Genomic DNA, 251,584 nt, shown 5'->3' on the forward strand with positions numbered 1-251,584 from the left:
TTATGTCTGTAACAAGCTTAGCTGAACTGCAATATACGTTCAAATGAGTATCACCATTGCAATGGTACAGGTAGTCCTCAATTTACAAAGGCTTGTTTAGTGACTGTTCAAAGTTACTAAACAACGGCACTGAAAAAAGTGACAGTCCATTGCAGCATCCCCATGGTCACGTGATTAAAGTTCACATGCTTGGTGACTAGTTCATATTTATGACGATTGCAGTGTCCTGGGGTTATGTGTTCAGCTTTTGCAACCTTTTGACAAGCAAAACCAAAGGGAATCCAGATTCACTTAACAGTCCTGTTACTAACTTAACAAATGCAATCATTCACTTAACAGCTGTGGCAAGAATAGTCATAAAATAAATTTTGAGCTCAATTGTGGTCATAATTCAAAGACTACCTGTAATAGCTTTCCAGCATTCACTTAGGAATCACTGCTCACACCTGCACACATTGACGGAAGTAGAAAATGTGCAAACTGGGACTATTGATAAGTTGACTAAGAAAAAAAAATATTTCACCCAAAATTCAAATCTTTGAACTTTTTTTTATTAAAAAGACATTTCATTTTTTAAATATTTAGCCATAGAATAAACACTGCTACACAATTTAGAGCCTTTCACCTTTCCCGGGCAATGACAAAAGCTATTTCCCAGCCCTTCATTAGGAGCTTCTATCCTGGAGCAGCAGGGCATTGCTGCCACCAAAGGAAAAGAAGAAAGCTTAAAGAACCAGAGAGAAATATCAACACAATACATGCCTTATGCATCAGAAAAAAAATGTTAGGGCTTTTTCATTGAGAGGGGTGGAAAAATGGTTGCCAGGGCACAACAACAAAGGGTGGGCAGGCTTTACACTCAGTGCCACAAAGCTGCCTGTTTCCAGCGGTCATCCCACTCCGCTTCTTTTGAGGGAGGGGCAGGCAATACAGGACAGAAAAGTGGCCAGCTCTGGCCAACGAAACAGTTGTGCTAGCAGACATCTACAAATTCATTGCCTTTTATCAGAAGTCTGAATGGAGAAAGAAAGACGGCAGTAAGTACAGTTATTTTCCTAGCAGTTGTCAAATGTAGGGGAAGAGGTTGGGTGTGGAGGCAGGAATTGCAGAGGCGTTTGGATTTCCTCAGATGCTTTTCATGCATCTTAGTTCAATAATTTAGAAGCGCAGCTCAAGGGCAGAGTCCTATGGGGCCAGTAACAGAGATCTGGAGCCCGCATCTACAAATCTAAGTTTCTCCTCATCCTAGCCCACCAACAGCTGGGTGACATACTGTATATATTTTGAATACTTTACACAAATGGGAGGACCACCAACTCATAATGCTGTTTTTGCACTATGGCTCGTAGTCCCTTGGAGAACAAGCAACAATACGAAGACTGACAATTCATAGGAAAACTGGCTGTAACGGGTAGAAGCGAGGGAACAAACCAAGAGCCATTTAATTAAGAAGGCCACTACTAAACAGTTGTAGCTTTGCAGTAACTCTGATACTTTAGAGTAAAAATATTGACCCTTGCAACCTTGTAAGCCATTCTATGTTTCATTGTGCTTCCTGAAACATTCCACACATCATCCCTACGGACATCAACCACTTTTTGGGATGGAAAGGAGACCATCTTGCCCAGTTATTTCTCCTGTAAATAGAAATGCACATACTGCTCTAATTAGCAAAAATATTACAATTGAAATGCTTGGTCTTTCAAAAGTGAAGGGAGTTGATAGGCAAAACAAGGATCCTTCCTCCCCTTTAACACTAGAATTCTTTCATAAAAGACATAATGTCTTTTCTAGCTGCTCTGCTGCTCTCCCTGAGGCAAGGCTAAGGGCATTAGAAGAACGCATTCTGACCAGGATGTTTTAGGGCAGGGTTGATGCTAACAAGCAAAAATATTGGTAAAGTGCAGCAGAAAGGGAAAGAGGAAGGCTTCCAGATTCTACAACTAAATTTGAGTTCTTCCAAGTGAATTTTTAAAAATTCCAGACAACTAGATATGTAGTTCAGAATAAATATAATCAGGCTATGCCTTCCTGGAAACCATTGGGCATAGTGTATATTCACCTTACGTATAGAGGAAAATAGGCTGAAGGTTTTAAATATTTGAGGGCTGGTTCTTGGAACTGCAGAAGCACCTGCTTTCTGTGAAGGTAGCTAAGTCCAAATTACCTTTATTTTCCCAGAAAAAAAATATCTACATGGTATCACTACATGAAAACATACTTTCTATTCCCCAACCTTCTGTCAAAAAAAACCCCTCCCAAATCTATTTCTCCAAGAATGTTTTTCCTTCCTGTTCAATTAACTGACCAATGTTCTCTTTAAATTATTTACACCCTCGCTGCTGAATAAAACTCCTTTATTTCCTACTGGCTATATGGGGATGAGCAGTAAGCCGTAGTGGCAGGAATATTTAGCAGAAAATATGTGTGAAATAAAAACAGCAAAACAGACTAAAACAGAAAAATTGCAGCAGCATACAAAGACTGCGTCATCACTAAGAAGCATGGGCAGAAACAGAGGCCTGATGGAGAGGCCAATACTAGGAGGAGGACAACAGCTTTCGATTCCAGACATAACACTGCAAATAAGGGTGCTTTGCTTGGACTTTGCCACGTGTGTATCTGTCCTTCAGTATGGCCTAAACTTCTCTATGCATCTGTTTGTCCTTTCTGGCAGCTACAGAAATAGAAGACTGAACAGTGAGATCAGGGTAATAGTTCTTTAGGAGGTTGAGAAGGAGCTCCTGGAGCTTCTGTTTCTCCAGAAAGGCCCAGCTCTGTATCCATTTGCTCCAGCTCCTTCTGATCAAGCAGCTCAAAATCATCAGCTTCCTCTTCCTCCTCTTCTTTCCCAGGTAGAGGAGTTGTTCCCACCTCCTCATTCTCAGATAGCTGTGCCTGGAAACTGAGTCTCTCTTCAGGTTCAGTAGGCAAGAACTCAGAGAAGCAAGGCCCTTCAGTGTCCTCTGAGGAGTGGAGCAGGGCTGACAGGGTGTTCTGCACAACTGTACTGATAGCCGTTGTGACAATTTCTTGGCTCAACGAATCGATGTGTAGCCCCAGGCCTTGTGCACAGGTAGCTTGAGATTCAGGGATTCCTCCCACCGTTGCCTGCCCATTCCCATTGAAATGAGTATTTACAAAATGCAGGGGTGAGGTCAGGCACAGAATGGATGTGTCCGAATTCATGGCAGCAGCTACCGCCGCTGCTGCTGCCACTGCTGCTGTCTCCGCCTCTTCCTCTTCAGCAGAGTTTAGCTGTTGTGCACTTTGAATGGGAACCCCAAAATTGTCATCTTCGTTGGATGGTCCCAAGTCTTTGGAATGGAATTCTTCCACAGAAGGGAATTCTGCTAAATCCTTGGAAAAGGATTCTTCAGGCTCACTGGGGAGGCTCTGCTGGTCCAAATCTAAAAAAAGCAGATAGGCAGTTAATAAGCATGTACCTTTCAGCACTCCAGAGATTCCTGCTCTGAATCTTTAATGTGGCTGCGAGCTCAACTATGGGTTTCACTCTTGTTTACTTTACAAATTTCTAAACATGCTTGCTTGGCTTTTGTTCCCCCCACACCTTTTGAGTGGCATTACAATGTTTTGTCATCTTCTCTGCCTGAAGTTCTATAAGCCAAGAACTGTACTGCTAGCTCAAATCTAAAAGTCACAATCCAAACAGGCATGGTCGCTAAAGCTTTTCTTTATTGTATCCTGTTATAAGGCTAAAGAGCCACTGGTAAGTACGCATGATAAAATTTCAATCAGTTTAAAATGAACTCATAGCTATATTGGCCAGTTGTAGCATAGAGCTTTGTATTTCCAAAAGTTAATTTCTTGTCAAAGCAGGTTTAATTCAAAACTTGAGTTTGATCCACACTCCACTCCAAACAATGAATGGAAATTTAATATTATAATATTTTGCATGGATCTATAAGGAACAGAATTCCCCATTGAAATGCCTCCCTTCTTTTCAGGTCTGAAATGGCAAACAAAAAACCTCTTCTACAACTCTTTTCAGGAAGAGTTAAAGGACAGGCTATGATCTAGGTCGGTGTGGTTGCTGTAGGTAATCATCTTGGGTGACATTTTGTAAAGAGGGTGGAGGTAAAGAAAAAAGAAGGCAAAGGTGGTGGAAACCAATTCAGCGAAGCCAATGAAGTTTTGTTTATAATTGTGTAATATAACTGGGCTAATTTTTGTAGCATCAGTAACAAAAATAGGGGAATTACTTCCAAATTAATTGAACAGTTAAAAAATTAACATGGAAAAGACACTGCAATCTACATTTACTATGAAGCCAGAAACATTCATAATTATGTGATCCTTTCCAGTTCTTGCTTCATTTTTCTCATGAATTCTTAGTTCTGCCACAAAGCAGTATAGAATTGTATCATTCAACAGCTGCAAGCTGAAATATGAAACTTGATATGGGGAGAAGGAATATACCACCTTCAGACACATCTGTCAGTTGTGGTGTTGTAGCTCTGGAGACCGTGAATCCTCCACTTTCTAGGATAGATGCCTCTTCATCAGAGAGTTCAGAATCTGTGATTGCTAATGCCAGAGCTGTCTTCTTCACATCTACCTGCAATAGAGATAACATTAAGATTGTATTGCAAAGCTGCATTTGCTCAGTTAAAAACTCGAGACACAATGCATCTTGAATGCCAACCCAGCCATATTCCCTATCAGATCAATGCTTGTCCTAGATGCTGCATACACTTTCAATAAATTATGATGAATACGACAACTGAAACTACAATCTGGAGCAGCAGCAAGTCAAAATAGCATGGTAGCAAAGATATCCATATGGAATGCTAGAATGCTCCTTCTGATAGTTCAACATACTGCCACATTGGGAAAAGTAGTTCATAATTTAAAAATTAAGAGGCTCTTACTACCTATGAACCTAAAGGAAAGGTGTTGCAAACTGTCAACATTGATAAAATTTATATTATTACATTCAAAAACACGAAGAATTTGCCACTTTTAGTCTGCCAGCTATAAGAATCTCGGGGAAAAGATTGGTCAACATTGATAAAATTTATATTATTACATTCAAAAACACGAAGAATTTGCCACTTTTAGTCTGCCAGCTATAAGAATCTCGGGGAAAAGATTGGTCAACATTGATAAAATTTATATTATTACATTCAAAAACACGAAGAATTTGCCACTTTTAGTCTGCCAGCTATAAGAATCTCAGGGAAAAGATTGGTCTGAAACCTCTTTCAGAGGAGGCTATGACATGATTATTGTTCAAAAATAAATAAAAATGTCTTGAAATATTGTTTTTTTAAAACAAAATATAATTTTATTCCCGAGTTGAGGGACACATGAATATACTAATATGTGAGTATAAGATTTTTTTTAAAAAAATTTTTTTACTTAAAATTTGTTTACCTCTGCTGGGCTCTAAGTATCTAATACAAAAGAATATTACTTCCAGTAGAGTAGACTTATCTAAGTGAATATGGCTTTTGAGATTAAAAAAGGTTTCCTTCCCATCATTACTTTGCCTCTACCCAAATCATGAGAAACCTAAAGATGCTCTAAACAGGAAGCAATCATGTTTGAAGAACTCAAAGGCCTACTGCGCAGAAGTATTCAATGATGCAAACCAAATGATTGTCCTCACCACCACTCCCTTCCCAATGTGAAGTTCAGCTCAGTCACTGTGTCTCCAGACAGTTTATCAGTGTCAGGCCTCCAGCCTCCCCCTTTTTTCACCTGATCATGCTTCGCCCTTTGCTTCTTCCCTCTCACCAGAGGTAGGTTGCTCCCAGTTCAGCCCAGATCGGGCGAACCGGTTGTAGTGGTGGCGGAGACTCTGCCCACCCACCTGGGCACTTCTGTGCATGCGCGAGTGCACCCAAACCAGTAGTAAAAAAATTGGCAACCCACTACTGCCTCTCACCCTTACCACTGGAGAGTAGCCAGACAGTTCTGCTTCACTCTCACTTTCTGTTTCTGCCATTGGTTCACTGCCAGCTTCTGGCTCAATCTTTCCTTGACGCTCTATAGAGTAAAACAAAATAAATATTGGCCATGGCTTCTGTGAGTTAGTCCTGCAGAAAAAGGGTCAAGAAAATATTGTTTTATAAAAAGTTTTTTTTTAAAACAGTGTGTGCTTCTTCGCACTCCTTGTCCCAATTTGTACACTGACATCCATACATTTTCTACAGGCTTTCTAGACCCTGTTCCCACTGGAGAAACCAGTCAGTCCAGCCTTTCTTTATTAATTTTTGACCTGTATTTTAAGTAGCAAGCAGCAGTTGTCTTACTTTTCTTTTCATGTTTAAGATGCAAAGTCTCCACTTTCATACTGTAGTCCAGTTTCATTAGGATGGGCTCCAAACGGGTATACATTCTTTGAATGAGTTCATGGTAAACCACCAGTGGCCACAGCAGAATACTAAGTACTGGAAATATGGATAAAACTCAGAGATGTGTTAAAAGCATATATATTCTCTGATACTAAGGCAGTTAATGTCTTCTCTAGAACCATCAGAGGGGGGGGGCGAGGGGGGGAACACACACCCCTGAGGTCAAACACAATCCTGATGAAGCCCTCAATGAAATCGAGTCTAACACCCCTGCTTTAGCTGAAGACCATAAGATCAGGATCAATGTTGTTAATAATGCACAAACATGGGGGAAACTTATCAGAGCTGAAACTGAATAAACTGCAAAAATAACTTTGGCAGGTGCTTGCATTAGTTTCCCACACTAAAAACACGATTGCCCTTATTCCCAAGCTTTATTTCTTCCCGAAACTGGCAGTGGAAATAGATATCACCATTTGAAAGCTCTACTACTGGCTTTAGCGATAGATTTGCATTATACCATTTGAAAATGTTGCTGAATTTTTTTTTAAATTGGTTTGCTGAAAATGCCTGTGCGTGCCTAAAAGGTGCCTAGAAGCTTGCAATATTTGTTAGTAAAATTGCGTCTTTAGTTTTAAAAGGGATGCAAAGGATTAAACATACTCACAGGCAATGTAGGAAATCATGATACCCGGAACATAGTGTCCTACAATTGCTAGAATCAAGCATCCTGAGCAGATTCTGGCACAGAACTGGGCAAACAGAAATAAGAGGGACAAAAATAATATTTAGAAAAAAGAAACACTCTCAGAATAGCTGTATACATAGCCTTCTTTGTAACAGACTTACAATGCCTCCCAAATTACAGGGGCTTTTCATTCTTTAATGTTGCTTGCAATCATCTACAAATCTGTTTTATGTACTCTAAGACTGATCTTCATAAAAATAGCTAGCTAATATTTAGCTTCTGAACAGAAGGGAAAAAAATTAAGAACAGCAAGTAACATGCTTGTAACATATTGGTCATTGTCCTTCTTGTATATATTAATTAATATGCTTTTTGCTTCCCTAGGACAAATAATAATTAATCCACAGAGAAGGCTGCATCAAAAGAAGTAATATGCGAACTAACCACAAATGCACAAAAGTTATTAAACCGCAAATTAATAAGTATAACAGTAAATAACAGGAAATGCTTAGAAATTATATTATGAACAAAAAAACTACAAAAGTCTTAAGAACAGCTTTGTTAGCAACAAGTTAATCCAAATAATGTTGTGAGTGGTCAAGTTTATTTAAAATGGCTGAGATGCTATTCTAAAACATAACATTACTTGTAATTTATGCCCACATTTCCTCTCCTTTTTTCCTAGGGCCATGTATATTGTCTGAATCATCATTAAGGGGTGTGCATAAGTCCCTGTCCTACTGTCTCCATTTATTCGTACCCATTTACTGAGTTCATACTTATGTTTATACTTATACCTGTTATCTTTTACATGTTTGACAAACTAAATAAAATAAATAAAAAATGAAAGTTCACACTGCTATCCCAAGTTTATGTTTTAGATTAGAAAACAAAGCAAAAGAAAACACAAAGTTGCTGCCTTTTTGTACAGAAATACTAATATATATAGGTCCATCGAAAAGATGCTTGTCCAAGTCAATTGTTGGGAAATAACTTGCGTTACCTGTATTTCAACTGAAGTGAGGTAATAAAACCTCTATTACAGGTTTTTTTTTTGTTTCCACATACATTGAGCAATGCTTTAAGCTCACTTCTTAAAACATTGTTTGTACACCAGGATGACCATGTCCAAATATAGCTATTTTAACATCCATGCAGAAAAATGTCTAGGTATGAAGTTCCAACTACCAGAGACAATGCATCTTAATGCCTTCTTCTGAAGGCAAACATGGGACAACTTTCCCTAGCACAATGCTTTGGCTTCTTACATGAAAGGACCTGTTGATTCTGTACTTACCTTGGCAGGGTTTTGCTTCTTATATTGCAGAAGTTCCTGCAGGTATAGCCTAAAGGTAATCCAGATCTCAGCGAAGCAACGACATAGTTCTGAAATACTGAGCAGGTGAGGTTGTGCTCCTGTCATCTCATGGTCACTGAAATAAAAACTACATATTAGTAAACAAAGCCTTCAAAATGCCCCCCAATATTGTATTTAATACAATCATTTACACAAGAAGATACTCAAGCTAACCAAGGTCCAATTAAAAACACCACACTTTGTTTGAAAGGGCTTGGCTTTTAAACCAATATAAGAATATTTTCAGAAGAGACATCCACCCAGATGAACAATTTTTGAGGGTTTAAAAATATGATCTATGATCTGATCTGATAAAGTAATAATTAAATGTTTGTATTTCAGTTCCTAATCCTACAAAATAAGATCGAATAAATAGGTTAAAGAATATATTCTATAAGGGACTTTTCAAATAATATCACAAATCAGAATACTAAGCTACATGAAGTAAAATGGCAGACAACAGCAAGGAAAAATGACCAAAGTAAAGATCTTCCCAAAAATATTAAGAGCATGCCTACCTGTCTCCCCCAGGTTCTTCTATGGGTTGTACTGCAGGATTTAAAAAAAAGCAGGGAGGGAGGGGTTTAAAGCATTAACTGAGAAATGAAACATAGAAGTTCAGGTTTTATAAGCATGTAGTTATTTCTTTCTTCAACAAATTGATCTTTAGCAATCATCTAGTATATACAGAGCTAAAAAACATAGCTTTATAACTGTAGGTATCACAAGGACTAAGGAAAATTAAGACCCACACTTTGGAAGTTGCCCAAATACTGTAGTACTATATTAATGTATACTAACAACTATTTACTAACAATATATACTAACAATATTTCCTGGACTAAATGAAGCACTGGAAGTCAGGTGTCATATAGACTTAATAATAATAATAATTTGCAAAATGAAGTTGAACAACTATGGAGAAATAAATCAAGGATTGTTCCAATAGTAATAGGAGCCCTTGGAGCAATATCCAAAGGGTTGCGTAGATACATGGAAAATTTGAACTTACTAGACCTGAATATCCTGACTTTGCAAAAAAAAAAAACACACACTCTTCTCAGAACTGCCCTATATACTCAGACGCTACCTTAACAGCTCTTAGGTCCTTGGTTAGGGCTTGAATTATTGTACCAGTCCCAGACTGTGAACTGAACTGAAGATTAACAACAACAGCAACAACAACAATAATAACAATAACAATAATAGTCTTTTCAATTGAGACTTTGCAATTTCACAAATGATGCTTGGAAGAACTTTCCTGAACATTTGAACATCTGATCAAAAATAAATGCAGAACTGGAATTCTTGCACGATATTAATACCTGCGCAAATTTTTCTGTATGTGGAATGTGTGTTTGTATGCATGTAAATGAATGATCTCACGTTTTAAATTAATTTAATTTTATATCCTCTGTTTTATTGTACTATTATATGCTTTTAACGGTTACAGTGGGGTACGTATGCGGAAAATGCTTGTCCGGTATATATGAGGGGACTGAGAGTGCGGCCTGGAGCCCCCTCCACTGAGTGCAGAAGCAGAAGTGGATGGGGGCCCGGATCCACCTCTTGTCCTAGAGTGAATGGTATGAATGGCCTGCCAAGAAGAACGGGGGCCGTGGGAGGGGAGGAGGGGTCTACGGGGATGGGGACGGGGCGGAGCATCTTGGTTACGACCGGGAGGGGCAGGTATGATAGGAGCTACAGGGATAGCCATTACCGGGGAAGGAGGGTTCGTTATGTTACAGCGATCCCTTGTTCTGGCCCTGAAAGCTCAACTCAAGGACCTGGTGACAAGAGAAGTCAGGGCCCTGGTCTCAGGTTGCTGTTGCTAAATGCCAGGTCTGTGATTCATAAAGCTCCCCTCGTCTGGGACTTAATATTAGACGAGGGGACAGACCTGGCATGTATTACTGAAACCTGGCTGGGCCACGAGGGAGGGGTCCCCCTCTCAGAAATGTGCCCAGAAGGGTTTCAGGTGCTCCACCAACCACGACACCAGAAAGGGGTGGGGGAGTGGCAGCTATTATCCGAGAGTCATTAGTTCCTCGCAGGATCCCTGTTCCAGAGACTGTCGGGCGTGAGTCCCTTCTTGTGAAATTGGACCTAGGGGGTCAAGTGGGCTTGTTTTTGACGTACCTACCTCCCAGCTGCGTCACAACAGCCCTGCCTGCGCTCCTAGAGTCAGTAGCCGGACTGGCGGTCGAGTTCCCCAGACTGATAGTACTGGGGGACTTCAACTTGCCATCTCTCAGCGAACGCTCAGATGGGGCTCAGGAGTTCATGGCTTCCATGACAACCATGGACTTGACCCAGGTAATTCAGGGTCCGACTCATACAGCGGGACACACGCTCAACCTCGTGTTTCTCTCGGGGCAGTGGAGATGTGATCTGGAACTAAAGGGTATAGAGATCTCGCCCTTGTCATAGTCAGATCACTTCCTGCTGAGGCTTGATTTTCGGAAGCTACTCCCCCACTGTAGGGAGATGGAGCCGATTAAATGGTTCCGCCCCAGGCGCCTGATGGACCCATTGGGATTTCAGACGGAGCTTGGAGAGATATCTGACTCCCTTGCCCACAATCCGACAGAGTCCTTGGTCGCTGCTTGGAATACAGCAGCGGCTGAGGCACTAGATCGGATTGCGACTTTGTGGCCTCTCCACGGCAGTGGATCCAGGAGGGCACCTTGGTTTATCGAGGAACTCTGGGAGATGAAGCGCCAAAAGAGATGCTTAGAGCAACGTTGGAGGGCTAGTAACTCCGAATCCGACCGAACACAACTAAGAGCCTTTATTAGGACTTATTTAGTGGCGATACGGGCGGCAAAATGTACTCATTTTTCCGCTCTTATTGCGTCCGCAGAATCTCGCCCGACTGCCCTGTTTAGGATAACCCGCTCCCTCCTGAAAGGGGGAACCCTTACAGGGAAGGGCTGAGGAATTTGCTCAGTTTCTGTCGGACAAAGTCACTCAGATTCGGACGGACCTTGACTCCACTTGGACAGTACCAGCGGAGATGCCGAGGGAGGGCCTTGATCAGATTTCTTGGAGTGAGTTCCAGCTTGTCACTCCTGAGGAAGTGGACAAGGCCATGGGAGCGATGAGTGCCTCCACCTGTTTACTGGACCCATGCCCCTCCTGGTTGGTCTCGACCAGCAGGGAGGTAACATGAGGCTGGCTCCAGAGGATCGCGAACACCTCTCTGCAGGAGGGATCTTTCCCGCAACCTTTGAAGGAAGCAGTGGTAAGACTCCTCCTTAAGAAGCCTTCTCTGGACCCAGCTATCCTCAAAAACTATCATCCAGTCTCCAACCTCCCTTTTTTAGGGAAGGTTGTTGAGAAGGTGGTGGCCTTTCAACTCCGACGGACCTTGGATGAAGCAGATTATCTAGATCCCTTTCAGTCTGGTTTCAGGCCTGGTTACTGCACCGAAACCGCTTTGGTCGCGCTGACCGATGATCTCTGGCGGGCCAGGGATAGAGGACATTCCTCTATCCTGGTGCTCCTTGACCTCTCAGCGGCCTTCGATACCATCGACCATGGTATCCTTCTGCGACGGCTGGAAGAGGTAGGAGTGGGAGGCACCGTTTTACGGTGGTTCTCCTCTTACCTCTCTGGCAGGTCACAGTCGGTGTTGGTTGGAGAACAGAGGTCGACCCCTAGGCCCCTTAAATATGGGGTGCCGCAGGGCTCGGTCTTGTCCCCCCTCCTATTTAATATCTACATGAAGCCACTGAGTGAGATCATTCACCGGCACGGGATTAAATACCATCAATATGCGGATGATACTCAGTTGTATCTCTCCGCCCCGTGCCAACTCAGTGTAGCAGTGGAAGTGATGTGCCAGTGCCTGGAAGCTGTCAGGGCCTGGATGGGAATGAACAAGCTTGCACTCAATCCTGACAAGACCGAGTGGCTATGGATGTTGCCCCCCAAGGACAGTCCAGACATTCCATCCCTAAGCCTGGGGGGTGAAACTTTACACCCCTCAGAGAGGGTCCGCAACTTGGGTGTCCTCCTGGACCCACAGCTGACATTAGAACATCATTTGTCAGCTGTGACCAGGGGGGCTTTTGCCCAGGCTCGCCTGGTGCACCAGTTGCGGCCCTACCTGGACCAGGAGGAACTTCAAATGGTCACTCACGCCCTCGTCACCTCAAGACTTGACTACTGTAACGTGCTCTACATGGGGCTGCCCCTGAAAAGTGTTCAGAGACTACAATTGGTCCAGAATGCAGCCTCGCGAGCGATATTGGGTGTACCGAGATACATCCATGTTACACCTATCCTCTGCGAGCTGCACTGGCTTCCTATCGGTCTCCAAACGCACTTCAAGGTGCTGGTTATTACCTTTAAAGCCCTACATGGCCAAGGACCCAGATATCTGCGAGACCGTCTTCTGCTACATACCTCCCAATGGCCGATAAGATCACACAGGATGGGCCTTCTCCAGGTGCCGTCGACCAGACAATGTCATCTGGCGGCTCCTCAGGGGAGGGCCTTCTCTGTAGCTGCTCCGACCCTATGGAACGATCTACCCCCAGAGATCCGGACCCTTCCCACTCTCTTGGCCTTCTGAAAGGCTACTAAAACCTGGCTATTCCGGCAGGCCTGGGGCTGTTGAACTCATGAATGAGGTCCAGCCTCGCCTAGATTGAGTGCATGAAGTGATTTTTTTTAATCTGTTTTCTTTTCTCTATTTTTTAATTTTTATCCTTTTAGAGATGTATTTCTGTAAGCCGCCCGGAGTCCTTCAGGATTGGGCGGCATATAAATTTATTAAATTTGAATTTTGAATTTGAATTCTCACAGATTTTGCCATAAATAATAGCCAAATAAATAAATCTTAGCAAAAACACTCAACAAAAGAGGACTATACAAAAGCTTCCATGCTGGAGAAATTCAAGTTCTTTGTTGTATTTTTTTAAAGTGTGTCTCTGATTACTATGGTTAAAGTCATGAAATATGAAAATTATAAAATGTTCCAATATTCACATGTATAACATATTTGCTATGCTTTCACCTATGACTTCAAATCATATTTTTCCATTAATTTCACATCATGCTTTCAGATCTTTATTTTGCAAAATCTTTTTAATGCTGGTTCAGTAATAATAAAAATATAACTCACTAAATACCCATGGAGAATTGTTGAAGAAACTGGGACTTTCTTGGCATACAGCAATGTAAAGCTTCCAAAAGAGCAACTCAGTTGTGCCCAGCCATTTAAGTCTTAACATCCATGTAAAAATGTTTGTGAATAAGCTTCTTTGCAACACAGAACTGAATCCGGAAAAGTGTCATCAGTTTTGAGTATCCGATGCTTCAGACATGCTGTTCTGTTACTTATAATATTAAAGACTGCATATAGTCCCTACAAGCTGCAATCAGGGTTTTTCTGTTATGTACACACTGTGAGCAGTTTATTGTAACAATGGGAAACAATCTTGTGAAGTTTGTGAATCAGATTTAGCAAACAGCCCTAACACAGGCACCCAATAATCACAGTCAGTGTGCTCATATGCAAGACAGAGTCTATTCTATCACATGAAAAACTACTGTTAACTCAGCAACTTATTACAATGGGTATTTACTACATCTGTGAATATTCTGAATACTGTGCTGCCTGCAAGAGCGTGGAAGCTAATCATCGTATGTTGGAGCACTATGATTGGCTTACATCAGCCTATTTTGCTCTTCCTAGAAGATTAAAAGGCCTGTACAGCCTTAATTAACCTGTTCAGTAATATTAGCCCTGTTTCATCTGTTTTACCCTATTTTATTTTGGAAGCTTAGAAAATGCAAAAGAAGCATCAATTCCCAAAACTGGTGCAAAATTGATAATTTGATTCATTCGATAATTAGGGTTCCCTCATGAATCAAAAAGAAACAAGTCTATTTTGCCAAATTCCTAATTATAGAGCTTCAAGAAAATGTCTGGTCTTCAAAAGTTAAAGCTAAAATGAGGGCAGAGCTATCATAAAATCATAATTGCGGCTCATGGTATTCAAATATCTAGGACCTAATAATACAAGCTCTGCATTATTTTCTACAAATCAACCAAAGATAAGGGATACATATAAACAAAGAATCAAATACTGTACCTTTAGATGAAAAATAAACTTTAATTTTCAGTGGCTTCCTAAGTGGACAATACAATACTGCGCAAAACAACTAAAATACACCATTGCCTTAATTCAGTTTAAGTAAAATCCAAGCAAATTGTGATACAAATGACCTCATGAATACATGAGCTCCCGAGTCAGCAACTCCCACTGTCAAATAGTGTTTAGCATCAGTTCACAGATTTGAAACACCCTTGCTACATAAAGTCCTTAAGGGGGGAAAAAACAGCCTAAATTTTACTGGTAGGAATTAATAGAATTAGAACTAAAAGTATGGACTATACTTGCGAAAGTCTTAACTTCTACTGCATTTACTATGTTCACTTACCTGAGAAATCCAATAAAAAATGGGGCTTCCATCTCTCCAACAGCAAAATACCAATAAATCCAGTACTAAGGAGGAACAGGGGGCGTAATGAAGTGGAGGAAAACAACCTGGAAAGTCACAAAAACAGGGATTACAAAAAGTATTGGTAAAAATATAACACAAGATTCCATTTATCCTGACTCAATTGTATTATCAACTATTAATTACTTTCCATTTCTTCTGGACCACAGTGAATTTCAAGGGAAAAGTAGCTTCCTCAACTTGTGTAAGATTTGGAGAGTAAAAAGCAGAATGGAATTTCTCATACAATTTTTGATCCTTCTCCAGTCATTATAGATTGGTAAACCTTTCTGTCCAAAAGTCATCCTGGTTATTTGACTAGGGTTTTAGGTAGCAAGAAACTGGCAGTCTATTGTCAGTTGGTCATCTGGTCAGCAGAAAAACAGGTAGGGTTCTTCATGACTCTGAGCTGAATTTCTTTGGCCTATAAGGGACCAAAATATTGCCTGCTCCTGGCCTAAGGCTCAGTAATGGCAACAGTGCTAAGGTCCAATCTTTCTTTACCTACATAGATTTTTTTTCAGAATATTTTTGCCATAAGCACAAATAGATTGCTAAATACCAATAAAGGAGAATATTTGTAGCTCAGGGTTGAAATGAGGGGTCCTTGGTGCTCTCTGAGCTTGCTTGTTTCCTTACAGACATTTCATTACCCTAACTAGATAACATAATCAGTGCTAGTGTTAACTAAATATCCCAAAGGTGCTTCCCCCCCACCCCCTCCAAGAGGTAATTGGACTTTCTGGTTTTCATCGAGAAGTTGGAGCTGTGCTTTCGGCATGATGTTTTCTGCCCTGTGTCCCTTCACTGTTGAACAAAGGTGGAGGCTGTTGGGGATTAGTTTGTGCTGTCTGCACCTCAAACTGAAGCGCAAATGGTTTCTGTAGTCTGCAATTTTTCTGAAAATCCATTTATACTCTCGCACCATTCAAAGGGTGTTCATCCCAAACTGCATAGCTAATGAAGATTAGCTTCTATGAAGATTCTCAGTCATCAAGATCACAGTTGTCCCAAAGGTGCTTTTTTTTCCCCAAGAGGCACCAGAAAGTCAAGTTGCCTCTTGAAAAAAAAGCACCTCTGGGACAACCATGACCTGGATGACTGAGAATCTCCATAGACAGATTGCTTAAATAGATTGCTCTTTAAATTCTCTCACAAAGTGCAGGCAGCTGTCCCATTATCTGCTACATGGTTAAGGATGAGACAAGGCAGAGAGATGTGATGTTCCCAGAAATAAGTATTCAAGTGCTGCCGAGTAGTAGATTTACAGATACTTTAACATATCTTTTGGGAAAGAAATGTAAGACCAATCAAAAACATTCACAGGAGTAAAAAGGGTTTAAGTGTGCAGTAAATGAAGTTATGATCAAAAAATTATATAACAGTTGCAGCTATATTAATTTTTTAAAAATCTTCCTTTTTACACATGAGATCAACTCCAATTACTTTCTACTGTTTTATCAGTATCAGGTATCTTTTTAATAGAGCAACATCTATATTCCATTTTAATAATTCTGGAAAATTTGTTTTCTCATTATAAAAGAAAATTGGGAAAAAAAAGTTTCAGAGTCAAAAGCAAGTCTCTGACTCTAAGCCTAAGATAGATGTCTGACTCACTCAGGTTTCTTTAATTTGCATTTATGCAGATATTTCAATTTTTATTAGCTTTTTATTATTATCCTCTAGAATACAAGGGTACATCATGGAAACGTATATTCTGAAAAATGAAGTTAAATTACAGCAACCTACACATTTATGATGATTATGCAGACATTACCTAGGAATCTGAACTATTTTAATCCTAACATGACTGACTTCTAAAAATGTAATAATGACTATTTTTCTGGTAGACCCACATAAATTCTTTCATTGTTGTAGAGTAAGGATGTTAAACTGGTGGCCCATAGGCCAGATGCATCACCTGCAGGCCACACAACTCCAGCTCCATGAAGGGGAAAAAATGTCATGAAACCTCACGTGACAGCAACATGAAACATCACCTGATGCCGCAAGTTTGACACCCATGTAATAGAAAGTATCTCAAATGTTACTACACAGAATAACAAAAAAAAAAATCTGGCTATTTTTAATTCAAGTCTTCATAATACCAGCCAATACAATTCCAATCCCTGCATGGCTCCAATCCATGAATATGCTTTGCTGAGAGCCAGTTCATTGTCTCTAAGAGTAAACAGGATGTTTTGTTTTGTTTTTTCCCCAGCAGTTGCTGGACTCTACTATTCAGCCTTGTTAAATGTTGCTGTCTGTGCAGAAGCCACATAGCTAGAAAGGAAGGAATGTGCTAGCATAACAATTCTCAGCAATTACAGGCTTGACAAAATCTCAATTGGCAGAGGGTAAGCAAAAGCTTCTTGGGCTTACAATCTAGTACACACTGCCAGGAGTGACTAAGCAATCAGTTCCAAAATGCATACTACAAACCATGTGGATCGTATGCAGTGAATACACAATCTAATGAGAAACACTCCTGGGCAAACCTTCAGTTACCTGTAACTGCTAGTTACAGCTCTTGTTTAACTACAAGTCAATCCTAGAACTCTTGGCAATACTTAGAAACAGAAAAAAATCCATTTACCCACTGAGAATGAAGAACAAAAAATACTTAAAGCTAGAGATAACAAACATTAAATTCTGAATGTTGAACTATGACTGCATTCTTTTAAATCAACCTGCAAAGAACTCTGGAACAGATAACCAAATGCATAATCTTCTTAGGTTCACATAGTACTCTTTTACTTTGTGCTTCCACTGGAAGTAAGATTAATGGTATTTACCTGAACAAGAACAGCACAGGATTGTTTTGTGTGGCATCACTCAGTGGCACTCCCTATACTTCAATTGCTAAAAATCAGAGCCTGGCATTTACATTAGTATCTCAGGGCAAAGCTAGAAAGATTTCAATCTCTCTGGTGAGCTACCACAAGGTGAAGTAGATAATACTGGCATACTTTAGACAAATAAAATACCTGACGATTCATCAGGTAGGTGAGTCATTAATTTTGAGATGCAATTCCTCTTTGAACTATACTTTTAACTCAAGGCACTGTACTGAATCTCTATATACAGGCAACAAAAAAAAGCGTCAAGCCTAATTTTAAGTAAAACCAAAATATTTGAGATTTACAATTTGCATCACATACTTTCAAGACTCTTACATCACTGATACAACTCACAAAACAATTTTTACAGCACTCTATCCACCTATCTATTTTCATCACTGATATATTTAAATCTCATTCTTTTAGATCTATCTACCTACTCTCTGTATGAGGGGATTCATTACAGCATGGCAGAGAATGCTTAGATGTAAATATCAAATAAGAACATGCATGTTTTCTGTTTCATTGCTTAGAAAAATAAATCCAACATACTAGAAAACATTTCTTTTGGAAATTTTTTTAAAAATGGTATGTAATTATGTTGTTAGAATCAATATATTGCAGCAGCAAACATTAGGGGGTATATAAAAGAAATCTATAAACTTCCAGAATGTAAAATCAAGAATACAGGAATCAAATAACACAAAATGTCTGTCTGTGATTCAACCATGTGCTCTCTACAAATTATCAATTAACAGTATAATTTGATATTTATAATTTAATATCATGCCATCCTTCTCATGCTCATACATTAGAAAAAAATTCTACTCTTACTAAACTGATCACCCCATGTTGTATACACCTAATCCAATAAACTAAATGAGGCATTGAGAGAAATATCCTGGTAGCAGGCAGGGGATGTTCCTGCAGACATACACTTTCAAGAAAAAGTAATTTACATTAGTTAAAACATCAGATTCATTTATTTCAATCAGTTTATATCACCATTCATTCACCAGCCTCTTGACAATAAACAAAATTCATTATTTTATTTCTGCATATCAGATTATCAAATTACCCTTATTTCAACACAGCCATCATATTGTGCTGCAGTATTCAGGAACATATAATTTACAATCTGCATTAGAAAATAAGTTTCTAAGTACTGCATTTGATTTGAGAGAAACCGGAATACTAGCCTGTATTGTACTACCTAGCACTGGCCACATCAATACTGTTGAGTTTAAATTTACCACACAAAGTTGTTGTGAGAATTTGGGATAGCTCCCACTCCTACATCTCTACACTACTGACCTGTTTTCTAATTGAAGATTATGGAATCTTTTGTTTAGCCCTAATTTCACCATCTAATAGTTCCCACACACGCTCATCTAATGTACCATGTAGACCAAATCTCTCATTTCCTCTCACTCTTTTCCAAGACAGCCAAAAGAATATGGGCAGCTGATTGATAAGATTAATGGGAATCAATCAGTGAGAAATCATTCTTAAGAAGGTTGTGCATGAGAACACCCATTTGCTTTTAGCATGCTGTAATTTAACCTAGGTCAAGGAGCAGCCAAATCCAACTTTCTATTCATTCAGGAACCTAATTGGGCGACTGAGTCAGTGGTTTTTTTCAGCCCAATCTTCCTCCAGATGTTTTTTGTGAGCCTGTGAGCCTAAGCATGCCTCCTTGAAGTCCTTATGAAGGAAAATGGGAGGGGAGGATGACTACAAGACCCAAAGCCAGCGTAAGATCCGAGATCCCACACAGCCCTTTCAAGGAAAGATTTATGTAGTAATTTATGGTTATTGTTAGGCATTGTTTCCATCGCCACGAACCAATCCCTTCTCAGCCGCTGCAAATATTTCGGCCTCCAGTGGCAGGCCTGCCCCCTTTTGCGACCCTCTTCCAGCAGCCTCCATAGCCACACCAGAGCCAGGGACTCCGGCTCAAGAGTCCCAAAAAGAACTTCTCGGCATCAGCTCTCCAGGTCCGCTCGCTTTCCCCTCCGGGGCCTTCCCCGTGAGAGTCACTCTCTGCTCTGCGCCGCCGTCTTTTCCCTCCGCTCACCACAAAGCAGCTCCGAGAGCGACGGCCCCGGCCAGGCTTTGCGGCGGCCTCTCCCAAACCAAGAGCCGCTGCACGGCCGTCACGGTGGCTTCCCAGCCCCTCAGGCGTCGTCTCAGCCGGACGGCTAGAGCCAACACCTCCTGCTCTTCCTCTTCCTCTTCTTCAGCTTCTGCCGTCGCGGGTCCGGACCCCGTCACCGCCTCCCCTTCCTCTGTGACTGGCACGCTCGGGCCTCCGCTCGCCATCGCTTCAGCCAGCGATGAGCAAAGAGGTAAGGGAGGAGCGGCAAGTCCTCCTGACAGCCGCAACCGGAAGTAGCGGCAGCAGCAGCAACAACAACGCACGGATGCCAACTTGATGGTAAAGTCAATCACGTGAATCGGCCCCTTCGGCACGTGAACGAGGATTCCCTCCCCCTCTCCTCCACACATACATAGGCGCTCGCGCAATGTTAAAGGTTCAGCTTTTCAAAAGTAGAGATAGCAACGGCTTAGATAGAGCGACGGTTCGAATTTTCTGATTGTTTTTTTTTCTTTGGACAGTTATTTCGGCCTCTGTCAGAGGAAGTGACAGCTTTTCGGAAGAACCAGGGGAGGTTTCAGAAGCCTTGAAAGGCATTAATAAAGTCCCAGACCGCAGTACTCCAAGAAGCTCCGTAGTGTTCAAATTCATTTCTATGGGGAGAGTTTATTTTTTAACATGGTTATATTTCTATCGGCCTCACGCTGCTGACAACCCGTTTATGTGAACGCCACATAAATAAAACCAACAAGCTAATAAAATTTGATAACCTACAATCAATATTAAAATGGCAACAAAGCAAGCTGAAATTTGAGGCAAGGTGTTTTTTCAAGTGGCAATTGGATTTTCTGGTTTTTCTTTGAAAACATCTATGAAGAAAACCAGAAAGTCCAGTTGCTTCTTGAAAAAGCACGTTAAAAGGGAACCATTCGGACAATGGCGATAAGTGCACCGTTAAAAGAGAACCGGGTTAGGGACAAATCTTCATGGAGACCATCTACACGGTCGATTTGATGGTGCATAATAATCATAATCGTTATCAGTGTGACACGAGGCCATGAATTTGTATGGGTATAGAGCCAAACTCATTTAAAGCAGTACAATGGGCCTCTTATATTGTGGATGCAGGAAAAAAAAGGCTCTCTTAATGCCATTTTACCCCTACAATTGTACCTTTTTCTGTGGATGTACCATGAAACCATAGTACATCATGCAGTATTATGTATGGTTTTCCTCGTTATGTAATCTAATCTATGTGGTGAATGAACCAGACCCGAGGCTGTGAATGGAGTCAAGACACTTCACCTATTTGCTACTTATGTAGAGAAGCTAAGAAACCAAGTAGCAGGTTCTGTAACAGCTTTGTTCCCTCTGTGCCATCCATCTGGTAAACCCGCAAGATCTGTTTTTCTCTCCATGTATATGTATTGTACACATCCGAACTAGACTGTGTTGTTTTCTGTGTTATATAATATATGTGGATATATGCATAATTTTGTATCTATTTATGTACTTATGTTTATGTAGTGTATATTGGTGGTGACCCTTTGAGAGCTGTATGCAACAAATTTTCATTTTAACGTATGCCGATTAGTGTGCATTCAAAGTGACAATAAAGTCAGTCTGTCTGTCTGTCTGTCTGTCTGTCTGTCTACCTACCTACCTACCTACCTATGTATCTATCTATCCTCTATCCATCTATCCATCCAGATTACTATCCTCTAATAGTAGGAGCGTAGAAGCTTAGCAGTCATCCTCCTTTATGCCTCAGACTCTGGGGATAATTCTACGCTGCGCCAAGGATTTTAAAAGAAACCGCTCGGCTTCCCTTTCCAAAAGCAAAATTCGCCCTTCCCTGCATGGTTTATTTGGACCTGAGGTGGAATTATAGCGTCAGTCGCTCCATAATTCATCTTCCAACCAGTGCGCCCAGCCTTTTATATCTGCCTACGGCCTCAGAAAGACCGCCTCCTCGCCCGCCCCAGGAACAGGAAGGCGAGGAGCCGCGCCGGGCCTGGGTTCCTTCTTTTCGGAGGCGCGGTCCACCTAAGGAGCTGCCCGATCGCTGGGAAGCTGGGGTTGAAAGACGGGGCGGCGGGCAACCAGATCTTGCAGTGACAGACCCTTATCGCCGCTCCGCTCGAAACAGAGAGTCGCCTCGGAAGCCTCGCCCGGCATCTCTTCGCTCGCCTCGATCGACATGGATCTAGACAGGCTGCTTCTGGACGAGGAGGGCGCTTTCTCCCTGAGCGGCTTCCAGGAGTTCACGGTGAGTTGTCGTCGCCGTTAGTCCCGTCCAACCTGCCCCTGACCGCCAACGCTGTTTTTGCTTTGAATGGTCGCGTCCTCTTCCTGTCCTTTCTGTGCCTTTCTTTACAGATTGATAATCGATCTGTGACGCTCCCTTGCTTTTAATTCAGGTGGAAAGATATGTCCGTTTTTATTGTTAGAACCGAGACAAAAATCTTTACTGAACTGCTTCATATCGCCCCGAGATCTTACCAGCAACCCCCCTTTTTTCCTTTCAGCCCACTTACATTTCTTCCTACAATAATGTTTCTGTATCAGTGATCCATTCCTTTAAAAATCACATTGAGGTGTACGTTGTAACTTTCCTTATAATTTCTGTGCCTGATTACTTATCCCCTTATTCTGAAGAAATGAGACTGCAAACCCTGATGACAAAAATAAGAGATCAGAAGAATAAAATACACATTATAATCAGACAAAGGTATAGCAAGGGCTAAACTCCTGCAGGGTTTAGAAACAAGGACATTCTGTTGTGGAGATAGAGGCATTGCCAGTTCTTAACTATGGCATCTTTCACATCTTCATACTATCAACTAGATCTAGTCATTTCTGCAGCAATATAAAGCCTATCTGTTTACTGTAATTTTGATGGTCTGGATTACTTTAGAAGATGCCATAAATCAGAAGTGCAGAAATTACCTTAATAATGTTTTGTGTTTTCATGAATCAGAACAACACATTAGAGAAACTTGTTGCCTTGTGCTTCATTTTCTTAACGCTATTGAAATTACTTTGCCAGTGAAAAAAGGCATTGACAATAGGGAAGGACAAACCTGTGGTTGGAATATCAAACAAGAAGGAGGTGTTAAGAAAGGGCTGAGCTTAGAGACCTTGCACTGCAGGAAGTGGCAAAGGCCTGACCTCCCCAGAATCCCTGAAGCTTTATCTGACTATTCCCAAAGAAATGCAGCCAGTCTGGCTAGATTCTTCTAACATAGGTGACTAAAGCTTCTGCCTGAGACTATCCACGAGGGTTCTGGTTGCTTGCACCTGACTCCTACCCACACTTCAAAGGGCTTATTGGCTTGTTTTCATTTATTAATGTTCTCCTAAAATACAGACTTCAACGCAAAAAAAGTGAAGAGACTTTTGCTTGGGCTTTTGTCATATTCATTGTGACTAAGTCAAACACTGATTGCCCTTCAATTTAATTTACATTTAGATTCGGTTAAAAAGTAATAATACTTCTTATACCCAAAATGAGAGGCCAAGTTGAGAACCAAGGCTAAAGAGAGCACCTTCAAAAATAATTCAATTGAAATTAGAAAGTGTCTGTGCACAAATAGTTTTGCTGTTGCATGAGGCTGAGAGAAAAGTCAAGGCCAAAATATTTGTAATTGAGTAGAATTCATGAGATTCTAAAAGTAATGATAGATATGTTGCTATTTATTTTGGTTTTATTATATAGTGATGTTGTGTTTTACTGCTGTAAACCTTTTGTGGTGGTAGGTAAATTTCATAAACAAATTACCAGCCAGCTATACAATAGTGGGATTTGTTTAATTTTAGCTTGGCCTATGAAGTAACTTGCATAATGGTTTGGGTTTAATGGATTATTAATTAGTGATACCACATGATGGAAGGGATATATGAAAGTTTTGGAAATTGCACCTTGGAGTTTTGAAAAGACCCTTAAAGTATAATTGCACATACTTCAGTGTTTGTTTATCTATTATCCCGACTTCTATTATTTTTATAAACAACTCAAAATAGGCAAAATATCTAATGTTTCTTCCTCCTATTTTCCCTTGTGAGGTGATGTAGACCTAGTCAGATCTTTCTTAAGAACAAGTCACAAGATGAAAGTTGTTTCAGTTCTTCAGTTGTTTGTGATTGGCAAACAATCTTCAGTTGTTTGTGATTGGGAGAAATATGGTGTGTTTGTGTACTACAATGTTATGGATTTCTTTTTTCAGTTCCTTCCCAAGCATCAGCAGTTGAGTGATCGTGTACGTAAACGACTTTACTATGGCTGGGATAAAGACAGTGCCCTTGATAATCTCTCAAGTCCAGTTGCAGGTGAGTTTCATTTGGAAATTTTATATTTGGCCTTAGGAAGGGTTTAAGAGAGGAAAAAAATGATATGCTGGAGAAAATTACAAGCTATTGAAAATTGGACCAAGGCTTATCTTTGCGAATACACCGAGCTGGCTATATAATCAATTCTGCCAAATTTTACCTTTGCTTTAAAAGAGTTCATGAATATTCATCCTGCTTTGCTCATTTAGCATTACTGGGATAATTAAACATCTGAGAAAGGAGTTGAGTATATATGAGTTCTCTGAATTATGTTGTGAATATACAATACTTCACAGCTAGCCCCCCCCCCAATAGAAAGTGGGAAAGTGTTCAAGAAAAACGATCAGTGGTTTTGCCATATGATTTTCATTTTAAATAAAGTATAGGGTGAGGTATGAGCAGTGGATATAAGAAAGATGAAATGAAGCACAGAATAATAGCTGTCTCCTTTTTTTCTGCATTTAGAAATTAATCATGAGTTGCCCATTTCTAAGAACTAAATGAATGAAAAGAGAGAAGAACAATCCAAGTCTAGTCTGCCCCAACAGAGTATACTACTCTATTATTTCATTTAAACATATAACAATCACATTTATTCTCGTATGTAATTCCTCAAATATATGCCTTTTCCTATAACTTTATATGAATTATGGTATTTCTAAATGATATTCAGTAAATTAGGTCTTTATCTTTGTTGTAACAGAATCTATTGAAGCAGATCCTGTTGTTTAGCTTGATAATTTATAATTTCATTTACATTCTTAATTTTAGCCAATAGGTAGCTTTCCAGCTTTCTGAGCAATACTGAAATTAGAGAAAATGTTCAACGGAAACAAAACAGCTTTTTTCAACGCTACATCTTTGTTTGATGTTATTACTGCTTTTATTGTAATAAATCTTGCTAAAGAGAATTTGCTGAGATTGTGATAATTTTAAGTCTATATGTTGCTTCTAAGTCTATTAAAATTCTAACAACAGACTTGGTACAAATCTGATTAATTATAGGGACATCATTAAGATGTAAATCGACTTAAACAAAGGATTGGGATTAAAGAAAATAAATCCCACAAATGCAAATCTATAGTGGAAGGAGTCTTTTTTCTTCTTCTTTGCCTTCTCCCCTGTTTAACAATACATCTATCCTGTAACTTTCTTATGTCTGAGAGGCTTCTGAGGGAAATCAGATGGGGAAAGGTACAAAAGGATTTGTTTTGTAATATTTCGGGTGTGAAATTTTGCAAACCATTACCACCAACACCACTTCCGGGTGAGCAACTGCTACTCTGAGCATGAGACAAACTGTTTTGAATTCGTTCTCAGCATTTGTGATTTCTTGATCCTTAACAATTATTTTAATCAAGTGGGGCTACAGACAGAGACAGAGACAGACAGAAACAAAGAGAAAACAGTTCCAGAAATGGATGTTAGGTTCTGTTATATTACAGGAAAATTTGAGCAAGGAATTTCTTCAGCTTCAGAAGAAGGATCTCTTTACATTGCATTGATGCCAACTATTTTTTATGTTCTAGATATTGCTGTTGAATTATTTCAGAAAGCTGCTCCTAGTCCAATTAGGAGACTTCAAAAGAAATACGTTTCTCATGTCTCCCGGTATGACCCATTTCTCCTTCACTATTTTTGGACCAATCTTTTCTCTGCATTCATATTTATTGTTGTACCTTTTTTACATTTATTTTGAACAAATACTACTATGGAAGAAGATACTTTCTGGTTGTAGGGAAAGAATGGCTAGAAAGAAAGGTTTATTTTTTATTGTATTTATTTATTACAGTTTTATTCCAACTTTATTACTTGATAAGTAACTCATGGCAACAAACATATGTACTACTCTTCCTCCTTCTATTTTCCCAGAAAAACAATCCTGTGAGGTAAGTTTGGCTGAGAGAGCGTGACAGGTCCAAAGTTATGCAGCCAGCTTTTGTACCTACAGTGAGACTAGAACTCACAGTTTCCTGGTTTCTATGCCGCCATCTTAACCACTACACCAAGCTGGCGCTGTTATATGATAGCTGCTTATAATTATGAATTATTATTCTATAATTAAGAATTAATATAATTAAAATTACTATAAGAGAGTTCTTTGTAAAAATTTCAGCTTGGAAAAAAGTGTTAACAAGATCAGAAGGTAAAAAGTTGGCCTTGACAACAGATTTTTAGTGAGAGATGATGGGAAAAATGCTGCTGTAAATCCTAAGAATCCTAATTTTTGTGTTGCTCTTGGGACCTCCAAAAGAGCAAACTATTTTTTTATATTTGTTGAAACATCTTGCAGACACTTGTTTGAATCATAAGAGGAAGCATGTTGGTTCAGAATAAAGGACTCTTCTGTTCCCATGGCAGCCAACTATAGAAAGGCAGTAAACAAAATGTGATCGGGATAGTATTTGTTATCTTTTAAAATCCCAATCAGGAAAGTTTCCACCTCTCCTTGTCAGCATTCAAGAGTGGAAATTATAAATATACAATAGCTATGTTGCAGAATATGTCACATGTTTAATAATGTTTGGTTGTGCAGCTAAAATGGCCTCAAGGAAGGTCTCTTATTTGAGTCCTATGGGAGGAGATTTTCAATATGCTGCTTCTTTTAGGGAGGCTTGTATTTCTCCCTGCTCCATGATGTTGGCCTTGGTTTACATCGAGCGACTTCGGCACCGTAATCCTGAATACCTACAGCAGATCTCATCCTCCGACCTTTTCTTGATTTCCATGGTGAGTAATTGGATTGGGATGGAGGCAGGCAAAGCAGAATGCTTGTGTGTGAGAGAGCATGTGTTTGTTTATATAATTAGCCGCACATTTAATCATCGTAGAAAATGGAAGATACATGTACTTAAAACCAATCTTTTCCCAAGAAGTGCACAACTATAATGCTATGAAGAAATGTTCAGGATCTTTTGTCTAGACTACAAGCTGTCTTGATCCTTCCAAACTCCATCATTTCACAACATTCTCACCATGAATATATGATGTTCCAATTGATAAAGATATGAAGTTTTCAAAAATACTGAAAATTTGGGCCCTGAACAACTGTATTTATGGGAAATATTGAACTTTAAAGTACTATAGGATAATTTTTAGGCATTGCTGAACTTATTTTTGGCGATATCTATTGAACAACATTTCTTTTGATAATATACACTTTAAATCAGTTGGAGCTATGTATCTAGTTTTAAACATTGTTCTTTCCCCCCATGTTTAACCATCATTATTCCACTTCCATACTTTCTCATTTTATAATGCATTCCAGATGTCTTGTCATAGGCTCTCTGCCACCTTCCCCACAATCTTTCTAGCTTGAAGTCAATCACAGTTTATCTGTCATATTGCTGATGTTTAGTTTTGTGAATTGATCTTTCTCACCTAACCTTTGGCATTGCATTTTTCACACTGACATCTATACTTTCACTTCTTAAAGTATCTGAAAATTTGGAAATTGAGGATTGGGGTTTTCTTCCAAGTTTAGAAATAGGGGGAAATGCCATGTCTTTATCCCATTCCTACACTAAAACAAACCACTGAGATAATGTTTTAATACAGCCCCTCCTCCTGTTGCTTTCAGATGGTTGCCAGCAAGTACCTTTATGATGAAGGAGAAGAGGAAGAGGTATTCAATGATGAATGGGGTGCTGCAGGAAAGATGGACGTACAGACTATGAACATGCTGGAGATGAATTTCCTCCGTGCCATTGTAAGACTTTTAAAGATGTGTTATGTGAAGGAGATGCACAAATCTTCGTTACTTTCAGCCAAAGTTCCGAGAAATTAGTGGGCTAAAAGGATATGAGAAGATGTATGCACTTAAAGAGTGGCAAAGCTATTCAAGTTTTAAATGCAATTATAGTGAAGATTGAATAAAGTGCACTAGCACTTAGACTTATATATTGCTTCACAGTGCTTTACAGCCCTCTCTCAGCAGTTTACAGAGCCAGCATGTTGCCCCCAACAATCTGGGTCCTCATTTTATCAATCTCAGAAGGATGGAAAGCTGAGTCAACCTTGAGCCTGGTGAGATTTGAACTGCCAAATTGCAGGCACCTGGCAGTCATCAGAAGGAACCTGCAGTACTGCACTCTAACCACTGCGCTACCACAGTTCTTGCTGGGTTTTATGTTGTTAAAATGCAAAATAATATAGATTTCATTCAGTACTGTAATGCATAAGTAAATTCAGAGCAATAGATTCATGAATGAATAAAACCCAAACACTTGCAGCAACAGCAATAATAACAATCCAAAGAGATAACACTAAGTGTCAAGCAGACAGTATTGTTTTATCCAGATGTCTGCAAGACTTAAGCGTTTTCTCTTCCACTTGAAATAGGACATTCCATGAGCAGAACCTCACACCAGCTGCAGTTGAAAATTTGTTGAATAAGTGAGAAATAAAAGCACTACAAATGGCTGTTATGAGGCAGTGCCCAAACTGAATATGGGGAACATTTTTACATTTAAATGTAGTTAGCATGAACATCATTCAATCCTTCCCTTCTTATATTTCGTGCACTGTTCATATAAAAAGTGGGATAGGAAAATTCTAGCTCACTGTTTCAATCATTCTTTCCTTATCTACAGGACTGGAGTCTTTTTACAGATCTCAAGGAGTTTTTTGAAGTGCTCAGCTGGCTGGAAGGACGGTATGTGTTTTTGATCAAGATGCTAATATTTTTCTAGAACTGGGATAAAAGCAGTTCTTTGAGTGGGCTGGGAAAACAATTACTTTGTATTCTAAATGGACTGAACATGATCAGAAAGTGACTTTATGTTCTGCCGTATCTATAGCTAGACTGCCTTGATGAACCACTGTTCAGTCAGTCTTCTGTCTTCCCACATGTGACTGTACAAGGTATCAGAGTGTACAGTGTACATTTTTGCTGAATTTTGGAAACAGAATGTGTTTTGTTCTAAAGCTGGAAGTACTATCCATGTGAACTAGTCAACTTTGAAAATCCTCTCCAAAGAAGACTCATTTGATTCTTCATGTTTCATTGGAGTGTGTGCGTATGTATGTGTGGAAAAAGTGAGGAGTGTTATCTTACTGACACTGTAAATTGATTAGATCCATTGCTAAACTGTATCGGTGCTAAGGCAGCAGTGTATCAATTCCTGGAGTGACAAATATAGCAGCATGGATATTTCTGTCACTAATACAACAAGGAAGTGGTTTGTTTGTATAGGTCTGACGACACCAGAAATGGGGATGTTCTTGAGTAAAGGCTCTGAAATTTTTTTTTGTTCCTACAGTGTGGCTGAGAAGCAGGGTGTTAGACGTGGCTGGTTCACCTACACTGATCTCTGTGTTCTAATGGAACAAACTTTGTGGCAGCAGGCTTTGGGTCAATTCTACCAGCAGGTAGCCAAGGTATGAACCAAATTGCCTAAAGTGAGAAAAGGGAGTGACAAAGAGAACAAGGGATCGTAAATGAGATAGGTAAAAATAGGGACAGGTCAATAGGTTATTTAGGGTGCAGTATGCAAATGAAAGAGAAATCCTAATTCTGAGATCCCTCCTATGATTACTTGAGATAAGAATGATAGGATGCTAGTTTTGTTAGCTACTCAACTGCCCAAAAGAAAGAAAACAAAGAGAAAATGTGAATTGATATTAATTGTGGCGATGGGGGTGGGAGTGTCAGAGAGATAGCAAACTCACCAATAACCTTTTGTTGAATTAAGGTTCTGTGACCATGCAAGGACAAACTTCCTTGTGTTTTCTTTGAATAGCTATTATATACTTTCAAATGTCACATGTGTTGACTGGTCCAAAGAAACCGGGTATCCTAGTCCTGATTTCTACTACCGGTCTATAGAATTTGATAATCCTCTGTCTTATTTCATCTGTGATTTTTACTAACTTTCTACACCATTTTTCAATTTAGAAGCCCTTAAAGTGGTGGCTTAATGCAGACAGATAAAAAAAGGTTGAACACTTATAAAGCAATGAAATCCACAGTAGAGTGGTCAAAACATGACAATTTGTTCAACCAACATTTATTAAATAAGACACAATGGCTATCTGTGTACCCTCAAAGTCAAACCAAATATACCACATTATGGTTTAGCATGATATTTGTGAACTCTGCAATAAATACTCAGACATTAGTATTTCTAACAGCATTTCTCTGACTAGACTTTGCTAGATAATGGAAGTTTTTTTCCTTTATCAGTTTATAAATTCCTAGTCTTTTGCATTTGAAAGAGAGTGGGATATGTAATTGGAGTTCTTTGTAGACAATATATTCTGATCCAGTGGATTGCTCCAATTCTAGGACTAAAAACAGTGTATAATCTGGTTTCTTTTTTCTCCCCTTCTACAGCTAGCCTGCATTCTTGGTGTGGTGTATCTGACAGGTGTTGCTGCTGTATTTGCTTCAGCTGCAGTGATACATCACACTGTCCATGTGAAAAGGTCTGGTCCTACTGCTGTTAGCAGCACCAGAGATGCTCTGGTTTCATGTCTGCCTCTTTCCTCTTCAGCCCAGAATATGGATTACAAACAAGAGCTACTATATTGTCTTTCATGGCCCAGAGTGGAGAACCAAACCTTTCAAGGTGAAAAGCAGCAAAGCGGAATCAGTGGGGTTTCAGTTACAGTGCTGTATCTCTGGGGCAAAGTCCTTAAGGCATTATCTTATTCACCAGCCCGCATCAGCTCTTCACTTTATCCACACTGCCATCAGCCCACTTCCTGCATGACAGCCAACCACACAGCTTGCGCCCGTTTTGCTCAACAGTCAACTCGCTTTGGACTTCCCTGTTGCTCCAGCAGCTGGTGCTGGGACAGACCCCTTCATTTGTCTCCTAATTGCAAAGACTGGCCGGAACCTCTAGCATTGCAGCAGTGTCCTTGGCAGGCTTCCTTAGAGCTTGGCAGGTTCAAAACTTTTATGTTTCCTAGTTAAGGTTGGAAAGAAGGACCTAGCTTAGATGTAGGGGGTGAACACCTTGATAAGAAATGTTTTGGTGCATCAGAGTCATAGGATACAAGGCAGGAAAAGCCAGAGATGGAAACGAAGCGCTTGATACACTGTATTGCTGCAGATATTAACTCACTCACCTTTTAAATTTTGACTTCAATATCTTTCTCCCAAATTGACAGTGATGCTTAAAAAGCTTTAAGGAGTTTATTGGAAGAATGCATCTCGTCTGAAGTGTTGAGACTGGAACAGGGAGCGCAAAGTCTAATAAACCCTTCTTCCATTTCATATAAGCCAGTTGCACTGAAGGCTGGTGTGAGTACTTCCTTGCTAAATTGGGTGAGGACACTAATATCACGATTGCTTGCAACAGGCACCATCGATCCTCCCAGCTTAGCTGTACTTGTGGAGCAATTTGCTAGGTAGACTTTTGCGTAAGTTCTATGGGATCTCGCTACTATGGTGGCGAATAGCAGCAGCTCTACACAATTTAGGTTAGCAGTGATTGTTACATAATTAAGTATGTAAAGTCATTACTTGTGTTCTCTGCCTGTGTTTTACCCGTTGTTTTCCTAAAAGCCATGCAGGTCTTGCCTGGGATTCTCTTGTGCTATTACATGGGGATGAAGGTAGGGTGGGATGCCACTTGCTGAGGGAAGGCTCAGTACCATTAATTAGGGTACAGAAGATTAAGGATAGTTTGGAATACCTGGTCTTATTTATGAGTGCTTGACTGCCTCCTTCATTTTTTGTGACAGAAGCGGGTAGAAGGGTGGCAGCTTTTTCTTATGCCTGCCTTTTGTAAGCAGATTGCCTCCAGATATGTTGGATTACTACTTTCTGTGATCCCCAGTTAGCATGGCCAATGGCTGGGGGGAGTGATAATTCAAACTCTCTGAGGTTAAGAAGTAAGAAAGGCTGTCCTACCCCAATTTCTTCCAACACTTTCCTGCTGTAGTTTTCCACTGTAATTTGTAGATGGGATCTCTTCTAATAAAGGTATTTGTGTGTTCTTTTTTTGTTTGTTTGTTTGTTTCATGATACCAAACCTTCATCCAGTACCATCAGCTGCTTTCTCTTCTTTTTGGCAGCTTAAGGCAGTGTTTCTCAATCTTGGCAATTTTAAAATGGGTGGACTTCAATCCCAGAATTCCCCAGCCAGCCAATTCTTGGAATTGAAGTTGTCAAGGTTGAGAAAACACTGCTCTAAATGGTATACATGGCTCAGAGATATTACTATTGAACATTATGTTCTTGAGTATCTTGCACTTTATTTTACAGTACTTCCCATAATGTCTAGCCCACTAAAAGTAGAATAGTGTAGCTGATATTCTCACCCTGTTCTATTTTGTGTATGGACACATCTATACTCAAATATACAGAAGTAAAATAGCCTTATCTGTACCTCATAGCTGCTCAAAGATATAGTGTGATTTGCTTAACTCTCCTAATATTCTGGACATATGTATTCTTGTGCAGAAAATGCTTCTTTATGTTCTTAACATGCATATATAGTCCTAGAAGACCTGGGACCACTTTCTTTCTTAGCCCTAGGAAAGAGGCAATGACAAACCACTTCTAAAATTTGGCAACAAAACTGAAGGGCAGCTGCCAAGGGTCAAAACTGACTGAAACACAGACACGAATGAATCTTCTATAAAGCCTTGAGTGAGATGTTTGTGTTGTGATGGAGAACCATTTATTATTCTTTGAACTAGATTCAAAAATAGTAAGAAATAACATTACAATATAATTTTTATTGCACTAATGCATTTTGAGGAAGTATTAGAACATTTATATTACTCCTCTGGAGACTGCGCTTTCTTTGTGATATAGACTATAGCTATGACTGTGTGGAGTCATAGCTAGAATGTAAGAAAAGAACAAAGTCCTAAGGTAGGATTTTGAACCAACTTGAGGAGCAATGGTGCAAGCTTGTTTGAGGAGGACATGCCAGCACTGGAAAGGCATTCTGTTAAATAGCTATCCACCACACCTCATTTGACAGAAGCAACTAGAAAACACCATGATACAGGAATATAGAGGATAGATGATCTTCAAGTTAAGTAGGCTTCAATAGTTGAGCAATTTCAATTGCCCTCGGGAAAGCTAGTGAAAATGGAAAGGTACTAATACAACAAAGTTATAACATATTTCTAGTTAGCTATTGATATCATTTATTAAACACATTTATATAACCACTAACACATAGGTGGTTAAGGGCAGCTTATACATTTTTAAAAATCTTGCCATGTAATAAAAACCTATTTTAAAAAAACATTCCATCTGCCCATGGCAGAAACAACACAATGAAGTTGGCCAATTGATCAGCTCTGTCTCCATTTGTGTCCCCAGGCCTGCTGTGAAAATGGGTGGATATTAACAGTAAAGCTGCATTTCTCCATGTATGGATATTGTATCATGTCATCCAATAAACCAAGTGTTTACTCAGATCAGATCTAAAGGTCTCCTTGATCCCAGAGCACTACCTTCCACTCAATTAAAATTTAATTAGTTGGAGGAATAGATCTAGCTCTACCAGGCTGAACTTTGATTGGTTAGGCAGAGTGTACTCTCACATTTTATTCAAAAGGTTCACAGCAAACAGCAATGATATCAAAATTACATATGCATGATGATGCAAACGCTATTGTCATGTTTTCATCCCAACATTTGACATAAGCTGCATTTCCCAATTCACTATTTGGCTATAGACGCCCATGTTTGTACTGGGCAATGCAGTGCAATAGAGTATTTACTTATCGGGGTTCTTTACTGTACCAGACACAATTTAGAATAGTATTTAGTTGTTTATTCAATTTAAATTCACCTTCCTATTGAATATTCAACAATTCAAATACCAAATAAATAATGCAAGTTAAGATTATTAACAATAAAAGGCCGACAATGGGTGTATACCTTGCTTGATGGGAAGGAGGGAGGAGAGTATAATTTTTTAAGGAATGTTTGAAAGCAATGCATAAGAAAATCCTTGCAGGTATTAGTTCAATGGATTATTAAAATTCCAGGAATGGGAGGAATTTTCTGGAGACGAATCTGCAGATTTTAATATTTGGACAGATTTGTAAGGAGAGAGGTGATTTCTCAGACACTCCAACCATGTAGGACTTCAAAAAGTTAACAATTTAATTTTTATGTGAAAAAGAATAGGTAAATTGTGTGGATCTTTTAATACAGGCATCATAAAATCCTGTGCACCAATTAGCAGTATACAGTAGATGCCCTATTTTCTACCATTTGCAACTTTGTGCATACATAAAAAATAATCCCATGCAGAATGTCTTGCAAAGTGAAATGCACAGTAACTAAGGCATGGAGGATAACAACTATACTATTGTCAAATCCAACTTTTTTTTTCTAGTGGTGGATTTTTCTTTGTTTTATTGTATGTTGGCCTTTAAAAAAAGATCTTTTACTTTTGCTAAAACAAACAGACACCCTCTAGTCTAGAATCTCCTGGGTTATATATGAATATTGAAAATAAATAAAAAGTGCAGCCCTAGTCTGCAAAGTTGTACATATGATAAAGTCACCAGGGATGCAGCTATCACATCACACCGAGGCTTATTATATTAAATAACATGGAAAGGGGACTGCAGGGCTGGAGCAGGAAATATAAAATTTGAAGGCTGTTGTGATTAAATAGAGTTTCTGATTCGGTCTGAAGATCAGATCCTCAGATCTTGCTCATTTCTTTAATCCTACTGTACTGCCAGTCCAGAAAAGTTGGTAATGTCCACAGAAATGCCAGTTAGATAAATGCAGCTGTTTTCACCCAGATAATTCTTGTTTTCTTAAGTCTTAGCTCAACATAAATGATGAATCAACAATGAACAACACATTAACTTATGAACTGCATATGTTAACATGGTTCCTATTTTACAACAGTGAGCAAATATCAAAAAATGCTTCTCTCCTTTGCTTCTCCTTTTATCCTGGCTCATGCATGTCTTACCCTCCCAATACAGGAGGCCTGTTACTTGGCCAGACAAGTTAATAGCTAATGGACTGAAGAATTGTGGCCTGGAAGGGCCAAAGGTGGAAGTTCAGACCCAAATAGCCAATAAAATGAACAAATCAAAGGAAAGGGAGGAGCTGGAAAGAATCTCTCCTGTTGCTAGGTCACTTTTTAGACTGGAGTGCAACATTAAGGGAAGGGAAGAAGTCAGCAGCATGAGCAAAGCCAGCAGAGCTTCCCAAAGCATCCTGTCCCTTGTTCAAATAGGGACCAAATGGCCTTCCTGGCCTATAAGTTGCTTATTGGCTTTGCAGGTGAGTAGAGTTACCAGGAGGTAATATTCCACTGGAGAAGAATTCAAACTCTTTTGTTATGGGTAGTGGCAGGGGAGAAATTGTTTCTAATGAATTGAAAAGTGATTTCAGCATGTTGGTTGTCCAACATTAATCCTGATATGCATGTGTGTCATGTTAATAAGGCAAAATCCATGGGGTGTTATAATTATTAGCTGATTATTATTCTTAACTGATGAGCTACACTTTGATGTGTTACTCTAGGGGGTGGTACAGAAATTATAGGTCTGATTGAAGATATTGGCCAGCAATTCTGGAATTAGATAGACAAGCCTTCTAGATATACTACACTGTCTTATGAATAAGGACAGTAGCTTTATAAAGGGTGGGTAAGTGCTCGACTCTAGCCCATTGTTCCTTCTCTCTAGCATCTCCTGGTCCAGGTGTCTTTTCTCTGCGTGTTTCATTTTCTCTTCATTGCCAAACTGCCCATGGAACAACTGAAGGAAACTCCATCTTGGGATGGACTTCTAGCACACAATCTCTTTGCCTGTGGCATCTCCACAGCCATTCAATGTACTCTGGGTACCAGGTAAGCTGGTTTTAATCCCTTTCCCCCCCCCATATTCCCACAATTTTTCCTAGGGTCCATTTGGTTCAGTTACAGATGAAAGCCAAAGTGGTGCAGTGACAAGGTGGAACAATGAACAAGGAGACTCAGGTTGAGGCCTACTACCCCAAATCACCCAAGGAATCTCCCAAGAAAATAACATAGGCAATCCACAATGGCAGAGCTATTGGCATGGGATGATATTGTGGGAGGCTGAGGAGAAAGGAGGGTAGGCTGGTTGCTGCATTCTATTCCTTTCAGGTGGTGATGCTTTGTGTTGTTCTGAATTTTTAAATTTTGCAGCTTTCCAAAGACTGGGGCAGGATGTAGGAACAACTGAGGGACAACTACTATGTTTACCCTTTGCCCATCAGCCAGGATACCATTGTCCCCATGATCAAAGGAGATGATTAACCAGTATGGATGTATTCTGTACTACATTCATTGTAGTAATATAATTGTAGATATAATTGAAGGCCTGTCTCAAATGTTCAATTTCAGGAAAAGATTGATCCAGACTGATAAGGAGCTCCAGATACTTTTGAATGATAACGGATTTTCTGGTTCCATTTCAGTCAAGCTTTCAGCCAGGATATTTTATTGAAACTGTTTTGCAGTCTTGATGAATGACCTTCATTAGATATGGGATAGGAGGAAGAGTGGTCATGTTAATTCTTCTGGATCTCTTGGAAGCTTTAGGTACCATCAACTATAGCACCTTTTTTGGAGCCATTATTATACAGTGGTTCGGATCTTTCCTGTCAGACTGTGCCCAGAAGGTGGTCCTGGGAGACTATTGTTCAACACAACAAAGGCATATTTTTCTTGCTTTTTGGATAATTGTATTAACAGTTTTAAAAAAGAAGATAAAAGCTAACACAAATTGATAAAAATAGGGGATGGGGAGAAAGACATTAAAGAGAAAGTGCAAAAAGTGCAAGAATTAAAAAAAGAACAAGAAAGAAAGAAAATTAAAAAGTGCCCCCCTCCCCCAAGTTTCTTTACCTTATATTAACCTTATGTTCCTAGACATCTAGGCAGAATATAGAAAGAATATTTTGTGTATCTGGAAAGCTAACTTTGGAGATGGATAATAATTCCTCAGTTTAAGTTGCCACCAGTCCTTCCACCATGTTTATTGCCTTTCTTGTCCCTGCAGATTGCCTCTGGTGCAGGCTCCATCTTTTGAATTCCTTATCCCAGCCATGGTACTGACTCAGCAGATGGCTCCTGTTCATCAATCAAAAGAAAACAGTGAGTTATGGTACACTACAGAATCCACCACTCCTCCAAAAACCTATCACTAGGCACAAGGCATTGTAATGACAATAGCAAAGCTGGCAGGATAACCTGTGTCGAGGATAACCTGTGTCACTTTCTTTGGATTTAGCAAAAGTTGTCATATTCAGTGGAAACCAGGTGGTGATGACAGGTGTCTGATTTCATTGTAAATTATCCCTTAAAAGAAGTAATGTAACCATCTCATATTATATCAGGACAAAATGCACACCTTGCCTTGTCCAATCAGTAGAAAGGCCATCTAAAGCAGTCTTTTGTTTCCAGCTGTGCTTCCTGTACAGGTAAAATATGGAAGGTAACAGCTGCCTTTGATCCTTACCCTTTTGATGCATTATTTCTATTTTTTTTCTTCCTAAATGATGAAAAAGTTTTAATCAGAGGTATGTAGTTAATATTTTCAGTTATTGTTTGGGTTCAGATTTTGTTCCATTTGCCTTTAGATTTCTATTCTTTCATTTAAAATCTTTTCTCCAGTGAATTCCATAGATTTCTTTTACAAGAAATTGAATTCTGGAGTTTTCCCCTTTCATTAATATTATTTTTGTTCTGAGAACCCAGTACAAATGTACACATCCTTTTTTTTCATTTAGGCACTGAGGCTCCTGAAATATGTGCTGGGCTAGGCTGTGAAAACACAAGAAACCCAATGCAATTATTCCATGAGGTTAGTAGGCTTGATCTGTCAAAGAGGATAAATAGCATTAAGATAAGAATGCCAAACAATAGCACCTTGGGAACAGAAGTACATTTTATAATACTTTCAGGGCTTTTAGGGCTTGGTAATATTATGTATGCATCAGTCTCCTGATTTGGTAATAATACCAAAGCCATAGCTTCTGGACAGCAAGAAAAGTAACAGTCATCATGTAACTGTTGAAAGGTGAAGAAATGGCTAGACTTTTCTCTTGCCGAATTGGTAGGTTGTCTGAATGCTCCCCACCCCACAGGTTAATCTATTGTGTCTGCATAGAGGTAGAAAGATGCAGCAGCAATCATGAGAAGCCATTGTTATTTCCCTCCCCCACTCCATCCTCACAACACACTGTGAAATGGGTTAGGATAAACGTAACTAGCCAAAAACCACTCAGTGAGGTTTAGAGTTAGTGGAGATTTGAATTTAGGCCTCCCTCAGACCTAAAGTAGCATTCTAACTCTGCTTCCCCAATCTGAGCATGCTCACAGAAATCACCAGATAGTTTGACCATTACTGAGAATTTTGGGAGCTGACGTTCACATATCTGGACTGATCAAGTTGGGAAAGGGTACTGCATTATTATATTGCTCTGGCTTTTCTACAGTAATAAATCCTATAGCTTTAATAATATTTCTTGTCTTCCCCCCCTCCCCCCAGATATCTGGTGCAGTACTAGTCTCTGGTGTAGTACAGATGCTGTTGGGAGTGTCTGGAGCCTGCGGATGGATTGTCCATCATTGTGGCCCCATGGTCCTGGCCCCGAGCCTTTCTGTGATTGGACTTTCAGCTTACAAGCCTGCTGCTCTTCTCTGTTCTGAGAACTGGATAATCGCTGTGCTGTAGGTTCTTCAACAGATTCAGATTCAGATTTAGTTTATTTGTATGCTGCCCTTCTCCGGGAGGGACTCAGGGCGGCGAACAACTCAAAGGGGGAAAAAAAGGGGGAACATAGAACACAATACACATAATTAAAATAGCCAAGAATCATACAGCCACACAGGTCGAGCGGGGAGGGGAACTCATCAACCCCAGGCCTGCCAGCAAAGCCAGGTTTTGACGGCTTTTCGGAAGGCCTGGAGAGAGGTGAGGGTCCAAATCTCTGCGGGGAGTTTGTTCCAAAGGGCCGGAGCTGCCACAGAGAAGGCCCTCCCCCGGGTAGTAGCCAGGTGGCATTGGCTGGTAGATGGAACCCAGAGGAGGCCGACCCTGTGTGATCTAATGCAGTGTTTTTCAACCACTGTGCCGCGGCACACTAGTGTGCCGTGACATAGTGTAAGGTGTGCCATGGGAAAAACACCCGCTGGGTGTTTTTTGCCTCGGGACATCTCTGTGTCCACTGTTCTCTCTAAGGTGCGCAGCTGCGCGGCCGCACACGTGGCAAGAAAACACAGCGCAGCCGTTTCAAACTGCGCGCAGTGATTTCTGCCACAGGCTCCCGAAGCTGAGGGGAATAGCTGCTGCTGCCTCCTCCTCCTCCAACAGCACTGCCGGATTTGCCGCCAACGCTGCAGCCGAGGTGAAGCCTCCAAAGCTCCCACAGGCGCCCCCACCCACAACCGGTGTGCTCCACAAACGTTCCTGCTCACTAGCTCAAAAGGGCCCTCGCTGTTTCTCCAGGCAGCCCTCGCCCCTCCGTCCAGCTGAAGGTTGCTCCTGGCCAGGCAGGCTCCCCGCAGCTGCTCAGAGGCTCGCTCTCCTCCTCGTAGCACCGTGAAATCCTTGGGTGGCTCCCAGCTCCTCTGCAATACAGCCAGTCCTTGACTTAGCCTCCACGCAGAGCACCTGAGCTGGCCCCCGTGTTATCCCTCCCCCTTCCTCCTCCGCCGTGCTTTTGAGGAGCCATTTGGCCGCGGGAGCTAGTAGGAAGGCGGCGGAGGGGGGGGAGCAGGGAAAAAGGCCTCATGGCTTCTGAAAAACCGCGGAGGTGGAGGCGGTGGCAGGGGTAACCCAGAGCCCAGCTGAGGTGCTCCGAGCGGAGGGGGAGGCACCGCCGCCGCTGCCATGGACGGGGGCGCCTGCGGGAGCTTTGGAGGCTTCACCTCGGCTGCAGCGCTGGGCAGCAAATATGTTGGTGCTGTTGGAGGAGGAGGAGGAGGAGGAGGAGGAGGAGGCGGCGGCAGCAGCTATTCTAGTGGCGGCGGGGGCTCGTTGGCATCTTCAGCGGCAGCCCTGCCCCCTGTGAAAAAACCCGAAGATAGAGCAGATCCACGTAGATGACGTTGCTGCAACATGACTGGAGGAGGAATTCTGGGAGTTGAAGTCCACAAGGCTTAAAGCTGTCAGGTTTGAAGACCCCTGGGTTTTTTTTCCCTAAAGGGTTAGGGGTGCAAGGTCTTGTAACTTGACAGCTTTAAGACTTGCATGCTTCAATGCCAGAGTTCCTGAGCCAACATGACTGGAGGAGGAATTCTGGGAGTTGAAGTCCACAAGGCTTAAAGCTGTCAGGTTTGAAGACCCTTGGTATTTTTTTTTCTAAAGGGTTAGGGGTGAAAAGGTCTTGTAACTTGACAGCTTTAAGACTTGCATGCTTCAATGCCAGAGTTTCTGAGCCAACATTTTGGTTGCTAAGCAGGACCGTTGTTAAGTGATACTGATATTATATAACACTTTTAATTAAGCGGGTACCTTGAATAAATATAACTTTGAGTTTCAAATAATACTGATTTCGTTGTTGTCTTAGGTGACATCTGTGAAAAAAATTCAGGTACTCAGGCATGAAAATATGCCGCTCAAACACTATACTTTTCTGCTCACACTGAAAAAAAATTAGAGGGAACATTGTCTGTGTCCCGAAAGTTGCTTTTGGGACACAGGGATGCCTCTATTAAATCCCTGCGGCCCCGCGTTTACTTTACCTACCGCCGGGAGGTAGCGCACGCAGTGACGTCACTGACGTACCCATGCGTGCTCCCATAGCAACAATCGCGGAGGATTCAAGAGAATTACTTTATATATAGTCAATATAGGCACAGAGTTACATTTTTTTAACATTTTCTAATGGTGGTGTGCCTCGTGATTTTTTTCATGAAAAAAGTGTGCCTTTGCACAAAAAAGGTTGAAAAACACTGATCTAATGGGTCTTTGGGAGGTAATTGGCAACAGGCGGTCTCTCAAGTACCCAGGTCCAATACCATGAAGGGCTTTATAAGTTATGACTAGCACTTTGAAGCGTATCCGGAGACTGATCGGAAGCCAGTGCAGCTCACGGAGGATAGGTGTAACGTGGGTGTACCAAGGTGCACCCACAATCGCTCGCGCGGCTGCGTTCTGGACGAGTTGAAGTCTCCGAATACTCTTCAAGGGCTGCCCCATGTAGAGCACATTGCAGTAGTCCAGTCTTGAGGTCACGAGGGCATGAGTGACTGTTGCGAGTGCCTCCCGGTTCAGGTAGGGACGCAACTGGTGCACCAGGCGGACCTGGGCAAATGCTCCCCTGGTCACAGCCGACAAATGATGGTCTAAGGTCAGCTGTGGGTCCAGGAGGATTCCCAAGTTGCGAGCCCTGTCTGAGGGGCGTAAATTTTCACCCCCCAGCCTGAGCGAAGGAATATAACCAAATTCTTGGGAGGGAAACACAACAGCCACTCGGTCTTGTCTGGATTGAGCACAAGCTTGTTAACCCCCATCCAGACCCTAACAGCCTCCAGGCACTGGCACATCATGTCAACCTCTTCACTGAGTTGACACGGGGCGGACAGATACAGCTGTGTATCGTCCGCATATTGATGGTATTTTATCCCGTGCCGTCGAATGATCTCACCCAGTGGCTTCATGTAGATATTAAACAGGAGGGGGGATAGGACCGAACCCTGAGGAACCCCATATTTCAGGGGCCTAGGGGTCGACCTCTCCCCCCCAACCAACACCGACTGCGACCTGTCTGAGAGGTAGGAGGAGAACCACCGAAAAATGGTGCCTCCCACCCCCACCTCTCGTAACCGTCGCAGAAGGATACCATGGTCGATGGTATCGAAGGCCGCTGAGAGATCGAGAAACACTAGGATGGAGGGATGACCTCCATCCCTGGCTCTCCAGAGATCATCGGTCAGTGCGACCAAAGCGGTTTCCGTGCTGTAGCCAGGCCTGAATCCAGACTGAAAGGAGTCTAGATAACACTCTTTCCCTAACTCTTTTCAGAAAACCAGCCAAATATCAGATACCTTTTCCAACCAATTATATGTGGTAGCAAGAGGTTCTCTGAGAAGTGGCATGAATATTCCAGCTGTTTGGTTCTCCCAGCAGAAAGCTCTAAAAGGACTTCTTAATGCTGAAATTGAAACCCAGGTGTTCTTAAAACACAGTACGTTTCTCATTTTTAAAAATTCATCTGTGAAATTTTGAATTCCACAAAACTTTTTGTGAGGTCATGGCTGACCTTAGAAGTTTAAAGCTTGGGTTTTCCTTTTACTGATATAAGCACAATTTAAAATATAAGCCATTACCCTCACATTTACTTTTAAATGCAAGGTGCAAGATGTGCAAAATTCCATAGTCTTGACTCTTTTTGTGTGGTTGGCATTTCTCTAAATGTATTGCCTCTAATACCAGAATAGGGATTCTAAATATACATACCTTAATACCCAGATATCCTCTTTGTGCAAAAGGGAAACTGTTGGGTGTGAGGATGATTCTGTTTGTGTCTTTCACTTCAACTAAAGAGAATAAAGCTCCTGTATGGGCAGATCTGTGTAAGATCAAATTCCGTCTTCCTTTGGCAGCATACTACAGAATCTCATCTCATCTACTCTACTATCTTTTTCAGGCTTGTTTTGCTGTGTATTTTGACTTCCCAGCACCTGGCTTCTTGTCGACGGCCTCACTGCCAGTGGAGCCAAACAAAGGGACTTTCTGTAACATTTGATGATCCAGCCCTGCACATGTTTTCGGTACCAATTCATGAGTTATTAGTTAAAAGCTAAGAGTCAAACATTAGTGTAATAAAACAAATGAAAGGAAGTAATATCCTGGAGATAAACATCACCAATGTAGTAATACATTTCACTCTCCTCTCTGAATCCAGAATGTGGGGTAACAGCTATGTTTTTAAGGTCCCTTTAAGGATAGCAGGATTGGGACTACTTAAACTGCTTAAACCCATTAGGTCTTATCAGAGGATGCTATGTTAAAGATGGGTGGATCATGCCTACTTACCAGATGGGGGGAGAAAACTAAAGACTCAGCCTCTATGTGAAATAATTCTTCTCACGTTCACTCTATATTTCCTGCAGGTTCTGCTGCCCTTCTCCAGCATCTGGGTTATCTATGGGATTCTTAGACCTGCTGCAATCCCTTGGGACAGTTTGCATCCTTCCACACAACGACTTAACCTCAGTAACAGCACTCTGCAGTCTCCATGGTTCAAAATACCTTATCCAGGTTAGTGAGTTGGCTGAGCCAGACTCTGCTTTTCCCTTGTGCTAATCTTCAGATTCCAATTCCTTTCTCTATTCCAGGTGAGCAGGGCTGGCCAGTGCTTAGCACCTATGCAGTTGGTATTGGTGCTGCCATGGGGGTCACTGCAAGTGTGAACTCCATAGGCTGTTATCTGCTGTGCAGCAAAGCCCTAAAGAATCCACCCCCACAGCGGCATTCATGTAACAGAGGACTCTGTGCTGAGGGCCTTGGTAGTCTCCTGTCAGCCATGCTGGGAAGCATGTCTGGAACTGCCTCCAGTATGTCCAACACCTGTGCCAGCAGCCTGACTCAGGTAACAGTATGGGGTGGGCCATGGGATTGCTCAATGCAGAGATCTCACATGGGAATCATGACCTTAAAGAATGGGGACATCAGCCCAGTTTAAGAAACAGTCTACAATATTCTTCATTTGGGTATGGAGCTATAGTGTCTAGGTTCATACAACAAGCTGAACCTTAATACAGTTCACCGTTTTGTTGCTTAGAATGTTTTAGGATTCCATAGATTTGTGATTTATAGGCCACAGTTCTTTGGTAAGTGTTGTGTGAACCCACCCAAGTGAAATATACCTCATAAACATGGCAAAATATTGAATGTAAACATACACATTCAGCTAGATAATTACTCTATTTCTTTAAATTCTTCTCCTAAGTATAGACATATAACAATTTAATCTTTTTGGTTTCTTTCACTTTGGGCTTCCTGTGTTCTTTGAGCTCTGTACATACTGCTTACTTTATTGAATGATCTGTATTAAATTATTATGATAACTACAGTTATAATTCATTTTTCCTTTGGGAATTCATCAATTTAATATGAATTCTCTTTCCAGTTTTTAACAACATGTTATTGTTAACTTAAATTTAAAAATAACAAGAAGGAGCATGATTTCACTTCAGTTAGGTTGATCTTGGGATTTCCACAATTTGAGCTGCAGGAGGAAGGACATCCAAGCACATCCAGATATTGGGAGGAATGGGAAATGCCAGAGAAGTACAAAGTGAAGATTCCCACACAGTATGACACGTGCTCAAAAATCTGTTTCCAACTAATGTGACTATCAGACAACTGAAGGGTTTTTTTCCCGTCTCCTTCATTTAATGGAATCCTTTTATTCTAAGCTTTAATTTTTAGTTTACTGGCGTGTAGAGAGATCTATGAGGTAATGTCCATGAGGCTAACTTAGTAGGAGATGAGTTTTCATTCTGTTTTCCATATTCAGGCTACCTCGTTTCGCTCAGTGTGGATTGGGGCATTGGCATGCGTAGTGTTGGGCCTCTCTCCCCGTCTTATGGGATTTCTTGCCACCATCCCTCTTGGAATTCATGGTAATAAATGTTTTCTGTATATCTCCCTGTGCACTGATTGGGGGTATCTTGGGCCACTACCTGCTTATTCACATCAGTGAGGTAAACTGGTCCTGCCTCTTTTTTTTTAACTGAATTGAATACTTTATTTGGCCAAGTGTGATTAGATACAGAAGGCATTTGTCTCCAAAGCAGAAGCTCTCAGTGTACATGCATAGTGACAGAATAAATATAATCACAATAATAATAATACCAGTAAGAAGGCAGAGTAAGAAAGATAATAAGAAAGATCAATAATTATGCTACAGCCATACTAATAGGTAAATACACATAGACATTAGACAGCACTGGGAGAATTAGGTGTTCAGCAGAGTGATGGTACAAGGGGAAAAAACTGTCCCAGTGTCTAGTTGTTATGGCCTGCAATGCCCAGTACCACCGTCCCAAGGGGAGGAGTTGAAACAGTTTATATCCAGGCAGGGTATGAGGGATCTGCAGATATCCTCTCAGCTCTCCTTCTGACCTTCACAATATACAGGTCTTCTATAGAAGGCCGGCTGGTTGCAGTTGTTATTTCTGCAGTCTTAACTATCAATTGGGAGTCTGTTATGCTTGATTGCTGTACCTAAATATATTTTTTTTTTAAAAACAGGTAATTATGGAACTTTATTTCTGGAGACAGGGATTCTGCATGGTCATTTTCAGCAGTGCTTGAATCCCAGAAAATGTCAGGGTGCACTCCCTGATTGCGGGTGCTTCTTGACAATTTTTTAAAATAACTAAGTCTTATTTATGGGATATTATGGCAACAGAGGTATTATTACTGATTTCCATTTGTACCACTATTTGCAACAGCCATTAGAATTTTTCCATCTTTTTTTTTCTTACCATAAAAAGATCCGTTAAGCAGGAAAAGATGGAAAAGCAGAATGCCTGTTGATTGGTAGCACCAGGAAATGGCCGTCTAAAATTACTCTTTATTCTACTACTTTGTCCTAACATCAAATGAATTTTATTCTGCTTTTTTCATTCATGGGGGATCTTTGATTGCCAATGCTGTCTTCAGGAGGAGTGCTTTGCGTAACATACAGTGTAGCTGTGGGCACTGGTGTCTCCTACTTCCAATACACAGATATTGATTCGGGCAGGAATATCTTCATTGTGGGCTTCACCATGTTCATGGGACTTCTGGTTCCAAAGTGGCTGTTTGGAGCACCTGAATCCCTTACCACAGGTACTGGTTGGGAGTGGAGTGGGATGAGAATTTCTGCATGCTCAGAGCTATAAGAAGTATAGCAAGACAAATGAAAAAAAAAAAGCCATGATTTTTTAACCAGATATTTTATTTTAATGACTTCTTTCATTCCCAACCAACATCTATTTCTAATCCTGGCCTATAATAAGAGTTATAATTAAAATATTTGAATAGCACATTTAAACTCTGCCTGTGTTAATACATTTTGAAAGTAAACTAAAATTAAGAAAGACATAAAATCACTTTTAATGGTAACATTCACTGAAACATGTTTCTTTCCCAAGCTAACATTTTTGGACATATGTGAACTGAGCCTTTTAATTACAAGTAATTCTTTATGAAGTTATAGTAATGAGGAAATTTAGAATCTTCAAACAATTAAGTGTCCCTTGATCTAGGCTTCTGAATTAAGCTATATTGAAATAAAAAGAAACAGAAATAAATGATTTTAGCTAAATTGTTCAAGATGTTAATCTTTCCCATATGAAGCTCCCTAAGAATGAAGTAGTGCAATTGGGCTTTATTTGTGTTATCACTCATTCTGTGGAGATTTTGATCTTTCTGGCTGTGGGATTATTGTTTAGGAATTCAATTTCTAATGTAATTGTTAAGCAAAAGTTCTATTTCAGCAAATATCTTTTTCTTTTGCCACTTTTATATTTAATTATTTGTTTACTGATTATATTAGATCAACACAGGAAATGTTATATATAAAACATCAGGACATGACATTGTTAAATTAATAATAATGCTCTTTCTACAGGCTATATCCCATTAGACCTCTTTCTGCTTTCTTTGTTGATGGTTCCTTCTTTTATAACTGGATTCCTATCCTTCTTCTTAGAAAACACAGTCTCAGGTGAGGAGACAGATTTACTTAGTCTGATGAGTTATTGAGACATGTCTTCTAAAGTTAATTATTCATAATTTAATGTTATTGCGAAAGGACAATAATTGCTGCATGTAAAAATATTTATATTTATGGCTATTCTGGTAAGAGTTTGGATTAGTCACATTGCTGAATTTTTGTATATTTATTGATTAGTGGGAATAACTGTTAATTTTAAGTTTCTAATTGGTGTTTTGATTGTTATTATGAAGGTTGATTTCTCAAAGCTTTTTAGAGATGGGACATAACTATGTTGCATGCTTTAAACAGAGGTATACTTGCCTAGATTATAAAATATACTGTTCTCAGTTGAGTTACCGTTTTAAAAAAATCTCTACTACAATGTTAGCAAGGTCTTGTTATTAAAGGCAGAAAGCCCAAACAATTTTTTACCAAATTTTTCATACATTTGTTTCTTAGCTGCTTATGGACTTCTTTTATTTGCTTATTACAGCACTTTCTGGCTTTTAACATTGCAAACTGTTTTGAGGGCTATATTATTTTACAAACAATGAAAAAGATGTGGAGCCATAATATCCAAAGATAAAATTTCCTCATAATGAAAACCCATATTTACGGATATTTTCAATTAATGTGATCATTTTTTCAAGGTACTCTGCAAGAGCGTGGACTACTCAACCCTTTGTCAACAAGAAATCTAGAAACTGAAAGCAACTCACTTCAACACAGAAAGGAGGAAGATTCTACACAAAGATGTAAACTATCTTTAAACCCACAAAGGCATTTGGCGCCATCATTGTGTAAAGGGTTTCCTTTCTGTCTTCTCTGTCCCCCCGAGAAAAGTGAACAGGAAACTATGAATCATTATCCGTTGTTCAAAGAACTGCACCATTTAGATGAAGAAACCACAGATCTACTGGTGAAAAGGGAAACAGTGAAACTGGAGTCAGAAATTGAGCTGGAAACAGAGAAGGAATTTAAAATTATACAAGGGAATGTGGAGAATCATAAGCATGATCGATCAATGGCCCATGAGATAATTCCTCTCTGTTGATTTGAAAAAAAAATCCTTTTTCCTATAAAAAAAATATTCTACAAAGACTATATAAATTACTTTGAAATTTCAAACATTTTGTTTGCAAACTACCTTGGAGATAAAAATAATGTGACAATCTTTGTTAAACATGTATTTTAAAATTCTTCCTTGAGCATTTATTTGCCTGAGATATTTGTTCATTTATTTCCATCTCCCCAACTTCCATTAAGAGATTTTATTTTTTCCGCTTGGGTGAATAGGGTTATTCCACAGTGGACAGTGTGTGCACAGTGTGCAACCTAGACCAGAATTCTGAGCCCAATTACATTAAACTGCTTGTACTGGATAATGAATCTGATGGGGTGGTTTTTTTTTTTTTTTGTATTTCTATTTCATCTTTTAAGTATCTGAATCCTTAATTATTCAATGAAAACTGTTATTTATCACTCAGATTGCCCTGTATCTAGAACAGAGATATTCCTCCCAGTGCTGTCAGGTTATATTACAATCATCTTTGCTTATTTAGGCTCAACTGTCTCAAAATCCAATAATTCTGAAGGTCCTACACACTGCAATTATGTATATTGGGTTTTACAATAAAAATGTGATGATTTATTTTACATATTTTAAAATGCATAAAATACAGAAAACGTAACAGCACAACAGCACAAAACAGTATCATGAACTGTTGAAAGAAATGTCCTTCTGGGTTCAGCTCCAAGTGGGGAAGAAGACACTGGAGACATGGAGGCTGCTTGGAAAGATGGTTTATTGTTGGACAGGGCCACATGGCTTGAGCCCTGAACAGAAAAGGTGATCACATGCTTCAATGTTGATGGAGAAGAAGAGAGAAGGGCTGAGGGAGGGGCTTGCTAGGCTTTTATACCCTGTTCAGTCCCACCTCTCTGTTTCCTGTTCCTGTGTAAGAAATGTATTCTGACTGGTTGTCAGACTCCCATGGTGCCATGCAGGGGGCTACTCTCTAGGCTGTGATGAGTTTTCTCAGTTGCCTTGTGGTCAGTTGAGTAATATCCCTTCCCCCTACAGCTGCAGTGAGGAGAAGTCTTTATTATGTAAAGTGGGCTGGCCTGGCCATCTTAATGGCCCATTAGCTGGGGATGGGCAGAAAGCTATAGGCAACTATTGTCTTTTAAAACATGTTTCTTTTCACATCCAGAGAAATATTCTGCCTTTTCAATATTTCCTAGGATATTTCATTTTTCTGGGAGAGGGCTGGATGATAACTTCCTACAGAACAATAGGACTATCAGATCTCGGCTTCAAAAATCTGAACTATTGTCAACAAGAAGTTATCTAAATTTTCCAGCCAAGAAATGGCAGTAACAGAGGAGGAAGGATTTACAGCATGCTAATATAGTAACAATTTCATTTTTTGTCATTTTTTAATGGCTTGGAACAATTGGCTTTTCATATTAGGACCATTTTTTCAACACTTGAGTCACTTATCAAGATCCTTTTATCTTGTCAACCACAAAAGTTTATGGATTAATATCAGAAAGAATATTTGTATTAGATTTAGATAGTAACGTTAAGACAGACAGCAATTTCTTGTTTTTGTTTTGCTTTATTTTGCTATTTTTAAACGTAGCACATTACAGCTAGCAGATAAATGCTAAAACCTCTCCACTTATGTTTCCGGATTAAAGAAGACCTATCTTTTTGGATTAGTGCAGGATGCATCTTTTTTGGTTCTGAGCTTTACTATTATTTTACTACAGGCGTTCGTGCCTGTTTTTAAAGAGCAGATGAATGTACTGCATCCAGTTTTAGTCACAGGAGCCAGAGGAGTCAGGTAGCAAACAGCTTCAAGGAGCAGCAGGAGCAATAAGATTGTTTCCAGCACTCTTCCCACTGAGTAATTTCAATCATACCGGAACTGCGTGTGGAGGGAGGGTCGTATGTTTATATTATAAGGCAGGACAGCTAGCAAAGTACAGAAATGCAATATTTAAAGTATATCCTCCCTCCACATCGCTAATTCTTAAACAAAAAGAAACAAATAAACGCAGTACTCCCCGCCCTGCCCTACATTGACTCAGCTGTCTCCCTTTTCATCTAACTACAACTTCCGGTATGCCTTTGGAGATGAGGGAATTGTGGGAATGATAGTTTCTAATTTGCTAAAACCTTTGGTAAGGCTGCATCCGGGAGGAGTGCACTTTCCAGCGGTCTTTGGAAAGCGCTGTTTAAAAAGAAAAAAAACCTTCTCGCGGCTGCAGTTCTGCCTTTGCTGACAAAATGCTATGAAAGCAAAGCCAAGGGAAGCTTTGTTGTTGCGACCTGTCTTTGGATCTTCCTTGCCGGTAGGATTTCTTCCCTTTCTTTTCCTTTTCCTAGCCCCTTTTCCTGCTTCCCTCCCACTTGGGTCTTGCCTTCTTCCCTCTCTTGGAAACGTTTGAGAAGCGCTTTAAAGATGGATTTGGTGCGAGTTACTCAGGCTGAGCCCAGCCTAAAATAATATCAACATCTGTTACTCTCAGAATATCTCCAAATTTCCCCTCAAAGCTTTACTGCCTGTAAATGCAAATTTTTAGATCTCCCTCTCTCTCCCTTTCTCATCATTCTCATCTTTGCTTCCTCATTACAAGTTCTAGACCAGGGGTGTCCAAACTTGGGAACTTTAAGACTTGTGAACTTCAACTCCCAGAATTCTCCAACCAGCTTGGCTGGTTGGGGAATTCTGGGAGTTGAAGTCCGCAAGCCTTAAAAGTTCCCAAGTTTGGACACCTCTGTTCTAGGCACTTTCTAGGCACTTTGAATACTGTGTATAGGTCGTCCTCGACTTGCAAGAGTTCATTTAATGACCGTTCAAAATTACAACAGTACTGAAATAAGTATCTGATGACCGTTTTTCACATTTACAATGCTTGCAATAGCCCCATAGTCATGGGATCAAAATTTGGATGCTTAACAACTGACTCATATTTATGATGGTTGCAGTATCCCAGGTCTTGTGATCACTTTTTGTGACCTTCTTACAAGCAAAATCAATGGGGAAGCCAAATTCACTGAACCATGAGGTTTCTATGGAGATTCTCAGTCATCCAAGCGCCTTTGGGTTAACAATCAGGTCATTAATTTAACAAATGCAGTGATTCACTTAACAATTGTTGCACAAAAGGTCAAAATTCACTTAACAATTTTTTTCACTTAGCAACAAAAAATTTGGGCTCAATTGTGATTGTAAGTTAATAACTTCCTGTACTAATTTGTGATTTTGAATTGGTCTATAAAATTACTGACTTCAAAAGGATTTTGAAAGGAAAGCAGTTATATAAGTCAAATATTTCTAGGTACCTTCTGATTCTAAAGTCTTTTCTTAAAAACTTCCATGGATCAAGCACCCAGAACATCTGGAGACAAGTAGTTCCACTGGTTAATTGTTCTGTCAGGAAGTTTCACCTTAGTTTTAGGTTGCTTCTTTCTTTTTTCAGTTTCCATCTTCTTCTTTTGCCTCCTGCTTCTTTGGAAAATATATTCCCCACACACACACACTTCTTTGTTGCAGCCCCTCAAAAGCCTGTTTTGTGACCTGCCTATCACACTCTTGGGCAAAGCATGTGAGCCATTTCCTCCTTTCAGTGGTCCATGAAAGTACATCTATAGTATGTAGCTACAGATAATAAAGTTTTAAAAAGATGAACAACATTTTTACAGAACTATAGATGTGTTGAGGCCGGGTATGACAAGGAGTGGCTGGGAGGGGCTGCGCGAGGCGCTCCCCGATGTTAGTGATGTCAAGTTGGCCATGCCCACCCAGCCACATGACCGCCAAGCCACGCCCACAGAACCAGTAGTAAAAATACTTGAATTCTACCACTGTTCTTTCTCTGGGTTACTTCCCCTACTTTTTGTCATTCAAATCCAACATGGCTTAGATTGTTTATTTCTTTATTTTTGTTTTTCAGTTGCTGCCCCCTTAATTATAGAGTTACCCCTGGATGTATTTTCAATCAAACTAATTTGATCGCAGGTGACAGGATTTAATTTGAACTAATGAAGAACTAATCAAATCCTCCTACAATGTCAAAATGTGCAATCCTATCCTAGGCATGTCACTTCTGAATCAATAGGATCAAGGTACAAAGAATTTTATTTTTAGAATGTATATTGCGGGATGAGCTATTGTAAACAATGGAAACATAAATAGCAGTCTGTTACGCTTGCTGTTCTACACGCTAAAAATTTCTGATTCCACCCCATCCCGCCCCAATTTTTATCCCTGTCTTCATTAATCACTTGATGTACCTTTTATAATGTGATGTGCTTTATTGTTTATTTACAATATTTTATGTTGCTTTTCATTAAAATAATGTCATAGTGATTTGCAGACAAAATGGATAAAAGTAACTAAAATAAAACAAATATAGAAAACATGAAACAGTAAAAACAGAAAACTGGTTACAGTAAAGCACTATAATCAACAGTCGTTAGGTCAGATGACTTTCAAAGCGGGAGATCTGGGGAATATTAGGAGGCAACTCCCTAAATTATTAATGTTTATCAAAAGTTTCTAAAACTTTCATAAAGGGAACTGCAAAATTCCCACTGGAAGTATGTAGTTCAAGACAGTAAGGCATCATTAGAACATAATTATTCTATAGACCAGTGATGGTGAACCTTTTCGGTGCTGGGTGCCCAAAGTGTGCACATGCCCCAAACTCCAAACTGCAATGTAAGCGCCCTCATGCATGCGCCCTGCCCTCCGTGTATGCGCCCACTGCACATGAGCCCCACTCTTGCACAGGCACCTCACGCTCCATGCATGCACCTTGAACATGCACCCCCACCCACTGCACATGTGTGCATGTCCCCTGCATATGTGTGCCCCCTACCCATTTTTGGCTTCCAGGTTGATGCAGGAGGCTTTCCAGGCCCAAAATGGGGCACTGTGGGGCATTGTGTTGCGCCCCCGTGCCCCATTTTGGCTTCCAGGTCAGTGCAGGAGGCTTTCCAAGCCTAAAATGGGGCACGGGGGTGCTCACTCAATGCCTCCATATCCCATTTTGGCTTCCAGGTTGGTGCATGAAACTTTCCGGACCCAAAACAAGGTGGGGGGGTGGAGGCACATGCGCGCAAACCACCAAAATACAATGCAAGCGCCCCTGTGCATGCACCCTGCCTCCCCCGCATGCATGACAGAGACATGAAGACCAGCTGGCCAGGAGGAGGCATGCACCAGTGGTGGGTTGCAGCTGGTATGCCCCGGTACAGGCGTACTAGAGCCTACCCGGAGCTCCAGGTACCCTTCCGGTACAGTGCTCCGGAGGATCCACATGCCTGCCCAAGCTCCTTACCAAGTTTTAAAGTTTTTGGCGCTTCCACTCACACGCATGGCATGTACAGCATCTGCGCAACGCTCTGTCGAGCAGCTGGAGGATTGCAGAGGCTTGCAGAAGCGTCATTTGAAGCTACAACGCATGCGCGTGCTGTGCACGTCCATGTGGGTGATGCTGGGGCCATTCCAACCATACCGGTTGGAACGGAATCCGGAGCCCACCACTGGCATGTGCGCATGTGCAGTGGAGCTTGACTGGGGAGACAGATGGCGTGCCCACAGAGAGGACTCTGTGCAATCTATGGCACACGTGCCATACGTTCACCATCACGGCTATAGACTATCAACTGCCATTTTATTTTAGAACACAAGAACCTACCTGGTGGTGATATTAAAATTAAAACTGGGCATTAGTTTGTGATTGCAGGAATATATTTTAATGCTAACATATTTCAAGAAATAAAATCAAATGACATTATTGCTTACAGGATGGAGACTTCAGACGATCCACAGATTAAAGTCCTTCTGCAGCCTTGGGCTTCAGTTTGTTTTTCTGAGTCTACTAGATTGATGGCTAAGGCTTGGTTTTGTGATTCTAGCTATATCTTGCTCCTCTCTGACCTCAATAATATGTGGTATGAAAGTGCAAATACTGAAGTAATACAACAGAGATCAAAGGTAAGTAAAAAATTAAAATTATGAAATGATCATTCAGCAGCCTCTTCTCCCCACCGGAGTTATTTGTTTAGTCTTCCATAAAATAGTTCATTTGCATTATTGCTAATGGTTCAAAGAATGTCGGGCTGAATCATCGGCCCCACATATTTTCACCTGACCAAATCTGGCCCTCCTTGCAAAAAGTTTGGATACCCCTGCTTTAGTGGCTATTCAAAATGACAAAGGACACTGAAAAAAAGACTTATGACCAATTCTCACATTTAAAACTGTCTCAGTATCCCCAAAGTCACATGATCAAAATTAGGGCTCTCGGTAACTGGCACATATTTATATGATGGCTTCCTTGGTCGCGTGATCACCATTTGAGACTTTCCCGGCCGGCTTCCAACAAGCAATGTCAATAAGGAAAGTTGGATTCACTTAATGATCTCATGATTCACTTAACAGCTGCAGAAATTGGGTGTGACTCATTCGCCTTGCTGAGCAATGTCAATTCTGATCCCAGTTCGGGTAATAAGTCGGGGGCTACCTCATTTCCAGTTTGATGCTTCCCAGATGTATTGGAATATAACTTGAAAAATTCACAGCCTGTATGAAATTGAATAGTAAAGTTTGTAATTTAGGACAGTGGTCCCCAACCTTTCTGGTTTGGTGCACCGGCGGGAAGGAAGTGGAGATGGTTCTGTGTGAGCAGCAGAGATGTTCAGTAGGACATACAGCTCCATTTGCATAAGCAATGTGTGCGCGCAACCTCTGCTTGCACAAATGGAAATTCACCCACAAGCGTGCGAGCCTGCCGTTTGCGCAAGTGGAGCTGCTTGCACGCCACTTATGTGACCCAGTTCTGAATTGGTTGGGGTTGGGGACCCCTGGTTTAAGATATCCAAACAAGGATGGGTGGGAGGGAGGGAGGGACGGGGGAAGTGGGAAAGAACCGATCAGTCCACTTCAGCAGGTATGCTATTAACCTAAGTTTAAAGGAAAATCCTAAGAAAAGGAATCTGCAGAGAAGTAATTCTGAATTACAAGAAGCAGATGCTATGTAAATTGTCCTCTTGTTTCTCCACTTCACTAGGAAAAAGTCATCCAGGTCATTTCATGTCTGAAATGAAATTAGAAAATGAAACTAATGTGTTATTCCCAAAACAAACCAATTATTAAGAAAGATGTCCAATGTGTACAAAAATCTAGTTTTTGAGAATTACTTCTATATTGATCAGAATATAATTTTTTTGCTTTTTCAAAAGTTTTATTTTCTTTTAAAACAAACATTTCATCATTCCTCAATCAGTGAGACATCGGAGTACAATTTTTTTGCGTGTCAAAATAGTTCTAGTTTACCACCAAATTCTTGTCTAGCCTAATGTATACCCCTCCCTCCCTCCACCCAACCCCTCTCCTCCTCCCCCCCCCCCGACTTCCCAGAACCCGTACACGGTATGGATTTTTAACAAACACAGTCTAAAATCTATTGAGAAAAAAGAAATAAAGAAATTAATAACATCTCTACATTGATCTTAGCTTCTTCTTGCTGAGCTAACTTTAAACAATTTAAATCATTTCTGATCTTAAGCATAGGCTAACTGGAATTTCTTGGTCCCGTATTTATTTTGTATATAGTCAATCCATTTTTTCCAGTCTCGTTTATATCTCTCATTTGAGTGATCTTTAAGATATGCCAATATTTTAGCCATCTCGGCTAAGTTTGTAACTTTCAATGTCCATTCTTGAATTGTAGGCAAGTCTTCCTTCTTCCAGTATTACGCCACCAACAGTCTTGCTGCTGTTATTAGGTGCAGAATCAAGTTAGTCTCTACCACTGTAAAGTCAATACTTATACCTAGTAAAAATAACTGAGGAGTAAACTTTATCCTTCTTTTAAAGATATTTTGCATAATCCACCATATTTTTATCCAAAATGCCTTAACCTTTTGGCAGGTCCACCATATATGAAAATATGTAGCATCGAGAGAGCCACATCTCCAACATTTAGGCTGTAAATTCGGATACATAGAAGCCAGCTTTTTAGGATCTAAATGCCATCTATAGAACATCTTATAAAAATTTTCTCTCAGGTTTTGAGCTTGTGTAAATTTCACATTTCTTAGCCAGATTCTTTCCCATGTATCCAGCATTATTGGTTCTTCAATGTTTTGAGCCCACTTTATCATATACTCTTTAACTAATTCTGTTTCCGAATCCATCTGTATTAATACATTATATATCCTCTTTATATGCATTAAGCTTTGATCTCTTATTTGTTTAAACAGATTATCCTCAACTTGAATAAAACCAATTTTTTGATCTATTTTCCACCTAGCCTGTAATTGCCCATACTGGAACCATGTTTGAACTACCTTCTCCTCTTTTAATACCTCTAAAGATTTTAGTTGTAGTACCCCCCTTTCGAAGATAAGAAGCTGTCTGTAGGTAATTCTATCCTGTTTTTGTGCTATATTCATATTTTTAATTGCGTGTCTAGGAATTGCCCACATGGGTATCTTGTCATTTAATTTATATTGGTATTTTTTCCAGACCCGCAGTAAAGCATTTCTTAAAATATGACTTTTAAAATTCTTGTCCAATTTTTTGTTGAATAACAGGTAAGCATGCCAACCATATATCAGATCGTGTCCCTCAATATTCAATATTCTATCATTAGTTAAATGAGTCCAATCACTAATTACAGATAGCGCCACTGCATCATAATATAGTTTTAGGTTAGGTAGTTTCAAGCCTCCTCTCTCGCGTACATCTTGCATTATTTTCATCTTTATCCTCGGCTTCTTTCCTGCCCATACAAATTTGTTGAGACCCTTCTGCCATTCTAAAAGATTCGCATCTTTTTTAAGTATAGGTAACATTTGGAAGAGAAATCAAAATTTTGGTAAGATGTTCATTTTCACTGCCGCTATCCTACCCAACAAAGATAAGTGCAATTTCTCCCATTTTTTCATCTCTGTCTGTATACTATGCCAAAGTGGTTCATAATTATGCTTATATAGTTTCCCATTTGAAGTTAAGATATTACCTCCAAGATATTTGACTTTTTTAACTACCTCACATCCTAGCATCACTCCTAGTTCTTCCTTTTGTTTAGTATTCATATTTATAGCTAATATTTTTGTTTTTCCTAAATTTATTTTAAAACCAGACACTTGACCATATTGATTAATCGTATTCATTAAAACCATACTGGATTCCTGCGGTTGTTCCAATATTATGACCAAATCATCCGCAAAAGCGCGCACTCTGTATTCTTGCTGCCTAATCTTGATCCCTTTTAGACCATCCAAGCCCCATATTTTATTCAACAATACTTCCAAAGTTATAATAAACAATAATGGGGACAAAGGACAGCCCTGTCTTGTACCTTTTCCAATTTGAAAAGAGTCTGTTAAACTTCCATTGACTATGATTTGTGCTGTTTGCTGTTGGTATATTGCTTTAATTGACTGTAACAGCTTCCTCGAGAGAAACAGCTTCCTCGAGAGAAACAGCTTCCTCGAGACATCGTTATATACTTCACTACAAGAGAGCTCAGAAACACGATACTACAAGAGTCTTATAACACTAAGCTCCAAATTGGCGGTCAAGACCTGATTGTTTTGAAAGAGATACCACCTCAAATGTTAAGAGCCAGGAGAGACTATGCTTTTTTAGTCGAAGAACTCAGAAACCGTCAGATACAGTATAGATGGGACGCACCATTTGGTATTATACTTACATTTGATAGGCAAAGATATCACCTCAACTCCGTATGGAAAGCCCGAGATTTTTACCATAATATTTTGAAGGCTGGACATCCTGCATCATCTGGACCTGGAGAAAGACCACAAGAAGGACAGGACAGACAGCAAACTACACAACTATCAGATAAGATGGAGCATCTCTCTCTCCTAGAAGCGCAAGGTGTTATGGAACAAAGACCTAGCCGTATGATTACTAGACGAATGGAGAAACAAGCTAAAAGGCAACAACCTCAACAATCACCGGCCATCGATCAAGGAGCTACAGCAATAAGTCTGGAAGCAGTGGGAGGAGCTAGGCCTAAGGTTAAACAGGCCATGCAGGAAGCTCTAAAAAAGCTTCAGCCAACCAAAGATGACAACTAAGATCTTAACATGGAATGTCAATGGATTAAATTCTCCACAGAAGAGAAAGAAAATACTTCACTATCTTAAACAGTTTAAGAATGACATAATTTGTTTGCAAGAAACTCATATCAAATCAACTGATCAAAAATATCTGATTAACTCAAAACTTGGTCAACATTTTGTAGCTTCTGCTATGGAAAAGAAAAATGGTATAGTTGTATACTTAAGAAAAGACATGAAAACTGAATTAATTGAAACAGATCCCTTCGGAAGATATATCGCGTTAGATCTAATCCTAGAAGGGAAAAAGACATTACTTTTGGGAAATTATGCTCCTAATCAACAGCAAGACGGATTCTATAGAAATCTTCATGCCAAATTAGTACAGTGGGACTATAGGTCCTGTATACTATTGGGTGATTGGAATGGTGTGATAGACACTAAAAGAGATAAGAAGACTTCTCGACCAAATACTAAGATGCGAGCAAAGCTACCCAAACCTTTTTTTGACATGATGGATGACTTTGAATTGAGAGATATTTGGTGAGAAAGAAACGCAGAGGAATATGATTTCACTTTCTTTTCTGATAGACATCAATCCCTTTCAAGGATTGATTTTATACTAATCACTAATGATTTGCTTTCTAGGGTCAAGAAGACAAAGATTGCGGCTAGGGTCCTTTCAGATCATAACCCAGTTTGGATGGAATTGGGAAGGGTAGTGCAGGCAAGAAGGTCTTGGAGATTGAATGAAAACTTATTTAGATATGAAAAGTATATTAATGATTGTAAAAAATTGTTATCTGAATATTTTGTTTTGAATATGAATAAGGGTACATCCATGGAATTCGTTTGGGATGCAAGCAAAGCGTATATGAGAGGAGTGCTGATGAATATAAATAAAACAGATATAAACAAGGGCTAAAACGAACAGAATTGGAAGAGGAAATTAAGAGAAAAGAGTTGGAGAGCTTCCGGGGCGGGACTTTGCCGTTGGCAGCGGCTTAATTGGGCTGCTCCGAGATTTCTGGCTCGTTATCTGCCTAAACATCAAGCAGATATCTCATCCTTCAGGCAAGAAGGTTGCAGAGGGAGGCCCAGCTGGTAAGAGCTTTCTTTGAAGTTTGCAGCTTTCTTTTTTGCTACGAACAGAAGGGGAAAGATAACCAAGGCTGAGTCATACCTCCGGCCAGAAAAATCTCAGCTGTCTTCACAGCACAAGGCAAAGAAACCCCTCTCAGGACGATTTCTGAAATTATTTTATCTGAAATTAATACGAGCAGAGCCCGTACATGAGAACTTTATTTGCTTTTTTTAGGAAAAATCCTAGCTTCAGTGTTATAAAGCTTCTCTTGTGTAACTGTTTCCAAGATGGCGATTTTCTAGCTTTCACATTTGCAATAATGGTGTATCCCTAATTCCTTGGCAAGCAGCCGACAGAGAGAAAGATCAAAGGAACTGCCAGATAGCATTCTCCGACTAATTAGTTTTGTTTCCTTGAAGACCTACCAAGAATTTCTTTTGCTTTCTTATCAATTTTTAAAAGCTGTAAAAGCCTCCTTGTCAATATAGAGACATTCTAAACACAGATGAATATGAACTGTTTCATTACAATGCTAATCTTTTGAAACTTGCTTTGTTACAATGCTCTTTTCTGAAATCTTTTGAAAAACTTCTATGAACAAATAAAGGGGGGACTTAATACTTTCTTCCCTCGCAAGCTACATAACGGGCCAGCAGAGTTTGAATAATTCTTGAATAATTGTCTGAAGAAAAGAAATAATGGCACCAAAATCAAAGTCGGGGAGACGTCCTTTTAGCAATACACCTCATGCATTTGGCACAAAGTCGCAGCTTTTACCCTCTACACCCCCTACTGGAGATTTGCTAACGAAAGAATTTCTTTTTGAGACTCTTAGAGAATTTAGAGAGGAGATAAAGCAACTTATTACAGACTTATGTGACAAGCTTGATACTAGGATTGCTAAAACAAAGGATGATATGGTAGGACTCGTAACTGTATTGACAGAGTATGTTGCTGGAATGGAAGATAAGCTAGAGCTTCTGGAGGAAGCCAACACCAACTTGACATCCAAAATCGAAGTGATGCAACAAAAAGTTGAAAATACAGAAAAACAAATTGTTATGATAAACTATAAACAGATGGAGCTTGCATTAAGAGTCGGGACTGCGTGAAAATGAACAGGAGAACTTGAAACAGATTTTTTCAGAGGCCTTCAGTCGTCTGGTGGGAAGACCGGGAATCAACTTTGACTGGCAGATCGAAAAAATTTATCGCCATAACTCTTGGGCGGCAAAACAGAGACAGCTTCCGCGAGATGTAATTATATATTTTGCTACAAGAGAGTCTAGAAACATGATACTACAAAAGTCTTATAATACCAGGCTACAAATTGGCGGACAGGACTTGATTGTCTTCAAAGAAATACCACCCCAAATGTTAAGAGCCAGGAGAGATTACGCTTTTCTAGTGGAAGAACTCAGAAACCGTCAGATACAGTATAGATGGGATGTGCCATTTGGTATTATAATTACACTCAGTGAGCAAAAATATCGTCTCAACTCTGTATGGGAAGCCTGAGATTTCTATCATAAGACCCTGAAGGTGGGACACTCTGAATTATCTGGATCTGGAGAAAGACTACGAGAAGGACAAGATAAACAGCAAATCACACAACTACAAGACAGAAAGCATCATTTTCCCCTTCCGGAAGGGCAAGGGACCAGAGAACAAGGACCTAGCCGTACGACTACCAGATGAATAGGAAAACAAGGCAGACTGCAACAACCTCAATAATCATCAGCCATTGATTAAGGAGTTATGTCTGAACTCTTTATAAAAGAGAAAGAAAATATTTTGCTATTTCAAACAGCTCAAGAACGATATAACTTGTCTGTAAGGAAATTATATTAAATTAACTGACCCAAAATATCTGCTCAATCTCGAACTTGGTCAATATTTTGTGACTTCTGCCACGCAAAAGAAAAATGGTATAGTTGTATACTCAAGAAAAGACATTAAGGCTGAGTGAACTGAAGCAGATCCCTTTGGAAGATATATCGCATTAGACCTAAAAAGACTTGATGGATAACTTTGAATTTTTATACAAATCACTAATGATTTATTTTCTAGGGTGAAGAAGACAAAGATTGTGGTGAGGGTTCTTTTGGATCATAACCCAGTTTGGACGGAATTGGGAAGGGTAGTGCAGGCAAAAAGGTCTTGGAGGTCGAATGGGAGTTTATTTTGATATGAAAAGTATATTAATGATTGTAAAAATTGCTATCTGAATACTTTGTTCGGAACATGAATAAGGGCATATTCAGGGAATTTGTAGGAGATCTAAGTAAAGTATATATGAGAGGAGTACTGTTCAATGTAGAGATTTTACTGCCTTTTTTTTTCTTCTCCTTTTTTCTTTTCCTTTTATTCTTTCTTTATTATTATTTTTTCTCTAACTTACTTGGTGTTAATACATTTTGAAATCCTGCAGGTAATTAATTAATTAATTAAGATTAGGAACAATGTAAACTGCTTAAGTTTGTGTAATGGTAAGAAGCTGAGTTCAATGCAGAGATTTTACTGACTTTTTTTCTTCTCTTTCTTTTTTCTTTTCCCTTTTTTTTCTTTTTTCTTTATTATTGGAGGTCGAATTGGAGTTTATTTGATATGGAAAGTATATTAATGATTGTAAAAATTGCTATTTGTATACTTTGTTCGGAACATGAATAAGGGCATATTCAGGGAATCTGCAGGAGATCTAAGTAAAGCATATATGAGAGGAGTACTGATGAATATAAATATGTATGTATGTATGTATGTATGTATGTATGTATGTATGTATATATACATGGACACAAACAAAGGCAAAAATGAAAAGAGTTGGAAGAGGAAACCAAAAGAAAAATTTGAAATGTATCTAAATTGGTTATAGAGAAAGGAGGCACAAAGGGGACAAAATTAAGGGTTTGGAAATAGATAGATATTTAGATAAAGAGATAAGGCCCCTAGCTAGAGAAGAGTACAGGAAAAGCTGAATTAACAAATAACTTCTGGGGAAATCCTGCAGGTAATCAATTAATTAAGATTAGGAACAATGTAAACTGCTTAAGTTTGTGTAATGGTAAGAAGCTGAGTTCAATGTAGAGATTTTAGACTGTGTTTGATAAAAAGCTATACCGTGTACGGGCTCTGGGAAGTCGGAAGGGGGGAGGGGATGTGGGGTCATAGGGGGGAGGGGGGGAGGGGGAAAATATAATTTATGCCAGTTTTCAAAACAACATGATTGCACTTGTATACTGTTGCTTTTTTAAAAAATTTTAGTATAAAAATAAGAAGCTGAATATATCGATGGATAGTAGAAATACACCGAAGTGAGGAGCAGAGGGAAAGAAGAGGGAGGGGCAGAGAGGGAGGGAGAGAGGAATGGAAGGAGGGTGAGATGGAAGGGAGGGGGTGAAAGGAGTGTTAGAGAGGGAGGGGAAGTAGGAGAGGGGAATGTTGGAGGGGAGAAAGGAAAGTTGGAGGGGGGAGAAAGAAAGGGTGTATGGAGGGTTGAAGTGCTATATTGGTTTTGTATTTTGGGGAATACAAGGAGGGCTGTGTCTATTGCTCAATGTTATATGGCCTCAATCATGCACAGTATATATGTGACTGTATGAAATGAAAATGAAAATGAAATAAAACATTTGAAAGAATAAAAAGAGAAAAGAGTTGGAGTTAACAATGAATCCAGGCGATACAAAGGTTAAGGAAGCTATCACCATATTAAAATCTCAATTTGACATGTTGATCTCTGACCAGGTAGCCACTAATTTATTATATGCAAAACACAATACTTTTTGTAACGCAAACAAACCTGGCAGATGGTTAGCTTATCAGACTAGGAAAAAAAGGAAAACTCGAAATATATCTAAACTGATTTACAGAGGGAAGAAGGTGTTTCACAGGAAGAGATTCAAAAGGCATTTCGGGAATTGTTTACAGAATTGTATAAAGGGGATAAAATTAATGGTTTAGATATAGACAAATATTTAGATAAAGAGAAAATACCCCCAGTTAGAGAAGAGCACAGGCAAAAATTGAATCAACCAATAACCTCGGGGGAAATTTTGCAGGTAATTAAGCAATTAAAGTTAGGGAAAGCACCAGGTACAGACGGTTTGACAGCGGTTTACTATAAATATTTACAGTAAGAAATGGTAGAACCTCTTAGAGAATTATTTAATAAGATTCAAGTGCCTCCATCTTGGAAGACAGCATTTATATCTTTGATTCCCAAAGAAGATCAAGATACTACCCAACCAAAAAATTATAGACCTATCTCATTACTTAATGTATATTATAAAAATTTTACTAAAATACTAGCAAATAGGTTAATGCTGGTTATTCAACAATTGATACACACAGACCAAACACGTTTTATACAGGGGAGACAGATGAAAAGTAATGTCAGATTAATTATTAATGCATTAGAATATTTGGGAAAGAACAACCAAATCCCTGCTGCGTTTATATTTTTGGATGCTGAGAAGGCCTTTGATCGAGTTAACTGGCAATTTCTGTTGAAGATATTGCAAAAAATGCAGATAGGAGATAAATTTTTACAGAATATAATTTTTTTTAAGGGAAATTATTGAATCTGGCCTTCCAGTGATGTCTTAGTGTGGACTCTGAAGCTTCTGGACAATTTAGGTGCTTAAATACACAGCTATGAAATGACATTACATTTCATTCTTTGAATATTATTATTATTATTATTATTATTATTATTATTATTATTATTATTATTATACAATTGTATCACAGCGGCCAGTTGTTTCACTGGATTTGGCATTGGTTACTAGTCGGGCCCCACCCAGGGACCTAGGACGTCGTAACGTATTTTCTTAATATGCGTGCAGATCCAAGCAGTGCGGCTTTTTGCATTTGACTGATGGTGATTTTGTCAATTTTTAACTGTTTTAAATGTAATTCCAGTGCTTTTGGAATAGCACCCAGTGTGCCAATTACCACTGGAATTACCACTGCTGGTTTGTGCCATAGTCGTTGAATTTCGATTTTTAAGTCCTGGTATCTTGCGATTTTTTCATGTTCCTTCTCGGCGACCCTGCTATCACCTGGTATTGCGATGTCTATGATTGTGACCTTATTTTTCTCAACCAGTGTGATGTCTGGTGTATTATGCGCCAGTATTTTGTCGGTTTGTATACGGAAATCCCACAAGATCTTGACCATCTGATTTTCGGTGACTTTTTCAGGCTGATGTTCCCACCAGTTTGTTGCTGTTTTAATATTATAATTTTTGCACAAATTCCAATGGATCATTTGTGCTACTGAATTGTGCCGCAATTTATAATCAGTCTGCGCGATTTTTTTACAGCAGCTGAGTATGTGATCAACAGTTTCATCAGCTTCTTTGCAAAGTCTGCATTTGGCATCATCAGAGGATTTTTCGATTTTGGCCTTAATGGCATTTGTGCGGATAGCTTGTTCTTGCGCAGCCAGGATTAGTGACTCTGTTTCTTTCTTTAATGTACCTGTTGTTAACCATAACCAAGTTTGTTCACTGTCCACTTTATCTTTTATTTTTTCCAGAAATTGGCCATGCAGTGCTTTGTTCTGCCAACTCTCCATTCTTGATTTTATCACATCTTTTCTGTATTCTTGTTTCGTCTGTTGGGCCTTCAGTAGATTTTTGTTCTTTACTTCGATTAATAGATGTTCTTGACTTTCTTTTAAATAATCAGCCAGTGCATGTTTTTCTTCTTCAACTGTTTGCTTCACTTGTAATAATCCTCTGCCACCTGATTTTCGGGGCAGATATAGTCTATCAGTATCACCACGTGGATGTAAACTGTAGTGCATTGTCATTAGTTTCCTGGTTTTTTCGGTCCAAAAGGTCCAAATCAGCTTGTGTCCAGTTAACTATACCAGCTGTGTATCTTATAACTGGTATTGCCCAGGTATTTATGGCCTTGATTGTATTTCCACCATTCAATTTAGATTTCAAAATTTTCCTAACTCTGTTGGTGTACTCTCGCCTGACAATAGTTTTTACTTCTCCATGCTTGATGTTATCCAACTGCAGAATGCCTAAGTATTTGTAGGCTTCATTTTCTTTGCATTTAATTAATTGGCCATTGGGCATTTCAATTCCCTCACATGCAGTGATTTTGCCCCTTTTTATGAATAATAATAATAATAATAATAAACCAGCAGTGGTAATTCCAGTGGTAATTGGCACACTGGGTGCTATTCCAAAAGCACTGGAATTACATTTAAAACAGTTAAAAATTGACAAAATCACCATCAGTCAAATGCAAAAAGCCGCACTGCTTGGATCTGCACGCATATTACGAAAATACGTTACGACGCCCTAGGCCCCTGGGTGGGGCCCGACTAGTAACCAATGCCAAATCCGGTGAAACAACTGGCCGCTGTGATACAATTGTACAACAACAACAACAACAACAATAATAATAATAATAATAATAATAATAATAATTGATAGCAGGGTCGCCGAGAAGGAACATGAAAAAATCGCAAGATACCAGGACTTAAAAATCGAAATTCAACGACTATGGCACAAACCAGCAGTGGTAATTCCAGTGGTAATTGGCACACTGGGTGCTATTCCAAAAGCACTGGAATTACATTTAAAACAGTTAAAAATTGACAAAATCACCATCAGTCAAATGCAAAAAGCCGCACTGCTTGGATCTGCACGCATATTAAGAAAATACGTTACGACGTCCTAGGCCCCTGGGTGGGGCCCGACTAGTAACCAATGCCAAATCCGGCGAAACAACTGGCCGCTGTGATACAATTGTATAATAATAATAATAATAATAATAATAATAATTATTATTATTATTTACTTTATTCATTAAACATGAAACTCAGCCAACTGAATATTCAAAAATGCATCACAAATATCATTGACTGGTGCTAATGGTTGATATGGATTGGCTGCCAGCGTCCTAGGTATCAACCAAGTACATTCTTAAAATATACCATGTTCCGAGCAGCGCAGTTTTTTGCAGTTCCGCTGGTGTTATTCCGGGAACCTGCAATTTGTTGATGTATCTTATAAAATTCCTGGACATGGTGCCAAGTGCCCCAATGACAATGGGTATAATTGTTACATGTTTCATCCATAGCTATGTAGTTTTGATGGCCTGGTTGTTTTGGTTGTTATTTCATTTTATGTAGGAGTTGAATAAACGGCTAACTGCTCCTGCAGCCTCCATTCTGAACTGCCTGCACAACCTGTTATCTCCTCTCTTGGAAGGGAAAGAGAACAGCTCTGTCTCCTTCTCCTGTCAGCTTAGCTCCAGCACACTGATACTCCATGTGAAGAGTGAACTTCTAGGATTGCCCTTCTACTGGGATTTTCACTGTGGGGCAGCACCTCAGGAGATGGTGAGTTGAAGAATGTTTTCAGAGATAAGAGGAAAAGTTGAAAATTTCTGTTCTAGGGACATAATGATGTTTGGCTATCAGAAGATTCCTAAAATCTCCTTGGATTTGGAATTGCTGCATAGGCACAAATTAAAGGCAATATTGATGTAATATATTAAAGTGTCACTTTTCTATTTGTAGCTTTTGGTTCAACCCTGCCTGTTGGAAGATGCTCTAGTTCTGGTAGTGGTAAATGGCTTGTTTACCTGTGGTTTACTAAATAGCCTACAATTGACTTTCATATAACATGTAAAGTGAAGATAAAGCAAACCTTATTAACTAAGTGAGCCATTGCGAAATTAGGAGCAAGGCTACGCTGATAATCAATTGTCAGAAGATCATCAATTGTCAGAATAGTGTTTTTAGTGTAATACAGAACAGTGTACAAACATAGAGATATGGTAATTTTATACATACGTGTGCATGTTTGTTTGTGTGTGTGTATGTATAAAAACATATTCCTATGTTTTTACGCTATGTTTGATGTGTGTACATACACACACATATATGTATATACACACACATATATAAATACACATACATATATATATATATATATATATATATATATACATTTATATACATGTACATACACACATATATATATGTATGTGTGTGTGTATATATATATATATGTACACATATACATACACACACATACACACACACACATCTATATCTCCATATTTTTGGAGTATAACACGCACCTTTTTCCCTCAAAAAAGAGGCTGAAAATCTGGGGGTGTCTTATACACTGAATACAGAATTTTTGGCCTCCTGAAACGTTGCCCCCTTCACCAAAATGGCCGTGAATTTGCTCAATTTTGCCCAGCCCCCAGGAGCATTCTATAAACCTCCTAAGGGCTATCCATGCCATTCTTTGACAAAAAACAGACCTGTTTTCTGCTCATTTTTGCCCCTCCACCCCCCAGGAGCACTCTACAAGCCTCCTAAAGGCTATTCATGCCCTTTTTTTTAAAAAAATGGGCCATTTTCGTGAGGTTTGCAGAGTGCAAAAACTTTTTTTAAAATTTGCCTCTTCAAAACCTTGGTGCATCTTATAGTTCGGTGCGTCTTATACTCCGAAAAAGACGGTACATACATATACATACATAACATACATACATAATATATACATTTTGTGTGTGTGTGTGTGTGTGTGTGTGTGTGTGTGTGTGGGTGGAAGCTTGTTAAAGAACAATTCAATCTAAAAATAAGAAGAAATTTTCTGACAGAACAATTAATCAAAGGAATAACTTGCCTCTTGGAGTTCTAGTGTGCGATCACTAGAGGTTTTCAAAAATAGACTGGACAACCATTTCACTGGGATAGTTTAAGCTCTCCTGCCTTTAGCAGAGGGTTGGGCTAGAAGATTTCCAAGGTCCCTTCCAGCCTTATGAGTCTATGTTCTAAGAAAATGGCAAGCGGATGATGTTTCAAATCAACTGTGCTATAGTAAATGGATAAATATGACATACTTAATGTTTAATTACAAGTTTCAATTTTGCCGTTGGTACACCAGGGGGCACTCCATGCTCAGATAATGTACTTTTGCTGGTTCACAAACATCTGGATTCCTTGTATTCTTGAGTTCCACTATTACACTCATATTGAAATAAGAGACATGCCGTTGTTTTTTTTTTTAATAGAGAGATGTGATGACTTCAGTATACAACAACTTTTTTGTTTTGTTTTATGATCTTGCAAGACTTGATAGTATTATTTTAAAAGGATTCTGGCCATGCTAGTTGAGGGAGATAGGATTTACAGTATATTAAAATAACTGAAGAGAACTAAATTGGAGGAGGCAGATCTGGGATATTACAGAAGGATAAGCAAGGACTGTTGTTTTTTGCTTCTTAATACATTTTCCACTATTACTCAGGATGAAAAAGAATTTAGGACTTTTCAGGGAAAAGATGAATCTTACCAACATCAATTACTATAATAGTATTCCAAAACTATGCATAGAAGAGACAGATCCATGGCACCATCCTATTTTAAATTTAGTGATTCCTTTTGATTTTAGCATCTCCCTTGAGCTATAATAATGTGCATTATTTATTCCTACATACCCTTTTGGATAGTGTTGGACAAAGCAGAGACCATATCTGAATTATGAGATTCCTTTTTGCAGGAGAAATAAAACAATCCTCTTCTATGTGGCAGATAAACACTTCCGGAAGACAACAAGAAAGCAGGAAATATATGCGGTGTCTGCACAGAAATAATAGAGAAATTTTCTCAGACTTGCATATTACTTTTGCTGGTCTCCTATAGTAGCCCACTCTAAAAATGTTGAGCTGAAACATCAGTTATAAATGGTTGTTTCCTGGTGCTTGGCCCTCTGATATCGCTGTTGCTATTTTTACCCTTTCTTCTCAATGGCAGATATCCCGCCACCTTCTGAGGCCTCTCATGACAATGAGTGTGGCCTTGCACGGTCAGGTACAGGAGTTGGCATCTTTGCTGCTCCAGAAGGATGCAGAGATTGAAGACTATCGGGAGAGTGGAGCTACTCTCAGTCTAGGTGAGATGCTGTTTGGTCTCCACTGTGCTTTACAGCTTTCCTTCTTCATCAGTGCTGGCCCTGAGGGTTCAACTCTTGGTCACTATCCAGCTTAATGTTGCCCCCCCCCCTTTAAAAAATAAAAGGCTTTTCCAAGCTACTGACTGATCAGATTGTTAGGGGACCAAAAATGTTAGATAGTGACCAGCAGCTGGATTGCTTAGGGGGTTCTCAAAGAGGTACCGTATTTTTCGGAGTATAAGATGCACCTCCCCCCCCCAAAAAAGAGGGTAAAAATCTGGGTGCGTCTTATACACTGAATACAGCATTTTTGGCTTCTCAAAACCCTGCCCCTTTCACAAAAATGGAGGTCCAGAGAGTTTGGGAGGCCTGCAAAATGTTCCTGGGGGTGGGGAGGGCAAAAACGAGCAAACAATGGGCGGTTTTTTGCTCTTTTTGCCCCCCCCCAGCCTCCAGGAATGCTCTACTAGCCTCCTAAAGGCTATGCATGCCCTTTTGTGGGGGGGAAACGAAAAATGGGCTGTTCTTTGCTTGCTATTGCCCTCCCCCAGCCCCCAGGATCACTTTGCAGGCCTCTCAAACTCTCTGCATGCCCTGTTTTTCACAAAAATAAGGCGTACGGAGTACAGAGGGTTTGGAAGGTCTGCAGAGTGTAAAAGCTTTTTTAAAAAATCTTCAAAATCTTGGTGCATCTTATATTCTGGTGCGTCTTATACTCTGGTGCTTCTTATACTCCGAAAAATACGGTATTTGAATGTGTGCTCCAGAGCAAGAAGCTACAGCCAGTGCTGGGCTGTGGAGAAATTTGAATTGGGACATCTTTTACTTTCACATGTGTGAAGATCCACTAAGAATTTGGAGCAAATGGAAACTGTTTTTCCGTCATACTCTCCATCATAAAGTTGTATTCAAGCTCATGTTTCTGCTTGAGATATTGGCTCTTCTAATTCTTACCATCTGGAGAACTGAAAGATTCATGCCAGTAAGGCAAGAATTTGGTTGACGCTTTGATAAGTTTGGTTCTCTAAGACAAAACAACCGTTCAAGAGCACATTCTAACTGTACTGTTAAGCTAACCAACTCACAAATTATTTATCAAATGTTCCTACTTGTTCCTCCACTCCTCATCAAAATGTGGTCCAAGACTTCATTTAGTATTCTACGTTGTTTTGCCACATATCCAACCACGTGCCAGCACTGTTTGATCCCTCTGATTTTTATATAGTTAGGAGATATCTGCTACTCTTAGATATTTGCGATTATCCACAGGTGACCCATTGGTCTCTGTCAAAACAGAGATAAATTTTAATCTTTGAGTTCAGCAGTACGTACATATGTGTGTGATAGCCCATGTATTGATACAGCTAGAAGGTTTATACCTGGTGGTTTATGTGTGCCTTTTATTGACGACTGTGATATCAAGTTGATTTGGCTTGACACATGATGAAAATATTGGCTTTTCATTTTACAGCTTTTCAGATGTGGATGTCACTACCTGAATTTTCTTTTAAATCTAAACAGCAGTAGAGAGCTTGCCAGCGTGGCTCTTTCAAAATTCTCCCTATTTACTTTGATATTTCTATTGCAGAACGTCTAAAAACAGAACCCTTTAAAGAAGAATCCTTCCTGCGCACATTTGAGACTGAGGTACAATTTTCCTTTTATTATTTAGCATTTGTATAGTGGGGAAAATGCTTCTCCTAAGTTAATGTGACAAATTGTATCATAATCAATTATGGACTCTACTGATACATTGTTTTGAATGCATTAATATTATATCTATTGGGCATCTTATTTTATTCAATATTTTATTTTGGTCCCATGCCAGATCATTTGATTGCTCTTTCAATAAACTTCATATATGCTGATGAGCATTGCTTTGGTTGGGCCATAGAAATAGGAAAGAAGGACTTCGTTACATTAAGGCAATGTGGCTTTAGTATTGGATGATTTAATGTTTTCTTTCTGTGCTATTATGTACTCATGCTTTGAAGACCAAAAAAAAATGAAGCATTGTCGTATTATGCAACAATGGTAAAGGTAAAGGATCAGTTAGCATGATGTCTGATTATATCATGGAGAATGAACTAGCTTTGTTTCAATGGTATGTGAATCTTGCCAATATAATATTTGCTTTATTAGATAATAATAAGCTATTGATTCTGTGAAATTTTCATAACCTGCAAAGCTATAATTTCCAAACTTCTTTGAGAGGATATAATGTTGTTAAGTTGATATCGATCAAAACAATAAGTACAGCAATTATTTAACAAATTATTTCCTCTTGCCTATCATTACTATTAAAATTTCAGAGATCTCCTGTAGAAGCTTTTATCTTGATAATGCCAATGTCAAAACCCTCAAATGGCCAGAGCTCAGAATATTAAACACTACTGATTGCTTTTATGTAGCTTATTCTTTGTTAGCTATGTTGTTGTTGTTGTTGTTGTTATTGTTGTTGTTGTTGGTCACATAATCAGACAGATGTTTAGGCTGCATTTGGAATTTTTGTCCATCTATTGAGTCCTTCCCAAGGATTTGGGATAGGCAATGTTGTTGTCTGATGGTGTTAAAGGTATTGTTTCGGGATGTAAACTGTTCCAAACTTTTTTTTAAATTTGCCTCTTCAAAATCTTGGTGCGTCTTATACTCCGGTGCATCTTAGACTCCGAAAAATACGATATGTAATATCCAATGTGTTTTTAAAAGGGAAGATAAATTTTTAATTAAGTTCTTTATAAGATTTTGATTGAAAGCTTCTAGCTTTAACAATTTCATGTTTGTATGAAGCTTCTCCATTCTGGTGTCTAGATACTTATATTCATCATCTCCAACCAGCATAGGCTACACATTCAGGGAATTATGGGGAAATCTCAGTACATTTAGAGGACTCCAGGCTGTAGAAAATTAGTAATCTATGAGATGTCTATACTAGGCTAGACAGCTGTTACTTTACTGAGTTGCTCTTCAGGAGATTTTCCTGGGACATTATATAATGTAGGATTTTATCAGTAGTCATAACTATGGTCATGAAGAGCTTTTGTGGTCATAAGATCCTGGGCTGAAAGCTTACTTCATCCTTAGTTAAGCCATGTATTGCAAGTTGCTTAGATATAACAGATTTCAATATTGCCAGTCTCCTGAAAAAAATTACCCAGAATATTTTTTACTATAGTCTGATTTTGCTATACATCTGCCCATCCTTGCACAATTTTCTCCAGCAAACAGGATGTGGAAAGGTGAAAGATCAATCTGGGCTGGACTAGAAGGATGTACCATCAAAATAAACAATTATGAAGAGGAAGATAAACAAACAGGCAGTTCCCCAATGTGCCTGTCATTCTGGGCAGGCTAAAAGCAAAAAATGGACTATCTATGAGAGTGTGGGCCATACTGACCACTGACCAGTGATGTCAGTAAATTCTGGGTCAAAGATACTATTAGAAGAATTGGACTGTTGGGAAGAAGGGGTTTCTTGGTTGGGCCTGTGGAGGTCTAAACATGGGGTATATTTGCATTCTTGGAAACTATATAGGGACTGTGGAGCAGGAACTAGAAGACCCACTTTGGAATTTCCAGGTAGAGAATGTGATTTTTTTTGGCCTAACCTCTCAATGGTTGAGAAGTCTAGGAATTGTAATCTTAGTACATATGGGGAGGTGCGTGTTTGGGAATTTATTTATTTTTATTCAAGGTAGGAATATAGACTGAAATAAAATCCAGGACTTATCTACACTTGACAGAACGTCACAGCTGGCTAAAGAATAAAAAAAAAATAGACGATACATTTTTTGAAGAGAAACAAGGATTTTTGAGATTTTAACCAATTATAATTCTAGGATGATTAATTTGATAGGACAGGCAAGCTTTTTTGTTTTGAGGGTGTATTTCAAAATATAAAACAGCCTCTTGTTTCGGTCCTCCAAAAATAAGTGGACAGTGTGGGCAGTGGTTGATTCTTCTGCAAAAGATTTTTCTGTTGGGCATGGCTATTCACCAAAATACTGGTTTTCTAGAGAGCAATCTGGTGAAGATTACTCCCTAGCTTCCTTGTTCATATGTGGGGTGGGGTGAGGGGGACTGGAACACTTTCAAAAACAAAGGCTGGAATACTTATCATTTAATTTTTTAAAGAATGCTGGAATGCTAATGAGGCTTGGGTGCATTCTTATGAATAGCAGTGATGCCAGAACATGATGCTTTATGGTGTTACCTGTCAAATTTTTCATCATGGTTTCAATACATGATTGAATACATGATTCAATACACAAAACACTCAAAGCATACACACCATGATTCCATGAGAATCACATAGTAATGCAGGGTACAAGTGGAGAAGTCAAGGGATTTATCATTCTGAAAGTAGCAGATCTCATGTTACGGAGTGACAAAGTTGGTAGGTGGGTCTTCTTAAAACCTGAGTAATAGAAGAAGTATGGCATAACTTGCCATCTCGCTTCAGGTTCTACAACCCTTTTCTTGTGTAATTTCTTTTTCTATTGAGTGGGTCAGAATCAACGAAGTTATGGAACTCCATTTCCAACGATTTTTATCAGTGTTACCAGTGCTTTTCAGAAACATTGAAAAACATTCTACCTAGATTATTTGGAGAATTGTTATGGGGTGGACGAGAATAAATTCCTAGACATCCTCATTCTATTCCATCATTATTAACACTGTTCAAAGAGTTGGGTCACAACAGATCTATTTTATATCACTTGACCAAGAGCACCTTAAACAAAAAACGGACCTTAAGCTGAATAGCATAAGAGGCAAACTATATTCAATCCATGCCTTATCTTTTGACTACGCTTATATACAGAGTGTTATCAATTATTTATGTGGAAAAAGTCAGCTCTGTTGCTTACTTTCTAAGGCAGAAAGTGATATATCTATATTTGAATGGCAACAGATTTATATTGGTAAGCATAATGCATCTAGAATCATAGCAAGTCTAATGGCCTAATGTGCTTGGCTTCATGGTTTTGGAGCTCAGTAACCTAGCTTTTGATAGAAATCATTTGCTCCTTTGAAAAGATGAGTTATAAGATGGATTCAATGGTAAACTGGTCCATTCATCATGTGGGTCTTGGCCCATTTTGTCTGATTGTCCCAGTATGTCAATGTTTGAGATATACTTGTTTCTGTTAAAGCTATTTCTTTGAAATCCAATTCAGTCACAAGCAACAGACATAATAAAACTGCCCAATGCAGCTTTATTCTGTTCCTGCCTATGGACCAGAGGATGCTTTGAAGTTCTGCAGGAGATGTAGGTTTTTAAGAAAGGAATATTGTACAGATAGTCCTTGACCTACAGCCACAATTGAGCCCTATGTTGTTATTAAGTGAGACATTTGTTAAGTGTGTTTTGCCTCTTTTTACAACTTTTTTTTTTGTCACAGATGCTTAGTGAACCACTGCAGTTATGTTTGTAACATGCTGGTTAAATGAATCTGGTTTCCCCATTGACTTTGCTTGTCAGAAGGTCACAAAAAGTGATCATTTAACCCCAGGACACTACAACCGTCACAAATATGAATCAGTTGCCAAGCATCTGAATTTTGGTCATGTGACCATGGGGATGCTGCAATGGTCATAAGTGTGAAAAATGATCATAAGTCACTTTTTCAGTGCTACTCTAACTTTGAACAGCCACTAAACAAACTGTTGTATATCAAGGACTACTAGTAGTTAGCATTGGTGAATTGATGTGTTTCCATTTGGTGTCCCCATTGCACTTCACTTTTTCATGTACCATGAATGTGGTGGCTTTGTTTAGACTTCCCAACAACCTGCAGCTACTTACAGCCTTTCTCAAGATCAGATTTATTGGACATAAATATATAATTATATTTATCTTGCCTTGCTTTTTCTATGTACCACAAAAAGCTGTATCTTTCTCCAGATCAGCCTCTTGACTTTCTAAGTAAACAAGATCTTAGATATCGCTCAGCCCCTTGACTTTCTAAGTAAACAAGATCTTAGATATCGCTTTCTTGAATGAATGTATAGAAATTTCAATTTTTCAGCATTTACAGGACCTCTTGTGTTACTAGGTATTACATATGCTATCCTATATGAGCTCTGCAATTTTGGATCATCTGTTACTTTCCTCCTCTATTGCCTGCCCATCCTCTCCAGACTCACATTCCTAGAAGAGGGAATATGATAGTGCATCTTTTTCTGATTCCCCTCCCCCCATAACCACTATCTTAATTCCAAATTATTGATGCTTTCTTTTGTAGGTGGGGAGCACATTGTCAAAGTCTATTTATATCCTCTCTTCAGTTATGAAACCTTAGTTTTATGTCAGCTCATGACAGTGTAGCTTTTACAGTATATTCCAGAAAACTCTACAATATATCCCAGAGGTGCTTTTCCAAAGTCAACTGGACTGTCTTGGGTTTTTTTCCCTGTTGAAAACATTTTGCTTCTCATGCCACAAACTTCTTCAGTTCTGTCCTGCCCATGAGCCAGAGGATGCCTCATAATTTTCAAGGAAAACTATGGCCGTGGTGGTCTCGGGGATGCTTTTCCAAAAGGCAACTGAGCACTTTTGCTTTTTGTTGTTCTAGAGCCGAGGTGTTCTTAGAGCCGAGGTGGCGCAGTGGTTAAATGCAGCACTGCAGGCTACTTCAGCTGACTGCAGTTCTGCAGTTCGGCTGTTCAAATCTCACCGGCTCAGGGTTGACTCAGCCTTCCATCCTTCCGAGGTGGGTAAAATGAGGACCCGGATTGTTGTTGGGGGCAATATGCTGACTCTGTAAACCGCTCAGAGAGGGCTGAAAGCCCTATGAAGCGGTATATGTCTAACTGCTATTGCTATTGCTAAACCAGGTGTGTCAAACTCAAGGCCCGGGGAGCAGATCTGGCCCACGGGGTGCTTAGATCTAACCTGCAGGGCCACTCTGGAAACAGCCCATTTTCGCTGGCAGAGCTCTCGGGCCACCGCACCCCTGACCCGGGTGACATATAGCTGGCCACACCCACCCTACCTCCCAAGGTCAAACATAATGCTAATGAGGCCCTCAGTGAAATCGAGTTTGACACCCCTGTTGTAAACCTCTTCAGTAATGTAGATATGACTTCCTTTTTTTGGTGAAATACTGGTGCCTATGTTGAGGACTCAAAAAGTCCTCAACTTACGACCTAGCAGCAACTAGCCAAGCCGCGCCCTGATTGGCTAAGGCGCGGCTTGGCTAAGCGCGGGCCACTAGGGGCGTGCTTATTGGCTTTCCCTGCTTGACAGCTCCATATAAATAGCTGTCTAGCAGGGAAGGTGCGGAATCGCCTGTAAATAGTTACTTGCTGTGAATAAAGAGTTCTTCGTTCTCCAGTCCTGGCTCCTGCCTCATCCTTCCTCCGATTTTTAAAAGCCTAGTCTCATTTAGCTGAGATAAGTAAGCTAAATGGTAGTAAGGTTAACACTTATCAAAGAAAGGCAGGCCCCATTCTGTCTAACACATAGTTTAATTTCTTCTTTTCTTGTGGAAGTATGCGGGTGATCTCAAGGAACCAACTGGCAGAACAGGATTGCTTAGGCTTGATTGTAGATAGATGGCTTTTTGTCATTGTGACCTGTGGAAAAATTAAACCTGTTGACCTCAGTTTCCTTGCTAAACTGGAAGCTGACTTCATCCCTATTAACTTTTCACAAGTCCCTCAAAATTTGATTATCAGGCCTGGGGACCCCAAGGAATCAGTGAATTATTGAGGTGGCTCCACAATTGTTGATCTCCACAATCTGTAGATCTCTCCTTGCCTTTTGATTATTATAATAATATAATATTAAAATGGAAAGTTTATTGTTTGCTTTCATATAATTGTTTTTAATTTTTTTTATTGTATGCCATCTGGGCAATATGATGAATAAATAAAGCTCTTCTAAGCTGTGAGCCCCTATTGTGATGGTATTGCTTCAGACTAATCGTATCTTTCTACTGTCCTTTTCCACAGCAAAATCTGATGCCAGTGTAGCACATATTATGATGGAAACCTGAAGAGGAGAGAAATAGATTATATAAAAAATCTTGCTTCGTCATGTGACTGCTTTAGAGCTAACTCACATAGAAGAAACATGTGGTGTCTTTGAATCTATATACCATACAATTTTGAATGTTTTGTGGATGATTACTTCTCTTTATAATTCTCCCCTTTAAACGTTTCCTTGAACATGATAAACATATACCAAATATAACGTGGTAGGCCATGATCTCTGCATAAGGGAGCATTCAGTATACAGCCCCACTTTGAATCAATGATCATATGTGGCACAATTCGGGAAGAATTTTACTAGAGAAGGCAAAAAGTGTGTCTAGCAATCTTGTTGTGACCTTCCTCTCAGATGTGTGTAGCAACAAAGTCCCAAGAGGCATTTAGCTCTGCAAGGTGCTTTAGAGAGGTTCTAGTTTGCCCCCTGTTGCTAAAACAGCACCAAGATCACTGGAGAAAGGGGTAGGCCAGGATCCCTATAAAGCAACCTGCTTGTCAGAGAGACCATGCTTTACTGTTTAGATACTGCCTAATCTGCCTGCTACCATTCAGAAATTAAATCAGATCTTCTCTAAAGCAGCTTGCTTGTCAAATTGATCCTGGTCTACCACTTAGCAGAATACTGGTCTAACAGCTATTGCTAAAGCAGCTTCCAGATTATTAGAGAATGTCTTAGATAAGGACTGTTTTTGCCTGTCAGGCCACTGTGTGGATCTGCCAAGCAAGTTGGACTAAGATTTTTAGGGTGATACTCATATTTATATGAAGGTTGCATCAGGTGGTTAAATCTGCTACCCTAGCCCTCAGAATTTGTTTCCCCAACCTCTGAGTACATTAGGAGAACAATTTGTGAATGGTTTTCTTACTGGCCTGGTGATCCATCAATTAGCTTTCCCTGAAGAAATCTGTTAGGACAGTGCCACCTACTTGTAATATTGGTGAGGCATCGTATGCCCCCATACTTTGCTGCCTTCTTACAGATTGAAGGTAAATATATTAAACCAGCTATTATGTGAATAGTGTCAAAGTTTTCTATTTTTTTCATATATATATATATATATATATATATATATATATATATATATATATATATATATATATATATATATATTATTTATCAGCACAAATAAAAAAACATATATATATATATATATATATATATATATATATATATATATATATATATATATATATATATATATAAAAGGCTGTTCAATATGGAATAGATTGTTAATTCTTCTCTAGCATACAGAACATGGACATTTCCATTGACTATGAATTAATTTGAAATTATCTGAGCAATGTTTGGTGAAGTCTCAAAAAAGAGAGTTAAATTATATAAAGTTATCAGGAAATATTGGTCTAGCATTTTGCCTAATTCCTGTTCATCATAAAATGCACATAGTTGCTAGCAGCTGCACAATTCAGATTGCTTTTTATTATAACTTTTAACAGTTTCTTTTAAGGGCAAAATGCATAATGCTGTTTATAATCTTTCCATTTCCTAGAAACCATTAGTTTGAAATAGAACTAAAGATATGGAATAGCCCCTGAGAGAGAAATGGGGAAAGCCACAATCCTTGTGACTGTGTAATCTTTGTTCAAAGAGAAGTATTATCCACACAGTACCATATTTTTCGGAGTATAAGACACACCTTTTTCCCTCAAAAAAGAGGCTGAAAATCTGGTTGAGTCTTATACACTGAATACAGCATTTTTTGTCTCCTGAAACCCCGCCCCCTTCACCAAAATGTCTGTGCAGAGCCTGTAGGAGGCTTTCAGAGTGCTCCTGGGGGCTGGGAGGGCAGAAATGAGCAAAAAATGAGTCATTTTTTTTGCTCATTTTTTTCTCCCCACCCCCCAGGAACACTCTACAAGCCTCCTACAGGCTATTCATGCCCTTTTTTTGAAAAAAACCAACAACCCTGGCTGGTTTTTTTTTTTTTAAAGGGATGTGTTGGGGAGGTCTGCAGAGTGCAAAAACTTTTTTTTAATTTGCCTCTTCAAAATCTTGGTGCATCTTATACTCCGGTGCATCTTAGACTCTGAACAATACGGTAATCAAGTTCAGGATTGCCAAACTAATTTTATTTGTATGGACTCATGTTCCCACTTTCGGCCCTTCCTCCCTGCTTGCTAATGAGGCATCTGTCAAAGAGTGAACCACTTTATTTATTTATTGATTTCGGCAGAATCAGGTGAAGGGCGAGTTGGTTCAATATAGCAACCACAAAGAGTTTATCCTGGCTTATGAGTCAGCTGGGATGCATGTTGCTGAAACCATACTGGGCACAGCAGTCCCTGAAATAGAGACAGACCACAGGCTTGGGAACAAGCTCCACTGGCCAAAGCAACAAGGCCCTTATTGGCTGTGATGTTGGGATAGATTTCGGGTATACCTGGGTTCGTTTCTGTGGGATCCATTCTTAAAAATATAACGTCTCAGAGGAGTGAGCATCTGAATGGGATACTCTGGTGGTGTTTCTTGTAAAATAGATTGGGGCGTTTGTGTTTGAGCCCTTCTGACCTTACTCCAAATTATGGAAAAGTAGTAACTCACCTTCTCTCTTTCCAAGGCAGACCACAAAATTCAACCCTCTTTTTCTTAAGGTCCAAGCAGTGCTGATGCCAGTCAGAATAGGTATCCTCCACTTCCTTTCCAATTAGCAGATAGATTATATTTAATCTGTGTTTATTTTTATACTTATTTGGTTAAGAGAGTCTTTCCAATTTGGTGACTTCAAGATGTGTTGCAGCATCCCCAGCCAGTTTAGGTACTTCTCAGTAACTTTTTAATTGTATTTTATTGCATGAGATCATAAATATATAATAATGTAGTGCAATATTAATGCATTATCGTATTTTCAGTTTCAATTATATAGCACGTGAAGGATGTGTTTTTGTGTTTTTAATTTTATAGTTATAATGTACACTGAAGATGGCACTTAATTTCATTATATGCTGTGCAATGATAATAAAGTAAACCAAACCAAACCAAACCAAATACCAATTATATTCTTTTTCTCAGACCAATTAGAATGATTTTTGCATAATAATGGGATATCATAAACTTTACATTGTTTCTGGACGGGATGATTCCCAGGTTACTGTAGAAGAGATACCTTGATTTTTTTCTTTCTTTCTTGATGAGGTCTGCTTCAGATGTTTTATAGTGGAACCTTCCTAAGCTCTCAGAGAAAGCCAATTCTGGTGAAGAGAAAACATTAGCCTCCCTTTGAGTAAACCACAGCAGTAGAGTGTGGATGTCTTGTTACTTGCTGGGCATAAAGGCTACTTAGATGGAGGAACAGGTAGGTGAAAGAATATTGTAAAAGAAGGTTGAAGGAGATGCTAAAGAATCAATAAATATTGCATAAATATCCCTACAAAAGAAAGCACCTGCGGGATTATCCTTATCCTTATTCTATTACTCACTAGTGAGCTCCTCATTTCTTGATTTATAAGGGTCTCTGCTGCACTATAAAGCCATGGACCACTTGCAGCTCTGGAAGATGTTAACCATAATACAGTTACTCTTTGCTTAATGACTGACCTGTTTAGTGACCAAAGTAATGCTGGCTCTGAAAAAGTATCTTTATTACCGGTTATTATATTTGTTATAGTATCCCTGTGGTCTAATGATGAAGATTTGGGCACTTTACATCTGGTGGGTGTTTATGACTGTGGCAGTGACCCATTGTCACATGATGGCCATTTGTATATTTCACAACTGGCAACCAACAAGCAGGGTCACTGGAAGAGCCAGCAGTCAAACCATATATGTTAGCTATATCTTGCTTAACAACCATGAGTTGCCAGTCCTAATTGTGGTAAGCAAGGACTACTTGTAGAGATAAAAAATGATGCATGGAAATACACTAAGGCAACAAGAACAACAAAGAGAGAGGGGGAGATACAGATTATGGCTCATTCTTTTTGTTGCCTGTTAAATTCATTTTGAAGTTTAAAAATTACCAAATATCTAAATCTGAGCTTCCCTTAACTCTTAAAGCTAAGCTAAATGTCACTTTTCTCATTGGCCTGGAAACCAGTTTTTTTTCCCATTGTCTTTAGTCATGTTAGTGCATCAAATCAGATGCATTCCATATCTCTGAAGGGTTGGTTTCAGAAGATGAGGAGTTTCAAAGAGAGCAAGGGAAACTACTGCATAGGTAGTAATTAATGTGCTTGAAGAAATTTATGTAGTACTTGGGTTGTATGCCTATTTTGAGATGCTATTGTAGTTTCCTATTCACTTTGATATCTATCTATTGTATCTATCTATGTATATCTATATAGACACACTATACTATACTATACTTAATACTTAATACTACTATACTAATACTATACTATACTATACTTTGGTGTTGGAAGCACTGAAACACTTCTGTGGTGAAAGGATCAGCCGATGACATTACTGTTTCCTGGAGGATATCCAGTTGGGGGCTCCTTTCATATCCCCATTAATGGGCCAACTGAAGTGGTACCTATTTATCTACTCGCATTTGCACACATTTGAATTGCTAGATTGGCAAGAACTCGACTGAAGGATAGGAGCATGACACCCCATAATGCAGCAGCACTCAGGATTCGAATGTGCACTTGCAAATTATCAATCCAGCATCCTAACCACATGAGCCACCACACTCTATAGATACCTCCCTAAAATACATCCCTCACCAAAATGTAGTATGAAGAGACACTTAATTACATAAGTGTTTTTCCAATTAGATGCACTGTAGTATAATAAATGGGGGGAAAGCTATATGATACAGGTTTTCCAAATAATAATTATTTTAAATATTGTGACTTTTTCATTATCCAGCACCTTGACATTTCTTGGATTTTATTCCTCAACTAATGAATTTATCACACAAGCTGCTTTTATCAGTCTCTTTAACTTGGAAACTCAATTTACCCTAAATATCAGAAATATTTTGTTTCTTTTTTAATAGCATTTTAAATCACTGGTTTCTGATAAGCTTGAAAACTATAGTGTTTATTTTTGAAGCTCATATGTGCTATTCTACTTGCTAGAAGCATCACCTAAAGGATAGCATTTTGAGAAAGATTGCCTACTGAGAAGGACGTTTGGGGTAGTTTGTCCTCCAAGATCAAGCTTAGTGGTTGTCTTCTACTAATGACAAAATAACGTTAAGCTGTCTTCCTGATCTAGATTTACTCCAATCATTGGCAACTATCTGAGAGGTGTTGTCTTTCAGGTTCTTGTTTGGGTTTGGTTGAGATATATGGAGATCAGAATTGGGTGCCCAGAACTTTTGTGGTTTTTTTTAACTGAGACAAAAGTGACTCAGTGTAGGGAGAGCTTTTCCAAGCTCCAATCCCACACAGGAAAATATTGGAGAAGCACTAGCCTCATCCCTCAGAGGCCTTCTTCTCAGCTCCTTTAGCTGGATGAAATGGCCATTATTCTGCCAATCTGCATATGCCTAGACTGTCCCATTCTATGTGCAGCACTCGTGGCTAAATATATATCTTCATGTGGAAAGTTCAGAGACCTGCCTCATCTCTATGGCCTCTTTTCATGCCCAGTGCTAATGAGATTCGCCTCGTCCCAGCTGATGTTTTGTGGGACCAGGGGCTTGTCAACTGGATGATCTCTGGCATGGGTCTTGGCAAATATTTACCAGAAAAAGAAGGTGGGGGGGCATGTTCCATATAAATTTAGAATCCTGAAAATAGAGATCAAGTGAGTGGGAGAAAGAGAAAGAAGACCAAACCAGAAAATACAGCCTAGTCTATTCACGAGCAAGGGAATAAAAATGGAAGATAAAATGAGCAAAACCTCGGCAGTAAAAACAGCATCTTGGTAAATAGTCTATTAAAAACCCAGTTGACTTGCTTTATGGCTTTCTTGGCTGCCATTCAGCAGGCACTGGGGAGGGGGGAAGGTAGCAGGAGCCGGCAGGCGGCTACTGCGCTCCCCTCTTGGAATGGGGTGTTAAATTTAGCCACATAATAACGGCCCTGAGGAAACAGCCTCTTGTCGACCACACAGTAATTACTGCTTCCCTTCTGCATCTTATTTTCTTATTACGTTCCTCTTTTCCCCAAATGGTACAAGAATTGTGCAAGAGCAGTGCTCTGATCTCTACCTCATCAGGGCAGCAACTTCAGTGAACATTTGGGCAGAATTTGAGGCAGTGCAAAGAACGTGTATGTGTATATTGGGATTTAAATTGAACTGCGCTGTTCTGTTAACGTATACATTTGTAATCTCAATGCTGGATGAGGTTCATGGGACTCTTATCAGCCTCCCCCCCCCCCCCCAAAAAAAAATTGAAAGTAATAGTAGTGGTTTGGATAAATAGTCAGAAATCTTTAAATCTGTTTTTACCTGTAACACTTATATCATGAATTTTAAGAGTCCCAAAGATCTAACAGTAGGATAGATAGACTTAAAGTGTCTTCTAAAAGACTAGTTTAATTAATTGCTTTGTGAAGTCTCATTTTCTATTTTATTTAGTTCTTAAACAAATAGGAGAATATTCATGTAATCAAAATGTTATTTTTTTGCATTAGAGTCGTTATTATGAATAGCATCGTATTTTAAATTTTTATAAACTACAGTATGTTTAGGACAGCATAATGTGTGAACCCAGCCATTGTGGCTGGTTCAATAAAATATGGCTCCAACCAGCTAAGTGTGACCCTTATTGTGGTATTTTATGGAAGGACATCAATTCAACTTCAGGAAACAATGTCAACAAGCTTTTGAAGAATGAATTTAGATATAATTGAATTTCTCTCAAACACTTTAAATAGTTGACACTTTTTAATGATACGATATATGCAGGAGACATTAATTGTTATGTTTAAAACATTAATTTGTATTGATGGATCTTATTTTAGGACTCTACGATCTGGGCTTTAGAAATCCTGATGACCAATAGATGACAACAAAGCTGTATTTCTTTGCAAGCCACCTCGTGATTGTCTTGACTTTTCCAGCCGAAATATGAAACCTTTATTTTATACCAGGGAAATACTCTCAAAATCAGATATATATATATATATATATATATATATATATATATATATATATATATATATATATATATATATATATATATATATATATATATATATATATATATATATATATATATTTAAAAAAAAACCTCTTCTCAGAACTTTGGGGGAGAGGGGTACCTGCTATCTGTTTACTGCAATGAATGTAATGCCATAAAGACCTGTAGAAATCTATAGTCTAATACAGTAAAACAGCCATCTGTGATTTGGTTATTGATATTTCTAATCTTTTTCCCAGAATTACTCCATGGTACAGCTAATAGTAACACAATGTAATCCAAATCTAATGTTTCTAATAAGCAGGAAATAAAAAGGTAGTATTAATTTAAAAACAATGTATTTAAATTGTCACAGCATCAAAAACACCCCCTTTTCTAGCCAAGTTGTCTTCAGATGAATTGGGACCTCCAATCTTTTGCTGGCTGAGAATTCTGGGTGTTATTTCATCATAGCTGGATGAAGCCAGTTTGGCCAAGGGTAACTAAAGCTGTCCAGTGTCAGGTGGCTGGAGTCTTCTGGTATTCCTATTTAGCAGGAAATACTTGATGAGTAGCAATGGTAAATCAACCTACATTGTGATATATGGGGCATGCACAGAAGACACAACCTATCAATAAGATAAGATAAGATAAGATTTTTTAAAAAGACCCTCAGTTCCTCATACCCAGGTGGCCAATGCTAGACATACCACTCCAAGTAAAGCAAGGCCACCTTTCGTGCTTTTATTTATTTCTATTTATTAATCAAATTTATATGGATGTCCTTCTCATGAAATGTGCTTTTGGGCAATATACAACAATCCAGTAAAAAGAGGCAGTAAGACAATCATTAGTTAAAACTGTTATATAATAATGATTAAAAGGAATTAAAAATTATAGAAGCAAAGAGGAGAAGCAAAAGAGGAGAATAGAATAATAAACTGAGGTTAATAATAAGAGAGCCATCTCCTGAGTTCAACCATCCTTACAGTTCCCAAGCCTGCTGGCATAACCAGGTATTGAGGGGCCTTTGGAAGCTGTGAAACGATGAGGCCAACCTTATCCTGGAGGGAGAAGATTTCACAATGGTGATGCCACAACAGACATCTAGCCCTGTACAATCAGAACTCATAACTTACCCATTCATTGAGATCTGGTGAGATGGATGGATGAAATCATAGAAAAGTGGTTCCTCAAATAACCTGGTCCCATGCCATAGAGGGCTTTAAGCATCCATACCAGTACCTTAAATTGGTTTGTTAGAAACTGGTAGCCAATGCAGCTCATACTCCCCTACAGGGTTGTCAAACTCAAGGCCCGGGGGCCGGATCCTTAGGGGTACTTAGATCTGGCCCATGGGGGCACCCTAGAAACAGCGAAGGACTGGCCCATGGTGCTTCTGCCAGCAAAAACAGAGCTTAGGAGCTCCGTTTTCGCTGGCAGAGGGTTGCAGGAGGCTGTTGCAGCCAAAAATGGAGCTCAGGAGCCTGTTTTCTCTGGCAGAGTGCTCGAGCCACCACAGGCGCCCCCGACATGAGTGACTTCAAGCTGACCATGCCCAGTCTGGCCATGCCCACTCCGGCCCGCTGATGTCAAACACAACCCTGATGCGGCCCTCAATGAAACCGAGTTTGACCCCCCCCCCCCTTCTCTACCAGAAAGACACAGTTCACTGTGTATCACTCCATTGACAGTTTATGTTAATATGGTCTAAAAATGGTATTTGCCTCTCCTTATCACCATTGTATTACTGAAATATTTTCAAATGCTTGCAATCAACCTTATTAATTGACCTTTGGTATTTTTAGATGGCTTTCTTCCCATCAACCACCTACTGAGTCTTTAATTTTGTAGTAATATATGCAGATCTTCAGGAGCACAGATGGTGAACGCCCTAATTCTCTGCAATAGGATGGTTCTAGTCTGGAGTTCGTTTTGCAGCCCCTTCATTTTGCTGTTTCCGAATTCAGGAGCAGAAATGTGCTTCACACCTTCTTCCTGCTCATCTTTACAAGCTTCCATGTCTTTATGTATGTCCAGGGAAGGGGGTTTAGAGGAGAATAGCTTTTCGCTTGTGCTGGTCCAGTTGGGAGACCCTTTTGGCAAGGCAACAACATTCCAGAAAAGGTCTCGTTCTTGTGCTTGTTTTCCCAAAACAAAGGAAACAGGCTTGCATTGCTGGAAGTTGCGTGCTTGGGTTGTACTGCCTTGTTATCATCCGATAACCTGCCGACCCTGACGTTGCCCTGTTCCTCACCCGGCAGCCTCAGGCTAGGGGATGTGAACAGCTTCCGCACACTTGCCCTTGTGCAGATCTTCACCTTCCTTTCAGCGCATAACTTATATACAGGCACACATGGAAGAATAGCATTAAGAAAGGAGGTTCCTGAACCTTCTCCTTCTTTTTACTCACCAATTGGCAATATTATTTAGGTGTTTGGGTAGACAAACTATCATGGAGGGAAACCCTTTGGGTTTGCAGTATTGGGAAGGCCGTTGTTTATTTCACTGTGAATGTTAGAGGAATGCATTAATATCCAAGTATCGCCTTGAGAATTCCTGGCATATTTTTAAATTTTTTTTGGTAATATTCTGCCTGATGAAGAATTACAGAGAAATTGAATTCAGATAAAATATTTTGTGTGATAATTTATTACCCAATTGTGGATTCTGTATGTATGTCTTTTTAGCTATCATATCTACATGTCCTCTCACCTACATTATATATTTGTATGGTTGGAATAACTCCCAGATTTGCATCCATTCTGGCCTACTTTGATTTCTCAGAGGTTTCAACACACCTGCCCATGGTATCTTTCTAGACTAGTCAGAAAGTTGTATATAGGAGACATTTTTATTATGGTTGGTCACAGAGTCAGCCAGATGTTTAGATTGGATTTGGAATTGTTGCCCTCCTATTGAGTCCTCCCAAGCATCTGGAATAGGTAGATGTTGTTTAATAATAATGTAATTACTATTTTATCCTGACTTTTTTATATATATTTGGAATTTTTGCCCACCTGTTGAGTTCTCCCAAGCAACCAGGATGGGTAGATGATGTTTAATAATATAATTACTATTTTAGCCTATCTATCTATCATCTATCTATCTATCTATCTATCTATCTATCTATCTATCTATCTATCTATCTATCTATCTATCTATCTATCTATTATACTGAAAGTGATGAACATACCTATTACCTAATTCTTCCTCCTATGTTTTTACAAAAATAACTTTGGTAGGTGGTTGGCTACCCAACCAGCTTTCAAAGCTAAGGGAAGCCTATAATTCTCACTTTCTTGGTTTATACCTCAGCATTTTCACCAGTACATCTAAGTGGCTCCCTAGGTGTTAAGGCCAAGATAGTAGGGGAGCCCAAATTTGGGAGGAGAATGTGTGTTGATATGCCCCAATTGTTTGATACTGACATCTTATTTTTTATAATGTTATTGTTGCTATTAGGTTTTTTCTTCTGATTTTATTGATGTATGCTGTGTAGAGTTGTGGTCATGGGTAGCCTTATGAATCCAATAAATAAATTTGAAAAACGATTATAAAAATGAAGACAGTTACACAACTCAGAATGATCTAAACTTCTATTATTTATTCAGTTAACTAATTCAGTTTACTTTGCCGGCCACTCACAAGCAACTCTGCATTAAAAGGAGACAAAAAAAATACAAATAGTGTAAATCCATAAAATAAAAATGTCACAAAGGAAGATATACAAATACCTATAGTTTCAGGATCAAGATTCATTTCACATACGTTACTACATATTAATGGTTCACTTGGCATCTCAGTGCCTGAGAGAAGAATCAAGTTGTGGATCTTTTCTGAACAGTAAAAGTGTGCTTCGTCGGTCCTACCAGAAGAGCAGAAAGAGATAGTCCCTCATATGGTCTGGTCTTTAGTCTGTGCCATGAAGAGTTTCTTAACATTGCCCTTAAACAACTCTGCATAGCTGATAGTTAGTTGATTTACGTTTTCTCTTTCATTGTGTACCTAGTCATACATTGAGAGGTCATTGATGTCATGATTTCTATGAATTGCAGTATTTACCCACTAATTTAAAGCGTGGCTTCAAAATATTAAATCCAACTTTTCCTAGATTTCAAATTTGCAAAATTCTGTTTTTTGCATTTGGAGAAAAAATGCTAAAGATGTTTAAGTTATGTGAAGACTTTATGCACATCTTATGTAGTACAGCCTGAACATAAAACGTGATTATTTTAAACATACAGTATAAACCTCTTATTCCAAATCATATTTTGACCCTTTAGCCTAGCATTGATTTCTTTAAACTTTTAAAAGCAATCAAATATTAAGTCTCTGAGATCTTCTTTTCCTTTAATTACAAGGAAATTGTATAATATGATGGGTCCTGCCAATATTATCTTTGAGCTCGTTGGATCAAACTCTGCATTCTTTATATCTGTTACTAGGATTTTGATGCAAACTCTATCTTTTTTATGATGCTGTCTTTTTATGATGTCTTGAAAATAGATCTCTTCAGTTTCTGAGGATAAAGAACATTATTAAAATTTATTTAATTACATTAAGTATAATCAGATGTCTGGATTACTGAGACAACTAATCTTGGCTCATCCCCATCAGATTTCAGGATTTAAATGGCTGGGAAGAGAATGGTTGCAATGAGGAGAACGATCAATGTTAGGCATGGATGAACGGATTAGAAAGTTGGTGTGACATGCAGAATAAAACAAGGTATTTGGGACAAAATAATAGCAGATAGCTTCTGCATTCTTGCTAATAAATCAACATGGACATATCCTTGTCATCAGGAATCAAATTAAGCTTTAGATTTCATCTCTCAGCTATCCTTCCATCAGATTTAATGCTCTGTAATATTAGATACTACATTATAGTAACCACTTTGGGAGATCTCTGGGGGTTTCACCAAGATTTCAGGTACTGGATGTAAACTGAGGTCTGTGATTGTTTACCGAGAATCTTATGCATGAATCATTTGACAAAGTTGCCTTGAAGCACTAGAACAAAAAAAAAAAAATCCAAGTTTAGATAAAAGTATTGTAAGGTTTTAATTTAAAAAAAAATCTTCAGTGACTGCTGAAAATAGTAAGAAAAATGGAAGATGATCTAGCCTTGCCATACTCTGGAAAAGAAGTCGACCAATATGTCATCTCTACCACAAGCTGCATGCATGCCAAAATGAAGGAGATTTGTATTTGTCTATTTATTTCCTCATCATTGCTTCTTATTCATTGTGATTTCATTCTCCCCCTTTCCTCTGGGTCTCCTCTTTCCACTCCCACAATGTACTAGATCTTAATTTGTTCTATAACTTCCTCCTCCTCCACTCTCCCCCCACCCCGAATTTCTACTTTTAGCATTGAAAACAAACATTATTTTTAGCTATTCCCTGCTGAAAAAATCATGTTTAGTGATTCTTTGCTAGTCATTTAAGCTTCCATCCCACAGATGTGTATGAAGGAGAGCTGAGACATATAACTGGCATAGTAAATGAGCAAAAAAGCCTCTCAAATCTGGTCTCTATTGAAGTCTGGTTTTGTGTGGCATAAGAGGGATGCGCCCTGGAATCAGTCAGCCACTAGCGTGGGCTAGCCTTTTAATAAAGCTAATCTATATTTATTCCACTTTGCCTTGAAATAGTCTAAGGAGTCTTTCAAAGGGCCTTTCCCCGTTTGGGGTAAAGGAGGATTGGAAAGCAGCAAGAAATTTGTGAGTAGGTGAATGCTCCAAGGATTGTGTGTACCTGTTTGCTTCCTTTTAAAGATGTGTCGTTGAGAACCAGTTCCTGCATGTGGAGAAAAAAATGGGAGGTCTTCCTATCATAAAACTGCATTTGGAATGAATCCAGGGCTAAAGACCTGTGCAAAGTGCTTTTAGCATGTTGCAGTTCTATTTTTTCCTTCTATTTTTCTAAAAGCTACCCATTTCACAGACTATTTAATGGTTCATGACTCACAGACTTAAACATGCATTTAAATGTTTGCTCTACTATACTTTAAGTGATTGGGAGATTTTATAATCCCGTTTTAGACTTAGGAAACTTAGAAAAGTCTGGTTAGGGCAACTCTTTGCTGCCTTGGGAAAGTTATTTGGACTAGCTGTCCCATGAACCTCCTTTAAATTCCACAATTTTTAGTGAGTCCTTTACCATTTTAATTCAAAAGCAAGCAGCTATCTTAGTTAATGAATGAAGGAATGAAGTACATACTGATTTCCTTATACTTTATTATTTGTCTTTCTCGATTATTTAGTATCCATAATCAAACATAATATCTCTTGTTCGTCAGCTTTTTCTAAAACCATCCCTGGTATTTGGGGTCTCCCTTTCCATGCATGGCTATAATTTGTTTTGGATGATTCTAAATATTATTTTAATAGTAAGTGAAATTAAGGATATTGTGTGGCACTTTCTACACTCTGTTAAGTCTCCTTTCTTTGATATTTGTATATAAACTAATCTCTTTCAGTCTTCTGCCAGTGTATAGTTCTGCAGCTATACTACCAAAGGTGAAAGAATACTGAGTAGTTAAATAGCCCAACATCCTATTATTAAAATACTTGTAACCACAAAGAATATAATTGTGTTGGATTCAGAATATGTACATAGCCCAGGATATGAAGTAAAAGTTAGATATATTAAGAGATACATGAAGGTAGAAAAGACCTCACTTCTACCTAAACTACATCCTGCAGTTTGGGAAGAATATGATACTGTGATTACATTCTGATGTGAAATACAAGAGAGTTTGACTCTAACACACATTCATTTAAGTAACAATAGACCTGGTAAAAAGCAGAAACAGAGGATGTGAACACCTTTCTCTGTATCTATCTACCACTATTTGCCTTAGTAGAGAAAGCTCACAAGCACAACAAGGTGATGCCTTTGTTGTTGTTAGTTGCGAAGTTGTGTCCGACCCATTGTGACCCCATGGACAATGTTCCTCCAGGCCTTCCTGTCCTCTACCATTCTCTGAAGTCCATTTAAGCTCATGCCTACTGCTTCGGTGACTCCTTCCAGCCACCACATTCTCTATTGTCCACTCCTTCTTTTGACCCTAATTTTTCCTAGCATTAGGCTCTTCTCCAGTAAGTCCTTCCTTCTCATTAGGTGGCCAAAGTATTTGAGTTTCATCTTCAGGATCTGGCCTTCTAAAGAGCAGTCAAGGTTAATCTTCTCTAGGACTGACTGGTATGATGCAAATGGAAGTATCTAAAAAGCTGTCTACAAGTGTTCTTTTAATAAAAGCCTCAGAGAAATGGGGCAAGAGGCAGTCTGCTCACTGTCTTTTCAAACTCCATGCCAATTTTATAAGCATCCCAAGGATCCCACTTCTAAACTCCCGGTGTCACCTTCTCTCAAAGATCTCCCATCTCTGTCGATCATTAGGACATAGAGGAATGTGAATTCCAAACCAGAGTTGAGAATCACACTTAAGCCACACACAATTACTATACTATATGCAGCGCTAATAAAAAGGCTTGAAGTTTTCCTAGTTGCCACACTGTAAAAGTATTTATAGAACTTCAGGCGTGAATAGGCTGTTTAGAGCCACAGTCCTCCTCGGCGTCAGAATCTCCTGGAATTATTTGGCCTTTCACATTGTTGCTTTCACTCAACCTACAGACACCCACACAAACAAGCCAGTAGTGTTCCAGTCTCCAGACACTCAGGGGAAAAAGGGCAATTCAGTGAGGGTTAATAAAGCTAGTTTATGTTGAATTTGTTTTTAAAAGAATAATAGTACATGGACTACGAGTCAAGTCTAAGGCATACTCAAAAGTACTTTTTAAAAAGTGTGGGGAGAGAGATTTTAATAGATAAAAAGTTAAGCAGCAAACAGACCTTGATACAGCAAAGTATTTAGAGATAGCAAAGAACAAGCAACTTGATTAACTGTAATTAAGGAGGTTTAAACTTGCAGCCATGGGCCGGATGCGTCACGTGTCAGCCATGCCCGTGCCTGGTTTAGCGAAGGGGAAAAAGTCGCAATACATCACATTACGCCACTGTGACGATGCGAGTTTGACAACCCTGCTGTAGATCTACACAGGTTTTGTTACATACTCTATAATAGCTGCAAGCTAACCCTACAAAACATCTGCTCAAAGCTGATGAGAGTTGAAGTCTAAAAGACCTAGAAGCACCAGTTTACCTGATCTGGCAGCATGGCATTTTGCAGGATAGAATTACTTCTTCCTCTTAGGTGCTTCTGTCTTCACAGCAGGAGACTGCCGAAGAAGCAAAACTCTTTTTGGAGGATTGGTAACTGCACAAGTAGATCCTGCTAGGGAGGGAGGGAGAAAGAGAGAGAGGGAGAGAGCAATAAGCTTCTGAAACATTTGAGCTATAAACTCTAGGAAAAGTGGACCAGCATTTCACATTGAAGAATGATAGGGATCAGGGAGCACATTTTTATGTCATTAATATTTTATTGAGTTATAAGATAAAACAAGGTACAAAATATGAAAGTAAATAGGAAAGCAATGGGGGCGGGAGGTGGGGGGGAGGAGGGTTGGGAAAAAGAAAAAGAAGCATTGACTTCCGACTCCCTCTGTTGTAGTAAAATAAGGCATTAACATCAAATAACTTTTTGTTTTTACATAATATAAACTAGCCATTTCTATAAGAATCAATCAATCTAATCGGAAAAACCCAAAATTAATGTTTCATTCTTTTTCACTTCAAACATAAAGTTCAGAAACAGTCTCCATGTAGAAACAAAAGAACTTAGTGTATTTTTCGGAGTATAAGACGCACCTTTTTCCCTCAAAAAAGAGGGTGAAAATCTGGGTGCGTCTCATACACTGAATACAGCATTTTTGGCCTCCTGAAACCCTGCCCCCTTTGCAAAAATGGCTGTGAATAGCCTTTAGGAGCTATTTTTGCTCATTTTTGGTCCCCTAGCCTCCAGGAGCACTCTATAAGCCTCCTAAAGGCTATTCATGCCCTTTTTTTTGACAAAAAACGGGTTCATTTTCGTGAAAAATGTGCTGTTTGGGGGAGGTCTTCAGAGTGCAAAACCTTTTTTTAAAAAAAAATTGCCTCTTCAAAATCTTGGTGCGTCTTATACTCCTAAAAATACGGTATATTCGTTTCTTTAATCAAAATATTCAATTCTGCCATTTCAGCCAACTCCATCAGCTTCTGCAGCCATTTGTCCATGGTGGGAATCAAAGTGTCCTTCCATTTTGTGCATATAATAATCTTGCTGCTGTAAATATATAGTGTCAAAATTCCATTTTTTTTCTCCAAAGTTTTTTCATTAAACCCAAAAGGAAAGTTTCTGGTATCATCTTTATCTTAATTTTCAGAATTTTCTGTATTAAAATACGAATCATGCTCCTTTTTTTTTGCTTTATCACATGTCCACTATAAATGATAGAAAGTCACTTCTTTACTTTTACATTTCCAACATTCATTTGACATACCTTTATACCAGTGGCAAAATTCTTTTTTTTTTTGTACTACCGGTTCTGTGGGCGTAGCTTGGTAAGTGTGGCGTGGCTTGGTGGGTGTGGCAAGGGAAGGATACTGCAAAATCTCCATTCCCTCCCCACCCTGAGGCCAGCCAGACCAGAGTTGGCATTTGCCGGTTCTCCGAACTACTCAAAGTTTCCGCTACCGGTTCTCCAGAACCTGTCAGAACCTTCTGAATTTCACCCCTGCTTTATACATCTTAGAAGGGAGCACATTTCTCAAGAACAACAGATTACCTTGTCACCCATAGCAAGGCTGTCATTTTCCTTTTTCTCCATGTCAGCAGAAAGAAAGTTTGAATTCAGGCAAGAACACTGTTCATCAGTCTATAAGGAGAATGGGAACCATTGGCATATAGAAGAGTTCATTATATGCTCTTTAATAGTTTTGTGCAAAGGTCTTTTGAAAACAAAAAGCCCACTAAATATAGATGATTTGTTGACTAAAATCAGTCTAAATGGCATACATGCAGCTTTCTATTTTGTATGGGTTTTGTAATCATATGCAGAGATTCAGGTTGGCTACAATCAAAGAATTAACTTTTTAATACAACAGACTTTTATATAACAGATATTTAAAAAAATCAATAAGTTTAAGGGACTACATGCGATCTTTGATGGCTTCATGGCAACAAATATCAGTTTCGCCCCTGAAGTATAAGGAAAAGTGACAGATGGATGCCAGGATAGTGATTTTTATGATATCCAAAAGTAGGACTGGGTTTGTTCACATCATTGCATGAATGGCTATTTCCTCCCCAGTAATAACTAACTAATCACGCATAGCTTAACATTCTCTGTCCTTCTCTTCCTTCTTTAAACCCTAAATATTTGTCAAATTGGGAAGAGCTCAGTCCATGAAGCCCAGTCCTTAACTGTCCTGTAAATGACTTGGCAGATGCTCTCACAAAATAAGCTTGTCCCTATTTTACATACTCTACGTAGAGTATTTTCCATCTAGTCCTTTGATATTCAGAGTTGAAGTTGAAATGTTTTTTTAGGTTGGATAATTGTGTGGGGTTGCTGATTGTGTGGGATACCCCTTGGGGATATGTCCAGATATACCCCTGAAATACTATCGGCAATGTAGAAAGTAGAGTAGGGGAGATGGAGTGGTGGCGGGGGAGAAGAACCATTTGCTCTTGTTCTGCTAAGCAAGTTAGAAACTCTTGTTGATTTTGTAGTTTTTTTCTTTTTCAAGTCCCTTAGGAAAAGTAGAGCTGGCTATGGAAATGTTTGTTGGAAATTGGGGACAAGCAGGAGGCTGGGTTTTGTGTGTGCATGTGGGAAAAATCTTGTGTGGACTGCTTGCAAATACTAGTGACAACAGCTGGTGATGCACAATCAGTTAAGAGAACAGTGTTGAGATGAGATGGCTGGGAATGCTTTTGAAACCAGTGTATTCAAGATTATTTTCCCTTAGTTTCTTGTGGAATCCATTTGGAACGCTAGGATTCCGCAGAGCGTTGTGTGAAAAACTTTGGCCTGGAATGTATGAAGTTCTGAATTAACTAGCTTGTCCCTGGTTGACACCTCTAATTTGAAGTAATTGAAAGCCTTTTCTTATATATGGTCATAGCTTCTCTGCTCAAGTTACAGTCTAAGTTAGTTTTCAGCTCCCATATCAATTCCCTAAAAGATTCTAGCTTTTTATCAGTATTTTATCCAATGGCTGCACTTCAACTTTACAAATCTGGTTGGCCACTACATAGCAGCCAAGACATACAAGAACTCTCAGCTTCTTGCTTCACCTGATGGTTGACTAAACTCAGCAGCACCAAGGACACCATGGCTGACCATTCCTTCCAGAGCTGTAAGGAATGAAAACAACAGTTTTGATCATGACAAGGAAGGTAAAAGAATAATAATGTATTCAACCAGAGTAACCAATAGCATTGTGTGGGTGCCATTTGAAGAAAGTTTTTCACTTGGTAGATGATATTGGGCAGGCTTGGAATTTCAGCCACAGAAACAGACAAACATGAACTAAAGCTAAATTGATAGCGATGCATGTAGAGAAAGAGCATGCGGGAGAGATAGAAATACTAGGGATTTTTTTTTTAAGCTTGAGGATAGAAGGGCAGCATGGCAAAGCAGCTATGTGGATGTGGCCAAAAAAGTGGCTATCCTTTTAGAAATTGTAGCAAATATGGTTGACAAACCTTTTATAAAGAGCCCTTTTGCTGTTTTAGATTTTTTTCTGATGACCTTGTTTCTACAAAACTTTAGTCTGTGGTTGTTAGATTGGGGCAAAACATTAGTAGATAATTCCTTTTAGAGAGTCATAGCAAGAATGATTTAAGCCTCTCACTCTCATGAGGAAATGAGACCAAGGCAGCCTCATGTTGATACTGTGGGAAGAAAGATATTGACAAAATGTTTTTGTACTGTGGTAATTGCAAGATGGGACGCGGTGGCTCAGTGGCTAAGACACTGAGCTTGTCAATCAGAAAGGTCAGCAGTTCAGCAGTTTGAATCCCTAGTGCCGCGTAACGGAGTGAATTCCCGTTACTTGCCCCAGCTTCCACCAACCTAGCAGTTCAAAAGCATATAAAAATGCAAGTAGAAAAATAGGGAGCATGTTTGGTGGGAAGGTAACTGTGTTCCTTGCACCTTCGGTGTTTAGTCATGCCATCCACATGACCACGGAGACAACTTCAGACAACTCTGACTCTTCCGCTTTGAAATTGAGATGAGCACGTGGAGAAAAGTTTTTGGGCAGACCATTTCCATCATTCCTTGCTGCTAATTGCAGAAAGCCCAAAACTCTGTTGTACTCTATGAATACTGAAATTTAGATTAGTTATATTTAAGGTAAGTTTGTTTATGATGCAACATGTACATTTTTAAATATTGGTGATGCTTCATTGTATTTCCCCCTCCACATCCCAGCCTCTTGCTGTCCCTCTTTTGATTTAGTTTTTTAGTAACCAAGTATATTTCTGATACAAAGGCAACAGGGATGGCAGAAGCTGTAGAGCCTTTGCTTTCTAGGTTACCTTTGGAGTCTTTTACCTTTCACAAAAAAAATCAGCCAGCAGGAGGCTACACTGACATATATTTTGCTTAATGTAGGATGGCCTTGCCCCCACACCACTCCAAGTAACTTCTGAAGGCAGAGTGATTTCTGAGGAGGAAAGTACAAGGTCTTTGAATTGAGAACAAAATAGGATTGTGAAAGTAGCTTATAAGAGACCAAAGCAATAACTATACAAATGGGAAATAGATTTTGAGGTTTTTACTTTTGTTTCTTGTCATTTAGGGTTAATAGTGCTGAACCAGCCATAATTACTGCTTTACTAGGGCCTTGACATTATGTGAATCTCTGCCTTTTTTGAGGAAAGAGCCAACTCCAGTTTCTAGTAAAAAGCTGCTTGTCTGACCCCACCCCTCACTTCCTTTCTTAGCAGAGTGGAGGCCCCTGCTTCCTCCTTTCCTCCCTCAACATCCATGACAGCCCATTTTCCATCTGAATTATTTACCTGGAGCTGATCCCCAGTGCCAGAACCTGATGATGATTCCCTGGAGAACATGTCCCAGCTTGTCACATCCTACCGCATTCTATTCCCTGGATTGTTTACTGTTCTTTTGTGGGCTGGGGGTTTCCATCATGGTGGAGGGTGCCATGGGAGAAGAGGAGGAGGTGTCTGGCTGCACAGGGATCAGGAGGGCCAGCAACACAAGTCTGGTCTTTATAGAAGCCCGTAGGCTGCATGGTTTATAAAACAACCCCCGGAGAGAGAGAGGGATAAATCACTCAGGTGCTGGCATCGGTGGTTACCCACAGTGAGACATTGGCTTTGCTTTGGACAGGTCCCAGACCATGAGCTGCAAAAGAGCAGAAAGGTTGTTCAACCTCAGACAGCCTTTTCCCCCCACTTTCCATTCTGCCTGCCTTGTCTATTGTTTCTCCATCACACCCAGTTTTGCCCTCCATTTCTATTTTCCCCAATGCCTTATTTTGTTGCTTTAAACTGACCCCTTGATGCAAGGGAGGACAGATCAAGAATGCGAAAGCGTTGTTCTTAGATTTTAATGTCAGCTCTGCTGTGCTGTGGCTGGGAGGTGATGCTCCCTGCTGCTGATGAGAAGCATTTCCAGATGATTTGCTTTGCTTGGGTAACGGCTGGGTTCATGAAGTGGCAAATGGATGGCGAGATAAATGTCTTCACTGCTACTTTGTGTAGTCAAAAAAAGGCTACACAAAGGGATATATGTAGAGGTGTGCCATCAGGCATGGAAGGGTTTCATCAAGCTCTGGCATTTTGCTGCAAAAGTGTCTCTGAAATGCACAGGTTTTATTTAGAGGAATAGGTGACTTTGCTTTGATTCTGATGTGCTAAAGGAATTACTAGTGAGACTTCTTTATCAACAGATGAAAATATGCCTCCTAAATCCTTATATTTATATATCTCACCAATTACTCATTCTTGGGCAAAGTGCTGAAGCATGTGATGGGGGTTTCAGAGGTTTCTGAATGATATGGAACATCTAGATACATTTTAATTTGATTTCTGGCTTTGTCGTTTCTGGTTGAAACAATTTATTGAAAACTGAATTGAGCAAAAGGCCTCTTTGTGTTTTCAGATGCCTTAGGGGAACTTCTAATTCCTTTGGGCATTGTATCCTTGCAGAACATCTGAAATTTTGGAAACTCTGTTTGGAGCAGTAATTTCAGAATTTGAAGTACATTGATCCATCTGGTCTCCATCTGCTAGAAAAAGCAGTGGCAAACCACACCCATATTCTTACCAATAAAAGTATACGTTGATAAAGTTACCAAGAGTTGGGCTCAATTTGTAGGACACTGTTGGTTTTTAGGACATTTTAAACCTGCTTAAGTTGAGACCACATTTTTCTACATGAATCTCCTGAGACATCTTTCTTTCTGTTATCTACAACTGGAAGAACAAATATGGCCCAAAAACTCCATCACTTTATTCTTTTTGATACCTGACAAAGATTTTTATTCCCATAGGCGTTTGGCATTTAAGCTGCTGAAGTAAACTTTAACTTGTGGCATGTTTATTGTTTTCCTTATTGATTTCTTTATTTTGAAGTGTTACTGTTTGAATAAGCTGTATTTTACCTGTATTTTGGTGTTGCTGCCTTGAGTGCCATTTTTAGTGGGAAGGTGGCATATACATTTAACCAGTTAATATTTTTTGACCTTTTACCTCAAGATTCCCAACTTCCATAACAGCGATACACATATATACATTTTAAAATACATTATATTGCCAAGAGTATTCGTTCACAACTAATTCTGATTAAGTGGGTGGGTGAGTGAATACTTTTGGCAATATAGTGTATATTTGGCTTCTGGGGGTAAATGAGACCAGAAGGGGCAGGATCAAATTTTTGTACCAGGACATTCGTGTTTGGGCTGGATTCAGGACTTTGCAGGCAATAAACATATGAACTCATATGATATGAAAATTGGCCTAAATAGCTGCCAAATTTTTGCAATGTTCGGGCATGATTTGTTGATCACAGAGTAGGTATTGGGGACAGTGTGTGGTTTAATTTAATGATTTCCAGGCATCCCAATTAATGGCTGGAAAGAATATTTCTCAACATGCTCTTAGTGAATCGTTGCTTGCTTGTCATGCACTCCCATGCCATATGGCACTTGTGCTTTTATACTGAGGCCACTACTATCATCCATAGATCTACTTATGGACTTTCAGAAGAAGTGTGCAAAACCATAGAGTGTTGATGATGTTTCTTTCCCTCCTACTTTCTATATGAGAGTTCTGGAAGTTTGACTGAGAAGGTGGATGACTCAGAGACTTGATTTGGCTGATGATTGTTGGGGTACCAGGTCTTTGCTTTGGAGTCAGGATTGTAGGAAGGATGGGCAAATTCAGAGTGGAACTTTTCTCACAATTTCCACGGACAGAACTGCAGGTGCTGCCTCTGCAGTGCAGCCTTCTCCAATACGATGTGCTGGGTTACACTTCCCCTTAACCATAGCTATATCACAACCATTAGTTTTTCTAAGAGCAGATGAGTGCTGGAATCCCACATGGCTGTAGGGCACCAGGGTGCAGAAGACTGCTGCAATATATTGGATGGCTCTTTCCCTGCCTGTACTGCTGTACGGCATTTGGCTCTATTATGGCTCCTGGGCTATACTTTGGGATTAGCCTCTAATTGGAAGCCGATTTTGTTTCCCTTCTCCCCTTTACAAGACTCGCCAGTCCCAGCGGGACAAAACGATTAAGCTGAGGTTTGGAAGGGAGATTTTATATTTTGGAACGTCCATGATCTTTACATGATGGATTCACCAAAAATGAAAAAGAAAATCCTCAGGCTTTGCCTTTCCTACAGGGCCCCTTTTCAAGTGGTTTTGCATAGTACATGTCTCTGGGCAGCATGAATCTCAAACAGTTGCTGGTAATTATAGAAGCCTCTTTCCCACACGCCCATTACTCAAAGGATTCTTGTGTTTTCACAGAGTGTTGCTTCAGCCTGAATAAGACTCTGTTCAGGATTTCCGCGGCCCGGGATAGCAAAGCATCTCTCTTTTTCTGTGCTGGCTGCATCCCTCTCTCTATCATGGGGTTTCAGACAATTCAAAGCGTTGAGGCAGATGTAATAAGGAACATCTTTCTTGGCTACATACATGGGCACATGTCCCTAGACAGGTTTTCCAACATCCAATGTGTGTTCCTACACAGTTTCATTCTATTTTGCAGGTTGTATTACTGATAGACATTAAGGGCTCCTTCAGTCAGCTGCATGATGGAAGATGCTTTTTTCCTCCTATGTAGAAGCCTTGTGCGGAGGTTAGGGAGATGGAGGAGAAGGAGAGAAGAAAAACATCTTTCAGATCAAATAAATTAATTCTGCAGGCAGAACCCGGAACCCTTTTCTTGGGATTCAAACCCAGAGCATGCTTCTTCTGCACTATCAAACATGATGGGTAGATACTACTGGAGAGGTAAAGGTAAAGGTTCCCCTCGAACATATGTGCTAGTGATTCCCAACTCTAGGGGGCAGTGTTCATCTTTGTTTTAAAGCCGAAGAGCCAGCACTGTCCAAAGACGTCTCCATATTCATGTGTCCGGCATGACTAAATGCTGAAGGCGCACGGAACACTGTTACTTTCCCACCAAAGGTGATCCCTATTTTTCTACTTGCATTTTTACATGATTTCAAACTCTAGATTGGCAGAAGTGGGATAGGTAATGGGAGCTCACTCCATTACATGGCGCTAGGGATTTGAACCGCTGAACTACTGACCTTTCTGATCAACAAGCTCAGCATCTTAGCCACTGAGCCACCTAGTGGTCTACTGGAGAGAGATGGTTCCATAAGCTATTTCTAATCCATGAAAGTCTGTAAAGGTAATCACAAACACCTTGACTTGCATCTATAACCAGTACAGCCCATGGAGAGTAGGTGTCACATGTGCTGAATGATCAGCACCCATAACTGTCCATATTGCTTCATTTTGCACCAACTGAAACGTCCAACTATTCTTTAAGGGCAACCGCATGTACAACGTTACAATAATCCAATTGCGAGGTGAGCAATTAATGTTAGAAATAAGGATTTAAAGTGCATAAAACACAGGCATTTTTAAGGCATTTGGGGAAAATATTAAGCCTTTCCATGGTGCTTAGTCCATTTTAACATTCCAGGTTTGAGTTACCATAAATAATAGACAGCCCATGACCCATTGGCATATCCTTTCAGAGATATTTACTTGCCTAAAAGATAAACAAAATGATCATGGACAAGCAAAAAGCAGTGGGAGCAGCAGTGACTTCCAACTTCCTGCCAACTTCACCATTGAGTTTCCTTGTGTGGGAAGCTGGCAGGAAGTGTCATAAATCACAATCGCATGACTACAGTTGATCACAGTGGTGCTGCAAAGGTCACAACTTTGCAAATGCAACTGATCTGAAGATCCTTACAATTCAAATGATGCTAGTTTGGGGGCCAAATTAGTTGGGGTGTCAGAGTTCCAAATATCATCCAAAATTAAATCAGAGTCCAAGGCAAAGTATTCCTCAAAGTTCCAATTTATTAAGAGAGAAATATTGGCACATCTGTGAAAACCCGAATCTGAAAGCTTCCCAGGTTTTGCCACCCAGTTGAAAGTTCATGATCTTGCCCCGAAACCCCCAAGTTCATCACATGGTCCAATCTTCCACTGCCACGCTGGCGGATCCACCCATCCAGTTCCGGTCAGGCTCAGAGGTGTAGAGAACAAAAGATGACCTTGGTTTCTAGAAAGGAATTTTTTATTTTGACAACAACACATTCTACTCCTTACTATTCCCCCTCCCAATTCCCCACTAATGAAACAGCATAGTAAATAATAGAGTGTGTGGCAGGCCAAAGATCCAGCAAGGAATATGACTGCAGGCCTGACATGGGGGTTTTGAAAGAGAAGATTTTTGGGAGATGGGTCTGAAAATATCACCACCAAAATATGTTGGAAAGAAAGGTTTCATCAGTGAAATGTGAACAACAATTCAAAGAATTTACTGGACAACCAGAATGCCACAATTGCAAAAATTGTACTCTCTCGGAAATTGAATCTGAATTCGTATACTTACGAGGTGCTGTTGCACTTGAGTACATAACCACAAGGAGGCTCTGTAAAAACCCATATCATGACCAGCAATCTTCAAATGCTCTCATTCTCCCAGTCTCTGAAATTTAAATTGCATGTGATAAAATGCAATATAGAAATAAGCAACAGTAAAATTGATGCCTATATAACAGTGTTGAAAAGCAGAGTGTGGGTTATGAACTTCATTGCATTCAACCCAAAGTGACCTTTTTTTGAGAGAGAGAAATTGGGCTATGACTGGGTTATGTTTTTCAAGGTGAAAAAGAGAGCTTTGTAGAGAGAATCCTGTGACTACAAGAAGTCCAAGTCATTTGAGAAAATTAATCTCATCTTCTCTGAGCTTCTTTAAAACCTTGCATGATATACAGGTTAAGATGGCATCTCCTGGATTTTCCAGAACATTCTTTGCTTTGTGACTCAGCCCTTCTCTGGTTTGTACCAAACTTGTGTAATTTTAGTTCGTGTTTATGGAAAGCTTTGGATCTATTTATTGCCCATAGAAATGTTCCCAAGCCTAATGCAAATTAAGACCCTCCTCCTACCCTATCGCTACTACTCTCATTATATCCTTGTTCCACTTCAACCTTGGTCCATCTGACAAACCAAGCGCATAAAGTACCTGTAGTCATCCTCATTTATAAAGCTAGTAAATATATTGCAACCAGTTTGTGTCCCCTCCAAAAGTCAATATTTGTGCAAAGTTTAATTTTAACGTACCAAGAAACTGTTTATTGAACTACTCTCTTGTTTTAGTTCCTTGCGTACACTATTGTGTGCCCAAAAGTGTTGAGGCTACTTCCATATACTGTGAGCATAGATATTAGGGAATGTTGCAATTCATGTTAATCTATATTAGCAATTTAACACAATATTTGTAAAAGCAAAGTTCTGTTTTAGTGACAGATATGACTTTACCCCTTCTGCCTCAAGAATTACTATATATGTGAAGTATTAGTGTTGATGTACTTCACCATAAATACTAAAATATGCATTTCTGTATTAAAATACATAAAAATATATTAAATGCATATTCTTTGGACATGTTTAATCTATCAGTTGATAACACTTGAGGCCACTGTTGTATCTCTTTACATTCTTTTACACCTTCTTATCGTGAATTCCTATCTCCTTCTATTCTCTCAAGTTCTTTGTGCCAATAGGTTAATGTTTATGAATATGATGTTCCCTAATACCATCAAGCTCAAGGCATTATCAGCAAAGGTTGCATGAGTATTCCTATAACCTCCACAAGCACAATTGTTTTCTTCTTTGGCAGTAATTTTTCCTCATTCTCTTTCATCTTAGATGTGTCTACACTTGCACTCTGGTATTAAAATAAAGTTTAAAATACATTTGCAATAAAAGTGTGTATTGTAATAGTGATATCAAAATCAGATATGTCAAACTATTGGCAGATTTACAGGTAGAAATTTACTTTATCTTTACCGGAATCCGGGAAGTGACATTTGTTAATTTTGACTTTAAAACAACAACAACAAATCTCTACCATGAACTTTGCTGGAATGATTTGTTCACTCGATGTACATGCCCACTAACAACTTTGGGTAGGATTTATTCCTTCTACCACATAGACATATATAACCCATATAGCAAACGCTTAATGCTGAAATACACACAGCACTCTCATACACAAATATTAATACTGCATAAAGACATACTGGATTCTGAGCAAATCAGTCTGGATTTTTTTAGCGAATTGGTCTTGTGGGAAAATCGTCTAGCTTATTTGACTATTTCTTAGCAGATCTATTCATACCCTGGTATTCAGATTGAAGTTAATTTTGGGAAGAGAAGTCTTCCTTTGTTTCCCCATAGCCAGAGTGCCAAAGTTAACTTCTGAGAAGTTTATTAAGAATGCTCCTCCACATCATCACAGGGATTGGTGACAAAAAAAGGCCGGTGCCTTCAGTCCAATTCAATTGTTAAAAGTATTGGGACAAATACCAAAAGAGGACTTTTGCTGAAATGTGTTCTTTTGCTATTTGCAGTGCTGCCCTGCCCCCATATATAGCATAGGCAGAAATGTCAGGGCATTGGCTGGGAGGTTGCTGTTGGCAACCAGTAGAACAACGAGAAACCACTATGGGATATGCATACCACAGTGAAAACAAAGAGACTTGTGGCACCTTAAAAACTAACATTTATTGTAGCTGAAGTGCTTGGGAACTATAGTCTACTTCCTTATAGGCAGGAAATGTTCTCTACGGTGGGCAGATACAGAGTAGATAGATTTTACAGAGTGAGACCAAGGAGCTATGAAATTTGAGAGTTTTAGTAGGCCTATTGCATTTCTATACAGTGTAAATATGTAAAAAGTCTGTTTGTTATTTTGTGTATAGATCAATTTCTGCGTAATATCAGTAGTTTTCTTGGTGGAAGGGGGGACTTCTTCAGATGTCAGTTTTATCGTATTGTCCAAAGATAATCCTACCGCAGATTCTCTGTGCCAGTGTTAATATCTAACAGCTCACCTCAAACCTTTCCAGCATTGTCATTAGTGTAGTGTAATAGGAATTGCAATCAGATAAAAACAGATGGACCTCACGTTACCTTGCCTACTCAATATAGGGTTCATTGCTCCTGTCACCCTCAGCCAACTAAGCCAATTAATATGAATCCATCAGCTTCCATGCAGGTTGTTTTATCACAATAACAATTTTTGTATCTGATAATGTGAACCATAGTCCATGAAAGTACATGCTAACTTTCTCTGACCTTGTACCTTCAAGAAGTGCTGAGACTACAGTTCCCAGAATTTTCAACCTAGCCAATGAGTGGAAATTTCTAGGATTGTAACAACCTCACCCCCCGCAACAAGGGGACCGCCTATGGGGAAATTCCCACTTACATCATATTAAGTATATTAGTCTTTTGATGAGACATAAATGTTTTATTGAGTTGATGCGACTCTTCATTTAATTGCGACCATCTAATACTGTTGCCCCTCTAGAATACCTGAGTGAATATTTTCAGGAATTAGGACTGTTACTGTGATGAAGCTTCTGTCAACCCTGAAACTGACTTGACCAAAGCCATTTTTGACCACTTCAGTGTTGCCACACTGGAGCTGAGGGATAGAAAGGGGGGATTTGTGATAAAGGGGATTCTGTAGCCAAAACAAAATATTTTCTCTTGGGAGCCAAGGACATTCTCACACCTGGTTGGAAGAAGGCAGAGAGATGCCACCCGGCTACCAGTCCACACCGTGATTGGACCATGTGACTGATTGTTTTGAGAAAGTAGAAAAACTTTTACATTTAATTAGGTGAACCCAGTGGGAGAATTCAGAGTCGGTTTTCACCAGATATGTGCCAATATAATTCCAATAAAAGTATTCTTTGAAGAATCTACCTGCCTTGGAGTTTTGCTTGCTATGGATTTATTACTTGGAAACCTGACAGCTTCCCATTTCAAAGGCCTAAGTGGAAGCTTTCCTGTATGGAAGTCTTCCTTCAAGTAGAACTCAATCTTGGGGGCTTCATGGATATAGGTAAAGGTTCCCCTTGCACATATGTGCTAGTGATTCTCAACTCTAGGGAGCGGTGCTCATCTCCATTTCAAAGCCGAAGAGCCAGCACTGTCCAAAGACGTCTCCGTGGTCATGTGGCCGGCATGACTAAACGCCGAAGGTGCATGGAACACTGTTACTTTCCCACCAAAGGTGGTTCCAATTTTTCTACTTGCATTTTTGCATGCTTTCGAACTGCTAGGTTGGCAGAAGCTGGGACAAGTAACAGGAGCTCACTCCGTTACATGGTGCTAGGGATTTGAACTGCCAAACTCCCAACCTTTATGATCGACAAGCTCAGTGTCTTAGCCACTGAGCTCATGGATATACTCAGGCAAAAATGTTTTCCTCCTATTGAAATTCTTATTTCCTTGTTCTAGAATGTGAGTGTGCTTTATCCAACAAATATAGGCAGAAGTAAAATTTTACCTTGCCCTCTCAGTGATGCCCATAAGACGTGTTGCTTCTTTGTCGTGAAAAGATAAGAAACAAATGAGACAGATAGAAGTAAAGAATACATGCGTCAAGGAGGCTGGGTCTTCTACTTGTGGCTAGTAGTTGTAATTTACCCCTTCCTCCAATTCTCTGAGGTTGACCTGTGGGTGTTGTGGTTTGTAGGTTTGTGTACAACTCTAGTATACTTTGTTGTTCGTTCCCCTCTCCTTGCCAGGTCCTGAACAACCAGCCACAGTGAAGCTGCTTTGGTCCATGACAACATTGGGGGTGGGGGCTTTGGGGCATAAACAGAGGCTTCTTGATGGCCAGTGAACTCATCTTGTGACAGCCAGCCTGTGGCTGTGCAGCAAAAAACAGTGGTTAACCATTCCCAGAGGAGGGTTCTATTTTCCTGCCGTTTGGTGCCCGTCTAACATATAAACTTTAATGGCTGGTTTAAATGGTTCCTGCCGTGAGCACTTTGGTGCCAGATTTAGTGCTTCAATTTGGAAAGTTTCTCCCTTTGTGGTCATGGGAAGGAAAAGGTCTTGGGCCATTTGGGGCCAGTCATGAGGATCTGTGGGTGCTGAGGAGACAGTGCTTCCAGTTTTCTCCCTTTCATAGGGCTCAGGAGATCGTCCTGCCCGACTTGTGCCCGGGCCCGTCCAATGATAGGGAGAGGCTCCGGCATCGGAGCCACTAACCTGCTTTTCAGCTCCCTTCTCCTGTTCAGGGCAACAAAAGAAGATCAGCTGGGAGGCAGCAGGGGTGGGGCCAGCCTATTTGCCAGTTCTCCGAACTACTCAAGATTTCCACTACCGGTTCTCCAGAACCTGTCAGAACTGGCTGAATACCACCTCTGATAAAGTGGTCTGGCTTGCATGGTAAGCCTTAAAACTAAATTATAATTCACAGTAGGCTAATCCAAAACAAAACAAAACCATGCTTTGGTTTAATGCAATGTGTAAATCCAATCTGTGTCTTGGTAGTAAGCTGAAAGTAGAATTACAGCATGCAGCTCCAAATTGTAGATTGCTGAGTAAATGCAGAATTTGAAGTACAGGTTCTGACAGGATTTGAAAGGCTGCCCTATGAATCAAAACTTTAAAAATTGGGCTTTGTAAACCCAAATGTCATTTGAAGAGAATGATCAAAACCAGAAATGGAAATCTTTAATCCCTGAGAAATTATTGGATTTTAGCTTCCCCCCCCCTTTTTTTTTTTAACAGCTACATGGTTAGAATTGAGAGGAACTGCAAGTCCAACATGGCCGTGGTGATTTGTCCTAAACCCTAGAGAACTGATAGGAGACTGGCAGATATCAATGACATCATGCTGAAAAAGAACTTTGAGAGACATAGTCAAATACTTATGGTCAGGCCACATGAGGAAGAATCAGTGGGCTGGCTGGAACAGGCTTGAGGTAAAGTAAAGGTGAAGGTTCCCCTCGCACATATGTGCTAGTTGTTTCCATCTCCGTTTCAAAGCTGAAGAGCCAGCACTGTCCGAAGAGGTCTCCGTGGTCATGTGGCTGGCATGACTAAAAGCTGATGGTGCACGGAATGCTGTTACCTTCCCACCAAAGGAGGGCCCTATTTTTTTACTTGCATTTTTACATGCTTTTGAGCTGCTAGGTTGGCAGAAGCTGGGACAAGTAATGGGAGCTCACTCTATTATGCGGGATGGGGATTCGGACCACCAAACTGCTGACCTTTCTGATCAACAAACTCAGAGCCTTAGCCACTGAGCCATCACATCCCTTTAACAGGCTTGAGACATGGAAAAAAAAGTATTGTTCCTTTCTTCCTCTATTTGGTAATTGCTAGTGGTACAGGAAAGGAATCTGAAAGCCGATCAGTTATCTGCCGCCTCTAATCTTTTCATGGCTTTATTGGAATATTGTTTGGGTGAAAATTCAGGTGTACATCCAGGTAGACATTTAGCCTCTTTGGACTATCCCTCAAGATCTATTTTGAACAAGCTGTGGAAATGGGTCACTGCCTTTTTAATACTCTAGGACAACAGTTGATTATGGTGGTATAAACTGCCAAGGGGTGGGGGAGATAGTTTGGCAGAAAGCTGTGCCACAAGGATCGAGGGAAAAGCCATGGTGGGCACCAAGCTCTCTATTTATAGAGAGGCAGAGGAGTGGCTGTGCTTTCATACCATGTTCCTTTCAAGTGGTTGGTGTGTTCCTTCCACATCAACCATTTGTGCAGCTGCTTCTCTAGGGGGAGACAGGGTGGAATGGGTGTGGCTGGGAGGGGAAATTGTTCTGTTCTTAGGCCATTCAAAGGATGAAGAGATTTGGATGCTGCCTCTGAACTTTCTGCATTTTACTGGCACACAGTAGCAGAGGGCTGTGTCGTATTGTGGTTTTTTTACCCTCCCCTCAACATGCATATACTTGGACAAAGTTAGAAAAACTAGAAATGCTTCACTTAATTTTAAGCCACAAAGAGCAGCGTACAGTAGTGTCATATGTGATTTTTGATAGGAAGAAAATGTTAGGAAAAGGAATTCTAAGATGGAATGTGTGTGTGTTCCTTGATGGCAATGATCCAAACTGTAAGTATAGGTAGAAGGAATTCTTCTTGCTTTATTGAGTTCTGCTTGTTTACCATTGCCCAGATTAAAATGAATATATTTTCACCTGACACTCAGACCTTAAGAACACCACATTTCAAGAAAGTTCTTCTGAGCACTTGCTTCTCTTTTCATTGAGACGCAACCATGATTGTCACATATTCATTGCCTGTCAAGGCAATGCAACATTGAGACTTGCAATGTTTACTTTTTCCGCTGATTGGCATCCCAAGTAAGTAAGGGGTTTGAGATATTCTATAAAAACTCAAGATGCAAAACAAGAGTGCAGAATATTTTTGAACACATGAAAATCTTTGGATTTTAAAGTGGAGTCAAGATACCTAAGGATCTGAATTTGTAGAACAGTTGTATTTAATCTAGTTGTGGACAGTATCGCTTGGGAGCCGAGAAAGCGTTGCTGTTTGGTGTGGTCTTTTCCATTTAGCATCCCACTACATTTTTGACTGGGAGAATACATCTTTTTGATGTCCTAAATACACGCCATAGTCCAAGTATGGTTTTGACTTCAATTAAATAAATAAATTGCTTTACTAAGTATAGCATTCACGATTAAGAGAAGCAATTCAACAGAGAGTCAGTGGGATTAGTGACTAAATTATTTACCCACATTTCTAAAACTTGTGGGCTGAACTTTACCTTTTCAAGATTCATTTTATAACTGATTTAGTGCAAAATATTAATCTGTCCCAATGCTAGGAATAGCATGCAATTAATAGGTACACATGAGAGTGTCTATTTATTATATTTTTATACTCAAATACATACACTCGTAACCAAAAGGTTGCATGAGTAGCTCACAATATAAAAAGAAGCAGACTTTTTATTCTTCCCAACCCAACAGAGTGTTGGAAAAAATGTATGTAAAGGAGCTCAGGGGTCTGCATGTCTGTTCATCAGCAGGAAAAGTCTCAATTGAACCAAACTGGACCATACTTTTGCCAGAGAAGGAGCAGCTGACAAAAGAAAAATAACAGTTTGAAAATGGGCCCGTTCAGACGAGGTGTTGCAGAGACTAACATTCCAGAAATAAATCCTTCATTACACTCCAAGGAGGGGAGAGGCAGCTGGGCAGCGGCACAAAACATCGCTGACACTTCTGTTCTATTCCATTCCCTCCTCCGCTTTGGTCATGTAACACATAGAGGAACATTATGCAGCCTATCCCAATGCACGCATAACCACATGGGTGCAGTGTCAGGAGAAGCAGAAACATGCAACTGGAATATGTGGATTCATCATACCAAATAAAATACAGTCCCCTTCTATGACCATGGTTGTTAGAGGGCTTGGAAAGAATTCCAGAAACCACGATCAACAGCTTTCCCTAATTAGTTATCTGTAGCTTTGACCTGACCCTTGTTTTGAATTATTAATTCTCACATCGTATCCTAGTTCTTCATTGAACACTATCTCTTGGGGGAGTGGTCTTGCAAGATTGGGTGGATTCGTTTAAAGAACAGTGTGTCAGGCGCAATCTGGACCGGGAGGCCCTTCGGATGGTCACTCATGCCCTCGTCACCTCAAGACTGGATTACTGTAACACGCTCTATATGGGGCTGCCCCTGAAGAGTGTTCGAAGACTGCAGTTGGTCCAGAATGCAGCCGCGCGAGCGATATTGGGTGTACCTAGATACACCCATGTTACACCTATCCTCCGCGAGCTGCACTGGCTCCCCATTGGTCTCCGGACGCGCTTCAAGGTGCTAGTCGTTATTTTTAAAGCCCTACATGGTTTAGGACCTGAGAGACCGCCTCCTGCCATTTACCTCCCAACGATTTTTTTAGTGATTTTTTTTAGTGATTTTATTGACATTTGTAGGCCGCCCTTTTCCCTGAGGGGACTCAGGGCGGCTCACATAAAATCAGGGAGGGGGAAATGCAAACAATAACATAGACACATGTAGTAAAAAACAATAGGCAACATGCATTCATCATTCGGGAGGGGCAACTATCTCTGTCCCCAGGCCTGACGGGCTAGCCAGTTCTTCAAGGCTGTGCGGAAGGCCTGGACGGTGGTGAGGGTACGAATCTCCACGGGGAGTTCGTTCCAAACGACCAATAAGATCACACAGATTGGGCCTCCTCCGGGAGCTGTTGGCTGGTCAATGTCGGTTGGCGGCTCCCCGGGGGAGGGCCTTCTCTGTAGCTGCTCCGGCCCTATGGAACGATCTTCCCGTAGAGATCCGGACCCTCACTACTCTTCCGGCCTTCCGTAAAGCTACTAAGACCTGGCTGTTCCGGCAGGCCTGGGGCTGTTGATCAGTATCCAGCCCCACTCTAACAGTATGCATGGTGTGAAATTTTAATAATTGTATCCTTATTTTAATTCTTTATATATGTTTCTTTTGTCTTGTCTGTGAGCCGCCCAGAGTCCCAAGGGAGTGGGCGGCATATAAATGTCAATAAACTAAACTAAACTAAACTAAAAATATTTGTACCAGTCATTATCCACTCCCTGCCATAGAATAGAAATAATTCTGTACATAACTTTTAATAATATAGCTTTTTTGGTATTTGCCTTTTATTGAGATCTGTACAGTCTTTATTACAAAATCTGAAGACATTCTCTGCAACATTTCAGACAATTGCCATAATTAGGGAATGTCCGAAATGTGCCTCACATCAGATGGGCCACTCCAGGATTTTCCAGAAGGAAATCCTTTTATAGGTAGATTATCCAAAACTGCTGACTCCATTTCTAAATTGGGTGATTTCTAATACTTATCTCACTGTATTTATTTGCTAATGTATCTATAGTTGAATATTATTATTCCATTGCTGTCTAAATATTGTCAGCCGCATTTATAATGGCCAAAATCGGCCAATCTGTTATTTTCTTTTCAGCATTGCACTTAATGCAGTTCTCAAGATGCCTTCTTTGGCATTGCAAAAATGGTTGATTCATGCCTGTTGAATAATCCATCATAATTTCTTTTTTTTTCCTGGCAATGATACTTAATAACTAGTTACTTATTCACCCAGCTAGGATTTCTGCGTTTCATTCTACGAGTAAAGGAGTTTGCTAGTTCAAAAAGTGACTGTTACTTTCTTCTTGGTAACATTCAGCATTAGGATAATGGGCAAAGTCCAACCATTACAACTTGAAAACTTTATTGAGTGAAATAATTGCCATTATGCAGGTAGCAATGGAGAGTTAGAAGGGAAAGTGGGAAAATCTCTTAGAAATAAAATTAAAAGTGGTGAAAGCTGCGAAGTACAAATTTGACCTTTGCTTATTTTTACTATGCAAATGTGGTAAACCTCTCTCTGACTAATGCTATTGCAAATGGCTGAGGGAAACATAACTTAAGCTAGACAAAAATCAGGAGAAGTTTTTGTACAATTTCTGATTAATAAATGCTATTAAAAGGCATAAGCTTTCATGACATGCAACTAATTCCATCTGGTATCTTGTACATTGTGTTGTGTCAAGTTTGAAAACATTAGATCAATAATTAAATTCTGAAGTCTTTTGGGGGTTGCAGGAAGAATCTTGTACAATCAGAAGCCAGAACTGTTACTAAAAATAGCATACAAATGGCTTGATGAGTCAGTGAAGACCTAGACATAAAAAGAGATAGCTAACTAACCTATCACGATTAAACCAATAACTCAAATGAACAATATACAACAACTGAGAGATAAACGAAAGGAGAAATGTATCAGGGGCGAGAACCCACCGTCGAGCAATTTTGTCACGCTACAATGCTGGGAAAACTTTAAAAAGCTGATAGGAAATTCGCTATAATTACCTGCATGAAATTAGTGATCAAACTTCATTTTAGATGAGGCGAGAAGACGTATAATCCTTGCCTCTTCAAGCAAGGAAAGGGAAAGAGAACCAGATTGTCCTCAGCAGAGGAAAATACGCAAATGTAACAAAGGTTAGAAGGGAGGGAAGGAGGATAGTAGGGAAGTCTGGATGGAGAGGAGAAAGGAGAGGAATAGGAAAGGCAGAAGAAGGGGGGAAGAAAGAGGAGGAAGAGAAAGAAGAGAAGGGAAAGAAGGTGGGAAGAAAGAAGGAGAGAAGAAAGAGAAGAAACTGGGGGAGGAAGGAGGGAGGGAAGAAGAGAGGGTAGTAAAGAGGGAAAGAGGGAGGGAAAGAAAGAGAGAAGGTGAGTTGAAAGGAAGGAGGGAAGGAGGGAGGAAAGGAGGGAGATTAAGAGAAAAGGAAGGAGGAGGGAAAGAGGCAGGGAAGGAGGGAAGGTATGTGTGAAGGAGGGGGGGAGCGAGGGAGGGAAAGGAGGGGGAAGGAAAGGAGAAAAGGAGAAAAGAAAGGAGGGAAGGCAGGGGAGAAGGAAGTAAGGGGGGAGGGAAGAAAAGAGGGAGGGAAAGATACCTAACCTTTGATGTTTATAATGATTTGATAGTATGGGAATATCTCGAAATGTAGTTGTATTGTTTTGTTACAAGTTATGGATGTTGTATTTTCTTTTTACCAATAAAATCTATAAAAATTAAAAAAAAAAAAAAATAGAGCATGAAGGACAATTTAAGCATGATTTTAAGATATATGTTTATTTCTACTCTAACCGTTCACCTAGGATTCCTTTTAAATGGATACATTTGTTTTCCTAAAAATTAATTCAAAGGGATATGAATTCACTTTGTTTATCTCAAATTTAGGAACAAATTGAATTGCAAATATTGCTCCTTTGAGACAGTGAAATTAAAAATACTTCTGGAAAGGGATGTACAAAACATTCAAAACAGGTGCTTTACAAAGCATGCTTACATAATAAAATGCACCCCTCCCCAAGTAAATCAGGTGCATTTTTCAAGAAGGCTTGCATATCTGCTGTAATGCACAGATGCTCAGACAGATGAAGGTAGACTTTGAAGCAGTTGCACCAGCTTTCCAGGGGAGGAGGCTGCTTTAAAGCTTTAAGGAAAGGTACTTTAATGCTTCAAGCAGAGATACTTCATTGACCTTTGCATGCTTTGTAAAATCCCTCTTTTGAGCGCTTTCCAGAGTCCTAATGGCAGTTCTTGAAGCTTCTGGGCTAGGAAGATTATGCATTAGCAATTTTGACACATAGCAAAAGATCAGATAAGAACTGTGTATGTTGTTTTTGGATTCTATTTTGGTATTTAGGAGATCCTTTCACAATAAAGAGGACATGTGTTTCTCTTTGTTCTTCTTGGTATCGGGTCAACATCTCCATTTGTACAGAATACTTAATCTGCCCTCTGAAGTGTTTGCAGTCTTTCTGTGTTCTGTAGCGTAGTATGGATCATATTCATATATAGACAGTACAGTATTACTGGGAACAATTTAAATAGCAGCTTGGCCAATTGAACGATTGGAATGCCGCCTTTAGGAGCGGCCCTTTCAGTTCATTTCTAGAGAACATTTCTTTCTTTCTTAGATTCAAAGGTAATTTTTAAAAATATATTCAGTCTCCTTCAATTTGAATTTGACAAGTATTTCTCACAAACTCAAACACAGCAGGTTTTTCCAGGGTTGTTTTAATTTCCCAATATGTTTATTGCCTTAATTTAAAAAAAGAGATTAGAACAAAATAACACAACAGATAAAAAATAAAACAACAAGAAAAACTTAAAAAGAAAAAGGAAAGTAAGTTAAAATATATGAACATAGGTACCAATAGGTTAAACATTGATCACACAGAATGATGTTGGTCAATCTTTTTAATACAGTGATAAACATTCATTGGTTAAAGAGTAAGCACATATCTTCAATTTAAGATTTTAAATCATTCATTCATACATACATACATACATACTCCTTGTACAGTAAATCCAAAGTTTCTCAAATAATTTTCTCAAATTAAAAATTATTTTAATTTTTCATCATACACTTCAATATAACGTATATTCCTTTAAAGTTTATTTCTATTTCCATCTCAATATTAATAAATCTACAACTATTAAATCAAAATGAGGCAACAAGGCCAACATGTGCATGAGAATCTAGTTTAACGAACTGCACTTCTAACATCATGAAGTTGATAGCTAAACATCCTCTGGCATGTTCAATAAACACAAAAATGATTGTTTTTAATTAATTGCATGTTAAAGATATATATTTAACAGAATTTGATTTGCTAAAACTGAATAGTTCAACTCCGTTCAAAAATTTCTTGTACATTACCAATATGTATCTCAATAGTACAATATTCTTAAATTGTTTATTAAAAAATCTATAGCTTTGGGACCATCCAAAATTCTTTCTAGTGATAATTTAGAAGATTTTGACACTGTTAACACATCATACCCAAAATGTAGAGTCAAAATAAGTTTAACTGAATAGACTACCATTCAGCACTTTTAGACAACCCAAATTCCTAGTATTTTTCTTCAACTCTGAGCTGAAGAAGCTTCTTGGATGAGAAGCGAAATGCCTTCAAAGAAAAACTAGAAAATCCGGTTGCCTCTTGAAAAAAGCACATTTGGGGCAACCATGGCCTGGATGCCTGAGAATCTCCATAGACTAAGGAATAGGATACTTTAAAGTATTTATATGGGAAGGATTGCAGATGACCTTCAGAAGAAAAGTTTACAAACAACTTTCAGTGGTGATGGCCTTCCATTGGAAGTGGTAACCAGGTTAAACCTTAATCATTTTTTCTAGAACAGCCAGAGTTAACTTGGTGCTTTCATATATTATTCTTACATTCAGAGTGTCTTCACTGTCAATTTTAAAGCATTCCCTTCCAGAAAATTTTATCCCCAAAGAATACTAAAATGGTATACACGTGTACACAGATGTTTTTTCTAAATATAGGACGTGGTCTGAAAAAGTGTGCATGTCCTAAATGTGACTTTGTTAGCATCAATCTCGTACTTGCTGCATTGTAAATTATTTCAGAAGCTGCAGAGGACTCCAGAGCTATTTATGACACGATAGGAAAGAACAAAGTTCAACAACAGCAACAAAAAGAAAATTTTAAAAAAAAATCATGCTAACTGCGTGCAACCATTTGTGTTTATATAAGGAGCTTATTGGAGTGTGTCCAGAGCCAATTGTTCCTTAGAAGTAAGAGTGTTTAGTTTAGTTTAGCAGAGCATGCAATGTAAAGTAGAATCTATTGCTGCAGTCAGGGTTATATTTATTGACATTTCTCCAGAAGGCCCAGTGCAGTATATGTCACACTGTACGCCTGCCTTGTGAAATGGGTTAGGCAGAATAAATGAGGTTTATAATAAAATAACCTTCGTGACTTTTTTGTGCATTTCAGATCGGGTCTATCTGGCCTTTGCCCAAAATTGTATCTTCTGAACCGGCTTTTGACTTTTATTATAAATGGAACCGTGCAGTGACATGTTTTGTCTTGCATTATGCAAGAGGTGATATTTTTTGGATACATCATCAGGTTTTAAAACATTTATAGTTGCTTTCAAATATTGTCCAATGACATGAGGATTCCATGCCCAAGAATTGGGGATGAGAGATTTTCTTAGTGATCTTGCTTCCAGAAGGGTATCTGGTTCTAGGTTCTTTTCCTTTATGTGGCAAACTTTGTTCATGTTATCACATAATCCTGAAAAAGGGTGATTTGCTGAAGAGAGGTTAAAATGGCATCAAAATGGTAAAGCACCACACCTTATAACTAGAACTGAGATTATATTATTTATATTAATTTCAAATATCTGCTCTGCAGTAATGTCTGCTTATCAGCCTTTCAACATACTGCTGTTCTAAATTTTATTTATTTATTTTATTCCTGCCTTGTGAGTTTATCTAAAAGTCTGAAAGTAAGGTATACATTGACTTTTGATATCCACATTGCAGTATTTGTTTTGCACATAGACTTGTTTCAGTGGTGTTCTATGTTTCTTTCCACTGATCTTTAATAAAGTCTATATATCAACTCCCATTTCTGAAAATTACGTGAGTTCTCAGAATGTATCCAATAATGAAAAAGAGATGTTTCTCCAGGGAAGCTTATAAGAGAAATTTAATTTTAAAAATGTCCAACATATTTCAGAAAATGTTCTCTGTCTACTAAGAAAAGAAAGCTTTACGATGAGGAGGAGGAACATTGAATATTTTTCAGTAAGTGTTTTTGATATAGGCCTCCTAGGAGATTAATCTCTTACTCAACAATTTGCACTGTTGTTCTGCCTCATGGTGGCCTTAGTTATGAGAGAGAGATCATTGCTCAGTGATAGTGCAGGCACATACTTTGCCTTTAGACTCCAGTTACCCAAAGATCTACTAGCAGGTAATGAGAGATCTAGTTTTACAACCATGGGAAACTTCTGCCAGAGAAGAAATAATGTTGTGCTAATTGATCAGATAGTGCAAAGTAAATTTCCATGCATCACAGGATGAACCTCTGTTTTGGCCAAGAAGCATCCATTGGTGAGTACAATTTTATTGACACAAAGCTTGTTTTAACTTAATGTGCAATCACAGAAAATATCACGAAAGCTGCATATGTTTAATTTAAAATGCAAGAAATATTGAATAGTATTAACAAAGAGATCCAGCAGAATATGTTGAACCCTAGAAGTGTTTTTATCAACTTTCACTAAAATTGATTTTATGTAATGGAAACATTCTTTAAAACTATTTAGCTTTTTTTTAGTACAGTTGAAGTGGAAGGTTGTTCTTCTATATGAGATACTGAAGGTGTGTTTGCCTTTGATGTTAGAAATATAAAGGACTGTTGGTTGTACAAACAAGCTTCTCTACCCAAGTGCATTTTATGACTCTCTATTTCCTTTGGAGTATGAATCCTTGATCTTTGCTATGTTTGCACGGTGCCTACCAATAAACAATGGTAAATAATTAAAGAATCCTTAGGGCTAATAATAGTGGTAGCACTGAGCTATGGAACTGTACTGGGGGATCTCTTGCATCAATGTAATTTTGTCGATATAATTTTGAAGAATTTCCTTAGAGAAGTGGTTGGAGAAACATACATTGGTAGCAGGACCAGCAAGAAGTTCAGGGCTCTGTCATCATCTTGATTACTAAGCAAACTCCATTGAGACTGGGAATGGAATGCTAAGAGCAATGCTGTTGGCATTCCAATGGAGCATTCCAATGAGAGAGCTAGTTTGGTCTAGTGGTTAAGGCACCAAGCTGGAAAGCGGGAGGTTAGGAGTTCTGATCCCATCTTTAGCCATGAAAGTGGGCTGGGTAACCTTTGGCTAGTTACTCTCTCTCTCAACTCAACTCACTTCACAGGGTGGTGGTTTTGGGAAAAGCAAGGGGAGGTAGATACTTTGGATATGTTTGGCTCCTTGAATTATTTGTAAAGATAATGAATACAAACAAACAAATAAATACAGGTGGTGCTCAACTTACGACCACAATTGAGGTCAAAATTTATCTTGTTAAGTGAGACATTTGTTAAGTGAGTTTTGCCCCAGGTCTTAAGTGAATCACTGCAGTTGATAAGTTAGTAACCTGGTTGTTAAGCGACTCTGGCATCCCCATTGACTTTGCTTGTCAGAAGGTGGCAAAAGGTGATCACATGACCCCAGGACCCTGCAACAGTCATTAAATATGAGTCAGCTGCCAAACGTTTGAATTTTGATCACATGATCATGGGGATGCTGCAAAGGTCATAACTGAAAAACAATCATAAGTCCCATTTTTCAGTGCTGTTGTAACTTTGAACAGTCACTAAATGAACTGTTGTAAGTCGAGGACTATCAGTAAATAAAATAAAAGCCAAATCTCCGAAGTGTTTAGTTGAACAAGTAGGGACTAAGAATCACCACCGAAGTGTGTGAAATATATTGATGGCTTATAGTACTTCCCTGACATTACTGGTAGCTTCCTTAGTGTACATACAAATATGTGTGCCTCTGTAATTGTGCACCTACCAGTTCTCCAACATGAAAAAAAAGTCCTGTATAGGAAATTCTTGTTGTGTTCCCTTTACATATTTTGTGTACTTATAACTGCCGCCTTAAAATGCTTCCTGCCTCTTGGGCATGCCAAAAGATTATTGTATTTTGTTGCAAGAGTCCTAACCCTTTGGAAGATGCATTTCATTCATAGGTGCATCCTAGTATATTAGTTAGGGCCAGGCATATTCATATGAATGAATGAATGAATGAATGAATGAATGAATGAATGAATGAATGAATGAATGAATGAATGAATGAATGAATGAGAGCTCCATTGAAAACCAAGGTGTGAGAGCTGGTTTTGACTTTGAGCTCAGGGAATTTGAGTGCATGTGTCAGCTCTGAAGGTGATAATAAGTAAGGTGCTACTTCTCAGTATCATTTGACTCATCTGTAGTGGTTTAATGAACAAGTGATTATTATGATTCCTACATGTGAACTCATTCACGTGTAGGAATCATAAAACACTTAGTTCTTAGCAAGTACCACAGAGATGATGATACATTTAAGGCATGGCACGACAAAACCGCGGTCACTAAAGCGCGCCCGATTAAACCGCGTCACTGACGTCATCAGCAGCGTGACAACAGCGACCGCGGAGAAAAAAGGGCGCTTTAAAAAGCGCTTTGAAAGCAAGCCGATTCAAGTTAAGGTTAGGGTTAGGGTTAGGGTTAGGGTTAGGGTTAGGTTAAGGGTTAGGGTTAGGGTTAGGGTTAGGTTAAGGGTTAGGGTTAGGGTTAGGTTTAGCGTTAGGTTAAGGGTTAGGTTTAGGGTTAGGTTTAGGGTTAGGTTAAGGGTTAGGGTTAGGGTTAGGGTTAGGTTTAGGGGGGTTAGGTTTAGGTTTAGGGGTTATTTTTAGCTTTAGCATTCACAGCGTGCTTTTTTCGTCGCGCTGTGATGACGTCAGGTACGCGGTTTCGTCGAGCGTGCTTTAGTCGAACACGGTTTTGTGGTGGAACCCATTTAAGGAATGCAACTGAAGCAGCTTTTCTTCTGCAACCTAGCTCAGAAGTCTCACATTTAGTTCCACAAATATATTATAATCCTAAAAGTTGGAACCGCAATAGCGATAGTGCCATAACCTATATATTAGGATATTGTGATACCACAAAATGTAAATCAGGGATTGGATAGGTAATATATCCTTTTCACCCCTTTTTGCTCAGTGAATAATTATTCTTCCTTTGCCCAAGAGACTTCCCATGACAATGAGTGTTTTATTAGTGGCAGATGTTTGAGCATCTTTTGAAACCTGAGATCTATATGTCCCCTCACCTGGCGATGAACCCAGAGCCAGGGCACCCCTGCCCAGTGCCAGAGATTACTGTTGCCTGTAGTCTTGACAAGATCATCCCACTGCTGGGGACAGGCATGTAATACATAATTTCACAGTAGCATGGTGCTCTGTTTGTTTGGTGCACTGATCTGTTGTGGCCCTCCCCATCTCACAGTCTTGAGGGCTGTCAGTTTGGGATTAGGGCCACGATTTAGTGGCTGCCATAATACTTCTTCAGGGACTGCATCACTGTCTGGCAGGAAACGAAAGGGAAAACCACCCCAGGAATTTGGGGAAAATTGGCACTGGAGACCGAGAGGCCTTCCCAGTATAAAATAGGGGCACTCTTCCCCCAAACAAGAGTGAGTGCTGAAAGAACAACTCTATTTTTAGTGTGTTTAATTTCCAGTGATTGATACCAAGGTCAATTCATCTGCTTCATGGGAAGGAATACAAGTGAACTTGGATGTCTTTGAAAAATCCATCTCTGGAGTCATTGGAGCAGTCCATTTTTGCATTAAAAGCCTTTGAAGACATAGTCAGTGGATTAAGAAGTATGCGTACAGTATTATGGAGTTGTAAGCAAGAGCGGAGTAATTGGTCCTCTCCAGTTTGAAAAGAATCAGCCTAATAAGATGCTAGGATAGTAGTAGGTAAGAAGGCCGACATTGCTGAGAGTTCTCTATTTTATTTTTCATGGAAGAAGACTAAGATTTTTCTGGCAGTAAGTGAGATCAGAAATACAGAGCCTTGTACAGTGAAAACTACCCTCAATTAGTTCTAGGATGCTTGAAACCGGACAGCTTCCCATTTCAAAGGCCTAAGTGGAAGCTTCCTTCAAGCGGAACTCAATCTTGGGGGCTTCATGGATATAGGTAAAGGTTCCCCTCGCACATATGTTCTAGTCATTTCTGGCTCTAGGGGGCGGTGCTCAACTCCATTTCAAAGCCAAAGAGCCAGTGCTATCCGAAGACATCTCCGTGGTCATATGGCCAGCATAACTAAACGCCGAAGGGACACAGAACGCTATTACCTTCCCACCAAAGGTGGTTCCTATTTTTCTACTTGTAATTTTACATGCTTTTGAACTGCTAGGTTGACAGAAGCTGGGTCAAGTAACGGGAGCTCACTCCATTACGTGGCACTAGGGATTCAAACCGCGGAACTGCCAACCTTTCTGATTGACAAGCTCAGCGTCTTAGCCATTGAGCCAGTGCATCCCCTCTAGGATGCATAGTGTCTTATTTTAAAGAGGTACTATTTTATAGCTTGGATTTTAAAAATTTCAGAATATGTGGCTTACTCATTCTATTGGCTGCCCTTTTTCTTCTGTGGCCATATCACATCAAGCGGTATCAATATCATTTCCATGTGTGTGCTCTGAAAACTGTGTGTTTTTTCTATGTTTTGTGAAAGAAGAGGGTTCTAGCATCGATTCTTCCGAGCACCACTCAGCCTGGAGCTAACCCTCCCTCTTCCGCTGCCAGGCTTCTCCCGAAGTGTCACTTCCTCATTGTTTCCCTGGACCCAGCCGCTGCTGGCTTTGTTGGCTGAAGCAGTTTTTAGCTCTGACTGGTTGTACAGTGCCCTGGAATGCAGGGCCAGGCTGGCCCCCTGCCAAATCAAACATCCCCACCCTAGTGCACAGCAAGAGGTGATAAGAAAAAGAGCTTGGAGCAGGCCAGGATCCCTCACGGAAGGGCAGGTATCTTGTGTCCAATCCATGACCTCTCTACCACATGACCCTAGAGGCCAAAATTCAGGTGTGTGTGTGTGTGTGTTTGTGTGTGTGTTTCTCTTCCTTCAGCATCCATCCTTATGAAATGCTCTCAGCGCCTCTGTCAGCCAAACCCACAGTGCCTGCTGCCCAGGACTGACTCCAGGCTGACGGCTTTGATGGGTAGGGGCTTGACTATATATTTGGCATTCCAACTGCGGCATGTGGAAGCTGTGAAAGCCTCTGCTTGACAAATTCAGAGGGCTGTCACCTCCCAGCTAACCACCAGGCCGCGGATATTTTTAGGCTCGAAATGCCAAGGAATTTTTCACTTTCTGTAGGGTTGGTTTTGTGTGTGTGTGTTGTGTTTCTTCTTCTTCTTCTTCTTCTTCTTCTTCTTCTTCTTCTTCTTCTTCTTCTTCTTCTTCTTCTTCTTCTTCTTCTCATCCTTCTTCTCCTCCTTCTCCTCCTTCTCCTCCTTCTCCTCCTCCTCCTCCTCCTCCTTTCTGAAGGGAATTTTTAGTGCAGGTGATGAAAGGTGCCCCTGTAGAGTCAGTGTCTGAAATCATCTCATTATCACCAAACAGGTAACATTTCTTCACTCGGCCTGTTTGTAGGAGGCAAGTGAAAGGTTTGTACAAGAACCTTTCTCTTGCCTCCTACAACTATGTCTATCCCTGAAAGATCTGTATTCCAGCTGCCAGAGGCCTTGGGAGGTCCCTAATTTTAATCCTATGATCATTTCTCACTAACATTCATTAACGTTTGGAATTTGGAGAACACTTCGGGTATTTCGGACAGTTATTTCCTAAAACCACATACAGGTACACACTTTCAGGGCTGGATTTCCCCACACATCTGAACACTTCCAGAGTTCCCATTTCATTCTAATTATGATTGATGACAATGACTTTTAAACGGTGCCAGGCATAAAGAGAGCAACGTTTTCTAAATACCATATAGTGGATGGATTTGGGCCTCCTGATCAAGGGTGTCTTGTTAATTGCATTAATTGTGGTGGTTCCCACCAGGGGGAGCTAGCTGCCTTCTCTTTGGGAACAAATTTCAATAAGCTTGAGGAAGACTAGGCTGAATTGGTGCCACCAGGTTTATTGCAATTGCTTTTTTTTAAAGTTTCATAAAGTTCACTTTGCCTTTTGGGGGAAAAGAAATTGAATTTGAGGAGTGATTCTACTTGGAGGTACCATATCATCACCTTTGAAGTTAGACACCTAAATGATTCAGGTCAGTCATGGAGGGCAGTATAATAGTACCAGGATCAGGCTTCCAAATTCCTAGTCCCTGGCTGCTAAATAGTTCCACCATGGAGCTTGTGCCTTGTTTGTAATCTCCTTCCATACAGTTGTCCACTTAGTTGACACTGTCCAGTACCTTATGCCACCTTATTTTTTGACAGGAAGTGCTTGTCCATTTTGAAGCAAGTCTGTTCAGTGTTGAAAAATGTACTTTCTGGAGACGCATTTTACAATGTGGAGATTGCAATTCAATCAATTTACATCTCACCCTTTGTCTTCTGTATATTCTCCATGTGTCCCTTTTGTATTATCAGCATTTCTTGGGGACCTTATTTTAGTTACAAAATGTATTGCGTTTAAGCAATACTGAAAAGTTCTTCTAAGAGCATCTTTTCTGACTCAGGACAGTGAGTTGAAACAGTAATTATAAATCAAAACCCACTATTTTGATTTATCTACTATCGAAATAATCCTGACTTTTGTGTAGAAAACCCCCACACACACTTTTTTCCAGGAGAAAAATCTCCGGGAATATAAAATAAGAAGCATTTCTTTAAGATGTTCCCTCCGCAGGAAACAATTTGAAGCATTTGTGCTTCTCAGATTTTTTTTTCCAGAGCACCAACAGGGAAATCAGCTTCTTTTTCATGTGGTTACTTGAAAACTTTTGTTGGCATCAAACAGATCTCCTCAATTTACACATTCATTCAGACTTTTTAATATCACCTGTTATGTAGGTTTAGCTTAGGAAATGTTATGCTGCCCGCAACACATACAGAAAGGCCATACTGGCTAACAGAATCCAGATTAGCGGTGGTATACAGCAACAGGTGTCTGGGAGCCTAAACTAAACGGGAAGTGGAGGCAGAAAGACCTGCCTCTCAGATCGGTGAATGAAGCACTTGTGCAACTCTTGATCTACCATTTCCTCTTTATCAAAATATTAAATCAAAATGCAAGAGACCAGGCAGATGGACAGGTATTACTTGCATAATGCCTCGCCTGTCCAATAGCCGGGAATCAAAGGCCTGTTCATTGCCATTCTCCAGGCAGTCAGGCAAGTATCCACATGACTAGACCATGCACTCTCCCAATTGGGAAGGAGCCTTGGAAGCAGTAAGTAAGGACTATCTCAAGAAACCTGCAGGCAAACATCTACTTCTGTGATTAAGTCTTGTTCTCCCTCCCTGTTTTTGTAGTGGTGGCTGAGGCTCTTGACTCAGTGGAGACTTATCTGGGCACCCACCACTTCCTCAAGATGGGATGCTGTTCCTTCACGTTTTCTCTTCCCTGTGCTGCTCCTAGGCCTATCCAGCACAGATAAAGGGATAATGAGTGCCTTATCTTTACTCAGAACCACAAAACCTTCATCCTGACCTCCTCATCTGGCAACTGTGCCCACTTTATTTCCAAATGCACCTAGATTCCTTCATAAGCCTATAATCTGGGTTGGTTTTACTGCAATCCTCTGCATTTTCAGTCTGCTTTGTCTTGATTAACCCTGACAAAAGGTGCACCGGCTATTGCCTGGCCCATCCTTGTGGCTTCTGGTTTGGTGTCGGCTTCTTAGATTTCTGTACCACTAGTCAAAGCTCAAGCTGTGCAGCTGAGAAGAACGCACAATATAACATTACTCCTGTGTTCCTTGTAAACAGGATTTTTTTAGACTTGGGCAGTAAGTGAGAAATTGCAAGAAATACGTGATAGCAGTGTTTTAGACCCCGCTTGTGCCAAATTATAACCTTGTGTCATTGATTAATTTTTGCAGCTTGTTAAGAAAAATCAAAGAATCTATTTTGAAGGCTACATTTTGTGGTGCCTTTTGGAGCAGGGAAATTTGAGCAGCTTTTCCTTCAAATAATAAGATATGTACCCGACCAGGTGTGGTCTGTTACCACAGATCAAAACAAGTGGGAAGTGCAGAGTTCACTTTAATGCAGGAAAGATCCCTTTTCTGGAATTTTGTGACATTACCTGTAATGGCTCGTGACACACATACCCTATAAGAGGTTTTTGACCTCTGATATTTGTTCCCAATCCTTGCATCATACATAAAGGAGTCTGAAATGTGATACCTCATTTGCATTTGCAACTTCTGGGGAAAATCCTAGATTGGGGCACTAGAAAAACAAATGAGATTAAAGCCATATCTAATTATGGTGGGTGCAGCTGGAATATATAGCTGGCACTGAGAGCATATGTACCAAAGACAAATTCCTTGTGCGTCCAATCACACGTGGCCAATAAAGAATTCTAGTCTAGTCTAGTCTCGTCTGATCAGTATGATGTCGCACAACCCTGCCTTTAGAAGCAGTGATCAATAATTTTTTTTTCATTCTCTGGCAACTGTCAATCTAGTGGATGGGAATTCCTAAGGGATGGGGTTGCTAATACTGTCTTTCCTGTACTGTTCCTGGGGAAGTATGAGAGAGTTGCTCTGGTGCTCTTCTCTCTGTGCTGCTGGGAGCTGCCTTTGGCTCCTGTTAACACTGTGTGGTTTCCAAAGTGACTCATGGTGGGTAGCAGGATCAAAGGTGTCTCTCCTAGCTCAGACGGGACAGATTCCACCCACTGCTCTGCAGTGTATTTTCTTTCCACTGCGTCCTCACCGGCCACTTATTTACCTTTTGCTTTCTCTCCTTATCCAGCATGGAATAACCCACTCTCTGTCTTCCCCACCGTGCATACGCACTCCGCTCCATTTTTAATGGCTTTGTAGGCTCTGCGTGGCATGGTACTGGGCATGAATGGCTCTTTCTTTAGAGTTGAAGAGCAAGACTACAATCCTCCACCCTGCTATCGGTTTGTTACAAGTAGTGTATTTTGGGCCTCTCTCCAGTACTTCACAGTAGCCTGGCTGAATTAGTATGTGTGTATTTCCATATGAATGTAGGAATCTGCATTGTGCTGAACCATAAGCAATACAGGGTTTTTTGTTTTGTTTTTGTGATTGGGTCCGTAAGGATATCTTCTGAATGTGGGCTGCCAAAAGACAGAAGCAGAAATAATCTGTATGCAAAAGAGATGTTCTACAATTAAGATGTGCTTCCATTTGTTATCTCATGGAGGTGGGAGGGGCAGATCAGGTCGCTGTGATTTTCAGTAGGAACTGAGAAAACACAAGAATACGTCCATAACTCTGGAGCCTATCATGTTCCAAAAGAAGAAGAGTCAAAAGTAGAATGGTTAGCTTTCAGAGTTAGAACACAATAAATTTACTGCTTCACTTCGATATTATCCCTTAGCTTGGTTCAACAAAGTTTAACTGATAAAAATTGACACAGTTTTTACCAATCCAATTACTTGGTTATATATTTTCTACATCAACCTGTAGATGCTTAATAGTGTTCGAGGTAGGAATTTCCCTACTGATACCTGGATATAGTTAAATTTAGCTGTTTATGTGCAATAAATGTGTTTTCTTCCTGAACAGACAACAGAATACTGAGTAGAAATGATAGGGAAGGCAAGTAAAAAACAAGGTGCACATACCCCATGGAAGTAAACAAAATAAGATAAAAATGAAAATCAACTAGCTCATTTGCTTTCAAAAAATAAATGACTAACAGTGATATATCCAGATGCTGATATGCCGATACATCATTTTGTGTTGAAAACAAAAAAGATAATTTCATCTGAATCTGAATTTCACTCATCCAGATGTTTGTGAACTAGAACACTGTCATTATATTTTAAGCTTGAAATTATGAGTTTTGTCCATTAAAGGGAAAAATCGTGAAAGAAAATGTGTTTTTTTGTCTGGTGAAGCCCATCTAATAAAAAGCAAGATCAAAGTAAAGGACAAGTGAAATTATGGTATGTTGTAAATGACAGAAGAAAATCCCTGATAGGAGATAAGCATTTTTCCCCTCTACAGCTGAGATGGATTACTGGGCAACAATTAATGAATTGGGATATTGGGGATATATCCAGAAGATATAGAGGGTTCCATGATAAAATTGCCCACCAAAATACCAAAAATTAGATTGTATATTTCAACGTTGCATAACTAGCAAGGCTTCTGAAATCCTTAAAGCTGGATTTAAAAAAAAAAACACAATTTTTCTCCATTTCTCATCTGCCAGAAAATCTGGTGAACACAGAACGGCCAACAGACTGGAAGGGTCAGTCTACACCCCAAAGCCAAAGAAAGAAGACATAACAAAGTGTGCAAACCGTTTGTACAATATCCTTAATCTCACCTGCTAGGAAAATATTTCTTAGGATCATCCAATGCAGATTAGAGCCCTATACCAAAAGTGAAGCACCAGATATTCAGAGAGAAAAGGCTGAGGAACATGAGGTATTATTTCTGAGACAAACTAAATAATTCAGAAAGCCAATAATACCAAAAGGAAATCAATGGGCCTTCATTGTAGTCAACATTACTTTAGTTGTGTTTACCATGTCAAGCTGTGGAATGTCCATAGGAAAATGGGAATCACAGAACATGTAACTGTCCTTATGCAAAACCTATGCACAGGAAAGGAAACCACAGTCTGAATGGAACAAGGCAAAACAGAGTTATCGCCTGATCTGTATATTCTCTTCTTAGTTATTCAAGCTATACACTGAGTATACTGTATATTGAGAGAGATTGGATTAGAGAATGAGAGTGGTTTTTAAAGTGGAAGAAAAAACACTGTAGCTTGTGCTATGCTGATGTCAGTACTCTATTAGCTCAAAATGCAAATGATCTACAAATTCAAATTAAGGTGCACAATGAAAAAATGGGATTAACCTAAAATATAAAGACCAAACTAAGGACAATAGGTACAACAACCAGTATTAGAAGTAAATTGAAGGTAATGAAATAGATTATTCCTTTTAAGATCAATCATCAACAGTAAGGATCCAGCAGTCAAAATAATATGCTAGAGATTAGCACTTGATAGGATTCTGATGAAGTCCTTTGAATAGGTAATCAAATGTGTGGCATATCTATTCGTAGAACAATCAGTATCATGCAGATCATGATTTACTTTGTTATAAGCAAAAGTTGGACTTGGAAAAGCAAGATAGAAGAAATACTGACACTTTTGACCTTTCTATTGGAGAAGACTCCTGAGAATATCAGGGTGAGCCAGGAAAACAAACAAATTGATCATCGAACAAATCAATCCAGAGTTCTCATATGAGGCTCAAAGTATCATATTTTGGACACTTAATATAAACATTTAGTTTCCTTAAGAAGTCTATAATGCTGGGAAAGATTGAAGGAAAGAGAAGAGGATGATCAATGGTAAGATACGTAGATGGACTCAACACCAACAGCAGTGAATGTCCATAAGATAAAAGTTCCCCTTGCACATACAATATGTGCTAGTCGTTCCCGACTCTAGGGGGCAGTGCTCAAAGTATCATATTTTGGACACATAATATAAACATTTAGTTTTCTTGGGAAGTCTATAATGCTGGGGAAGATTGAAGGAAAGAAAAGAGGATGACCAACGGTAAGATAGATGGACTCAACACCAACAGCAGTGAATGTCCCATAAAGAAAAGGTTCCCCTTGCACATATGTGCTAGATGTTCCCGACTCTAGGGGGCAGTGCTCATCTCCATTTCAAAGCTGAAGAGCCAGCATTGTCCGAAGACATCTCCATGATCATATGGCCAGCATGACTAAATGCCGAAGGCGCACGGAACGTTGTTTCCTTCCCACCAAGGTGGTCCCTATTTTTCTACTTGCATTTTTACATGCTTTCAAACTGCTAGGTTGGCAGAAGCTGGGACAAGTAACAGGAGCTCACTCCATTATGCGCCGCTAGGGATTTGAACTGCCGAACTGCCAACTTTTCTGATTGACAAGCTCAGCATCTTAGCCACTGAGCCACCACATCCATTTATGTCTCCTAGAATAACCTGAAATGTTAATTTGAGGACAGATCATGATGGAGAAAATCTATATGGTTGCTTAAAGTCAACATGGACATGATGGCATCTCCCCTCAACCATCACACAAGTTTTTATTTTTTTAAACTTTGAATTGTAGAAATTTTTTCTCTCATGATTAACATCCTCAAATCATGTCCCATCAATACCCAGAAATATGTCATTTGACAGAGTGGTAATATAGCAAATGTTAGTAAAGTCCAATCCAACATAGCAACATTTAGCCTTCCTGTTTTGAGCAATTGCACTTGCACTTACTTAATCAGTGTGAAACGGATAGAATGATGGCTAGCACTAACAAAAGAGATCCTTGGTGGGAATCAGATTATTTCAGGATATATTGATCTGTGTAACAAAGCATCATGATTTGAAGTGCTGTGCTTTAGAGAGCTGGATTTACAAAAACATCTTAAAATGAAGATGTCTACAAACTTAGGCAGCAGCTGAATTTAGGAAGAGATAGCTTGGTGCCTTACAGTCCTTTTCTATGATGGCTGTTTGGTCTTTAGCCGTTTCAGAGAATACCAGCAATACTGAACAGCTGGAATAAAGATTGCTTGTATGTGTATTTGGAAGTGAACCCATTTAAATTTGAAGATTCTCTTGATCCAGGTTTTTAGTAATTAATTAATTAAATTTATATGCTGCCCATCTTACTATAAAGCAACTGTGGGTGGCTTACAACAGAATAAAAACAAAAATATAAAAACATTGAGATTAGATAAAACTAGGAACCATTGCAGGAGCGAAATGGAGTGGGATCTTCTTTCTTAGTCCACTAGCCACCTCTAGGTGGAACACCCCATTAAGGCCTAAAGCCAACTGGCAGAGCCAGGTTTTGTTATCCTTTCAGGAAATTAAGAGGATACGGACATATCTCACCTCCAGTACAGGGAGTGGGATCCTACTGGTTTAACAACTGGTTTGCTGAGCATGTGCTTCTCTGTGCACACGTATGCACTTTAGAGAAGGCTTACCTTCCGGATTTCTGCTTGGGAAGGAAAATAGCTGAGGTGCAGCAATCCACTGCTGCATGACTCAGCTGAGAAGATAAAGGTAGGTATATCACAGGGACAGTTGGGAGGGCCCACTTGCTAGTGGGAGCGAACTGGTTCCCTCCCAGCTGATCTTTGGAGCTACCGGTTCGCCTGAACCGATCTGAACCAGGAGAATCCCACCCCTGCTCCAGTAGCATGATGTTCTGGTGGGCGGGGGCAATGTCAGAAAAGACTCTTCTCCAGGACCCCACCAGCCAAAGTTATTTTGAGTAGTGGGTCTGCAACATGCCCCTTCTGCCAGAGTGAGTGGGGGAGGCCAATCCCATTGGAGCAAGACAGTTCCTCAGGTAGTGTGGGCCCATCCATGAAAGATTTTAAAGAGGACACCTTTAATTGGACTTCAACCAGAGGTGGTATTCAGCCAATTCTGGCAGGTTCTGGAGAACAGGTAGCTGAAATTTTGAGTAGTTCAGAGAACTGGCAAATTGGCTGGCCCCGCCCCTGTTGCCTCCCATCCGATCTTCTTTTGTTTCCCTAAACAGGAGAACAGAGCTGGAAAGCAGGTTAGTTGGGTGGGGAGGAAATGAGGATTTTGCAGTATCCTTCCCCTGCCGCACCCAGCAAGCCACGCCACACCCACCAAGCTACGCCCCAGAACCGGTGATAAAAAAAATTGAATCCCACCATTGACTTCAACAACTTGAATTGGACTTGGAAGCAAAGTCTTATCATTCCAGCACCATAAGCTCCCTTGCTGCTAAGGAAATGGATCAATAGTAGAAGGCCTAACAACAGAAGTATTTCTGACTCCAGTCAAATTGCTGTCTGATCTGGGCTCATAATCAGCACCTTAGTATAAAGGTCTGAATTCTGGCATCATATGAGACATCAAGGAGTTACTTTAGAAAACTAGTATTCTAATTCAAAGTGAAAAATTGAGAAGGATGGAATGAACATTACACAGTTTCAGGAAAAACTGGCAGAATAGAATCCGCCCCCATCTCTGCCTATCCAATAATTCTATAGAGGAATGGAATGTGGCCCTTTATGGCTGGCAAAGATGATTTTAATTGTCTCAAGGAAATATAAAATATATAGGTGTCAGAAATAAGATGGCTGGCTGCAAAGAAAACATGGCTTTAAAGTTAACATTTTTTTCCTTTCTCCGTCTTAATAGTGCTTGGTGTACTCTAATTCTAATTGATCTAAATATTACAAATTTACAAATAAAAAAATAAGAAAAAATAGATATAAAATTGTGACAGTAAGATTGAGAGAAAGTGCAAGCTTGAGAACTTTGGATCATTGTTAGATTTCCAGAGAAACCATCTTTCAAATTTCTGATATTTTTATACTTTGGGGTTATAAGGGAAAGTCACTTTGTCATCAGTATTAACTTAATTGCTTAAAAATACAGTTCCTTGCATTCTTATCAAGGCATAGTCCCAAATCATGATTGCCTTATGCCATATTTTCACTTAATAGTTTCATGGTTCAGACATTACAGAACTGTTATTTAAATTGTCAGAAAAGTGGCAGATTAAAGAACACAGTGAGAATTACTGGATCTTTGTAGTCACAAAAGAATGTTCATTTGGTATACTAGGCTGATTCCTTCCAGATGATTATAGAAAATGTATTATTGAGGGCTTATGGATTATTGAAGTGCAAATATTGCAAGTATTTTGTATAATTTTTGGCTGTGTGGTACCCAGCTTGAAGCAAATTTTCTCAAGCAATAACAGAACAATGACAGGAACGTAATCCTGCAACAAACCCAGGTATTTGTTTTGCCACAAAATTTATACCAATAGTACCATCACAAGGCCCCACAACTTCACACACAAAATTAGAGGCTCCTTTATATGCTTGGTGTCATCATCTACTAGAATTCTCCTTCTGGATTCTACATACGGCAAACAGAACAAACTTTGTGTAAAAGAATAAATGGATACAAGTTTGACATTAGGACTGAAAATAAGAACAAAATAATATCGGAGCATTATTCAACAAGCTTCTTGCTGTTTGATGCTCATCTTTAGTTGCACAGGACTAATGTGGCAGAAGAAGGAACTTAACTCATTCATCTATGCTTTGGGCCTTGGTCCAAACTACAGGCCTATTCCCACGGTGGAATTTACTTACCTTCCCTACCGGTTCGCAAATGTGAGCATGTACTCTCTCTCGCTTCACTCGCATGTGCTGTGTCTGCATACGCGCACCGCCTCCTGTGCATGCGTAGTGCTCGTGCATTATGTCAGGGCGGCTGGGCGGAGTCTCCCACAGCTGACGCTACCGGTTCACCCAAACTGGAGAGAACCAGCTGAATATCACCTCTGGCCTGCTCCCTTATCCTTGGTCTCCTTTCTCCCAAGCGCCTGTAACTCCATCACCTTTCCTTTGGCTCTGCTCCAGAAGAACGAAGAAGGCTTCCACCGTTCTTGTAAACAGGCAAAAAGGGCACTGCGGGAGGGGAGGAGGAGGGAATCTGAGGGTAGGGAAGATTCCACAAGGGGCCTTCACAATGTTGTGTCCCCCCCCCACACACCCTCTTTCTTCCTAACGGAGAGCTGTGAGAAAGGATTGTAGCCCAAACCGGAGAAAACAGCAGGCCGAAAAGGAAAGGAAAGGTTATTGAGCAGCGGGCAGGGCTGCTGTGGTCTCCGAGTGAGCATAGACTGTCAGTTGTTAGGTGGGTGCCTCAGTGGGGAAAGACTGCCTTGATTATACATCATTATGAAGCAGTTACACAGGGACAGCAACCCTGCATTCCCCGTTCCACAGAGCTGGCCTTTATGTGCCTGACATTTACTCTCCAAACTTTGGGGCTATGGGGGAGAAAGGAAAACACTGTGTGCAGCACTTGGCCACACTGGCCTCACACACACACACACACACACACACACACACACACACACCACTTCCGCTGACTGCCTTCTTCCTGTTTGCCCCATTGGCTGCCCCGCTTATGACCCCTCAATCCCCCCCTCAGCCCATTGCTTGACCCTCCTGGGGCTTTCCTCTTTGGTGGGGTCCCTGGGATGACCTGGAAGCTGAGACCTGCTTTCCTGTTGTTGGGCAATTCTCTAAGACTCGGGATCGGTCAGAAAGCAGCTGGGACGAGCCTTTCCCTTCTGATCACTTGGGATAAGCATAGCATGGAGCAAAGCCAGATTGGCTCCATTCCCCTGAGGGGGATCACGTTTGTTCTTTTCAAAGGTGTTGCTTAATCAGCTTGCTGGTTCTCCTCTTTCATACATCCTTCCATTTTCGTTTTTGGGCAACAGGTTCTGCCATCACTTCAACTTTCTTTAACCTTTTCACTAGCATAGGTTATCCTTGGCACCTAAGATGCAAATACATAGATGGGATGATTAACTATTAAAGCACCCCACACTGCTTTGTTATCTAGGGAGGATTGAGGTCCCGGAGTCTGCAATACAGAGTAGTGCCATCACTAGCTTCAACCCAGGGCCCACCCCAGGAAGTTGATTCATGGAGTGGGCATGAGCATGGTAAGATTGTGCTGCATTTGCCTGTCCTTCCATTTGATAGAATAGAATTCTTTATTGGTCGAGTGTGTTTGGACACACACAAGGAATTTGTCTTTGGTGCCTATGCTCTCAGTGTACATAAAAGACAAGATACATTCGTCACGAATCATATAAGGTACACACTTAATGATAGTCATAGGGTACAAATAAGCAATCAAATTTTACTGGGGGTATGAAGGCTGTCTTCATAAAATCAATGTCCCTGCTTGCTGACTTCTTCAACAAGCACAGGGATGGGAATTTGCAGCCCTCTGAGGGAGCAGAAGGACATCTTTCCTCAACCTTCATATAGCCAGAGATAAAATAGTATAATTCAACAATATCTATAGACCTGCAGTTTCTCTACATATGCTCAAGGTTTTTCTTATTTCATTGGCAAAAAAGAGGATATTTCAGCAGGATTTAGTGAAGGTGAAGCACTAGGAGGAGGAGGAAGAGTCTTCTCCATGGTTCCAGGGCACTTTATTGTCCCAGAGTAGTTAAGAAGAAACCAGGAAATCTTTAGGCTGAGTGCCTCTTGTTGTTTCAAAGCCTCGAAGGCCCCACAGTGCCTCCAGTTCACTCCCTCTGGCTTGGCATGGATGCTACCAATCCTGGGTCTTGGGTCCCACCCTTGTGAGCCATGAACCAGTACTTGCCCCCCCTCCCTGCTTCCCTTCCTCCCCACCTCCAGCAGCCTCCTGGCCACAGAGTGATTTATTAAGCAGGCCCTCCCTCAATGGAACATGTGCTGAGGTTGCCCACGGGAATGTGGGTAGATCTGACAGTCGCACCGCCACAGCCCAGGCTGTAATTTCAAAGCCTGCCCTAATCAGTTAAAAATATATTAAAAAATGGGAATGCAGGTTTTGCCAGGGAAAATATTTGTAACCACTTGGCAGGCTCTTGGTGTGATAATGAAAGGGTCTGGCCTACCCCGGGGGATGACCGATTTAGAGATTGCACTCACATAGGGACTTAGTCCGTGGACCTGGCACTCTTTCCCAATATGTTCCCCTTTCCCACCCCCAAATGCAGATTCTGCCTTCCCAAACCACTGTCCAGTGTTGTTGGCTTTCCGTTGAAATATACAGAGGTAGAGGAGGATTGGGGGCAATAGTGTCCTAAGCCCGCCCCTTTCTAGGCTGGAGACCATATGTAGACATAGCCTTGTTATGTTCGCAGGACTCAGAGAATTGCCAACCAGGCACTGTAAGACACTCTGTCCAAAATCTATTTCAGAGTTTCTAGAGATACCTTCATGGCCAGAGTGGGAGATGCTGGCTATGTCCTGGTTCACAACTTCCACCTCCTTTCTAATGTGACTGGTGCTGGTTGACATCTAATCACAAAGCACTTTTTAAGGACAGGTTAGGAATCAGGAGGTGGAAGGAGGAGATGCTACTTCTCATATATGTCTGCATAGGGTTATCGGCTATGGGCAGATAGGAACCATGTGAACAAAGTAAGGGAAGTGTAATTAAATGAATTACATTTTATAAACTAAGGTACTGTTGATCACGGCAAAGGTAACAGAATAGGAATTTGTGGGTAGGGATTGCAACTAATAGAACATATGGTTTCCATATAAATAAATAAAAAACTGGTATTTCTGTTGTAAAAACAGAAATGGGTCAGATAGTACTTAATAGTCATGAGACCAAGACACCTACCACCACAGTAATGGGCCATAGATGCACAAAAAAATATGTTGTGCATTTCTAACTTGCTGCTGCTTTGGGACCTAAATTGTAACAATCATGGAGACATTATCCTATCCTTTTAATATTAGTAATGTAACATCCATTTCTATCTGATGTTGGGTTAACTTGCAGGGCTCCGTTTGTTATAGGACAAAGATCTTCAGATGTGATAGGAGAATTCTTATTTGAGCAAATTACTATCTGAAGTTGAGTCTTAATGCAACATGCATTGCAGACTATAAAATTCATTGGGAATTTCCCCTAGGCAACTGTACATGTCACCCTTCCAGAACACTGATTCCCAGCCAGAATTGTCCATGCTGGCTGTGGATCTAGAGAGTTTTACTCCAATAAATCTGAAGGGTTTCGAGGTTTGGGAAATGAGCATAAATTAACATTTATGTAGATACTCTGAGATATGAAATAAAGATAGGGACTGTTCTGTAATTATTCCCTGCTTTCTTTAACCCAGCAGTTCTTTTTACTGTCATTATAATCTAAGCAGTCCTCATGTTTGGGAGCATATTCATGTCATGGGTACAAGCAAGGCCTGTTAAACCTTGCCAAGGTCCTCAATAAATGTAGCTTGATCTAAAATAGATTATGTATCCTCTCATAGCCATATAGTGTATGGAAAAGATTGCAACTCGTAATAAAACTGTTTTCTCAAAGACAGTTTTCTGACCATACTAATCTTAATGAGAAATCATTCAAAAACTGTGAAGAACCTCCTGTTGCCTGTACCATAGTTGCAAGCTATAGGTCTTATCAAAAGGATATCCATATTTGCTTTCTTCAAAGGCCACTTCTTTCTTTCAGCTGGTCTGCCTAGCAGGCCAACCCTTGGTCAACTAAGATGCAAACATAGATATAATTACCTTTCTTTAATCTTGCCTTCTAGTCAACAAAGTGACCCCTAAATATTTCTAAATATTCTTTCCTGGGTAGATAAATGTCATTAATCTAGTTTTTAGCACAATAAGTTAACTTTACTATGTAGGATGTGGTCCCTCCTAGATCATTTCCTGCAAAGTAAATGCATATTATCCGGTAGTCATTGTTGGCCTATCAGGACCTGGATTTCAGAAGGAAATGAAGTTTGATGTCCATATGACCCTGTTCATGGTGCTCTCCAATTATCTCTAGGCTGAAATCTAGCAGAACATGTTGCTATTGTGTTAATGAGAGCTATATTTAGGTTTTTTTAAAAACAGTTAGCAAATTGCTTGCTTAAATGTCAGTCCAAAATATAAAAAAATATTATTTTGCCCAAAATATAAAAAATTCTTAATACTAGCTGTAGATGGAAATTGTGTAGTCTAATAGATTTGAATTTTTCAAGTATTATCACATAAAAGTAAAGTGTCTTTAATGACTTTGTGGATACAACCACATAGTTTTCTTGGCAACAGTACAGAAGGGATTACCTTTTCTCTGGTTTGTTTTTACTTCCCATTCTAGCCTACAACCTTAAAATCAATGTGGTGGCCTCCTATTCAAGTACTAACAAGGCCTGGCTCTTCCCAATGGAGATAAAGTTGACCAGGTGCTGCCCCTAATGCATTTCTACCGCTGTGCACAGTTGTAGAAAATAAACGGGGGAACTAAAATTAACTCAAGAAGACAAATGTGATATGATAGACATCATTCAAACATAGCAGATAAAACTCACAATTGCCATGTTTGGCTTATTTAAAAGGAACATACCAGGTAGAGGTGTTGCGCTTTATGTAAATAAAAGAATTCCAGGAAAAAGAGTATGTTTGAGTAAGAAAAAAAGGAGAAATAAAAGTGATAGTTGTGGGAGTTTACAAGGAATCTCGAGCAGACAGACAATACAGACGAGGCCTCCCCCCCCCCAATGTCCAGTGTGCACATGAATTGATTCCAGTTCAATTTAAAGGGAATTATCAAATGGAGGACATTCAGGCTCTGCCCTAGGACTGTGCCTGTCAGCCTCTGCTTCGCTGCTGCTTTTCGGTTGCCATTGAAACGGGGAGGGGGGCCATGGTATTTGGGAAGGGAATCATTCTGTACTGGAGGACTGTTTAATTAGGGAGTTATCCTCACCATCTCTTTGTGCATGTGGAAGGAAGGGGGTTTCCTGCCAAGGCCAACTGTCCAGCATTCCATCCTGATGATTATTTTCGAAGATGTCTCCCACCTGACAGTTGGGTGAAATATGATTGGACTATGGACTGGGGTACCAAGGGGAGGGGATTGAATCTTGTATTGATATCTATTGCTTTCACGCCTTTTATCCAGATTCAGCTTTGCTTTGCTTCTTTTCGTTTGTAGCCAGTAAAAAGTACACTTAATTCTGAAATATGGAGTTGAGTCGTTTCTTTCTTGGTTATTAAATGAAGGGGCAGTGACAGTGCCACTCATCCTTTTCATTAATGACTTCTGTGAGGGGGTTAAGGGGATCTGGAAACCACAACTTGTGAGGAATGGTCAAAAGATGTGGCTATGTTTCTCCTGTAGAAGGGAAGATTGAGGGAAGATATTTTTTGGAGTATAAGACGCACCAAGATTTTGAAGAGGTAAATTTAAAAAATTTGCACTCTGCAAACCTCCAAAAAAATGACCCATTTTTCATGAAAACGGGCCCGGTATTTTTCCAAAAAAAAGGGCATGAATAGCCTTTAGGAGGCTTGTAGAGTGCTCGGGGGGGGGGGGGCAAAAACGAGCAAAAATCAGCCTGTTTTTCATGAAAATGGGCCCAGTTTTGGGGGGGAAGGGCATGGATAGCCTTTAGGAGGCTTATAGAGCTCTCCTGGAGGGCTGGGAGGGGGGGCAAAATTGAGCAAAAACAGGCAAAAAATGTATTCAGTGTATAAGACGCATCCAGATTTTCAGCCTCTTTTTTGAGGGAAAAAGGTGTGTTTTATACTCCAAAAAATACAATAATAGCCGATCAGTTGTCAAGAGAAATGTCTTGACTGCAAAGCTGTTAGTGAAACAACCAACCATATGAAGTAGTGAGCTCTCCTTTGCTAGGGATGTTCAGGAGCTGGGCAGCCATCAGTCAGAGATGCAAAGACCTGCGTTGATGGAGAATTTGAGTATATGATCTCTAACACCCTTCTAACTCTACAATAAGCCTGAACATCCAGCATTTCATATTTATACTATTTTTAAAAAGTGGGAGTGCTCCATCACTGCCACTAAGCTTGCCTGTTAAACTTTCCTTTGGCTCTCCAAAGCTGCTTCTATCTGCTGCACCCCATCTCTGCTTACAAAATTCTCTTCTATAAATGCAGACAGTTAAATGGGATTTCTGGATATTGAGTGCTAGGGTAAACAGTCAGGGAGACCTCTTGTCCTCACACAATGTTTTCAAATGACTTAGAACCGCTTGTCCACCAGATGGATGCAACATGTTGCCTCAACATGGTAACCATACCTCTCCCAAACTGTATTCCTCATTATGTACTATTTTTTCAATTATACCATTTTCCCTCTATTGCCAGTAGCTATGCTGACTGGGGTAGTAGAAGTCATCAGCCAAAACTTCTGAAGAGTTGAGGTGAACTCCCCAATAGAGAGTATAAGACAAAGGAAGAGTTTGAACAAATCACCTTTGGGGCAATGTTTCTGCTCCACCAGAACATCCATTTGATAGACAGTGAACCAAGGAAGATGCTCAAGCTTGCAGATGAAGTACAAGGCAATAGTTTTTCAAGTAGCATATACTGCAGGGGTAGGCAATTAATTTTCCCAAGGGGCCATATGAAAAATTAGAACTGTGGTGGAAGGTCATTATCACTGATGGCCACTACTAATGTCCCACCTCCTGTCACCGATGCCCCACCATCTGTCGCCCACACCTCACCCCCCCCCCCCAATCAAAGCAGTCTGCTATTGGATTGCAACAGACTGTGGGCTGGATGTGGCTCGTGGGCCATAAAATGCTCACATTTGATATATTGGTTACTTTCTATCTCAGCTATTTGTGCATGTTCAATTTCCAAAAGGTACTTCCTTTGATTGAGCATCGGTATGGTATAAAGGACATTGTCTTGGTGTAGCTGAAGATAATATCCAGATTCCTTTTAACAATTTTTTATCTACAGTTGCTATCAGATTTCTTATCTTTAAAAATAATTTTGGTATGGGAAATTTTTAAATGATGTTCCTTCATTCTTCATGGTTTTGTTTACTGTATGTGTTCATGACCAGCTCAGAATCTAAGTAACCTGAATCCAATATTATTTCCTCATTGCAGCCTTGTAACAAATCTGTATCATAGGTTTATCGAGGTAACACTGTTATCTTGTCAAATCTTCTAGCTCAAAAGGGAAAATTTAAACATTTAAAAATTTAAAACCAAGACAAGACCACTTGAATGACCTACAAACGTTTTTAAGAACATAAACTTAAGGAAAAAATTTTAAACTTTTTTTTAAATTAAAGGGTGGTTTCATTGACCTCTAACACTTTCTCTAACACTGAAAATCCAGAGAGAACAAGCGAAAACAATATTGCATCTCATGGAGGATACAGATGGGGATGGAGGAAAAGAGGAAGAATTTACCTCTGATCAGTTTGGGATGAGAATTGTGAAGTTTTTCTCTTCACTCTCAACAATCTGCAGTTCCCCATTAGCTAGGAAACCCTGTTTAATCTTACTTGACCTTGTCCTTGCTTAGGTTTGTACCAAAGTTTATCACTGCTTAAGTTTATACCAAAAATGTGGCTCAGAAGCAAAGACTTAATCTGAACCAAGTTTAGTTTTAGAGATTGTATTTAAATGTTAAGATGAGCTCCAAAAGCTTGTGATGAAAGAGGGGGGGCATTTTTTCACATGTCCCACCTCCCTTCCCAGTTTTTACCTTGAGTGCATCTATGAAGGACTGGCAGATTACATTCAGATTACAGATTATGCTCCCTGAGGCCTAATCAATCTCCATCCAGAAATTGGCCAGTGATAAATTTTGAACAGATAGAAATCCAAAATTGTGCATCAGTTCTTCCTTCTTGCAAGCAGAGTTGACCGATCAAGCTTTTTCCACAGATTCTTTATCTTCGTTTGTTTGTCTGTCTCTCCTTTGGCTTAGTCTCCTTTTGTCTAACCACACTACGTCTAAAATCTAGTGTTGTTTTGTTTTTATCTCTTGAAGGGAACAGAGACTTTACAGGACCTTTGCTCATCTTTGCCCTGGTACCCTGAAAACCATTGTGCTCCTGGCTGGCATATTGTAAATGTCCTCCTCCTCCTCGTCCTTTCAGCCTTGAACTGCCATCATCTGATACACGCTTGGCCTTGCTGTCATGTAGTCATAACATAAGGAGACTATCCACCCCTTAGCATGCACGGCTGGCATTATCATCCTCCAGCTAAGATGCAAGTTTTTGGCTTGACGTCAGTCTTCTCATGGCAGCCGCTCTGGGCAAAGGAATGACTTGTCCTCTTACACATTTCCTCAGTTTCTTAACCTCCCCCCATCCCCCATACTTGATAGCTTTTCTATCTCAGCAAAGACTGATAACCAGAAATGGTCTCTCCAAAAACGTTTCTTGGCAGAGATGCAAATAGATTTTGAGGGAATAGAATGAGGATTTTGAAGGGAAGAAAAAGACCCTACCACAGTGATGGCAAACCTTTTTCTTATGGCATGTCACAATTGTGTGTGTGCGCGCTATCGCACATGCACGCATGCCCACACCAATTCAATCCTCCCCGCCCACCTGTGCATGCATGCGCAACCCCCCCATGCGCATGCACGCACAAGCTCACTCCAGAGGCTTTCCTGAAGCCTGGGGAGGGCAAAAGCAGCCTCCCCAGCACCCCAGAGGCTCCCTGGAAGCCAGAAATGGATCATTTCCGAACTTCCAGTTGGCCCGTTGGGGCCATTTTTCACACTCCCCAGCCTCCAGAGGCTTTCCCCCGGCCCTTGGTAAGGCTGAAAATCAGCTAGTTGGCGTGCACATGCGCGCCAAAGCTGATGGCTGGCGTGCCAGCAAATATGGCCCTGTGTGCCACAGGTTCGCCCTCACAGGCCTACCACATTGCATTTTTAATAGAAACATGCTGCAGGGGAAATTAGAAATGCAGCTCGATAACATTAAAGAACTGAAAGTATCATTGATCATGTCATCTCAATTGTAATTCATTGGACTAAATTGCACATAGAGCCGTTTTTGAAAGCCATAGAATGGCAGCTGCCATTAGTGATCTGCTACAGTGTCAGGAATTAATTGCTAGTGTGTTGGTGGAGAATTACTGAAAGTGTATGGTTGCAATTGGCACTTCCTTCCAAAGCAGGAATAGCTATCTTAAGGAGGACTTGGGAACTGGAGAGATGCAGCAGGCATGACTTATGAATGGTTATGAAAAGGAAAAGAAGGTGTTTTGTATTGTTTCTGTTTTTCTTGCTGGATTAAAATGCACTCTTAAGATGAGCTCTATGTAGAAGCAATGAGTACACCGATTCTGTGAGTTTCCTATGTAGACTCTAAAACAAAGAGTACTAAAGTAGTTGTCTTGGTGGTATACTATACGCTGTCCCTGTTTTACCGTTTGATTCATAGAGACTGCTTTAATTGTTTACACATCTAATAAAGGCTGGACCTTGATATACATATTTAAATTGGTCTGAAGCTGGGTCAGCATTAAAGAGCACCAGCATGTCCTCAGACAATTTAAATATACTCTATGTTTTATCCCAGCTGCTTCCAGATGGACCATTTATGTGCAACGTATATTCATTCATTCAAAAGTATATAAAGTTTGTTTAGATATGTAAAGCAAACTGAGCTTCCATCAGATAAACATACATTGTTCACATAAATACCACTGTATTTTCCACATGTAACTCTGTCCTTGAAGACCTCAGTTCATTTTCATTGTTACTAACCCAGGAATATTGATGTTGTGATAGAAGAACTCCACAGTAGATTGCAACTCTGGGACTGTAGTTTAAACTATTGCATAAGGGAGGTGTGTAGAGATGCAGGAAACACCAACACACTTGTTCTCAACTGTGTTTCGGAGAGTAAATAGATTTTTTTATTGGCCAAGTGTGATTGAACACACAAGGAATGGAGCAATGGGAGGGGAAAGAGATTGATATATGGGTCAAAAATATGTAGAAATCCAAGTATGTCCTGTTGTGATCCATCTATTGTTGCGAATGCTATGTGGCTGGTTTCTCTATAGTTCAAAATAAAAAAGAATAAATTACTTCTTCCAGTTCTACAGCCAATGTGATGAAAAATAGACAATGATTGAATATGAAAAACTGTCCATGAGCCTCCTTAAAGGCACCTTAAAGACTGCATACAAAATATATGCAGGGAAATTTCCTAATCCTAAACAAGGCCATGCTTAGCCAAGAGACACACACATACCCACTCTCCAAATCATTCACAATGACACAATCTTCCTTCCAGAAGAAATATCCCCCCCAAAATAATACGGGTTTTTTCCCATTTCTGTATTACTGTATGAAGCCCAATATCTTAGTGGCCTGAATGATGTCTCCAGTCTCTGTTTTGAAATGCAGCTATAAGTTATCTTACAGAGGATTTGAGGAAGTGTAGAGAACAGCAGCTTTATGAAAGTGGAGGGAGAGGTTGCCAGTATCCCTAAGGATGGTTGAATAGATGGCAAGGAAAAGAAAGGCCTACCCCATTGCTTGCCCGGTTACATGGTTTTTCTTCTGGGCCAGGCCCCTGTGATTTACTTTGCCCTGAGTTATGACTGTGTTTTTGCCTTTGATCTGGCGTCTCCAGCTGCCTATTGGCTGTTCTCGCCCAGCCTTTGGGGTTCATTCACCTGTCAGTTTACAACTCATTGCAGCCTGGATACAAAGAGACTCGGTGGCTATGAGCAAAGCTCTCTGTATTTCTGATTGTTGGGGTAGCGTAACCAAGAGCCAAAGGGTTATCACATCCAGGCTCTTGCTGAGCAGCTACTACTCTTCCTGCAGAGGAGTCTAATCCATTGTGCCAGTAAAGGTACAAATCAGCTGGGCCGTGCCAAGCAAGAGTATCAGATCATATGCTTATAGGGATAAATGATGGCCTTTTATCGTTCTTTGCGTTGCACTCATTTTGTATTTTGTCATTTTATGGTTTGTAGAGAAAAGCACACACAGCTGTTCTAGTTCTGCTGGTTTGTGGTATAATCCATGCTATTTAAACTAGGGGGGCAATGCCCCCTGAAATTTCTGAGGCATTGAGTTGTATCACATAGAAATATGGATATATATTGTGTTGTATTTTCAAGGGTTATTTAGCTATTTAGGACAACTGATTCCTGCAAAAAAGATGTATTTCTAATTGATGAGCATTATTTTTGCTAAAAAGGCTGCAGCCTTTTTTGAAGATCAGAAGGAAAAGACCATATTTTACTTCTGATGATTATGATTCTAGAATTACATTAATTGAATCTGCACTATGTGTGACTAAACCAATGGGAGAAATGAAGCAACTTTTATTATGCCCAGGCAGATATTTTGGTTTTATCTCAGTAGGTGACATAACCTATCTGATGTTAGTTGATGCCCCATCGAAAAATTATGAGCAAAGACACGACTAGTTAATTTGTTTTATTTTTAATTTCTTGATTTATTTAGATTGATTTATCTGGCTGCCTATTTCACTAATGTGACTGGGTGGCTAATAATTATAATTTTAAAATATAGTATAAACGCAGTTTAAAATTACTCTCCTAATCTAATGCTTGGATTCAAAGCCACCAAATAATTAAGACTAGATTAAGAAATTGAACAAAAATTGTGGAATAAAGTGTGGCAATCCTCATTGCTATTATTATGAAAACAAACGTTCATTCAAATCTTTATTTTAAATATTTTAAAGGCATTCCTGCCCAGTGCCTCCAAGAAAGGAAGGGCAGGAAGAATAGCTTTGCGGAAGATCTTGTTTTAAAATATTTCATGGCGTTTACACTACACCAGGGTTGTCAAACTCAAGGCCCAGGGGCTGAATCAGGCCCATGGGGTGTTTAGATTTGGCCTGCAGAGCTACCTTGGAAACAGCGAAGGACCAGCCTGCAGTGCCTCTGCCAGCAAAAACGGAGCTCGGGAGGGTTGTTTGCTTCATTTTCGCAGGCAGAGGGTTGCAGGAGGCTGTCCTAGCCCAAAACAGAGCTCGCAAGGGCAACATCCCCCTCCCCACCCGAGCTCCATTTTCACTGGCAGAGGGTTGCAGGAGGCTGTCCCACCTGAAAACGGCGCTCAGGAGTCTGTTTTCACTGGCAGAGCGCTCAGGCCACCACAGGCACTCCCAACATGAGTGAAGTCAAGTTGCCTCCCCCATCATGACCACGCCTACCCCAGCCCCCCCCCCCCAGGTCAAAAACAATCCTGATGCGGCCCTCAATTGAGTTTGACATCCCTGCACTACACCATCAGTAAGGACTCAGTTCAAATTAAAACAAATCTGGAGAAAACAGATGAATATTTTTTTAAAAAAATCTAACCCAGGATTACAGAGGACTCTAAATAGATAATGGATGGACCTATAACAATAACTGAAGTTTACAGAGCTATAAAAAGGATTAAAACAGGCAAGATACCTGGACCAGATGGATTTTCAGGATCTTATTATTAATGTTTTGAGGATTATTCACAGCCTTTACAAAATATGTTGAGCTCTATTTTACAGAGAAGAATGAGGCCAAAGAGTTGGGAAGAGGCTAATACATCATTAATACCTAGAGGGGCAAGATTTGGCTTTAACAAGAAACTAATGGCTGATATCCTAACAATTTTGGCTGAGAGGCTGAAAATAATTTTGCAAAATTTTATATCTGAGGATCAACGTTGTCTTTCACCTAAAAGGTAGTTAATGGACAATATTAGCAACATAAAAAACACAAAACAAGTCACTGATTTTCTTAGATGCGAAGAAGACCCTTGAAAGTTTGAACTGGACCTTCCTGTTTCACCCTCTTTTTTTGGGGGGGGGGAGATGTGTCTTATACTCTGAAAAATACGGTATATGTCATAGAACAAATACAGGTAGGGCTTAATTGTGATCGTAAGTTAAAGCAAGACACCTGTTAAGTGAATTTTGCTCCATTTTAATGACATTTCTTGCCACAGTTGTTAAATGAATTGCTATAGTTGTTAAGCTATAACATGGGTTGTTAAGTGAATCTGTTTTTCCCATTGACTTTGCTTGTCAGAATATGAGTCATTTGCCAAGCATCTGAATTTTTATCATGTGAACATGCTGCAATGGTTTTAAATGTGAAAAACAGTCATATCACTTTTTACATTGTTGTTGCAACTTCAAGCAGTCACTAAATAAACTGTTGTAAATTGAGGATTACCCGTAATTGTAAGCAGAGAACAAAACAAAAGGCAATAAAACAAGAATGCCCATTGTCTCCTCTCTTGCTTATTTTACTTCTTTAAATATTGAACAGAGATATAAAACAAGATGAGAAAATTATGTGAAGAACAGATTGAAAAAGAAGTTAAGGAAATTTGTGGATGTCCTGGTGCTGGCTTTGCAGGAGCCTTTAAAGAGAATAGAAACATCAGTGGGAAAACTTAAAAGAATTTACTAAATAATTATGTTAAGGCATGGAATGAAGTTTCAAAAGCCATGCTAAGGTGGGAGAAATTACAGTGGCCATTGTTGGGAAGAATTTCTATGATAAAAATCATTGTTTTTCCTGGAATGATGCTTTTATTTCAGAGGGCTTTAAACATTAATATACAACTGAAATCAGAACTTTTCCTCAAGTCTGATAAACAGTTGGAAGAAAAGTCATGATATTTTTGATATATGATAACCACAGCAAGATTATTGTATGTCCAAAGAGGAAAACTTTGGCAACACCTATAAAGAAGGAATGATTGGTGAAGATGACAGAACTTGATCAGACGGGTGAATTGACCTGTTTGATTAGAGAAAAGACAATCTCTATGTTTATTGCCGAGTGGAAACCCTTTATGGGCTTTTTGCGTAAAATAGAAAAAAATAGACTCATGATTTATGGTTTTGATTTGATTAGATACAATAGAATAAAAAAAGAAAAGAATCCCTATGTAGATTTACAGAAAGAGGTAGATCTACAATTGTGGTTATAACTGTTGTAAAGATTGGAACCCACTTTTTCATTATCTTCTTCCTTACTTTTCTTTATTTCCTGTATCTTTTTTCTTTTTGCACTTTAGCTTTCTTTTTTTTCTTTTTTCCTTCTTATTCTGCTTGATTTTGTACTGATTTTTGCTCTTGTGTTAAAACTTTCATTAATTTTTTTTAATTAAATCCTATGCAAATGGAAAGATCACTAGACATATAATGGACAATAAGCAACACAAACACATTATCTGTCCGCACGGTCAATATTGCTGTACATGGTAGTCAGGATGCACTGTATTTTTTTTCAATGACATAATACTGTATTTTCAACATTGCAAATCTTATGTTGTAAATGCTGCCCATTCCTGAAGTCATTGGATCAAAATATGCTAACATATAACAGTTACTTCTTCATTGGGTTACTGTAACATATTTTGCATGGAGCTGCATTACAAAAATTCCTCTGGATATCAAGATGGGCAGCATATAAATTTAATAAATAAAATGACAGTGCTCAGAACATCCTAGTAGTTCAGACCCCCGCAGCCACTTTACTGATAGGCGCCTCTACTTAACAGGGAATTACTTCCTTGTTAAATCAGTTCCACCAGCTATCAAGTATGTTCCTAGGCATAATTCACACTCTTGATGATAATGTATTAAGCTGGAGGTGGCTTGTAATCACACCATTCCATAAAACCTGCTCCCATTTAAAAATGTTCTGACCTGGGCTTTCCAAGAGCATGAAGCAACTCCTTGTCCTGATAAAATAGCAATAGCAATAGCAGTTAGACTTATATACCGCTTCATAGGGCTTTCAGCCCTCTCTAAGCGGTTTACAGTGTCAGCATATCGCCCCCACAATCTGGGTCCTCATTTTACCCACCTCGGAAGGATGGAAGGCTGAGTCAACCCTGAGCTGGTGAGATTTGAACCGCTGAACTGCTGAACTAGCAGTCAGCTGAAGTGGCCTGCAGTACTGCACTCTACCCACTGCGCCACCTCGGCTCTTAAAAAAACCTTTTATTAATTTATTGTGAATTCTGCCCATTCACATCCAGCAAAGTCTTTCAAGGGGGGGATTTACAGTCACAGACCTTATCTGGCTTGGAGAGCTCACAGGCCGATATCTGCAAAACTTGGCAGATTCTCCGAGAGTCACAAACCAATTAAGCGAACTAATTGTCTCCTGCAAACTCCACTCCCCTTTTGCTCTTCTTTTATTTCCTCTGAGAAGGCCATTCATCGTCCACCTGTGGCCTTACTCCCAAATCGACCCCTGTTCTTTAGCTGTTCCCTTTCTCTGGCAACTCTGCACATGCACACACTGGGAACAGGCTCCAGCTGTTCGTCTGCCTCACTGATGTCTGATTCTGGAAGCAGCTGATAACTGTCAGACAGCCCTGGCCCTCTCTCTGCCTCCGATATAGAGCCCCTATCAGAGCCTTCCCAAGACTCCAAGACTGGCCCATGTTCCTCCCCAACCTCCTCACTGTCAGAATCTGCTGCCAGCTCTGCTGGCCACTGGCAGGCCACAACAACAAGCCTGCCCAGGCTTGAGAACCTGTTCTCAATCTTGTCTTCATCAAAAGTAGTCTCTTTCATTCCTTGACCCTAACCACGGCAGAGCACAAATTGAGGGAAACAAGGATAGGGAGGGGATGAGAAAGCTTTCCCAATAGTCTATGATACTCTTTGCCCTAGGAAAGTTGGTTAGTGTATTCCTCGGTAGTCTTTCACAATGTAATAAATAGCTTTTTGGGTTTGTTTTTATTATTTGAATGTGCAAATTTTAATTGATGCCTATTTTAGCTGGTGAATTTCCCTCTTTCTATTGTATAGGTAGTCCTCAACTTACAGCAGTTAGTTTAATGACCATTCAAAGTTACAACGGCACTGAAAAAAGTGACCTGCAACATTTCCAGGGTCACGTGATCAAAATTCAAATGCTTGACAATTGATTCATATTTATAACGGTTGCAATGTCCCAGGATCATGCGATCAACCTTTTGCAACCTTCTGACAAGCAAAGTCAATGGGAAAGCCGAATTCCCTTAACAACCATGTCACTAATTTAATAACTGCAGTGACTCACTTAACAACTGTGGCAAGACATGTCATAAAATGGGGCAAAGTTCACTTAACAACAGAATTTTTGGGCTCAATCATGGTCCTAAGTTGAGGACTATCTGCACTATGTATTTTTGTTTTGGAATTCAAGGAAGCATACCTAGCCTCTCTTTTCTCCATTCCTTTTTATTTTTGTAACTTTGTGAGTGATGGACAGACACCAAAGGGATATAGTGTGCAAAAATGTGTGCGTATGCATGTTGATATGTGTATAAATAATCTTTACTTCACTTCCTTCTTTACTGGAATACCTGGAGCATCTTTTTTAGAATTATCTCTGCAAGGAGAGATGAGAAACAAACATTTTACTTAAAGGGAAAGCCTCTTTTACCCAAGGAGGGGAATGGTCTTGTAGCTGAATATCAGAACTCCTGCTTGGCATTGCAGAGAGTCCCAGGTTCAAATCCTGAGCATTTCTAGTTTGAAAGATCCTGAAAAGGACCAGACAAGGAGAGCAGGAATACTAAAAGTACTTTCAGACATTGAAAGTCTAGAGAGATGCTTGAGGCCCAGCCTGCCTCCCTAAAGGATCTGGAAAGAAGGTGGGAGTCATAATGCCAGTATATGATTCAGTCTTAGCTTCCCATTCCATCCTGCTAGGCTGTCATTTATAGTATGGGCCAGGAGCCTTGTGCCACTTCTGCAGGCTGCGGTGGGAGGAGTAGGTGACCGGCAAAGCTTTGGACTCTGGCCTTGAGCGCCTCAGTGCTTGCAGAGGAACTGGCCTATTATCAGTTACACTTTGTTCTCCTGCCTGTTTGGGTGTGGAGCAGCTGCAGCACATGGAGGCATTATCTCTGGAAACCTTTGAAACATGGGCAGCCAGCAGAATTCTGGGTTCCCTCTCTCCAGGATGGTGCGGGTGGAGTGAGCCTTGGTCCTTGGTCCTTGTGCCTGGATGCAACAAAGTACCTGTTCTTACCCTTCTGTCCTGCTGGGGAAAAACAGTTTCTTAGCATGTATTGGTGGAGTGTGTGTGTGTGTGTGTGTGTGTGTGTGTCACTTAGAATAGAATAACAGTTGGAAGGGACCCCCTGCCTAGGCAGGAAACCCTGTACAATTTCAGACAAACAGTTATCCAACATCTTCTTAAAAATTTCCAGTGTTGCAGCTTTTACAGCTTCTGGAGGCAAGCTGTTCCACTGATTAATTGTTCTAACTGTCAGGAAATTTCTTCTTAGTTCTAGGTAACTTCTCTCTTTGATTAGTTTCCACCCATTGCTTCTTGTCCTGCCCTCAGGTGCTTTGGAGAATAGCTTGACTCCCTCTTCTTTGGGGCAGCCCCTGAGATATTGGAACACTGCTATCATGTCACCCCTAGTCCTTTTTTTCATTAAATTAGACATACCCAGTTCCTGCAACCGTCCTTCATATGTTTTGGCCTCCAGTCCCCTAATCATCTTTGTTGCTCTTCTCTGCTCTCTTTCTAGAGTCTCAACATCTTTTTTACATCGTGGTGACCAAAACTGGATTCAGTATTCCGAGGGTGGCCTTACAAGGCATGATAAAGCTCCTGCTCCCAACACAACAGTCCTCTTTGTGAAAATGGAGGAGTTAGGTACTTCTCGAGCTAAGCTTTAATACCATTTCTATAATAGAAGTGGAAAGCTCTTCTAAGTACAATGACTTTACCTAGAAGCGGGGACGGTGCTCCCAGAGCTGTTTGAGAATAGGGGCCATTATACCGATTACCAGAATATTGGTAGTCCTTGACTTATAATGTTTGTTTAGTGAGCATTCAAAGTTACAACAGCACTGAAAAAAAAGCAACATATGACTGCAACTGCTGCAGCGGCCCCTTAGTCAATTGATCAAAATTCAGATGCTTAGCAACTGACTCATATTTATAACGGTTGCATTATCCCAGGATCATGTGATAATCTTTTGCAACCTTCTGACAAGCAAAGTTAATGGGAAGCCAGATTCACTTAACAACCATGTTATTAACAACTGTGGCAAGAAAAGTCATAACACAGGGCAAAACTGACTTCACAACTGTCTCGCTTAGCAACAGAAACCTTGGGCTCAATCGTGGTCATGAGTCGAGGACTACCTGTAAACGAAAGAAGCAATTTTATACTGTAGTGCTCTATGTTTATTCTCTGGTCCACTTTTTTTCTGTTTTGACTGGCAGCCTCCTCTTCAAATATTGCATGCCCCAAAGACTAATTCCCTTCTCTGGTTACCAAAGTTCCTTGTCAATGAAAAATAACAGGGCACCCATTGCGTGCGGAGTACGGATGTTCCATGGAATTAAGGCCTGTACCTGATCTTGACTCTTACGTACAGTATTGCAAAATCACTCTTGAATTGCCCTCCTTATTATAGACACTGGTACTATAGAAATGTAGCATGCTTATTTCCCGTGTTCTATAATCCCATTTGTAGTCTCCACCCTGCACGCTATCTCCTCTTTTGTTTTTCAGACTTTGCCCCAAGCCTGCTGCCTGGGAGATGGACGCATGTTCACTTCTAACCTAAAATCGCTCTATTTGGCAGTGACCCAGCAACAAGCCAGAGCTGCTTGCAAACGGCACCGGGCAGGTGAGTGGATCAAGGGTGGGAAGGGTGTGCCAGCTCTGCCACCACCCCTTTAGAACAGGGGTCTCCAACCTTGGCAACTTTAAGACTTGAGGACTTCAACTCCCACAGCAAAGCTGACTGGGGAATTCTGGGAGTTGCAGTCCACAAGTCTTAAAGTTGCCAAGGTTGGAGACCCCTGCTTTAGAAGGCAAGCCTACTTATCACAAAGGACCAGAAGTAAATTAATCCAGTTGGTTTTGTGCTAAGAGAAAGTCATCTTCCAAGAGAACCTGACAACCTTTGATACTCCTAGTTTTCTCCCTCCTGTATTCCCTTACCATTTCTTCATGCAATTTTGATCTACAGTATCTTGATGGTACATATTCTGGCTCAGGGTCAGCTAATTTAACATCTTTGAGATTAGGATGGTTGTAATTCCAAACAATGTAGACAAAGTTGCCTAAAACCACTGTAATTACTGCTTTGATGGCTTTCAACTTAGCCTACCATGAAGTTCCCTCTGCCATGGCAATATTTTATTGCCGTGTATATATGTCTCCAGATTTTTCTTGCTTTTCCTATGTTACAGTTTAGACTTCTGCATGTGACTTGGTTAGGATGCTTAAGGATTTTATTCAGTATATGTTTGAAAGCAACCAGACTTGGTTTTCACCAACGGAACCAATATATGAATCAGAATGCGAATATACTACTAGTAGTTCCACATTGTGAAGGATTTTATAATGCAGCTTTTTGCAGTTTAACTTTAAAAATGTCTTTTTCCATTCAGTTCCTGGTAATATCCTGCTCACATCCATATAATATTCTTAAAAGTAACATTAAATGGTTTGGCAGTGCCTTCTTTCTGAATGCTTCAGTTTCACTATCTAGCTTACAGCCCTAGGGTTTGGTGCTGGTATCCTATTCAAATCCTACCCAGATCTGATCCTAGTTCTCCTTTTGGGATCAGTCAAAGCCAGCTGGATTTCGCCACCTAGCAGGGCAATTGTATTATTATTACCAGCAATTAAAATGTATATAAAAATAATATTTATTTTAGGATAAACTGTATATAAAAATACATATATAGCATGGGAACAGGCTACTTGAACCATCTTCATCCCATTACATTGGCCCATCCCATTTGTCAGGCAGGGAGGGTATATTGCAGATCCATCAAAGAACTCAGACTGGCAGGATCTAGGAAGAGAGCTTCCTTTGCCGTTGCCGTTGCCTTGTGGAGCATTCCCCCTCTGGAGGTGAGCCAAGCCTCCACTAACCTGGCCTTCTAAAAATGAATTAAAACATGGCTCTGTACCCTTGCTTGGAAAGCACAGGGGAGCATGCAGCCGTGGAGTTGGTTGGTGCCCTGAGAGCCCTCCCTTCTCCTTTTAATTTAATTTAAAAGGCTTAATTATTCTTGCATCATTTTAAATGCATTTTTATTACATTTTTAATTTTTAAATTCTTGTATACTGTTTTTATATTTTAACTTCTTATTGTACACCTCCCATAATCCTACTCTAAGAGAGATGATGGTTCAAAAATCTGATTAGTAAATAAAATAATAAAATAATAAAGTACCCTGTTTCCCCCAAAATAAGACCTCCCTGGATAATAAGCCCAATTGGGCTTTTGAGCATCTGTGCTAAAATAAACCCTCCCTGAAAATATTTCAACATAGCAGCAGCCATGAGCTGACCACGCTCGCCGCCTCCTGCACCTCAAAAATAATAAGACCTCACCGAAAATAAGGCCAGGTGCTTATATCGGTGGTCAAAAGAAAATAAGACCCTGTATTATTTTCGGTGAAACACAATAAAGTAAACATTTTTTTCTATAATTTGAACACATACAACACAAAACAGACACTCAAGGTAAAAGGAGAAAAACACTGTGAAGTGGAGTTCTGAAATAATGGATGCAAAACTCAAAAAAAGAGTACACTTTGCTAAGAATTTCTAAAGACAATATGAATGATCTGCCTTCAAAAATGGAAGAAAAATATACTGTATCTCTTGTTTGCTCCCTATCCTAAAGAACACTGAATTCTTATTGAAAATGTTTAAACCATATTTCATTATTTAGTATCTGATGCTGACATTATACATAAATCAGTAGAGTAAGCCACCTGTTAATCCTTAGGTGTTAGTCTGTAACTTGTTCCAAAAGGTTAAGATTCACACTGATTTGTATCGCTTCCATGGCAGCTATGAGCCTGTCTCTGCCACACAGTCAATGCATACTTTCTGGTCTTGAGAGGGGTCTAGGACAACTCATGATAGCCAACTCACCATCACCAACTTGTGATGGCCAACTCACCACGGCCAACTCGCTGCAGAACAACTCACTGTGGGACAAGAGTTACATATATCAAAGAAATGGTGGGATAGAATCATTAAAGAAAGGCTGCAAAAGGAGGGACAAAATGAAATGCGAACAACAAAAGTTAAAATATTTTTAAAATTATTTTAAATAATTAAGATGAATTGTTGAATTGTGTCACGGTGAGATGTCCTGTGGCAAGTTGGCTGTGGCAATTTGGCCATGGCAAGTTGACCCATTCTTCCTTGAAGGAGTGGCCTGGAAATTAAAAGGTTATGAATAACCCTACATGAACCCTCTCTGCAATCCAAGTCTAAGATACTTCTGTTTTTATGCTTGTTGAGAAGGTGATGTCTCTGCAAGACACTAATTATCTTAACCTGCACAATCTTGTTTCTGGTAATCCTGGGACAGAATCTACCATAGTTATAATTTTGCAGTTGACCTACTGCAAAAGAGGGACAGAAAGCATTGATCTCTTGACCACTGATAGTGCCTGCATTTCATACTTGTGGAAATGATCTCAGAAGTACAATAAGTGAATCTCCCTCGGCATTTTGGCCATTGTGTGTTGCCACAAGGCACTATTGCCTCGAATGTTGTTTAACAGCTACTGTATATGAAGCCGTCAAAAGTAATTGAGGTTTTTTCTTTTATCAAAGTACTCAATTTAGCCATCTCTGCTAACTCCATCCGCTTTTGCAACCTTTCATCCATTGTAGGGATTGAAGCATCCTTCCATTTTTGTGCATAAAGTAATTTTGCTGCTGTCAACTTATATAACATGAAAGTTCCAATTTTTCCCCGAGTCCTTTTCCGTTAAATCCAAAAGAAAAGTTTCTGGTTTTATCTTTATATTCACTTTAAGTATCTTCTGTATTAGAATATGAATCCTGCTCTAATATTTCTTTGCTTTATCCACCATAAATGATAGAAAGTCCCTGCTTTACATTTGCATTTCCAACATTCATTTGAAGTACCATTCTACATTCTTGATAACTTACCTGGTTACTCTTGATACTTAAACCAATGCACTAATCTATATGGCACCACCGTTCGTTATCTTCTTCCTTTGACAGAATCAGAAGACTCTGGATCCCTTAACCATGCTGCTTCTCAGGACCCTACAGAAGAGCCGGTAGATTTGCCAGAGGCAGAAGAACAGATAGAGACCCAGTTGTCATCTGCACAGCATGTGGAAGAAGCAGTGGTGGGTCCATGACCATTAGATACATATGGGGAGGGGGTCCTCAAAGAGTTAATTATCCCTTGGACAACCATAGTTCCTCTTTCCCTGATGAGGTCAACTCTGCTTCTTAATCCTCTTGAAGAGCCTTCTTGAAAGGATTAGTAGTAAACTCTTCTATTGCTTATGTATGTGAAGTTCAATGACGGTCAGCAGCAACTCTAGATCAGCGATGGCTAACCTTTTTGTTTTCACATGCCAAAAGCATGCGTATCCACACCCAAAGCGTGCAACAATCCCCTCACTCCCCACTCCCGCCCTGTGCATACACATATGACCCCCCCCCGTGTTCCCCCCCCCGCACATGTAACACTCCCCTGCGGCCGGTTTAGGCCTAGCGAGCCTCCCTGAAGCCTCCTGGGACCAAAAACAGGCCACAGTGCCCTTGCACCCCCTGTGCTCTGCCCGCACATATGCAGGTGACCCCACACATGCGTGCACATCTCCTGCATGCGCCCCACCACCCGTGCATGCAGGGCAGAGACCCAAAAATCAACTGGCCGGTGGGAGGCATGCGTGCATGGGGCAATGGCTCGCATTCCTGCTGAGAGAGCTCCGTGTGCCACCTGTGACCCATGTACCATAGGTTCGCCATCACAGCTCTAGGTTTTCTAACCCTACGGGGGCAGCTTTGTGTCTGAAATGTGTCAATGCCATTGTTATTTTCTAACTAGTCTTACCTGCCACCACTGCTTGGTGTCAATTGCTATTTACATTCCAGAGAGAAACGGCACATTCTACATCTCAGCTGTGTAAGTCAAAGTAAAATGATGAAGTCTTATTTGGCTACATTTGGTTGATTTTACTCCTGTTTATTTGGATTGACTGGTTGATTTACTAATTCTGATCAGTGCCTCTTCTTCCCAGGTCCAGAAAGCACAAGTGCCTGTTGTCAAGACTAAAAAGAAGAAGGTGAAAGGGCTCTTTGTCTGAGACAACTGATCACGGGTGCTGATGCAGTTTTGAACTCCCCTTTGTCTTCTTGGAAAATCTAGGGGAAAAAAACCTGGACTCCATATTGAAGCCAGGGGTGGGCTGCTCCCGGCATTACTGCCGGTTCGGTGCAGGCAAAAAAATAGGTCTGCTGGGTGACTTTGGGCCAGTCACTCTCTCAGCTCAACACATCTCACAGGATTGTTCTTGTGAAAGGGGAGAAGGAAGGTGTGTTGGATATTTTAGCTCAGCGTTCCCCAACCTTTTCAGGTTTGCAGACTGGCCAAGGGGGGAGGGGGAGAGGGGATGGTTCCACATGTGCATATGTCCGCTACTCACATAAGTGTGGATGCATGTATGTGCTCGTCCACTTTCACAGCCCAGTTAAAAATGCTCAAGGCCTGGTAGTGGGCCGTGGCCTGGGGGTTGGGGACCCCTCTGTTAGTTGACTTGAGTTATTTGTAAAAATAATAAAGGTGAAATACAAATACATTTTTTTAAAAATATCCAGCACCATTTTATATTTCTTTATATTTATCTGTCCATGTGATTTTCTTAATAAAATACAGGAATGGTTGCCTCTGCTTTCTCTCATGCTGTATGGATGGTGCCTTTGTTCTTTTCATTAAAGTGACTATTTGCCTCCAGCATCTTCCTATGCTGCTGCTGCCCAGTGCAGATACCTGCTTACTTTGGCTGGGTCCCAGGGATGATCTCCATGCTAGAGCAGGGGTCAGCAAACTGCAGCTCTGGAGCCGCATGTGGCTCTTTCCTCCCTCTGCTGTGGCTCCGTCACTGGTCAGTGCCACAATTTTGAGAGGAGCTTCCGGTGGGGGTGGGGAGAAGTACAGCACGCTAGGAGGAGACTCTATGGCAAGGGGAGGGTTTTCCAGTTGTCTCCACAATTGATAGGGCTTTCAGTTATGACAGGTAGAGGAAAAAGTATGCCGCGCTAGGAGGAGACTATGGTGGGGGAACTGAACTTCCGGTCAGCTCCAGAATTGAACAGGGGGCTTCCGGTTAGGACCTTAGTGGCTCCCAGTGTTTTCTTTTCTATGGGAAACAGGTCCAAATGGCTCTTTGAGTGTTTACGTTTGCCGAACCTGCCTAGGGTGACCCGCTGGGGTTCCATACTCTTTGCATACGTTTCTGATGTTCCTTCATCCTTTCCAAGAACACACATCATCACCATGATGAGGCAACATAGCAGGAACTCAGGGGGTCAAAGGAAACAGCACACCTCTTTTGCATTTTTTTTAAAGCTCCCATACAACCAAAAAAAGAAAAGGGAAACTACGTTTAAAAAAAAATCTCACCATCAGCGATGTTGCTGCTTCCTCGGGACACTTTAGAACTGTAAGCTGACTACCTTCTTGTCAATCTTTCCTAAAAATTTGTCCAGGTCTTCTGGATCAAGCAATGACTTTTTGAGAAGTGGGGGAAACTGTTGCCTCTTTCAGAATTAGTAGGACTAGCCTTCTCTCAACCAAGAAAGGCATGGATCTAGAATGCAGGTGGACACATTAACAATTCCTGGGATCCTGTCCACTTGTTCATGATAATAAGATTGAACTCTTCCAAGATAACCATGTAAGGTTGTATCTCAATTCCATAGGACCTTCATAATGAGTCGAAGTCAGTGTGAATCTGAGCAGTTTTATCCATTCAGGTGTCAAGAACAGTCCTTGCAAATTATCCCTTGCCTTTTTTTTTACCAAAGACAGTTCAAGTCACACCGCACAGGGCTGTAGTAATGGGATGTACTACAAGGATGTAGTAAGCAGGGAAAGTTTAGATTGAGAAAGTAATTGGTCCAATTCTGTGAGTTTTCATGGCTTGGAAAGTTTTTGAACATCTGTCTTCCCAATCTCAGTCCAAGAGTTTAATCACTGCACCACATTAGTTTTGGAGGCCAAAGATCCTAAGAGGAAGCAAAGGTTCTTTATTATAACTGCAGGGGGAAGTTTCTAACTTTTTAACCACTCGTAACTGCTTCCAAGATCAAAAGACAGATAAAAACTGGCTGCTCTGGCCAGGGGAGTTACAAACAGTTCTTGCAAAGTGGGAAACCACACCCACAAGAGAAAAAAGAAAAAGAAATGAGAGAGAGGGGTGGGGAGAGAAAGGAGAGAAAGAAGGAAGGGGGGAAAAGGCAGGTAGGAAGGAAGGAAAAGATTTGTAGAGCAAGTGATGCTCAATTATTAGCTATTCCTCAAATGCTTTCTGCCAACTGGACTTTTAGGTACAAGGTGATCCCACTGAGCCATTCCCAAGGGCCACAGAAGCATTCACGTGAAATTCTTGCCACTGACCTTAGTGTAGTTTGCATGCTTACCCAGAATAGCACACAACTCTTGCATGCTAACAAGACATTCGGAAAGTCTAGTGGAGTGGAGATGGAATCGAGGCAAGGCAAATGCTCTGTTCTTTAGGCATTCACAGATTGTAGGTATAATAAAGCTTGTAAGTATAATAAAGCATCGAGTTGAGCTGGATGTTCACAGCTGCTGGTGTGGGTGAGAGAAATGAATGGAGAATGGGCTCTGTAACCAGCCCTTTGCTCTTTGCAGTGTGGTTTAATGTGGGTTGTGTGAATGTATCAAAGCCATCGTATTTAGTTCCTTCAAGCCAAGTTCCTCCTAGACATTCTGAATGACCTCTCTACAACACACATACGCACACAGACCTTCTGGGGCCATGGCAGACTATTTTGCTCAGCTTTCTTTTTATCATGTTGTGAAGGCAGTAACAAAATCATCCCACCACAATCCTGTCTTCGTAGGGAATGATATCATCTTTCATGGCTGTATCTATCTGATCCCAAAATTCAAGGATGAAAATTGTATCATTTTATATTGCCTCTGCCTGGAATGCATAAGATACTGTACAGTAATGTTTGAGGAAGGGGAGATATGGTTATTCAGTAGGTTCTCTTCTGCTAAGCCAGGATCCATTTCAGCACACAGACATTATATCTTGCTTGTCTTTTTGTCCATGGTTCAGTAGCAGCCAACCATTTTGAGTTTACTCAGAAATTCAAATAAGTGACTCATGAGATGAAATAGGTAGCTAGCTGGAGTAGTATTGTGTACCCCTCAGTTACTTTGCCTCTTGTTCCCTGATGAGTATGGATATGCACCCACCTAATCCTTGAGTGACTTCTTTCTCATTTAGTTTGGATGGCGTACTTTGGCAACATAAATATCCTTTTTGTCTGGCTTTGTATCTTAAATGATGTTTCTGATTCCTTATCCTCAAGTTTTTCCCATGCAACTTTTGGAGGCACAAGGCGGTGTCCAGTATAAAGGAAACGCTGGCCATTTAATCTTAGGGTCCAGCCATATAATACATTTTTCTACCAGTTCTGGCAAATTTATTAAAAGTGAACCAAATTTAACAGTGTAAAGGAAAGCACAGGCAAGGAAATTACAAGAATCAAGCTGCTTTAAATTACTCTTGCAAAGCCACTCTTTCATCAGAATAATAGTTGCTTGCTTTGATTCCGCATACAAGGACACCACATTTCTGTAACATTTTATATTTAGACCTCCTAACTCTCCTTGAGACCAGCAATGAAATTTTTCACTATCTTTTCCACTTTGAGATTAATTCATAGCATCTGTGTGAAGGAATACCTTTAATTAACTTAATTATAAGTTAGTCAACCCAATTATCTGGCTTCACATAATCTTCAATCAAATCCAGGACTGCTTTGCACAATATACTAGTAATCAGCTGGTTTACTGTTCAAAATGTCATATGAACATTGGAAGAAAATGAAGTGCAGGGGATAATATACCTTTACATACCCATTATAACAAATGATGTGTAATGCTCATTTCTAAGGTTATAATGGGTTTCCGCTAACTATTGGCTGAATTTTACTTATCCATTCTTTTTGCATTTGTTCCCGTTAGTGTCATACCGTTTTCCTTTTACAATGCAACTTTCTAATGATGTTACTGGCTGTGACATGTAAACAAGATAAACTTTGCAAGAGCTACACGTAAGGTAGGTAAGATAACTTTAAAAAGACGTCAGATAAGAATAACCCTTGCCAGGTGAAGGAATCCATAACAAGGTTACTGTTCAGCCTTGAAATATGCCACAGGGAAGTACATGGGTGTTTTTTCTTCGGACCTATAATTACTAAGAATCTGAAGGTATTCAAATAATGGAAGTAGTTTTATTAGATTAGATTGATCAAGATTTGGACTGATGGAAATAGGGTAAAGGGAACTGGCACAGAGTTTCTAGGCCAAAGGAAAGTACTCACCCTAGATTGCTAGAAATTGCCAGGATTATTTTTTTATTTATTATTTACTTTATTCCGTAGCATAGATAAAGAAGTGAAGGGATTTTTTTTCCTTTTCAAAAACCTTTCTTCAACTTCCTGATTTCAGATGTATGGTTTGGTATGACGCATTTACACAAACACTATGGGAGACATCCAGTCAATCTTGGAGACGTATGAAAAAATCTGGAGGTAACATGTTTGTCCAGACTAATGATCAACCCTTCTTGCAGTATCTGCTAAAGCTCGACTTTCTGTAATCCAGCAAAACCAAATGCATATGAACACTGATTGGAAAAATTAGTACTATTATTAGTTCCTTTATACCAGGGGTGTTCAACTCAAGGCCCAAGAGCTGGAACTGGCCCACGGGGTGCTTAAATCTGGCCTGCAGGGCTGCCCTGGAAACAGTGAGGGACTGGCCTGCGGTACCTCTGCCAGCGAAAATGGAATTCGGGAAGGCCAGATGCGGCCCTCCTGAGCTCTGTTTTCACTGGCAGAGAGTTGCAGGAGGCCGTCGCAGCCAAAAGCAGAACTTGGGAGTCCATTTTCTCTTGCAGAGCACATGGGCCACTACAGGTGCCCCTAACACGGGTGACATTGAACTGGCCATGCCCACCCTGGCCATGCCTACTCCAGCCGCCCAAGGTCAAACACAACTGTCATGCGGCCCTCAATGAAATCAAGCTTGACACTCCTGCTTTATATGCTCTGTATAAATGTACTAAAATTCTCTGCAGAGACATTCTCCAGACTTTCTCTCCCCACAGCAGGAATTTATACATTTTTTAAAATCATTTTCAGTGCATAGTTCCTGAACATCCACAGCAAGTTCCTTGGATGGTCACCGAGAACGTTTTTGGACTCTTTGAATGCGTATAATAGGCTTAAGCTCACGGAACTGTCTGATTCTGGGAAATGACTGTAGCTCATTTGCTTTCCTGATGTTCTTTAACTTAATCCTCAGTTATTCCAGATGGACCTGGGAACTTCCGTAGCACCATTTCCAGTAAGCAGAGGATAGGCGTGAATAGGCTGCATCTACAAGCAATCCTTAGCCTGGTTTCAAAGTCCAGTACAAACATTTCAGTCCTGACAGCTGATTTATAGCCCTGCAGTATAATATTACAGTCAACTTCTATTCTCTAGCACAGATTTTGATTTTCTTTGATGACTTTTATGTTTACTTTATAACTATAACTACTTTATATCTATTGATTTTATTCTTATCTTATTTTATGGTGATCTTGCCAGTTTAGCTGTGTGACATTGTATTGGCTATGTGATATAGCCCTCATACTATTTTATACTGATACCATACCCAGATTATATTTACTATTGGTTATTGTTTGCTCATCAACTAGCATTTGATTATTGAATGAAAACTTGCTGTACAATAATGTGACATAACATCCACTCTCTGCTGCCCACGTTCATTTTGTCAGCAGCTTTGGATATAAATAAGGGGCATAAAACATATGCTGTTTTAACTTTTGATTGGCAATCTCAGAGTTGGTTAGAAGATGGGCAGCTATATACAGTAAATGTTTTAAATAAAACATAACAAATAAGTAGATCATTTTGCACAATGTTTTTTTACTACTGGGATGATATGTCATATATTGTAAAGGACAGTCCTTTATTTCAAAAAGCTGCCCTACAGATTTATAAAACTTTCTGAATTTTATAAAATTTAGAAAACTTCACTCTTCCTTTATTTTGGTCATTTAACTTTTAGTATGCAAATGGTACTTCTTAATGCACATTGTTTGTGTGGAAAATATGGAAACAGAATTGTGTTTAAAAAATAAGTTTACATATACCATTTGAATTTAGATATTTTATTAGAATATGAATATTTGTAAAGTGTTGCTTGGTGTTACTCTTGAAGTTTTCTTGCTAAAGCAAGGATATTATAAATTATTTATCCTTATGAATCTCTTTCAAATATAGCAATAGCAATAGCACAGACTTATATGCTGCTTCACAGTGCTTTTACAGCCCTCTCTAAGCGGTTTACAGAGTCAGCCTATTGCCCCCAACAATCTGGACCCTCAATATGCCCCTCTTTCAGGTTTTATTTTTTCCCCGATGAAAATGTGTTAATCACATCTTTTAGTCAATGCTAGACTTTTTCCTTATTTGTCAGCGGTTCATATATCAGGGCATCCTTGCATCTTAACCACTCATTCTTTCTACCTCCATCTTTTAGCAAAATCAAAACCCAGCTATCTTGACCCTCCCTTCTTCCACTACTGCATCCAGCCCCAGCATTGAAGAGAAAGGCAGCACTTCTGTTCAAACCAGTGGTGAAATTCAAACATTTTTTTTTCTTTTTTTTTTTTTTCATTAGAAAATATTTTATTCAATTTTCACATTCCATTTGCAATCATTTATATACAGGGTATTTACTATAAGAAAAGAAAAAAAAGAAAAAAAAAGAAAAAGGGAATAAAACGAACAAGTAAAAAGGAAACACAACTCATCATTCACAACCCCACCTAACCCTTCCATCCTCCATACACCCCATCTACCCCCTCCAACTTTCCTTTCCTCCCTCTAACGCTCCCCTCCTACTTCCCTTCCCCCTCAAACCTTCCTTCTCCCCTTGCTCCCCAGACACCCTCCTTACATTCCCCTTACTCCTTACATTCCCCTTACTCCTTCCTTACTCCTCCCTCTTCCTTCCCTCTACCTCCCTCCTTGGTGTATGCCTTTATTCGAGTGTTGTTTGATCTGATAAAAGTAAAATGAACCAAGGAAAAAATAATAATAATAATAATAATAATAAAAAAAAGAACCACCGTATATAAATACATTCTTGTTCTTGTTAAGACTATGTTAACACCCCCCCACCCCACCCCCCACAATCCCCATCCCTAATCCTCCCGACTTCCCAGGGCCCACACCTGGCACTACCTTCTGTCTAAAATATCTTGTATACATATGGATTAAAAAATAAAAGTAATATATCAAAAAAAAAAAAAAAAGAAAAGCAGAGAAAGAAAAAAAAAGGAAAAAAAAAGAAAAGAGAAAAGAGAGAAAAAAAAAAAAACCACTCTTTGTGTTGATCTCAGCCCGCCATCTTTATCTATGCTTAAATAGTATAAATCATTCTATCTATGTTTTATTCTCATCTCTTACTTCTTTGCTATTTACCCCGACCTTCTGTAGGCTCTCCCGTTCCCTTCCTAAACCTCATGATCCCTTCCAATAAGATTTAAGCAGCGTGGTTCATGCCATATATTCAAATATAACTTTACAGACAAGTAATCAAACTTTCCCTTCTAGTAAAATTTAAACAACGTAAATGATCTTTCTTTACCCCTTTTTCAAACAATAATTCAAAATAATCTAACCAGATTTCCCCTTCTTAGTAAGGTTAAGCAGCGTAGATCAGATATTACCTTACACAGGAATCAATTTCTATCTTAAGATAATTCCAACCGACTTCCCCTTTTAATAGGATTTAAATAACTTAGTTCATTCCACATGTATTTTACCCTCATCCCCCACTTGTCTGATATTTACCACTATCAAATTTATACTACCATTTGTTTAAGATATAACTCAGAGCGATTTGTAGCATGAATCATTCCACATATTCCAATAATACTTTCAGCAAGAGTCAGTTAACCTTCTATTTTAAGGTAGTCGCTTCTAACAAAGTTTAAACAACATAAATCATTCCGCATTCTTTTTACAGTTATCTTAAGATAATCCCAAGCGGCTTCCTGTTCTAATAAGCTTTAAACAACGTAAATTTTGCCCTCTTCCCTTGCTTGTCTGATATTTACCTCAAATAACGTAGTTCATTCCACATGCATTTTACCCTCATCTCTTGCTTGTCTAATATTTACCACTATCAAATTTATACTAGCGTTTATTTGAAAAATAACTCAGAACTATTACAACCAACTTTCCCTTCAAATAAAAGTTAAATAGCATGGATCATATTCAAATAATACTTTCAGCAAGAGTCAGTTAACCTTCTATTTTAAAATAGTCCCATCTAACAAAGTTTAAACAACATAAATCATTCCGCATTCTTTTAACCACTATCAAATTTATGCTAACGTTACTTTAGAATCTAGCTCAAAGTAGTTTCACCCAGCTTTCCCTTCTGATAAAAATTAGTCCACTTTTTCTACCGGAGAGAGGTCTCAAACCCCCATTCAGTCCTCAACTTTAGGAAGTCTTTTGAAGTATCTAAATTCTCGATCTACGTTCTTCTGCTTCTCCGAGGGAGGAGGGGCTACCCCCTCCATCTTGCAGCCGCATGGCCAGCCGTTTGCTTTCTCCTTCCGCTTGTCTCTCCTCTCTTCCAAGCGCGTCAGGAAGTCCCGCCTTCAGAATCCTACAATAGAAATCTTGAGCCTCCGAAACAGAGTTAAGACGAAATCTTTGATTCTCAAATGTAACCGTGATGCCGGCAGGGGCCTCCCATCTGTATCGAATCTGTTGACTCCTAAGCTCTTTAGTTAAAAAAGTGTAGTCCCTTCTTGCTTTCAACATCTGAAAAGGTATATCTTTGAAGACAATCACGTCCTGGTCATCAACTCGGAGACTGTTATTATGAAACTTTTGCACAATCGCGTTTCTAGATTCTTTTGTAGAGAAATGTATAATTATGTCCCTCGGGAGCTGTCGCTGTTCCGCTATCAATGAGTTCTGGCGATAGATTTTCCGAATCTGCCCATCAAAGTTACGTCCCGGGCTTCCCAGCGCATGGCTGAAGGCTTCAGCAAAGGTCTGTTTCAAATTCTCTTGCTCCTTTTCACGGAATCCTCTGACTCTTATTGAAAATGCCTTCCTATCAAAATTTAGCATCATAAGCTGTTCTTCGTTATTTCTAATTTTTTCTTGTAAAATTTGAATATTGGTAGTCAAGTTAAAATTAGCCTTCTCCAGATTTTCCAATTTGTTCTCTATTTCAGCAGAGTAATCTGACAGAGCAGACACGGCTGCAAACGTATTCACCTTCATTTGATTAACTTTAGATTTTAGATCATCATAAAGTTGCAATACAAATTCCTTAATTTCTTGCTTAAAGGTATTAAATATTTTAAAGAGATATTCCTGTGTTAAAACTTCTCCAGTAGAGGGCATAGGAGACAAAGGCTGTGTTTGCAAAAAAGATTCTTTAAATTCTTTAGACACATTTGTAGCAAGACGCTTCTTTGATCTGGGTGCCATAATAAATAAACAAGTAAGCGGCGCTTCGCTCCCCTCTATTTCCAAAGAAAAAGAGTTTATTTTGTTAAGGAGCGGTCTGCAGGAAGATAAACCCGGCTAAGTACATCCAGTAATCATCCACGGAGAGAAATCGCCATTTTGAAGTCTATTTAAACAAAGAAGTCTTTAAGACGAATGGTGCTGGTATTTAAGATAGTAATAAAAGCATAAATCTCACAGGGGTGGTACCCTCCCGTATCAAATCTAGCTTGAGAAAACTTTGTTTTGTCCTGGGGGGGGCTAGCCTGTCTGGGGCTGCCAAAAAAAAAAAAAAAAAAGGCAGCTGAGAAGAACTGGCCGGAGATAAAAGCTCCGCTTCGGCTGGATCTAATCTCTTCCACAGCCAAAAAAAGAAAAAGGCTGTGGCTTACGAATAGACCCTAGTCTACGGAGCTATCCTCCCTGCCCCTTTCTTAGCCAAAAAGGGGTGCTATCTATGATCTTATTTAGATATACAGACCAGATCTCTGAGGAGCTCGGTGGAGCCCTCCTCGGCAACAGGCCACGCCCCCAGGAAGCCTAATTCAAACATTTTTACTACCGGTTCTGAGCATGTGGTTTGGTGGGCGTACTGCAAAATCTCCATTCCCTCACCACTCCTGGGGCCAGTCAGAGGTGGTATTTGCCAGTTCTCTGAACTACTCAAAATTTCCGCTACCTGTTCTCCAGAACCTGTCAGAAGCTGCTGAATTTCACCCCTGGTTCAAGCCAAGCTGCAATTTCAAGGCAAGCAGTTGCCAGGCATGACCAGGCCCTGAGCTGGCAAAGAACAAACATCCATCTCTTTGTCGCAAATCCTCAAGCAGAAGATTCTTGAAAAAGGCGAGGCCTCTACTTGTATGGATCCACATTCTTTCTCTACCCCGGGTTCAACCAGTCAGAGAGGACTTCTTTCAAACGCTTTCAAACATCCAATGCGGCTTACTTGTTCAAAGGTCCCGTGGACTTCTAAGTTTGCTACAAAAAATGAAGCCTTTCTTAAACTCTTTTTAAAGCACTCGTCCCTTTCTTAGAGCCCTCAGAATCAGAGGTGGCATTTAACAGGTTCTGACCAGTTCTGGAGAACTGGTAGCAGAAATTTTGAGTAGTTTGGAACACCGATAAATACCACCTCTGACTGGCCCCGCCCCCATCTATTCTCTGCCTCCCGAATCCCAGCTGATCGGGAAGAAATTGGGATTTTGCAATATCCTTGCCCTGGAGTGGGGAGGGAATGGAGATTTCATAGTATCCTTCCCCTGCCATGCCCACCAAGCAATGCCATACCCACCAAGCCACATCCACAGACTAGGTAGTAAAAAAAATTGAATCTCATCACTGTTCAGAATGTGCTGAAATATGTTGCTCCTGAGCTTCTGTCAGGCCAGCCACCCGGTGGAATGGTGGGACTAGTTGGGTATCCTTGAGAGCAAGTGGCTGGGCACTGGTTGCTTTAAGACAACATTTGTCCCAGGGCTGAGAGTGTCTCAAAGGCTGTCCTTGCCACCCACCAGCCGACCGTGTGGACGTAGGCTCCATCTGCAAAATAGCAACTTGGCCTCGTCCAAGTGGTGCTTCCCAAGCAAGCATCTGCTTTTGCTATGAAGGGCCCATCATCAGCCAAAGGAAAAACAGAAGCGTGGATCAGAGGGGATGGCATTCCTGTTAAGAGGCTGCTCCTGACTTTCATCCTTGCAGTAGATGTTTCCTGCTAGGAAATCAGGTTACAAGTGATAGGGGAACTTCCAGAGATGACAACCATCACAATCAGAACTTTCTTATGAAAAAAAATTCCTGGAGACAAAACAGCAGAGTTAAACATATTAAGGCTGGGGAGGGAGGCAGCTGCAAGCTGAGTGTATCTACGTCCACATGGAGGGAAGCACAAAGTGGGATATACCGAGGTTCTTTCTTAGGCCCAGTACTCTTCTGCTATTTGAATTATGCCACAGAGAAGGGTTAGCTCCTGTCTTTGTATGTATAGAATACAATATAAACTTTATTTTGTTTGACCATATCAAAATATAAAACTAATACAAATATACAAATAGATATGAAGAAAACAATGGGACACAATCATGGAAAGTCATCACCCTGCAGTTAACTCCAATATGACCTAAATATTCTGTCCTCTTCAAAATGGTCTTTGAAATAAAGAGTGTAGTCTTACTAACGATATGCCTATAATTTTTAAAAGGGAGATGTGTTTTGTGTGTGTTAGTTATATATATTTATATATAGCATTCTTGTGAAAGTGCTAGTCCTTTTTTTTTTAAATAGGATTAGGTAAAGGTAATGGTTCCCCTCGCACATATATGCTAGTCATTCCTGACTCTAGTGGGCAGTGTTCATCTTCGTTTTAAAGCTGAAGAGCCAGCATTGTCCAAAGACATCTCTGTGGCCATGTGGCTGGCATGACTAAACACTGAAGCAGCACGGAACCTGCCCACCAAAGGTGGTTCCTATTTTCTACTTGCATTTTTACATGCTTTCAATCTGGTAGGTTGGCAGAAGCTGGGACAAGTAATAGGAGTTCACTCCATTATGCAGTGCTAGGGATTCGAACTGCCGAACTGTTGACCTTTCTGATCGACAAGCTTAATGTCTTAGCCACTGAGCCACTGCATCCCTAAAATAGAATTAGTCCTCTTAAAAAAAAAAAAAGTATAAGATCTCTGTATAAAAAGTGGTCTGATTCACAGGTCATATGTGCATAGAAAGGGTTATGAGAAGCAATGAAGATGCTTCTTTCCCCTATGCTAAGTATTTGTATTTGTATTTGTATTTTATTATTTGTATGCCGCCCTTCTCCGGGAGGACTCAGGGCGGCGAACAATTCAAGGGGGAAAAAGGGGAACATAAAAAGACAAAATACAAATAATAAAAGTAGACAACAGTCGCACAACCATACATGTCGAGAGGGGAGGGAACTCATCACCCCCAGGCCTGCCGGCAAAGCCAGATTTTGACGGCTTTTCGGAAGGCCTGGAGAGAGGTGAGGGTCCGAATCCCTGCGGGGAGTTCATTCCAGAGGGCCGGAGCTGCCACAGAGAAGGCCCTCCCCCGGGTAATAGCCAGGTGGCATTGGCTGGTAGATGGCACCCGGAGGAGGCCAACCCTGTGAGATCTAATGGGTCTGTGGGAGGTAATTGGCAGCAGGCGGTCTCAAGTACCCAGATCCAATACCATGAAGGGCTTTATAAGTTACGACTAGCACCTTGAAGCCTATCCGGAGACTGATCGGTATTGATGAGTATACCTATGCTTGTGACCTGTCAATCATTCAGAAGCTAAGACATACATAGTTATTTGCATTGACAGAAATGTATCAATGTAACTGAATGGGTAACTGAACACTGCTACTTATTTCTACTTTTGTGCATGTTGAGCAGTAGTGCTGACAGTAAGTGACCAAGCTGTCCAATTTGACCATAAATATCCCGAAATAGCCTGAAATAGCAGAACATCTATAATTGGCACTAAACCAGATACACACAGTTAATAGATCTGAGTTCAGCTGTTTTTCCTGGTTTAAATCAACCATCTGTGCAACACAGGATTAGCGCTTTCCCTAGAGTGCTAATCTTGTTTGTTAAAGAAATAGGTTTAGTGCTTTTTAAAAAGTGCCAAACCCATGCAAATAAAAAGTCTGCATGGCACCTTACTAATGTTTTTCAAAGCAGAGCTCAGGTGTTATGTGACAAATGCCTCTAAATAAATCAGATTCCCACTTTCTCCTGAAATCCAAACTCAAGGAAGGCCATGGAAGACATCTCCAGTGCATGAAAGGAAGGGAATACGCCACACCAGCATAAAATGACTAATATGAGCTGGACAAACTCCAGCCACTGGTTGTGTCATCAACCACATCATTAAGGAAGCCTTGTCTGTCATGTCCCCAACCAAAATTCTGTTGGGAGAAGAACAAAAATATTACTCTAAAATTGGACGGCTACGTAAGATGTCAAGTTGCCTCAGCTATAGGCTGGGACTGAGACAATATGATGAGGTCATGGCATTCAAAAACAGCTGGCATCTCCATGCTGTGGCGATATGCAGATGAGTCCCGAGAGATCACTGATAAATTTACAATAGATAGGGAATCTGAATTCACTTATTTAAAGGCAGCAGCAATAAAATTAGTGCTTCCTTCCACCCATTTCCTCTTTGAATTACATGTTGGAAAGCAAGGCAGTTTAAGATAATCAGAAGTGGATTTTTTGTGACAAAGATCTAAGATCACTTCAAAACCGCATTCCCGGGTCTCGTGAATTAGTTCATCCAAAATATTTTACACCAAGCTCTAGTTCAGAAAAATATCGCCAGCCACTTAGAGCTGATGTGCACATTTTTCATTTTGAGGATACAGATAGTCCTCATTTAGCAACTCCTTCATTTACTTGTGACTGCAGTTATGATGGTGGTGAAAAAGTAACTGCAACCGGTCCTTGCATTTGCGAACTTCACAGGTCCATAAAGCAAAGGAAAGCTTTACTATAAGACCACAATTAGCACAGTCGTGGTTTTCGCTTAGCAACTGCTTTGCTGAATGACAGAGTTGCCGTTCCAAACTGTGGTTGCTTAATGAGGACTACCTGTATGTAGTGGAGCCATGACCACTTAGCTAAAATACCATCTTTCCTATCCCTGCTCCCTTGTGCCCTTTTCCTGTAGATGTAGGCATGCTTCCAAGCAAACCACAGGGCTGCAACCAGCTATCCCTTTTATCTTCAGGAAAGCTTATGGGGCCATCTGAGGCCCAGGAGACATTCTTGAAAAGAAAATTGAGACGTGCATTTTATTTTGCATCATGATAGCTTCCACCACTTTCTTTTTCTAAAAAAATTATACAGTGCAGTAGGTAGTATGGCAAAGGAGGCATCTGTGGACATCCTAACTTTCATCTGTGGGTCTCACCACTCTACTAAAAGCAAAATAGGTTTTTACAAGGCTACCTAACATCATCCTGCAAAGCATGCCAATGGCTTCCAATCGGAAATATCAGGGGTAGTTTATCCTGCTTCGCAATGTTTCCAGAATAAGGAAGACAGGTAGTTCTGGTGGGTTTCACTTATTTTTACCACTGGTTCACCCCACGTGTGCATGCTCACTTCATGCGGGCACCTGCCATGCATGCAGCCAGTTTCAAAAACGTGGCTAAATAGAACAGCATAGCGCCAGGACGCGTGGATGGGCCGCGCCGCGATCTCCACTACTGGTTCACCCGAACCAGTCTGAACCGGCTGAATACCACCTCTGCTTACAACCATTTGTTTGGCAAAGCTACAATGACACTGGGGGGAAAAAACACTTGCCACATATTCTGACACATGCAACTGTTGCAGCATCTCCACAATCATATGATCAAAATTTGGGCACTTAGCAAATGGCACATATTTCATGACAGTTGCAATATCCAGGGGGGGTCATGTGATCACCATTGGCAACCTTCCTAGCAGGCGTCCATCAAACAAAGTCAATGCGGGAGGGGGACTTGAATTCACTTGATCATGATTCACTTACGAACTGCAGTAATTCACTTAATAATCAAGGCAAAAAAGGTTATAAAATTGGATGTGGCTCACTTAACAACTGCCTTGCTTAATAATGAAAATTCTGTTCCCAACTGTGGATGTAAGTTGAGGACTACCTGTATATAAATAAATGGAGTCTTAGTTTTTCTTCAGTCATATACCTAGGTGCTGTGACTAATCTCATGCTTTATTTAAAGTATTTAGGTGCCACTTATTTAAAATAAAATGAGAGTGGTTCACCATAAAAGCCAACAATTGAAATAATTGTAGTGGACTTCAGAATTTATTAGGAATCTGATTTAACAGAGTTTAACAGAATTCTATTGCCTGAACCATAGTCACTAAACCCTAAAGCTCAACGCTGTTCAATAGATACCAACTGTGACAGCCTACACCGGTAAATTTAAACAGTGATTTACAATACTAAAACATATACCGGTAAAACTATTTAAAATATTCAGAAAAGAATAAAATTAAAATCAACGACAAGAGGGGAAAAAACCTCAGTAGAAAATTATTAAATGGGAATCATTTTTGCCACTTTATCACACAAGAGATTCTCAACTAATAATTTCCAATAATAGACTTATACATGCTAGGCAAACATCGTAAAGATCTACCAATCCCAATATTCTCCTTTGACCATACAATGCAAGACTTTGCCTCATTCCCAGCCCATGTTTTAAATAGCCTTATGCCGATTCTTTCTGTTTAAAAAAATAACCTGTTTTTCCTGTTTAATCTAACCCTGAGTCATGGTACATAAACTTTATTGTATTTCGCTCTTTTTCAGAGGGTAGTCCATGTAACCAGGCCAACCTTGATGAATTCTTGGTAGATTTCCTGGGAAGGTGTCTGTTATCTTATAAGGAGCAATGAAAAACAGATACCATTGGCTACTCCTCAGCCAATCGGCATCCTCAAAACATTCTCTGGCCACCGGGGATGGCAATTGTTTTTTTGATAGCTATCCAGGACAACCAAAAGGAATCAGCTTATCACTGCCTAGGCAAAATACAGTATTAGGATGCTACAGCAAAAGGCTAATAAAAAGCTGTCAGCCAAAAACTGGTGTTTCATAATTTTGGATAAGCTAAGGCTGATTTGGGGAATAGTCACTGATTCCTTGCTGTTTTTAGACATCTTAAAAGCCAAAAATTACTTGCACCCCTCTAGCTTTGTCAATATCTCCTTTGCAGTCCTGTTTTTTTTAAAGGTGTTTTTATCTTTTTTTGTTTGCATTTGGATCTTCCATCATGGCTAGCCAAGATAGGCAAAGGTTCTTCTCATTGCCCTGATGATCCCCAGTTGCTACAGACCTCAATCCTCATAATCCCAAATCAAACTTTTCTATTAATAAAATGAGTATAATCAGTCATAAGAACTATACACTCTAATATACAGAAAGCAACCTGGTAAATTCCAGGAATTGGAATTGGAATCTCTCTCCAGAAAGGGAGGGGGGAGAGAGAATCCTGTGGTCACGCTCTGGTGCTGGGCAACCTTTTTGCACCTATGATCAGTCGCCAAGTGCCATTTGCAATATTCTCTGCTGGCTTCTCCAGAAGATCATTGGGGAAACCAATGAAGGAGATTGCAAGCTGCTATTGTAGCCTGCTGCAAAGCTGAGATTTCCTGATGGCAAATAACCCTTTGAGAAAGGGCTGCTGGCTGTGGGAAGAGGAACTCCTCCAAAGGGTTGCAGAAACAGAGTTTAGGTCTTGAAGAGCCAAGCTCTGCCACAGAGTTTCCTTCCATCCATGAAGGAGAACTACCTGTCATCCTATGGCAAGGAGCTCCTTCAATTCATTTGCTTAATGACCCACGCAATTACTTTAACAACTGCAGCTGGGAGAGCAGGGATTGTGGTTGTTTAAAGAAGTAGTCATGTGGACATTTCACTTAATCACTGCCTCACTCAGTGACTGAGATTCTGGTCATAACTGTGGTCATAAGTCAAGGACTACTTCTAATGGTGAAATTATAGATCAAGCTTTATCATACAGAATTATATAAAACAAGAGCTGGAAGGGGCTTTACAGATAGATAATCTAATCCAAGATTTTTTCAAACTATGGAAAAGAATGGTGGGAATTGATATACCGATAGCCAGAAAAAAACATTGATTTTGCTTAAAACATCTGTCCAATGAATTTTGAAATTCAAGTTTTAATTTTTGTATGCTGAAAACATTACTGTTAAATGTACAATTAAAGTTAAATTTTTATATTTACAATAAGGAGAGGAATTTTCTGGGACAATGTGGAGCATCCATTGTTGTCAATTTGAGATTATATATTAAAGTCCTTGGTGTTTGGATCAATAAATAATGAATGTAGGTTTCATTTTATTGCCAGTTTTCTAGTGGTAGAGCATTGTCTCTTGAGCAGGGATTCCAGGATGTGGTTATTGTCTAATCTAGTCCAATCCCCTGCCCAGGGCAAAAATCTGTTACTATAGTGTTCCCAGCCAGTTTCCCCATTTTTTAAAAAATACACCTTCAATATTTTTTTAAAAAAATACTCCATTAGAGAAATTTGTTTCATCTCTTTCCTTGTAGTTTGAACCTCCTGATTCTTGTCCTGCCTTCTGAAATAATTCTGAACAATTTCACCCCCTGGTTTACATGTAATTCCTTCAGACACTTGGAATCAGCAATTCTGGCTGTCTGCAGCCCCTCTCCTCGTTAAACTTTTCATCATTTTTCAACAATCTTCCTAACAAGCCAGGCAGTACCATTTAACTGCCCTTTAATCCACCCCATCCAATTCTTCCTCTGGTTGTCAGCGGTGGCCCTCTTTGCATCTTCTGCATCTGCTGTCCCTTGCCTCCTGCCCACGTTCAGGTGATGGTCTCCCTGAATCCCAAGAAATCATTTACTGGCATTGGAATTCACAAGGTCGCTCTCTTTCTCTCGCCCTTAAAAACTAACACGATCCTTTTAAGCAGAAAGGCGGCTTTCCCCCCAAATGTCGCCTTCTCCAGACTGCAACTGCCATCCCTAAGTCAACATGATCGGCGAGATCATTTCTTTGTACTCCAAAATTTCTGGCGGGTACCTTGTTGGAGAAAGCCGCTCTAAATCAGCTTCAATGGGAGGGAGGGAGGGAGGGAGGGGATCGCCTAAAACGTTAGCAGCCCGGGAAATGGGGCGGGGCTTTGAAGGCACTTTTCGGGGAAGGTAGCTCAAGCAAATCTTAGGGGGTCACTCTTGTTCAGCAAACTGCGGGGTCTACAAGTGTGAGCGTGTGAGTTGAGACATCATTTGATTTTATACTTATTTAGAAAACTCCGCTTCCCAGTAATCAGCTTGCAGGGTCTCCAAAGATTTTACACCTAGAGACCGGATCTGTCTTTTCACTCATAGGGGGCGTGGTTTACCTTTCCCTCCCTAATTAGGGTTACCCGCGATCAGAGGCGTGGGGGGGGGGGGAGAAGTAAGCTCTTGATTGCTCTGCTTGGTGTAAAGATGCCTGCTTGGATTCAACGCCCCAGAAGCACACTGGAGGGCACCCGGCATGTTGACCGGAGGATCAATCGCCTGGAGTGTGAACCCACGAATGTTACCAGCCGGATCCAGCCGGGACCGCGTGGACGCTGAGCCGAAAGCACGAGGCTGAGCCTCTTCCAAAATCTACCTTTCTGTTCTTCCTTCCGACAACTGCTGGATTTGAAAAATAAGGAAATAGCGCCCCCTGGGCTGCATGTTCTTTGCGGGGAGGCCTCCGCCGATGGCCTTTAGGCATGCCAGGTCAGGGCGTTAGCCCGCATCTTGCCTCGTTGCTAAGCGCCACCGTCGATTCGCGTCAGAACCAGACAGAGGCCCTCCATCCATAGCCCTGGCTCTCTTGAATGCTGAATGTCAGACTTCAGGGAATTGCAAAGCTCCCCCCAAAAGGTAGGACTGAGGCAGGGTTCTTTGGGAATATAGTTGGGATTTTGAAAGGAAGCAACCGGTGCTGTCACAAAATGCATGCCATGATAAAAACGACCGAGAGCCAGACAGCAATAAAATTATGAATGTGCCACCATGACCGGGGGGGGGGGGGGGGATTCCAGAAAGATCAGAGAGTAGGGATACAAACCTGTGGGCACACTGTAACCGCTGGCAAGTTGAGGATCCAGAATCTGGGTGTAAGGTTACTATTTTCCTGAATTTTGAATAAACATCTCCTTGGTTTACTTTTGGGGAAATGCATTTTCAAGCTGTGTTACCCTTGAGGAAATTTGAATGGGGGGGTGAAATCAGCCAGGGCTAGACACTTAGAATAGCTGAAATTATTTTTATATGGCTGGGAACAGAGTCGCCACATTGGGTGCTCTCCGGGGCCTGGGAATGATAGCAGAGTACAGTTAGAGGCTACTACCACATAGGGTACATCAGCTCACACTGTAGGATCAAAGTGCCTTGGCCGATGACGAGGAGTTACATTGGCAGAGATTTCTTGATGGCCCAACCACCTGGTTTAGCTTCCCAGTTTACTTGCAGTTCAACCCTTCTGAACTTGAATCCTGGTTTGTCTCCCCAGATGCAGTAACTTACCATATTTTTCGGAGTATAAGATGCACCAGAGTATAAGACGCACCAAGGTTTTGAAGAGGCAATTTTTTTTTTAAAAGTAGGTAGGTAGATAGAGGGATAGAGAAAGAGAGAGAGAGAAATACAGTAGGTAGGTCAGGAGAGAAAGGGAGAGAGTAGGTAGGTAGATAGAGGGATATATATATAGAGAGAAATACAGTAGGTAGGTAGGGAGAGAGAGAGAGTAGGTAGATAGGTAGGTAGATTTTCCAGGTGTATTTATCCACGTGCTGGAGAAGGAAGTCAACCTGCAGCACCCAAGACTTGTTTCTGCTGGCACAGCACTTGATCAATGTAATTCTCATCAATCTGTTAAAGAGCTTTCCAAAAGGAAAAAAAAAACTTTTTGCACTCTGCAAACCTCCCCAAAATGGCCCATTTTTCACAAAAACGGGCCCATTTTTTCAAATAAAAGGTATGAATAGCCTTGGGGGGGCTTGCAGAGCGCTCCTGGGGGTGTGGGGGGGGGCAAAAATGAGCAAAAAACAGCCTGTTTTTCACAAAAACGGCCCTGTTTTTTGTCAAAAAATTGCATGCATAGCCTTATGGAGGCTTATAGAGTGCTGCGGGGGGGGGGGGCCAAAAATGGCCCATTTTTTGCTCATTTCTGCCCTCCCCAGCCTCCAGGAGCTCTCTGAAAGCCTTCATAAGGCTATGCATGGCCATTTTTTGAAGGGGTGGGGCTTCGGGAGGCAAAAAATGCTGTATTCGATGTATAAAACGCACCCAGATTTTGAGCCTCTTTTTTGAGGAAAAAAGGTGCGACTTATACTTCAAAAAATGCGGTACATGTAAGAGCCAGTTCAGAGAGAAAAGAGGATCCAGGCCTAGATAGCTAAGGAAAAGAAAGTAGTCTATTGTGCCATTGCTATCTCCATCAAATGCTAGCCAAGTAAAATCCCAGGGGATTGTTGCAGAACCTGAAAGCCTTTTCTCTGTCCCTTCAGTTCTACACATCTCCTGGCTGTTTCAGTTTCCTCTGTCTTTTCCATTTGCCTTTGGCTGGCTTTTAGGTCCCCTTCTGGGCACCAGTTTTCAAAATAAGGACCCCAGGGATGGCTTAATCTGATCTCCAGTGCAAAAAAAGCTGCTCTCCTGATAGAAAACTCCCCCCACTTCTAGTTTTGCTGCAGGATCTTCAAGGGTGCCAAGAAGTGACCGAATGCCACAGACAATGGGAGTGCCTTAACACTTCCTGCTGGCTGAAGTATGACCCTTAAGAGCACACACGCCACACACCTCCAGTCAATGAGCTCCAAGTTCTACATGCAAGCTCAGATTTCACGTGGGTTCTTCTGCCATCTTCCTCTTCCATTTCTGCCAACAGAGAGAGAGAGCTTGGGCAATTTGCTTGAAACTTAAGCTTCAACCTCTGATGCTGGGCGTCCTACAGAAGGGGTGGCCCTGCTGTTCTCACTAGAAAGGGACTTTCTTTCTCCCAAGCAGCTCATCATTTCCTCTACCGAAGCTATTCAGTTGTACTGGATGCACACAGATGGTACAGAGGTGCTGATCCTAAGTTGTAGAAGGTTGATACAAGCCTGCCAGACAGACCCTAGCCTAGTGGGACTGTGATAGAGCAAAGAAGCAAAGAGGCAGATTGGGAATAAAGGTGCCTACTTTATTCTTTTTTCCTTATTTATAAGGGAAACTTGCCCTTCATATCAATAAGAAACTGGAGGGAGGGAGGACAGCATTTAATTCGGTGGAAGCCATCGGGGTGAGGAGAGGAAGCAGGCTGGCCATTTCTAGAAAAGGGAACCGCCTTGCATTCCGCCCCGGCTTCTTCGACACAGAAAATAACTTTGCACATGCTCTGGGGGCGTCTCTTCCTTCCTGCAGATTTGCCAGCGCTCCGGAGCTGAACTCTGGCACCGAAACAGGTCCGGCACTAAAGGCTCTACTCCCACGAAGTACTCTGGCTCCTCCGGGACTGGTGCTCTCGGGCCTTGTGTTGACTTTGCCCGCTGGCAGCTGCGAGGGGAAGCCCGGCCCAGGCGGCATTGTTGTCTCAGCCGGTTAATCAGATCCTACGAGCCGTTGTGGAAATATCGGGCCTCTGGCCGAACAATAGGGCCCCAGGAGGTGGTGGTTAAACTTCAACCAGCTGAGCTTCCCCTCCCTGCCTGCCAGAGCCCAGGGAGCCGGGCACGCGAGCGAGCCAGGGACACCCCAACACACACACCACACACGGTTGGGGCAGATCGAGGGCCCGAGTTCCAGACTGCGACGTGAGGGTAGCCTAGAGCTGTGGATCAATGCGGGGCGTCTTTACCGCCTCCCGCCTTCTGGCCTTCTTTATTATTTGCCCCAGATTACGATCTGGGCCTGGAGGGCGAGCTTTCCTCTCTCCCCCCCCCCCCCACGCACGCTTCTCGAAGCCCGGGGACGCCCTTTGGAGCCCGACCCAACGGCGGTCGCTTCGGCCGCGCCAAACGCCGTCCCTGGCACGAGGCAGCGCTCCTCGGACGACAGCCTCGATGACCTCTTTGGCACCTTCGGCCCGGAGCACGTGGAGACGGGAGTCCTGGCTGGTGGTGGCGGGGGGAGGGGAGCGCTAGGGCGGCTCTCCTGAGGCTGAGGCGCGCGTCCGCCTCCCCAATGACAGCAGGTGAGCGAGCCACGGAGGTGGGGCGGGCGGGCTTTTGCCTCATCCCCCCCCACCCGTCCACCTCCCGGTCGGCGGGGCCCTGGCAGCGGCAGGCAGGTTCCGCGAGGAGGAGAGGAGGAGGAGGAGGAAAGGGAGGGCGAGAGGGCCGGCCACGGGCTGGGTGCGGTCCTGGCGATCCCCGATCCGGATTTCTTCAATTTCCCCTCTCCGTCGCTCACTCGTGCTCTGCGAGCTGAGGCGCAGTCAGAAAGAGCAGCAGCTCCGGCGGCAGCGCTGACCGCTAGAGCGCGGCGGCGACGCTTTAACCGCGGCAGCCAAAACAAACGGAGCCTTCGCTATTTATTGGCGGCGGCCGGAGCGGGCCGGCTGAGAGCGGCCAACCAGCTCACCTGCCCCCCTCGCCGCATGGCCGCGGCCGCTGCTCCCCTCCCGGGGCAGCCCGGCCGTCGCCGCCGTCGTCGCCGCCGCTGCTCCTCTCGGAGCGAGTCCCGCTGAGCTCCTGTGGGTCCGCCAGAGCCATGAAGGCGGCGCGGCTGCTGCTCCTCCTCAGCGGCTGCGCGCTGCTCCTGTTGGCGCCGGAGGTGCGCGGCTGCGGGCCGGGCCGGGTAGTGGGCAGCCGTCGCCGCCCGCCGAGGAAGCTCATCCCTCTCGCCTACAAGCAGTTCAGCCCCAACGTGCCCGAGAAGACGCTGGGCGCCAGCGGCAGGTACGAAGGCAAAATCGCCCGCAACTCGGAGCGCTTCAAGGAGCTGACGCCCAACTACAACCCGGACATCATCTTCAAAGACGAGGAGAACACCGGCGCCGACCGCCTCATGACCCAGGTAGGCACCCGCCTCGTCCCCCCGAACGCCGGTCGCCTCTCTAGTCGGGCTCCATGCCCGAGGAATGAGAGGGATCTCCGGGGCTGTGTGCGGATCCCGCGCAGGTGCCTTGCGCACTCCGCTCTCCGACGGCCGAGGGCACCGCGCGGGAGGGTGACACCTGTTTGTCCCATCCCGGCTCCGGACACCTGTCTGGCGCCCCGACTCTGATCGCTCCGTTGATTTTTGGGGTGGTTATGGGCAGTTATGGCAGCGGTGATATGGGAGCCTTAGAAAGCTTAGGGAGGATCCTCGGGATCGTTCCCAGGGAGCACAGTTTTGCCTTTTTCGGGTGGGCTCGCTTCCACCCCGAGATTCAGGATCTCCTTGTCGGGGGAAAGTTTGAAAAGGGACGCCCTCCCCCTCGTCACGATGACTGCGGTCTCTTCCCTTTTCTCGGTTTAAACCAAATAGCAGTTAGTCCTTTGACGCGCCAAGACAATGGATGGGTAGCCACCACTTCCGCGTGCGCGGGGTAGCAATAGCAATAGCAATAGCAGTAGACTTATATACCGCTTCATAGGCCTTTCAGGCCTCTCTAAGCGGTTTACAGAGAGTCAGCATATTGCCCCCAACAATCTGGGTCCTCATTTTACCCACCTCGGAAGGATGGAAGGCTGAGTCAACCCTGAGCCGGTGAGATTTGAACCGCTGACCTGCTGATCTAGCAGTAGCCTGCAGTGCTGCATTTAACCACTGCGCCACTGCGCCGGGGTCCCGATCCTGCCGATGTACTCCGGACTCAAAGCTATTATTTCAGAGCTATGAAGGAATTAGTAAGATGGGAAGGAAGAGGCACAATTTCTGCAGTGGAACGAAATGACTTGAATGATATCAGTCCACATTCAAAAACTACAGCGAAATATTTGTTTTCTTTGAGCTGTGATCCTAGACCCACCTGCCTGGAAATAAATCCTATGGAACTGAGTAGTACTATTTGCTTCGGAAGTAGGCATGTCAATGATCACTCAGCCAGCAGAGTGGCTCTGATTGTTTGGACAGAAAGAATAATTAACCAATTTATCCCTTTTTTATCTTATTCTCCTTTGCTATCTTTCAAGCGGGGGATGACCTAGTATTATGTATACTGACTCCTTTTTCGGTTTTAGCCCTTCTCAACCAACTGTAAAATAGAATAAATAAAACCGATCCATTCAGTGAAAGGGCTTGGATGAGATTCCTTCCTTCAGACTAGGTTTCCAAGCTCAGCAATTTTTTTTCAGACCAGCGCTTGTCTTGGACTACAAGTCCCATAATCTACTAGGGGTTAATGGAAGTTTTAAAGAAATGCATGAGCAGGGAAGGCTGCTTATAGCGAAGGCTAAAGCAGTTCCCCAGGCTCCAGCTGTCTGTATGGATACTGAGTAGAAACCTGGTGAAGCATCACTCTCTCTTATCTTGAGTAGGCAGTGCTTTGGGGCAATGCTTTTTATGCCTCTTTGTAGGATTTGCACATACAGTATTTGGCTTCCCAGGGGAGCAGGAATGACCATGAGCCTCTCCACCGGCTTTTTGCCCTCCCCAGTTTTGCAAAGGCTCTTTCCCTAGCACTTAATTCAGGGTCAACAATGGCAGCACCAGAAGACCTGAGAATTCAGGAAATTCTCAGCTGAATCGCACCATTTGAAGACAGTTCTTGTAAAGCTTCTCTCTTCAGAATCTGGGTGTGCTTTGAAGTATTTGTGTCCATATTCACAGGGTCTTAGCACTGTGTTTAGAACTCAGCTCTGATCTGGGGAAGTCTCCTTGTACTCAGACTAATATACCCAACATTGAATCTGAAGGTGTGATGGATACAAAGTGGTACAGTCACTCGAAACTAGATTTCAGAGTTGGAAGTGTAATTTGGGAAGGTGATATTACCTTCCAAGGATAAATGATTTTTCTTTTAAAAAATGGAAATCTCTTAAAGCAAATTGGTCTAGAAATCTTAATTAAATCTTACAAACCAAATAATTGAAACTTTACTTACTTTCCCAATCTTTAAGAAGGTAGCATGAACTTCAGCTTGAAAAGTGAGATACAAACAATTAGACAAATACAAACAAAACTTGGTTGGATCCTTATATTCCAGCAACCTTTACAAAAACCTGTACAACCAAATGATAGATGGACATCAGAATCTAACCACTATTGGATTATAGGGTCCGCTAGTAGCTGCTGGCCAGGACAGCCAAAATTCTAATCTTCATTGTTGAGGCTGTTTGTAGAGCAATGTGGATAGTTCAGCATATTCTACTTCTGGACCTTACAAAGGAGTTGGCTAAAATCGGGAGATAGAGACTGGGCTATGGGGACTACTGATTCAATGCACTGTGATATTTTCCAAACGCTTCTAAGTTTACTACCATCCCTGTCACTTGCGATAAACCAGTCATAACCGCTTCATGTCAGATGATGTTGCAAGCAGCAGAACCAAAAGCAGCAGTGGGCTAGGTACTTTGGGCCAGGTAGACATGAGCCTGGTACTCTAAAGCATGTTTAGGAGAGTTGGGAGAACTAAATGGGAATATTTCTGTGCAAGTTAATGCCCTGTATTAATAGGCCCCTGGCTATTCTAAGGTTGGTTAGCAAAAATGACTTTCCAGGCCAGAGATGGAGATTTGTCTGAATTCTGGTAGTCTAGTCCAAATCTGTGTCTATAGGAAGCAGAGATTTTGCAAGGCACAGATCAATGAGAACATTCCCCTGAATCATTTTTCCTTAAATTTTTCATTGATAGCAATAGATTTCCCCCCAAAAGCTTAATGCTAGGTGTATAGAGGGCTTGCATCAGGGGCAGGAAAGATTAATCATCCTCTCTGTTATGTACTACAAACTGGAGAAAGTCTGGTCTCCCAATCTGGCAATTTAAGATATAGACAGGGAGGGATGTGGAAGAAACTTACTATTAGTGCCAGTTTATGGAGAAAGGTTCAGCTGTGATCAATTCTTCTCTCCACACTAGTAAGTATCAAGAAAGTGGCTAAGTTTTATTGATTAAAAGTGCTCCTAAATGGGATGTTTTGACAGTCTTGGTTGATGGGGATGTGGGGAAGAGACATACAAGATTTCCAGGAGTAGATGGTTTTTGCGGGCAGGGTCTCATTCTACTATCCTACCAAGAGGAAAATAGGACCAAAGCTATTCACAACCTGGCTAAAAGTTGAGTCCTGGATAGATAAAATCCAGCACTTCCAACTGGGTTCCACAACAATCAGCAGTAAAACTGGAAATAATTTAAGCTGCTTGAGCCACTTTGTTAGAACTTTTTACCTGGACAAAGCAGTAGCTGTGGGCACCTCTGATTCTGGAAAACAGAATGATGGACACTGAATTTTCCTAGTCCAGGAAATTCCTAGCCATAGAATTGGAGGTGAGAGGTGAGAATGACAACCTTACATGAATATATATCACTAACACTGAGAAATTCCTGCTGGAATCCTGCTTTTGTGACTATTAGGCTACTTGCTCTGCAGCTCAAAGAAAGTGTTTTTACATCTGACGTCTCCAAAGTAGGTAAATAAAATGTGCCATTAGTGGTTATTAATGAGATAAAGAAAGCAGGTTATCCCTTTTTAAACTAATAATTCATCTCCTCGTCCGCCCACCCTAATGTGGTATCCTTCTGGGAGCCTGGCACTCTTGTAATTCCCCAGCCAGCATGGCCATTGGAGGAATTTCAAATTTACCTTCTAGATACAGAAAATGGAAAACAAATTGATGAAAGCCTCACCTTTGAAAATGTCCCAAAACAAACATTGCCTACTGAAAGAGAGAGAGAGAGAGAGAGAGAGAGAGAGAGAGAGAGAGAGAAATGGAGGGAGGGTGGAAGGGAGGGTGGAGTGAGCAACCCTGGTTGGATGAGATGGTTTTCAGTGATTAAGAGCCAGGATTATTCTTTTTTTACTTTTCTAAAAATACGCATTTTTTATTTTATTTATGTACGTGTGAGTTTATATACATATGCTGCAAAATGTAGGTGGATGGGAATAAAATAATAAAATGAAATCTCCTCTCTCCCCTTTCCTGCTTTGCAAAGAAGTGGTGAGCTTCAAAAGATTTGGAGCAGGGGGGAACAAGCAGCAGTGCCATCAAGAGAAAAACATTCAGGCTACTTTCAGGAGCAGCTCTGAGCTGCCTCAGGATTGATGCACCATATTATCTAACAAGCAAAATACACATATATTAATATATCAAAGGGAAGAAAGGGGGCAAAAGAAGAAATAAATAAAAGTGTAAAATTACCCAACTTTGCAGGATCCAATCTGAGTCATTCACTGGGACCAGAGGTTTTGTCTTTCGGACTTATGCTGGAGCCCATCTTCAAGGAATTTCTATCTAACAGTAACACATTCTGCTAAGAGAGAGGTTCCCTGAAGATGGGCTGCAGCAGAGGTGGGTTGCTCCCGGTTCAGGTGAACCGGTAGTGGCGGCAGCAGGAGGCTCCGCCCACCTGCCCAGACGCTTCTGCACATGCGCAGAAGCACCACGCAAGAAAACCGGTAGCGCTGGGATTTGCAACACACCTCTGGGCTGCAGCACGAGTCCAAAATCTCAGAAGACAAAACCTCTGGTCCCGGTGACTGACCCAGATTAGATCCTGCAACATTATCCTGGGACACTTGTCTCCATTCGTTATCTAACTATATCACTGAATGTGAGCCGTGGTTCATAGCTAGGTATATTTGTGTTTGTGTGTGTGTGTGTGTGTGTGTGTGTGTGTGTGTGTGTGTGAGAGAGAGAGAGAGAGAGAGAGAGAGAGAGAGAGAGAGAGAAGGTAGATAGGTTTAAGATTAAACTGGAAAAAAGCTATTTTTAACAGCCTGTGTTGTAGTTACTTTCAGCAGAGTCCCCTGGATCTACACAAAAATAAGGCCTGCTAGTTTCAAATGCACTACTTTCATACTACCTAGGAAGTATGCCTACGACTGCAGCCTTAATTAATCATTTATCAAGATTTTCACCCTGTCCTTCAGTTAAATTCCTAGGGCAGTTTGCAGAGGAATAGTAAAACATTAAAAACATACTAAAAGCAGCAAAAGCCAGTGAGATTTATTTGAGGACCTTGCTATACCCTTATCGTGGGGCTAGGAAGAACCTGGAAGGGAGATAGGGATGACCTGGGTTCATTGAATGGGTGTACAGAACAAGCAAAATAGGACCTTTCCTGCAGTTTGAAACCCAGAGCCGCTGCTAACTCCCCCCCTCCTAAATGCAGGATTGATTTTCAATGAACAAGCTGAGTTCTCCTCTCCCCCCTCCCCCATGCCTCAGTTTCCCCCTTCTCCCCGCGGGCCAGGGTTGCTGGGAGTGTGTTTGAGCAAGGTGAGTGCCGAGCAGCAGTGGGGCTGTGAAGATGTTGACATAAGCATGACTGAGATGCTTACACAGGGGACGATTCCCTCTTGTAAATTCCACAAGTCTTGCCCCATTGGAGCAGGAAACCAGGGTGGCGACAGCAGGGGAGGGGATGGGTGGTGTGGGGGCAAAAGTTATGTAGGGCTCTCTGGTATAAGGGGGGGGGGAATGCCTGTGGGATCCAGGAATGCAGATAAGATGCTTTGCACCATGAGAGGGGGGGTAGGACTTACCTCTGCCTGCCAGGCAGGATCATGGTCCAGGGCAGCCCCTGTGATGGAACTGGAGGCCTGCTGAGTCGGTAGCCTCACCTGCCTTTGTGGGCATCAGGGTGGCTTAAGGAAGGACAAGGTTCAGAGAGGGGAAATCAAGACCAGGCTGCTACGCTTTGGGCACGACAGGCAAAGCTATTTATTTCAGAGCTCAGGCTACATATTCTGAGATGTAAGCAGGATGGAGACCAGATGCCCACCTCCATAACTACGCAATTCTGGGGTGTACCCTGGGAATTGGGATTTCTCTAGCTTTCCATTTGAGGGATAACCTTCCAATGAGGGATGAACACTACCACTCAGCAAATCTCAATTTGTTTGTCCGGGAACCCTACAGTGGGCAGTGATGCTCAGAGCAGCGACCCACACACGCCTCTCCCAACTGATGCAGCACCTGATGATCCTGGATAGCATGGAGTCTTTTTCAGTCTGCAAATTTGGATTTCTCCTATGGACCCAGTGTTATTCCCTCTGAATTATTTTCCAAGCTTGGGCTGTGCGATGTACAAAATACCACACATGTGGGTGCTAATGGGGTTGTTTTTTTTCTTTTTTACCAAACCACAAGCATATTAAAAAACTGCATATCAAGACAGTGGTCTGAGTACTGTAGCTCTCCTCTGCTTCCTTAGCAATTCCAGGGGAAGGGACCTGCTGGATTGAATCTGGGCTGGACTGAGATGGGGTTCAAAGGGACAGCTCCTGAGCAGTCTGGGTGGGGACCCAGCTCCTCCTTGGCTTTCCCCTGCAGATGGAGTTTCGTCAAGTCCAAGGGTCTACATATCCCTGGGCAACAGGGGTCCCACCCACCTGCTCTTATCACTCCATCTTTTTCAAGAATTTCTGTCTCTGTTTGCTCGTGGTGCCTGAGCTCAGATAAGGCCTAGGCATGGTTGCCTCACCTCTTCCCCACCCTGCCTGGCTTCCTTTGCCTATTGGCTTTCCAAGCCAAACCCCAACATCCTTTTGTGTGGCCTGCAAACACTAAAGCTGGCCCAAGCCATGCCAGTGTGCGGTGATCTGCTGTTAGGGTCTTTGCTTCCTCTCCTCCGGATTGGCAGGGGAAAGAAATTGAGTCTGAGCATCCAGAACACAAGCTGGCTCAGCTCAAGGCAAAGAGTTCCTGCTTGAATGAAGCAGAGGTTCTTCCAGATGGTCCACCTTGGCTGATCCCTCTTGAATCCATCAATGCTCCTACAAGAGTTGCTTTCAGAACCCAAGAGAATACAGATTTTAGCTAGGACTAGGACACTGATGGGTAATCTTTTTGTTGTTGGGTGCCAAAAATGGAAGCCCGTGTGCGCGATAGTGCATGCAAGTGCTGGCACCCATAATACAAAGCACACCCCCACATGCTTATGTGTGCACCCCCCCCTCCCATGGGAGGGTGGGAAATGGGCCCAATGGGCCTCCCCAGGCTCCGGAGGCTTTCCTGAAGCATGGGGAGGGTGAAAACGGTCTCCCCCGGCCCTCTGGAAGGCTGAAAATCATCTGGAACTGACAGCTTGTGTGCTGGCAGATATGGCTCCATGTATCATCTGTGGCACACATGCCATAGGTTTGCCATCATGGGACTAGGAGGACTGGTAGAGAAGCTAATTTGGTATGCCAACATGTGTCTGCAGTGTAACTTTTGGTGAAAAATGCATTTGGTGAGAACTAGCATGCTGCAGAGACAACAATTGATAGGATTTTACTTTTTTGCCTAAAGCAGGTGGCAGCCCCAGATTGGGCAACCGATGGGCCATATCTGGTCCAGAGCCTTTTATTTAGCCCCATCTTGAATACCATTGACATTGAGCTACAGACTAATGGACTATGGATTTATGTACAGTAATTATTTAATTTATTTAAGTCATTTTATTGCTAGCACAAGATTTGGAACAGTAAAAGAAATAAGGAATAAAGACACTCCTGCCCCACCCATCTCTAAATAGGTCTCCCACTGTCTTCTCTTCTAGCATCTACCGCTTGAAGCAGCTGCCTCCCTCTACCCAACAGCAGGATTTCCCTGTACCTAAGGCAGCTACAGTGCGAGGGATGGGGGCTACTATTTCTTTCTGGCAACTATGATTATTTGTTGAGTTGTGAGGAGGGGCAAAAATGATTTGCATTTTTTTCAAGTGCTTGGCATCCTACAATGGGAAAATCCTACTTGTCCCCCCTTCCCGGTAAAGACAAGGCACTTCTAAGATGGGGCAAAACGAAGTGAGCTGTGGAGATCTAGAGCAGCTAACTTGGCCCGAACTGAAATGCATGTGGTTCAGCAGATCCCAGCAAATCTGGTGTGAGGGCTCTTATCCTCTGTTCCTCCAACATGGCTGGCTGTCCAGGGGGTTTAAGACTCCCCGGGATCATACCCTGGGAGCAGGCTTTAGAGACCCTGGCTAGGAACCACTGGCTTTTCCTTTGCAGCTCTCCATTGACCCCTGCTGGCTGTAATAGGAATTAACCAAGATACAAATTACAATAGTTCTGAGCTGCGCATGTGATTTTTCTAGGCAGCAAACGTTTTCTCTGAAATCCTTATGGGCAACGCTTCAATGTATCCCTGATCTGGAATAATAGCACAAACAAGATGGTTTCATAATGTGATGTTGTGGAAAGGAAACAGCTGTGAGTAGTACATATGTATAGGTGCCCATCACTTATTGTCTGTGGTGTTGACACCATGTTGGCTTCTGTCACAAAGGGATGAGTAGAAAGATTTCCAAGGGATTATGCAATGGGTCTTGTTAAAGAGCTGAGTTGGATTCACACATTGCATTTAATGCACCACATGGGTACTCTTAAGCCAAATCAAATATATTATGACTTAACATTCTGTATGAACCTGGGCAGTATCTTAAGAAGGTGTGACTTTTAGCACCTGTAGAGGTAAGGAGCAGCACCATCTCCACTTTTGTTCTGCAAGAAATCCATAAAGCCCAATAACATTTATGTTTCAGGGCTGAATTAAGGCAGTAATTTTTGTTACCTGTTATCACAGGAGGATTTATGAGCCAGGAGAAGGTAGTTTAGGGACCTAACTTGGAAGCTTCAATTCACCTGTCCTCCTGATAGGCATTTAATAAGGATAAACATTTCTCTTTTGCATGGGTTTTTGTATCCTCCTATCTCGTCTTATCTCTTGAGGCCCAGAATAAACAAGAGAGTCTGGTTGTAGAAACTGGAACAGCCCTTTGTGCCTCTCCTGCCCTGCTCTCCTGGGGACAAAGGCCATCTCTGACAATATAACCTTTCCTCTGAACGTGGGGAGAATTCAGCTATGGTAGCTCCCCCCTTTTCTCAAGGCTGATGCAAAAGTGACCTCAGAAGTGGGAGGCCCAAGTCTTTTGCCCTTGTAGACAGTTTGGCCGCATTCCAAGGTCAGAGATGGGCGCCCGGCTGTCTTACTGTCCTTTGTGATCAGTTGGGATCTCCTTCTTAACCTTTCTATTTACATGGGAGCTGTTTCCACATAGTTCTGTCTCAGATTTTGGGGAAATGCAGCAACATTTGAATATCTGGTGTTTTACTGGCATGTCCCACTGGGAGCTGAATGAGAGCCCCTGATTAATCTGGGTAGGGAATCCCAATTTTAAGATGACCTTTTGCTCCATTCACAAGAAACATATTTCACAATCCTCCACTTGTTTCTAGTGAGTTTCAGGAAACAGAATAAATAGAGGTTCTTTCCTGCAGTGGTTCTCAACCTGTGGTCCATGAACCCCTGGGAGGGGCATAATGTCATCACAGGGGGTCCACAAAGGTTTGAAGAAATGTTATGATTTAAATCTTGATTTAAGTCTTGGTGGTCCGTGGCCATGGTCCGTGATCACAAAAAGTATTTAAAAGGGGTCTGTGGTGGAGAAAAGATCAAGAACTGCTGCTTTATTGTATTTTATTACCCACTTAAGAGCAAGGGAAAGTCGGACAATTTGAGGACCATCACAAATACTTTGGGGGCTTGTACAGAGATAGCTGAGTGTTTGGAAGGGCTGACACAATGTTCTCAGTGCTGAGACAATATGACACAAATTGTGGCTCTTTTTATGTGAATTATGGCACCACGCGTATCTGCAAAAGGGGAAGAGCTTACATCCCAATGGCACAATGCCCCTTTCCTCGTTTTGACTAAAGTGGTAGAAGTTGCTGATGCCTCTGCATTTGTAGGTAGGAAGCAGTACTGCTGCCAGAACTCATTCCCACTCTGCCTGGACAAGCCAGCCTTTAGTTGGTGTATGTAAAGCATAGGGGGAAAGCCTGCAGCACAACATGGTAGTACACCAGCTTTGCCTAAGCAAGCTTGATGGCTTGAGCATGCAAAGCTTCATCACTGTCAGAACTCACCCTGCTTGGTCTGGCAAAGCCAACAGCAAAGTCAGAATGTTCTACAGTGGCTGTTCTGAAGTTACTTGTTTTTATCATTATTGTATTGAGATACAGATTAAAAGGAAGGAATAATAATATATTATTATTTCTTGCCCAATCCTTATCCTAAGGAAATCACAAATTCATCAGTTTCAATTCAGCTATTATTTTAGGGTTCTGATGTGTTTGAAAGAGAGCTAGTGTGGTGTAGCGATTAAGGAACAAAGCTACAAATAGGGAAGCTATGGGTTCTAATTTCTGCCTGGGGCACACAAAGGCAGCTGGTGGAACCTTAGCAGGGGTGGGGTCCAGCTTCTGTTACTGCTGGTTCACTCAGGGATGCACTTGATGCACAAAAAACAAGATGGTGGTGCCTATGGTGCCACCGATAGAACGGGCTCAGGGATGTGGCCGGCCGAGTTGCTACCTACTCGACTGAACCAGTCCGAACAGGTAGAAACTCACCTCTGGACCTTAGGCCAATCACTTTCTGTCAGTTCTAAGAAAGCAGCAATGGCAAACCCACTTCTGAAAAACCTGGCCAAGAAAACTGCAGAGATTTGTCTGGGCAGTCTGTGAGAATCAGACGTGACTGAATGGAAGGAAAAAGTATTTGAAAACCCCTGGGATAATGCAAAGAAGTGAGACAGTACATAAGCGAGGTTAAGGGTTGGTGGTCTGGGTAGAAATAAGAAAGCCTGTTACATAACATTCCTTATACACATTATGTGTCACTTCTTGATATCAGAATAGGATTCCTGAGATTCTGAAGAAATGATACAGGCTGGTATGCAAAGTATACTCAACTTTGCAAAATAAAACAAAATGAGAAGAAACAGTGCCTTTAACAAACAATTGCCTGTATAACTGTGTGTTACATTTTCAAAAGTGAACAGTGACCCACTCTTATTTGTACAGGACACAAGTCTACACCCAGACTTTGTGGCACCCAAGAAAAAAAATGTGACAACCACAGCAACCTGGTGAATTAAAAACAACAACAAATACAATGCCACCCTTTAAGGGAGCTTCAGATCTGCCACAAAACTGTTTTGAGAAAAAAACTGAACTCTTACAGAATAATCGCCCCAACCCCACTGTAGCTCTGAAAGCAAATAAAAAGCCACTAAAACATGTAGAAGAAGCTGTAAAAAAGTTGAGGTGAATTGTGATGATGGGTCCTCCTGAAACCAGGTGGCCCTGGAATTTTGCTGAAGTTAAGAGCTATACATTTCCAGAATTCTTTCAGCCTATTGCAGAATTGTGTAGAAATGACCTAGTGGAAGATCACTCAGTGTGATTTGCAATAGATCAGGAAGCAATTCTAACCCCTGGTGATTTTTTTTAGCAATGACATCAAGTGCATTTTAAAAAAACAACAAATCCTTTTTGCTGTAACTGGCATTATACAGGTAGTCCTTAACTTATGGCCACAATGGAGCCCAAAATGTAGGTTGCTAAATGAGAAATTTGTTAAGTTTTGCCCCATTTTACGATTTTCTTGCCACATTTGTTAAGTGAATCATAAAGTTGTTAAATTAGTAACTTGGAGGTTAAGTGAATCTGCTTTCCCCATTGACTTTGTTTGTCAGAAGGTGATTACATGACCCTGGGACACTGCAACCATCATAAATGTGAGACAGCTGTCAAGCATTCAAATGTAAATCACGTGACCATGGGGTTGCTGCAATGGTCATGTGTGGGAAATGGTCATGTTACTTTTTTCAGTGTTGTTGTAAGTCAATGACTATCTGTAATCACTTATCTTTTTGCTCAGGTGTAAGTCATCTGGGAAATAGAAAAATCAAGCGCCTTTGCCCAAGTCATATGTAACTCAGCAATTCTCAGACTGAGAGTTTTATGTACCGGTATAGATTTCTACACTAGTACCTTAAGTGAATATTTTGATTCACATCTCCAGAGTGTGACTCCTGAAATGCAAAGAATAGCTGACCAATTAGCATCCCCCTATTTTTCAAGTAGCTTTGACGAGTGAGCAGCACAGTGGCTCAGCAGTTAAGAGGCTGGGCTTGTTGGCTGTTAAACCAGCAGCCTGAATTTGAGACCTGAGTGCAATGTGACAGGGTGAGCTCCCGTCCTGGCCCCAGCTCCTGCCAACACAACAGTTCGAAAGCATGCAAATGCAAGTAGGTGAATAGGTACCACTTTGGTGGGAAGGTAACAATAGTTCATAATGTCATGCTGGAGCCACATGACCACAGAAATGTCTCCAGATAGCACAGATTCAATGGCTTTGAAATGGAGATGAACACCGCCCCCTATGGTCAGTAAAGACTAGCAGACTCCTCTACCTTTACTTTATGTTGAGCGGGCTTCCTGATTCTAATAAAAAACAGATCCCAAGGGCACATGAATTTGCAAAGTCTTGGTCTAAAAGAGCCTGTAAACAGTTGGGGAAATTGTGGCCCTCTTGGGATAGTTAAATTACAACTTTGATTATCTCTTATCACTAGATAGGCTGATTGGGGACATGGTGATTGTATGGTAGCGGCACTTGATGGGTTATTAGGTCCCCACCAATACTGATACTGTCTGATAATGAGATAAAACCAAAGGGGAGGGGGAAAGAGCTGCGTTTTATGTCCTTTCCTTCATTTCCCTTATGCTCTTTTGGTCGAGTTTTCACCATTCCAATTTCCAACAAGGAAGAAAATGCAGTCTGGTTTTGCTAATGCCATTAGCTAAAAAAGATGTCCAAGTTGAAGCTGAGAATGGTTTTGCATTTTGCCCAGAAGACACATCCCAAAAGTCTGCAGTTGCTTTTTAAAATGAGGATTAAATCCAGTCACCATCTTTTCTGTTGTCCCTCAGCAGTGGTCAGTAGGAAAGATTCTCTGAACAGTATCTGCACCCATTTGTTGTCTCAATTCTCATATTTTCTTTTTGCTACAGTTTTCCTAATATTGGTTTTAGAATGGAACTGGGAACCATCTTAGCCTATTATTGGCCAAAGGCTTGTGTGATCAGCTTTGCTTACTGTATATACTCGAGTATAAGCCTAGTTTTTCAGCCCACTTTTTGGGCTGAAAAAAGCCGCCTCGGCTTATACTCGAGTCAGTGAAAAATTTGCCCGAAATGGAGGAGAAAAAGGGGCGGGGCCATGCCGCTGGGTGACACTCGTGAATGGCCCAGTGCCCCTGTGAGTTTCCCCTCCCTCTGTGTCAGTTTGCCGCGCAGCGCGCACCGCACCATCCCCCCTCCTCACGTTCTAATGTAATGCAGGGCTGTCTTACGATTACCCTTCCTCCCCCTCCTGCCGCTCTGCAACGATGTCCCACCTCCTCCTTGTTATGGCAAGCAGCCACATAGCGATGTCCCACCTCCTCTGGTACAGTGATCCAATGATAGGAATCACTGTGCCGTGTGTCATAGGAGGCGGGACATCGCTCCCGCGGCTGCACGGGACATCATCATCACAGCGGGACATCAGCATCATGAGGTGAGTGAAGTATTTCATTGAATACACCACTAGTTTACTGTTTTTCTTTGAAATAAATATTCAAAAACATTATTGGTATCTATTTTTATTTTTGAAATTTACCGGTAGCTGCTGCATTTCCCACCCTAGGCTTATACTCGAGTCAATAACTTTTCCAGTTTTTTGTGGTAAAATTAGGTGCCTCGGCTTATATTCGGGTCGGCCTATACTCGAGTATATACGGTAAATTGAAGCAACATCGACAATCCCTTAGATTTTGATATATGTACTTAAGCAACTGCTGCTTTCTCATTCCACTCAGTTTTGGCTGAGAGCACTATCAGGAACCAGTCCCTGATACTTACTGGCTATGCTGGCTATGCTGGTGTGTATGGGGGGGGCGGGGATTTTATACCAAGCCAATAATAGAACCTGAAGCTCTGGGAACAAACAAAACAATTGTAGAACAAACTTTTGGAAGATGGTTGCAGTTTCAAGTTTGACTCAGGACAAATTTTTGATATTGAAATGTTTTAAACTCAGTGTTTTACCACCCGTGAGAAAGAAAGTATTAGAGATGCTGAAGAAATATTTGTGGACAAATAGTGTACGGATTAATTGGTGCATTAATTCCACTTACCTGAACCCCCTGCTCCCCACAGCAAATAAATTTATACATTTTGAAATTTATATGGGAATGATCTAAAATATATTTAGAAATATGACATAAGAAATTTGGATTTACAAGACCCTTAAGGCCAGCATTGTTTGAAAAGATTCCCTCATGTAGAAAATAAGCAAAAGTTAATCAGAAAATTCTGTTCTATCCTCTCTGGCTTGAATTGGAATTACACATTTTTAACAACACATAAGTTAATTAGTGTTTTGTTAGAACCAATACTGATTTGTTCCTAGGCACAGTAATTATGTTGCAAGTGTATTATTATCACTGTCACATTTTTTCTTCTTCCTGGCCTTGCTCCTCTCTGCTATTCACTCCCACCAACACAATTTGTGTGCTCAATGTCTTGTAATTTAGGGTTACATATCAGGCGTGTGATGAATGCAATTCCAGAATATAATTCCAATCAAAGATATGTCAGTCTTTCGGGAGCAACAGATCTTTTTGCTGCAGCAAATTCAGTCATTTTGTTCATTTGGAAATTCACATTTTCATAGAAAGTATTTGTAAAATTATTATTTAACAGTGAATTTTTAAATAGGTTAATGAGCTAATGGATAGATGAGATAGACTGAGAAGCCAAAGCCATATGAGATCTTAAACTACTTTCATTGGAACAGCCATAATAACAACAGGACTTTGCAAATTTGAATGTGCTTCTCCTCTCCATCCCTTCCCTTCATCTTTGTATGAACTAGGGAGGGGGCTGAATCATTTACCCACCTTACCTTCTTGACCTGGGCTCAGGACCCCTTTAATCTGACTGTTGCCTTGGTAGCAGCTCTCTCTCTTGCCCATCAAGGCCATTCCCTCTTCCTTCCACAAATGGAGAATTACCCCATAGCAAGTGGCTGCACTTAACTGACCTTGGCTGAATTGGAAAAAAATAAATGGGATGGGTGTTGGACTAATTAATACTTGGATACAGCAAAATCCCAAGGCTGTCAGCTACATCAGGAAGGTAAAAAACCAAGCAGCATCCTGGAAGAAAGCAATGGCATATCTGTAATGCCCCCCCCCTTCCAGCCACCCCCAAAACCCCTATATGGACCTATTTGTGCAGTTTACTCAAATGTCTTTATATGAAGTTTTACCTTATTTTAAACTGGATCAGTTTAAACTCTAAGCTGTATACAGTTCTAGAAATGAATCTGTAGGATTCAGAGTACTGTAGTCTTCCCTATTCTGCTGTCTTGAAATGTTACATAGCATATGTCAGGTTGTAATTTGGTGTTCTGCAATGTAACTTTCTCAAGTTACTCCCATCCAGAAATGGTGATTCTTCCACGGCTAACTGAGAGCAATCATAATTTCTGCTTGGGGGAGAAGGCAAAATCATCACAGTATCAGGCAAAAGCTGAACTACATACGCACATCAGCCATCAAGTTGCAACTGCACAGAGTGGACTTTGTGGTATAACCTCTTCTCGTGTATGACCAACATTCTGATGCGATTCTGGGCTGCTGTCAACCTTTATGAAGGGGGGGGGGAGTTTCCATTTTGCCAGCAAGACAATTGAATTTGTGATAGTTATTTACAGCTGGTACACTGAATACAGTTCTTATCTGGGCAAAATGAAGATCTCAGCATTTTAAGTTATATTAACATATTTCTGAATAAAAACTAATTTAATGTGAGTAAGGGCCTAGATTAAATAGGGAATAGAATGAGATGGAAACACTGTGGGCTGATAGAAGAGACTATAATACTTTCAGTTGTGAATGCGAAATGTCATATTCTGATTACTGTATTCTCTTAAATTGGGGTTTCCCAACCTTGGCAATTTTAAGATACACGGACTTCAACTTCCAGAATTCCCCAGCCAGCCATGCTTTAGATGGTTGGCATGGGATCATATTTTTTTCTTATTATTCCATTATGTGGGTTTTTTTAAAAAAAGTATAGAAATAAATACTGAAAAAGAAGGATTGCACTCCCCCCCCCCCAATATTCAAGGATATTTAGATTTTAAAAGCAAGCTTTTGTAAACAAACTCCCTTTTGCTTCATTAGAGCCTTGCATATGTACTGACAGGATGTGAGTCAGGCTTAGACGGAGTCGGAGGACTATGAAGGATGGCTATGGAATAATGCTTCCTCCAGACTGTGCGAACTGCGCTGCTGATCTCTTCTTCTTTTGCTGTTCTTCTCCCACAGCGTTGTAAGGACCGCCTAAACTCCCTAGCCATTTCAGTGATGAACCAGTGGCCAGGGGTGAAGCTCCGGGTGACAGAAGGTTGGGATGAAGATGGACACCACTCTGAGGAGTCCCTGCACTATGAAGGCCGTGCAGTTGACATCACCACCTCTGACCGGGACCGCAACAAATACGGGATGCTCGCACGCCTGGCTGTGGAGGCTGGTTTTGACTGGGTTTACTATGAATCCAAGGCTCACATTCACTGTTCTGTTAAATCAGGTGAGGCCCTATTTCGAGAACAGCATAAAAGGCAACGGTGGAGATAATGGGGTCTTGGAGGAAGCGGGAGATACAAAGATAAGAAAGATAGAAGAATCTGATAGGTTTGTAGAATTTTGGGCTGAAGGAATGGATGGTGCTTACCACATTCCCCTTTTGCCTTTGTTGCTGCATCAGCATCACCAGTGTGATCCCACACATCTGCTGTGTGTAGTTTACAAGGACTCTGTCCTCATAGCTGATGGCATTGAGACTGCCGATGGAAATGATGGGAAGAAATTCCTTGATTCTGGACCAAGGACTTTTTCTTTCCCAGAGCAATACAATAGGTGAGGTGGGATATCTAACAAGAAATGCTATACCATTTCAGTTTATGGTAAGGCAGTATAGGATGTAAGCCTGGCTTTGTATGAGGATTTAGACAATCTTTGTTTGGCATGGCTCCCTCCCTCCCTCAGGGTCTTCTCCCCTGGGCCAGAGTAAGAGCTCCCACCTGTGTTCAGGTGCTTATGCTAATGCTGTAGGAAAGGTGGTTTTACAAAAGGTTGTTTCTCTTACCTCACTTGCTCTCCACCAAGCAGCTAGTATTTTTGTGTGTGTATGATGTAAGACCAGAATAATAGATTCTGTCCAGTAGAAGGCATCTCTGAACCATGGCCCAGTCCTAAACCCTATGTTGTCTGTTGGGATTATGTGCTGTGGGGTTCCCCCTGGTGGCCGGAGTACCATGCTTTGACTGTGGCCTCTTGTTCCTGTCCTTTGACCATTAGCATGACCTGCGGGTGTCTCTCCGGCCCTTTCCAGACCCACAGGCTCTGTCGTTGGTGGGAATGAAGTGCCTTTGCCCGGGCCTGATCCTTACAGTGCTTGGCCCAGCAGCCAAATCTCCATCAATTGACTGCAAGTCTATCTGGAGTGAACAGCGCTGGAGAAAGAGACTGGCTCAGGCAGAGTGGAGCCCAGCCCCTCCCTTCTGGTATTAGGATGGACAATGATGCCTTGTAGACCACTGGATGGAGCTTTGCCAGCCAAGTGTCAAGAAATGTTGTCCAACAGCTTCTCCCCCTTGGATTTTGGGTATCCAAAGCCTTGATATCAGCAGAACTCTCTGGATATATTCATAACTTGAGTTGTTGCACTGGATACCGTGGCCTGTCTGTTGCCAAGCTGGGATCCTGGACTGCTGGTAGATCACTGCCAGATCATTTCCCCAGATCATATATTTAAAATACTTCCTCTAAGGTCTGTGGGCAAAAATAGCAAAGCAATTTTGTTTTATCTTATTAATGCCATGCACACTGCTGGAATACTCTGCCTGTTTCTGGATGCTCACATTTCTCAATGGATGTTCCAACATTACAAATTATGCAAAGACAGAAAAATTCTCATGATAGTGGACAACTGGAGGAGAAGACTTTTGCAGGGATAAAGAACTGGTCACTGAAGAGAGAGAATCCAGTTTCTGCTGGTAGTGAGAACAGACAATCTTAAAAGAGGTCTTCATCCAAGATCTCAGGCAGATGGAGGTTAGAAAACCTAGTGGGCAGTGCAGATAGGATACCTTAGTCATGAGCTGTTTAGAAGGGTTGTATAGAAACTATAATGATAAGGAATGGGCTGAATGACATTAGTTTTTTATGTTTAATCAGATAACTTTTACGTGACTGGTAATGCTGTGTGTATCCTGGATATCTGGCCTGATAACAGCTGCAAAACATCTGTTATCAATTCTGTAATACGGCCTATCTATCTCTCCATCTCTTTTCTTGCTTGGACTCTGTAATTATCTATGCAATATTGAAAAACAAAACTGAACAGTTTAATTGCTTTAATATTCTTTGTAGCACGACGTGTGCTTGGTTCTGGTAATGAAACTCATTTTCCTAATACAATGAACTGCTAGAACAAACTTGGAAAATTTTCCACATACATAGAAGAGTTATTGCCAATTTAAGCTTAAATCAATCTACTTTCAAATGAATGTCAATTTATTACAGGCAATATACATACATACACATACACATATACAAATACAAATACATATACATACATACATACATTTCTCATCCATGGTTACTGTTATGAATAGCATTCATCAGCTGCTAGTGTTCAGCTGTCTGTAATGTCCCATATGGAGAACATTGGGATTCCTGAATTACACATCTATATATATTTCTCTGTTCCATCTATGGTCAAATAAGATCAAATAATTGCAGAACAGTCTTTTTCTTGTAGCAGCTGTGTGCAGAATACCAGTGAGATATACCAAGGCTTGTCTAAAGAAGGCAGATTGGTCTTGGCACAAAGGAAAAACAATCATGTTTAAGTTTGAACAACAAAGTTATGCAGAAAAAATACAATTGGATCAGAGGTGGGATTCACTTACCTTCCCTACCAGTTTGCAAATGTGAGTGCACTTCTGCACATGGGCATTACGTCGGGGCAGGTGGACGTAGCCTCCTGTAGCCGCCACTACCGGTTTGCCCGAACCAGAGAGAACTGGCTGAATACTACCTCTGGATTGAATTATACCTGCTATATGCTGTTCTTTTATGCCATCATTTATTTCTGTGTAGTAAATAGGACAAATCAGTACATACATCTCTCTGATCTCTTCTCTGAGAATGAAGAGGTGCTTGCAGAGAAAAAGGAGATTTCCTCTTTTACTCCAGGACTTGAAGAACTATGTCTGGAGTGCAATTGTTGCTAGCTAGGAAATACAGACCATGGCTTGCTGTCTGGTCTGTCCTTTTCCTATTCTCCCTCCTACAGCAATACAGACCTTTAAGAGACAAAGGCAAGTAAGGATGCATTTCATTGTCCGAGTATTTGGAGAACAATAAGTTTGTCGACTTTCTGGGGAAAGGATGGATTTCTTTATCTTGTCACTGGGTTTCTATGGGCCAGAGAAGTGGTTCTTCACTCTTCTTCTTTATTCCTTGTGGGGGGATACTTTGAGTATATTTGCACAATGATTAATTTGGAGAAGTGATGCAGAGTGCTTGCCAGAGAGATCTGGACTCAGAATATCAGTGATGGGCCCTGTCATACAAGTTGTACTTGCTAAAATTCTCTCTTCCTCACATTTGTTAAAAGAGAGCACTCTTGTTCCCTTGAACCTGTTATTGCCATAAGAACCCCCCCCCCCCAGAAAACTAATTGGGAGGAGTAGGAATAAAAGTTGCTTTCAAGTATAATGAACAAAGAACATGTTCTAAAATTCTTTGGGAAGTTTGGGAGCAATTAACTTTTTTTAAATTGGTACAGATTAATATTATACTCATTAGCAGCATTGAAGTTAGAATGGCTGAAGTGGATTGCATCCCTGTCTCTTAAATTGTGCAAAAGGAGTTTCCCTCTTTTGCATAACTATTAACTGATTCCCTTTCGTACAGCATCATCCAGGTGGAACTTTGGATATGTCAATCATTCCAGACTAAGAAACAAACCCAACCTTCATGCTTTGCTTCAAAAACTGTTTTTTTTAAATAGAAAATTTTAGTTTATTCAAAAAAGACTAAAATACAAAAACCAAAATGTTTAAAAACAACAAAAGAAAAAACACAAGGAAAAAGACATTAATAAAAAAAGTGTCTTAAAGAAACTAACACTTAACATCAACCCTAATCGAATGATGATTAGTATAATACAGCAATGTTGGTTTCTTACTCCTAGCGTAACAGGCTAAAAGAATTTCAAACAGTTAAACTAAAGTAAGTAAATGTACTTACAAATTATTAGCCTGTTATTTATGAACTATATTAATAACAATCTGGTTAACAGGAAAATCAATAATAATAAATTTATTATGTAAAAGTAAAAGAATAATAGAAATGGTAAACAGTAATAAAAAAAAAACAAAGTGGAAATTCTAAAACCCTCTGTTAACAAGCTGTTATTATGATCAACTCATAAAATATTTATCATGGCTTCAGTCTCCAATCATCCCAAATATTAACCTTATTTGATGCTGGTTCAAATATCCACATTTGCTTCTTTATACCAACTCTTATCAATTGCTGATCGATTAAATACAACAAATCAAGTCTCCAAAGCCAATCTATCTTCTCCACAAAAACAGATATAATAGTTGCTTAATTAAATGTATAAAGTACATTTCCCCCTCTCCATAAAACCCCTTAAAAAAACATTTGCAACTCATCCACCCAGAGAATTGTCTGCTATTATATATAAACAGTGTTAAAGTTCCAAAAGGTGTATGGAGTCGGCTCTATAATTCCAGAATCTATATTTCTTCCTGGCCAGATTACAGCTGGAAAACCACATCTCTTCTCGATGTTCTCCACCGTCTGTGTTATTTCTGTGTCTATATTTCTTCCTGACCAATCTCCTGCAGACGCTTCAAAACTGTTTAATTGGATAACCATGGAGAACAGCTTTCCCCTCTACCACAGCAGCAAGAAATTTATTTATATATTGGTCCTATTTATCCAATCTACATGGAGCCTGGAGACCCTCCCACCCCACCCCATCTCCCATGAGTTTTTATGTCTGCCTTTCAGTCCCCCACTTTCTAATAACCAGACTGCCACTCTTTCTTTCTTTTTCTTCAGAGCATTCAGCAGCAGCAAAGACGGGAGGATGTTTTCCAGCCCGAGCGCTGACAACTCTAGAGAGTGGGACCAAGATTCCATTGTGGGCCCTGAAGCCCGGGCAGCGGGTCCAAGCCATGGATGCGCAAGGCCACCTCGTCTACAGTGAGTTCCTGGCATTTCTGGACAAGGCAGTGTCATCACGGACCACATTCCACGTCATTGAGACCCAGGACCCACCCCGCCGCTTGGCTCTCACAGCAGCACACCTCCTTTTTGTGGGGGAGAACGCAACTGCACCCATGAAGATTATTTTTGCCAGCCTGGTCCAGCCAGGCCAATACGTGCTGGTAACTGAGGGGGGACGGCTGCAGCCGGCCAGGATAGCGGCGGTCTCTTTGCAGATGGATATTGGTGCCTATGCTCCCCTCACCAGCCATGGGACTCTGGTGGTGGACGAAGTGGTGGCCTCTTGTTTTGCTCTGGTGCGGGACCATCACTTGGCTCAGTGGGCTTTCTGGCCCTTGCGACTGTATCACCACTGGGCAGGGAGTGACTGGGCCCAGCCAGAAGGTGTGCACTGGTACTCTGTACTGCTTTACCGCCTGGGCCAAATGTTACTAGCTTCAGATAGCTTCCACCAGTTGGCCACAGTGCAGTTTGAGAGCTGAGTGAATGTTTTCCATTGCCGCTGAAATAGGGAGGAACACAGTGGCCTCCACTGGTTCTCGAGAGAGACTGCTTAGCAGCCAAAACCCTAATGAGTGGGGGAAAGGAGGTGGGACCTTTGGCTTCCCATCACCTACACCAAGCACAAGAGTAGAAGGAAGGTTTTGGCTTTTCTTTCCACCTTCTTTGTGCTGTTGGCTACAGAAGAGAGTGCCCAGCAATGGGCCCATATGCTGCTATTTTGGTGGAAGAGCCTCTAGATGCAAAAAGAAGAGTGAGACAGGTGGAAATCCTCAAACCCAGGATGAAGGAATGAGGTGGCCGGGGGAATTCTGCAACTCTAGATTGCAGATTGTGACTGTATCTGCAAGGAGGCTCCAGGGTGAGGCTGAAGGTGGGGTTGTGAGACTTCTCCCAAAGACACCTCCTTTTAGGAACTGTATGCCTCCTGGCACTGTTCCTTTGAGGCCAAAGCAGCTACAGAGGAGACACTCCTGGATTCTTGCCCTTGTGAGAAGGAGGATGGAAATACTTATTTCCAACTGACAGTTCACCTGAATCTAGGAGCAAGGAAAGAAGAAGGACACATCAATTATGGTGAGGGACCAGGCAACAGAGAGGGAAGATGTATAGGATACCATACCATCATCTTTGGATCTAAACTATTGGCCTACAGTGATGAAAGCCCTCTCTTTTGTCTTCTGCATTCACTAATGCAAATTAAAAGAATCACTCCACCTAAAAATATGCACTGATAGAAGGAAGAGTACAGGGTGGCAGGAGGGGGAGAAAAGACCTCAGCCTGCTTTAAGTAGTTAACTCTAGCTGGATTCACCAAAAAGTGGTTATTGTAATAATATTATTTAATCACGTCACCTATGTTGGCTGGTCTTGAAAAATCACCAAGAGGAACAAAATTAGAAAACAGAACTGGGAATTCTCTGCTCGTGGAGGGACAGATTAAGAGTCAGGGAGGGGAAAGGGATTGTTTGGTTTTTCCAAAGTCTTTTGTTGATTTTTGAAGGTGCAGGAAGGCAGATGTTTCTCAGGAGCTTTACCTCCTGTCTTCTTAGCATCCCAAAGAGAGTGATCCAAAGCAGAGGGTCTGATATTTGAGCCAATCCTTTCTTCATTGCATTAGTTTGATAAATATGGATCTTCCTTTGCCAAGGCAATGTGGAAAGCCACCTGTAGGACAATTGTATGCATTATGTATCGAACATGTTTCTACAGAGTATGCTTGAAATCAACTCAACTGATGATCGTTGACAAAATTATTGTTCTAGATGCATATATGCATTTTTTTTAAAAAAAACTAGTGAAGTGCTAGGTTTACATGCAGAAAAATAAAACTGGTTGCTTATCATCTAATGCAAATGACTAGAAAATAGTTTTCAGCTGTACAGGAAAAGCATTAGTGGCTCTCTCTCTCTCTCTTTCTCTTTCTCTCTCTGGATCAGGTTTTTGGTTAAGTGGTAATGGATTTTTTGAGAAGTGGTTAAGTTTTGAAGTACACCCAGCATTTCCCACGTTAAGTTAAATCCATGTTGGAAATTGTAATGTGTGAAAACCAGGTCCAGATCTCCCAGTTTAAGCCTCTCCTTGAAGATGTTATGCTGCAGTGACATCTTTATACCAGCAATTGGTCCTCCTCTACCTACAATTCTGACAACTAACATTTTGCTTCTATGTACCTATCAGCACAGCCCATTAAGTAGCCACCAAGAATAAGTTTCTTTTTGCCCACAGCAAACCTCCTCATGCCTCTCCACCGTCATTCTCAAATCTGAAACACCCACCCACCCATCCCGGTGGTAGTAGATGAAAAGGAATCTTTGCTCTTCACATTACATTTATTTATTTCCCTTCCCTTTGCAAAATGCTCAGAATTCTCTGATTGGTAAAAACCTTCTGGTAAAAGAGACCAAAGGGGATAGGGGTTGGGAGGGGGGATTGGTTGGGGTAATTGTTTCTAATAAAAGTATTTAAGGATTATTTCAGAAAAGCACAGTTTTTTTTTAATGTGATCTTGGGCAGGGTGTGAGGGAAGTGTAAGCATTTGTCTTTTCACTGGATGTAAATTTCCCAAATGGATGAGAAGTCCAATAAATTTCTTGACTCACACTGGATGTCTTGTGAGTGTCTGTGATTAAAAAGACAGCATGGCCCTGGATGCATACATACCCTGCACGAAAGACAGGATCCAACTGGGCTGTGGGATTGAAATGGGGAAGGGGAGATGCAAAACCAGCCAGTCTTAAGCCAGTTCATGCAGTAATTAAATTGTGGTGCCTATTTCTGATTTGTGCTTCTAGGATCCTGTAGGATCTTTATCTAAGATAACAGAGGTTGTATGTTTATATGCATATCTACACATCAAAGGGCTGAGTGGCCTGCTCACTCCACTCCATTCCTTTTGGGGAAAAAATTATAACAACTACCAGGAGAATATATGCTGATGTAGTTTGTGCTGGGAGAAATGCCCTATGATTTAATTAAGAGGGCATCTTTAAACAAGTACAGGGCATCACATCACACTAAACCATGGTATGAACAATGATACATGGAATAAACCACAATGTTAGATTCAAATATGCTAAATCATAAACCATGGTTTACAAAGCAGAATGGATGGGTTTGCACAAAACTAATTAATGGGTTAGCATAATGTAGTAACCTATCTTTAGAATATTTTCAGATGAAACTTGTTATATAATTTATGGAATTTCACTGGAATAGGCATGGGGAAGAATAATTATTATCTAAAATTTGTAGCACAGCTGTGATTTCATATGGCTTCTTCCCATTATTTTCTCATTGCCACAAGAAATCCATCAGGGAGAAAAATGATAAGTATTGCAGGTGCCTTCAGTCTGAAAACATCCTTAACTGAATTAGGTTCTTTTGGTGGATTTCATGCCCTTTGAAACTGGGAATTAGCCATTAGTTGGGTTCATGTATTGCACTAAGCCATGGCTGGCTGCGGAATTCTGGGAGTTGAAGTCCATAGGTCTTAAATTTCCAAGTTTGGAGACCTCTGCACTAAACCAAGACCAAATCATATTTTGGCTCAGTGGCCCCCAGAGTATCTCTTCATTCCACTACCTTTTAATGCAGAATAGAATGTAGAACTTGCTAACTCATCTTGATCAATATTAACTTTCTAGCTTTGGTATGAAATTTCCACTCCTTTTTTGTTGTCATTGCAGCAACATTCAGCCCGATGAAGAGCTCTGAGCATCTTACAGAATTGCTGTTTGCTTTAGGATTTTTTTGGTTCACTCTAATAAAGAAGTTGCCTTTGTGTGAATGTCTGCAGTTTTCTTTATGGCCCCTATTCAGCTGCCTTGGTTTTTACACAATCAGGCTGTTTTTGTATCCACCCAAACGTATCTTCTTATAATCTCACATGGACTTAAAATGTCTCCCATTCAGCAAATGAAAAATAATTTGCTTTAGCAAGGAAGCAGCAGATTTGTTTGTAAAGCTGTTTGTGTGTGCCCATAGGGTGGTTGGAGACCAATACTTTTGCACATCTGGAGGGTCCGGTGAAGTCTGGCTGTATTGCTATTATTCGGCTGCTCTTCCTAGAACTGCCATAGTGTTGGAAATCCAAGAATACCACCTGGTGGCTAAAAAAGGAAAACTGTCCAGAGATGATTCCTGGGGCACACTGATCTTTTCCAACATTTCCAATTTATTCCAACAGCTACTTGTTCCAAAGTGTGTTTCAGTCTTGTACTACCTACTCCACCATCTTAGGGGGAACTACATACCAATGTGATCAATTGGCACATTTAACTGCTGGAGTAAACAATGGGGTTTTGTTTGTTTGCAAAAAGAATGGTGGCTATGGACTCTAATGCATTTGTAGTTTGGTTATAGTCCATAGACAGGTTAGTGAAGTGAGTGCTAGGGTGAACAAAGTCTATTCTTCTGATATTAAATATATAAATGCAGAATGTGCATTTATATTAAATATATAAATGCAGGTGTGATATTTAGTGAATAGATTGTTTATTCTCTGCCAATGTGACATTTGTGTACAAGATTTCCTTGAAGAAAATAGAAAAGCAATTAATTTTTAAGCTGTATGGATTATTTAGATAAATAGGACTATTGGGAATGGAGACAGGGGAGTGACTTCATGATAAAAAGCTATAGTATTCCAAATCCATAACGTATCAATCAGCAAAAGTTAGAGGCTGTTTAATATGACTTATCTAATTGAGTGGCAATTTAGGAAATTGCCTTATGCCAAGTCCAACTACTTGGGCAAAGGGTTTCCCCCCTTCCATTACTTGTTACAAATAAATGAATAAGGTATTTTATTGATTCTGGGATTTTTTGCAGACTCTGGTTTTGTAGTTCTACTGATTCCTCCTTATAATGAATCTGCTCTTCCCTACTTAAGATAAAGTCCAGTAAAGAAAAATCTCCTTTGTTGGAGACACAAAATAAATAATATTTTTGAATATTTATCATAAAGTATACATTGACTCAATGGAGAAGAGCCTAATGCTGGAAACAATTGAGGGCAAAAGAAGAAGGGGATGACAGAGAATGAGGTGGCTGGATGGAATCATTGAAGCAGTCTTGGGAGCTTAAATGGAGTCTGGGGGACAGTAGAGGACAGGAAGGCCTGGAGGAACGTTGTCCATAGGGTCGTGATGGGTCAGACACAACTTTGCGACTAACAAACAATGATACATTGTTCATATTTATTTGTTCATATTAAATTTGTTTACCATCCATGTTGCTGCAAGGTGACTCTGGGCAGTTAATAGCCAGCATTTTGCATTGGTCTGGTGGATGATCATTTATGCAGGCCAAAATTATAGTGTTTTTCTTCAAATCTCTATTTCTGAATGTGCAGGAAAAACTTACTACACCCACAAATATACAGACTTTCACTCATTGGAAAGAAATAGAACTTTACAGCGATTTATTTGCAGCAGTGCTCAAAAGTAACAAGCTCAGCACTTTTTCACTGTAGGGAGCAGAAAACAATCACAATTTGTCTTCTTTTGTGGCAAGACGATATTTCTCCACTTCTAGAAACATGGAAGAGATAAGGAGACTAAAACATAGAAAAGGTTGGATATAGTTAGCCTGGAGAAGAAATAATTATATCTATCTTTTAAAAGCTTCAAAGAAAGGATTTTTCTGCTCTTCCAAAAGATAGGAATTGGAACAATAAGTCCATGTTAATATGAAGGTTTTCTACCAAATAATAGGGAAAGTGTATATCTTTGAAAGTAGCACTCTTTCTTTCATCAGCTTTTTTCAATAGAGATGCTCTCTACTATTTTTCCAATGTGCTATAAGTATCAATTTTGCAGTCGCCAAAGATGAAACTGGACTACGCTTATAACCATCTTTATTTTCCAGTTTTATAAAAATTTAAAATTAAGCCTCTCTATTATTGTCATGAAGATTGAGAAAGAGTAGCTCGATTTCAAATAGTTAGCAGTTGCTTCCCTAAACTCCCTTAACTTTACATGTTTTTAATATCTTTGTTCTTTTTAATAAAATGAAATAAATTAGGAAGCTCCAATTTTATTCAATACTTTGCTCTAAATATTAAATCTGGATAAACTGATATGTTCCGGAGACACTGCTCACTTGGAAACTAGTATATGGTATGATTATGGTTAGCTTCATTGATGAATGGTGACTTAAGAAGACTTTTGTTGACAGAATGTTATAAATTATTTTTAATGCACAGATATGTTTTAAAAAATTCAATGAATAAGTGATTAAACAAGACTTGATTGGCAACAAAAGAAAACTTACTGGAATGATGGTTTTGAGATAAAACATGAGAATGTCTAGGTTAAATTGGCATACATAAATGAGTAGTAAAACTCTTCTACATACAGAAGTATATAGTATCAAAGTATTGCCTCTACTTTCTAACAGGGACTGCCAATTAATTTCTTTATCTTGGAAATATTCCATAAAGGGTCAGCAGAGGGTGCTACATATCAGCAGATACTTCCAAGAAAAATAACTTTATACTGCTGAAGGATGCCTTCCTCTTCTTCCCACACAGCTGTTTAAACCAAATGTTCCATTTTAGGAATATGCCTTCCCTGCATGGAAATCAGGCATTTGCAACTGGTTTCAAAGACTCAGTCAAGAGAACTAGGATGTGCAAAAATGATGCTTCAATACGGAGTGGTTTTGCTTATGCAAATAGGGTAGATCATTATGAGTATCATTCAAAAATAACAATCTAATAAATTAGTTGGAGTGCTATTCTTAGGGTAGTGGTACTTGCCACATGCTCCCTGTTTCTAGCTGTTAGCCATAAAGGAGCTGCTGGAAAAATATTCACAGCTAAGAAGAATGGCATTCAGAGACACGATGATGCCCTATGAACTTAGCATTTAACAAGCCTGTTCCTCTTCTCCTAGCAATTCCTCTGGGAATAAACTTCAAGGAAGAAACTGATTGTGTATTAATTGTTCAGCCCGAAAGTTCTTTCTTTTCTGTGAAATCCTAAATAATGAGGAGAGCCACCAATTATGTGGTGGGCATGGATTAGCTTTGACAGAGGTATGATAGAACATCAGCTCCTTTCAAAAACAAATAACTGACCACTGCAAGAAAGGGACTTATGTTCTCAAGTTGAATTTACTGTGTTTGGCACTACTGTAGGGAGAAGAGGTAGTTTAATGTCCTGCAAATCTTCTTTTTCCACCCTACCTCTCCATGTTCAAAAGTTGCACAAACATTCTCTATAGCACACAATAGCCACAGCAATCCATTTGTGTTCTGCAAGGCTCTGGATCATTGATTAGGTGACCAAAGTTGAATTTATGGCTTTTAAAACAGGGTTTAAATCAGCTCTCTTTAAACTGGGGCCTTTTCAGGTGTAATTTAATTCAACAACTCCTACCATCTGCAGCCTGGATTGGGATGGTGGGAATTAGAAATCCAAAACTCCAGATGCGCTAAACTGGGAAAGACTGCTTTAGTCTATTATAAATTATATATAGCTTGATACATGCCCATGGCATGACATCTAGATAATTAATCACTCTATGTTAAATGATTTTAAACAATTGCATTAGGAAGTAACCTCTGCTACCCCTGTTGAGAATTGGCTCCCTTTCTTTCTCCTTGATGGACAGTTTCAAGAAGTTCTGAACTTGCAATGATATATATTTTGGCGTATTTGGATATCCTGGGGCATTTAAAATAGGTTATGGTAAAAGTAGTATATTTGTATAATTGGGTAGCAAAGAATTCATTTAAAAGATGTCATTAAAATCTCTGAAATGCCCAATATACCAACTCAATTTAAGCTACTTCTGCATCCTATCTGGTCAGCTAAATTAGAGCGTTGTCTTCACTCTTGTCATTTTGATTCCATAGCCCTGAGATCTAATTCTTGTCTCTCCACTATGATGAGATATTTATTGAATTACAGAAACATCTCTGCAATACTGCACCTTAATTTATTAGAGATGAGCATTTTACATTGGAAGGTCTTATGCCAAATTATTACCGGAATAGAGAAAATACCTGGCACATACAACCCAATGCTTAGAGAGATTACAAATCTAATAATGATAGGGAAGTGAGAATATAAATGTTGTTGTACCACTTTCAAGTAGGCATTAACTTGCACCCTGGGTGCAGATCTTTTCTAAATAATAGATACAAAACAAAAACCCAAGAACACCTATAAATATAACATTTTTTTTGCTTAGGAAAAAATTAGCTTTTCATTTTAGACGTGGTGGGATGCAAGTTGCTGGACCAAGTGTACTTGACTAGTGTGGAATAGAGCCAATTATTATTTTGGAAGATGAATTAATGTGCTTATATGAATTCTATGTCTCAATTACTTAGTTTTTGGATGAATCATATCACCAGCAGGATACTGTTCAGCCTATAATTGACCAAATTGCTAGACTGGTTTCATTTTTTTGTATTTTTCTAATGGTTTTGATAGTATTATAATGTCTGTGTACCATTTTAAAGAGAGAAGATAGACAATTATAGTGGATATGTAGATGCTAGATACAGCCCTCCTACCTGTTAAAGGGCTGCAGTTGTTTCCCTTGTTTGTATGCAGAAGGACTCTGTTCCAAAATAGTTTTTAAGCTGTGCTGATAGGAAAGCTGCTTTGAAAATTGGATCAAAAGAAATGGCATGGTCTTTAGGAAGAAATATCAGGTTTTGATTCCAAACATCACCAATTAAAATGAATCCACAGACCTAGTTTTATTTTTTGGGGGGAGGGAATGCTCTTTTTCTCTCTCTGCTGAGACTGCAATCAGAATAAATACTATTTATCACAGTTCTATATGAAATGTATAGGTCACCCTAATCACTCACAATTCCGGGCAAGTTACAAAACCAGACAAGAAAATAACCTGAAAAAGAAAAATAATCCAGAGAAATAAACACTATCGAATAGACTTAAACATCACATAACAGGTCTGTCACCTCCTCTAACCCAAGCTAGAATTGAATTAGACAGACAAAAGCTCTGCTTTCATATCATACAACTTTGCATTGTGTTGTTTTTTTTAAAAAAATTGGGCCATCAGACTAACTTTTCCCCACCATCAGGTTTCTCTTAATCAGCTTGCAACCCTTCTGCCGGCAAGACTCAACCCCAGGGGAGCGGTTTTGTTTTTAAAGAAAACAATTCTCTGGTTTCCTTTTGACTTGCATGACTAACTCAGCAGGCAGCTATGACTTTGGGGTTAAAAAGAAGGGTCATAGAACAACTGATGAAACAGAAAGGCTGACATGACAACGGAACAGGAGGGAAGAGAACACTCCTACCCTTGTTAGCAACTCAGAGCTAATGAAGCTTTCCTAATTGGTTAAATGGGTATAAGCACACAGGAATGGACTGCAGGGAATTGGGGCGAAGGTGGAGAAAACTGGTAAAAAGAAATTGGGCCGATGGGACACTGTGCAGGAGGAGTCAAAGCCTATCAAACCCCAGTGAAAAGGAGGGGTGATTACCCAGATGGGACCAGCAGGCCTTATTTCCCCAGCTGCCCATTCTTAGCCATGCCATTGACATGGAAATGAGGACAAATTGATGGTGATGTTTCTATTGTACTGGATTCATAGCACACCAGCCCACCCATTCTGCCACCCACTGCCAGCCCCATGCCTCATGTTCACAACCGAGAGAAATGCTTGCCACAGAACACAGCTCCAGGCTCTCACTAATAGGATTAAATATGCTATAAATAGCCCTTAATAGAGTGAAGTAGTTCCCTTATTCCTCTCCTGCTTTCTTTTTTAAGTGCTCATGTTGAGGCCTATCCTCTTCAGTTTTAAATAGTACTTGTGGCCCATCTAATATAACCCATCTATCTGTCTGTCTGCCTGCCTGAACATCTATCCCTTACTTTACTTATTTAGTATTGGTATGGAATTCATTCATTCATGCAATTTATATCCTGTGTTTATTATTTTTATAAACAATTCAAAGCGGCAAACATATCTAATGTTCTTTCTTCCTCCTATTTTCCCCACAACAATCCTGGGAGGTGGGTTGGGCTGAGAGAAAGTGACTGGCAGCTGACTTTCACTGCTAAAGTGGGACTTGAATTCATGGTCTCCTGGTTTCTGACCTGGTGCCTTAACCGCTAGACCAGTGGTTCCCAAACGTTTTCAGTCCACCGCCCCCTTGGTGCCACAAACTGATCCTCAGCGCCCCCCACCCAGTGGTGGAATTCAATTTTTGTTACTACTGGTTCTGTGGGCCTGGCTTGATGGGCGTGGCTTGGGGGGTCATATGACTGGGCGGTTTGCACGACGGAAGGAAGATAGTAACAGTAAAATTCAAAACTAACAATTAATTGCATTTATTCAAAATCCAATTTAAAAACCTTTTTAGTTAATGTTAATTCAACAAAATTGTTGAACATGATCCAATGATACCAGGTTTTCAAAGTCTGATAGTCATTTATCAAAAACCTTACTAACTAGTAACTTAGTAAACTCAGTAAAATTTAGTAACTACTTCACTGTTCAGTAAATTCTTAATGTGATGGATGGGTTTGATGAAGTGATACCAGTTTCCCAATGTCTGGTTTTAAGTCACTTAGCAGGAGTCTTAAATCACCATGTTCAGTAATCTGGAGTCGATTTTTTTGCTTGGAGAGAAGTTGGATGACCACACTGAAGCCACGTTCCACCAAATATGATGTTGGAAATGCAACAAGGAGCTTCTTAACCAATCTCCATAGTGCAGGATAGCAATCAGAATTTTCTTTCTGTAACCAAAACTCTTGGTACGATTTCTTAAACTTTGGCTTAGCTCAACGTCATTTTGCAGCTCTATGAGATGTTCCTCCACTACCCCATCTTCCTCAGTATCTGAAAATGGATTTATCACCCAATCTGGAATTTCCATCAAAAGAAGATCCTGATATCGCTCAGACATATCTTTATGCAACATGTCCAAATGGTCACAAAAACTTGAAGATCATCATCTTGTATTTCTTCTAGCTCAGACAAGCTCGGAAATTGGTATAGCTCGCGACGGCCTATATTGCGCTTGAATAGAGTTAACTTTGAAATAAACATAGAAATGACAGATTTGGCCTTAATAAGATTGACCTCATTTCCTTGCAACTGCAAATTCACTTCATTGGAACTCAAATAGTTGTGATAAATAAGTAATGTCATGCCTGAGTTCACCACTAAGCAAAGCATTCTTGTCTTCAAAAAACTCCACAACCTTGTCAAAAAGAATGTAAAAGTGTCTCACACAGTTGCCTTTTGATAGCCAACAAACTTCTGTATGAAGCAGCAAACAATCAAGATTCTAGGAAGGGAAGGAGCAGCTTAGCAGCAGCCAGAAACCTCAATTATTCAATCAGAATAGAGCTGGAAGAGACCTTGGAGGTCTTCCAGTCCAACCCCTGCTCAACCAGGAGCAATCCTATACAATTTCAGACAAGTGGCTGTCTGGTCTTTCCTTGAAAGCTTCCAGTGATGGAGCACCCACAACCTCTGGAGGCAACTTCTGTTCCACTGATTAATTGTCCTCACTATTAGGAAGTTTCTCCTTAGTTCTAGATTGCTTCTCTCCTTAATTAGTTTCCACCCATTGTTTCTTATCCTGCTTTGGAGAACAGGTTGACTCCCTCTTCTCTGTAGCAGCCCCTCAAATAATGGAAGACTGCTATTAGGTGTCCCACACTCCCCAATCCTTTTCTCTAAACTGGCCATTCCCAATTCTTGCAACTGTTTTTCCTATGTTTTAGTCTCCAGGCCTTTAAACATCTTAGTTGCTCTTCTTTGCACTTCTTCCAAAATCTTCCAAAGTGCATGGAACACTGTTACCTTCCCACCAAAGGTGGTCCCTATTTTTCTACTTGAATTGTTTATGTGCTTTCAAGCTGCTAGGTTGGCAGAAGCTGGGACAAGTAGCAGGAGCTCACTCCGTTACACGGCGCTAGGGATTCGAACCGCCGACCTTTTGATCGACAAGCTCAGCATCTTGATTTAGCAAATGTTCAAAATTACAACAGCACTGAAAAAAGTGGCTTATGACTGTTTTTCACACTTAAAACCATTGCACCATCCCTGGGGTCACGTGATCAAAATTGGGATACTTGTCAACTGGCTCATTTTACGAAGGTTTTGAGGGTCATGTGATCCCCTTTTGTGACTTCTGACAAGCGAAGACAATGGGGAAGCCAGATTCACTTAACAACCATATGACTCACTTAACAACTGCAGAGATTCACTGTAAATGTGGCACAAAAGGTTGTAAAAGTCACTTAACGAATGTTTCACTCAACAACAAAAAAATTTGGCCTCGGTTGTGACTGTAAGTGCTGGCTGCCCTCCCAGTGAGCCTGGGGGAGGGGGGGCATCAGATGGCTTTCAGAAATATATCCCTAGCATTTTCCTCCAGTCCCCGGGGAGTGTGGGGGGGGCACGCCTGGCATTCCTCCAGGTGCCCAGAACCAGCTTTTCTCTGTGGAATGCCAGGCAGACACAGATCGCCGCCCCAGCAGCGAGTCTCCCCCGGATGCTCGGAGCAGTCACCCATCTAAGCCCCCATCATCCCTGGGCTAAGTCCGACCCTGCAAGAAGCAGCAGCGTCCCCCTCGCCTCCCGTGCGTCCTCACCTGAGTCCTCCCTCCCTTAGACGGGAAAACTTCAGCAGGCGGGATTGGCGGGCGGCCCTCGTCACCTATGAGATGGGAGGGATGTGGGGCTTTGCGACCCTCTGCATCGGCCAGGTGTTCCGACCGGAGCTCCGCGGGGTGCAGAGAATTCGGGACCAAGAGACGCGTGTCCTAAGTCGCCCCCTCCCCGCCCTCTCGGTCCCTGCGCCAAGGCTTGTCCAGGTCCCAGAAGGGCATCCGGCGCAGCTGCTGCCTCGCCCACTGCTGGCCAGGAGAGGCGGCGGGAGGAGACGGAGCCCAGGCTGCGCAATCCTCTGCTTGTTATGGAGCGAATGAAGAGAAAGACAAATCGGGCGAGGAAACAAGACGGCCGACACGGGGCAGCATCTGCGGGACAGAACTGCGTGGGGAAGGGCTGCAGCTGGCCATCCAGCCCGACACCCACCGCTCCAGGCGAGCCATCGGGAAAGGGAGGGATGGGGCTTGGGGGGCATTGTCCACTTCTTGGGGAGAAGAGCCGTGGCCTCGGGCAGCTGCCCGCCTCCTACCCTACAAACCAGTGGTGGGTTTCAAAAAAATTTGGAACCTCTTCTGCAGGTGTGGCCTGCTTTCCGGGTCCACTGGTGGAACCTCTTCTAACTGGTTTGATAGATTTGACGAACTGGTTCAACCGAATAGGTGCAAACTGGTAGGAACCCACCTCTGCTACAAACTCATGACAGACTTGGAAGGAACCTTATAGTTCATCTAGTGATCTAGTCCCTTGCCTCTTAACCCCCCCCCGCGACCCCCTTGCTTCTTAGCACCCCCTACTGCCCCCCTTGCCTCCTAGCGCCCCCCTAAATCATCCCACCACCCCCTAGGGGGCGATACACCCACTTTGGGAACCACTGTGCTAGACCAAACTGCCCTATATTTTTGCTTTCTCTTTGCAATATTTTTGTGAAGGTTGAATGAGGATATTGCAAGGAAATGGACTTCAGCTAAGAGTAGAAGAGACAGATGAAGCTTTCAAGATTTCCAGCATGAATTCTACTTGGTCCTGGAAAAGTCAGGGAAGTTTCTTGTTCATTTTCTGTTCAAGTATAATGAACACTTACATAAGATGAGCCTTGTGGTTAAGCATTAGGCTAGAAACCAGGAGATGGTGAGATATTCATTGCTTTCGCGCCCAATTAACCAGACTCAGCTTTGCTTTGCTACTATTCGTTTGTAATTAGTAAAAGTACACTTAATTTCAAACAAATGGAGTTGAGTGGTTTCTTTTCTGATTATTAAATGAAGCAGCACCTGACAATAAGCTGAGTCTCACCTCGCACCCAACCCGGAGCGAACACCTTCCGAGGGGGGTGCTCTCACAGAAGGAAAAGAAAAATGTCTTTACATGAAAGTGACCAGGAAGAAGAAATGTGTGCAACGGCAGCACCATCTTTAACAGAAATGCTGGCTGACCTGAGAGTGGAGGAACCTGCTGTTCGACCCAGGTGGACTTGGGGTGTGAGACAGAAAGAGGAACCTGAGGAATTACTAACTGGAGTCACGAAAAGGAGACCCAAAAAACCAGCTGCTGACTGGCATGGCTCTAAGGAGGAAGACTACAAAATGTCCCAAGCCATGAGACTCCTTGAAGAGGCATGGAGCGAACGCCGGGCTCGAGAGAGTGCCGTGGAAAGGGACCCAGCAGAGGAACTAGAGAAAAGGTACCCGTTGCTTAGCTTAAGGGAGACTGGAGGGGCTGAAGGGGGTTGTGCACAAGAAAACCCAGCACCGACCTCTCCCCCTGCGGCTAGAGACATTCCGAGAGCAGGGGGGGGCAGGCGACGCCGGATGGCTAAGGTCCCACCCTTAAGCGTAAAGTATGATGGAGAACCTAGCAGTCTGGGGCTGTTTATTATTCAGGTCTGGAATTATATGCAAATATATGGGCCTGATCTGGACTCTGATGAATCTAAAGTAAGAATAGTGTTAATGGCCCTAGAGAAGAAAGCAGCTGACTGGATGGTCGGATTACATAATAGTAACTCCCCTCTCCTGAGGAATTTTGATGACTTTATGGCAGCAATGAGGAGACGGTTTAACGATCCCCTCACCGAGCATCGAGCTAGGTTAAAATTTACGACCCTCAGACGGGAAAAAGACTGTGCCTGAATATGTGCAGGAATTCCAAGAGTTATCAGCTTATATGAGGGGATGGTCTGAAGAAGCCTTGTTGGATCGATTCGCAGATGGCTTGAATAGAGATGTTTATCAGCAGTGCGTAAACAGACGCATTCCCCGCCGCTTGGAGCCTTGGTATGATAACGCTGCAGATATTGAGCTTGATTTAACTAGACTTCGTTGCAAGGAAGATGGAGAAGTTGAGGACTTCCCCACCAAAACTCCCCTCCCAAAGGGTGAAAAAGGGGGTGGGGAGGTTTCACAGGCAAGCCCAAGCCCTCTCTTGTTTCTGCTGTGGGAAGGGGGGCACCGTGCTGTGAATTGCCGAGTCAAGCTGACCTATTCCGCTCCCCCCGGAGGGAGAGGAAACCTGAGAAGGCTCCCAGCAAGAGAAAGGAAACCGCTTTGGGTGGAGAAGAAACTTCTCAACGCTTCGAGCCAGAGGAGGGGGGAAACGGAAGTCCCAGCTCATCTGACGATAGTGACTATGAAGATGCTGACCGCTGGGTAAGTTCCCGCTCAGGGCCCATGCTTATCCCAGTTGAGCTTAGAGTGCCCTCTTCTGGCGCAAAAGAGAAACTTATGGCTCTTTTAGATTCTGGTTGCTCATGTTGCATGATAAGCCCTGAAATAGTTGAGAAAATGGGCTGGAAACTATGAAAATCCCTATTGCTTTTTGCCAAATAGATGGCTCTATTGCGGGGGCTAGTCCTGCTCATTTTTCTACTGAACCCATCAAGATGTGGATGGGAACCCACCAAGAAATAATAACTTTTATTGTGGCGCCAGGGTTGGACCGGCCCCTTATTTTAGGACTCCCCTGGCTCTGTAGATGGAACCCACGCATTAACTGGAGAGATGGGTGGTTACGGATTCGGACTGCCATACCCCCTGAGGGGAAGATTGAGGCTCCAGAGTCTGATACTACTGCCCCCACACTGGCGGCCAGGGGGCAGGAGAAAATTGAGGGGGAGGAAAGAATTCCAAAGGAATATAGGGACCTCAAAGATGTTTTTAGTGAGAAATCTTCTGATAAATTACCCCCTCATAGAGCCACAGATTGCACCATTGATATTTTACCTGGAGTGAAGCTTCCAAAGCCCCAAATATATTCAATGACCCCTAGAGAGATGGAGGAAATGAGGAAATTCATTGATAGAAAGAGACTTCATTGAACCAGCAAGGCCCAAGGTAGCTGCACCAGTATTGTTCAGAGAAAAGAAGGATGGCTCCTTCAGATTGTGTTTATTTCAAAAATTTAAACTGCATATCTGCCCAGAACCTCTACCCTTTACCACTAATGAAGGACATGCTGGCCCAACTAGGGAAGGGGAGGATTTTCACTAAATTGGACCTACGGGAAGCATACTATTGGGTCAGAATTAAAGAGGGAGACAAATGGAAAACTGCTTTCAACTGCCCCCTTGGTTGCTTCCAATTTCGAGTAATGCCATTTGGCTTCCAGGGGGCGCCAGCAGTCTTCATGCAACTGATTAATGAGGTTTTGCATGACCAACTTTACAAAGGCGGAATGGTGTATTTAGACGATATCCTTATTTACACGGAAACAGGTGAAGAACATGTGAAGCTTGTTCGCACGGTTCTGAAGAAACTCAGCGCTGCGGAACTTTATGCCAAATTGTCCAAGTGCGAAGTTCATCAGGAAAGAGTTGATTACCTGGGTTATCGAATCTCCCACAAAGGGATAGAAATGGACCCCGCTAAGGTAAAGGCTATCACCGAATGGGAGGCCCCATGTACACGTAAGCAATTACAGAGGTTTGGGGGATTTGCTAACTTCTATCGTCAGTTTATTCCCTCGTTCGCTAAGATAGCTCTCCCTATAACTAACCTCCTTAAATCGAAAGAAGGAGCTAAGCCCAAACCTAGCAAACCATTGGACTGGACTATGGAGTGTCAAGCTGCTTTTGAGAAGCTGAAACACCTCTTTGCGGAGGAACCGGTCCTGAAGCACCCAGACATGGACACGCCTTTTGTGGTCCAGGCTGACGCCAGTGATGTAGCAGTGGAAGCGGTACTGCTTCAAGCAAATAGCCAAGGTAAATTACAACCCTGCGCTTACACTTCTTGCAAATTGACTGACACGGAAAGACGTTGGGCTATTTGGGAGAAGGAGGCTTTTGCTGTTCGTTGGGCTTTAACAACCTGGCGCCGTTTTCTAGAGTGCTCCAAGCACCCTTTTGAGGCGTGGACTGACCATAAAAATTTGGAGGCGTTGAGAACCCCCAGAAAACTTTCTCCCAAACAGATGCGCTGGGCTCAGCATTTCAATAGATTCAATTTTACTTTGAAATACATTCCGGGAGGGAAAAATTTTATGGCTGATGCTTTGTCCAGACTCCCACAGTACAACTGTTCAAAGCTCAGTGTTGTCCAACCTGTCATTCCCACAAAAAGCCTGGCTGCTCCTGTTGTCACTAGAAGTCAAACAACTTCTAAATTATAGGTCACAAAAGACTTTATCTCTGACCTAAAAAAGGCCCTTGCAAAAGATGACTGGTTCCAGCAACATATGGATGAATGCACTATAAAAGATGGATTGGCTTGGATTGGGGCAAAATTATACATCCCTGTGTCCATTAGGACCATTGTACTCCAACGGGCTCATGACTCTCGCATGGCTGGACACTTTGGTTTCGTCAAGACCCTGCACCTCATTAAGAGGCAATTTTGGTGGCCCTCATTGAAAAAAGACATTGAGACTCAGAAGTCGAAGAAGTTGGGCCCCAAATATGTTGGTTCGTTTCCAATTATCAAGATCATCAACCCTGTCTCCGTCTGTCTCCAGTTACCTAAGCACTTCAGCCGAGTTTATCCTGTTTTTCATGTTAATCTCCTGAAACCTGAACTTACTTCTTCATTGAGGGCTCCTCTTCCGCCTCCACCCGCCCCACTTTTGATAGAGGGTGAGCAGCATTTTGAGGTCCGTGAGATTTTGGACTCTCGTAAACAAAGGAACCGTATCCAATACCTGGTGGCTTGGAAGCATTTTCCCCCATCTCACACTGAATGGGTTGACAAGTCCATGTTCGAGCTCCTTGTCTGCTCCACAAGTTCTACTCTGCCTATCCTGACAAGCCCTGATTCTTGGATGGTCTGCTAATTTTCCTTTTTTCCCCCCCCCTTCCCGTATCTCTCTTCTGTGTCTTGTTGTCTGTCTGTTTGTTTGTGTTCTTTTCGTTTCTGCAGGTTTGACCATCCTTTTCTGGAGGAGGGCCGGATGTCAGCCGCTGCCTTGCTGCTGCTTCGGCTGCCATTGAAACGGGGAGGGGGGCATGGTATTTGGGAGGGGAATCATTATGTGCTGGAGGAATATTCTAGAAGCTGTCCTGACCATCTCATTGCGCATGTGGAGGAAGGGAGTTTCCCGCCAAGGTTAACTGTCCAGCATTCCACCCTGATGATGTTTTTTGAAGATATCTCCCACCTGACAGTTGGGTGAATTATAATTGGACTATGGACTGCGGTGCCAAGGGGAGGGGATTGATCTATACATGATATTCATTGCTTTCGCGCCCAATTAACCAGACTCAGCTTTGCTTTGCTACTATTCATTGTAATTAGTAAAAGTACACTTAATTTCAAACAAATGGAGTTGAGTGGTTTCTTTCCTGATTATTAAATTAAGCAGCATCTGACAGTCACTTTCTCTTAGTCCTAGGAAGGAGTCAATGGCAAACCACTTTTAAAAAATCTTGTCAAGGAAACACCAGGATGTCTCCAGGCATCTCTGAGAATCAAACATGGAATAGAAGAAAAGGATTACACAAAACCTGTAGCCTGTAAACCTGCTAGCCATCTACTGAGAAGAGAAAGGATGCTAAAAATCAGGAACAAGACTGTATGGTTCAATTTAATTCCTCTTCCACTCTATTATAACATTTCCGCTGTAATATATTGCTTATTTATTTCATGCATTAATAAGGCTGCCCAGTGTAATTCTGAACAGCATATAGTAACAGAAACCTTTAATGGCTATAGTACTTGATTAGTTCATGCCTCAGGCTTACTCACTAGGGGACCTCCAGCAAATCATTACATTTCAATTTATTTGAACTTACAGAGTTGTTGTGAAGAAAAAAATGAGAGGGACTGGCTAGTTGGTTTGCATTTCTCAAAGAATGGTTATCTGCATATTTCCTAGGCTGAGAGGGTGAATTAGGCCTAAGGCAAGACTAAAGTTCATGGTGTCCTGGTTTCCAATCTCATGCCTTAACCACCACACCAAACTGGCTTCCCTTCACGAGACATGTTTTCTGCCTGCCTACCTTCCTACCCCTCTGACAATCCTCGCTCTTCAAGAGCCGAGGTGGCGCAGTGGTTAGGGTGCAGTACTGCCGGCCACTTCAGCTGACTGCTATCTACAGTTCAGCGGTTCTAATCTCACCGGCTCAAGGTTGACTCAGCCTTCCATCCTTCCGAGGTGGGTGAAATGAGGACCCAGACTGTGGGGGCGATATGCTGACTCTGTAAACCGCTTAGAGAGGGCTGAAAGCCCTATGAAGCGGTATATAAAGAGTTTAGAGTTTAGAGTTTTAGAGTTTTATTTCATTTGTATGCCGCCCTTTTCCCTGAAGGGACTCAGGGCGGCTCAAACAAGGGAAGGGAGATACAGACAGTTAACAACAACACAAAAACAATACATAATTAAAAAACGCAACAATCATACCATTCGAGATAGGGGCAACGATTCTTTAGCCCCAGGCCTGTCGGAACAGCCAGGTTTAAAGGGCTATGCGGAAGGGCTGGAGGGTGGTGAGGGTGCGAATCTCCATGGGGAGTTCGTTCCAGAGGGTCGGAGCAGCCACAGAGAAGGCTCTCCTCCAGGTAGTCGCCAGTCGACACTGGCCGGTGGATAGAATTCGGAGGAGGCCTGCTCTGTGCGATCTAATCGGTCTGGTGGAGGTAATTGGCAGCAGGCGGTCTCTCAAGTACCCAGGTCCAATACCATGAAGGGCTTTATAAGTGACGACTAGCGCCTTGAAGCGTATCCGGAGACCAATAGGCAGCCAGTGCAGCTCGCGGAGGATAGGTGTTACGTGGGTGAACCGAGGTGCACCCACAATCGCTCGCACAGCTGCATTCTGGACAAGCTGAAGTCGCCGAATACTCTTCAAGGGCTGCCCCATGTAGAGCATGTTGCAGTAGTCCAGTCTGGAGGTCACAAGGGCGCGAGTGACTGTTGTGAGAGCCTCCCGGTTCAGGTAGGGACGCAACTGGTGCACCAGGCGAACCTGGGCAAATGCCCCCCTGGTCACAGCTGACAAGTGGTGTTCAAAAGTCAGCTGTGGGTCCAGGAGGACTCCCAAATTGCGGACCCTGTCTGAGGGGCGTACTGTTTGACCCCCCAGCCTGAGAGATGGAACACTTGGCCAATTAGTAGGAGGGAAGCACAGCAGCCACTCGGTCTTATCTGGATTGAGTACAAGTTTGTTAACCCCCATCCAGTCCCTAACAGCCTCGAGGCCCTGGCACATCAGGTCAATCGCTTCATTGAGTTGGCACAGGGCGGACAGATACAGCTGCGTATCGTCCGCATACTGTATAAGTCCGCATACATATAAGTCTAACTGCTATTGCTATTGCTATTTCCTCATTTTCTCAGGCTTAGGAATCCAGTATCTTTTTATATATTCACTTATAGTTCTCTCATTCCATAGGGCACGGATGTCAAACTTGCAGCATCACATTACCATCACATGACATTTCATGATGTTTTTTCCCTTCATGAAGCTGGGGTGGGCATGGCATGCATGTGATACATCCGGCCCACGAGCCACCAGTTTGACACCCCTGCCTTAGGGAATTCTGGTTAAAGCCAAAAAAATAAACCTAGAAGCTCACACATCCTTGTCTGCCCCCATCAATGACCCATACTCCCCCAGAGGTAATTTGGGGGGGGTAATAAAAGGGGAGCAGAAAACCTAATAGTGCTTGATGGGAGCCATTTTCAGTATGAATGATGAACAAGTCTTCTGCTAATATTAGGCCAAAGGCTTGCATGGACTCAGGCCTTCCCTGAGCAATCATTGTTTTAATATAAACAATATTTTTTTCTATACTTTTATATCTTGAAGTTTCCCTTTGGTTTCAATGAATTTTGATAAAACTGAGATATATGCAATTCTCAATATATAAAGGTAATGGTTTAGTTTGATTATTATGGCTTAATACAATATATATTTTCCTCATTTCTAGTATTTTCAGTACCATGGAGACCGTCCTATAATTACAGTAGACGTCCATCCTTCTCCCCAATGAATATATTTTCAATTGCCTTTGTATAATTGGTTCCCAATTCCTGTATGTAGCTTTAAAAGAGCTCAGTTGATACAGTAAACAGAAACAAGGTTTATCTAGCACTGAAGGTAACATTAAGCAGGAAACGATCCCATGTCAATATTACTTTGCAAACAGGATAGTTTACCTTAAAAATGAACCAACAAAATTAAAAAGTATTGTATATATAAAATGTAAAAGCAAAATCCAAGCAGAAATGGCTCCTTTATGTATTACCTATTACACAGTAAGGCAAATTCTAATACTGGAAATACCATTATGAAAAAAATAAAAGGCCAGTTAAAAACAATAGATGTAATGATGTTGAGTAGATACTAACAATAATTACAATGTTTAGCCATCAAAGTATAGCACAAATATTTAGGAAGTTGTTAGCAATTGGGGAAACAAATAGAAGTGAAGCAGAGAATTTATTACCAAAAGTCTTTTTTATAATGTTTGTATATGCATTAATTAAAGGTTGTTTGTTTCCTACCTTGCTTTATGTATCTTTTTATATTCTTGAGTTATTTTTGTCTCAGTAGTCTTTTTAAAGCTTGTATAAAAGAAACCAATTCTGCTTGGTCTCAGGCTTTTTGTATGTGATCTTTTCAACACAGTAGAACAGATGCATCTAGGCCAAACTTAAGTGGAAACAAATATGAAATACCTGTCAGCATCACTTCATTCAGTAATCAGGAAAGAAAACAACTGGACTCCATTTAGCGCGATGCGCAGCATCCAAAGTTTGGAGAGCTAAAGGCCAAATGCGCTGAAGGCGGTAACTCCACTCGGACAGTGACGACACTTGGGGCTGCTCACGAGGAACTTCAGGAATAGGTACAAAATCCTGGCCAAACACCACACGGAAAGGGGTAATTCTGTGCTGCTATGCACAGAATTATTATAAGCCACCTCCGCGTGCGGCAACAAATCCACTCAATCATCTTGCTGGTAGTCGATGAAACAAATAAATATTGTTCTAGTACAGAATTAGTCCTCTCACAGGCCCCATTAGTCTGAGGGTGGTGGGTGGAGCTTAATCCCTGGGTGGAGGCAATCCGCTTCAGAAACTCTTTCCAGAAAATGGAGGTGAATTGCACACCTCTGTCCGAAATGATGCGGTCGGGCACCCCATGTAAGCGGTAAATGTGGGAGATGAACATCTTAGCAAGAGTCTTAGCAGAAGGAATCTTGGAGCAAGGGATGAAATGGACCTGCTTGGAGAACAAGTCGGTAACAACCCAGATAACAGTGTGTCCTTGACTCTCAGGAAGTTCGACGATGAAATCCATAGAGATGGGGCAACAGGGCGAGCTACAGCCTGGAGCAATCCCTGCGGTTTTCCCGGAGGGCGTTTAGCAGCAGCACAAACGAGACAACTGGCAACATATCGTTCAATGTCCTTTTTTAAAGAAGGCCACCAAAACTGTCTCTTGACGAAATGGAGCGTTTTAACGAAACCAAAATGCCCAGCCATATGGGAATCATGAGCCCGCTGAAGAACAATGAGTCGAAGAGACGCAGGAACGTAAAGTTTCGCCCCAATCCAGGGCAACTCATCTCTCATAGTGCATTCATTCACGTGCTGCCGGAACCAATCATCATCAGGGAGGGCTTTCTTCAGGTTGGAAAGAAAGTCCTGAGACATCTCTACTTTAGAACGTGCTTGATTCCTAGTAACAACTGGAGCAGCGAGGCTTGTCGTGGGAATGACAGGCTGGACCACACTGAGTTTGGAGCAGTTGTACTGAGGAAGCCTGGATAAAGCATCAGCCATAAAAAATTTTCTCCCTGGAATATATTTCAGGGTGAAATTAAACCAATTGAAATGCTGAGCCCAGCGCATCTGTTTAGGAGAAAGTTTTCTGGGAGTCCTCAAAGCTTCCAAATTCTTATGGTCAGTCCACACCTCAAACGGGTGTTTGGCGCCTTCCATAAAATGGCGCCAAGTGGCCAAAGCCCAATGAACAGCAAACGCTTCTTTCTCCCAAATGGCCCAACGTCTCTCCGTGTCAGTTAGTTTGCAAGAGGTGTATGCGCAGGGTTGTAAGTTACCTTGACTATTGGCTTGAAGCAATACAGCCCCCACAGCCACATCACTGGCGTCAGCTTGAACTACAAAAGGCGCGTCCATGTCTGGGTGTTTGAGGACTGGTTCCCCTGCAAAAAGCTGCTTTAACTTCTCGAAGGCAGCTTGACATTCCATGGTCCAATCCAACGGCTTGCTAGGCTTGGGTTTTGCCCCACCTTTGGACTTCAGAAGGTTAGTTATGGGAAGAGCTATCTTAGCAAAAGAGGGGATGAACTGGTGATAGAAATTGGCAAAACCCCAAAATTTTTGCAATTGCCTGCGTGTACGAGGGGCCTCCCACTCAGTGACTGCTTTTACTTTAGCGGGGTCCATCTCAACACCTGCGTGGGAGATACGATAGCCCAGGTAGTCAACCTTCTCCTGATGGAATTCATACTTGGACAATTTGGCGTAAAGCTCAGCTGCCCAAAGTTTCTTCAACACGGTACGAACCAGTTTCACGTGCTCCTCATGTGTTTCCGTGTAAATAAGGATATCATTTAAATATACGATAACGCCCTTGTAAAGATGGTCATGTAAAACCTCATTAATTAGCTGCATGAAGACCACAGGCACCCCCTGTAGGCCAAACGGCATCACACGAAATTGGAAACAGCCAAGGGGGCAGTTGAAAGCCGTTTTTCACTCGTCTCCCTCCTTAATACGGACTCTATAATATGCTTCCCTTAAGTCCAACTTAGTGAAGATGCGGCCCTTCCCCAATTGGGCCAGCATGTCCTTCATCAGTGGCAACGGGTAGAGATTTTGAGATGATATCCCATTCAGGTTTTTAAAATTAACACACAATCTAAGGGAGCCATCTTTCTTCTCCCTGAATAACACAGGAGCCGCTACCTTGGGTCTTGCCGGTTCAATAAATCCCCTTTCCAAATTCTTATCGATGAATCTTCTCATTTCCTCCATATCCCTAGGGGACATTGAATATATTTGGGGCTTTGGAAGTTTCACCCCAGGTAAAATATCAATGGTGCAATCAGTGGTCCTGTGGGGAGGTAGGTTATCAGAAGATTTCTCACTAAACACTCCTCTAAGATCCCAGTACTCCTTTGGTATTTTCTCCTCCCCTTCAATTCTTTCCTGCCCCCTGGCTGCCAATGTGGGGCTAGTAGCAGCAGAATCTGTAGTCTCAACCTCCCATTCAGGGGGTATGTTTGTGCGAATACGTAACCAACCCTTTCTCCAGTTAATGCGAGGGTTCCATTTACGAAGCCAGGGGAGTCCCAAAATAAGGGGCCGGTCCATGCCAGGTGCCACAATAAAAGTTATTAACTCCTGATGGGTCCCCATTTTCATCTCTATGGGATCAGTAGAAAAATGAGCAGGGCCACTTCCTGCAATAGAACCATCAATCTGGCAAAAAACAATAGGGGTTTTCAAAGTCCTCAATTTTAAGCCAAGTTTCTCCACTATTTCAGGACTTATCATACAGCGAGAACAGCCAGAATCAAGGAGAGCTAAAAGTTTCTCAGTCGCGCCAGAAGATGGCACTCTCAGTTCAATTGGGATAAGCATGGGGCCCTTTCTGGAACTTACCCAGCGATGAGACTCCTCCTCATCCGATTCGTCAGACGAGCTGGGGCTGACGCCTCCCTCCTCCTCCGGCTGGAAATGCTGGGGAACATTTTCAGCGGCGAACGCAGCTTCCCTCTTCATGCCCGGGGCCTTCATTGCTCTTCCCTCTTTCCGGGGAGGGGGTGGGGTGGTCTGAGCCAATTTTACGCGGCAATTCACGGCACGATGGCCTTCCTTCCCACAGCGGAAGCAAGTGAAAGGCTTGGCTTTGCCTGTGAAACCCCCTTTTCCTTCACTCCTGGGGCGGAGGGGGTTTTTTTGGGCTGCTGGGGGGGATTTCTCCACCTCTCCCTCCTTCATGCATTGAAACCTGGCTAAATCCAACTCAACATCTGCCGCGTGTTCATACCAAGCAGTTACACGGTGGGGAAGGCGTCTGTTTATGCACTGTTGGTATATTTTTTCATTCAATCCCTCAGCAAACTGATCCAGCAAAGCCTCATCTGACCACCCCCTCATAAAAGCTGACAACTCTTGAAATTCCTGGACATAATCTGGTACAGATTTGTCTCCCTGCTTCAGAGCCATAAATTTCAGGCGCCCGCGTCTCTCGGTCAATGGGTCATCAAATCTCCTTTTCATGGCTGCCATAAAGTCATTAAAATTCCTCAGGAGAGGGTAATTGCATTTGTGTAGGCCAACCATCCATTCGACTGCCTTCTTCTCTAAGGACATCAACACCATCCTCACTTTCATTTCATCTGTCTCTAAATCAGGTCCATAGATTTCCATATAATTCCAGACCTGAATTATAAAAAGCCCAAGACTTTTAGGGTCTCCATCATATTTTACGGTTAAGGGAGGGACTTTTGCCATTCGGCGTCGCCTGGGGGGGGGGCCTGCTCTCTGAGCAACTCTAGCTGGAGGGGGGGAGGCTGGTTCTGGATTTTCTTGCGCCCAATCACCCTCGGCTTCTTCACCCTCCCTTAAACTATGCATCAAGTACCTTTGCTCAAGTTCTTCAGCCGGCTCCCTTTCCACTGCTCTCTCACAACTTCTGCGTTCAGTCCAAGCCTCTTCGAGGAGTCTCATGGTATGGGAAAGCTTGTAGTCCTCTTCCCCAGAGTCAGCCCAATCGGCTGATTTTTTCTTTGGTCTCCTTCTCGTGACTCCAGCATCCAATTCCTCAGGCTCCTCTTTTTGTCCCACACCCAAAGTCCATCTGGGACAAATGGCAGGCTCTTCCACTCTTAGTCCGGCCAGCCTTTCGGTTAAAGATGGTCCTGCCGTTGCCCCCTCTTCTTCCTCTTGGTCACTTACATGCAAAGACTTTTTTTTTCTTCTTGTGAGGGCACCCCTCTCGGTAAGTTTTAGCTCAGGGATGGGTGAAAAATGAGACTCAGCTTATTGTCAGCATCACTTCATTCAGTAATCAGGAAAGAAAACCACTGGACTCCATTTGTATTGAAATCAAGTGTACTTTTACTAATTATAAATGAACAGTTGCAAAGCTAAGTTGAGTCTGGTTAATTAGGCGCAAAAGCTAATAATATAATGTATAATTCATTCCCCTCCCCTTGGCATCCCCGTGCACAGTCCAATCATATTTCCCCCAATTGTCAGGTGTGAGATAACTTCGAAAGGCATCACCAGGATGGAATGCTGGACCGTTGGCCTTGGCGGGAAACACCCCTCCTCCATATGCACAGTAAGGTGGTCAGTTCAGCGTCTAGAAACTTCCTCCAGCACAGCAATGATTCCCCTCCCAAATACCATGCCCCCCCTCCCCGTTTCAATGGCAGCCGAAGCAGTAGCAAAGCAGAGGCTGACAATACCTGTATGAACTCTATGCTTGAAATAGCTTTTGAGTTCGCCAGAGTTATATATGCAAAAATAGGCACTGATGCAACATTACTTTTGTTCTCTTGGTCTAAACACTGTTATATGTACATTACATTAACCACCACAGATTCTTTTTATCCATAGCATGTAGAAATGAGTAAGGGCCCCAGGCTTGCAGGGCCTTGTCATATATGGCAAAATCACAATATATATAAAGCTTGTCCTTGAATTTTCTGCTTTTTCTCCTTTCTGTCTCTGATATTTAAATTGCAAATTTTTCAGCAAAACAGTTTTCATTTATCTGCTGTTGTGCCATCAATTTTCAGCCATCAAAGACAGAGCCAGTTCTTCAGATTGCAGAACAGGGGACATTTCATTTCTTTGAGGGCATCACCCTTTGAAATGACAAATCTGTTCTCCCCTCCCCTAAGCAAAATACTTAAGAGATTCCTGATACAGAAAAACACAGAAAATATAGTAAGTTGAACAGGAGCTAAACTATGAATTCTACATTTATAAGAACTTACATTAATTCTCATAAGCTTTTTTGAATTTGTTTGGAATTATTCTAATAAGAGGCTTATCAGGAGACAGTAGATATTAATCCTGGGACAAAATGTGTTCATATTGTTTTGTATATGTAGAAAGCCCTCATTCATAGATGGACGTATTCCTGGGGGGTGGATAATGGTTTAAAAAGTTAATAGGATTGCAATGCATGGATCTTCTTTAACTCAATACAATAATAGAGGAACAAAAATGCATTGTGCCTTTGTTGTGTTCAAAGATACAAATGACTGCATTTATTAAATCTATTTTCCCTCCCCACTGCAAAAAGGTCTTTTTATATCCCAGATATCTCCATTTATATGTCTCAGTATACTTATTGTAGCAGACAACCCCCCCCCACCAAAAGCTAATGTAGAGGCACAAATATATGCAATTATTTTTATTTCAGATTAATAGTTACATGCAGAAATGATGATACCCTGTTAGTAAATAATTTGTTAATATACTTGCAAAATCTTGAATAAAAAACGCCATTGGTTAAAAAGATGTGCCAGCTGAAAATCTAATATAATTTGCTATTTATCAAATACTTTAATACCATTGATCCAAGATAAGAAAACTTTAAATTTCCCATTTTCGTCATTAGGAGTGTGACAGGTAACAGAAAAAAGGGTGCTGATCATGATATAGCAGAAGCAATGGGACAACTGGCAAAGCAAATTCATCAACCTTCTCAGGTGAAAATAGTTTCAAGGCTGCAGAGAAACTGCCCACAAAAGCTATTTCCCTATCCTTTCAAAAATACCAGTTTCAGACTTTTTTTTAATTTACACAGAAAAGATTGGGATGTACCATAACCCCCCCACCTCCCCCCCAAAAAAACACAAAATATGCACTGGTTTGCGCCCTATAGTCAGCTGAAGAACATTTACTGCATCTCAAGCAATGCAAGAGTTTATTTATGTCTTTGATTTACACCTTGCCTTTCCTTCAAGGCAGAATTCACAGCACTCCATTCCCCACCACCACAACCCTGCAAATTCTGCAGTGAGGTGGCAACAGTCTAAAAAAAACGCATAAAGGATTTGTCTCAGCAGAAAAACTAAAAGCACAAAGCGCTCGAGTAAATTTGAAAGACGGGAAGCAGCTCTCTTCACAACATACCAACTGCTCCTCTAACAGACCCATCGACGGAACTCCCCCCCCACCCAATTGCAACGCAAGGCATCCAGAGAGCAGCAGCCGCCTTCCAAGCCCCGCCCAAGCGCAAATGCCTTTTACGATACCCGACTCTGCGTCCGTCTTGTCCGTCGGCTTTCAAGCCTCGCGGAAGTAGGCGTGTCAAATTTCCTAAGGGAGGCGGGGGCGGACAGACGCGCGCGCGTGCCTGGGGTAAAGGCGGGAAAAGCGCCGCGGGTTTGTTTTTTGTTTTGCTCACCTTAAAGATAATTGCCTCTCAACAGCTGCTATTGGTGCAAGGGAAGGACTGGTAGAGACAAACCGCGGACTAAATGAGGAAGGGCGAATTGTGAGCGACTGCAAAATGCTATGTCTGTGGAGATTCTCAGTAATCCAGGTCACGGTTGTCTCAAAGAATGCAAATGACCAGCTATCTGCAAGTGTTGCAGAAAATGACAGGCTTAGACTTCTCAGGATACAGGGGAAGTTCATTTGGCCGCCAAGTTCAGAACGTTAGCACAATGGCTAACATTGCAAATTCTGAACAACTTTCATTATCGAAGCACGCATTCTTATACGTTCTCAGAAGCAGCGCAACACTGAAATACTTCACTCATTTCTTCTTGGTTACCTTGAGGAAAAAGTCTTATAAGGAGATAGGGTCTTACTTCTCCTTTTGTCTTGGGCCATAGGTACTGACTATGTGTCTTTATGCGAACTTTAATTGAACCTTGTGGTTTTAACTTTTGACAAAGGGACGTTGGCTGGAACATGTTGTGGTTGAAGGTTGATGATATTTCCCTGTCCCTTTAAGCAAGCATCTAACTGTCCCTTTTATGCCACGTGACGTCTTCATTCTTATATTTTAATCCATATTTTATTCTACTTTACAAGGAATATAAACCCTTCCATTCCCCACCATCCAGTCAGAGCTGAAGAAACTTCTTGGATGAGAAGCGAAACATATTCAAAGAAAACCAAGGAAGTCTAGTTGCCTCTTGGGGGGGAGGGGAAGCACTTTTGGGAGCATAAAATCCTATTGTGGAATTTTCCCCTAAGAAAGGAACACCACCCCAAAGAGCAAGGACCAATCTTTACTCAATGGTCATTGGGAATGCATGAATAAATAGAAAGGGGAATGCTGAATAAATAGAAAGGCAGAGACCTTGATACATTTCGGGGTTGAGGGGTGGGAAATCTGATGGTGCTGATTCCTGGACACATTTTGGGCAAATGAGAAAGAAAGGAAATGTATTTTTTTCCTATTGTAAAGCAAAGCTGCTAAGAATTCCATTGTTAAGAGGGTGGTATATCTGTGGCTTCTCACCGCCTGCTTCTTAGACTAACTTATTGTAGGTGAGGGCTTTTCACTGTTTTGGTTGTTATAGGATTAAAAAGCAATTTTGGCAGCAGAAACAGCCGCTTTTCAATTATGCATTAGCCTGAGGGTGGTCTGGTTTACATAAGCAAGAGCAAGGGTGCAAGAACATCAGAAGGAAATTGGGAAATAGTTTGCAACAGGAGTGTTGCTGAGGTGGGGGCTATAGAAAGAAGAGGCTGGATACAGAGGGGAAGTTTGGAGAGGAGTTCATGGCTTTATTTACTTTTTTAAATTATTGTTTTCCACCACAATATTACACCTGTTAAAGGAGCTGTTCTTTGATGTAGCAAAGAAGCCAGAGTTAAAAATGTCCACATTCCCAGTTACAGTAAAGTAGTGTTCAAAGCTAAATCATATTTTGTTCTGGCAGTACACAGTGAATTTACAAAGCAGTCTGGAGGTGGGGGATCTGTTGGGGAAGAGATAGAAAGGAGAGACACCACTTTGATGAAGGAAGCACCCAGCAGATGTAAAAGTTGTTGAAAAGCTTCAGAGAAACAAGGAACAAACAAAACTTCTCATGCTTTCTCCCTTTACTTGTCTCTAGGCTTTGCCATGGGGGAGGGGAGGAGAAAGCCATCCTGTTCCTCCAAATAAAAGTCACACTTTTTCTCTTGCCCCAAATCCAAACATTTGGATTAATTACAACAGTTTTAAAATGGATTTCAAAATGGCTGGGATATTTAATTTACTTAAATGCAGACTTGAAGCAGGAAGCAAGATTCTGAAAAGCAATTGCTTCAGGGTATAAAGATTCTGAGAAGATTTGGTGGAGTGTCTTTTAAGGCAATTATAATTGTCATCTTTCCTCTTGCTTTTGCCCCATCACATTGTCCCTAATCACTTTACAGTATGTACCCTATAATTTTGAAAGAAGAAATAGGAGAATGCCATGATGTTTGTGGAAAATAGCTCCTATTGAACAAAATCTATCTCCAATTAGATAGTGGCCTATTACTGCTCTAAATTGCCTTTGAAGTATATGTTTGTTTTTTTAAATAGACCAGCATAAGACAAAAAACAATCACTCTAAACTAACAATAAAATATCATGTGGCTGAATATAATTTCAAACTCAATTTCAATTTATATGCGAACACTAGAAGCATTAGTTATTTGTTGGTTGGGCTCTTTGCACAAAAGCATGACACCAAATAAAGTGTTTTATGACCATGGCCTCAGACTCTAGGAGTCAGTAACATTACAATACTATCTACATACATCTGCTCTCCAAAAACCGTAGGAAAGCTGCCAGTGACCTTCAATGAACATGTAAATGAAGATACAGCAATGCCTACAAATAACAATGTTTAGTTTTACCTATTACCATTTCTGAAACATCTTCAAAGATTCTTCACTTCAGTTTTTTAAAAAAAACAACCCCAGAACTCGTCACTTCCAGATATAACTTAATTAGGCTACTTAGAGTGATAGGTTTGTCTTTTAGATTATTTGGTGTTTCATTCTTAAAGTCAATGAGGTCCATGAATCACCTTTACACAAATGTTTATTCTTAGGTTGTTCCCGTACCATTTTTTATCTTTATAATAATGTGTAACCAAACACATTTTCAATATACATTTTGCTTTCTCAGGCAAAAAGTAAACATTTTTTGAGAGCCAGTTTGGTCTAGTAGTTAAGGCACCAGACTAGATACCAGGAGATTTCTAATCCCGCCTTAGCCAATGAAAACCTGCTGGCTGTCTTTGGGTCACTCTCTCTCAACCCCAAATGTCAGGCTTGGGTGACAAGCTAGTCGGCCAATTCCTGTTACAACCAAATGGATCAACACTTGGTTTATCCCCAAAAAAGTGGACCCTGCCCTTGCAAGAAAACACTAGGAAGGAAGAAAAATGTCATAGTTGACTACATGTTGAAAATTTGGGGTCAGATTTAATACTATCCTCATTAAGATCTGTCTCCCGGGCATTACATTATTTGGTTTAGCTAGTACATTTTGGGAGATGTAAAGTCTCAGGGTTTTTTTTCTATCTATTTTGACAATAATATTGCATTATAATTGATTATATACATGGAACAATGGAGCACAGATTCGGTGTCATAGAGGGCCTTCTTTGGGGCATATAGATGTATAATTTCAGGTGCCAATGATATTATTCTGCAAAGCAGGGGCTTATTTTTTAAGGAGCCGGTCACACTGCATTTGGCAATGCCATGCATATATAAAAAGCTTTTGAGCCAAACAATCCAATTCTGAAATATCATGCACAAGCTTCTGCACCTGTGAGATTATAAAAGAAAAAAAATGTTTATGAGTGCCAAAGTATCATGATGTGGGATAGCTCTATACATAGCCTTAATCAACATTATACAAATTTTATGCATATATTTACTTTGCTGATTGAGTTATCTTTCAAAGTTCCATGCAAATAAAGAATTGGGAATTAATAGCCAACTTCAGCTTTCCCTTCTTGACACAACACAAATCAAACAGAATTAGCTTGCATAACTTAGATAACATTTCTTTGACTTTGGTTAAGAGTAAGGAAATAGTAATTCCCCCTTATAGAACCAACTTCCAACTTGCCAGTCTTTTTATTTCAACTGTAAACATTTTAGATCCTGTAAACATTTTAGATATGGTCTGGTCTAAGAATGAAACAGAATTCCTAAAAGCTTGCCTCTGAAAAATTAGCCATTGGCAACATTCAGGTAGTCTTTGATTTATGGCTACAATTGAGCCTGCAATTTTAGATATAAGTCATTGCGGTCATAAGTCAAGTCACCACGTAACTGGACTTGATTTTATGACTGTTCTTATGATGGTCATTAAGCAAATGACCGTGGTCATGAAGCAAATCACTTGGTTGTACAGATGTACAACTTATTCAATGGACATTTTTGCCAGATGTGATGTGATCACATAATTGGAATGCTGCAATTAATTGTAAACATGAGCCAGTTGCCAAGAACCCAGAATGATCATGGGGGTAGTGTAGCAGTCATAACTTCAAGGACAGATTATAAGTAACTTTTTTCAACTGTCTGTCGTAACTTCAAAGGGTTAAGTGATCGATCATAAGTTGAGGACTACTTGTATAGAAATGAACCCCATGTATAAACCATCAAAAAGAACAAAGAAAAGGCCAAAACAAGGGGTGGGGGAATAAACAGTCCTGGGCAGATTCTCCCTTGTCATACATCCATTAACCAACACCTAGAGAAGCAGGAATCAGCATCAGATAAACAGGAAAAATCAAAGAAACAATAATATTCCAGTTCTACACAAGGCTAGGAGAACAAGCAAGTGTATCTAAACAATGAAAACCTTTATCTCCCCATTCAAAGCACTAATAACCTTACCTCATTTGGTAATGAAACATCTCTAAGAAGAAAATCAAGCTCAGAAGCCACCAAACACCTAATATTTTCTCAGTTTTGAAATCATTATAATAAATAACGGGTTCAAGGGAAAGAAGCCAGAAATTGTGACCACCTGCTCAAGAATGTCAACCTGAATGAGTTGGATGAGCAAAATTACATTTTCTGTTAAAACACAATGTGGATGGGAATTTTTAAGCTTTTGGATTTCTGATTTGAGGCTTACCTGGCTGAATCAACAAGTCTCCTATGCTTCACATTCAGTAAGCACACTACAGTTGTGGGGTGTTGACGCCAACCATTTCCTAGTGACCTTCTGGAAAATGACTCATTTGGGAGTAGTGTGTCTGTCTTGGGAGAGAGGATACCGTTGAGGCTATCTTGACAGCCTACACAGTGGAGTTGGGGAAGGCAGTCAAATCTAATCAGTGCCCTTTCCCTTAATCAATCGTTTGTTTTAATCAAATGCCCACCCTCCCCACATAATAATTCACAGCATCAGGGACCTGACTGCAGCAACAATGCAGTTAATGGAACAATATATTTTCCTAATGGTGCTGGGCTTTCTGTGAGTGGGAGAAGGGGCCAGCGGGCGAATAAGCCTGGCTGGGTTTGGGAGTGTGGGGAGCAAGACTTTCTCATTAGTGAATGAAATTTGATGTAAGTCTACAGCAAGATGGATTTGCTGTCTGACAAGAGGCTTTTCAGTGCAAAGCACCTGTCAAGAGACAGGAATTAAATTATTTCTAATTCTTCAATAACCTCGTGGGAGTCACTCTTCCACTGGGAAAGGTGGGGCTAATATTTTAAATAAATAGGCAATCGAAGAACTGAACAGGAATGCACTGACATTTTGGGAGGGGGGAGGGACAGTGGTCAGACATGTACCTTAAAATATGTGTTTTTCTTAAGCCCACATTAAAAATAAGGACAAGATCTAGGACAAACATTTCAGTGTAAGGCTAAATATATTCAGGGTAGGATGAAGTGTATTTATGTATGCGTGTATGTATCCAGGAGATATGTTGAAATGCATTGGTTTAATTTGCCTATTTTTCCTTGAGTATAATTCTTCTTTTCTTCCCCTAGAGCTCCTTTATATATATTCTCCCCCGACTCTCCTTCTCTCCCTCCCTTTCTCCTCTCTCTCCCTCCCTTCCTAATATATTTTGTCAAAAACTGGAAAAAACATAGAAAAATGGAGAGAATACGCTGTCTGGGAAATGTTAGGGATTGCTAGACAGCACAGCTGAGGAAAAAGGCAGCAAGAGCAGAACACTCCAGCAAGCTTGACTTTTCTCTTTGAGAGCAGTGTGTTCAAACCTCACCTTGTACGATACCCAGGTGATAGTTATGCTAGTTGGGAGTTATGAGGGTCAGAATGATCTGCATCTTTGCTTCAGTTTACATATCACTTTGGCTTCCGTAATCTATCTTGCTTAATATAGATTTCCTCAAGTATAGTAAGAACTGCAAAACAATCCACATCAAGGCTGCTTAAATCCTACATTCCTCTGGTGATTAACCAAGTTGAGATACAAACTTATCCAAAGAGAACTCAGAATGGTCTGCGTGCATCTAACATCCGGGAAGTCTCCACTATTGAGAGGTGATTGCAGAGATCAACAACTGAATCAACTATACTTTGCACTTTCTTTAAACTCACTCCCCTGTCCATGTACATTTCTTGCACCCTATCCCATTATCTCTCATTCTCACTACAACCAGCCAATGCTTCAAACTGAAAGGATCTGTACCTGCATTTCTGCTGCACTCATCAGTTGAATTGCTTCAGCTGTACTTGTGATAAATAAAAACAAAATACGGAGTGTAAAAAAATCCCACTAGGATGGTCTCAATAGTGTCCCAATAGTGAGAGTCCAGATTTTAGGATATTAAATTTATTACAGAGGAAGAGTACCACATACCTGATCAATGAGAGTTACTTTGGAACCAATAAAGAGTATTTAATCCCTCAAGTAAGTACTAATTCCTCACATTCTAGATTGGGGGTTATCAGCGCATCTGTTAATGCTTTAATCATGCAATTCACCTAAATTTCTGTGGCTTTTTAAATCAGTGTCCCAGGTCTATCACTGCTTCCAGGCAAAGTCCCCTGCTTTTTCACTCCTTATTCTTATAACCAACAATACTTTTGAAACACTGCTCTTCCCCGAAATCCAGGGAAATAGGACATATCTCACGTTAATCTTAGCATTTCGTGTCATTTTTCACACCTGTCTTGTGAAGCAAGTTGAATTGTATGTAACATCTCCTGTAAAGAACAACCTGAAAATGTTAATGACTGTTATCTGACACCAGATCTTTACAACAGAAGACCCAGGCGGAAAATTGTGATTTATTCCTTCTTGAATCAGAGAGCAAATTTAGTCAGTATTACTGTTATTCCTCTAATGAACTTTAGACTAGTCTGATACTGATAGGAATTTTTAGAGCTGCAGCATTAAACATCTGGACAGCACCATTTTGGGCATGGTTAATTTAGTCCAAGCAGAGTTATGATGGATTACTTGGAATGGCTATCTTCAGCTGGTGCAGAGCGAGATCCAGTGCCTATCAGCAAACATGAGTGTAAACATTTTGGGATTGCAAAATGGGGAATTTCCCCCAACAAATACATTATTTTAAAAGATGCTTCACTGACGATCCCTCTTCATCTCTGGCAGAAAACATCCGAAAACCTGGGAACTGTCCAGTAATGGAACATCCTGAATTTGAAAACATTGATAGTTAAAGAGGACAAAGTAGTTCTATTGCCAAGCAGAAATCCAAATGAATTTCCTTTCTCAATTTAGCTTCTTTAGGAAGTGGGAAAAGATTTCAGTGGTTGATCAACAAACAATGGTAAATCAATAGAAATAAAAAGAATCCTGTTTCCTCATTCCCCAGATAGACAAAGCAGTAGATAAAAGAAAGATTGAATGTCCTTTTTACAATTTTATAATTTTGTTTTCCCCTTCTTCCTAAAATATTTTAAGTACATAATTGTATTATCTTTTGCTTTGCTTTGTTCTTTTTTTTGTTTACATGTTTTACCTAACAATAAAAAAGAGATGTTAAATAAACAACTCAAACATTTCAATACATTTTAGATTACATCTTTTTCAACAAGAAATAAAATTTCAGAAATAATCTTAATGCTGTTGGAGACGCAGTAAAATCAATGTTTTCTTTAAACATCCTGATCATTCCTATAGGAAGCAATTACGTGAATTAGCTCAACTTTGAGATTCAATATTTTCAGATGTCTGAATTCTTTTGAAGTTTATCTTTGTGGGAAGGGAATTGCCATAGAGAACATGGAATTAAAGACTTACAATTCATCCTTGCAAAGACAAACATATAGCTGCAGCTATTCAGTGGTTGGCAGAACTGAATAATGTAGAGCACCCAGGGATGAATGTAACCTATTCAATTTATTGACATCTGTGAATCTAGTAATACACATCTTATACGTTATTTGGGGAGGGAGCTCCCCTCCCTTTTATAATTGTATGTGTTCATTTTCTTTGGTACTTTTTAATGTAATTTTAAAATGGGCCTGGGGAGGGCTGACAACTTTCTAAACTGCTTAGGGCCTAACTTTCATAAGCACTTCCTATTCCAGGCTCCTTAGATCAATGGATGAAGACTTCCTGAAGAGACACCCACTGCAGGCAGCTTGACTGTTAGGTATGTTGGAAAGGACTTTCTCCTGTAATACCCTCAGTGTCAATTGCACTTTGCACTTCTTATAGAAATGTGCTTCTCTCCCCCTTCCCCCACTATTTAGAAAAGAAGGCAGAAAACATATTATTTGCACATTGTTGATGACAGTTGGTTTACATGACACCAGATTTCATTTTGATTCTATTGATTTTATTCCCACTCTATTTTTCATATTCTGTTTTATCATGTAACCACCAGGACTGCTCACTTAGGCCAACCTGTGGCCTTTATCAATGTAATAGTACTTTTTTTTTTAAATGCACTTTTTAATTCAATAATACAAACGTACACAAATGTTCTTGGCCTGCAGTCTATTGAAGGATTTCAGACCATCCTACCTAGGGCATTCTGTCCTGTCTCATGCGCTGGAATGCAACATCCTTCCTGGTTAGAGTTAGGAGGGATTGCAACTTTATACATGGGGGTGAGGGAGTGGGGTGACAGCAGATCAGAGATTCAAGTTGGCATACCTGTGTGGACTCATCAGACCCTTTGTGTTCATTTTTATAATTTCTCCTCTCCAGTATGAATGGAAACATCTCGTTTTCTTCTGGATCGTTTTGTTTTAATATGATAAGAAGGATCAAAGGGAAAAATCCTTTTACACAAAACATACATACGAGGAGAGAGAGGGGGAGACAGAAAGGGAAGTATGGAGGGAGAAAGGGGGGAGGGGGGAGGGAGGGAGAAAAGGTAAAATCTTCGCTGTTTCCAACAAGCCGAGATCTTTTCTTTTCCTCAAGCGAGGGCACCGGGCGGGGCCGCCTGTAATGAATCCTCAACCTGTGGCGCAAGCGGGAGCCGAGCCAGAAGGAGTTCCGTGGCCTCCTGTCTCCCCCCGCCAACCCTCCTCCTGCCGCGAAGCGCCCGAGAAATTTAATCTGTTTAATCTATTCCCCGGGCAGGCAGTCAATAACCCAGCGGCGCACCTCGGAGGTGTCAGCGGGCCGAGGTGAAGTCCTCAGCCTGATTGATCCGCCACCGCTCCTGCTAATAGGGCCGCGCTGAGCGGAGTGATTGATATAATGGGGCTCATTAGCCTTAAAGGCTGCCGGGGAGAGGCACGCTGGCGCTCTGCGTCGGGCGCCTGAGTCGCTGGAGAAGGTCGTTTCAGGGTCTCGCTCCCCGGAGGAGCGGAGCAGAGAGGAAGGGCCGCCCGCCTCTCTTTCTCTTCCCTTCCCTTGGGTAAAACGCCGCCCAGCACAAGGAGATGCGCTTTTCTCAGTTGGAAGAGATGGGCATTTTTGGCCTTCGCCTTTTCTTTCTATTTGACTCCCTTGGCTCTGCTGCTGCTTCTTCCGGGCTTTTATGCCAGTAGATCTCTGGCAAACCTAGGAACCTTCAGATAAATTTGACTACAGCTCCCATAATCCAACTTGCAAAGTTCTAAGCAATTGCAACCAGGCCTAATAGCAGATGAGAGGGGTGGATTTGAACAGGAGAACACTGCTAGGGAAGTCTTCGGAGATTGTCAGGCATCCAGGTCATGGTTGCCCCAAAGGTGCTTTTTTCAAGAGGCAACTGGACTTTCTGGTTTTGCTTTGAAGACGTTTCGCTTCTTGGATGAGAAGCAAAACGTCTTCAAGAAAAACAAGTAAATTCAGTTGCTTCTTGAAAAAAGCACCTTTGGGGCATTGCTAAGGAAGGGTTATACTGCTCACCTGTTAATGTTTGTTCCTGCAATAACAAGGGGAGGGGAGACAAAACTATTAGACAGATAGACCTGACTGGTAGCTTGCAGAGAACTGTTCATATTCACACTTTTGGCTCCTTTTATCCATTTATTGGGACGCGGTGGCTCAGTGGCTAAGACTCTGAGCTTGTTGATTAGAAAGATTGGCAGTTTGGCATAACAGAGTGAGCTCCCATTACTTGTCCCAGCTTCTGCTAACCTAGCAGTTCAAAAGCATGTAAAAATGCAAGTAGAAAAATAGGAACCACTTTTGGTAGGAAGGTAACAGCATTCTGTGTGCCTTTGGCATTTAGTCATGCCCGTCACAGGACCATGGAGACGTCTTCAGACAGCACTGGCTCTTTGGCTTTGAAACAGAGATGAGCACCACCCCCTAGAGTCAGGAACAACTAGCACATATGTTCAAGGGGAATCTTTATCTTTATCCATTCATTATATTCTCCTCTTCAGTAACATAATGCAAAACCTAACAGTTAGGTAGATAGCTTTGTGCTGGTACTTGGCTAGATATCAGGCTTCTAGTAATGGGAGAGAACCCCTCCCAAACCTATGGCAACTGAGGCTCCAAGACCTTTATCTGTGGACCCATCTCATCCATTTCTAACCTCTAGAGGAAGTAGGCAGCACACAAATCTAATAAATAAATAAATAAATAAATAAATAAATTCATTTATATTATTTTTTTATCAATCAGATTTCTGTAATCATGTTTCCCAACTTTGGTAACTCTCAGATATGTGAACTTCGATTCCTAAACTTTCCAGTGAGTTTGGCTGAGGAGTTCAGGGAGTTCAGAAGTGGAAGTTGCCAAAGTTGCGATGTACTGACCTAATTCCTAGATCCCAGAGGACTGCAAACTCTCATACATACTCTTTCTCACAACAAAAATTATATAAGTATAAATATTGCTGATTCCTTTGGTCACCATGCATTCCAAAACATCCATGGAAAGAGAGCATGATAAAATGTTATGGTACATTTGAAATATTTTGTTTTACATTCCCTTTTTTCTTTCTTTTTAACAGACGAAACTACCCAAACTAGGACTTTTCACTTTTTGTAAGATATCAGGTTATTGCCTACTTCTTAAAAGTACAGTGAAAATGTTTTAAAGAAGAATCAGGTTCTTAAACAGCACTAGATAGTGGAGATTCCTCCATCCTGCTTTTTTAAAATGCAAAAGATATAATGGATTATAGTGATACAGAACCCATCAGCATATACCAGTGATGGCTAACCTTTTTGTTGTTGGCTAACCTTTTTGTTGTTGGGTGCCAAAATCACCTCCACTAGACCGATTAGATCCCACAGATTAGGCCTCCTCCGAATTCCATCCGCCGGCCAATGCCGACTGGTGACTACCCGGAGGAGAGCCTTCTCTGTGGCTGCTCCGACCCTCTGGAACGAACTCCCCGTGGAGATTCGCACCCTCACCACCCTCCAGGCCTTCCGCAAAGCCCTTAAAACCTGGCTGTTCCGACAGGCCTGGGGCTAAAGAGCTGTTGCCCCCGTCTTGAATGGTATGACTGTTGTGTGTTTTTAATTATATATTGTTATGTTTCGTCTTTTTATTTTCTCTGTACCCCCCTTCTCTGATTTGAATTGTGAGCCGCCCTGAGTCCCCTTCGGGGGAAAAGGGCAGCATATAAATATAATAAAATAAAATAAAATAAAATCAAAAATACGAGAGCACATGCACGACAGCTTGCGTGCATGCCGGCACCCATAATGCAAAGCGTGCCCCTACATGCGCATGCTTGCACAACCCCCCATGCTCCCCCCCATGCGCACTGCACTGCTCACCTCCAAGCTGACCTTGGTATTTCTTCTGGAGGACCAGGGGAGGCCATTTTCACCCTTCCCAAGCTCCAGGATAGCCTCCAGAGCCTGGAGAGTGCGAAAAACTCAGGTAGGCCTGTTGGGCCCGTTTTTCGTCCTCCCCAGGCTCTGGAGGCTTCCCTGAAGCCTGGGCAGGGCAAAAAACAGGCCTCTCCCGGTCCTCCGGAAGGCCAAAAATCAGCTGTCTGGCAAAAAAATCGCATTGGAGCTGACGGCTCGCATGCCAGCAGATATGGCTCCACGTGCCACCTGTAGTATGAGTGCCATTGGTTTGCCATCACAGGCATATATTGTATATTTTTGACACATTTATAAAGGATGTTCTGATATTAGTTACAGCCCTGGTCTAAACTGAAACCAAACAATCTGTTTGCTTTCCTGATGTGGCTGTTTAATGTGGCATTTCCTTTTCTTACCGGTTTTCTGGATTTTCTTGATTTCTTTTCCAAATGTTTAAATGTATCAGATATTACATATCATATAATATATCATATCCTAAGCTTTAGTGATTGAGGCACATTATACATTAATCAGCCAATCAGGGATTGCTCTAATCAGAGGGGAAGGGGGGAGTAGCCATTTTAATAGCGGAGTTGCCCCTCATCAAAAGGAAAAATGCAAAGGCTCCTTCAACTTGAATTCAGTTCCTTGTGAGTAAATGAATACTGCCATGCATTTTTCTGAGGCAACAATATAAAAGTGGTTTGCTATTTTTCCCTCCCACTATGTTCTTTCAACTTCCCAATCTATAGCCCCAGGATTTCCTAGTTGTCTCCTATCGGGGTAGTAATCAGGCCCAACTTCACTTACTTATAAAAAGAATAAAAAAGTCAGATGATGTTGGCTACTAGAATCTACTCCAGCTGTCAGAATGTCATAAATTATGTACCGTATACATCACAGAGTATGAGTTTAGGTAGCCCTGTTTACAGGGCTGCTCCTGCTCCTGCTCCTGCTCCTCCTCCCTTTTGAGCTGTCTACATGGCAGGTAGCCTTGCTTACCATGGATTTCCATGTATATATTGTCACATGTGGAACTTCATCCCATCAATCACAGACATGCTGCCAGATCTTTCCCTAAGGCTGCCACCTCTGAGCTGCAAAACTGCAGGTGACAGTAAATGGCAGCAAAAAAGATATGGACAATTTTAACTGCTGCTTTTCATGCACAAGTATAGGTTTTTACATATATATAACCAAGAGTTGGTACCCTTACAGTTCCCCTTCTACAAAACTTGGCTTCTCCACCAACTGACTCCTTTTTATTATTCTGCTACCAGATTTCCCACCTATTTCCCACCCTTTCTGAAAGAAGCCCGCCTTACCCATTTTAATTTTAACCTTGCTGTGGAGAATAAATGGCAGCCCTGGTGTGGTTAATCAGCAGCCAGAGATATAATAATAAACAGCTACTATCTCTTTAATGAGTTGACATTAATTAACATCCAAGGTCCTGGGAAAATGGGCTGGTTTATCCAGGTCCTCTTGATGATGCTAGAATGTCTACCCAATGAAAATACCATGAAAAAGGAATGGGGAAGAGAGGGCATGTTATCAAATAGAATGCTGGGAATAAAGCAACTTCTCCAGCCTGCTTTCCAGATGTGCCATTGCATCATTCCCAGAGAGCACTGGGACTGAAGAAGCTGATCTGGGATGATATTTAGTACATTGGAGAAAAGGTGCATGCTGGAAGTAGAATCCATTTGTTCTAAGGAGTCCTCAGTCATGAAAGTCTGCAATTTTGCCCTTTCGTACCTTACAAAATTTGGTGACAATCTTGGACAATAATTTCCATTTCCACAGGAGGGTTGAGTTTAGCTTCCCTTGACTGAAACTCCATGCCTGATCATTCCTGCAGTGATTATGTGGAGAACTGGCCACTGATTTTATGGAAACATGGTCTACGTATGACCTCAACATTTGAAGAAAGTTGTCTCTCTTTACTTGCCAGTTTACAATTCTTTCTTTTGTAAATGAACTGGTTTTCTTCTAATGGGGGTATAAGAGGAGGCCTTGTTTCCACTTCTGCCATGCAGTGTTCATCTTATCAACTAAACAAGGTAAGACAAGGAAGGAACATTAGAAGACCTAGCACCATGATGGTGAAACTATGTCACATGTGCCAGAGGTGGCACGCAAAGCCTTCTCTGTGGGCACATGCATCGTCACCAGCTGCTCTTCTGGTTTCCGGCGTGCACATATGTGCTGGCCAGCTGGTCTTCACAGGTGCCAGAGTGCTGAAAAACAGTGTGAAATATGGCCTGAAAATGGCCCCAAAATGGCTAAAAACCCAGACATGCATGCACCAGCCAGCTGGTCTTCAGGTTTCTGTGTTCTGGTGCACATACATGTACATGCATGTACAATTTGGGCACTCAGTGCTGAAAAGGTTCGCCATCACTGACCTAGATCTTCCTCTAAAAAAAAAGAAGCTAGTCATGCAAAATCACAGAAAAAGGTGTTTAAAAAAAATCAAAGCAGACAGATATAAAAAGAGCCTGGGCTTCAAACGTAGCCATTTCTTGACACCTGCCCATCACCTTTGTAAAAAGGGCACCCTCTGAAATCTCCAAATTTGCCAAAAGATTATTAAGAGAAGGATCCATCATCCTTATTTGCCTCTGATAACAGGCCATGAAAAAATGTGTGAAAAGTGTGCATTTTACCCACGGAGGCAGAATGCTCCTAGGCCTGTAGAGTGAAATGCTCACTTGATTTTGCCCACCTAACAGCGGAAGGGTGGCAGGATAGCAACAGGAACAAAGCAGAGAAATGGGAGAGCTAAGAGTTTGCTTGGAGGAGACCTAAGAATTGGAAGAGGAAAGGAAAGTATTATTTTTATCAATGCTAGTTATGAAAAAGGCAAGGAAAGGACTTCCATGGAGAAAGTCAACATGGTAAATTTCCTCTCAACCTGTTACCTCTTCAAAGATGCAGTTTACTTAATAAAGCTGCTCTCCAAACAGACTCCACTGAGTTTAATGAGCTGTTAGGTCAAGTGGAAAAGTGTGCTAATGAATTGCTTCTTCCTGAGGTTTGGGTGGCTGGTTGGGCTGGGGACTCTCTGCACTGATGGTTCCTGAGGAGAAAGTATCAGGAGGTTTGAGTCTGACATTTATTTAAAAAAAAAACTTATTAACTTTTTAAAATAAAACAGGAAAAAATATTAATGGACAAGAGAGACAATAGAAAAGAACTCCGAATATAGAAAAACAGCCAGTAGAGGTGCAAGAAAATGAAAAACATAGAAACAAAAATATATATAAAATAATGACTTCCAACTTCTACAGCAGATATAAATAAAACTAGAGTTCAACTCTTGCTCTACAGTTATAATACAACGTGACCCGTCAAAAGGGCGACTAAAAACCGCGCCCGACTAAACCGCGTCACTGACGTCATCAACAGGGCGACAACAGCCAGCGCGGAGAAAGAAAGGCGCTTTAAATAGCGCTTTGAAAGAATTCAACTTAAGGTAAGGGTTAGGTTTAGGGTTAGGGTTAGGTTTAGGGTTAGGTTAAGGGTTAGGTTTAGGGTTAGTTTTAGGGTTAGGTTAAGGGTTAGGTTTAGGGTTAGGATTAGGTTTAGGGTTAGGTTTAGGGTTAGGTTTAGGGGTTAAGTTTAGGTTTAGGGTTGACAGCGTGCTTCTGTCTCCACGCTGTTGTCGCCCTGTTGATGACGTCAGCGACGTGGTTTAGTCGGGCGCGGTTTTGTCATTCGCCCTTTTGTCGGTGAACCCAGTTCGAAAACATGTAAAAATGCAAGTAGAAAAATAGGAACCACCTTTGGTGGGAAGGTAACAGCATTCTGTGCATCTTTCGGCGTTTAGTTATGCTGGCCACATGACCATAGAAATGTCTTCGGGCTGCCTGGTTCTTTGGCTTTGAAACGGAGATGAGCATTGCCCCCTAGATTTGGGCAGATATGTGCGAGGGGAACCTTTACCTTAAGCCATGTGTTTTAATTACATGGAGGTTTTGGAGATTCAGATTGCTTGTTTTCAAGTTTCTATGACCTTCAGTTCAATCTTTCTTCTGGCAAGGATTTCATGTTTATGTACACTTGCTCACCTCTGTTCTGAGTTTCCTCAAATTTGTCATTTATTATTCCACCCTGCTGCTGCTGCCCCACGCCATCCAATTGTAGGTGAATCCTCTTCCGGTCTTGTTTCTTTCTTTCTTTTTTTCTGACAGGGAAGCAATAACCACATTTTCCATCTCCAATCTCCTATTTCCTCCCCACTGCTGGTCAAGTGAGCTGTCAGTTGTGTTGTGATGAATGAGAATGGACTCCCACCTCCCTTCAGTGGGAAATGAAGCTAATCAGAACCTGGACACCTTAATCTGACTTGGACCTGATTGATGACCTGCAGACTCTGAACTCATCAATGCTGCTGGCATCTATCACTCTCTGATGTCCGCCCCTTCCAGCCAACTTGTCTATCGAGTCCCAAGTCCTATCCTTGTTCTCCTTGGACCCTGCTCGGACTTATTCTTCTTGACGTATCCCTGCTGTTCCTCAGTTATTCCCTAAAAAGCCAACAGCCACACGAGGAAGATTTCATTTTTCCAGAATATTTTGTATCATTTGGGACTCTCTGAATTTGGATGGAATAGTAGTATTCAGTTGTATTAACTAGCCCCTCCATTGGATAATAAGGGAGATTTAATGGTTAGTAAATGCTATCAAGGGTACATGGTGGCTCAATGGCTAAGACACAGAGCTTGTCAATCAGAAAGGTCAACAGTTCAGCAGTTTGAATCCCTAGTGTCGCGTAACGAGGTGAGCTCCCATTACTTGTCCCAGCTTCTGCCAACCTAGCACTTTGAAAGCATGTAAAAATGCAAGTTAAAAAAAATAGGAACTACCTTTGGTGGGAAGGTAACAGCGTCCCATGCCCCTTTAATGTTTAGTCATGCAGGCCATATGACCACAGAGATGTCCTCGGACAGCGCTGGCCCTTCGGCTTTGAAATGGAGATGAGCACCGCCCCCTAAAGTCGGGAACAAATAGCACATATGTGCGAGCGGAACCTTTACCTTAAATGCTATCAAATCCATTTTTGGTTAAAGAATGGCTAGTTCCACACATAAAGAATGGCTAGTTCCACATAACCACAGGATAAGCTGTGTTTTTTTCACTGGTGAAATAAGCCTAGTTGTTGAATGCTAAGCCCAAACCAAGCAAAATCACATTTGGCTTACCATAATATGTAAGCCTTTGCAGGGACTTGTCAAAATATACCATTTTTTTAAAAATGGTCTCTCCTTCGTAGGTTGTATATGTTTCAAAAGTGATTCATAAGCCCTTCGAATCTCATGTGACCTCCCAGCTCTTCACTACTGAATAAAACTGGGTGGGGGGGGGAGGTGAAGCTGCTTTAATAGTTGTATTAACTTTAAAGCAGTTGCATCTTTGATGCTTCTTGGCTTTTATTTTGTAGGACAGAGTTTCCTCTATCTTTTTCCTTTGTCTTGGATCTTGAAATGCAGTTGCTGGGTTCACACTGTACACCAGAACCAAAGAAACCACATTATGGATTAGTGCATGTGATAAATGCAGTCAGTATGTTACTAAAATGAAGAAACATTTGTCTTTAAGGCAGGCAGCTCCTGGAATCACTTGCTGGGGTCATGATAAGTTAAGCCGGCCTACTCAATTGAATCTCTACCACAAATTTCAGAATATATGATTTCTGGCCTGGGATACTAGCAAGTTCTTCATGGCAAACCAGCATATCTGTAACTGCACCAAACTGTGCCAAGAATTCTTTAAACTGCTTTCATTTGAGGTCAGGTATTTTTGTCACCTTATAATGGCTGGCAAGGGACACCATAGTTCTTAATTTACAACATCATTAGATTAGCTTGCTTCTGTTGTCTGGAGGGTGCTCAAGGCAAAGTATTATGAATTGTGACTGTCAGAAAAATAATTTGGGGTTCCAACTCAAACCGGGGTTGTGCGAGAATAAATCAAAATGAAATCCAGACAGCTGTTAGGAAAGGAGATTTACTTATTCCCCAGTGCAAAGAGGTTTGCCTATAGGAGTAGCTACAGAGAGAAGAGACTAGTTTATAGGGGAGTTTGTCCTTGGCATGGGTCTTGAGGTTATGAATGTGTGTGCTTCTTCTAGGGTGACATCTGAGGGGCGGTGCGTGTGTATACTTGTTGACTTGGAGAAGAGGTTGATTAAATCAAGTGATGTGATACAGCATTATAATTATGTTTACCCTGGGTTAATTGAGTTTTGTATGTTTGCTTGTGGGTGTTTACAATTTGAAATAATTCTTAAATTAATTTGTATGTTTGCTGTAAGTTTAAAGGATTTTGGAGGCTGTTAATCAGTAACTTTGTTGGAGACCTGAGTTAGTTGATTTCCTGTGCAATATTTTTTATCACAGTTATATAAATTAATACATTCTCCCCACATGACAGAAGAGGAAAATGGTCACAATAGCCTATTTTGAAAAAGATTCTTCATGGCAGGCCCAGCAAGTGCAGGAAGAAAATCTGTTGGGTCTGAGGGAATAGAATAATACGCAAAATATTCCAGAAATGAATATAATTTTGAATAATTACTCAGTACAAGCATCAAGAGAAAGTCAGTATTTTTAGTAGGCCCAGCAGATATTTTCAGTTGCCCACTTAAGGCAGATTAATTTTCCTACATTTTACTTGTTTGGTGCTCGGTTTTTTTTTGGCCTTCCCTCCAGGTTTCCCAGCAAAACATAAAGACCTTCACTTGCTATTTAGAGAGATTCCTCATGCAGAGCAAATTGTTGACTTTAGATTGACGCATGGACTCTTTAATCTTTGATCCATGCACTTCTCTCCCTTAGACAGAGAAGGGAGGGGGGCATAGAAAATGCTAAATTACTACTAGAAGAGATAAGGACAAAATTAATTGTTTGGCTGATTCCTGTCTTTATGAAAAGTTTATTTCCCTATCGTCTTTATGGCCTTGGTGGAAAGAAAAGTGATGCTAGGTAATGCTAGCTCTGCTTTTTCATTGGCAGAATCCATTCTGGCACAGCCAAGGTGTTGTGTGTGTGTGTGTGTGCGTGTGCATGTGTGTGTATGTGTGTGTGTGTTTTAAATGACTTCTTTGGATACATACACACAGATGCACATGCATAGGCAGATAAATAAACCTTTCAAGGAAGGAACGGTAATAAAGCTGCATAGTGGTTTTGCTAGCTTATTATTTTGATTAATCTTCCCATTTTAAACAATTATGAATTAATTCATAGCTATGGCTTGCCCAAGAATCCATCATCTTGAATAAACATAGTAAACTTAAAGATTTTATTTTTCATTTCATTTTACTTTATTTGTATGCCGCCCTTTTCCCTGAAAGGGACTCAGGGCGGCTCACAATTCAAGGGAAGGGGAAAAACAGACAAAATTACAAAACATAAAGACCATACACAGTTAAAAAGCACAGCAATCATACCATTCGAGGTGGGGCTACAAGTCTTTAGCCCCAGGCCTGTCGGAACAGCCAGGTTTTAAGGGCTATGCGGAAGGCCTGGAGGGTGGTGAGGGTACAAATCTCCACAGGGAGATCGTTCCAGAGGGTCGGAGCAGCCACAGAGAAGGCCCTCCTCCGGGTAGTCGCCAGTCGACACTGGCCGGCTGATGGAATTCGGAGGAGGCCTAGTCTATGGGATCTTATTGGTCTAGTGGAGGTAATTGGCAGTAGGCGGTCTCTCAAGTACCCAGATCCAATACCATGAAGGGCTTTGTAGGTGACAACTAGCACCTTGAAGCGCACCCGGAGATCAACAGGCAGCCAGTGCAGCTCGCGGAGGATAGGTGTTACGTGGGTGAACACGCAACACCTATCCTTGCGCGGCTGCATTCTGGACAAGCTGAAGTCGCCGAATACTCTTCAAGGGCAGCCCCATGTAGAGCACGTTGCAGTACTCCAGCCTAGAGGTCACAAGGGCATGAGTGACAATTTCCTCCTTCCTGCTCCCAAACATACAATTTTGCACATCCAATTTTTTTCTCCAGAGGAATACACCAAGCACATATTTCTTTGTAAAAAAAAGAGAGAGAGAGAGAGAGAAAGCACATGTCAAGCGTTTGTATATGCCCACAGTCACTGCTCACAAGTCAAAATAATTTAGGTAGATATATGGAAAACACTGCAAATAAAGCTATAGCACAAATGATTGATTAGAATCTTTGATGAGTCAAGGTTGAAATACTTGGAACTGATAATTTAGCAAACACACACACACCACCCAACACTTGCATTAATGCATGCACTTTTAGAACAATCTGGGTTAAACTGAGGATTGATAGAACTAAACCAGCCTTTTCTAACTTGGCCTAATATTTTTAGAATTGTGGGCACAGCAGGTGGCAGTACCTATTGATCAGAGCTGATTGGTATTTAGATAGTACTGAAATCCCTGGATTGTAGATTTCATTGAGAAGAAAAACCACAACAGCAACATCAAAATCACAATCATTTTGAAAAAGGCCAATTATTTATTTATTTTTTTAAAAGTAACTGAGCTTGAGAGAAAGAGAGAGGGAGGGGGAGAGAGAGCAACAGACAGACAGCGATAGAGAGAGAAAAAGACTTATCTTTTAGTATCCAGTTTAGCTATAGCACATGGTTGGGAAAGTGTTCTCTAGGCAATCAGTACTAACCTAGGACTGAAGTAACATTTGAAGAAATATTTGCTACTTATGGTCAAACATGTCCATATGTCCTAGGTTTAGAAAGAATTTGATTTTAAGAAAACAAGTCAAAAGATAGGTGATAAGACCTATGGGCAAAGTAAACACCTTTACAACTGAAATATGAAAGCAAATAAATTATTTGCTGCTTTCTTTTTATTTGAGAGAAAATTGCATTGTATCTATCTCTACAGTACAGAACACTCAGTTTCAATGAAAAAGACAATCTGTGGATGATTTGAAATGTGCTTATTAAATGTGTACTTGTCTAATTGGATGTTCTTATAGCAATGAATTATCAAAGGTGAAAAAGTAAAATGTGAAAACCTTGTAAAAGTTGGTACACTTGTCATTAGACTTAATGATTTTATAATAGTCATAACCATTTAACCCAGAAAGCCAATTCAGTATTAATAATAGTCTTACTTGATACCAATCAGTCAGTTTTGTGAAATACTGAAGATGTCTGAGCAGGCCATCTTTCTTGGAAAGAGAAAATTCATCAGTGATGTCATTACAGTAAAATTAACAAGAACCCCAACAAGATGAAAAAGGGCAGGCAGGTATGAAGCAAAAGGTCAGAAGATTATTCTGAATCACTACAAATTTCAGCAGGGCAGGTAGATGCTGAAAAAGATGTCATTATATCACAGCAAACCCCACAAGCCCAAAAGGCCAAGGGTTGCATTCTGAGGTCACAGCCCACATTTTGGGATGTTCTCATTCTTGTACTTTTCCACTCATGTCCAGGCTTGATACAAATATGATCAGTTAGGATCGAAAGTGCAATTCTTCCCAACTGTATTCAGAAATAGGTTTCAGCTTCCCAAGGAAGGATTTGAAGGATTAATTATTAGAGATAATATAGGAATGGCCAAAATGTGATCCTTTGAATATTGTTTAGATCCACACTTACCTATCGAGGAGAATGTTGGGAAGTTCCCAGCCTGGCAAATAGGAGGGTTGAAGTGGAGAGTTAATCTGGAGTCATTGCACAAGCACAAAAGGGTTATGACCAGAGGTGGCATTCAGCTGATTTTCTCTGGTTCAAGTGAACTGGTAGTGGCAGCTGTGGGAGGCTCTGCCCCTGCCCCAATGTAATGCACGAGCACTGCACATGCGCAGAAGGCGGTGTGCATGCACAGATATGACACATTTGCAAACTGGTAGGGAAGGTAAGTGAATCCCACCGCTGGTTAGGACCAAGTTCCCAAGGGCATAATCTACTTCAGGGGTATCAAACTCAAGGCCTGGGGGCTGGATCCAGCCTGTGGGGTTCTTAGATCTGACTCTCAGGACTAGCCTGTAAACAGTGAAGGACTGGCCCGTGATGCCTTTGCCAGTGAAAAAGGAGCTTGGGAGCGCCACGTGCACTTTTTGCAGGCAGAGGATTGCAGGAGGCCATTGCAGCCGAAAATGGAGCTCAGAAGCCCATTTTCATTGGCAGAGACCTTGAGCCACCACAGGTGCTCCCAACATGAGTGACAGCGAGCTGGTTACGCCCACCCTGTCCCCCCCAGGTCAAACACAGCCCTGACGCAGCCCTCAACGACATCGAGTTTGATACCCCTAATCTACTTGTTCTCAAGAGCAGGCTGCCAGACTTGGGAGATTCTTGTATTATAGTAAAATAATTATCTTGAACTCTGCACATTTGAATCTGGTTGTTTGCATCTTACAGAAAAGACTTTTGAAATATCTAAGGACTATCCATTGCTGTGCAGCACCATAATATTGTCTTTAAAAAAATGTATTGTTGGAACTAAAAGGAAAAAAAGATTCTATATATTGGATTGCATTTTTATTATTATTATTATGTGTTAAAAAAGAACAGAATATTGATGGAATGTTATAAAATTATGCATAATGCAAGAAGAAATCATCTATTTGCTTTAATCTTATTACTAAAAGTGAAGCTCAGTTCAGAGAATAAAACTGAATGCTGAGATAGTCACCATAGACTTATCTAGTTCTTTTTAATTTAAAAATAAATTTTTTTATTAATTTTATTATAACTACATGAGAATTCCCCGGATTATTATTTATTTTATGTATGGTGTATCATATGTAAGTAGCACTATATATTATTTCACCTATATTAGATTAGACCTAGATTCCACTTCCCCAAAGTCTGAATATAATTCAAACAAAATGATTTTTAAAAAAACCTAAATAGAAGAAGTTAACAAACGAGCAGGTAGTGCAATATTAACTTGTGGAATTCACTGTTATAAGATGACAAATTGGTGACAAATTACTTAAATACCTGTGTAAAATAGTAATAGAAAAGAATGCTGATTCATATCGGATAATTAACCACCATAGAATTATTTTTGCTCCAAGATCATCCCCACATTTCTACATGGACTTCCTTGTGAGATATATATATATATTTAATCAAGCTTCTTGCTGACAAAGGTTGGGAACTTTTGGTCAGAAATTCCTGTAGTTTCTTTCAGATGGATTATTCCACCAGAATTCTCCAGAAGGGAATAAGATGTATCCTCATTTGTAAGCTGCCAGGCCTCTCAGCATCAGAGCTAGTGTTCAGCCTTCACATTAGGCACAATGTGACAGCTATCCCAGATAGCAGTAGTTTCGCATTATAAAATGAAAGAACATTCAAACTTATTTTTACAATCTGATGGAAACCCAGGGATCTACTACAGGTTCCATTCATGGAAATCCACATCCTAAGCAACAGCGGCATTACATTTCTATTCAGAAAAATCAGCCCCTCCAGCCCCCATCACCAGAGATAGGCGGGGAGGATACAGTAATGTACTCTCACATTTTATCCCCATATTCCAACACTTTGGAGGCTCTGCTTTCTGTCCCCACATATCCCTCACTTTGTAACCTTCTGACTTTATTTTTTTTTAAACCAAAGCAATCAGATCCTATGATTAATTATCCAGGTGGATTATTTTAATTAATAGGGATGGCTTCAGGTGGAGTAGTGAAAGGGAAAAAAAACCCCACCTATTTAAATTCTGTATTTGATTCTGCAAAGGGAAATGAAAAAGCCACTTTGCTGTTATTACACATATCTATTTGTTGTGACCTACAGAGCTCCCACACTTTGCTCCCATGAGGATTAATAACCTGGGGAAAAAATGAACATACTGCAGAAATTAGAATGCCAGTGGTTCACAGTGGTGGTAAAGGAAGCAGAATTAAAAAAAAAGAGACAAATCAGGAGGGTGAAGCCTATAGCCACTGGCAACAACAATTCCACAGAAATGAGAGAGGATGGTTTGAGGGAGACAAACAGTAGCCATGTGCAAAAAGCCCATGTAAGTTTCCTTTAACTTAATATGTTCTATGAACTCAGAGAA

General features: G+C 41.0%; 5 protein-coding genes across 6 annotated transcripts; 4 read left to right on the top strand and 1 right to left on the bottom strand.

The window, feature by feature from the left end:
- Positions 1-1,286: 1,286 nt before the first annotated feature.
- On the bottom strand, positions 1,287-20,119 carry RETREG2 (reticulophagy regulator family member 2). Its single transcript, XM_032217500.1, has 9 exons — positions 19,796-20,119; positions 14,819-14,925; positions 8,884-8,914; positions 8,306-8,441; positions 6,988-7,072; positions 6,279-6,416; positions 5,918-6,012; positions 4,444-4,579; positions 1,287-3,410 (listed from the first exon to the last, which is right to left on the bottom strand). The coding sequence occupies exons 1-9, from the start codon at positions 20,038-20,040 to the stop codon at positions 2,707-2,709; spliced, it is 1,677 nt and encodes a 558-aa protein (XP_032073391.1). The 5' UTR covers positions 20,041-20,119; the 3' UTR covers positions 1,287-2,706.
- A 1,692-nt stretch (positions 20,120-21,811) lies between these two features.
- On the top strand, positions 21,812-32,095 carry CNPPD1 (cyclin Pas1/PHO80 domain containing 1). Its single transcript, XM_032217527.1, has 8 exons — positions 21,812-22,085; positions 24,043-24,145; positions 25,675-25,756; positions 26,755-26,875; positions 27,726-27,854; positions 28,738-28,799; positions 29,407-29,524; positions 30,480-32,095. The coding sequence occupies exons 1-8, from the start codon at positions 22,017-22,019 to the stop codon at positions 31,062-31,064; spliced, it is 1,269 nt and encodes a 422-aa protein (XP_032073418.1). The 5' UTR covers positions 21,812-22,016; the 3' UTR covers positions 31,065-32,095.
- Positions 32,096-34,990: 2,895 nt separating this feature from the next.
- On the top strand, positions 34,991-48,170 carry SLC23A3 (solute carrier family 23 member 3). Its single transcript, XM_032217513.1, has 12 exons — positions 34,991-35,372; positions 35,780-35,943; positions 37,121-37,215; positions 37,851-37,924; positions 38,612-38,793; positions 42,717-42,840; positions 43,183-43,330; positions 43,408-43,661; positions 44,592-44,697; positions 45,743-45,910; positions 46,695-46,790; positions 47,432-48,170. The coding sequence occupies exons 1-12, from the start codon at positions 35,043-35,045 to the stop codon at positions 47,833-47,835; spliced, it is 2,145 nt and encodes a 714-aa protein (XP_032073404.1). The 5' UTR covers positions 34,991-35,042; the 3' UTR covers positions 47,836-48,170.
- Positions 48,171-49,971: 1,801 nt separating this feature from the next.
- On the top strand, positions 49,972-155,093 carry NHEJ1 (non-homologous end joining factor 1). 2 transcript variants are annotated; one of them, XM_032230226.1, is made up of 9 exons: positions 49,972-50,141; positions 51,747-51,918; positions 53,605-53,794; positions 66,128-66,337; positions 68,768-68,906; positions 70,495-70,553; positions 150,421-150,538; positions 153,922-154,052; positions 154,956-155,093. In XM_032230226.1, exons 3-9 carry the CDS (start codon positions 53,606-53,608, stop codon positions 155,019-155,021), a joined length of 912 nt encoding a protein of 303 aa, XP_032086117.1. In that variant the 5' UTR covers positions 49,972-50,141; positions 51,747-51,918; position 53,605; the 3' UTR covers positions 155,022-155,093. The 2 variants fall into 2 exon arrangements, with proteins under 2 accessions (XP_032086117.1, XP_032086124.1); XM_032230233.1 differs by lacking the exon at positions 51,747-51,918.
- Positions 155,094-176,317: 21,224 nt separating this feature from the next.
- Positions 176,318-201,967, top strand: IHH (Indian hedgehog signaling molecule). Its single transcript, XM_032217541.1, has 3 exons — positions 176,318-178,077; positions 194,360-194,621; positions 199,196-201,967. Exons 1-3 carry the CDS (start codon positions 177,772-177,774, stop codon positions 199,843-199,845), a joined length of 1,218 nt encoding a protein of 405 aa, XP_032073432.1. The 5' UTR covers positions 176,318-177,771; the 3' UTR covers positions 199,846-201,967.
- The last annotated feature ends 49,617 nt before the right edge of the window (positions 201,968-251,584 follow it).

Source organism: Thamnophis elegans, chromosome 1 (assembly GCF_009769535.1).
Source record: "Thamnophis elegans isolate rThaEle1 chromosome 1, rThaEle1.pri, whole genome shotgun sequence".
NCBI lineage: Eukaryota > Metazoa > Chordata > Lepidosauria > Squamata > Colubridae > Thamnophis > Thamnophis elegans.

Excerpts from the sequence above, each read along its gene's own strand:
- RETREG2 (XM_032217500.1), bottom strand. The coding sequence starts at position 20,040 with ATGGCGAGCGGAGGCCCGAGCGTGCCAGTCACAGAGGAAGGGGAGGCG. Across the intron at positions 6,417-6,987 it reads CATGATTTCCTACATTGCCT|TACTTAGTATTCTGCTGTGG; the intron begins GTGAGTATGTTT and ends CCATATTTCCAG. Across the intron at positions 6,013-6,278 it reads TCTTAAACATGAAAAGAAAA|AGCGTCAAGGAAAGATTGAG; the intron begins GTAAGACAACTG and ends TTTACTCTATAG.
- CNPPD1 (XM_032217527.1), top strand. The coding sequence starts at position 22,017 with ATGGATCTAGACAGGCTGCTTCTGGACGAGGAGGGCGCTTTCTCCCTG. Across the intron at positions 22,086-24,042 it reads GCGGCTTCCAGGAGTTCACG|TTCCTTCCCAAGCATCAGCA; the intron begins GTGAGTTGTCGT and ends TTCTTTTTTCAG. Across the intron at positions 25,757-26,754 it reads TACGTTTCTCATGTCTCCCG|GGAGGCTTGTATTTCTCCCT; the intron begins GTATGACCCATT and ends TGCTTCTTTTAG.
- SLC23A3 (XM_032217513.1), top strand. The coding sequence starts at position 35,043 with ATGCATGTCTTACCCTCCCAATACAGGAGGCCTGTTACTTGGCCAGAC. Across the intron at positions 37,925-38,611 it reads CAATGCAATTATTCCATGAG|ATATCTGGTGCAGTACTAGT; the intron begins GTTAGTAGGCTT and ends CCCTCCCCCCAG. Across the intron at positions 42,841-43,182 it reads CAGCCCTGCACATGTTTTCG|GTTCTGCTGCCCTTCTCCAG; the intron begins GTACCAATTCAT and ends TATTTCCTGCAG.
- NHEJ1 (XM_032230226.1), top strand. The coding sequence starts at position 53,606 with ATGGAGACTTCAGACGATCCACAGATTAAAGTCCTTCTGCAGCCTTGG. Across the intron at positions 53,795-66,127 it reads TAATACAACAGAGATCAAAG|GAGTTGAATAAACGGCTAAC; the intron begins GTAAGTAAAAAA and ends CATTTTATGTAG. Across the intron at positions 150,539-153,921 it reads TTGCAAACGGCACCGGGCAG|AATCAGAAGACTCTGGATCC; the intron begins GTGAGTGGATCA and ends TTCCTTTGACAG.
- IHH (XM_032217541.1), top strand. The coding sequence starts at position 177,772 with ATGAAGGCGGCGCGGCTGCTGCTCCTCCTCAGCGGCTGCGCGCTGCTC. Across the intron at positions 178,078-194,359 it reads CCGACCGCCTCATGACCCAG|CGTTGTAAGGACCGCCTAAA; the intron begins GTAGGCACCCGC and ends CTTCTCCCACAG. Across the intron at positions 194,622-199,195 it reads TCACTGTTCTGTTAAATCAG|AGCATTCAGCAGCAGCAAAG; the intron begins GTGAGGCCCTAT and ends CTTTTTCTTCAG.